This window comes from Chionomys nivalis, chromosome 6 (genome assembly GCF_950005125.1).
Source record: "Chionomys nivalis chromosome 6, mChiNiv1.1, whole genome shotgun sequence".
Taxonomy (NCBI): domain Eukaryota; kingdom Metazoa; phylum Chordata; class Mammalia; order Rodentia; family Cricetidae; genus Chionomys; species Chionomys nivalis.
Window position 1 is genome coordinate 77,804,491 of NC_080091.1, and position 288,358 is coordinate 78,092,848.

The 288,358-nt window shown below is 44.6% G+C and overlaps 5 protein-coding genes across 6 annotated transcripts; 2 read left to right on the top strand and 3 right to left on the bottom strand.

Moving 5' to 3' along the window:
• Positions 1 to 9,527: 9,527 nt before the first annotated feature.
• LOC130876358 (basic proline-rich protein-like) lies at positions 9,528 to 10,933 on the bottom strand. Its single transcript, XM_057772875.1, has 2 exons — positions 10,157 to 10,933; positions 9,528 to 10,094 (listed from the first exon to the last, which is right to left on the bottom strand). Exons 1-2 carry the CDS (start codon positions 10,931 to 10,933, stop codon positions 9,528 to 9,530), a joined length of 1,344 nt encoding a protein of 447 aa, XP_057628858.1.
• On the top strand, positions 9,656 to 28,473 carry Rest (RE1 silencing transcription factor). The gene is made up of 5 exons (XM_057772033.1): positions 9,656 to 9,940; positions 12,029 to 12,932; positions 18,531 to 18,614; positions 25,815 to 27,223; positions 27,419 to 28,473. Exons 2-5 carry the CDS (start codon positions 12,038 to 12,040, stop codon positions 28,346 to 28,348), a joined length of 3,318 nt encoding a protein of 1,105 aa, XP_057628016.1. The 5' UTR covers positions 9,656 to 9,940; positions 12,029 to 12,037; the 3' UTR covers positions 28,349 to 28,473.
• An 8,708-nt stretch (positions 28,474 to 37,181) lies between these two features.
• Noa1 (nitric oxide associated 1) lies at positions 37,182 to 53,007 on the bottom strand. Its single transcript, XM_057771328.1, has 7 exons — positions 51,498 to 53,007; positions 50,347 to 50,511; positions 48,868 to 49,073; positions 47,085 to 47,216; positions 41,811 to 41,927; positions 39,569 to 39,686; positions 37,182 to 37,586 (listed from the first exon to the last, which is right to left on the bottom strand). Exons 1-7 carry the CDS (start codon positions 52,642 to 52,644, stop codon positions 37,390 to 37,392), a joined length of 2,082 nt encoding a protein of 693 aa, XP_057627311.1. The 5' UTR covers positions 52,645 to 53,007; the 3' UTR covers positions 37,182 to 37,389.
• A 56-nt stretch (positions 53,008 to 53,063) lies between these two features.
• Polr2b (RNA polymerase II subunit B) lies at positions 53,064 to 94,767 on the top strand. The gene is made up of 25 exons (XM_057771327.1): positions 53,064 to 53,218; positions 57,879 to 57,951; positions 60,452 to 60,602; positions 61,146 to 61,258; positions 61,356 to 61,575; positions 62,052 to 62,210; positions 65,439 to 65,603; positions 68,078 to 68,274; positions 68,418 to 68,537; positions 68,945 to 69,131; positions 73,106 to 73,249; positions 73,982 to 74,121; positions 74,220 to 74,331; positions 77,946 to 78,100; positions 79,297 to 79,495; positions 80,081 to 80,249; positions 82,553 to 82,649; positions 83,592 to 83,686; positions 85,536 to 85,786; positions 85,867 to 85,956; positions 86,170 to 86,277; positions 88,488 to 88,601; positions 89,129 to 89,289; positions 93,753 to 93,948; positions 94,544 to 94,767. Exons 1-25 carry the CDS (start codon positions 53,200 to 53,202, stop codon positions 94,631 to 94,633), a joined length of 3,525 nt encoding a protein of 1,174 aa, XP_057627310.1. The 5' UTR covers positions 53,064 to 53,199; the 3' UTR covers positions 94,634 to 94,767.
• Igfbp7 (insulin like growth factor binding protein 7) lies at positions 94,689 to 151,521 on the bottom strand. 2 transcript variants are annotated; one of them, XM_057771330.1, is made up of 5 exons: positions 151,005 to 151,521; positions 104,344 to 104,453; positions 97,097 to 97,213; positions 96,439 to 96,565; positions 94,689 to 94,941 (listed from the first exon to the last, which is right to left on the bottom strand). In XM_057771330.1, the coding sequence occupies exons 1-5, from the start codon at positions 151,474 to 151,476 to the stop codon at positions 94,922 to 94,924; spliced, it is 846 nt and encodes a 281-aa protein (XP_057627313.1). In that variant the 5' UTR covers positions 151,477 to 151,521; the 3' UTR covers positions 94,689 to 94,921. The 2 variants fall into 2 exon arrangements, with proteins under 2 accessions (XP_057627313.1, XP_057627312.1); XM_057771329.1 differs by having other exon boundaries at positions 96,410 to 96,565.
• Positions 151,522 to 288,358: the final 136,837 nt, after the last annotated feature.

Here is a 288,358-nt window from a genome sequence, read left to right on the forward strand (position 1 = left end):
CTGAAAGAAACAATTAATAAATGGGACCTCCTGAAACTGAGAAGCTTCTGTAAAGCATAGGACACAGTCAACAAGACAAAACGACAGTCTACAGAATGGGAAAAGATTTTTCACTAACCCCATATCAGACAGAGGTCTGATTTCCAAAATATACAAAGAACTCAAGAAATTCGACACCAAAAGATCACATAATCCAGTAAAAAATTGGGGTACAGACCTAAACAAAGAACTCTCAACAGAGGAATCTAAAATGGCTGAAAGTCACTTAAGGAAATGTTCAACATCCTTAGTCATTCGAGAAATGCAAATCAAAACAACTCTGAGATTCTATCTTACACCTGTAAGATTGGCCAAGATCGACACCGCACCGGGCGGTGGTGGCGCACGCCTTTAATCCCAGCACTAGGGAGGCAGAGGCAGTCGGATCTCTGTGAGTTCGAGACCAGCTTGGTCTACAAGAGCTAGTTCCAGGACAGGCTCCAAAACCACAGAGAAACCCTGTTAAACCAAAAAAAAAAAAAAAAAAAAAAAGAATGGCCAAGATCAAAAACACTGATGACAACTTATGCTGGAGAGGTTGTGGGGTAAAAGGAACACTTCTGCATTGCCGGTGAGAATGCAAGCTGGTACAGCCCCTTTGGATATCAGTGTGGTAATTTCTCAGAAAATTAGGAAACAACCTTCCTCAAGACCCAGTTAATACCACTTTTGGGTATATATCCAAAGGATGCTCAATCGTGTCACAAGGACATGTGCTCAGCTATGTTCATAGCAACATTGTTTGTCATAGCCAGAAACAACGTAAATGCCCCTTGACTGAAGAATGAATAAGAAAAATGTGGTACATTTACACAATGGAGTACTACACAGCAGAAAAAAATAACAACAACTTGAATTTTGCAGGAAAATGGATGAAGCTAGCAAACATTATTTTGAATGAGGTAACCCAGACCCAGAAAGACAATTATCACATGTACTCACTCATAGGTGGTTTTTATTTTTATTTTTATTGTTTTTTTAACATTTATTTATTACATATACAATATTCTGACTGTGTGTATGCCTGAAGGACAGAAGAGGGCGCCAGACCTCTTTACAGATGATTGTGAGCCACCCTGTGGTTGCTGGGAATTGAACTCAGGACCTTTGGAAGAGCAGGCAATGCTCTTAATCACTGAGCCATCTCTCCAGCCCCTCATAGGTGGTTTTTAAACATAAAGCAAAAAAAGCCAGCCTACAAACCACAATTCCAGAGAACTTAGACAACAGTGTGAACCCTAAGAGAGACATATCTAGATATAATCTACATGGGAAGTAGAAAGTATAAATAGACAAGATCTCCTGAGTAAATTGGGAGCATGAGGACCTTGGGGGAGGGGAGATGCAGGTAGGGGAGCAGAGAAAAATGTAGAGCTCAATAAATATCAATAAAAAAAAAAAACTAGAATCTCTGGCATACCAGCACAGTACTGCTAAGTTGTACCCCCAAGAGCACCCAAATAATTTTATTCATTTTTATAAAATTTTTTAGAAATTTATATTATTGCCGGGCAGTGGTGGCGGCGTATGTCTTTAATCCCAGCATTTGGGAGGCAGAGGCAGGCGGATCTCTGTGAGTTCGAGGCCAGCCTGGTCTACAGCAAGTTCCAAGAGTTCCAAGACAGGCTCCAAAGCTACAGAGAAACCTTGTCTCGAAAAACCAAAAAAGAAAAGAAATATATATATATATATTCTGTCTGTATGCCTGCAGGCCAGAAGAGGGCACCAGATCTCATTACAGATGGTTGTGAGCCACCATGTGGTTGCTGGGAATTGAACTCAGGACCTTTGGAAGAGCAGGCAATGTTCTTAACCTCTGATCCATCTCTCCAGCCCCCTCTCTATATATTTTTTGCCTGCCTATTTATGAGTGCATCAGAAAGTGTCAAATTCAAATACATACAGATGGTGTATGCCGCCACATGGGTGCTGGGAACTGAACTCAGGGCCTCTGGAAAAGGACAAGTGTTCTTAACCACTGAGCCACCTCTCCAGCCCCAAATAAGCTGATTGAGAAGTTTTTTCTCCTAATATTATGGTTCTATTGCATTTTTCTTTTTCACTTCATTTAATTTTTAAAAACGAGGGCCTGGAGAGATGGCTCAGTGGTTAAGAACACTGACTGTTCTTCCAGAGGACCGGAGTTCAATTCCCAGCACCCACATGGTAGCTAATAACTGTCTGTAACTCCAAGATCTAACATCTTTACACTGACATACATGCAGGCAAAACAACAATGTACACAAAATGAGAATAAATAAATTTTTTTTTTTTGCAGAGTGAGGTTGAATATTTATTCAGGGGATTATACAGGGGGAAGGGGAACAGAGAGAGAGAAGAGGAGAAAGAGACAGAGAAGGGGGTAAGCAGAGAAGTGGGGAGAGAGGCAGAAGCGAAGCTGCCTCCCCTAGAGGAAGATGGGAAAGAGAGCCTAAATAAATTATTTTCAAAAATATTAAAAATGAAAAATTTTGCATTTCATCCCACCCATCCCCTTCCTGGAGTCAGAAGAAAGTGAATCTCTGTGAATTCAAGGCCAGCATGGTCTACAGAGCAAGTTCCAGGACAGGCTCCAAAGCTACACAGAGAAAACCTGTCTCAAAAAAAAAAGTATTATATTTAGTCTTTTGAGTTTTCCTATGGTTCTTTGTGGGGCATATGCTTTCTTTCTTTGGCACAATGTCTAAGAATGAGGTGTTGGAATTAGATGTTTATGAGGAGTTGAGTGTGTCCCAAATTGTGGCATTCTCATTTACAATATTCGAGTTCCAGCTGCCTGCCACCCTGTAGAAATTAGCTTGATTTGGGAAATACCCAGGCTAGCTAAAGGATAAAACAATTATATTTTTATTTATTGTAAGGGGAAAACTTATGCAACAGGAAGGAGAAGTCCAAACTTTCCTCAGGTGACTGTCAGTTGACTTCCTGTTGCCTGCAAGCTGTAGGACTCTCAGCTACTCCAGCATCATGTCTGCCTGCATGTCACCGTGCTCCCCATCTTAATAATGATGAGCTGACCCTCTAAAACTCTAAGGGAGCCCCCTCAATTAAATGTGATAAGCGAAAAGCTGGGCGGTGGTGGTGCACGCCTTTAATCTCAGCACTCGGGAGGCAGAGGCAGGTGGATCTCTGTGAGTTCGAGGCCAGCCTGGTCTACAAGAGCTAGTTCCAGGACAGGAGCCAAAAGCTATGGAGAAACCCTGTCTCGAAAAATCCAAAAAAAAAAAAAAAATGTGATAAGCATTTTCTCAGAGTTCCATAGTCACGGCGTATCTGCACAGCAATAAAAACCTTACCTAAGACAGTAGGCTGGCCTCTTTTCATCTATAGTGCTCAGAAACCTATAATACCAGTATCTTAGTTACTTTTCTGCAGAGAGATACCACGACAGAAGAAACTTATAAAAAAGATTTATTGGGGGTTGGAGGGATTGCTCAGGGGTGAAGAGCACTGGCTGCTTTTCCAGAGGTCCCAGGTTCAATTCTCAGCACCCACAAGTCAGCTCACAACTGTCTGTAACTCCTGTTCTTGGGAGATCTGACACCCTCACACAGACATTCATGCAGTCAAAATGCAAACACACATAAAATGAAGTTATTTTTAAAAAGTTTAAAAAAGAAAGGTTTATTGGGACTCAGGGTTTCTCTGTGTTGCTCAGGAGAGGATGGTTTTGCAGGATCACATGCATGCACACGAGCATGTAGTGATATTTCATTTGTATTTTTTTTTTTTTTTTGGTTTTTCGAGACAGGACAGGGTTTCTCTGTGGTTTTGGAGCCTGTCCTGGAACTAGCTCTTGTAGACCAGGCTGGACTCGAACTCCCAGAGATCCGCCTGCCTCTGCCTCCCGAGTGCTGGGATTAAAGGTGTGCGCTACCACTGCCCGGCTTCATTTGTATTTTAATAAATAAAGCTTGCTTGAAGATCAGAGAGCAAAACAGCTGCTCTGGTCAGCCTTTCAGACCAGTGGTGACATACACTTTTTTTTTTTTCAAGACAAGGTTTCTCTTGCAGACCTAGCTGGCCTTGAACTCACAGAAATCTGCCTGCCTCTGCCTCTCCTCTGACACCTACTGTTAATTCCAGTAGCCACACTAGTTTGCTTTAGAAACTGGGTTGTAGTGGTGCACTCCTTTAATTCCCAGCACTAAACTGGAATTTAAAATAGGAGGAGACAGTTCTCAGACACAGTCGCATCATTCTGAGGACTGAGGATCCAGGAGGAGGCAGGATTGCCATTTCCTCCTGAAGTAAAGGTAAGAGTCAGTGGCTGACTGTTTTGCTTTTCTGACCTTCATGCTGAACCCCAATAATTGTCTCTGGGTTTTATTAATTGTGTTATAGAAGCACAGAGACATAAATAAATATTCTGGGTATAGTAGTACAGACTCAACCCCAGCACTACCTGAGGTAGAGGCAGGCTAATTTCTGAGTTCCAGACCTGCATAGCCACCTAGTGTGGTGGTTCTCAGCCTTTGGATCTCAAACCATTTGTGGTAGCATACCAGATATTTACATTATTATTAAAACAGGTGCCTTTAAGGCCGGGCGATGGTGGCGCACGCCTTTAATCCCAGCACTCGGGAGGCAGAGGCAGGCGGATCTCTGTGAGTTCGAGACCAGCCTGGTCTACAAGAGCTAGTTCCAGGACAGGCTCCAAAGCCACAGAGAAACCCTGTCTCGAAAAACCAAAAAAAAAAAAAAAAAAAAAAGAGCTAGTTCCAGGACAGGCTCCAAAGCCACAGAGAAACCCTGTCTCGAAAAAACAAAAATAAATAAATTAAATAAAATAAATAAAAAAATAAAATAAAAAGAATACTCAGAGTTTTTATTTCTTGTCTCTCACCCTGGATCTTTTTTTTTTTTTTTTTTTTTGGTTTTTTCGAGACAGGGTTTCTCTGTGGTTTTGGAGCCTGTCCTGGAACTAGCTCTTGTAGACCAGGCTGGTCTCGAACTCACAGAGATCCGCCTGCCTCTGCCTCCCGAGTCACCCTGGATCTTTATATGAGAAATTCCTTGGCAAGTAGGGGAAGTTCTCTTCAGTTCTTCACTGGCCAGGTTTTCTTTTCATTGGCGACTATAGAGGTCAGACAGAACGAGGAACCATCAGCCTCAGGATGGGAGTATTGTACTATGACTTCTGATCTGCATAAGCCTTGAGGCTGGCTGCACTTTTCAAGCAGATTATTAAACCTCAGTATGATCTAGAGAAAAGATGAAATGCTGGAAATAAAAGCATATGAAAGTTCAAAACTTTTTAAAATTTTAGGTGCATTGATGTTTTGCCCACAGGTGTGTCTGTATGAGGGTGTTGGAACTGGGACGGAACCCCTGGAACTGGAGTTATTTTTTTTTTTTTTTTTGGTTTTTCGAGACAGGGTTTCTCTGTGGCTTTGGAGCCTGTCCTGGAACTAGCTCTTGTAGACCAGGCTGGTCTCGAACTCACAGAGATCCGCCTACCTCTGCCTCCCAAGTGCTGGGATTAAAGGCGTGCGCCACCACCGCCCGGCGTGGAACTGGAGTTATGGGATCTTGAGCTGCATGTGGGTGCTGGAATTGAACAGTTCCCTCTGCTAGAGCAGTCAGGGCTCTTAACCATTGAGCCATCTCTCCAGCCCCCACAAACAGTATTTAACCAAATGTTAAAACATCTCTGGAGAAGAATATGATTGAGCATATGGTAATTGAAATGAAACAAAAAACAAAAACAAAAAAGCAAAACCGATGGATTAAACATATAGGAAAGACCACTTAGAAGATAAGTCACTCACAGAGCAAAGTATTTTGTAGATTTTAAATTTTGGAGACAGCAAAATAGATTTTAGTCTGTCAAAAACAATTAAGAATTCAAGTTTATAGGAGGAGGTTCCCATTCACCACCAGGAAGTCCATTGATTTGTAATTTGGCTTTGAATCTGACCTGTGGCCTGCACGTCATGATAATTTGGGTCACTCTGAATATCCCATCCCTGGAACAAGAGCCTCTGCAGATGTTAAATGCGTGCCTCTGCCATGTGCCATTGACCTATTTGCATAACGATGCCAGGGACTAAATCCACAATTAATCAACCATTTCCAGTTAGCAGTCACAATGAGGAAGGACATGCAGGCAGGAGCTGTAAAAAGCAGTGTTTCATGTGTGCCCTTCGGACATAGAGAAAATAGCTTAAATCTCGTTTTGTTTTTTTTTTTTACTTTTTCACAGACTGGGTCTCATTACGTTGCTCTGGCAGGGCTAGAACTTGCTGTGCAGACGAGGCAGGCTGAAGACCTGTGACCCTCTTGTCTCTGCTTCATGAGGGATAGGATTACAGCAAAGTGCCACCACACCTGGCCTCATAGTTGACAGATTAAGTAGAAGCTAAGCATACAAAAATACGTCAGGCCTGTCAGTACAGAGACAGACTCTGTGAGTTCCAGGCCAGCCAGGTCTACAGAGTGAGTTTCTGAACAGACTCCAAAGCTACAGATAAACCCTGTCTCAACAATAACAAGAACAACAACGGCCGGGCGGTGGTGGCGCACGCCTTTAATCCCAGCACTCGGGAGGCAGAGACAGGCGGATCTCTGTGAGTTCGAGACCAGCCTGGTCTATAAGAGCTAGTTCCAGGACAGGCTCCAAAACCACAGAGAAACCCTGTCTCAAAAAACCAAAAAAAAAAAAAAAAAAAAAAAAAAAAAAAAAAAAAAAAAAACAACAAAAAAGTTCTATTTGCTTGGTGAATGCCTCACAGGCAGTTAAATCAGCTATAGCTTATTATCAGGTATGTAGGAATTGCAAGGCCAGCCTGGGCTACTTGTTAAAATTCAATAGATGCATAAATAAGAAAATCATCCATGAGCCGGGAGTGGCTGGGTGGTGGTGGCACACGCCGCCTTTAATCCCAGCGCTTGGGAGGTAGAGGCAGGTGGATCTCTGAGAGTTCAAGGCCAACGTGGTCTACAGAGTTTCAGCACAGCCAGGGCTACCCAGAGAAACCCTGTCTCAAAACACAAACAAGAAAATCACTTAAGGGCTGGGCGGTGGTGGCGCACGCCTCTAATCCCAGCACTTGGGGGCAGAGGCAGGCGGATCTCTGTGAGTTCGAGACCAGCCTGGTCTACAAGAGCTAGTTCCAGGACAGGCTCCAAAACCACAGAGAAACCCTGTCTCGAAAAACCAAAAAAAAAAAAAAGAAAAAAGAAAATCACTTAAGGGCTGGAGAAATGGCTTAGATTAAAAGCACAGAGGACTCTTGTTTAATTCCCAGCACCCACGTGATGGCTCACAACTGTTTGTAAATCCAGTTCTAGGGGACCTGGTACCCTCACACAGACATACATGCAGCCAGAACACTGCATTAAAAGAATCAACTAGCTGGGTGGTGGTGGCGCATGCCTTTAATCCCTACACTCAGGAGGCAGAGGCAGGTGGATTTCTGGGAGTTCAAGGCCAGCCTGGTCTACAAGAGCTAGTTCGAGGACAGGCTCCAAAGCTACAGAAAAACCTAAAAAAAAAAAAAACCCCAAAACAAAATCGGTTGGGAGACTGCTTAACATGTGAGACTCCCTGAGTTTGATTCCCAGCACTGCATAAACCTGGGTGTGTTGATCCATGCCCTTTAACCCCAGAATTTGGGAGGTATAGTTAGTATGATCAAATGGGCAAAGTCATTTTAGGTTACACAGTAGGTTTAAGCCACTATGCCTGTGTCTTCCTTTTTCGGAACTTGGTCTCATTTGGTCTCCTGTATGCTAAACTGGCCTCACACTAGTGTGGTTGGAAATGACCTTTAACTTCCCAGCACTATTCCTGGCCCAAGCCGCTAACCAGGTATCTCTTTACCAGTTCAATCAGGTCAATGAAAAGTTATTGTTTTTTGCTGTCTGTTTTCCATCTATTCTTTCTTACTCAATTTTGTTCAACTAAGAGTTCTTTTCAAATCTGACTCAGTGTATAGGGCTTGCATTTAGAAGAGTTTGTTGCACAGTGGCCCCTATCTATACAACCACAATTTGGATGCTAGCGTAGGCTACACAGGGAAGTGTGTCTGGGAAAAGACAAAATTACAGAAATCTTCAGTGGTCAAGTACCTTAAGGCCTTCATTTTATTTTGCATCCAGCTTTGTGATAATTGGTAATATATTGCCGGCTGGGCGGTGGTGGCACATGCCTCTAATCCCAGCACTGGAGAGGCAGAGGCAGGCCGACCTCTGAGTTCGAGGCTGAGCTTGGTCTACAGAGCAAGTTCCAAGACAGCTAGGGCAGTTACACAGAGAAACCCTGTCTTGAAAACCAAAACCAAACCAAGTAATGTATTATCTGAGTCTTTGGAAAAATGGGTTCTACAGAAGTGTGCCAAGAAAGTCAAGGAAACTCTGTCAAAGAGAAACTTGAAGTTCCTTGCCTGCTTGTTCTTGTAGGAAGTTTCTAGATTCTCTTAGGGCCCATCTCCAACCCTATAACTCTCACCTGCTGCTCCCTCTGCTGCAATCCTAACAGGCTCACGTGTTTTCATCAGGTAATGCCTGCCTTGAAGGCCATTAAGAGCTTTAAACTTTAGTTGGTCGTTCACTGCCTACAAATTAAAGGACAGGCTTCACGGCCCACATTTTAAGAAGACATTAAAGGCAGGCTAAAGTGTTTCAGCTGAGAAGGGACAGGACTTGAGACTGCCTGTGCCCATTACAGGATGTCAGGCATTCAACCCGACTTGGCTTGGTCTCAGCGCCCACAAGGACTGCATTTCTCCTGGTTAGAGTTTGAAATTTGAAAGCATTTTACCTCGTGAAGGTTAAAATGACAATTAGCTAAGGATAAAGATCTATGGGTGGAGACTTAGAAGGTTTGTTTCTTTGGTTGAGACAGGTTTCGCTTTGTAGCTATGACTGGCCTGGCATTTGTTTTGTAGCACTCTGGTTCAAACTCTCAACAATACAGAGTTCTGAGACCGAGTACAGACAGGATCAGTACCCCCAATTTACCAAGTGGCAGTGGATGACCTTGATATCCTGGTGCTTACGTCTTTCAAGTAAGATTAAAAGCGTGTGCAGCCAGACCCAATCTAACAATTTTTTAAAAAAATTTTATTTTGTACTGGGTCCTTAAGTAGCCCAGGCTGATCTTGAACCCAGGCCTTGAACTCTTGATCCCCCAGTCTCAACAGCGTCCTGAATGCTGGGATTACCGGCAAGAGCCCACACGCCACGCCTGAACGGTATTTTCCAGGGCTTTAGACTTGAGAGGCCAGTGACAATACTTTTCAAGAGGGCGGTCAACGCCTGCACATTTTTCTTGAACCAGCCCTATTCTCGGGCACGCTCGGCTAAGGCTGGGGGCAACTTTGGCCATTTATAAAAGAAAGAAGCAAAGGGGAGCAGGTTCCGCCCCTTTAATGAGCCTAGGGCGGGAGTGGGGGCCGGGCGGATTAGGTGAGCTTCCCCCGAGGCGCGCCCCGAGCCAGCCCAGGAGAACTCATCGAGCCCTTGGGCCGAGGGGTGGGGCGCGCCTAGCGGCCACGCGCCCGGGCGGGGAGGGGGCGTGCCCGCGGGCGCGCGCGGACGGCGAGGGGGCGTGTCCGGCGGGCGGACGGACGGGCGGGCGGCGGCGCGGGCCGGGTGCGCGGCGCAGCGTCCTGTGCTGGAATGTGCGGCTCCCGCGAGCTCGCGGCGCAACAGCAGACCGGGCGCCGCCGAGGCCGCGGGCTCCAGACCGGGGCAGCGGGGAGCTCTGCGACGGCAGGGCGAGGGCCGGAGGTCTGATCCCGCTCCGCGATCGCCCCGCGGATCTCGCGGGCCTCGGCGCTCAACTTTTCCCCGCTCTCTCTCCCCTCCCCCGAAAGTCCAGCAACAAAGAAAAGGAGTTGGGAGCGACGGCGGCGGCGACGCGGGAGCGGCGGTCCGTGGGCGCGCAGGCGAGCGGGTAGGACGACGCGGACTTGGGAGGGCGGCGGGCAGGCGCGGAGCGGCGCGAGGCGCTGTCCAGGGCTGATCTGCAGATACTGTGGCTCGGGCGGCGCGGCGGGCGGGCGGGGGCGGGATCGGGTTACGGAGCGAGTCACGGGCTGGGCCGGGGGCTGGTGCGGAGCGGAGGTGGGGGCACCGGTCCCCAGTCGAGCTCGGGGCGGCCCTTCCGCACGGCGCTAGGTGTCGGGGCGGCGGAGGCCGGAGCGCCGCTGCTGGTGACCGCGGTCCTGAAACTTCCCCTCTGCCCGCCCTCCCCTTCTTCGCCCGGGGCCCACCGCTCCGGGCCCCGTCGACGTCCCAGGCTCGCCGCCCCCTCCCCCAAGGCTGGGCCAGGGCCGGAAGGCGACCGCCCCGCTTGACTCAGCCCGGGGCACGGGCGGCGCCGCCGGCGGGCTGGACAGCGATTTCTGCGGCCCGCGCTGGCTCTGCGCGGTGGGGGAGCGAAGTTCTCAAACTTCCGGGCGCGGGGGCGGCGGCGGCCCGCGTGGGGCCACTCGGTGAGACCGGGGACCGGCAGCCTCGGGAGGGCGCCTCCGAGCCCCGGCACAGGCCCGAGCCGGACGCCGGCGGCGAGGTAACTTTCCGACCCGGTCCTGCCTGGGCTCAGCGCGGGCGGCGGGGGAGGGGGCTGCGGGGCCGCGGGGCCGCGGCCGGGCTGAGAGGCGCCTCTAGGGTGGTGGGCAGAGCTCGAGGGCGAGAGCCGAGGCACCGCCCGCGGCTCGGTGGCGGAGAGGAAGCAAGAGGGCCCAAGTTTGCAAAGAGCTGCTTTGTGTTTGGTATTTTGAGAAAATGGCCGAATGCCTATTTCAGTTAGGAATGCCGCCGCCGAGGCCGGCGCTGGTGGCAGCAGCACGTAGGAATTCCGTGCAACACGTTGCGCTCGGGCTCTGCTTGCACAGCCTTCCCGAGAGATGTGGGGATTCCTTGGAGTGTGGCAGCTGGGGTTCATGGGGAGTTTTAAAGTGGATGTGTGTGTGGGGTCAGTTGTGGAATCCGTGGGACTGTTAAACCAGGGGAGGAGAACTGTGGCCCGCTGCTTCCTGTGATGGCATTCGACTCCAACTTTTTTGTTGGGGCATGTAACTGAGAGCGAGCTTGTGTGTAGACGCTTGGTGAAACGGACTGCTTTTTGTATTTTCGGTTTTAAGTGTATGTTTTAGTACTTTTTGCATGTCTTGCCTTTCGTACTTTGCAAGAGGACACTGAGTTCGAGGTTAGCGCCTTTTGAGAGTAGACGTTGAGACCATTTAAAAACTCAACTTGTTTTCAAGAAGGTGATCTGTAATGGCTTCCTCTAGGCAAGTAGGCCAAGTCAAGCACAATGCGCCAAAGTTGCTGGTTGACGTGTTGAGTTGCACGGCCCTTAGGGAAGTTTTCAAACAGAAAAAACGCTTCAAAACTTCCCCTTTTGTGGGAAAAGGGATCCATAACCACCCCCTTTAAGTTAAGAGTCATCAAAAAATTAAAAGTCGGTTGGTTTTTCAGTTTATTCTTTTAGAGTTCGTTGAGTTTTCTGGAAGAAATTAAATTCCAGCCTTCCAGATTCCTTGATGTATTCATTATACGCATAGAATCGCTTGTGGATTGGAGGGGGGTTCTCATTCAGACCACTGAACTGTTGAAAGGGAAAACGGAGAGAACAATAGTTTACTATTCAGGGCTTTGAAATAAAAGTTATTTTAGTTGACATTAAAAATGTTTAACCACCAGGAAAAGGCTGACACACTGGGCATGCCAGTGGTAGACCTAATGCAGGAAAGAGTTGCTTTTTTTTTTTTTTTTGAGTGTAGGGAAATAGTTATTCATTTGTATGCTTTTGCGACTGCAATAAAAGGTAATTCAAAATTAACAGCAGTCTTGCTCAGCCTTCCTAGGTAGGATTACAGGCAGGCACCACTGTTCCCAGCAATAAACATATCTTAAATTTGTTGATAGAAGTTAATGAAGCTCGTTGAGTTGTAAAGGATACATTGGGAAAATGCTTGCTTTAGCTAACGAGGACCAGATTTAAATGGTATTTTTGTTGTTGTTATACTTTATTCAGTGTGCAGTTATGGCCACCCAGGTGATGGGGCAGTCTTCTGGAGGAGGAAGTCTGTTCAGCAGCAGCGGCAACATGGGCATGGCCTTACCTAACGATATGTATGACTTGCATGACCTCTCCAAAGCTGAACTGGCGGCACCCCAGCTCATCATGTTAGCCAATGTGGCCTTAACTGGGGAAGTCACTGGCGGCTGCTGTGATTACCTGGTGGGTGAAGAAAGACAGATGGCAGAGTTGATGCCTGTGGGGGACAACCACTTCTCAGATAGCGAGGGGGAAGGACTTGAAGAAGCTGCCGAACTCAAAGGTGACCCCAGTGGGCTGGTAAATGTGGGACTGAGAAGTTTGGAGCTCGGCGCAGTGGAGCCACAGCCGGTGTTCGAAGCATCAGCTGCCCCAGAAATGCACAACTCGAGCAAAGACCTCCCTCCCGAAATGCTTGGGCCCGAGGACAAAGGCAAGAACATGAAGGCCAAACCCTTTCGCTGCAAGCCCTGCCAGTATGAAGCCGACTCCGAAGAGCAGTTTGTACATCACATCCGGGTTCACAGTGCGAAAAAGTTCTTTGTGGAAGAGAATGCCGAGAAACAGGCCAAAGCCAGGGAATCTGGCTCTTCCGCGGCCGAGGAGGGGGATTTCTCCAAGGGCCCCATCCGCTGCGACCGCTGTGGCTACAATACCAACCGGTATGATCACTACACGGCCCACCTAAAACACCACACCAGAGCTGGGGATAATGAGCGTGTCTACAAGTGTATCATCTGCACGTACACAACAGTGAGCGAGTATCACTGGAGGAAACACTTGAGAAACCATTTTCCAAGAAAAGTCTACACGTGTAACAAATGCAACTATTTTTCAGACAGAAAAAATAATTATGTACAACATGTTCGGACTCACACAGGTAAGAGAACCTAAATTTTATTTCACAAAATGTGTTTTTTTTTTTAAAGCTTATAGATTACGTAAACCAAACACTAGTTTACCAGGGGAATTGAGGATTTAGACAGAAAAAAAAAGCCTACTGATTAAATTCGTATAGTTTGTCAAACAAAACTTTCAAACTTTATTACCACCAATTTTTGTTTGTTTTCTGGTTTTGTCTTTTGGAATAGACTATAGCTCTGGCTGCCTTGAAACTCATTGTTGGCCTCAAACTCTGATCCCCCTGTCTCTGCCTCCACTGCTGGAAGTAAAGGTGTTCCTTGCTCTACCCAGCTCTACCCTTTCTCTTTCTGTAACAGGGTCTCTGGTGGTCCATACTGGCCTTGAACTCAACTATTCTATAGCTGAGGTTGTTTAATTTTTGATCTGCAGTTGAATTGCAGACTTGAGTCACTATGATTCTGAAGTGGGAGACGGAACACCAGGTCTTGTGCCTGCCAGGCAAGCATTCTTGCTACTGAACCTGTGTGCTTTTCCCTTTACTTTATGTAAAGGAGTAGTTGGACTGTATGTATGTGAGTGCACTGCACGTGTGCGGTACCTTCGGAAGCCATGTATGTGAGTGCACTGCACGTGTGCGGTACCTTCGGAAGCCAGAAGAGAGCATTGGGTTCCTGGAAATCCACTGGAGAGTTTTGTAGATTCAGAAAAGTGAACCCTGGGTCTTCTGCGAGAAAGAGCAGCCACTGAGTGCTCTTTACTGTTGAGCCATTTCTCCAGCCAAGAGTAGAATCACTGCAAATTGAAGCCATTTTCCTAAGAGAGCAAGCAAACACACCCATGAGGATTACTTTGCAGACAGAAACAGCATTTGTTCAGAGTATCCTGATGGCCTACAGGTTGCGAGGACTTTCTGGCCCAGTGGTCAGGAATTCTTAAGGTTAGTGTAGCTCAGTAGTAAAGCACATATGTTAGAACGCTTCATGTTGTGTCTTCAGCATCAAGAAGAAAATTTTCAAAGTGGCTGGAGAGATGGATCAGCCTTTAAGATCGCTGCTGTCCAGCAGTTAAGAGCACTAGCTCTTCTAGAAGACCTAGTGCAGTTCCCAGGACCTACATGGCAGCTCACGACTGCAACTCAAGTCCCAGGACATACATGCAAGACAACACCAATGGATACAAAATACAGATGAGTAAGGAAAAATAGCTGAGAGGTGTTGATGCGTGCCTTTAATCCCAGCACTTAGGATGCATATGGATCTCAGGGTTCGGGGACAGCCTGGTCAACAGAGCAAGTTACAGGATAGGGAGGACTGTTACACAGAGAAACCCTGTCTCAGAAGAAAAAGAAAAGCAAACAAAACTAACCCCACAAAACTTGATAGGGTCCAGTGTCGTGCCATGTAACCCACTTGTGGATTCGAACTAACCAGAGTCTCCCGGAACCTTCTTCAGAGTATGAAACATGCTGTGGAGACGGCTTTGCCTACAAGAATGCTGGCTGCTCTTCTGGGGGTCGGGTTCAGTTTCCAGCCTTGATGTTGGGTGGCTTCAGGACTTGTAATTCCAGAGGGATTGGTCGGCAGTGAGAAGGAAGAAAGGAGAAGGCATCGGCTGAGGCTGCTGGCTGCTTGTCTTTTTTTTTTTTTTGAGACAGGTTTTGAAGGTTTCTGAAGTGCAGGCTAGCTCTGGATTCCTGAGTCCATTAGTCTCCAGACTATTTGGGGGATTATAGGAGTGAGGTACTAATGGTGTCAGTTTTTCCAAAATAAACCTCTTTGAGGATAGAATTCGTTATTATACCATTTGTTGTAAGTATATAGTAGTTTTCCTCTGTATAGAGTGGTGTTGCCATTACTACAGTCCTGCCTGTAAGATAGTCCAAAGAAATTAAAGCCTCAAGGCCAGCCAGAGACTGAGGCAGGATGGTCTCTGAATTCAAGGACAGCTTAGACCACTTAGACCACAGCTTAGTGAGTTCTAGGAATTTCAGATTTTATCTTTTTCTGATACAGCTCACATACTGGAGTGCTTACAAACCGTGCACAAGGCCCAAGATTTGACTCTTAACACCTACCCCCACCCCTAATAAATAGAAACAAATACAAGGACTGGCAAAAAAAAAAAAAAACAAACAAAAAACAAACAAAAACCACAAAAAAAAAACAAACCAGAAAAATGCTTACCTCACCTTTAGTGACTACAGTGAGCTCCGGAGCTCAAGGTTGTTCCCTGCTTTTGGATGCAGCCCCGGGCTACAAAAGCCCACTTCAAAATCGCATATCAATGTAGTCTCTTCCTGTTTTCCCTCAGTCCCAGTTATCTGCCACCACAAGTCTGCTGGGAAATGCTTCTATGGAGATTCCTTTTTTTGTTAGGCAATTGTGTGTACAGCCTTGGCTGGCCTCAAATCACCAGGTACGTCTAGCTTTCCCCCAAACTCCAAACCAATCTTTGCTCTTGTATTCTGAGTGAGTATATAGCAGGCCTGTACCACCGCGCTCAAACTTGTTTTGTGAGACTCCTTTTGGGTTCCTTCAGGAGTAGCTTTCTTTGTGGCTCTGCCTTGAATTCTGGCAGTCCTGCTTTGGATGAAAGGTGTAAGCCACAAAACTCTGGCCAGCCTCGAATTCATCCTGCCTCAGCCTTCTGATGAGCACATCGATGGGGTGGATCTATTAGATTTACTTGAATTACATCTTGATGGAACATTTGTTAGGGCCTAGAGCATCATCAGTATTTTTCAGAGTTGATTAATTTTATGAGGATCAACAATACTGAGAATGCCACTCTGCATATGTATACACAGGACAAAATGGCAGGGATGTCCTTAGCGATTTCAGAAATTGTGCTTGGGTCCCAAGCTGAAAATTCATTTAATGAAAAATTTTCTGAAACTCAAGTTTATTGCTGTACGTGGTGGTGCACACCTTGAATCTCAGCTGGATCCAGGACAGTTAGGACACAAACCCAGCCTGGGAGGGGGTGGGAGCTGGCAACAGGGGACAAAACAAAACTAACCCTCTAGTCTACAATTCTAAGAGCAAACACTAATCCAGTCTGTGCTAAACCTAATAGTAATTTGAGGCATATATGCAGTTGGAAAATAGGTTTGGGTTTTGTAATGGCACCATTATGTTTCCAGTAAGACTAGAAAGAGTTCCTAGCACTGTCTGAAATGGAGCCAGGGATTGAGGCAGGTTTATCGTATGCACACACGAATACCAGGGTGCTTTGAGGACATGGGGCTAGAGAGTACTGCCAAGACACCTTAGGTTGTATGTCGTAGTTCAGGCTGTCCTGGAGCTATTTAAATTAGTTTGGTCTGGAATTCACAGAGATTTTCCTGCTTCTGCCTCCCAGTGCTAAGATCAAAGGCTTGCATCACACGTGACTCAGATTTTTTTTTTTTTTTCCGAGACAGGGTTTCTCTGTGGTTTTGGAGCCTGTCCTGGAACTAGCTCTTGTAGACCAGGCTGGTCTCGAACTCACAGAGATCCACCTGCCTCTGCCTCTGCCTCCCGAGTGCTGGGATTAAAGGTGTGTGCGCCACCACCGCCCGGCTGTGACTCAGATTTTTAATTTTATTTCAGAAACCTTAATGTTGCCAGTTTTTGAAGTCTATTGTTTATGAAGTGAGAGCTTCTTGGATCTCACTTCAAGTGTGTGTATGTATATATACATATATGTGTGTATGTATACACATTAATATATAATTTATATGTAATTACATGTAAGCATTAATATAATTATATATTAAGCTAGTTCTAGGTTAGCCAGCGTTACATATTGAGACCTGGTCTCAAAAATGGTACAGAGCATACATTCAGGTAATAAGTGTTTTGTTGTAATAACTACGGTTCATTTTGATAAATTGCTGTTGGTTTATACTGATAGACCATGGAAGACAGCATGAGTGCCCCAGAACTTTGACTAAGTAATTGTACTTATCACTCCACTCACTGTTCTTATGCCTTTAGAGCTGGTAGGTTGCCTCTTTAATCAACTGGAAGCTAAGGCCAGGGGGATCATTGGTTCAAAAATTTGGACTGCATGCATCTTCAGCCAAGATTTGTGATTTGGAGACAATCTTAAAATGTAATTCTGGGTTCTTTGGATTTAGGTGGCTACAGGTGGGGACTTGAACTAAATTTGACATTACATTAGACACAAACAGCTAAGATTTTGTTTGAGGGAAATATCCCCCACCCCAACCTCTCCAGACAGAGTTTCCCTGTCTTGGAACTCATAGATCTGCTTGCCTCTGCCTCCCAAGTGCTGGTATCAAAGGTGTGGGTCAACAGTGTTCAGCCAAGGTAAAAAAAATCTTCAAAGTTAACTCCTTGAAATGCAGTGTGTGTGTGTGTGTGTGTGTGTGTGCGCGCGCGTGCGCGCACGCCTACCATCCCTGGCATTCTGGAATTCTGGGTGTTAAATGGGAGCCACTGAAGGTAGGCTTTAGTTCAAGAAAAAAAATTTGGATGCCTCTTAAACAGGATTTTGTGTGATTTTTTTTTTTTTTAAACACTGAGAATTTTGTTTACCTTGAAAAATGTTTTTTAAAATATTTATTTGGTATGTATACAATATTCTATCTGTGTGTATGCCTGCAGGCCAGAAGAGGGCACCAGACCTTATTACAGATGGTTGTGAGCCACCATGTGGTTGCTGGGAATTGAACTCAGGACCTTTGGAAGAGCAGGCAATGCTCTTAACCACTGAGCCATCTCTCCAGCCCTTGAAAAATGTTTTTATATGTAAGTGTTCTGCCACATGCATGTCTGCGTGAGGTCAGAAGAGGGCCCTAGCCTGGAACTGAAGTCATGGATGGTTCGGCTACCCTATGGATACTAAGGACTGAACTGGAATTCCCTGCAGGAGCATCAGTTGCTCTTAATCGAGCTATCTCACTGGAGCTGGTGTTCACTTTTGACTCTCCTATAGGTCATGCTGCCCAAGAACTCTTAGCTACCAGTGTATCCAGCCCCTCCCACTTCTCCGACGTAGGAGCGCTATAGGTTGTGTGTACTACTGTGCAGATGGAACTTACACAACTGGAATAATGGTCTGGTTCCTCCACTAGTGGGACACGAGGACTTTTGTTGTAAAATACTGAGCTATGATTATGATGGCTTACATCTTACAGTCCCAGCTCATGGGAGGTTAAAGGAGTTCAGGGTCATTCATTCTAGCCTGGGCTATGTAAGACCCTGCCTCAAACTAATTTTCTGGACAACACAACACAATTTAAAAATATAGTGAAAGTGTATTGTCAGAAGTTTGGCAGATACCCGGTATTTGAGAGACTGAGTCAGATCACAAATTCACGCTTTTAGACCCTGTCTCAAAATAAATAAAAAATGGAAAATGGCTGGAGATATTTTTTTCTTGGCATGGTTGTATAAATCTCTACTCAGGCAGAGGCAGGAGGATTGAGTGTTGGCTGGCCTGGACTATCTAGGAAAACAACCTGTTTCAAATTCCAAAATAAAACCTAGCCAGACCAACCCCCAAAACCCTGAAATACCCAAAAACATATGGGAGGGAATAGTTAGACTGCTGAGAATTGTTTTTGCTCGATTGTTACATCTTAAACATTATCCTTATAATTTTGCAGGAGAACGCCCTTATAAATGTGAACTTTGTCCTTACTCGAGTTCTCAGAAGACACATCTAACTCGACACATGCGTACTCATTCAGGTTGGTACGAAATGATAGCTTCAATTTCAGTAAGCTATCTTTGTATTTATTTCACTGTTCCAAACTTCTTTATTAAAGAATTACTTTTAGAACTGTAACTGAATTGTTTATAACTTAATGTTTTTGAGGATCTTTAAAAAAGTTTGTTTTTTCTTAGTTATGATCTTATAGTGTAGCTACTGCTGGCTTGGTACTCAGAGATTCAGCTGCCTCTGCCTCAGAAGTGTGAGGATTAAGTGTGTGCCGTCATGCCAGGCAGGGCTCCGCCTAAAAAAAACAAAACCAAAATGAAGTGGGGAGAATAAATCTGTAAAAGCAGGCAAAGGTTTTCTGGGAAGCATTCCTTTTTTTTTCTTCTGAAGTTTTATTTTGAGACTGGGTTTATCTGTAGCTTTGGAGCTCTGTAGCTCTGGAACTAGCTCTTGTAGACCAGGCTGGCCTTGAACTCATGGAGATCCTCTTGCCTCTGCCTCCTAAGTGCTGGGCTTTTGGAACTGAGTTACAGATGGTTAGGAGCTAACTACATGTGGGTGCTGGGAACTAAACATAGGTCTTCTACAAGGGCATAAATTGCTCTTAACTGCTGAGCCATCTCTCTAACTCTTAGTAGTTTTTAGAACTCAGAAGAGTGCTAATACTTCAATAAAAGAGCTATGCATGGGGGCACATGCTGTAATCTGCACTGAGGCAGGAGGTTAACCCCAGTAAGTAACAAGCAGTACATTTTGATATAACCCCTAGTTAATTTTTGTCATACAATTTATTTGATCATGTTTTTTCTTTCCCAGCGCCTCAGATCATCTCCACATCCCCTCCCACTCATCTTTATGGTCTTTATCTGATTTAACCTAATCTTATTACTTTTATTAGTATGTATTTGTGATTGTATGGGAAGCACTCTGGCTGGAAGTGGGTACTGGATCCCTTGCTGCTGGAGTATACAGGTGCTAGGATCCAAACTCTGATAGAGCCTTCAGCTCAGATTTTACCTATGCTCTACCTTTGTAATTGTGACTTAGAGAATTTAACATTTCTTAGTTATCTCCTGTATAAACTTGGTTGTATTATAGAGTCTGACTTGATTTGGCCCTTGTATATTTAAAACGCTGGCATCTGTTAAGCTTTCGCTGCATAACTGAGCTTCATTTCCAGGCTCCTCTTAGTATCTATCTTGTCAGACTTCCTCCTACATTGGCTGGCCTGTAGCTTGCTCACTATGCTCATGTGGGTCAGGCTAGTCTAGAACTCACAGTTCTTGCTCTGCCTCCCAAAAGCTAGGTCTAAAACTTTGCCAGGCTTGCTTTTTCTTTCTTTTTTTTTTCTCGTGACAGGGTTTCTCTGTAGTTCTGGAGCCTGTCCTGGGAACTAGCTATTGTACATTAGGCTGGTCTCGAACTCACAAAGATCTGCCTGCCTCTGCCTCCTGAGTGCTGGGATTAAAGGCGTGCGCCATGGCCACCCTGCGGTTGCCAAGCTTTCTTTTTTTTTTTTGTTTTTTTTTTTGTTTTTTTTTTTTTGTTTTTCGAGACAGGGTTTCTCTGTGGTTTTGGAGCCTGTCCTGGAACTAACTCTTGTAGACCAGGCTGGTCTTGAACTCACAGAGATCCGCCTGCCTCTGCCTCCCAAGTGCTGGGATTAAAGGCGTGCACCACCACCGCCCAGCAAGGCTTTCTTTTTTTTTTTTTGGGTTTTTCTTTTTTTTTTTTTTTTTTTTTTTTTTTTTTGGTTTTTCGAGACAAGGTTTCTCTGTGGTTTTGGAGCCTGTCCTGGAACTAGCTCTTGTAGACCAGGCTGGTCTCGAACTCACAGAGATCCGCCTGCCTCTGCCTCCCGAGTGCTGGGATTAAAGGCGTGCGCCACCACCGCTCAGCAAGGCTTACTTGATCCTACATGCTTGCTATGTACTCAGATATCTTCCCAAGCTATTAAATTGGTTACATAAAGATGCACTGGTGGAGCCGGGCGATGGTGGCGCACGCCTTTAATCCCAGCACTCGGGAGGCAGAGGCAGGCGGATCTCTGTGAGTTCGAGACCAGCCTGGTCTACAGAGCTAGTTCCAGGACAGGCTCCAAAGCCACAGAGAAACCCTGTCTCGAAAAACCAAAAAAAAAAAAAAAAAAAAAAAAGGATGCACTGGTGGCTCACTCCTTTAATCCACCCTGCCCTCAGGAGTCAGAGGCAAATGGATCTCAGAGTTTGAGGCCATTCTGGTCTGCAGAATGATTTCCAGGACAGCCAGGGGTACTGTCTTGGAAAAAACAAAACCCAAAAATGTTACCGCTTTTGGGTACTTCCTGATTCATTCTCCAAGGGCAATTAAAAGGGTCTTGAGTTTGGTGATATGAGGGATTAATATTCTATAGAGAGCTTTACTTAGTTCTTTAATCCATCCCAGCACTTGGGAGACAGGCTGTTGGAACTCTTCTAGACCAGCCTGGTCTACATAGACCCTGTCTCAAAAAAACAATAACAACACGTAGAATGGAGGAAGATGTAGCTCAGTGTAGTGTGGCTTCACAACATTGTACAAGACCTGGATCAATCCCTAGCACTGGACAAGGAAAAAAAAAAAGGAGCATTGTAAGTTAATTCTGTCTTTTAATTGCAATATAAAGTTATTTTCCTCTGCAATGGGTCTCCCTTTCTGGATGTCTGCTGGCTTTCATGTCAAGTCAGTTTTTTTTCTTGGTCAACTGAAAATTAATCTTAAATGCTTGACATTTATCCTGTGACACAGCTTATTTGAAGTCACCTGTGGTTAACCCGTTACTTACGATCATGCAGCTCTGGTTTAGAAGGATTCATATATATAAGAAATATATATATAAACATATATTTATATAAATATTTTCTTCTTGATTGGGCAGTGTTCAATGTTTTCTGTGGTGTCTTACTCTAGTTGATAATCTTTGCCTTTTCTTTGGGTTTGTTAATACTGTCTGGAGTTTTCTGCTGTGTTTTAAATATATTATAGTTATCAGCAATTGTTATATTGTGCTAAGTAAGTATTGTTAATACCTATTGATATTGATATGCATACAGGGTACTGAAAATTACAGTCTTAATGCAAATATGCCAGTCTTCATTTATTTAGATGAGGACACGTGCCTAGGCAGGACAGAAAAGGACAAGTGTCTCTGAAAATAAGAAGTTAGAATTCAGTTCCCAACTGTCCCAACATCTTTATCAACCCTATTTAAAGAACATTATAGTTGATGGGGCTATGCTGCAGAGCTCTACCGCAGAAGTGTGTGTCTGGGTTCTTCCTAAAGCAGCATATAATACATATTTATAATCCCACTGCTGGGAAATAGAAGCAGGAACATTAGAAGTTCAAGGCCTTTTTCAGCTGCATATTTAGCTTGAGGCCTGCCTGGGTTTTATATAATAGCTTTTTTCAAAATAAAGGGAGTGGGGGTTTGAGGTGGCTCAGTTAAAAGTGATGTTCCGGGAGTCTGATCCTGTAGAATGTATGTACACCACACTCAACACACATGTCTATATAGCACTCACATAACAATACAGCTTTTCTTTTAAAGTATATTCCTTTTTCCTCTGTTGAGACAGGGGTTTTTTGTGTGGCTCTGGCAGTCCTGAAACTTGCTCTGTAGACCAGACTGCCTCAAACTCAGAGATCCTCTTGCCTCTGCCTCACAAGTGCTGGGATAAAAGGCATGCACCACCACACCCAGCTGGTTTTTTTTTTTTTTTTTTAAGTTTTTCGAGACAGGGTTTCTCTGTAGCTTTGGAGCCTGTCCTGGAACTAGCTCTTGTAGACCAGGCTGGCCTCGAACTCACAAAGATCTGCCTGTCTCTGCTTCCCGAGTGCTGGGATTAAAGGCGTGTGCCACCACTGCCCGGCTCCCAGCTTGTTTTTTATGACTGTGAATCGGAAAAATAGATTTTATTGGAAGAATATATTTTATGGCACTTTGGGAGCTTATGTAGGTAGCTTTTTATGCTTTTCTGGGTAGAAAGGTTTTTGAAGGCCCCCATGTTGGATGCTATCTGTTTTAAGCTTTTATACTCTAATATAGGGCGGGGGAGGGGAGAAACCATGGGATAGAGGACAAGCAGAACAGTTACTGGCTTTAATACTTGAGACATCAAGTCATTATTTTCTGAGTAAAGGATTTGATGTCTTGGACAGTAATATGCAGTGAACACACCCTAGACCAAGTATGCTATAGACAGTCACTCCCTGTGTCAAACCTATTTTAAATGAAGGACCAGGAGTATGCTTGAATTCTCTGACCTTTGGTCAGGGTGGAGCGAATCCACCTCTGTGTCATCTTAATATCCAAAACACCAAGTAACCACGTTGTAGGTCAGAGTGTGTAGAGACACCTGTTGCCAACAACGTTGAGAGCAAAAATAAGCTCAAACTCTCTGATGTCCAGTTAAGGTGGAACAGACTCATAACTCTGGGCCCTCACAAGAGTGAGACTGCCATATATTTTCCTTTCGTTTCCAGTCCCACCCCTCCTTTTAATCTAAATCTGTTTGTGTCTATATAGTGAGATCAAGGCCAACCTGAGATATATGAGACCCCGTCTCAACCTCTCAGAGATGGCTCAGCTAGTAAAGGCTCCTGCTACAGAACCTGATGGCCTGGATGGGAATTGAACTTTTTTCAATTACAGTTTGTGCATGTCTGTGGGGTACATATGCTATATCAGTCATGCATGTGAAGGTCAGAGCACAGCTTAGAGGACTTGGCTCTTTCACCATGTGGATCCTGAGGATCTTCCTCAGTCTTAAAACTCCCTGTCCTGGTGGTGGCTCACACCTTTAATCCCAGCACTCGGGAGGCAGAGGCAGACGGATCTCTGTGAGTTCGAGACCAGCCTGGTCTACAAGAGCTAGTTCCGGGACAGGCTCCAAAACCACAGAGAAACCCTGTCTCGAAAAAGCAAAAATAAAAATAAAAAAAAAATAAATAAATAATAAAACTCCCTGTCCTTTTATCCATTCTTCAAGTTCCCTCCTTCCACTCCAACCCCTTCCTCAGCCAATAGACAATTAGGATTTCTTTAATAAGCATAGGTAGGAAGTTATTACTTGAATAAGGGCAGCTTAACTTGTTAGCTATACTGCTGAGAGGTTATGACTTCATCCCTAGCAACTCATTAACTGCCTCTTAACTACTCAGGAAAGAGTGGGGCCTTCTGTGCTCCTCCTTCATTCGTCTGGAATGTTGATGACTGCTATCTTAGACGTACAGGCAGTCACAAATGACTTCATGAATATAATGTCCTGCTGTACATCCTCTATCCTGTCTTTTCCCCCTTCTGTGATATTCCCGAGCTTTGGATAGGATAACATAGATGTCTTATTTAGGGTCAAGCCTTCCACTATCACACTTTGGCCTGCTACAATGAAAGTTTAGGAAGCAATTTGATGACATGACTGTTACACTGTAGTAGCAAGTTCACACCTAGGGTCAATGACCTCCCTAGAAACTGCTCTTGTTCAGTACCAATTTTTGTTGTAATTTGAAACCTCATTTCTTTGTGTAGTCCTGGCCATCCTGGAACTGCAGTACCAATTTTGAAGATGACAGTTAATAAATTAGTAACTTAATTATTTATTTAATAAATTGTGTATGTCGACATATGTTCAATGCTTGAGTGTGGAGATCACGCAAGGACAGCTTGTGAGTTTTTTCTCTGCTTTCTATGTGGAACTTTTTACTAAACGTTTACTAGAAGTTTTGGTAAGAAATCTTAACCAAGGGGCCATCTTGCTGTCTCTCTTAAGAACTGTTATTCAAGAGAGTTGGGATTATAGATGTGTGTCACCATGGCAGGTTTTATGTGGAATTGAATCTAGGAGTTTGTGTTTTGTTTGGGGACAGGGTCTCACGTAGCTCAGACTGACCTCTTATGTAGGTGCAAGTCACCTTGAAGATGGTTTTTCACAGTAGTACTAGCAGGGACTGCAGGACCAAGTGGAGATGTGTGTTGTAGAAAGAAGCACAGTGACGTCCAGGGCCCTGTGCTCGCCAGGCAGGTGATAGACTCTGCTAAACTGCCCATATTGACCTCAGATACAGTGGTCCTCCTGCCTCAGCCTCTGGAGTGGCAGCAATTACAGGTATCGCTCCCATGCCTGACTGAAATGCTTGGATTTTAACATGGAAAGAGTTGCCATTTATCTACAAACCTAATTTGATATACCTGGGTAGATGTTTTTGGGGAGATTAAGGATTCTGTCAACAGGTTATTTCTAATGTTGTAATCTTTAATATTGTCATAGTTAAGCTTCATGTTTAATTTTGCTTGTGGTAAACTTGGATAATAATGCATGAGAATGTTTAAAAGATTAATTTTCATAAATGTCAATTTCCGTTTCTCTACTATGCATTCCATTGGACCGGTGGGGTATGGATACCAATTGGTAATATTTACTAGAGTGTGATCTAGTTGGGTATGTATTCAGGTAGAATGTTTTTTGCTTTTTTGGGTGGGTGGGCTTTGTGATTATGACTGTTTACATACTGTATTTATTTGTATGCCAGTCCTCATTTAGTTAGTTTCTTTGCCCCTTTTATAGAGAAATTAAGAGAAAAAAAAATCACTAAGTTTTTTTAGTTGACTTTATCCTTATTTTTGCTTTAAAACAGTTACTATGGTCTTAGCGGAACTGACTCACCTCTTGTAATGAGTTAAGGGTTAAATTTACTCCCTCAGGCTCAGCAGAGCCTTAAAAATGAGGCATATAGTCTGGAACTGTAGCTCAAAGTTAAAGACTCCTCTCTAGGTTGACCTTACAAATATATTTTATATTATGTTATATTTTAGTTTTAAAGAATTCTGGAGGGTGAGGAGCAGAAAATTAAAAACTTTTCTCTTGGAAAGTATCTTTGTCCCAGAGCTGGCATCCATAGGCTTGTGGCCTGTGCCAGCAGGTCTTTGCTTCTGGGTGGAGCCTGTTCTTTAATAGTGCCAGATAGCTAACTTCATAAACTGTTTTGAACATAATGGTTGACTGGGTTGATTATTCCTTCAATTTATTTTGAGAATGAAGCCTCCATCCCAGATAGAGAAAAGTTATACAAATAAATACGGAAGATATAAGGTGCATGGTCATGTCTTTCCAATAAATGGCCTGGTAATTTTACATGTACAACTCCTAAGGATATTTTAATGTTGGATTTGTGTCTTCTCTCTGTGGTAACATTTCATTTTTACCCTTAGGTGAGAAGCCATTTAAATGTGATCAGTGCAGTTATGTGGCTTCAAATCAGCACGAAGTGACCCGACATGCAAGACAGGTTCACAACGGGCCGAAACCTCTTAACTGTCCTCACTGTGACTATAAAACGGCAGACAGAAGCAACTTCAAAAAGCATGTGGAGCTGCATGTCAACCCACGGCAGTTCAACTGCCCCGTGTGTGACTATGCGGCTTCCAAGAAGTGTAATCTACAGTATCATTTTAAATCTAAGCATCCTACCTGTCCTAGTAAAACCATGGATGTCTCAAGAGTGAAACTGAAGAAAACCAAAAAGAAGGAGGCTGACTTGCATAATAACAACATCACCAATGAAAAAACAGAGATAGAGCAAACAAAAACAAAGGGGGATATGTCTGGAAAGAAAAACGAGAAACCTGTAAAAGTAGAGAAAAAAGAGAAGAAGTCTTGTGGCAATGTTGCAGTGGTCCAGGTAACTACCAGAACTCGGAAATCCGCCGCAGAGATGAAACACATAGATGTACATACAGGAAATAGTTCAGACAAATTCAGTAAAGCCAAGAAAAACAAAAGAAAGATGGATGCTGAAGCCCATTCCTCAGATGATCCTGTGAATGAGGAACCAGTGCCGAAAAAGAAACAGAAGACAGAGAGCAAATCCAAAAACAGATCCGAAGTGCCAAAGGGGGACAGCAAAGTGGAGGAGGGCAAAGGGGACAATAAAAAGCAAAATATTTCCATTAAGAAAGGTACAAAGAAGAAAACTGTAAAAAGTAAACCAAGTAAGAAAGGCAGCAGACCTGCTCAGGAGACTCAGAAGGAGACAGCTCAGACAGAGCCTCCCTCCCTAGAGCTGACTCACGGGGAGGTCTCTCCAGTTCCTGCTCAGGTTGTGGTCACTGTGACAGGGTCTATTCAGACAGGGCTTCCTTCTCCCATGGATATCGCTCACACAGGGCCTGTTCAGATGGAGGTTTCCCAGTCAGGGGTTCCTCAGGTGGAGCTGCCCCTTTCAGTGGCGCCTGCTCAGGTGGAACTGCCATCTCCCATGGAGCCTGCTCAGAGTGAGCTGCCCCCTTCAGTGGCGCCTGCTCAGGTGGAACTGCCATCTCCCACGGAGACTGCTCAGAGTGAGCTGCCCCCTCCAATGGAGCCTGCCCAGAGCGAGCTGTCCCCTCCAATGGAGACTGCCCAGAGCGAGCTGTCCCCTCCAATGGAGCCTGCTCAGAGCGAGCTGCCCCCTCCAATGGAGCCTGCTCAGAGCGAGCTGCCCCCTCCCATGGAGCCTGCTCAGAATGAACTGCCATCCCCCGTGGAGTCTGCTCAGAGTGAACTGCCATCCCCCGTGGAGTCTGCTCAGAATGAACTGCCATCCCCCGTGGAGTCTGCTCAGAGTGAACTGCCATCCCCCGTGGAGTCTGCTCAGAGTGAACTGCCATCCCCCGTGGACTCTGCTCAGAATGAACTGCCATCCCCCGTGGAGTCTGCTCAGAGTGAACTGCCAACTCCCATGGAGCAGTCATCTTTGCTGGAGCCACCTCAGGTGGGACATTGTCAGAGAGAGTTGCCTTCTCTTTTGAACTATGCTCAAATGGAGGTTGTGCAGACAGGGCCTACTCACATGGGATCTGTTCAAGAGGAGCTTCCTGCTGTCATGAAACCACCTCTTCAAGTCAAGCCCATTACTAAAAGGTCATCTCCCCGAAAAGATAAGACGAAGGAGAAGTTGAGCATACGGCGTGAGATGCTGCGGCAGGAACAAGTCCTCATTGAAGTTGGCTTAGTGCCTGTTAGAGAGAGCCAGCTTCTAAACGAAAGCAAGAGTGCACAGGGTCGTCCAGGCCTGTCTTCACCACTGCCAAAGGGAAACTCAAGAAGAGAAGAGACACCCAAGGACCAAAACATCTCTGAGGGGGAAGGAGTAGCCCCTCTCAAAGTAGGGACTGAGGAAGCCTGCGAGAGCCAAACTGAACTTGTTGCTCCAAAGGAATCTACCAGTGTGTTATCCTCTGAGCAAAATTCAAAAGTGCCAGATGGTGAAACACTACATGCTAAGTGTCAGACAAGTTCAGCTGGGGCTTGTGAAATTGAAGTGGGCACTGAGCAGAACACAGCAGACAATGTCCCTGTGAAGGACTCAGCAGTCGAGCCAGGGTCACCAGTGCCTCGTCTCCTATCAGCAGAACGTGAAGTGGCATCAGCAGCTGTAGTGGCCTCACCGCCTATCACTTTGGCTGAAAACGAGTCTCAGGAAATTGATGAAGATGAAGGCATCCATAGCCACGATGGAAGCGACCTGAGTGATAACATGTCAGAAGGCAGTGATGATTCCGGGCTGCATGGAGCTCGGCCAGGGCCACAAGAAGCTGCTTCAAAAAACGGAGAGGAAGGATTGGCAGTTAAAGTAACTGAGGGAGATTTTGTTTGTATTTTCTGTGATCGTTCTTTTAGAAAGGAAAAAGATTACAGCAAACACCTCAATCGCCATTTGGTTAATGTGTACTTCCTTAAGAAGGCAGCTGAGGGGCAGGAGTAGACCGGAAGTGCAGTTCCTGGTGTAAGCATGTCTCTGCTTCTAGTTTAAGGCAGGAGGCAAATGCAAGCTTGCTTTAAGTAGTGCCCAGTGCTGATTTTGAAGTGACATTCTTTTTCTTAGGACTGTGTCTTTTTTTTTTTTTTTTTTTTTTGTTTTGTTTTGTTTTTCGAGACAGGGTTTCTCTGTGGTTTTGGAGCCTGTCCTGGAACTAGCTCTTGTAGACCAGGCTGGCCTCGAACTCACAGAGATCCGCCTGCCTCTGCCTCCCGAGTGCTGGGATTAAAGGCGTGCGCCACCACCGCCCGGCAGGACTGTGTCTTATCTATTGACTGTTGCATAAATCTTAGCAAAGCCTAGGAGGTCAATGTAAGGAAACAGACACTTAAATCTGTTAGTGTGTGCAGTCGAGTGGAAAGAGGAAGGCAAGATGGTAGAACATGCTTTCTTGCCTTGTTCACCTGCAGCCTGTCAGTTTTTTCTGTCTTTTTCACTTTAGTTTCTATTTTTAGTTCCTTGTTCAGATTGATAAAAATTGGCGTAGCAAATTACTTGAAGAATTTGCCTGCTTTATATAAATAAAGTTAGCACTTTAAAGTTTCTTTAGATCACAAAAGACATTTAAATTGAAGAAAAATTCTTTGGACAGTGGACATTGTATCTGTCCAGGTAACTGCTTCCTGACTTAACGGTCAATATGTTGTGTTTGTATGTTAATCATTATAAAAAGTGATTTTTGGTGTTTTTTATTTTGGTGCTTTACTGGCTTAATATGTTGCACATGGTTTTTGTTTTTTAACCTATGCAGTTAATCTCCCCCGCCCCAGAAATAGCATTGTGTTTGATAGTAACACTTTATTCATATATGCATGTTTTTTTCTTTTGGGGGTGTGCTTTTAGGCTTGTTTGCAAAGGGCCGTTTTCCTTTTCTTTGCAATTGTCTTTTTTGCAGAACTGCAGTGTGCGAGGTTATGAACAATGGAACATGCAGGTTCAATCCATTGTTTTTTTATTTCTTATTTTTATTTTAACTGCTTATCTATGCCAGAATCAGTTTCATATAAGTTATTTTGAATGGTGAGCATATGTGTAATTCCACAGCTCTCTGGTCTGACTTTTCCAGTAAGCCACGAGATCCCATATTGACAAAATTTAATCTCATATCAGCCATTAGAGTTTTTTTTTCTTTTGCTGATTCTAGCTTATCTCTTAGAGAGTGATAAATCGTTCTTTGAAGAGTTTATTTTTTCAATAGATAGTTGACGTTGGGATGGACGCTTAGCTGAGTAAAGAACTCCCAAGTGATTGGAAACAGCAAACCTGGAACCAGACATAGCTACCGTTCAAACTATAGAATATCACTTGTGAGGAAGCCATCATGGCCACATGGCTAATCAAGAATGGAGTGCTAACTTCTGGCCAACAGCTGCATCTTCCAGTGAGTACCTGAACAGGGCTGATGTTCATACTTTCTCAGGGATCTCCACAAACTTGTGGGTGTCCTCACTGCCCCTGTGAGACAGCCGCTGTACAGGAGAGGCCTCCAGCGAATTGCAGCCATCCTGGTGTTGTCAGCGACACTGCAAGAAGCCGCATGCTCCAGAACTGGTTCTGTGCTCTTTGGTCAATGCCAGAACGTGAAATAGTCCAACTTGGGATGTGTTTTTTACTGGTAGTAGCTACAAAGTACGATCCCAGGCGGGACTTGTGACATTTTGGTGGTCATGTTCTGTTTGGACATAACCTCTGTGTATTTCATTTATTTTCTTTTACCTGGCGATCTCTGAGCAGGCTTCAGATTTTGACAGTTCATGAAAGATGACAAGCATTAATGTATGTGTGAAAAGCTTAGGGAAATTCTGAGTGAAGTTTTAGTTAAAGTTGGTTGAACTTGGGATTGACTGGGAGGCCAAAGATTTAAAAAGCAGAAAATTCTCTCAAAACACAAGTTGTGTGGTAATAGTGTGTGCTTTGTGTGTGTGAATGAGGATTTGTAAATGTTGAATTCTAGGCTCCGACAATCATTGTCAGTGCAGATCAGACTGCAAGTATTTATGTTTTAAAACTTAAATTAAATTATAAAGCTAGTTAAGTCTTTCTAACAACTAGTTTTAATGTTCATGAGCACGTTTTACCTATGTTACCTATTCAAGATGTTGGAAAAGATGCATCGCAAGCACAGGTGGAGGCTGGGAGCTAGCTGATTTTGAGGAAGAGGCCTTTGTGGAGTTTTTCCTATAGTAAAGGAAGGAAAACCGTGCCTTCTGGGACTAAACTAAGTTTTAATTTGAGATTAGAAGTCAAAAACAAAAATATAAAGGAAATTGAAACCTCGTTAAATTGATCTTTGAAGCATTGAAATGAAATTGAGTGGGACTTTTGAGGCCTTCTTCCAGAAAACAAGGACTTGGTTGCCAGGCCTATATTAGGCCTAAACCTTGGTGCCATTGTTTACTTAAATTGTTTCAATGGAAAGTACAGTTTGGAGTTCTTCCATTTGAAAACTGTGACTTTTGCATGGGATTGTTTGAATCTTGTTTTCTAGTCTCTCTTCTTGTCACCAACTTCATAGTCTGAAGGTAGATTTTTCTCTTGATAAAGGAACAAAAAAAGTGAACATCTTATTTGTAAATTGATATCTAGTAACTAGTGTTAAACTTGAAATGGTAGAATTCTTTAAAGCCTAATTTTTGGTAGCCTTAGAAAAAATGTATCCTAATTATTTTTGAACCCCGTATTCACCTTGTTTTTTCATATATCTTAAGTTATATTTTCTTTTCAGAGCTGCTTATTTGGGGCTTTTTTTTTTAATTGAGGCGTAATTCATAAAAGAGGATACATTGTTTTGATGGTATTTTTACAACGTTGGCTGGATGTCTTTAGTCTTTCAAGAAGGGCCATTTTACTTTTAGAGTTACTTTACTTTTAAAGTCTTGAGGTAACACTTGGACCACTTTGCATGTAAGCGCTAATGCAAATTAAAACCCAAGTTGACCTCAAGCAGTTCACTCTATGAATGTTGACAGCAAAAAGAACACTTAGCCTGTTGGTATACTGTTTCTTGTGGGCTGAAGAAATTTTTTTTTTTTCCCAAAAATCAAGCTATATTCTACGGTTTCCTGGTTGACCTCAATAGATAAAGTTCAGAAATGCTCTGGATGTGTTAGGTTTACAGTCTATGTACACGGCTGGCTAAGTGAGATGGCTTTTACAGTTCTGCATGTATCCCTTAGGCTGTCCATGTTACTGAACCCCTAAAACTGGTATTGTAACATTACAACAATGTTTTGCGCCAATTTTATAAACCTTTACAGTGCAATATGTGTTACTTTTCTGAGGCAAACCAAAGGTGTATTTCTCAAGGTTCTGCTGCCTTCAGCAGCGTTTGATGGAGAATCTTTTATACATTTGTAATAGATAGAAATAAACCAGAAATGCAGTTTTCATTTTCTTTTCTTTTTTTTTTTTTAATTGTAAACCATGTACCAAGTTTCTGGTCAAGATTGTGTAGGATAAGTTAAACATAATTGCATTCTATTAACCAATATGAGTGTATCTCTTATGCATATAGTTACATTGAAATAAAGTTCTAAAAACACCAGGCCTTTGTTTATTATTGGTGTATCGAAGCCAAGATCAACTTTTTTCTATAACTGCAAGTACATTATACCTTGATTTTTCTTTCCTTTTCCTTCCAGTGCTGAGGATCAAACACAGACCTTGTAGGCACAAATGACTCCATCGCTGAGCTATGTCTCCAGTACAGTAAATTTAAAATTTCTAAGGCTAGCTGGGAAGACAATAGTGGCTAGCAGGCATAGTGAGTAGGCTTTTGGTGGTTTTTGGGTTGGGAGTGACACTGGTGTTAGTGACGTCATTACACCTTCACAGTGAGAGAGGGGCTAGTTTCATGAAGACCTCCTTAGCGCTAGTGCACTCTGACTGCGGCTGACCCTGAACAGAGAGTGCATTCATTCACGTCTGAGCTGGAGGACTGCAGTTTTACATATGCTTTCATCTGCAGATCTCTTAGGTCCGAGACACTTCAAGCAATTAAATTTGCTTTACAGAGACACAAGCTGGGAGTTTGGTTGTTTTTGGATAAATGGGGGAAATTTATAACATTGTTACAGCTAATCTAGAGACAGACCAGGATTGTTTTTCTGGGTAGCCCAGAGGCGTGGGCTCCTCAACTGCCTCCAGACTCATGCTCCCTAAGAGAACGGAGCCTGACGGGCACTTGGGAGCAGCCAGCTCACCACCCTTTGACCTGCCTGAGCCGCAGTGCTGCTCAGCCGACTGCCAGCTACTTCTGTGTAACAATGTTTTCTAAGGAAATGCTGGCGAATACTTTATAGCATTAGTTCATTTTCTCTTTACCAGGGATGATACTGCAGTGCAGTGGGTAGTGTGTCAAGGCTTCTCTTCAAGTGTGCAGTCTTTGGAGAGGTAGAGGCTGGGGAGAAACTGCCAAGTTCAGTTTTACTCAGCGGTTTCTTCCTACGCAGTGTAGCTGTCTAAAGTGTCCATATCCCTTTCCAGTAGCCAGGCCTGAGGTGAGCAGACTTTGGCCCTTAAAAAGGTCTGATGAAGGGAGGGGGAGCTACAAGTATTCACTGAGTCCGCTATTTTAAGATCCTACTATCTGTAATAGGGCTGAAAAGGAAAAGGTCAGCATTCCTTGTTATGTGACTGAGGCTTGCCACTCCCTTCTGCAACTCTAGAGCCATATGTTAACCAGGCTTAGGTGTTTGCATGATTTAGAGAGGGGACAGTTGAGAAGCATTGAAGTTTGTAAACCGTCAAAGAAAAAGATGGCATTTAGTAATTTGAGAGTAAATCACGAGAAAAGGGAATATTAGGTATTGGTTATTTATAGATGAATTTGTGGCCTCCGGAATGATTCCTTAGAAATAAAGTACGTTTTTTTTCTTAGTGGAACTGAGACGTGACATGGGACAAGGTAGATGAAATTAGAAACAAGCCAAGTTAGCCAAGCTGTGGCGGCGCACGCTTTTAGTCCCAGCACTTGGGAGTCAGAGGCAGGCGGATCTGAGTGGGTCATTCTGGTCTACAGAATGTTCCAGGACAGCCAGAACTGTTACACAAAGAAACCGTGTCTTGAAAAACAAAACCCAACAAGCCAGCAAGACTTTTTGCATTTCCCATGTACCATGTATCTAATTTGAACAGTATTTTGTGTTAGGATTTCAGCCTCGTGCTCTGTCCGTGGTACTCTGCAAGCTCTCCAGCAATACGGAAGAGTTCCATCAGGCCAGGAGAGAAAGCACTAGCAATGTAAGTTATCTGAGGTGGCGAGCCTCGGAGAAGTCACACTGGGACACTAGTTAAGGCTTTGGGCTGCTTTGCTGAGGTATTTTGTACACTGTATGTACTTTTGGATGCCCAGGGTAGAATTGTATGAGATGGCAGTTGAAACGCTCAGAGAATTCACATGCGGTAGCAGAATTTCTAAAGGCCCCCGCCATCCATCAGTCATGTCAACCTGACTTTGATAGACACTGGGACTGTACATACACACACAATAAAAAATGGGAAATTGGGCCTGGCGGTGGTGGTGGCGTACACCTTTAGTCCCAGCTCTCAGGAGTTACAGGACAGGCTCTAAAGTTACAGAGAAACCCTGTCTTGAGAGGATCCCCCCCCCCCCCCCAATGAGAAATGATGGAGGATAATCAACTTTAACTTTTGGCCTTCAGTTGTGTACATCCACATGCATAGACTGCAGACAGACAATAACAAGAGGGGCTGGACCGTGGTGATCACGACTTTAGTCCCAACACTTGAGAGGCAGAGGCAGGTGGATCTTGAGTTCAACGCCAAGCTGGTGTACAAAGCGAGTTTCAGAACATCTAGAAACCCTGTCTCGGGAGATAAAAAGGGGTGGGCGTGGAAGAGATGGTGCAACATTAAAAGCACTTGCTCTTAAAGGGGACCCAGGTTCACCTAGCACACCCATGTGTCAGTTAAATACCTTTGTGCCACATGTGGGGGCTGGGAATTGAACCTGGGTCTTCTGCAAGAGCAGCAAGTTCTCTTAATGCTGAACCATTTCTCTGGAATCCCCTCCCCCTCCACTATCTTTATAAATGGGAGTAGTAATTTACACGGGCTTTAAAGTAGTTTGACTATATGTAAAGCATGGCTCATTGTGCCATCATAAAGAATAAGAGCAAAGAACCGGGGAGATGCCTCACTGGTTAAGAGCATTTGCTCCTCTTGCAGAGGATTTGAGTTTAGTTCTCAGCACCTACATGGAGGTTTCCAACTAATTCCAGTTGCCCTCTTCTGGCCTTCTTGGTTATGTCTGCATAAATACATGCAGGCAAAACACTTCATGCTTGTTATTTTTTTTTAAACAGATTGCAAAGAACACATACGGGTTATTATTATAATACCACCTATATGAAACAGCTTTGTGTGGGAAGGAAAGTTCCACAAGAGATCACTGTAGCGGATCTCTGTGAGTTCGAGACCAGCCTGGTCTACAAGAGCTAGTTCCAGGACAGGCTCCAAAACCGCAGAGAAACCCTGTCTCGAAAAACCAAAAAAAAAAAAAAAAAAAAAAAAAAAAAAAAAAAGAGAGAGAGAGATCACTGTAAATGGTACTTAATAAACAAGCCTACTGTGGTTTTTTTCTCAGGGAAGACCAATCAATGAACCCATAAAAATGTTCCCAATTCACCCCCATCCACCACCCATTGACTGGACTCCCCTTCTCATGGACTTGCTGAAAATTTAGGCAGGACCTTGACAATCTTGCACTTTTGAATACTGTGACATGTAATACTTTTTTCCAGTAAATACATTTGTTCTCTGATGGCCTCCACATCTGGCCAGAGTGCAAACAGTGTCTCATTAAACATTGTACCTTTTGTTGTTTTGAAACAGGCTAGTTTTGAACTCCTGCCTTTGCCTCTCAAGGGATGGGATAACAACATGTGAGCCACTCTCATGCCTGACTTTAGCATTGCACAGGTCTTTGCATCTGCCAGGGAGACTGTAAAGATCTAATGCATTCTTCTACTGGACAGACTACCTAGAAAGTAAGTTCTAAAATATTTAGAAACAGGAAGCCTTTGAAATAGGGATTCAAGCAGGGGGTATTCTGAAGATAATCTGGATATATTTAGGAGTATTAGCTGATCTTTGATATGAAGGGGAAAGGTGAGGTGCATCCCCGCAGGGTATTCAAATACCACACTCCTCTCGGCATTATTAGGGCCAAACACACAAGACACTTAGAGCAGGTAGCCGTACTGTCTGTTCTATTCACAGTAGTCTGCAGTGTGTGCTTTTTGTTTAAACATTATGCTTTGACAGATACGGAAACAATACTCCTGGAAGGACAGCCCCCAAGATGGGGAGAGGCATCATGGGTAATGATCAGGAGAGCTTGCCTCTGCTTGAGCACTGGGTTCCTGCTCAGCAAGGAAAGCAGCTTCGCTCAGGCTAGTCATTTCCAAGAAGCCAACCTCCATTTCCAGTTTCTGGGGAGTGTTTGATCAGGGAGCAGGCACACATGATCACATCTGGTCTCCGCTTCTCTCTGGTGGCCACAGGAAGTCAGTATTACCAAGAACTTGAACACATTTAGAACCTGGGAGATTACACATTAAAGTCCTGACAGCCAGGGTGAATTAAAAACACAAGTGCATTTGTGCCACAGGTCCCTGGACTTTCCTACTGTAATTAAACATCAAGACCAAGACAACTTACAGAAGGGTTTGTCTGGGCTTGTGGTTCCAGAGGGCTAAGAGTCATCACCAAAGGGAAGAGTGGTAGCCAGTACCAGGCATGGTGGCAGCAACACCTGATAATAGCTCTTCTGTATGTTTGTCCTTTTCTCATTCCCAGTTTCTTAGACCAAACTGTAGGATGAGGCAGTTGGATAGATGGTTGTGAGCTGCCATGCGGGTGCAGGGAATTGAACCTGGATCCTGTGTAAGAGCAAGTACTCTTTACAGCTGAGCCATTTCTCCAGCTCCTCATTTTGAACTTGTGCATTGATGTTTTGCCATGGGTATTGGGTCCCCTGGAGCTGGAGTTACAACTTGTGAGTACTGGGAATTGAACCTGGGTTCTCTGGAAGAGCAGTCAGTGCTCTTAACCACTGAGCCGTCTCTCCAACCCTATTTTTTTTTTTTCTTTTCTTTTAAAATGGTTTTCTTAGACAGGGTTTCTCTGTGTATCTCCTGTCCTGGAACTAGCTCTTGTAGACCAGGCTGTCCTTGAACTCAGAGATCTGCCTGCTCCTGCCTCCCTAGTGCTCTGATTAAAGGCGTGCGCCACTACTGCCCTGGCCATTTTTTTTTCCTTCTTCAAGACTGGGTTACTTTGTGTAGCCCTGGCTGTCCTTGAACTTTCTCTGTAGACCAGGCTACCCTTAAAATCACAGAGATCGGCCTGCCTCTGTATCCTGAGTGCTGGGTTAAACGCATGCTCCACTACTGCCAGACTTTTGAACTTATTCCCCACTTTATGGTGCCATTTTGGGAGGCTGGAAACTTGAGGTAAAGCCTAGCTAGCAGAAATAGGATGCTAAGAACTAGTTTTTGAAGGGTAGTTTTTGTTGGCTGTCTTGGTAACAGTGATGCTAACAGGGCCCTGGGTGACTACATGGAAGATAGCCACTGTATTTCGGGGGATTAAGTTGTCAACCACCAACTCCAAATCAAAGAAATGAAACCTGGTCACCATGAAAATCTTAAGGAAGTAGGCCTCCTCTTATGTACACTTGGGCCACAAATGTGTATATAGTCAAGAAAAAAATAATTTTTATTTATAAACAATATATTATCAATAAGCATAGCCTCAAATAGTCAAAGTTCACTTTAGATCTTTAAAAATGATAGGTGTTTGTGTCTTTATTTTTATATTTAATACAATTTCAACACATTTCAATATTCCTACTATCCAGTATGAATTTAGTTCTGCCTCACTTATCTTTATTATTTTTATATCTAATACAAATTTCAACATATTTCACTATTGTTACTATCCAGTGTGAATCCAGTTCTGCCTCACTTTTTCTTCACCAGATTATACACCAGGGACGAAGGCTTCTTTGTTTTATAGGCCACACTTTTCTTGATGCGTTGTCCTTTGACGTTAACGATATATGGCAGGACAGGGGGCTGGACGGTCAGAACAGTTCCTGCAGGCGTGTAACCTCGGAGATGCAGTGTGCCCTTAGAGTAAGGTGTTACTGCAACCCAGCCTATGAGACATCAAGAGAACATAAAATGCTGCTATTGATCGTCTCAGTAAGGAAATCCAATCAAACCATACACAACAGGCGATGGCTCAGGAAAAGCACTTGCCATGCAAGACTGACAACCTCAGTTCAATTCCCAAGACTCATAAAAAGCTAGATGTAAGCTAAACAGTGCTAGCACACGCATTTTATTCTAGCACTTGGGAGGGAGAGGCAGGTGGATTTCTCTGAGTTTGAGGTTAGCCTGGTCTACAAAATGAGTTCCAGGATAGCCAAGGCTCTGATACACAGAGAAACCCCATCTTGTAAAGTCAAAAAAAAAAAAAAGAAAAAGAAAAAAAGAAAGAAGTATCCAGGGGATCTGTTACCCTTTTCTAGCCTCTGTGGGATCTGCATTCAAGTGCACACAAACACACATTAAAATAGATGATTTGGTGTGTCAGAGTATGCCTTTATCCCAGTACTTAAAGGAAGAAGCAAGAGGATCAGTGTGGGTTCAAGTCTGTCTGGTCTACCTAGAGAGTTTCAGGCCAGCCAATCAATAAGCTACCTAATGAAGCCCTATCTCAAGATAGGGTGGAACACATCTGGATCTCCCAGTATTCCTCTAGGGGAATGTGAGGCAGAGAAAGGAATATTGGCTAAGAAGCTTGTGGGTTAGCTAATATGGCTGAAAAGATGGGTCAGTGGTTAAGAACACTGATTATTCTTCTATAGGACCCGGGTTCAATTCCCAGCAGCCACATGTAGCTCACAACTGTCTGTGACTTCAAGATTTGACATCCTCACACTGACATACATGCAGGTAAAGTGCCAATGCATATTTAAAAATAAATAAGTAAAAATAAGCCTCAACAAGTTAGAAGGACTGACACACACTAAATAAAGCCCTTAAAAATAGAATGAGCTGGGGGTGGTGGTGCATGCCTTTAATCCCAGCACTCAGGAGGCAGAGGCAGGTGGATCTCTGAGTTCAAGGTCACCTCTGGTCTACAAGGGCTAGTTCCAGGACAGGCACCAAAGCTACAGAGAAACCCTGTCTCGAAATATTAAAAATAAAACAAAACAAAAAATGGAGTCATAGTTGGTGAGCTTCCTGATGCAGGTGCTGGGAACGAACCAGGTGCTCTTTTTAAAATTTGTTTTTCATGACAGGGCTTCTCTGTAGCCCTAGCTGGCCTTGAACTCAGAGACCTGCCTGTTTCTGCCTCCTGAGTGTGGGGATCAAAGGTGTACAACACCACACCCAGCTGCAGCAAATGCTCTTAACCACGTAGCTGTTAGGCACGTTAGGCAAGGTTTTTGTTTTGTTTTTTTTTTCTCCCCCTTTCCCCCGAGACAGGGTTTCTCTGTGGTTTTGGAGCCTGTCCTGGAACTAGCTCTTGTAGACCAGGCTGGTCTCGAACTCCCAGAGATCCGCCTGCCTCTGCCTCCTGAGTGCTGGGATTAAAGGCGTGCGCAAGGTTTTACTCTAAAGCTCAGGCTCGCTTAGCACTCACTGTGTTACATAGGTTGGCCTTGCACTTAAAGCAACCCTCTTGCCTCATCTGATGGGATTATAGATGTGAGCCACCATGTCTAGTTTTTTTTAACTTCTTAAATGCTGGGATCACAGGCGTGCCACCATACCCCGCCTTTTATTTCTATATTTGATATTGGGCCAAAGGCAGCTTTGCTGAGCCAGAGTCTCATGTAGAATAGATGGGCTTTGATCCAGCCAATACCTTGCAAATGCTGGCATTTAGGCACATGTCACCATACGTGGCCTATGTTCTGTGTTTTCAGAGTATATTACCTCCAGGTGGTGGTGGCACACACCTTTAATTCCATCACTTGGGAGGCAGGGGCAGGCAGCTCTCTTGAGTTTGTGGCCAGCCTGGTCTACAACCTGAGTTCCAGGACAGCCAGGGTTATGCAGAGAAACCCTGTCTCAGAAAAAGCAAAAAGCTAAAAGCAAAACTAAAACAAAAAGAGTAGTATTTTACCTGCAGAGGAAAACTTGATATCAGCTACTGCTTCAGACTCTCCGCCTCCTTTTAATGCAATGTCTTCGGCCACAAGAGGAGGAAACTGTGCCATTCGTTCTTTTCCACCCATTGGAACCTTTTAATAAAACAAAAGAAATGTTTGGAATTTCAAATTAAATTCCCTGTTAACTGAGTTTGGGCATGGTGGCTCATACTCTGATCCCAGCACTGAGGAGGCAGAGGAGGTGGATCTCTCTGAGTTCAAGGCCAGCCTGGTCTACACAGCTGAATACTAGGTCAGTCAGGGCTTCATAGGGAGACTCTGTCTCAAACAAAATGAGCTGGTGGTTTCTTACTTGATACAGCATCAAGGATGACCTTGATTGAACTCCAGATATTCATGGTTCTACAGCTGGAGTTCTCTTATGTTGGAGTTACACACACCTGGCTAACTTTTGCATTTTCAGTTTTGTGAGCATGGATACTAACACCGCTCCACTGGGTGCACCTGTAATTACTGCAACAGCTGTTGTCATTATCACTCAAATGCAGGGAGACCTTAGAGGAGTCCTCGGACTGGCAGGATGGCTCAGTGCACTTTTGAAGCAAGCCTAGTGCCAACGAAATGTAGGAGAGAAGTGACATCACCTCTGTGTCCTCTGACCTCTGTGTCCTTTGTGACATGGGTGTGAGTGTGAGCACGCACACATGCACACTAAATAAAGCAAATTGAAAAGCAAACAGAGCCAGGCATGGTGGTCTTTCATCTTAGCACTCAGGAAGCAGAGCTCTCAGAGATCCAGGTCAGCCTAGACCCCATAGCAAATTTCAAGACACCAAGGACTATATGCTTCAAAAAAGGAACAAAATGAAAACATGAAGAAAAGGATGAAGATTGCCTTCGGCACTTAAATCTTTTCCACTTCTCAGGAGACAGGCACAACACGGAGAGGAGTAGGAAGTGCACAGCTTTGTATAGTGTGCAGTCAGGGAGACATATGAACCCAGGCAGTCTGGTTTCAATATCTTAACTAGTGCGCTTGCTGATACATTCTTAAGATCCTTGCACTTGAGAAGCAGAGGCAGAAAGCTCAGGAGTTCAAGGCCAGTCTTGGCTACATAACTAATCTGTAGTCAGCATTGTTATATGAGAAGCTTTTTAAACATCAAAACAAAAATTTAATTTTTTTTTTTTTTTATGTTTTACTTGTATGTAAGTCTGTGCACCACGTGGGTGCTGCCCAAGGAGGCCGGAAGAGGGTGCTCGAAAGTGACCTGCGATCATCTGGAAGAGCAGTTGTACTGTTCTGAGCCATCTCCCCAGCCCAAACAAAAATTCTTAATATACAGTGTGCACTGTCCAAATGGTGCATAGGGCCTATCTTCAGATGAGCTGGAAACAGACTTCAGACAACTGGGCTTGGTGAATTTCAGTGGGATGACGAGGGCCAAATAGGGCTATAGCAATGGGACACGAGGCAAGAGGAAGCTGGACTGTAAAGAAAAGGAATATTCAGGACATTTTATTTTTTAAATAAAGATGAGAACAATCAAGACACAGTCTAAGAATTAGAAGAGGAAAAAGAAGAAAAACCTGTGAGAACAAATGTCTGGGACTAGGAATGACACAGGGAAGCTTTACTACTCAGTCCCGTGCTTATCAATCACTACTGAGATCTTAGTTTGTTCTTCATCGTAAGCAGATCGCGTTTAGCGTCACTTGGGGCCTACACACGCTAGATGCCAGCAGCATCCTCTCAACTGTGACAAAAGCTGTAACTTCTTTTTCTTTTGTTTTAGAATTCAATAGTACATCAGGATGACCTCAAACTCATGGGGATCCACCTGCTTCAGCCTCCCACATGCTGGGATTAAAGGTCTGTGCTCTGCCTCCCAGCTCCCGTGACTTCTTTTTGCCCATCTTGAACAATACAATTTTCTGTAGTAATGTGACTATCAGGCGCTTGGAAAGTGGCCCGTGTGATTAGAGAAGCACATTTTATATTTGTTGTAACTCTAACTGGAGTACTTAAATGTAGGTCGCTAAGGTGGACAGTGCACCACAGAGAGAAATACACTGCTGTGGCTTTTGTTGGCTCAGACCAAACCACGCTTTGCATGCAGAGCCCAGTTTGGCTTTTTAACTGGGATGCTCAGAGAATGAGGGGCGGTAAGCGCTAGCTGATGCAAACGGACGGGTTATCCACCCCGGGCTCCATCAGCTGCTGTGGCTACACAGCCATCAAGCTGCACTGCTTACCTGCAGTAACTCGTGGCCTGCGTGCTTCTCATACAGAGCATCTGCCTTGTCCAAGGACGTGATATGAACAGGAAGGAAGTTGGAAGCCACAACTGTAAACCAAGCTGATTGATCTCCCTTAAGAAAGAAAGGAAGACGTTATTTCACAGAACAGACAAGTTGGCAACGCGCACATTATGATGCACAACCTTAGAAAGGAGAGAGGAAAGCCAGGTGTGCGGTGCTTCCTTCTAATCCCAGCAAGGGAGGCAGAGCCAGGAGTTCAAAGACAACTTCAGTTACAACACTGAGTTTAAGATCAGCCTGGGGTACAAGAGACCCTGACTCAAAACAACAACAGCAAAAAGAGGAGAAAACAGAAACCAACCAAGTCCTCTTTCAACTGTATGCAAATTATAATAGTGTCTTTAAAAAAAAGGTCATAATACAGAAATAACATTTTAACAATTCCTGTAAATTGTAAAACTAAGGCTTCTACAGACTTGATATTATAAAAAAACAAACATGCATGGTGGCAAACTGCAGGAGGCTGAGGTAGGAATATGGGGAATTCAAGGCCAACCTGGGCAATATATGGAGACCCTGTCTTAAAAATTAAAGAAATAGGCAGCCTCTGATGGGTTGGGCTCATGCTCCCTTCCCTAAGCCCACAAGGGTCTGATCTGGTGGAGGAGCCCTGGGACTGTTGATCAGACTCACCCCTTACAAGATGCGTGAAAAAGGCCAAGGGAGAGAAAAAATCATCAGACAAAAAAGTGCCAATCGAAGGGAAGAGGGCAGCAAAGTGGCTGACCAGGAAACTACAGCTCTGCCTGCAGAAGATCAGAATCTGGCCTCTAAAGCAGAAGACATGGAGCCACCTCCAGCTGACCATCCACCATGTCTGTCATGGTCCTGTCTCCCTTCTTGTATAATTCAAAGGAATATTTGTATCAATTATTCTGCAAATGGGACTTTTTAAAATAGACTCAGAAGCATCTTTAAAGGGAGTGGCAAACCCACAGCTCATCCATTTTTAAAGTGTGAATGATTTTAAGAGGTGAAATGACTTGCTGGATGTCAGAGGCTGCGGCTGTCTCAGCGGTCTGCACAACACTGAAGGGCTAGTTTTACACCCTACAATAAAAACTGGGCAGAACCAAACCAAAGCAAACCAAAAGCAATCTGGAGTCTTAGTCATGCATTTGTGTCTATTATTTGTGTCAATCATATCTAGTCTCATGTTTCTAGAACTGTTTCCTACAAAACTACTCCTGGGTCCTTGCCTTGTTGGGAATGTAACGTATTTGGTTGTGGCATTCCTTTCCTAACAAGTGTGGTAATGTGCTGTGAAACATGGACATTTTGAGTGTGTCCTGTATGTGAGTGTGTTCTGTATGTGGCATAAAATTGTGAGTCAGCAGAAGTGAGGGTTGAGTATTTGAGGGTTAAGTGATGTCTGAAGGGCAGCTTGCCAAGTTTGAGGCTGGAACATCATTGCAATAACTGTTCAAAAAGAAGTATGTGGTGGTTCTTCATGGTTTTGGTACAAGTGCTAAGAACGGAAATCTCTGTGTACTGATCCTTAACTAATAAAATCTCAGTTTTAGAAAAACAACAAAAAACCCAAAATAACAAAATAATCTTGTTGTAATAAGAGCGGCGGGGCTGCGTCCCCGGCACCCGGCCGCCCGCATGGCTTATGCCCCAAAATAACTACATGGAAACTGTATTCTTTTGAACACTGCCTAGCCCATTAGTTTCATTCAGCCTCTTATTGGCTAGCTCTTACATACTGATCTAACCCATTTCTAATATTCTGTGTAGCACCATGAGCTGGCTTACCAGGAAAGATCTTAACCTGCGTCTGTCTGGAGTGAGAGAATCATGGTGACTCCCTGACGCAGCTTCTTTCTCCCAGCATTCTGTTCTGTCTACTCCACCCACGTAAGGGTTGGCCTATCAAATGGGCCTAGGCAGTTTCTTTATTAATTAACCAATGAAAGCAACAGATTATAAAGAAATCACTCCCACATCATAATCTAAAAAACTAACAAAATAATACTGGTAGTTTTATATCCAGTATTAAAAACAACAGGAAGGCCAAGGGAGATGGCTCAGCAAGGAGCAGTTCTTATAGAGGACCTGAGTTTGGCTCCCAGCATCCACATCACAAAGTGCCTGTGGCTCCGGGTGATCTGGTATCTTCTGGCCTCACTGGGTTCCCACACACAAATGTTACAAAAACTCATACAGGAACATACACATAAATAAGTAAATCTATCTTTAAAAAGAAACCAATAACAGCAGCAACAAGAAAAGACCCATGGGGACTGGAGAGATGGCTCAGTGGTTAAGAGCACCGGCTGTTCTTCCAGAGGACCTGGGTTCAAGTCCCAACACCCATATGACAGCTAACAACTATCTGTAACCCCAGTTTCTGGGTCTGATACCTTCACAACAATCCACATAAAATAAAGTCAAATAAATTATTAAAAAAATTAAAAACAACAACAACAAAAGACCCAAAAAACCAAAGCCACCAACAAGGAAATGGCCTATTTTGATTGTCATTATGTAGTTAGGTTTAAAATGTTAATGTCGCCGGGCGGTGGTGGCGCACGCCTTTAATCCCAGCACTCGGGAGGCAGAGGCAGGCGGATCTCTGTGAGTTCGAGGCCAGCCTGGTCTACAAGAGCTAGTTCAGGGACAGGCTCCAAAGCTACAGAGAAACCCTGTCTCAAAAAAAAAAAACAAAAAAAACCCAAAAACAAAAAACCCTCCCCCCCAAAAATTAATGTCATGACTTTTTTTTTTTTTTTTTTTGGTTTTTTTTGAGACAGGGTTTCTCTGTGGTTTTGGAGCCTGTCCCGGAACTAGCTCTTGTAGACCAGGCTGGTCTCGAACTCACAGAGATCCACCTGCCTCTGCCTCCCGAGTGCTGGGATTAAAGGTGTGCGCCACCATCGCCCGGCTAATGTCATGACTTTAATAACATGTGCAAGGTTTCTGGAGAATACACAACAAAAGTCAAGAAATGTTCTTGGCAATGAGCAGTAAGTTACATGCCACTGAATATATTCATGTTTCGTTTTCACTTTGGAAGAAGTGGAGAGCAGTTCCCCTGGCATCCCCAGAATTTAATGGATATTAACCTTAGGCCTAAATATATGTATCATTTCCATGTGAAACAATATAGGAAATGGACAGTATCTCATCTTAAAGGCTAAGCTATAGTGCCAGGTGGAGGTGGCCCATGTCTTTAATCCCAGAATTCGAGGCCAGCCTGGTCTACAAAGTGAGTTCCAGGACTGCCGGGGCTATCTGCCAGAGAGACCCAGTCCTGAAAAGCCAAAACCAACCAAACAACACCAATAAAAATCTCCAACCACCACCACCACCACCAACAACAACAAAAAGCTAAGTTATATAAGGGATTCAATATCCTATTAGAGGTAGGTTTTTTTTTTTTTTTTAAATTGTTTTGTATTTTTTTGAGACAGGGTCTCCATTCTAGATCAGGCTGAACCTCAAACTCACTGAGATCTGCAGCTTTGCCTCCAGAGTGCTGGGATTAAGGGTGTAATCAAGTCCTTTCCTGTTTTTTTTTTTTAAAAAATAGGGTTTCTTAAAAATTAAAATAAAAAAAATTCATTAAAAATACTTTTAGATTTATTTAAAAATTTAAATTATGCATATATGTGTTTATGTGGGGTTAAGTTCATATGACTAAAGATACCCACAGAATCCTGAATAGGTGGTGAGCTGCTCAGTGAGTGCTGGGAGCTGAACTGGGTCCTCTGATACAGTAGCAAGCACTCTTAACTGTTGAGCTGTCTTCCCTGGCACCAAATTTATAGATTTTTATCACAGTATTGTTCTCTATTTTTTGCCTACTTCTTTTTTTTTTTTTTTTTTTTTTGGTTTTTCGAGACAGGGTTTCTCTATGGTTTTGGAGCCTGTCCTGGAACTAGCTCTTGTAGACCAGGCTGGTCTTGAACTCACAGAGATCCGCCTGCCTCTGCCTCCCGAGTGCTGGGATTAAAGGCGTGCACCACCACCACCCGGCTTTGGCCTACTTCTTTCCCCCAAGTTTTTTTTTTTTTTTAAAGATTTATTTATTTATTTATATATACAACATTCTGCCTCGATGTATGCCCGCACGCCAGAGGAGGGTGCCAGATCTCAGCACAGATGGTTGTGAGCCACCATGTGGTCGCTGGGAATTGAACTCAGGACCTCTGGAAGAGCAGCCAGTGCTCTTAACCTCTGAGCCATCTCTCCAGCCCCCAAGTTTTTATTATAAAAATTTGTATACATACAAAACAAAACAAGCAACAGATAGGACTTAGTTATATCAATATTTTGTCAATCTCTTCATGTATCTGCGTTCCTCAAGTGTATTCTTGAAGGCCTAAGTCATAAACAATCCCACAACAGTTTGGAATTATGATTAATAGGGTGGTATTTATTTAAAGGGGAGAAAATTTACAGATCACCGTCCCAGACAACAGCCCTCTGCGCAATTAGGAAGAAGTCTAGTCACCTGGAACCGGAGCAGGAAGTAAAGAGAGCAAGGAGGAGAGTAGCCGCTTTTTTTAAAGGGAAAGAGACCACGCCCCAATGGGCTGGTATCTCAGCGGCTATTGGCTGGAGGAGCAGCGGAAGGACCTCCCACAACATATTCTTGTTCATTTTACTTTCTATTTATTTATTCATTCATTTATTTTTTTTTTAAAAAATCCTCTTTTCTCATTTTAATACCAATCCCAGTTCCCACTTACTCCCCTCCTCCTGCTCCCCCTATCCACTCCTTGGAGAGGGTAAGGCTTCCCATGGGGAGTCAACAAAGTCTAGCATATTGCTTCAAGGTAGGACCAAGGCCCTGCCCACTATATCTAGGCTGTGCAAGGTATCCCTCCAAAGAGAATGGGTTTCAAAAAGCCAGTACAATCAGTAGGGATAAATCCTGGTCTCACTGCCAGTGGCCCCACAGTCTGCCCCAGCCATACAACTGTCACCCACATTTAGAGGTCCTAGTTTGGTCCTATGCTGGTTTCCTCACTACTCTTTCTTTTTTCAAAATATTTATTTATTTATTATATATACAGTGTTCTGTCTCCATGCATGCCTGCAGGTCAGAAAAAGGAACCAGATCTCATTACAGATGGTTGGGAGCCACCATGTGGTTGCTGGGAATTGAACTCAGGACCTCTGCAAGAGCAGTCAGGGCTCTAACTTTTGAGTCATCTCTCTAGCCTCTGTTCAGTTTTCAATAGCATAGATTTTTCTTACCTCTAGGAAATCTATTCGGGCTATAGCACCCAAAAATAGAACCATTCTTGGTTTGAGAACAAACGTTCTTGGCACAATAGAATGTGTTGGCAAAACAATATCTACTTCTTTTTCTGTTAGAAGATTTAAAATCTGTAAAGCAAAAGACAAGATTTATTTAGAAGACTACTTTCATTTAACATATTTTGTGATTTACTTACAAATTTAAGTACCGAAAAAATGTTCAGATTTCATAATAAACCAGATTATGTTCATTCATCACACGTAAAATTATATATTATCTCTAACTTAACTATGAATCTACCCATCTCACAACTGTGTGTTAGATACTGGTGAAACAACATGATGGGTGCATAAGACTTTCCTTTTACAGCACTATCCCCCAAATGTCAAAATTGTTATGTACCCCAAAATACTGTTGGGTCACTAATAGAAATGTATGCTCAAGTATTCAGGTAGCAGTAGTGTCCAGCTTTAAATAACGGACATTGTAATCTCAGGTCCTAAGGATTAAGTATACAAGCATCAAATGCAAAATGGTTCAAACCTATAAATCTCAGTTCTGGGAGGCTAAGGCAGGATGGCTGCCATAATTTTAACGCTAGCCTGGACTATGTAGTATTTCCATCTACTTTAGGAACAAGTACACAACTTGATCCTCTTTCTCTTGAACATCTGTCAAACATCGGTGCTGTGCATCTTGGCTTGATAGGGCATCAGATCCCCTGGAACTGGAGATATAGGAGGTTGTGGAAATGGGAATTGAACTTGGCTCCTCTCTGGAAGAACAATGTGTACAGCCCAACAGCAAGCACTATCAACCACTAAGTCATCTCTCCAACCACAGGATCAACGTTATTAAAGAGACTGAAGAAAAACAGAAAAGATAGGAACACATTCTGATAAGATTTAAAGAAGATAAAATTCATTAAAAAATGAATTCACAGTAGCCTATGGGACCAACCTAGGTAGGTGTCTACCAATAGAGGAATGTATAAAGAAAATGGGTTTAATATACATAGGAAGCTTGAGTAGCTAGAATGAATGTAGTTATGTTTTTTTTGCAAAAAATGGATGCAAGTGGAATAAATCATACTAAGCAAAATGTGTGCACCTGTGCTTAGCCAGATATAGGCTAAATTTACTTAGACAACAGCCAAGTGACCGTGAGACACTGTAATTTGAGTAAAAGGGTGGATAACGGCAGGATAGGTAGAATTAACCCTATTCTAAAAATATGGTCACGTGACCATTAGCACCTAGAGTATTTCAAGATGTGTCAAAGGAAATACATATCATGTTTGTTCCACAGTTTTGAAGAACAATGGGTACAAGTAACTGGGAGACTTTCAGTAAAATGTAAAGAGCAGGCAAGAAAGAGCTGAGTTCTCTGTGAGTGCGCATGTCATTGCTCTGATAAGCTGTCACAACCCACTTCAGCTCAAACTATATGACATTATGAATGACATATTTTCAAGGGAATTCAAGCATAAACTCGGAAGCTTTACTGTACTATTTATTATTTCTAACCTTAAAATATAGGAACCTATAACACGTCTTCCTAAGGTAATAACCACAATGTTAATATTGTTGTTTGCCTACAGAGATGTAAACTAAAGAAACCCAGAATCTGATGGCATGTAGATTCACCCTTAGATTGCTTTTATAAAGAAACCACAATCGAGTTTTCAAATGGAAGCCCACCCCTTTTCTTAATTTGGCCAGTTAAGACAGTACATCTACAATTAAAAGTAAATATTTCTAAAAGCAACTAAACACATACACAGTTTTCTTTTGTAATCCCAGGGGTATCATAAAACCAGTGGGCATCTTTCACGTCTTCTGGGGTCAGCTCTACTTGTTTGGTACATGAGCGCGCAGCCACAACAGGCTCATTTCCCATGTCAAAGGCCAACGAGTCAGCATCAAACTCAAAGGGGACTTCTTCCTTCTGTTCTGTGGAGTACGAGAATGTTTTTCCAACTCTTCCTAGAACAAATTAAACCAAGGTTATCGGACATTCCTTTAATGCTTTGATTCTGAAAATATTTTTGAGATGGGTTCTCTGTACATAGTTCAAGATGGTGTTAAACTTGTGATTTTTCTCTCCTCAGCTTCTATAGTGATAGGCAACAGATTACACACATGCATGTGCGTGTGCACACACACATGTATATATACATATATGTATTTATCTTGGCTGCTGTATTTGGAAAAGATCTCATGTAGAGCAGCAGGTTTGCTGCAAAACCACCATCAACTGAGAAGGTTTTTTTTTTCTCTCCTAAGTGTTGGGATTACAGGTGTGTACCTGATGCCCCTGAAGACCTCCCTACCTCAGAGACAGGGTCTCAATATGTAGCTTTCTTTGGTGGTCCTGGAACTCTCTATGTAGACCAGAATGGCCTTGAATTCATAGAGATCCACCTGCCTCTGTCTCCCAAGTGCTGCAACTAGAGGCATGCATCACCATGCCAGGCCCTGGAGACACTTCTTAAGTTTGCCTTATAAATATTTATACACTAAAACTATGTGCATAAATACGAAACTGTGGCTATGATTATACTTGTGTCTTCTTTTTCACAGATAATGTGAGTCATTCCCTTGTACGTCAGTTGTGTTTCAGGCTAGGTGGTGTTAGAAATCCCTTCTTTTCCATTAACGAAATCAGAAGAGAGATCAAGGAGATGGACAACCTAAAGAACTTTACTGCCTCTGATAGTTTGGGTTTCCAAGCAATAGTAACCTTTCCTACAAAAAGCCTATATTCCAGAACTGGAAAGTCTTTTTCTGCAAAAAATGGCCAGCCCCAACAACTTTATTATGGAACCAATAAGATTTTTTTTTCTAAAGAGGAAGGATGCATTGTGGTGACATTTTGTTTATGATTTAACAAATAAAGCTTGCCTGAAGATCGGAGTGCAGAGCTAGCCACACTAGCTAGCCATAGAGGTTAGGCAGTGGTGGCAGACACCTTTGATCTCAGAGGCAGATGGATCTGTTAGTTCAAGGCCATCCTGGGCTACACAAAATTGATCCAGTCTAAAATAGAAACAGCTCACACAAAGGTGATCCCAGCACTTGGGATCCCAGCATTAGGGAGGTGGGGAGCAGTGCAGTCTGAGTTCAGGATCGCCCTCTGGTAGAGGTAAGAACTCTAGTGGTTGGCTGCTCTGCTTCTCTGATCCTTCAGCCTTCACCCCGATAGCTGCCTCAGGGTTTTATTATTAAGAATAGTTAGAATCTGTGCTACAACGCATACCTATCATGTAACCATGCTTTTTCAGTTGATTGAGCTCACTTTGCTCTTCCTCACTGAGATCTTCTTCAGCTTTGGTCGCCTCTTCTTTAAGCCTTCTTTGTCTTCTGAACATTCTGTAAGGAGTCGGGTTGCAAATAGGAAACTTCAGGAGGTTTAATGTAGTACCTGAAATACCAAGAGTTAGGTTTCAAAAACAGGTGCGTGGAAGAAGAAAAGCAAACACCTCTGATTTTTTTCATTTAACCTTCATGACAACCACTATATAATTATTTCCACTTTACAAACAAGGAATAGGCCTAGTGACTGGTTCATAGGCGAACTCAGAATTTGAGCACAAATTTCCCAAGTCTGTATTACCCCTGCTTTTCACCATTTATCCTCCAGTACATCCAGGGTCATAGGCAGCTTTAAGTTTGAAGTGCCAAAGGGCAGTTAAGGGGAGTTAAACTCTGGTTTCAAGGGGACACTTTTCTGTCAAGCTAATTCCTAAGACTGGAACTCCCCAAGTACATATGTTTCCCCTTAGCTTCTTCCTTCAGAGAGGCTCTTGAACCCCACATCCTCAGGCTCTGTCTCCCCAGTGTTGTGATGACTGGACAGAACCACCATGCCACGCTATCAGTTTCTTTAACTCCGAACACTGACATTTCTTCTCGAGAACTCCCCACACTTACCGCATCAACTCTTTCATGTCTAATATAACAGCCCAAGAATAAATAAATTCAAGGGGTGAAGAAGGGTCTTAGAGTAGACGGGGCCTAAGTATCTAATTCACCGTAGCCTCCAGCTATGTAGGTGAGAATGACTTTGCTCTCTTCCCAATCCTCCTTTCTCCACCTCCCAAGTGCTTAGGATACAGGAATTTGCCACCACATCTCATCTCGTTTACACGGTACTGCATACTAACTCAGGCTTCGGCACTGCTAGCTAAGCACTTTAGTAAGCAAGCTTAATCCCCAGCCCCTCTAGAAACATTTCTATTAGAAAATCACATGCATTGAATTTCCAAGCGTTCAACTGTCACAAGAGGTATGAGCAAAGTGGGGAGAAGATTTTGAAAGGGACGGCTCCAGGCAGCTCAAGATGGACATGTAAGGGTAGATGTACCAGGCGCCGGAGAGAAGTCTAAGTTCTCAACAATGGGGCCTCACCTGGCCAGGGGGAGATGGTGGCCCTGTCGATGGCTTCGGAGCCCTTGGCGGTGCAGTAATCAGACTCCAGGAGTGTGTTAAAGAGAGTGGACTTGCCGGCGTTCGTGGTGCCCACTAGGTAGACGTCGCCGCGGTAGCGCCAGGAGCGCTGAAGTGCAGAGATCAGTTCTTCCACGCCATAGCCAGTTTTGGCGCTGATCAGCCGCACGTCCTTGATCACGGTGCCGACCCTGGTCGACCGATTCCGATTCTTTTCCTTGTCCTGAGGCTCATCCCCGGCAGGGTTCTGTGGTCCTCGGTGGCCAGGAGCCACCACGAGCCCGGCCCGGATGCAGTCGTCCCACAGCCGCTTCCGCAGCCGCTGCAAGTAGCCGGGAGCGTCCTGGGGCAGCAGGTCCACTTTGTTCCCCAGCACGAAGACCTGCTTGGGACCCACCAGCTTGGGCAGGTCGGGTAGCAAGGCGTCCGGCAGGTCGAGCAGGTCCACCATATAGAGCACCAGGGCGGGCCCCGGGCGCCGCAGCGCCGCGCTCACTAGCTCCAGGTACTGCTCGCGACTCACCCGCAGGCGCAGGGCACGTCGGTGATGCACCAGCAGCCAGCAGCGTTGGCACACCGTCCGCGCCGGGCCGCCGTCCGCCTGTGTCGCACCGCGGAACTTCTCCTCCGGCAGGAAGCCGGGCAGGCTGGGGTGCTGGCAATGCAGCTCGGCCCCGCAGCCAGAGCAGTAGACGCCGCTGGGCGGCACCGTGGCGTCTGGAGGAAGCTCGGGGACCTGTAGAGACCCGAGGCCTGCCCGCAGCTTCCGCTGAAGCCGCTCCTCCCGCCGCTGCAACCTCTGTCGCTCCTCATCCTGCTGCCGCTGCTGCAATTCCCGCAGCTCTCTCAGCTGCTCCTCAGGGTCCGGCTCCGTCGGGACGTACTCCGGGAACAGAAAGCGCTCCTCCGTGTCGGGGCCTTCCTCGTAGTCTTCGGTCGCCGTGGAGCTAGGAGGAAACCGGCGGCCCAGGGAGACTGGGCTCTGGGAGAAAGCGGCCGCCCACTTCGCTCCCAGGAGCCACCGTGCGGGGCCATGGCACGCTGCGGTCGGCGCCGAGCCCCGCAGCAGCCCGCATAGCAGCCTGCAACCCAGGCGCGCTAGCAGCATGCCGACGGCCGGGAGGGGGGCGGGGCCTCGTGCGCGCACCCGGGCGCGCGTCCGAGGAGTTCGTCGGTCGGGGACGAGCGGAGAGGGAACTGTCCAACGGCGTGACTAATCCTGCATTTCTCGCGATGAAAGCTCCGAGGCTCGAGAATTCACCCTGCGACGGCGCGGACTAGAGCCGGGTGGGCAGGAGCGGCTCGTCTCACACCCAGAGTCTGGCTCTCATGAATCTCCTTTACCAAAACCAAGTGTCATTTGTGCAACAACACTGAAAAGTCATGCAACAAGAAACTTTCATTGACTGGATCCAACTTCTGGCCGAAGGAGCGGTCTTCAGCTGCAGCCAGAGACCCAGAATTTGCACTCGTGCAGTTCATAACCCCGCCAATCGCGCAGGCGCACATCTCACGGAGCTGCCCCCGCCCCTTAGGCGCGGAGGATGCTGGGAACGCCGGAGACGGAAATTGCTTGCTCCTACTTAGAGTTTGCTGCTGCAGGTTTCGCCTCCGGCTTTGTGGATTGAATTCGAGTTAAGCGGTCCAGAAACCTTCGGCCAAGATGTATGACGCCGACGAGGGTAGGTGACCGCGTAGCCGGGACGGCGGGGGGCCTGCGGGGATGCAGGGTCTGAGCCTGCTACCCCAACCCGCCGTGGCGCGAGCCCCGCAGCCCCGTTCTTAGGCGCTGGGCTCGCTAGCGGTGTGGGCTCAGGGAACCGGGTCGCGTTCCGGGTCCGCTTGGTGGCTGCCTGCATGCCTGCGGTTCAATGTGCCATCACCTTCCAGAATCGACATAGTTATAGTGTGCAAGTGTTTGTGAACATCCGGGTGTTCTGACGTTGATAATTTCCTATTCATCCCAGTCCACTTATTGAATAGCTAGGCATTTTTGCTCTTTTTTTTTCTTTCTCGATCCACGGTCCAGAGGCTTGAACCCAGGGCCTGCACGTACTCTGCTTTTGAGCCATATTCCTAGTCTGAGGTAGCTCAATTTTTTTTGACCACGTCCTCGTGCTAGATATTGTTATACCCTGGGAATGTTAGGGACAAAGAAGGGATATCTGGGTTGACATTCCTTCACACTCTCTTCAGTTTAAGTAAATGCCCCAAAAAGATGGTCTTCAATTAGTCTCTTATGAGATGACACAGTTCTTGGATGGTATGTATACCGTTTCACAAGGACAACATGTCTTAACTTTTCATATGCATACTTACTAATCCCTCCCATTTTATTTTATGTTATTGTGTGTGTTTCATTTTTCGACACAGGTGTTCTCCGTGTATCCTATACCAGGCTGGCCTGGAACTCAGCCAGAGATCCTCCTACCTCTGCATCCTGAGTGCTGGGATTAAGGGCATGAGCCCCCACTGCCCAACCTTGTGTTCTATTTTTTTAAAGCTCCCTCTTTACTTCTCTATGTTTAGACATCATTTTATTCCAGCTCCCGACTTTGGCCATCCCTCACATATTTTCTTTTCTTGTGGAGACAATAGCTAAGACTTCAACTTTTAAAATTTCTTAAATGTCTCAATTTTATTCATATCTCATGGAAGTCGATCAGAATCATTATATTCTCTTTTAAATTACTCTTACTTGGAGGAAATGTAGGGGCTTTAGACCCTGTATTACATTTGTTTATTTTGTATGTATGTGGGTGGACAGACCTGTGAAGCATATCGTATGGTTTGAACTCAGGTCCTCAGGCATGGTGGCAATCCTCTTTACCCTTTGGATCATTTCACCAGCCCTAAAAATGTTTCCGGTTTCCATCTCAGGACCTGTGCAACCCATTACAATCTGATTTTGTTGATGCTCCTATGTTTTTTGTTTGGGGGTGGTTTGAGACAGGGTCATTGCTTTTTCTTTTACTTATTATTTATTGTTCACATTCTCCCTGGGTGATCTAATCCATTCTCCATGCTTGCATTTGCTGTCCACTTGTGGATGACTTGAATAAATGTTGTTTATTTAGACATGGTCTTGACGATGTACTGTAGGCTGGCGTTGAACTACTGGCAATTCTCCTACCTCAGCCTCCCGTGTGCTGGGATTATAGGCATGAGCTAACATGCCCTGCTATGTTTCCAATATAGTTGTCCTGCATATCTGACTCCTACTAGATAACTGGGATATTGCCTAGACTCCCTAAACCCTACTATTCACTCTGACTCACTTGTTTATATCCCTTTTTCTTTTACACACACAAAGGAAATACATCTAAAACTGATTGAGATTGTGTCTCAGAAAATGTGAATGTGTGTGCACCTGTTTGCCTGTATGTGCACCTCCTGTCCCAGCCTTCCTTGTGCTGTGTTTACAAGTGTGTGCCAGTGTGCCTGGCTTTTTACATGCGTGCTGGAGATCTGAACTCAGTCTTCATGCTTGCACAATAAAGCACTTGGCCGTCTGAGCCATCTCCCCACTGCCCTACAGTGCCTTTTATTTTCTTGAGCATGCTGTGCTATCTTTCATCATGATGTCTTGTGGATAGGAGCCATCTTTCTTCACTCTTCCCATACTCACTGATTCCTTTTGGCCTGGTGTACTCCTGTTCTCAGCTTTTGGGAAGACTTTCTTGTCCTCTTTGGGTCCTGGTTAGGGATGTCCATATGACTCTATTGATGTCAGCTTGTCTGTAGTTCCACAATAGATGATAATCTCTGTAATGGTGCAGCCATCTTTATCTTGTGAAGGATGGTGACTTCTAATGCCCGGGCCATAGTAAATGTTCAAAGTCAATAAATGTTTGAGGAACGAATGTTCTTCTTGAGTTCATTTTCCTTTACATGACTCATCCCAACTTCTCACTATGCAGTCTTGGTTGGCCTGTAGCTTGCTATGAAGGCCAGGCTGGCATCAAACTCACAGCTTTCTGCGTTTGTGTCTCAAGTGCTGGGACTAAAGGCAAATGCCAGCACACCCAGCTTTACATGACTCTTAAACAGCGATGTCCCATAATGTCTTGACTTTGTTCTGCTTTCTCTGCATAAACTTTTTCATTTCTGATGACTCCAACTTTTCATATGGTATGAAACTTTTCCCCTCGGTGTCTGGGACTAACTGCAGGGCCTTGTCCATGCTGGGCAACACTGGCACTGGACTGACTGCATCTCCAGTCCAGTGTGAAAGTTTATTTGAGCCGGGCGGTGGTGGCGCACGCCTTTAATCCCAGCACTCGGGAGGCAGAGGCAGGCGGATCTCTGTGAGTTTGAGACCAACTGGTCTACAGAGCTAGTTCCAGGACAGGCTCCAAAACCACAGAGAAACCCTGTCTCAAAAAACAAACAAAAAAAAAAAAGTTTATTTGAGCATCATGTTCCTTTTAAAAGGATCTAAGGGAAATACACTATCTAGAAATATGTAGGGCAACCCCTATCATCCCCCCCTTTTTTCTTCTTTGAATTTACTTCTGCATGGCAGTGATATTAGAGACTTCAGATACTTACAAAGCTAGAAGCCACTGCTGTTTTATTACCATTGTCTTCTCTATGTCATTCTAAAACATTCAAGAAGCCGGGCGGTGGTGGCGCACGCCTTTAATCCCAGCACTCGGGAGGCAGAGGCAGGCGGATCTCTGTGAGTTCGAGACCAGCCTGGTCTACAAGAGCTAGTTCCAGGACAGGCTCCAAAACCACAGAGAAACCCTGTCTCGAAAAAAACCAAAAAAAAAAAAAAAAAAAATTCAAGAAGAATGTATTAAAATTACTTTGAATATCAGATTTTTGAATAGAATGCTCTTAAACTTTATAGAGTAATTGTATATTTCAGATTAAAAAATAAAGTACAATGAACTTTTTCTATCACAGAAGATGGGGCTAAATTTTTAAGGATACATTTTTTTCCAAATACATCTTTAATGTTGCTGTACAGTAGTAATTACTAATCCTCACATATAGTGAGAGGGATAAAACAAAATTTTGATACCTAAAAAAAAATTTCATGGGGGCTGGAGATACGGTTCAGCAGTTAAGAGTGCTTGTTCCTTGAGTCCACAGGACCAAAGTTTGGTTCTTGGCAACCACATTAGGCAGCTCACAGTTCCTTTAACTCTGGCTCAAGGATATCTGATGCTCACTTTTGGCCTCCACAGGCACTTGTGCTCACATGCATGTGCATGCATGTACATACACATAATTAAAAATAAAATAGATCTTTAAAGAAATGTTTATGGAGAGCTGGGAATATAGCTTAGTGGTAGAGCACTTGCCTAGCATATGTGAGACCCTAGATTTAATGCCCAGCACCTCATCAAACAAAAAAGATTATGAGATTTGTAGGTAGAGGGTTAGGAGTTTTTTTAGTGACAGTTTGGAGCTTCCGAGCAAACAAGTCAAAACTGCGATGCTTTTTCTGACCTGCATCCTGAAACCATGTGAGCGCATTCTAGCAGCATTCTTTATTTGTTGGAGAGTTGAAAATTACCTAATTCAAGGAGAGGGTGTATAGAACCTTGTATTTTTCTTTATTTTTGAGACAGGGTCTCATGATGTAACTCTTGTTGGCCTGAAACTTATGATGATCTGCCTCTTGCCTCCTGAGTGTTAGAATTACAAGTGTGCACCAGCATGCCTCGCTGACTGCTTATCTTGATAGTAGGAGTGTCATGATCACATAGAAGAGCAAGAGGGATGGGAAATATCATCTGTCCAGTCTGGGCATATTGGCACACATCTTTAATCCCAGGACTTGGGCGGCAGAGGCAGGAGGATCTCTGTAAGTTCAAGGCCAGGCTCTTCTACACAGTGAGTTCCAGACCGGTTAGGCTATATAATGAGACCCTGTCTCAAAGACGAGAAAATGTTTATGTATATACATATGTAGATTGTACACATGTGAACTATGCATATGAACATATATGAAATATTACTATAATAGACTACCCCAGAGTGTTGCTCAGTTATTGAAATTCTTTTCCATCTCTTAATCCTTGCTTTAGTGTCTGAGGATCTTATTAGTCAGAACTATGATCTTACTCCTGCTTAGCTCTTAGTATCTTGATTTTCTGGAGCAGACAGAAATTACAAATTCATACAACGTAGCTGAACCTTTGTTGTAAAAACTGTGTATAGGAAGAATATTACTGTGACATAGGCCTATGTCATTAATTGTCTGAAACGCTAGGAAACTGGGGTGAAGTGATTGCCTTTTATTTAGCAGAATGCCAGTTTACTTCTTGGGTGGGGAGGGTGAACCAGTGGTGTCTTATTGCCAATGAGCATGGTGTTTTGTTTTTGCAGATATGCAATATGATGAGGATGATGATGAAATCACTCCAGACTTGTGGCAAGAAGCGTGCTGGATTGTGATCAGGTAACTTTAGACCAAACTGAACAGGTAGACGCTGTAAGATGTGAGGGATGTCCTGTAACTTTGCTCCTTATAGGTAGATCTCGGCCTTCTTGCTTATGTACTTAATGTGTGTTAGTTACTGCAGCGGTTGCTTTATGCAGACAATACTGTGTGCAACTCTGGATGCTGTAGACTGGCCTGACTTTGAATTTGCAACTCTCCTCCTGAGTGCTACGAGTGTACGTCACTATACCTGGCCGCATCCATCCATCCATCCATCCATCCATCCATCCATCCATCCATCCATCCATCCATCCAAGAGAAAAGCTAAAAAATTAGTTTATGTTCTTCATTGGAGCCTTTAAATACCTTATACTACCTTTTCCTTCCTTCCTTCCTTCCTTCCTTCCTTCCTTCCTTCCTTCCTTCCTTCCTTCCTTCCTTCCTCCCTCCCTCCCTCCCTCCCTCCCTCCCTCCCTCCCTCCCTCCCTCCCTCCCTCCTTCCTTCCTTCCTTCCTTCCATTCATTCTTTTTGTTTTTTTGAGACAAGGTTTCTCTGTGTAACAGCCCCGACTGTCCTGGAATTTGCTTTGTAGATCAGGCTGGCCTTAAACTCACAGAGACCCACCTGTCTCTGCTTCCTGAGTGCTGGGTTTAAGACGTGGCCCATCACACCTGGCCTACATTTTCTGTTTTATTTCTCTCTGTGCATTTCCCCCTAAAAGCATTGGAAGGTAACTAGCAGATACTTTTTTTTTTTTTTTTTTTTTGGTTTTTCGAGACAGGGTTTCTCTGTGGTTTTGGAGCCTGTTCTGGAACTAGCTCTGTAGACCAGGCTGGTCTCGAACTCACAGAGATCCACCTGCCTCTGCCTCCGAAGTGCTGGGATTAAAGGCGTGCGCCACCACCGCCCGGCTAGCAGATACTCTTTTAACATAATCACAGTACAGAAATTAATACTGATACAATAATGTTACTATTATTTTTAGTTGATTTATTTTATGTAAGAGTACTTTATCTGTATGTGTGCCTTTATGCCAGGAGAGGGCATCAGATCCCACTGTAGATGGTTGTGAGCTACTATGTGGTTGCTGGGAAATGACCTTAGGCCCTCTGGAAGAGCAGCAGCCTGTGCTCTTAACCACTGAGCCATCTCTCCAGCACCCAATAATCTTATTTTATCTATAGAGTCTTTCCACATTTTGCTTGTTATCTTACTTATTTTTATAGCAAAGCATTTTTTTTTTCTTTCATCCTGGATCTAGGACTATTATGTTTTTGAGACAGGGTCTCATTGTGTAGGCTAGCCTGACCTGGAACTTGCTGTCTCAGTTCTGAGTGTTGCACATTTTGTTGTTGTTTGTTTTTAGGTTTTTTTTTTTTTTTTTTTTTTTAATTTTTGGTTTTTCAAGACAGGGTTTCTCTATGTAGCTCTCACTGTCCTGGAACTCTGTACCAGGTTGGCCTTGAATTCACATAGATTCACCTGCATTTGCCTTCTGAGTGCTGGGATTAAAAGCGTGAACCATCACACCTGGTTTGGTTTTAGATTTTCAGTTTTATTTTTTGTGTTTATATGCCTGTGTGAGTTTATGTGCACCATGTGTGCAGCTTCTCATGGAGGCCATAAGGGGGAGGGCATGAGATTCCCTGGAACTGTAGTAAGAGATGACTGTGAGCCACTGTGGGTGTTGAACTTGGCTCCTATGGAAGAGCCGCCTATTCTTTACCAGGGAGCTGTGTTTCTTGCACCAGAAATATGGACTCTTAACTGCTGGACCATCTCTTTAGCCCTAAACATTTTGTTTCAAGGCTTATTCATCTGCCTCCTTCAATCTGAAACAGTTTCTCGGCATGTCTTTTCTTAAAATAAGAGCTCAGGTCCGTTAATTTGTGTAGTACTTGTGGGATGTGGTTTGTCTGACTTTCCTTGTAGTTGTGCTGGATGGGTTCTTTGGCAGGCACACTATATTATGTGCATTTACTGTATTTGTGATGTTAATCTAATTTCGTGTTTTTAAATTATTGTAAATGAGTAAAGTCACACATCAAGATTATATTTTAATCCAAATCCTTACCCATTTCTAAGTGTGATTGAGCTCAAGTAGCCATAGTAAGAATGTCCATGCAAAAGCAAGTAGATGATAAAGTAAGACCATGTCATGTTAGGAAGCTACACACTTACCAGTGTGATCACCACACTGGTAGTCACACTGTGTGTAACATGGCAGTGGGAAATGCTGTAGAGTTTGAAGTTGTTTGCAGATTGAAGCTGTCTTATAGTTCTTTTGTTGTACTTTAGTTATTTTGTTCATCTTTTTCCCGTACAAAACATAGTAAGTCTACAAATAAAATACCCCGGCCTTATGCAATGAGTGTCATAGATTGGTTGGCATTTCATTGAGTATTTGTTGAATTGGATTAAATGAAGTTAGGAAAATGTGTGGATTAAATGAAGATGGAGAAATATGCTAGAAAACAAATTGAGTTGCAACTGATTATGAACTTAATATTTTTCTAGTTCTTATTTTGATGAAAAAGGCTTGGTTAGACAACAGCTGGATTCCTTTGATGAGTTTATTCAGATGTCCGTTCAAAGAATTGTGGAAGATGCGCCACCGATTGACCTACAGGCTGAAGCTCAGCACGCCAGTGGAGAAGTTGAAGAGCCGGTAAGGAGGTTGTGTTGATGCTGCGGGGGAAGGAAAGTGTTGACCTGGGTCTCAGTCCAGTACCAGTCCTCTCACTCAGTAGCGTTTGCAGTGTGTGTACAGCACCTTCCCCAGCTCTGGATCTAAAGCCTTAATCTGCCTTCAGATAGGATGTAGCTTTTGGTATTAGGATGGACTGTCTGGCCTTGTGCAACTAGGTAAAGACTCTACCCTGGGCTTTATTTCCTTCCTTTTTAGTTATTTCTTTAGCAAGGTCTTGGTAAGTTCCCCATGCTAGCCTTGAGTGGGCTCTGTTGCCAGCCTGGCTTTGAACTCTATATCCTCCTGCCTAAGTCTTCCTTCTTAAAATGCTAATGTCAATTAAAATGGAGTCAGTAAAACTTTCAGTGTGTGTTTTGAGACAGGATCTTGCTATGTATTTTAGTATGGCTTTAAACTCCTGGTTTTCCCAGTTTGACCTTTAAGACATACACTAAGAACCTGACCTTCAAAACTTCTATGGGGAAATGATTTCTTCTTTTCATGCTTTTTGTTTAATTTCAGCCAAGATATTTACTGAAATTTGAACAAATTTATCTCTCCAAACCTACTCATTGGGAAAGAGATGGTGCCCCTTCACCAATGATGCCGAATGAAGCCCGGCTAAGAAATCTCACGTAAGAGATACTTTTCTTCGTTAGCACCTGATACAGAGTAAAGTTCAGAAAATGCACCTTAACTTATGGCCACCTCTGACCCCCTTTTATTTTAAAGGTACTCGGCTCCGCTTTATGTTGACATAACAAAGACAGTCATTAAAGAAGGTGAAGAACAGCTGCAGACTCAGCACCAGAAAACCTTCATAGGGAAAATCCCAATTATGCTGCGCTCGACCTACTGCCTGCTGAATGGCTTGACAGACCGTGACCTGTGTGAGCTGAACGAGTGTCCTTTGGATCCTGGTGGCTACTTCATTATTAATGGATCAGAAAAGGTATAGTGGTACTCAAAACTCTAAAAAAAAGATGGTTAACAGTTAAATTATTACAGTTAAATTAAAGGGTGGACATTCTCAGGGATGGAGACTGTTCGCAGGGTAAGAGCACGTGCTACTCTTGCAGAGGATCAGAGTTTGGTTCCCGGCACCCTCATGTGGAGTGGCATAATCACCTGTAAGTTCACTTCCTAGGGATCGGATGCCCTCTTCTGGCCTCCATGGGTACCTGTACACAACACACACACACCCCTTCACAAAGAGAAAAGAAAAAGCATGCATTCCTACAGATAACCTGTAGGCTTTATGTCGTTGTGCATCGTGGGCACTGGAAATTTGTTGTGCCCAGTTGTTGGAGCGTGTATATTCCTATCAAGTGGAGCCTATGTGACCAATTAAATAACTGCAGCTTTTTCTTGCCACTTCAACGATAACCTTTTTGGTTCTCAACTGTAACTTTCTTACTCTGTCTATAGGTTCTGATAGCTCAAGAGAAAATGGCAACAAATACAGTCTATGTGTTTGCCAAAAAGGATTCCAAATATGCCTATACAGGAGAGTGTCGATCGTGTCTGGAGAATTCTTCCCGACCCACCAGTACTATATGGGTTAGCATGCTGGCGAGAGGAGGACAGGTACGGTATGGCCTGGGATGTGTGATGTTTGGGCTTGTTCCTTTGTGTGTATTTATTTTTGTACTAAGGATTGAATTTAGGGCCTTGTACCCTCTAGGCAAGTGCTTTATCACTGAGCTACATCCCCAGTTCTGTCTTAATTCTTGTTCTATAATTTACCAGATTATTTTCTTTCTTTCTTTTTTTGTTTTTGTTTTTTTTTTTTTTTGAGCCAGGGTCTCACTTTGTAACTCAGTTGTCCTGGAACTCACTATTGAAATTAAAATAGCCTTGAACTTACAGAGGCCTGCTTCTGGCTCTGAAGTGTGGGGCTTAAAAGGTGTATACCACTGTGCCTGAGTTATTTATTTCTAATTATGTGTATGTGTGTGTGTCTATGTGGATATGTGCATGTGACTTCAGTTGCTTAAAGAGGCCAGAGATGTGGACTCTCCTTGGAGCTCTGAGCTGCCCACTGTTGGTGCTGGGACCTAAATTTTCTGCAACATCAGTACATGCTCTTAACTTGAGTCTCCAGCCCCATCAGATTCCTATTTGTTTGTTTGTTTGTTTTTCTCTATAGCTTTGGAGCCTGTCCTGGAGCTCCTAAAGATCCTCTTGTCTTGCCTCTTGAGTGCACCACCACTACCTGGCTAGATTGTTTTTTTAATTAAAATATTTTTTAAAAGATTACATTTGTTAACAAAAAAAAAAAGAAAAAGAAAAAGAAAAATATCTGCTGGGCAGTGGTGGCACATGCCTTTTTTCCCAGCACTTGAGAGGCAGAGGCAGGCAGATCTCTGTGAGTTTGAGGTCAGCCTGGTCTACAGAGTGAGTCCTAGGTTAGGCTCCAAAGCTACACAGAGAAACCCTGCCTCTTAGCCGGGCGGTGGTGGCGCACGCCTTTAATCCCAGCACTTGGGAGGCAGAGGCAGGCGGATCTCTGTGAGTTCGAGACCAGCCTGGTCTACAGAGCTAGTTCCAGGACAGGCTCCAAAGCCACAGAGAAACCCTGTCTCGAAAAACAAAAAGAAAAAAACAAAAAAAAAAAAAGAAACCCTGCCTCTTGAACCCCCCCAAAATAAATTACATTTATTTCATGTGTGGACATGCATGTGCACATATGCCACAGTGCACATTTGAGGAGTATTTGGGTAATCAGTTCTACTAATCTTCCCTTCTGTTTTCATATGTGAGTTTTGTTTAGGAGAGACAGTTTTGGGTGTGTGATAAGTGTATGATATAAGGATTGTGTTTTAATCTTCTGCTTCTCCTGAAGTAAAATTTGTGTGTGTGTGTGTGTGATTCCTGAGAAGCCTTCCACTTTGGATTTTGAGACAGTCTTATTGAATTGGATCTCTCTGAATAGAATAAGCTTGCTAGCCAGTTACTCTCAGGAATCCCTCTCTCTCTGCCTTCCCATCCTGGAGATTACAAGTGGAAGCCGCCACATGCAGCCTATTCTTTGGAAATTTGTGTTTATGTTTTGCCTGCATGTATGTCTGCGCCACGTGTGCTGTGCACCCAGCGCCTAGAAGAGGGTGTTGGTCACCTGAGGCTGGAGTTACAGATGTTCATGAGCTGGGTTCTCTGAAAGAGTAGTGCTCTTGACCCACGCACAGCTTTTTATGTGGGCTCTGGAGATGGAACTCAGGCCCTCACACTTGCTACAGCAGATCCTTCACTGACTGAGACATCGCCTCAGTCTGCTAAAGTACGATTAAAAAAAAATTAAGTTAGTGTATGTGTGCCTACAGGCATACCTGGTGTCCAGGGAGGTCTGAAGGGTACTGGGTCTCCTACTAGAGTTAAAGATGCTGGAACTGGAGTTAAAGATGGTTGAGATCTGCCGTGTGGGTACTGGGAATTGAACCTGGTCCTCTGGTAGAACAGTCAGCACTCTCACCTGATGAGTCATCTCTTAAGTCACTAAGGCAAATTTGGAGGTACTTATCTTGTATGTGTGCATGGTGATGTGGCAGGGGGTGTGTCACAGCGTGTGTGGACTAGAGGACAGCTTTGTGGAGCAGGCTCTCTTTCATCTTTTTTTGTGGATTCTGATTATTGAACTCAGGTCTCCAGGCTAGTGTGGCAAATGCCTCTACCGTCTGACCCATCTTGATGATGATACAAATAAGTGATTGAATGGAATGTTAGATGTCCAAGTAGAAACACCCAGGTAGCAGTTGGAGAGATGAAGACGAAGACTTGAGTGAAACGTCTAAGCACTTGTTCCTGGATGACCGTGTGGGGTGGAGTAAGCTTTCAGTGGAGGGAGTTCAGTGGAGGGAGTTCCTGGATGACCGTGTGGGGTGGAGTAAGCTTTCAGTGGAGGGAGTTCCGAAGTGGGAGATTGGTTTTTCATTCTGTGCTGCTTTTCCCATATTTGTCTTTTCATACTTTTTCTTTTTAGCCTAATCTATTTTGAGAAAGGATTTCTGCAGCCCTGGTGGTCCAGGAACTCACAGGCTCTGCCCCCCTCTGTCTCTGAGTGCTGGAATTAGACATCCGTACAATGGCCAATACTCCCTAATCTATTTTGTTTTAAGGTTTATCTATTTATTTTATGTACGTAAGTGTTTTGCCTGTTGTGTGTATATACACCATGTATATTCCTAGTATTCACAGAGATCAGAAGAATGTATTGGTGGATCACTTAGCACTGAAGTTAAAGATGGTTGGTTGTGTGTTGCCATGTGGGTGCTGGCACCTGAACCTGGGTGGGGCCTTTGCAGGAACAGCAAGTGCTCTGTGGCATTTCTCTAGCGTCCCTCGTAATCTGCTTTTTATTCCCCTCTTACTGTAGATGGGGATGGCAAGATAACAGACTTTTTATTCTTTGGCAGACAAAGGTCATTTCCAAATATGGTATTTGGTTGTTCCTCGAGAATCTTGGCAAGTGGATAGTGGAGAATGGAAGTTCTCTTAGAGTTAAGAGACCAGGTCATTCATAAATTAGTAAACCTGCCGGATGTGTTGGTGCACATCCTTAATCTCAGCACTCTAGAGGCACAGGCAGGCAGATCATTGTGAGTTCTAGGCCAGCAGGGCTACATAGTGAGATCCTGTCTCAAAAAACAAAAAATTAGTAAGCTTGTTTCAGTGTTTTTTAAAAGAAGCTTTAGGACAATGAAAAGACATGCTTCTTTTGAAATATATAACATATATACTAAATGGGCCATTTGCTATTTTGTGTTTCTCTGAGCTCTTGTATGTTCACATTCTGATACCATTTTTTTTCTTTTCTAGGGTGCAAAGAAGAGTGCTATTGGCCAGCGCATCGTGGCAACTTTGCCATACATCAAACAGGAAGTTCCCATCATAATCGTGTTCAGAGCATTGGGCTTTGTGTCTGATAGAGATATTTTAGAGCATATCATTTATGACTTTGAAGATCCAGAGATGATGGAAATGGTAAGGAGAAAGCAGGTGCATAGTTCCTGTTTGTAAGAAGCCTAGATGCCGATGATTGCCAACCCTAAAGCAGCAGACATGCTCTTAGGGCAACTCACCTGTCAGACACCTCTGGGTTTACCGTAGGAAAGCTCCGCCCAGCCTGAGTCTCTGCGAACAGTTCTTGGAAATTGTAAGAATAGTGCTAGAACCTTCTTTACTCAGATTCAGTTGGGTTTGTCACATTTTCTCTGTCTTCTTTTCCAGACCATTTGGGAATAGGTTGTAGATGTCAAGCATGTTGAGTGCAGTGTTTATCTCTAGGAAGCAGGAGAGCCATTGATGTAATCATAGTATAGTTACTTTTTGGTTTTGTTTTGTTTCATGAGACAGAGTTTCTCTGTATAAAAACCCTGGCTGTCCTGGAACTCACTCTGTATACCAGGCTGGCCTTTAACTCTCAGAGATCCACCCGCCTCTGGCTCCCAAGTGCTGGGATTAAAGGCGTGCACCACCATGTCCAACACAGTATGATTATTAAAATCAAAGAATTGAAAAATAAATCAAGTTGGCAAGATGGCTCAGTGTATAAAGACTCTTACTAGGCTGGGCGGTGGTGGCGCATGCCTTTAATCCCAGCACTCGGGAGGGAGAGGCAGGCAGATCTCTGTGAGTTTGAGACCAGCCTGGTCTACAAGAGCTAGTTCCAGGACAGGCTCCAAAACCACAGAGAAACCCTGTCTTGAAAAACCAAAAAAAAAAAAAAAAAAAAAGACTCTTACTATTCAAGCCTGACAACTTCTGACAACTGCCCAGAACACACATCAAGGCGGATGGAGGCAACCAGCTCTGCAGAGTAGTCCCCAGCCTCCACAGCACAGACATCACACATCATAGTAATAACAGCTCCATAGTAATAACCAGCTCCGCAGAGTAGTCCCCAGCCTCCACAGCACAGACATCACACACGCCATAGTAATGACAGCGTTATTAGCGCCAGTAGATGGGGCAGTAAGTGAGGTGCCTGCCACCAAACCTGTCTCAGTTAAGTAAAAGAACTGACTTGCTCTTAAGTATATTGGCTTTTGAAAATTACTGTCTGTTCTATTAGTTTATAGGACGTATAGGCTGTTTTTACAGGCCTATGAATCTTAGAATCACTGAGAATGTGTAAGTTTTAATCTTCTGAAAGCACATTTTAATTGTTACACAGTTTAAAACCCAATCCCATTAACCTTAGCCAGATAATTTTGTAATAGCAGTGGTGCCAGGTTTCTTTTAAAAAATAATTACTTGTGGGATATTTATTTTTTTTTTGTTTATTGTTTTTTGATGCAGGGTCTCAGTTTTTAGCCCAGGCTGGCCTAGGTCTCTCACTATGTATACCAGCCTGACAGTCTTCTTGACTCTGCCTTTTCAGGGCTGGGTCTGCAGACTTGTCCACCTTGTCTGGCCTTGACCAGTCAGTTTATGTGGCTTTTTTCTGACCTTTGGTGCCACACCAAAGTAGTTTAGAGCTACTGTGTATGAATGAGAGAAAGCATTTCTATGTGTATAAGATACAGACTGAGGGTAATTATGGAGCCAAGCGGCTTAGTGCTACCCCAGCTTTCTTAAGCTCACTGTCGTGTACAGTTGGAAATTGAGACTAGAACTCAGGAGTAAAATTTGATCATTTATCTTTATTTTATATGTACTGGTGTTCTGCCTGCTATTGTGTGTGTGTGAGGGTGTCAGAAGCACTGGAACTGGAGTCACAAACAGGTGTGAGCTGCAATGTGGGTGCTGGGACTTGAACCCAGGTCCTCTGGAAAAGCAGCCAGTGTTCTTAACTGCTGAGCCATCTCTCTAGCTCCAGGAAAAAGTTGTTTTTTTTCCCCAGGGGTAGAGCAGGTGTAGGGGAGTTGGGAGATTAAACCTAGGTCCTCACATGCTAGGCAAGCCCTCAGATAGTGAGTTAACACCCTATCAAGAATTTACTTAACCCTTTCCTAGATGGGGAAACTATTGGCTTGATTGCTCAGAGGCTATAGATAGTGACAGGAATGGAATATAGGTCTGTTCACTAGTGCGGTGTTAAAATAGTCTCCTTTTCGATACAGTGAGTGACTTCATTGAGATTTAAATATTTCTTCCTACAAGCACTGAAAAGTGCTTTGTAGCTCTGCGAATTTTAATTGAACCAGGAAACTTCTCTAAATAGATTTGAAATATCTAATTTTTGGTTTTGGTTTTAAATCATTGCTCGTTAAAATATAAAAAGCAAACATACTACTTTTAAATTAGTGAAATTACTTTTATTTTTTGAGAAAGTGAATTGCTTACACTGGGTGGATTTTGACAGATACTCTGTATCTCGGAGGAACTTTCCAGGTCTGAAATGTTGTGATTCCTTGATTTTCTAACAGTAGGTTATAGAGTTATTTCACATGTTAATAAGTCACACAAGATAAAACTATAAATCTGGGAAAAATTTACTGTAAACTATTTGGTAGGTTAAACCATCTCTCGACGAAGCATTTGTCATCCAAGAACAGAATGTTGCCTTAAACTTCATTGGTTCAAGAGGGGCAAAGCCTGGTGTTACTAAGGAGAAAAGAATTAAATATGCAAAAGAAGTCTTACAGAAAGAAATGCTGCCTCATGTCGGTGTTAGTGATTTTTGTGAGACGAAAAAAGCATATTTCTTGGGGTAAGTTAAATTTTACTGTTTGAAGATCTTTTCTAAGTTACAACTGAAATAAAGTGTTTTCCTTAAAGCTAAGGATGTTATAACTTGTATTTTGAGATATGTCAAGAAAATCCAAAACCCAAGTGTTTTCATTTCTTTTCTAGGTATATGGTTCATAGGTTACTTCTAGCAGCTTTGGGTAGAAGAGAACTAGATGACAGAGATCACTATGGAAACAAAAGATTGGATCTTGCTGGGCCTCTACTTGCATTCTTATTTAGAGGGTAAGGAATTGCAGAATGACGTTGCTTAAGTAGAGAGAATTCATTACTTCATTTATAGCGGGTCTTCCTTAGTGTCCCAGAGTGGCTGCCATGGTCTGCTGATATGCGCGTGGGTGCTGCGGGTTTAAACTCATGTCCTTGCTTTCACAGATACTTCTATTAACTGACTCATTTCCTCGGATGCCTAGATCAGAATATTTTAGCTTTTTTGATCATTGCCTCACTAAAGACTTTTTCTTTAGGCACGTTATTTTAGTTGGTCTCTCTACTACATGTGTATACATGATATATAAACCTAAAATGAGTGTAACAACTTACCCTGTGACTTTTTATGGGTGTTGTTTCTGTTGAAAATACGTGTTTTGTGGACTTTTCCATATTTACAATAACACCATCTTATTTGATAGAATGTTTAAGAATTTGCTGAAAGAAGTACGAATCTATGCACAGAAGTTTATTGATCGTGGAAAGGACTTTAACTTGGAGTTGGCAATTAAAACACGGATCATATCTGATGGACTAAAATACTCTTTAGCCACTGGGAACTGGGGGGACCAGAAGAAAGCTCATCAAGCCAGAGCTGGAGTGTCCCAGGTGAGGTGGCCACTGTACCTGTGCATTCATGGGAAAGACTTTCAGGGACAGAAGGTTTTCATTTCATTGAACATAAGTGATTTTGTTTTCCCTTGGTAGAATTCATTAGGGGTTTTTGAATAATGAGATAAATTTTCTCTTCAATTACCCATCATCATTAGAGAGTTAATTGTTTGGCTTGCAATTTAGAAACTCAGATAGTAAACCAGAAGAGTTGTTTGTTATAAATGGAGACTGCACGTTCATTTCCTGGCTGCCCAGACTTGAGTAATCACACAGGAACCGTATTATTCACAACACTGTTTGGTCTGTTTGCTCAGGCTTCTTCTTCTTCTTTTTTTTTTTTTTTAAATATTTATTTATTATGTATACAATATTCTGTCTGTGTGTATGCCTGAAGGCCAGAAGAGGGTGCCAGACCTCTTTACAGATGGTTGTGAGCCACCATGTGGGTGCTGGGAATTGAACTCAGGACCTTTGGAAGAGCAGGCAATGCTCTTAACCACTGAGCCATCTCTCCAGCCCCTTGCTCAGGCTTCTTATTAACTAACTTTTACATCTAAAATTAACCCATTTTTATTATTTTATCTTTACCACAACAAGGCTGTGGTGTACCGGTAAAGTTCCAGCATCTTTTTCCTTTGGTAGCTACATGGTGTGTCTTTGACTCCACCTACTTTCTCTATATATCTCTGTTCAGATTTCTTACCTGGCTTTACTCTGCTGAGCTGTTGGCTGAAACAGCTTTATTCATCAACCAATAAAAGCAACACATATACAAAAGGACATCCCACATCAGTTTGTGATTTGGGAAAGTCTGAAACCAGTAATGTTTTGATAGGGCAGGAAACATAACAGGGTCTTGATAGACTGCCCAGATGGCCTCAAGCTAGCGTTCCTCTCCCCTTACCCTCCAGAATCCTGGGGTTGCAGCTTGTGCCAGCAAAATTTTTGTCTCAAAAGCTTTTTAGAAACTAACCCCAAAAAACTTCTAGGCTTGCTTTTTATTTATTTGAAAATATATGTCTTACAGTTGCTGTGGCCGCTCACACTTAGACTCTGGAAGCTGGAGCAATAAGATAGCCTCAAATTTGAGGCTAGCTTGTGCTACAGAGTGAGACTCCCTGTATTCCACTGTTTCTGTGTTCCTTAAAAAACATGTTTTTTTTTTTTTTTTTGTTTTGTTTTGTTTTGTTTTTTCCTTTTCTTTTCCCTCCAAGACAAGGTTTCTCTAGTTACAACTGTCCTGGGACTTGCTCTATATACCAGGCTAGACTTGAACTCAGAGATTCATCTCCTTCTGCCTCCCCAGTGCTGGGATTAAAGGTGTGTGCCACCACTGTCTGGCTTTTATTTATTTACATGTGTATGTGTGTGTGTGGCAGCTTACTGAATCCAGGAGAGGGCATTGAAGAAAAGGTGTTGTGAGCCACCATGTAAGTGCTAGGAATGGAACCCAGGTCCTCTGTAAGATGGGTGCGTGCTCTTAAGTACTGAGCCATCTTTCCAGATCCAAATTTATATATACATTTATATATCTGGAGACAGTGGAGTTTGAACCTAGGATCTTGTACATGTTAGGCAAGAGTTCCACTGCTGAGCTTCACATATTCCAGTCCTCATTTCTATAATCAGTTGCATATATAATGAATACAGTACCTGTTTGCAGGTACAGTAGTGGGGGAAATCTACTGATTTAAGAGGTTATTTTTATTTATTTATTTTTTTATTAATTAAGATAGGGTTCACATATCTCACAGGCTGTCTTCAAACTTAAATAGTTAAAGGTGACTTTGAATTTCTGATCCTTTTGCCTTTGTTTTTCAAGTGCTCTGACTACCAGTATGTAGCACTCTGTCCCCTTTATAAGGTACTGGAGATTGAATTGAGTGGTAGACGGCATGCTAGCTAAATTTGCTACCAAATGAGCTATATCCTCTAGGGAAAACTTTACAATTCTTTTAAAATTATATTTTACATACGTACACCACGATGTGTGGTGGTCAAAAGACAGTGTTTGGGAGTCTTATCTTTAACCACGTGGGAGGTGCTCGCCATTTATCCACTGTCCCATGTAGAAAAGCTTTGTAGATACTCATTGGGCATTTAGCTTTTGTAGAATTAGTTTTTGGAGATAAGGTCTCCCTACTAGGCTGGGCTGACCTTGAATTTAGAATTGCTCTTGTGTCTGTTCCCAAGTGCTGGGTTACAGCAGGTGTGCACCACCAGGCCTAGTTTACATATATCCATAATTTTGTTTTGTTTTGTCTTGTTTTGTTTTTCTGAGACAGGGTTTCTCTGTAGCTTTGGAGCCTGTCCTGGAACTAGCTCTTGTAGACTAGGCTGGCCTCGAACTCACAGAGATCCACCTGCCTCTGCCTCCCTAGTGCCGGAATCATATTTTCATAATTTTAAAAACTATCTTGTATCAGTGTTACCTGAGTGATTTGACATTCAGATTCCAAATTTAAGATCCTGCTTCCTACTTTAAGAGGCTGCTGATGGCTAAGTATAGTTTGTAGTTGCTTTCCACTCAGTAAGGATTTATTTAGTGTACTTGTAATTCTGGGTTCACAACATGAATTAGATACTACCCTAGCCCTCTATGAGGTCATCAGCATCTACTGAGGAAACAGATTCATGCATTTGCTGCTCTTTAGAGAGTATGAGTTAGAGTGTAGTGAATGCTACATGTTGAATCCAGCTGAGTGAACTGCCGTTGGCCCTGTGATATGCCAGTTTCCAGCCCCTTAAAGATTCAAAGAGCAGTTTACTGTCTGCAGTTGGCAATAGATATAATTAAAAGAAGGCTCTATAAGAATTGCAGCAAGTAAGCCGGGCGGTGGTGGCGCACGCCTTTAATCCCAGCACTCGGGAGGCAGAGGCAGGCGGATCTCTGTGAGTTCGAGGTTAGCCTGGTCTCCTGGTCTACAGGAGCTAGTTCCAGGACAGGAACCAAAAGCTACGGAGAAGCCCTGTCTTGAAAACAATAAAAAAAAAAAAAAAAAAAGAATTACAGCAAGTTACATACACCTACTCTGGGGATGCTGACAAAAGACATTTGTTGAGCCTGAGAGGTTTCGGAAAGGCTGTTGGGAGGTAACATCTGAGCTCAGTGCTGAAGCACATTGAGAAATGAGGATGGCAGAAATAACAGCTCACAGAGAAGCTGTAGAAAAGCATCTTAACATCCTGAGTGAAAGGAAGAGGCAGCACAGAGTGGTGGATATGGAGAGCTATAGCAGCTCAGGACTTGGAAATCAAGGGGAAGGTTAGGAAAACCTGTTGGAGGGGTAAGCGGACAACAGCTGGGGCGGGGGTGTGTAGTGTAGGGGTGACATCATTTTTGTCTTCTGGGTGTATTTGCAAGGTTGGCTTTATGTTGACAGGTAGCAGGAAGATTGTTCAGTAGACTAGGTGAGAAATAATTGGGGCCTGGATTACAGCAGTTTTGTATTGATAGAATACATTCTGAGAAATATTGAGAAAGTAGCTTTTAAAAAAATTTAAAATTTTATTTTTATTTGTGTGTACCTACCTGTGGAGGTCAGAAGATAGGGCCAGGTTCTCTGGTGCTAGGGTCATAGGTAGCCTTGAGCCCTGTGATGTGGGTGCCTAGAATTGTATGTCAAATGTATGCTATCTCTGCTAAAATGAAGAGTTTTTAAGGTATAGATGTAAACAAGATCATCCAAGAAAAGATTAAAGACAAAGATGCTCAATGGATTATAAAAAATAGAACTTTGCTGGATGGTGGTGGCGCACGCCTTTAATCCCAACACTGGGGAAGCAGAGGTAGGCGGATCTCTGTGAGTTCGAGGTTAGCCTGGTCTACAAGAGCTAGTTCCAGGACAGGCTTCAAAGATACACAGAGAAACCCTGTCTCGAAAAAACAAAAAAAGAATTTTGCCTCACTGTGACAGTTTAATTATGGGTTTACTCAGATTTTAAAGATTTGCTCTTGTGTTTTCTAGGTGTTGAACCGCCTGACCTTTGCGTCCACTCTTTCTCATCTGCGTCGGTTAAATTCTCCGATTGGTAGAGACGGCAAGCTAGCGAAGCCAAGACAGCTGCATAATACGTTGTGGGGAATGGTGTGTCCTGCTGAGACCCCAGAGGTAATCCATTATGGGTAATGCTCAGTTTTAAAGTTTGCTAAGGAAGACAGTAGCCTGATGGCGGCCAGGAGACATTTCTTTAGTGGTGTAGCCACAGGTAAAGTGCACGTGAGCACACGGGTCTGTAAGCAGCCCCAATGGAGCTCATTGGGCACCCAAAACAAAAAGACAAGTCGTTTTCTCGTTGGAAAGAAGAGGGGACTAGTAGTGAGAGGGAGGCAAGAGAGGAGGAACGGGATTGAATATGATAGAATACGCTGTGTAGTGGCTGAAGAGACGGCTCAAGATTAAGAGCTCACACTGCTCTTGCAGAGGATTCGAATTTGGTTCCCAGCACCCATGTCGGGCAGCTCACAACTGCCTGCTCCAGGTGATCTACATTCTCTTCTGGCCATGTGGGCCTTAAACTCATGTGCACACTTACAACCCTGAATTAAAAATAAAGATCTTTTAAAAATGTAGATCTTTTATATATATGAAAATGTCATAATGAAATGTGTAATTGATGCATGGTAAGAAACATTTTTTAAAATTAATTGAATGTCATAATCACCTCAAATTTTTTATTTAATTACGCATCATGGTTTAAAAATCAAGATTTTTTTTTTTGTAATCTTTTTCTTAGAAAGTTGAGTGTATACCTGAAGCCAAATTGAAAGTAAAATGTTTGTAGAAAACAGTTTGTATAGGCATCTAAAACTGATGTTAATAGTTATGTGGCTTATTCCTTAGGGCCATGCTGTGGGACTTGTGAAGAATTTAGCCCTGATGGCTTATATTTCAGTTGGCTCTCAACCTTCTCCAATTTTGGAATTCTTAGAAGAATGGAGCATGGAAAATTTAGAAGAAATTTCTCCTGCAGCTATTGCCGAGTGTGTATAGATGAGTTTTCTCTTTAAACTGTGCTAACTGTTAAGTTGTATTTAGTACAGAACTGCTAAATATAGAGTGCTTTTGCTTTGTCATTTAGTGCAACTAAGATTTTTGTTAATGGCTGCTGGGTTGGAATCCATAAAGATCCTGAACAACTCATGAACACTCTAAGGAAGTTACGGCGTCAGATGGACATCATTGTATCTGAAGTAAGGATCTCCTTTTTCTCTCTTTACAGTGTTGATTGACAATTGAGCCCATGGCCTTGCTTAATATAGGCAAGTGCTCTTTCCACTGAGCTATGTCTCCAGTTTGAAGTGAGTTTGTAACTGGCTAAAAGGGTGTGCTGTATAGATCTGTAGAGATGACACAGGATCAGTAAAAACTCTTATTGGCAACTCCCCTGAACTGAACTTCCGTGATTGTCAGTACATTATCTGTAGGCTGATGTTAAGACATTGCCTGCCTTTTATTATCTTTATTTTAAAGACTTATCTTTAACGAAAAGCTTGTCTGTCTGTCTCTGTCTCTCTCTGTCTTTATCTGTCTTGTGTGTGTGCATGTACACATGTGGGTATGTACATGGAGTGCATATGGAAGTCTGAGAACAACTGTGGGGTCAGTTTTCTTGTTTGTCAAGTGAGTTCTGGGGACTGAACCCAGGTCATTAGACTTTGGAGTAAGCACATTGGCCTTGCTTTCACTTTTTTAATAGTAATTTTATGGGGAATATGACCCAGTTTTCAATTAACTTTTGGGCAATTAACTTATTCTAGTCACTGATTTTTGTTTTTGCTAGATAGGGTTCCTCTGTGTAGCCCTGACTGTCCTAGAAGTAGCCCTGTAGATCTGCCTGCCTCTGAGTGCTGGGATTAAAGGTGTGTGCCACCACCATCTGCCTTGACTTCTAAGATTATATGTTAATTAGAGTTAGGTAATCTACTGGAAATAGAGTTTGTTTTTTGACTTCTTTACATATAAGCACTTCAGTTTCTATAGTGCTATTAATAATTCATAAATCTTATATTCCATATTTTCTCAAAATATTTTGTATTTTCTTGGGAGTATAGACTGGCATCATCCAGTAGAAATATAGTGTGAGCGACATACACAATTAAAATTTTTCAATAGTTACATTAAAAAAGTAAAGCTGAAATAAATGAAATCATTTTAACATTATGTTTTATTTGACTGATATATCCAAAATGTTGCCCTTCAAACATTGTCAATATAAAATTGCTAGTGTAATGTTTTGCATTTTAAAATATATTAGTATCTTTTGAGTCTGTAAAATTTATTCTTGTAGCATATTTCAATTCAGAATGCTCGTATTTCAAATACTCAAACTCTCTGGGTGGATTTTGAGCCATTTCTCTGCTAGATGAGGAAGTCAGGCTTTGGAATAAATCGGTCTCGCTGAACATAACGGACAATGAGGACTACTGAGAACTGAAGAACAATGGCAATGGGTTCTTGATCCTATTGCACGTAATGGCTTTGTGGGAGCCCAGGTAGTTTGGATGCTTACCTTAATAGACCTGGATGGAGGTGGGTGGTCCTTGGACCTCCCACAGGGCAGGGAAACCTGCTTGCTGTTTGGGCTGAGGAGGGGGGTAAGACTTGATTGGGGGAGGGGGGGAATGGAAGGTGGTGGCGGGGAAGAGGCAGAAATCTTTAATAATTAAATAAATTAATTAATAAAAAAAATTTAAAGCAAAAAAAAAAAAAAGAAAGTATGGTTAACACAGAGCAGTAATAGCTGGGTATGATGTGCCTGCCTTTAATCCCGGTATTCTGAAGGCAGAGGATCTCTGTTTAAGGCCAGCCTGCTCTGTATAAAGGGTTCCTTGGAAATACATGTAATGAGTAAAGTACTAAAATAAGGGTTGAGACTGTAGCTCATTGGCAGAACATTTGCCTAGCATATTCCAGGCCCTAGGCTCATTCTCTAGTATAAGTGAAATTATCCCGCGCGCTAGTGAGAACAAAGCATGCAACAAACCCACTTACGAGTTTATTAGAGACAGGTGAACAGGCCTGGGGAAGTCAGTGCACAGAAAAAGAGCTTGAAGATGGCGCCTTCAGCTTTTAAAGGCTGCCTGGGGCAGATGACTGGAGCTCACGGGCTTATGTAACTGCAGCTTTGTCATATGCAGATGACTGAGCTCATGCATGCTGGTGTGGCTAAGTATTTTGCCTGAGTGCTTGTCTGCACATGTGTGGCCCTGGAACCCGGAAGTGCCAGCCATCGCTTTGTGGCTGTAATCATAACATTAAGAACAAAACAAAACAAAAGACCCCAAGTAAACAAATCAAAAATAAGAAATTTTTACATATGTCATTTTACACTGACTTGTGTACCCTTCCAGATTTATTCAGCTGAATAATTAGGGTTATATATTTTTTCACTCATGAGTTTTATAATTATGGCTTTTTAAAACATCGATTATCAGTGGTAATGAAGAATTATCTATTCTGTTTGATACTTGGTTCACCTCAAATTTAGTAGTTTTATTTATTTTACTTCTGTTATTAAATTTTTTGTTTTGCATGTGTATAGTGTTGAAGAGCAAACCTAGGGCCTCACACATGCTGAGGCAAGCTCTCCACCACTGAGCTGTGAAGCTGTGTGTGTCCTCAGCTGTTGGGATAATTGTTGGGGGTGGGGGAAGCAGCCTCAACAAAATACCTTTCTCCAGAGTGGAGGCGTAGGAATTTAGAAATAAAGTAAAGAATATGAAGACGCGAATGAAAATAATAAAACGCAGAAACATAGAATAGTATCAGGAGGATTCAGTGAATACTGAAAATTCGCCTGTGTTTAATTTTTCAACAGTTTAATATACCCCTGACCCCAAGAGGTAGGAATAAAACAAAAGACTGCATTAACATACCAGTTGAAAGTCACAGGCTACAACCTAGACTCATACCCTAGACCGAACACTCTGTAGCAAACCACTGGGTGGAATCCCAAGTTATTTTCATAAAGGGAACTAGAATTTAGTTGGATCCTTAGACTTTTGTTTTAGGCCAGAACCAACTACTTCCCATTCTAGGAACACCTGTTGACAATAGCCTTGAGAGAGCAGAACTCTTTGATTTACAACTAGGTGGGAGCTTGCTTTGAGGTAGAATGACAGACAACCTAGAATGAACTAGAATCAAGTCCCAAACTCTCTGACCTTTGGCCTCCACAGATAATCTTTTTGTACGCTGTGTCCTTCCTCACCTGCCTAAGGCATGTTCTGATTATTTTAATTAAGAGCCGAATGGCCAATAGCTAGGCAAGAAGATAGGTAGAACTTTGGGGCAGAGATAGGAATGCTGGGAAAGACTCTGAGGCTGGAGGATTTGCCAGCCTAACTTGGCAGAAATCAGACTTAATGGTACCAAAGAAAGAGCTAGTGATGTAAAAAAAAAGATCTGTTATACTCAGCCTTTTATTTTACAAGTATGAATGAATGTTTGCTTTCATGTATGTATGTCCTCCACATGTGTGCCTGGTGCCTGTGGAGGCCAGATGGGTGCAAGATCCTTTAGACCTGGAATGACAGATGTTGTCAGTCACCATTGGGTCCTCTCCAATAGCAGGAAGTGATCTTAACTAGCTCAGCATTTCCAACTCCTTATTTTGGAGATGGAGTCTTACTCATTTGCCCATGCTGGTGTTAGACTTCTAGGAGCAAGTGAGCCTCCCCACTCACCTTCCTGAGTGATGTGCTATAGGTGAACCCATTGGGCCCAGGTAGCTGTATTTTTTTGCTGAGCTGTAATCATAGAAAGAAGTGAAAGTTCATGAGATTGTTTTGTCTTTTATATCTAGGTTTCTATGATTAGAGATATTCGAGAACGGGAGATTCGGATCTATACAGATGCAGGCCGTATCTGTAGACCACTTTTGATTGTGGAAAAACAAAAACTGCTTTTGAAGAAGAGACACATTGACCAGTTGAAAGAGAGAGAATATAACAACTACAGGTAAGTTTGTGAAGTGAGGTGAAAAGTAGACCATTGAGTGCTTTTTAGTTTAACCACAAGGTTGCACAGCCGTTCACAATACTTCAGTGTCCTAGGAGAACCTTTCATCAGCAGTTGTGCTCATTTTTCCAATTTTTTGTTATTAATTGTACAGTGGGCTTACTGGAGTTGAGTTGAAGTGTGAAAACGTTTTGATATGTTAAAATTTAATGAGAAATACTTGTGTAATGCAGTACGTAGTACATATGAATAATCTATTTTTTGGGGAACATTGTTGCTATATAGGCCAGGCTGACCTGGAACAGATAGTGAATTCTGATCGTTCTGCCTCAACTTCCTGAGTATGGGGAGTGTAGTGATCTGTCCTGTCCCTTTAAGAGACAAGCTCTACCCACTCCCTCCCCCTGCCCAGGCAAGCTGATCTTCAGCTTCCAGCCTGAGTCTTTCTTTTCTGTCTCTCTCTCCCTAAGAGGCAGCTTCTGCCTCTTTCCCCCCACTTCTCCCCTTCCCTTCCATAACCCACTAAATAAATACCCACTTTCTCTGCATAACATGCCTATCTGTCTCTCACCCACCACAGCTGAGGTTCCTTGTGGGACTGGCTACCCCACTGAGGTCTCTCACCGGCCATGGGGCTCCCTCCTGCCTGGGATCCGCTGCCCCTCGTGGCCCGCTGCCCTCCGCAGTCACTCAGGGAACGATGCCATTTTATTTTTACCATAACAGGGAGTATAGATAGTAAGCTACCATTCCTTTCATAAATAAGAAATATAATAAAAAGGTAAACCTTCTTTCAAATTTTACTTTTAATAGTATTATAAGTCTATATATTGTAAAATAACATGTATAATTAAAAAAAGTGAACACTCTCAATTTCTACTTGCCAATTTTGCCATAGTTTTTTTATATTGTCCTTTTCACAAACACGTAGGAGTAATGGGTGGATATATATTCCACCAGACCTCATTCTCTGTAATATTTACTTCCCACCCCACTGCTCAAGTACAGATCTTTCAAACAAAGTAAATAGGTACAGTTTAACTGTGTATGGTGTTGTGTAGTCTTTTTTTTTTTTGTCGCTAGCATATATCTCTGTTTGAATTTTTCTCATATTAGTACAAACACAAGTAGGAGTAGTTTTTAATTAGTAGACTTTGTTTTAAAGTGTTTGAGGAAATTGAGTGAATTGTTTTCAGTTGGCAGGATCTGGTGGCCAGTGGGGTGGTAGAATATATTGATACCCTGGAAGAAGAAACCGTGATGCTTGCAATGACTCCAGATGATTTACAAGAGAAAGAAGTAGCTTATTGTTCCACGTACACCCACTGTGAGATTCACCCATCAATGATTCTCGGCGTCTGTGCGTCTATTATTCCTTTCCCTGATCACAACCAGGTTGGTCGCGCTTCTGTCCTGATTTGCAAGGAATTGGGGAAGTAATAAGTTTAGGAATTCGTGTGAAATCTTGCTGAAGGTGTGAGTTCCTACAGAGTCAGCAGTTGACGTGTGTATTAGCTGCTTTTCTGTTCCTGTGCTAAAATCCCATGACCAGAGGCAGCTTGAGGAAGAGTTTATTTTGGGTTCTGCTGCCAGAGAGCAAAAGGGTTCTTGTTGGAGGAGCAGAGGCAGAGGAACAGGAAACTGAGAGCTTACATCCTTATCCAAAAGTGTGGATTAGAGCACAATGTGGGCCTAGCATGTGGCTTTGAAATGTCAAAGCTGGTTCCCAGTGATTCCTCTCAAAGCTGAACTTCCCCAGACAGCACCCTCAACTGGGAACCAGCGTTCAATGCCTGAGACTGTGGGGCCTTTCCCACTCAGACCACAGTTGCTTGCTCTTGCTTTGTTGAGTGGTTCTTATCTGTCTTTGAGAGAAAAAGAAACTTTTTAACCAATTATTTTTCTGATTTATTATTTTTTGTTATTATTAAATTCTCATTGTCTTTTTTTTTGTTGTTGTTGTTTTGTTTCTACCATTAGTCTCCTAGAAACACATATCAGTCTGCTATGGGCAAGCAGGCTATGGGAGTTTATATCACCAACTTCCATGTTCGGATGGACACCCTGGCCCATGTCCTCTATTATCCCCAGAAACCACTCGTGACTACGCGTTCTATGGAATATCTACGCTTTAGAGAGCTACCAGCAGGTGTGTTCAGTTTGCTTTGGTTTTAAAGGTTTTCCTGTGCTCAAGACACTTCAAGGGAAAGTGTTCGGGAAGATTAAGATTTCATGCCACAGCTGGGCTGTGGTGGTGCACGCCTGTAATCCCAGCACTCGAGAGGCAGAGGCAGGTGGATCTCTGAGTTCGAGGCCAGCCTGGTCTACAGAGTGAGTTCCAGAACACCCAAAGCTGCACAGAGAAACACTTCTTGGGGGAAAAAAAAGTTTATTAGCTATCATATTTCTTTCTTTAAGAACTCTGCTTAGCTTCTTTTCTTGACGTTTAGTTGTTTTAGATTAGAGTCTAATCCTCTGTGGGGTGTGTAGCTGCAAAGATTGTCCCTCTCTGTGTAAGCTGCTTCATTTCTTTGTTTGATTGGCAGTTCCCTTTGCAGGGAATTACTGGCTATATTTCCTGAGTGATCAGAATCCTATTCAGAAAGCCATCCTGTGCTGATATGATATGACATTCCCCTGAAACAGTTTCTGAGTTTGAGGAACTTACGTTGAGGTCCTTGAATCATTTGAAGATTTACTTAATGTGTCTTGCCTGCATGTATGTCTGTGCACCATATCCATGCAGTATCCACAGAGGCAGGAAGAAGGGTCAGGTCCTTGGTACAGGGATTACAGATGGTTGTTAGCTGGACATCAGTCAGACAATTGGGAAGCAGAGGCAAGCAGATCTCATGCAGTTTGAGGCCAGCCTAGTTTACAGATTGAGTACCAGGTTAGTCAGGTTTATAAAGTGAACCCTGTCTTAAAAAACAAACAGAATCCCCCCTCCCAAATTAGATAGCTGTAGTTGTGTGTGCTCTGTCCTTCCAGTGATCTGTGTGTCTGAGTTTTTGCCGCTTCTGTTACTTTGGCTTTGAAGTATGCCTTGAAATCAGGCAGTACTTCTTATGCTCTGATTGCTCTGTCTGTTTGGGGTCTTTTGTGCTTTCAAATGAATGATGAGATTGCTTTTCCTGGGTCTGTGAAGAATGCCCCTGGGAATTTTGTTGGTAAGGCACTGACTGTGTAGCTTTCCCTTGGTAGGGTGGCCATTTCCACAGTATTAATTCTTTGGTCCATGGTCCTATAAGGTCTGGTGTTTTCCTCAGTTTCAACACTTTTTAGTACTTTAATTTACTGTGCTGTGTTAACACTTTTTCTTTTCTTTTCTAGAAAAGTCTCTTGTAGACCAGGCTGGCTCACTATGTAGCATAGACTGATTTTCCTACTTATGCCTTCTGAGTGCTGGGACTACAACTATGGGCCACCATTCCTGGCTTCTAATTTTTTTTTTTACAATATCATTCTCTTGTTACTTATCATACTGTGTGTGGGTGCCACATCATGCTATGCGTATAGATTATAGGAGAGTTTTGTGGGGTCAGTTCCTCCCCTTTTACTTAGGTTCCAGGATCAGACTCGGGTTGCCAGGCTTGCACAGCCAGTGCCTTTATCCTTTGAGCCATATGCTGACCTTCTTTCTTTTTTCCTGTTCCCTTCCTTCTCTTCTTCCTACTCTCTCCATCTCCCCCTCTCCTCCTTCCCTATACTCTTTAAAGATGGGATAGATGGTCTTATGTTATATAGGCTGTTCTCAAATTCCTGAATTTCAGTGATCCTCCTGCCTCAGCCTCCCCCTGAATGTACTAAGAATTAATTGTGGCTGGAAAGACCGCAGCAGTCTGTGGTGAAGTAGGAGAGATCAGCAGGGTAAGACCAGTTTCATATTTAAAACTAGAATTTAGAGCTGGGCAGTGGTAGGCGCACGTCTTTAATCCTAGCACTTGGGAGGCAGAGGCAGGTGGATCTCTGGGAGTTTGAGGCCAGCCTGGTCTACAAGAGCTAGTGCCAGGACAGGCTCCAAAGCTACAGAGACACCTTGTCTTGAAAAACAAAAAACAAAACAAAATAAAAAACAAAAACAGCAACTAGAAATTAGGAGGCAAGGTTCTCAGGCTTGAGTTCTTTGCTTATACACTTGAGAGTCACACATAAGTACCTTTGATCCATGAGAGTAATACTTGTTTTGTGTAAGGCTCAGAGTTCCTGTGAGGATCGAGGAAGCACTCTGACTACAAACCGACTTAGATGTAGAACTACTGATAGTAAGGATGGAGTCACTGGGAGTGACAGTTTCACTAGCAGAGGTTCAGGGAGGAATCGACAATTTCCATGATAGAAACATTCAAGCATTTGTGACAAATACGATTGAAGAAAATGGATTTCAAATAAAGGATGGATTTCCCTGCCACCCAGATGGTCCCTTAATGTGTGTTATTCCACGTACTGCAGGAATCAACTCAATTGTGGCTATTGCTTCATACACGGGCTATAATCAAGAAGACTCCGTTATCATGAATCGTTCAGCTGTTGATCGAGGCTTTTTCAGGTCAGCTTTTGGTAAAATTTGTGGAAACACAGATATAGTGAAAATAGATTTTTTAAAACAGTTTTTAAAGAATGGGCTTGACTGTTCTAATCCAAAGGCAGAAGACCTGGTTGGTGTTACACAGCTCCATACAGTGGTTCTTGTGTCTCTGGTTTTCAGATGTGATATTTTAAATGTTTTTCTGTTGTAAGCAAATATATTTGCATTAGATAATGCAGAAACATCTAAGGAAGAAATAAAATAAACCTTAGAATTCCAAAATAACTCATAAAATTATGGTGCATTTTCTTTATATTTGTGTTTGTTCACTATACAGTTGTAGTTATTTGTTTGTTCACTATATAGTTCAGGCTGGCCTTGAACTCACTATGTAGTCCAGGATGGCTTTGACGTCATGGCAATCCTTTTGCCTCTGTCTTCTGAGTATTGGGATTACAAAGTGCCCTACCACATTTGACTTCCTAGTTTTCTCTGTTTTACTGATGCAAAGATTCATCTTAAATATGTAGCATACGAAGGTTGCTTGAAACACAGGGAATTTAAGAAGAGAAAATTTTCCCCTTGTGTAATTTTATAGGCTAGCACTAGGACTAAAGCGTGGACTTTTATGGCTTCATATAAAAATGCCTCAGTGGAGATACCTGCGCAGACCTGGGCTGGGCATTGCTCAGTCCTGTTATGAGAGGACCTCTGCCTCTGGGAGCTGGACTTCCCTGAGTCCTCCTGACCTCCCCTGTGATGACAGGTGTTTACAGTTGTCAGTCAGATGCTCCATGGAAAGCCCATTTAGGACTGAACCTTGACCCTAGTACATAGTGACTTTTGTCCCTGCTCTTTGGTTCAGATTGTCTCCCAAATATCAGTTAAGCCAAATACCGTTGCTGTAATCTAAGCCCATTACTAAAAGAAAATAGAAATCATCTTTGGAACTCTTGTTTTTAGGTCTGTTTTCTACCGATCATACAAAGAACAGGAGTCTAAAAAAGGATTTGATCAAGAAGAAGTGTTTGAGAAGCCGACCCGTGAAACATGCCAGGGTAAGAGACACCGACATCAAACTGTGATGCTTACAGTTGATTTGCTGTAAACGCCTGTGCAGTGTGGCCAGGCTGTGCTACTATCCCACTGTAATGCGGGAGTGAGTATCCTGCCGTTCTCTTAGAGCTCAGGCTTCAGAGCATTCTTGCTTCAGATATTTCCTCCCTATAGTCTGTGGGTAAGATGGGTTAGGAAAACGAGAGGCTGTGTGGTTTAGGGCTACGCCTCCAGCTGCGTCTCTCTGTGCTATTTGTTCCTATTCCTCAGTGTCTCCTGAACTGTGGTGCAGGCTTGTGGGATTTACCAGCTAAATATTGCTAAACATTTAGAAATGGTGAAAAGCTATCTAGCGGTTCTTGTTTCTTCTTGCCCCCAAGGTATTTAAAAGCTATTCTCAGGGGACTGATAGGATGCCCTAGGAAAATGGGTTGTCTGCCACAGTTTGACCCCTGATAGTATTGTGGGAAGGTATAGTGTGTTTTCTTTCCTTAAATTCTTCCTTTTACTGATACAAATTGGGTGTTTCTGTGTAGCCATAAGTGGGTGTTCGGTGGAATTAAGATGCACAACTCAGCTGGGCAGTGGTGGCACCTACCTTTGATCTCAGCGTTTGGTAGGCAGAGGCAGGTGGATCACTTAAGTTCGAGGCCAGCCTGGTCTACAGTGTGAATTTCAGCACTTTTACACAGAGAAACCTTGTCTGGGGCGGAGGGAGGTGGGAGCACAACTAATGATTTCTGGGAGAATATGTAAAGGACACAAATTTTCTCTTATGTAACAATGGCTATACATTTAAGAAAACCTCCAGGAAATGTGTCTCTGAAATCTGGCTTTGCACTGCTCAGTTTGTTTGTTTTTCTTTTTCAGTAGATTTATTTCTTCTTCTTCTTCTTCTTCTTCTTCTTCTTCTTCTTCTTCTTCTTCTTCTTCTTCTTCTTCTTCTTCTTCTTCTTCTTCCTCTTCCTCCTCCTCCTCCTCCTCCTCTTCCTCTTCCTCTTCTTCCTCCTCCTCCTCTTCCTCTTTTTGTTTTGGTTTTTCGAGACAGAGTTGCTCTGTAGCTTTGGAGCCTGCCGTGGAACTAGCTCTTGTAGACCAGGCTGGGCCTCGAACTCACAGAGATCCCCCTTCCTCTGTCTCTCAAGTGTTAGGATTAAAGGCGTGTACCACCACTGCCTGGCTGCTGCTGCTTATTTTAATTATTTTTATTTTCTGTGTATGTTTTTTTTTTTTATTTTGTTTTTTGAGACAGGGTTTCTCTGTGCCTGGCTGTCCTGAAACTCTCCGTGCTCCACCACTGCCTGGCTGTGTATGAGTGTTTTGCTTGCATGTGTGACTAATAACTATGGAAGCCAGAAGAGGGCATCCAACTAGAGTTACAGACACTTAGGTGCTACTATGTGGGTGCTGGGAATCTATCTTTGGTCATCTGGAGGAGCAGCCAGTGACCTAAACTGCTGATCCATCACTACAGACGCATTCCCTCCCCATCGTCACATTGAAATAAGGATTTTGCTATGTAGTCTTTGCTGACCTTGAACTCATAGTGATCTGTCTGCTTCAGCCTCTGAGTGCTGGGATTAAGGGCATGTGCTACCATGCCCAGATGTAGTAGATTTTTGTTGTTGTTGTTGTTTTTAATTTTGGTATCAGAGTGCAGAAGTTTATAGTGTTTGTAATAAGGACAGTAATGAACAGAATTTGTGGCATTAACAATTTCCTGTGAATTATCACTGATTTGGAACATAGTTATGTATGTGGTTTTTTCATGCTTGTTGGGGGAATTATGTGGCATTTTAGATACTTTTCTTTAGTGTCATTTAAGAAAAGTCCTTGTCTGTTTCCTCACAGGTATGAGGCATGCCATATACGACAAGTTGGATGATGATGGTTTGATAGCTCCAGGGGTTCGTGTATCAGGAGATGATGTTATCATAGGCAAAACAGTCACCCTGCCTGAGAATGAGGATGAACTGGAGAGCACCAACCGACGGTACACCAAGAGAGACTGTAGTACTTTCCTCAGAACGAGTGAGACAGGCATTGTGGACCAGGTTATGGTAACTCTCAACCAGGAAGGATATAAATTTTGTAAAATAAGGGTGAGTATAGCTTTATTCATGTAGATTGTTTTAGAAAGTAATTGCATTTCAGGTTCTAACCTATTCTTGTGTGTAATCAGGTACGCTCCGTTAGAATTCCACAGATTGGAGATAAATTCGCTAGCCGACACGGTCAGAAAGGCACTTGTGGTATTCAGTATAGACAAGAGGTAGGTGCCTTTGATCTTTCTCAGGCCTAGCCCAGAGTTGTATTGAAAATTAATTAAAATTTTCTGTAACTTGATTTTTTTTTTAAATTTTGGTGTTTGTTAACCTACCATGTTGAAGAGAATAAGACACAGAGTCAGTTGAGCAAGTGTGAGCTCTAGCTATGTCTCTGAGCGATTCCAGTATCTTTAAGTCTCTTAAAATTTTCTTTGTAGGATATGCCTTTCACCTGTGAAGGCATCACTCCTGATATCATCATAAACCCCCATGCCATTCCCTCTCGGATGACCATTGGTCACTTGATTGAATGTCTTCAAGGGAAGGTAAGATTTTATCTTCAAAAACAATAGGTTCTAAGTTGATGTTTCTTTCAGCATGGTCATCATTTCTCTGATATTTGAGCCAAGATACTCTGTTAAAATATAATGTATTTTCATGCTTTCAGATTGGTTATTATCCTATCTTTTCTTTTCTTTTTTTTTTTGGTTTTTCGAGACAGGGTTTCTCTGTGGCTTTGGAGCCTGTCCTGGAACTAGCTCTGTAGACCAGGCTGGTCTCGAACTCACAGAGATCCGCCTGCCTCTGCCTCCCGAGTGCTGGGATTAAAGGTGTGCGCCACCACCGCCTGGCTTTATCCTATCTTTTCATCCTTAATTATTTTTAAGAAATTTTGTGTTTGGGGGCGGGTTAGGGAGATGACTCAGTGGGTGAGAGCATTTGCTATGTAAACATGAGGATCCAAGTTCATTCATGTAAAAAGCCATACCAGGGGCTGGTAAAATGGCTCAGCAAGTAAGGGTGAGTGTTACAAAGCATGAAAACTTGAGTTCAGACCCGAACTCACATGATGGAAGGACAGAACTGATTCTTACAAGTTGACCTCTGATCTCTGCATAAATAGATTAAATACATAAGTAACCACAGTGGGGGAGCTATAACTCCAGTGCTTTGATGTGTATGGAGACAGGAGAATCACTATAGCTTGTTGGTCATGAGTCCAGCTTCAAGTTCAGTGAATGAGACTTTCTCAGCAGAATAGGAAGAATGCTGGACCAAGAAACCTCATGTCTTAGTTGTCTCTGTTGCCAAGATAAATAAAGCATCATGACTAAAAACAACTTGAAGAAGAAAGGGTGTTTTAGGGTTTCTGTTGCTGTGAATAGATACCATGACCGTGGCAACACTTATAAAGGAAAACATTTATTTGGGTGGCTTGCGTACAGTTTCAGAGGTTTAGTCCATTATCATCATGACAGGGAGCGTAGTGGTGTGCATAGACATGGTGCTGGAGAAGGAGCTGAGTCTGCATCTTGAGCCACAAGCAACAGGAAGTGAACTGTGTCACTTCACTGAGTGTAGCTTGAGCATAGGAGACCTCAAAGCCTACCTGCACAGTGAGCGACTCACTTCCTCTATTAAAGCCACACTTCCTAGTAGTGCCTCTCCCTTTGGCTTGCCCAGTTTGTTTTCTGGTATGCCTTAGGACTACTTGTTCATGGATGGTACCATTCCTGGTGGACTGAGCCCTCCCATAGCAATTCCTAATCAAGGTAGTGCTTCACAGGGTAATCTGGAGGCAGTCCCTCAGCTGAGGCCCCCTTTCCCAGGTGACTCTAGCTTGTTTCAGGTTGACAGACTAGCCGACACACCCAGATGTGTGTTCTCTTCCCATACACATATACATGCACTAACACGCTCCATGCATTTGCATATACAAAAATTGCAAAGTTTTGCCAAGTAAGAAGCTTTGCATAAGTACCTTGTGCTAGCTGCCATTGGGACTCAAGACTATTTTTTTTTTCAAGATAGAATACATACAGCTTTTACATACATTTGTAGTAATAGCAGCTAACTCTTTTCTATAAATGAGTTAATTCGTGGATGGTTAGCTCAGTATGGCTTTAGGAATATTAAATTTTTGGTATCAACTGTATATGCATCTTTCAGGGAAAGTTTTTCTGGTTTTGGGTATCTTGTTAAAGTAGAATAGTGGTAGTCTAACACATGAATGTCTGTTTATGACTTTATGTCATAAGCGACTTAATGATATGTCATTTTTTTTTTTTTTTTTCCCCGAGACAGGGTTTCTCTGTGGCTTTGGAGCCTGTCCTGGAACTAGCTCTGTAGACCAGGCTGGTCTCGATCTCACAGAGATCCGCCTGCCTCTGCCTCCCGAGTGCTGGGATTAAAGGCGTGTGCCACCATCGCCCGGCAATGATATGTCATTTTAAGACATTAAGATTTTTCCTTGAGTACATCAGAGGTGTTTGGACTTCTTGGTATCTTAGTAAATGATCCCACATCATCCCATGGTTAAGACTTGTCTTAAAGAGCTTTTAAGCCTTTTTTCTTTTGTGGGGGGAATTACTTTGTTACAGCTATCTTAGGTAAAATATTAATAAAATGAATCTCAGTGTATCACAATTTTTATAATAGGTTTTAATTTTAAAATCTTTTCTTCTATAGGAAATAATTTTATTGTTGAGTATATCTTTATTCGTCTGTAATTTCTCTCACATGCTTTTATTCCGAGGTCTCGGCGAACAAAGGTGAAATTGGTGATGCCACTCCATTTAATGATGCTGTCAACGTGCAGAAGATTTCCAATCTTCTATCTGATTATGGCTACCATCTCAGAGGAAATGAGGTATATTTACTATCACAAAAGCACCTTGTTATGTGTATGTAGCAAGCATGTTTTGTGTGGTGCACTCTGAGCCTTTACATGTACAAGTCATTAGCATGCAGCATGATGAAGTCTCACAAAGTAAACACATCAGTGGGTCTGCATCCCACACTGAGGAAAGAAATTACCCAGAATGTTTATATGCTTTGAAAGTCCCCTTCTGGTCACCACCCCTTCCATCCCAAGATAACTACAGTCTCATTATAGGCTAGCTTAGATTTATGTAAATAGGAGTATAGAGTATATGCATATGCGTTTTTTTTTTTTTTTTTTGGTTTTTCGAGACAGGGTTTCTCTGTGGTTTTTGGAGCCTGTCCTGGAACTAGCTCTTGTAGACCAGGCTGGTCTCGAACTCACAGAGATCCGCCTGCCTCTGCCTCCCAAGTACTGGGATTAAAGGCGTGCGCCACCACCGCCCGGCTGCATATGCGTTTTTGAACTTGTTTAATATTTTTAGTTAAATGCAGAAAAACCTGTGTCTGTTTTAGGTCCTCTACAATGGATTCACTGGTCGAAAAATCACATCACAGATTTTTATTGGCCCCACTTACTACCAGCGTTTGAAGCACATGGTGGATGACAAAATTCATTCTCGAGCTCGGGGACCTATTCAGATCCTTAACAGACAGCCCATGGAGGGCAGATCTCGGTAAGCGAGCTGCGTTGTTTCAGTATGTATTATTTAACTAGCCCTTTCACTTGGGAATGTTAAGCATGTTTAAAAGTAGACAGTGGTTTTCTGCCTGTGTTCTGTCATCTCACTTTAACAGGCACCAGCGTGTGTTGTCTAGTTCTCTGTGCTTATCCCTCCTCCCTCGCACTAGCCTGAGAGCAGGATTCTTTTCCTTCTCTTTCACCCCTAAAGTCAGGACTGAACATTCTAGGCAATGAGCCAGAACCCCGCTTATCTCTGATTATGTTCAGAAAATACCACATACAACTTCCTTTGTAAAGCCTGAGATGTAGCTGTACAAGAGTGGCCATTGAATCTTTATCTCAGGACCCTTAGAGAACGTAGTCTCAAATTTAAAATGTTTATTTAAAAACAATGGTAAACCTATTACATATTAGTATATGCTTAATAAAAATCAGAATGTTTCTTTTTATTCTTTTTTTATTTAAAAAATTTAGTTTTCATTTTACATACCAACCCCAGTTCCCTTTCCCTCCCCTTCTCCTGCTTTCCCCCTTCCCACCCCCGTCTGCTCCTCAGAGGGGGTAAGGCCTTCCTTGGGGAGGCAGCAAAGTCTGGTATAACAAGTTAAGGCAGGACCAAGCTCCTCCCCACTGTATCAAGGCCGAGCAAGGTATCCCACCTTAGGGAATAGGCTAAAAAGTCAGTTCATGCACCTGGGATATGGTCTGGCACCACTGTTGTGGGCCGTCCCCACAACAGATCAAGTCACATGACTGCCACCCACATTCAGAGAGTCTAACTGGGTCTTGTGCAGGTTCCCCAGCTATTAGTCCAGACTCTGTGAGCTCCCACTCAGGTCAGCTGTCTCTGTGGTTTCCCCATCATGATCTTGACCCCCTTGTTCAGATGATCCCTCCTCCCTCTCTGCAGATGAACTCCAGGAGCTCAGCCCATGCTTGGCTGTGGGTCACTGCATCTGCTTCCATCAGTTACTGGATGTAGGTTCTATGATGACAGTTAGGGTAGTCACCAGTCAGATTAAAGGAGAAGACCTGTTCAAATATCCTCTCCACTATTGCTAGGAGTCTTAGCAAAAAATCAGTATATTTCTAAGTAAGCTCAGTTATAAGAGTGACATTGGGTTACGTTTCTTTAGTGAACTAGAAGGTAACTGGATTCTTCTTCTGAATTAGTTCCATTGCAATATTTTGCCTTTCCTTCTCTCTCTCCCCACCTCCCTTCTTGTCTCCCACACCCCATTTCTTCCTTTTGACAGGGTCATGTAGCACAGGCTAGATTCAAACTCTTGTTTCAAAGCTGTGGCTGGATCTTCCTGCTCCACCTCCAAACTTTTGGTATTGTAGGCATGTGCCACCACTCAAGCTCAATATCGTATTTAAGAAAATATTTTTATTACATTTATTTATCTTGTGTGTAGGTGTGTGTAAGCCATGTGGGTGTGGAGGTCAGAGAACAACTTGTAGGAATTTAATTCTCTCCTTTTTACCATGTGGGTCCTGGGGTTGTAGTGATCAGGCTTGGCAGCAAGCGCCCTTACCCACTGAGCCGTCTCTCTGGCCCAGTATTGTATTTTTTCATACTTAAAGTATTTGAGGAAATCTGATGTTACTTAGATAGGTATCTGATTGGAAAAGGGAAGAATATTATTTTTTGATGCTTTATTAAATTGAAAAGAATTGAAAAGCTACTCTAGTTTTTTTTTATCATTATTTTTGAGCCAGTGGAATTCATGGCTTAGCTCAGCCTCCTGAGTGCTGAGATTACAGGGTATGCCATTCTGTCTGACAAGTTGTCAGTTTTTATATTTTATGAGATAATATCCTTTTATATAATCCTGGAGGCCTGATATTCACTATGTAGGCCAGGTTGGCTCTGAATTTATGGCAAACTCTCGCCTCAGCCTCCTAAGTGTGAGGATCACAGGTCTGCACCACTGTGCTTGGGGATTGGTGGTTTTCTTTTTGTCCCGTCCGCCGACCACCCCCCCCCCCCCCCCCCCCCCCCCCCGTCTGTTGCACACGCGCACATGTCTGTGTGCGCCTCCCAAATAGTTTGAGTACTGGCATGAGGAGCACACCAGCTAAATTACAGTTTCTTTTTTTTTTTTTATTGAAAAAAAATGTTTTTCCACTTCCTCCCCGCCTCCCATTTCCCTCCCCCCTCCTCCCGCCCCTCAACAGTTTCTTTTTTAAAAATTACTTTAGAAGCATATGGGAGTTTTGCCTGCATGTGTATATGCATCGTCTGTATGTCTGGTGATAGCAGAGGCCAGATCCTTTGGAACCGCAGCTGCGGGTGATTCTGAGATGGATGTCCGGAGCCGAACCCAGGCCTCTGAAAGAAACCCATATTGCATTTTTTCGGAGTCATCATCTCTCCAGCTCCACCAAATTTCGTTTATTAAAGGGTAGTTTAGTGAAAAATCTGAAGCCTTACCAGTGGATGTTTTTCTGTTTATCTCGTAAAATCATTGGTTTACTGGGTTGTAGGTTAGTGCTAGAGTCTTTGGCTAATGTGCAAGGTTCCGAGTTTAATCCCCAGCATTGCCGCCTCTGCCAAATTGTCACAAGCATCACTTTATAGCATAATTGAATCATTTGGGAAATACCAATTTACTGAATTATAGATTTTGCAATGTTCTACTCCACACACACGCACACAAACCACACTTGTAAATATATCACCACTGATGTGCAAGGTCCTAAGGCTGAGAGAAGGCTCAGTGGTTAAGAGCATGTCACACACTTCCAAAGGCTCCGAGTCTGGTTCCTATTACTCATGTGGTGGCTCAAATCTGTAACTCTGGCTCCCTCTTCTAGTCTCTGAGGGCACCAGGCATGTAGGCAGTACTCATGGTACTCACACATAACACATCAAAAAAAAAAAATCTTACCAGAGTACCTCCTAAATATTACCAAATATCTAGGGGTCAGGTTTACCATATTGCATTTTTGTTTGTTGGTTTTTTATTTTGAGTCAGGGTTTCTCTCTGTGGATCTGGCTGTTTTGGAACTTGGATATATGTAGACTAGAATGGCTTGCTTTTCAGAGTGCTGGGATTAAAGGTGTGCAACACCATGCAGCCTTACTGGATATTTTTTAGAAAGCTTTGTGTAGTCAGGATGTAAATAAAGGCATAGCTTGCAATTGGTGTATCTCCTAAGTTCCTTTTAAATATTTCTCAGTTTTAATTTTACATCGTGTGTGTGCGTGTGGGTGTTAGAGGACAGCTTGCTGGACTGTTTCCTTCTTCCACCATGTGGGTTCCAGGAGTTGAACTGGATGCATCTTTACCCACTTAGCTTTCAGGAGACCTTGGGTTCAGTTGCCCTCAAACTATTTTCTTTGAATTTTGAGTTGAGGAAACTTGATTGTTGGTCCTGGGAAGAGCTTGCAGTCTGGATGCACTGCTTGCACCCCAGGCCTGTGACTTCCTGGTCTCTGTAAGGAGGTAATTGCATTTGGAGGCTTAATGAGATCTGGAGTTTGAGGTTTGGGTAGTTACACTTTATGGCATTATTTACTTCTAGCATCTGGTAGCTTTTCTTTCCATGACTGTAGTAGCTGTTGATCATTGTGTAAAACCTTTGAACTAGAGAGTACACACTGATGAGAGTCTAATTTTTATCTGTCCATCTGCTGTTAGCTGTACAGACACTTCTAAGGCTGTTCTATCAGCTAGGTACCCGGTGGTGTAGTTCCTGTAATAGAGGCAAGGTAAACGCTCTCTACCTCTGTTTGTCAACTTTGAGTATAGTAAGTTCATTATGTAGCATTGTTTGAGGTTGGCTTGTGAGGCTTTGTTGTAGTCATTTGTTCAGTAGCTCTTGAGTTCCCAGGGGCATGTGTTACATTAGGGCGGCCATTGTTATGCGCTTGTGTGGCCGCTGAGTGCATGTCACTTGGGAAAACTAATCATTCACCTACTCCATGTATTTATGACTGCACTTATCATTTCTGGCACAATTGCGGGGATCCCTTGTTGAGAAGCTGCTTTATTTAGATTGTCTGTTTAAATTCACTTTCAAGTGTAGAATTGAATTCTAGAAAGTTAAATGATAGCTTGATGAGCCTTTGCTTTGTACCACACTGTATTTGATGAGGAAATTGTATGCTGTACTGGGGCACATTTTCTACTTCATTCAGAGACCTCCTGATGTATATTGAATGGTTGGCTCTGCTCCTCCTCACCAGGCTAGAGAGGTTGCTAGGGCATAAGAATCAGAACTTGGTCTGTACTGTATTCACTCTTGTCTTTAGTCACAGTGGCCTTGATAAGAAAAGATCAGAACAGGGCTAGTGAGATGCTCGGTGGGTAAAGGTGCCTGTTGCTAAGCCTAACGTTATGATTTCAGTTCTCAGGAGAGAACTGACCTACACGTGCAGAGACACTGGCATTTGCATATATATACAATAAATAAGTACAAATCACGCTCTTGTTTTCTTATTGACAGTGATGGTGGCCTGCGTTTTGGAGAAATGGAACGAGATTGTCAGATTGCCCATGGTGCAGCGCAGTTTTTAAGAGAAAGGTTGTTTGAGGCATCAGATCCCTATCAAGTTCATGTTTGTAATCTCTGTGGAATAATGGCAATTGCTAACACTAGAACTCATACATATGAATGCAGGGGCTGCCGAAACAAAACCCAGGTATGTGTACACTTTATTCTGTTTGTTTAGATGTTCTTATGCTATGGTCACGGCAGATTTAGTGTGGTGGAACAGGCTGGGATTTTCAGCTTGAGAGCAGGTCTCTAAGATTACAGTTTTACAAGGAAAGATAATTTCACTTTTCTAAAACAAGCTTAAAAGCAGTTTCTCTAAGCTGCTCATCTCAGAATAATAAGGTCTTGCAGGAGGAATTGTAAACATTTTTTAAAATATGCTTATTAAGTATATTTTGCCTGTATGTATGTATGTCTTTGTACTATGTGCATGCGGTGCCCAGAGGACAGAAGAGGGCATCAGATCCCGTGGGTTACAGATGGTTGTGAGCTGCTTTTTGTTTGCTGGGAATCCAGTCCTGGGCCTCTGGAAGAGCAGCAAGTATTCTTAACTGCTGAGCATCTCTTCAGCCCAACCAAGAGCTAGGAAGGGAGAATGTTTGTCGGCAGAGAGGAGGACCTACTAGCACCTGCCGGGACAGAGGCTGAGGCACAGGACGTTTGCACTTCAAGCCTGAGTGCGGCAGAAGGTGGGGTCTTTAGCACAGTTTTGCTGATTACTGTTTCTTTTCTCTCTGCAGATTTCTTTGGTGCGAATGCCTTACGCATGCAAACTGTTATTCCAGGAGCTTATGTCCATGAGTATCGCACCGCGAATGATGAGTGTCTAGTTCTGTTGGGAGTTTGTTTCTGCGATTGTTGTTTTAAAAAAATGACAGAATGTACTACTTTTGTGATAAGGATTTATTTGTTTTGTTTAAAGCTTTGCATGCTTTTGTAAATAAACAATAAATTTTTGTAGATAGTCTTGTGTTATCTCTGATTCTCTGTAAAGTCAGCTGGATGTAATAAAGTGTTAGTGGATGAGCTTAAAAGAAACTTGTCAGGCGAGAGTAGGGCTTAGAGCTGTCAGCTGTCTGGAAGCACGTTAGCTACATAGGCCAATGTGTTTTGCAGGTTTATAGCTGAGCACCTTGACCTGTTTAAGAAGAAAGAAATAAAAATTAGTTACATCCATGGACATAATTGGTAGACTGTCAGTTTCTAAATCAATGAAAATGTTAAATTATGTGGCTAACGGGCAGGGGCATGATAATCTGCCTGTAGACACAGGCTGAGATTGTTAAACCCGGGAGTTAAAGGCTAGCCTAGGCAACGTAGGGAGACCTCCTCCACCCGTTCTCTTCCTCTCATTTCTCCTTTTTTTTATTTTAAGAAAGAGTCTCATTATGTAGCTCTGGTAAATCCTGAACTCATGACTCCTGCCTCACCTCCCAGGTGCTGAGAATTTAGGCATGTGCCAGAGATCTCATCCTTTCATGAAACAAACAAGGGCCTCAGTGCTCTGCAGTTAGGAGCACTGGCTGCTCCTCCAGAGGACTTGGGTTCGATTCCTAGCACCCACATGGTGGTTCTCATCTGTCTTTAACTCCAGTCGTGAGGGGTCTGATGTCCTCTTCTGGCCTCTGAGGGCATTGCATACACGTATCACAGACATACATGCACGTAAAACACCTATAACCACATTAAAGGGGGTGTGTGTGTGAACAAGCATGGGGATAAAGGATGCGAGAGTAATCGTAAGAACACGCTAGAGTCCTGTGGACTGGAGCTGTGTGGGTTTGCTTGTAAGAGCCAGTGCTGCTGTATGGTCATGTGTGAAAAGGGGGGGGCTTTCCCATAAATGTGCAAACCTACGGAGGCGAAGGAACTCTGCAGTCAGCTTACTCAGCCTCGGGAGGGAGGGGGATGCTCCCGAGCTGAGGTGTCCACAGGTGACACACTGCCAAACACACTGTTCCTCGATTCCTGCCCAGTGAACGGATTAACCCTGCTGACAGGAAGCTGTGTTCTTCCTGGTCTAATGGAGGGCCTAGTCAGACAGCATTCCAGGAGAGCCGTCTGCACCTAAAGCAGCACCCTGGTGACACGGGAGGGTGGGTATTTTGGAGGAAGCTTTTTAGCAGTGAAAACAGAATTGAGTATTTGCCAACATGTTCTCCTGTCTAACTTTTTTCTTTTAAGATTTATTTCTTATTCATGCGTAATGTGTTTTCTATGAACATACGCCATACATGTGTGGAGGCCAGAGGAGAACATAGCAGCCCCTGAAGCTGGAGTTACAGGCAACAGTGAACCATCCCACGTGGGTGCTGAGAACGGAACTCAGGTCCTCTGGAATCTCAGGACATGTCTAGCTTTTTTTTTTTTAAAAGCTCAAAGTGAAGGACCAAACTGACCACAGCGACTTCCTCTTAAGTGGATATTGAGTCATAACACAAAGGCAAATGCTACATTGACGGGAGTTACAAGCCACCCAGCCAGGTCTGAGTTTCGATTCTTTGACGTGAGGTAAGGTGGAAGCTGCCCAGTCACAGGAGCCCTCAGTCAGCCACGTCCTCGTGGAGGCGTGGGACCTGGTTAATATACAGACCTAAAGCTCTCACCTCTCAGTTTAAATGGTGAGAGGACTGACCTTTCTTCACTGGTATTTCGTGTAAGGCATCGACCACTGTAATTTTGGCCGAGGCTGAAGCCTGTCCTTGGGAGTTGGCTGCGTGGCACTCGTATTCCCCCGCGTCTTCCTTACTGAGAGGAGATACCTGTGAACGATAAAGGCTCTTTAGTTCTCTGTGGAGGGCTACCCTTACACCGAGGGTCCCTAGGGTGACAGAGTGAGCTGCCGTGAGCTTCTGTAAGTCCTGTGGGGCTCTCCTAGCTGAATGTCACGGGTGGCTCTTGACCACAGCGTGAAAGCTGAAATTTGGATAGCTGCACATACCTGCTGGAGGGGAAGCCTTGCTGGGTGCTAGGATCTGAGTAAAACCCACAGGACCAGCTGTTAAGTGAAATCACATACTTGTTAACCAATAACCAAAATCAGTGCTTGAGCCGTTTAGTTCTCTGTGAGGATTCTGTTTTGAACTTAGGCAGACAGAATTCTCTTATTTATTCCTGAAACGAAGTAAGAGTAACTTCAGCTCCTCCATTATTTCCTGCGTTTGTGTCTGCAGCACCACGCCAGGGATGCTCCCAAGAAATGGGAGGAAACAGTCTGGGGCAGGTGACCCATGTCGTGTGCCAAGTCCTGTGTCCACTGCTGAGAATGAAACTTGCCAGCTCTCGGTACTCACCAGCACCCAGCCAGTCACTTCATGCTTCTCTGGACCACCACGGGTCTGGATAGCCAGGTTTTCCCGGTCACCAGGCAAGAGTTCTGTCCTTTGGACTCCAGAGTGGTCCCTTTTTACCTGAGAAAACAAGAGAGGCTTGGTTCTCTGCAGAGAAACATCAAGTTGGAAACCACATCAGACCGCACAAGGTGCCCACCAGAATGTAATTCAATGAAGCCAGCGATCTACTCGGACCCTTCCTTTTCTAATACTTAGGAAACAGTTGTTTCTTTCACTTTAGCAGTGTGGTCTTTTGTTCTGTGACAGGGTCTCACTACGTAGCTTTGGCTGCCCTGGAAGTCAGAATATAGACCAGGGGGATCTGTCCGCCTGTCTCCCAAATTCTGGGATTAACGGTGTGCACCACCGTACCCAGCTTTTAAGCACCACTCACTAATGCCCTTGGACAGTTCACTCCTTGGTTCTGAGCTTTTTTTGTCTTCTTTGCCATGTTGGACTGGCAAGTTGTCACCCAGTCCTAGTTTGATGTTTGGGACCTTGGGGGCCCTTCCTGTACCAGCCTCATCAAAGAGAAGCAGAAGCTGAAGTCCAGAGCACAGTCTACCACTAGCTCTGAGGGCTAAGGAATCATGTAACAATTCCTGAGGACCCTAACCCCAAGTCGTGTGCTGCCGTGATAAAGCCTGCCTGTTTCCGTTCATAGCACGGCTAGATGCAGAAGGCTGTGGGTGAAGGGGAAATTCGCTTCCCTTGGTGTGTGGCCAATCCTTACTTCATGTCTGTCCTTTCCCGCCTATTTTAAAGGTCAGAGTATGTTAAAAAGAACTCTGGAAAATATGTAGAGAACACAGAAGGCCCTTTCTTGGGGTAATGCATTTAGCAGCTCAGTTTCAGTATAAATATTTTAAGGCTTGTGGTAACGGAATTAAAAAAGTACACAAAGCAATATTCTTTAATTCCATCTAGGCCTCTTTAAGCGCCAAAGCAGTGTTTATTTTGATTGTCTTTGTAATGAGACGGCCGTACAGCGTCAGGTTCCTTTCCTTCTATAACAAAGTGCATGTTCATCTTTTTCTAACTTCCCCTCGCGTTCTCCGAATGCTGACAGAAAACGAGGTATCTAGTGTCTCAAATGAAAGCTATGAAGATGTGCACAGACAGGCATTTTTTTCCCTTGTATCCTCCAAGCTGCTGGTGAAATAGTTTATGTTAATAAAATAGGTACTATCTGGGGAGAAGCATTTTATCGCCAGGGCCTGCAGTCTCCGTACCAGAGCGTCTCTGCGGCTAGCTGTCTGTCCAGGGAGCTCTAGGTCAAAAAGTAGGGTGCAGATCAATTAAGGGAGACACCAATGTCACCTTCCACCCCCCTCCCACAAGAATTCTCTGAGAAAAAAGTCCCATTGTTCACAAACGGTCAACTGGGGGAGAATCCGAGAGCCCGTGAGGTCATCGAGGCTCTAGCTGTTCTATTTTAATCTGTTTTGCGGGATCTCTTGACGCTTAGCTCAGGTTGGTTTCAGACTCACTGCCCTCCAGTCTCAGTCCCCCCAGGACGTACTCCATGACACCTGGCTCTGAGTCTGGTTGGGTTACAACAGATTTTTCCAGAATGTTATTGTAAATATGGGACAGATTTTAAAAAGTGCCAATGACTCCAGAACTCTATATGTCTTTGGATGTGGTTTCTTGTTAGCACTATTATTTTAATTCTCTTACATGTGAGTTTGGGTACTGTTGGAGGCCAGGAGAGACAGTTGTGAGCTACCTGACGGGTGCTGGCACCAAACTGATGCCCAGCCCACGGTCCTTGCCTTCTTACCCCTCTGGTTTCTGTTCAGACTGCTGGGATTATAGGCTTCTGTTGTCGCACATGTCCAGCCTCTAGTAATCTCTTTTATCCAGACCCCGTGTCTGTACTTAAACCAGATCTGAAACAGCATGTGATCTGAAATAGGTCTGAATTCCTAACAGTCTGGCTGCAGGAGCGTGGAGAGGCAACAACTGGCCTATACAACTATCTGGGTCAGTGACTTTGATATTTTGCCATGGCCGAAACAAAGCAATGTTTTTTTTTGTTTGTTTGTTTTGTTTTTTTTGGTTTTTGGTTTTTTGGTTTTTCAAGACAGGGTTTCTTTTTTTTTTAAAATTGCTTATTTAAAGAAATAAAACATAACCATCTCAGAATATACTATAACAGTTCAGTGTATTTTACCTACTACATATTAATGTGTTTGCTTTTGTAAGACATGGTTTCCCCATATAAGCCAGACTGGCTTCAATCTGTGACCTTCCTCAATCTCCCTTAAATACTGTGGTTTAATGCACTAGTTTTAATACCTGACATATATTATCTTTTGTTTCATTTTGGTTTTAAGTTTTTTGAGAGAAGGTCTTAGGTAGCCCAAGCCAACTTCAAACTTGCTATGCAGTTAAGTCTGTCTTTGAACTGGTTCTCTTGCCCCATCTGCCGAGAGTTGGGATTATAGATGTGAGCCCCCATGCCCAGTTTATCTTTTAAAATAAAAAGTTAATGCTATAAACAAACTATATTTCCAATAAAATATATGTATTTTCTTTTTTATTGAGCTATGTATTTTTCTCCATTCCCCTTCCTTCCTTTCCCCTCCCCTTATACCCTCTCCCATGGTCCCCATGCTGCCTTGCCTTTTTCTAGGTCCCATATAGTTTAGATCCATGTATGTCGAGACAGGGTTTCTCTGTGTAGCTTTGGAGCATGTCCTGGCACTAGTTTTTGTACACCAGGCTGGCCTCGAACTCACAGATTCTCCTTCCTCTGCCTCCCGAGTGCTGGGATTAAAGGTGTGTACCACCACTGCCCAGCACAAAGCAATGCTTTTTAAAGTACATTGGGATTTGGGATATATCAAACTGTTATATGATACCTTAATAAGAAGTAAATGTGATGCTTTGACACATTCTGAGTTCTGGTTTTTATTTCCTCTGAGAACACCGGAAGCAATCGCTGTTAGTTCCAGGTCTCCTTGATGGGTTGTATGTTGCCATTTGGAGCCCATTGCTTTAGGTCATGTGTGAGGCACAGCACACTGAAAACGTACATGAAAATCCCTGGAGCTTCCCACTTTGGTATTTACTCCTTTTTAGTTACTGAGGAAACTTTTTTTTTTTAAAGTCATGTAGCCGAGGCTGGCCTTAAACTTGTTAAATAGCTAAACTTCTGATGCCCTTCCTGCCTTGACCCCTCGAGAGCTGGTATTACAAGCCACGTGGCACCATGTCCTGTTTCTGTCATGCTGGGGATCCAACCCAGGGCCTCACACATGCTGGGCAAGCACTCTACCAACTGACTGGATCCTCCCACAGAAGATAGAGCTTAAAGCCCTAGGGCATGCTAGGCCCCAACTTCAACCCCCCAGCATCGCAAAAATAAACAACAAAACAAGCACTCAGAAACTGAAAACGGTTTTTTTTTTCAGTTCCTTCTCTCTAGTCCCCTAGCCCTAGCTCCCCTCCTCAATGACTGGTGTCCCCAGGAGGACCGGCCTATGTAGGCACCAAAACTTCTGGGTGTTCCTAGGAAGACCTGCCTACTCAGGCACCGATACTGCTGGGTGGAGGATCTGTCTACCCTGGCACCAACATTCCTGGGTGGAGGACCTGTCTACGCAGGCACCAACATTCCTGGGTGGAGGACCCGTCTATGCAGGCACCAACACTCCAAAACCTCCCAAGGCCGACTCACTCTCCTGGAATGGTGTGGCCTTTGCAGGGGTGATACAGAGCCAGAACTGAAGGAAGGCTTTATTCTTTGCAAGATTTGGCAACAAGACTATATTTACGGCCCTCGAGTCACCCTGGCCTCTCATTTGGTAAATTCTTGGGGACCCATAAAGAAACAACAGGGCTTCTTAGCGGAATCTATCGGCCATCAATTATCCTTCCACGACCCTGGCCCTAAATAAGCATTGGGGAGCTTCAATTTGAGGGGGAAAGGCCTAGATGAACACATTCTCCCGACCACATTGCTGCCGTGCCTTGCTGACCCTCCACGTCTCGTTCCAAAGCACAGTTTACAGAGGCAAAATCCCATTATTCCCTTTAACGGAAGTTCCAGCTGTGAAGGACCGATGTTCTAGAACTGGGTCATCAGCCTGTACTGGAACTGGGTCACCTCTGCCTACGCCATGATCCAGGCATTTCCTGGTAACTGCACTCGAGCCCCGCGGTTTCGAAGTGGCCACACGGGGGCGCCAGAGGCCGCCAGGAGCCCCGATGCGGTCTAAGTTCTCACCCGGCAGCTGGGAAAGCTTTGCTGCCTCTGAGGTCTTTAAATTGATGGTAATTCCGCCCACTACGGAGGAGGACGCTTTCTAAGGAGAAAGGGAGGCCGCCAGGGTGAGAACGGAGGTCAAGAATTCCAGTCCCGATCACGACAGGATGTACTTATTGAAATTACCTTATTTTTCTTTTCTCTTTATTTCCCCTCCTCTGCTATATGAATTGAATTTCTACACGGAGACTCCGATAGGCCAAACCCCCTTCCAGAAGTCTCACCTCTGACCAAACAACAAACACACAAAATCACTGACTATCGTCCATTTTTGAACTTGCTGAAGAAGCGAACAGTCTAAAAGAGGGTGTCTGGCTTTGCTGTTCTGCTTAAACTAAGTTTCCCTTTTAAGCACGAGTTTGAAGAGTTTTCTTTACTTCATAGACTGGGGGAGGGACTTAAAAAGTACAAAAGGGACAGAGATTTACATCTTTGTATGGTCTAGCAGTGAGGTGTGTGTTTTGTTTTTTTATCTGGAAAACTAGTATCTTCTTTTTCCTTCTATTGACAGGCTAAAATATGTTGACCTTCAGACGTGAAGGTCATTACACAAGAACAAAGCCGTAGGCAGGACAGGATTTCCAGGAGGAGTAGCCACTGAGTGCTAAGTCTCCGGCACTGGGCCACTTGTCTCTACCTGATTTATTTAATCCCTTTTTTGTAAGATTTATTTATTTTTATTTTCTGTATGAGTGTTCTGCCTGCAGGTATGAATGCGTGTATACTTCATGAATGCCTCGTGATAGTGGAGTTCAGAAGAGAATGTCAGATCTCCTGGGACCGGAGTTATGAACCGTTGGGATCCGTCATGCAGGTGCTGCGTCCTCTGCAAGAGAGACATGTGCTCTTCACTGCCTGGCTAGCGCTCTAGTCCTCAGATTATCTAATCTTTGCCTTCATCTGGGGGGAGGGGGGGCGGGGTGGTTAATGTCTATAATCTGAGTACTTGGGAAATAGAGGCAGGGGGTTCATTCAGGATTTCAAGATCATAATCAGTTATACAGTGAAACGGAGGCCGGTCTGGGCTATAGGAGGTCCTGTCTCAAAAACCAAACTTGGAACAATGATCTACAACTTGTTTCATACACAAGCGAACTGAGGCTTATGGAAGCAGATTTCACTCTGCGGTGAAGCTTTCCCCTCACAGGGCATTTGGAAATGTGAGGAGATGTTTTTAAGAGTCAACAGGGGTGCGCAGGGTGTGTGTGGGGGGTGCTGTTGGTGTCTAGTGGTAGAGGCCAGAGATGGTGACCCTACCAAAAGAATTATCTGGTCTCATCAGGGCATGGTGGCGCACGCCTTTAATGCCAGCACTCGGGAGGCAGAGGCAAGTAGATCTCTGTGGGTTCAAGGCCAGCCTGGTTTACAAAGTGAGTTCTAGGACAGCCAGGATTACACAGAGAAACCCTGCTTCAAAACAACAACAACAACACAGAATTATCTGGCCCCAAATGTCAGTGATGCTGAGAATGAGACCCTGCTTTACAAAGGATCCAACCAACGTGGCTAGGAAATCCCCATTCTTGATTCTTCCATTTGGAAAGCCATTTTGGAGCTCAATTATTAAGAATGCTATGTTTTTCCACTTGGAGTCAGCACCCAGGGACATTCAGAGAGGAGACGTCTTTCGTGATATGACTCCCCTGGCTTTTTTTTGACGTTCTAGGGTAGTTAACTCTGTCCCACGCCTTGGTACTTAGCGAGGCTGACCCCACTTTGCTCCCTTTAGCCACCCCCTCCCCACCCACGATTTAGAATACCTTCCTATTTCCAATGTGTAGGGGATGTGATAAAAACAGCCCGTATTTGCAGAAGGCCACAGAGCATCTCTTTTATAGCCAGTGAATAAATTCTACCAACAGACAGGATCCAAGGCAGCAGCCTGTGTTAAGGACTTCTGCTTCAAGTGAGGCCACATTTGGGGGACAGAAAATGAGGCCTTAATCTTCTTTTGTTTTAAAATCTATTTTATTTTATGTGTATGAATGTTTGCTTGAATGTCTTTGTGTGCCACATGTGTGTCTGATGCCTTTGGGGACCAGAAGGTGTCAGATGCTCTGGAACTGGAGTTACAGATGGTTGTGAGCTGCCCTGTGGGTGATGGGAATTGAACCCCAGTCCTTTGGAAGAACAGCCAGTGCTCTTAACCACCATCTTTACAGCCCCAGGACTTAGATTCCTAATCATTATGCTGTAGACTGCTCTTGGTGGTGGTGGTGTGGGGAGGGGGAGGATCTGTCATCTAACCCCACATACATTCAAACCCGCACCTATGTAACACACGTGTGCAGGCATCCAAAGGGTGCGTGTTAAGATTTGAATCTGAAATTGCCCCCGTAGAGTCCTGTTCTGAATGTGTGCTTCCAGCTGGTGGTGCTATGTGGAGAAGCTGTGGAAGCTTTAGTAGGTGAGGTTTGGCCCATGGACGTAAGTTACCAGGAGCAGGCCTCTGAATGGTACAGCCAGGCCTCTGCCCCAGCTGCTTTCTTCTTCCTGGTCCGTTGCCATAGGAACAGCCCCTGCTCTATGGTCCTGCCACCATGGACTGAGTGATGCCCCACCATGCCTTTCCTGCTGTGTAGACTGTGAGCCTCCAAAGCTGGGAGCCAGAATAAACCTTTCTCCCCTTGAGTGACTCTGTCAGGGATTTTGGTGGCAGCAATGCAAGAGTGACTAACACAGTGACTTTATTTATTTATTTATTTTTTGCCTTGAGTTATTCTTTTTTTAACACAGTGACTTTAGACGTTTTCATGATTCTCGCGTTTCTGAGACTCCCTGCTTGGCCACTGCTAACAAAATCGGGTTGGGGACAGATCATCTCTGAGGAGCAGCAGGCAGTGGTGCAGCCTGAACTGTGCATGCCTACCGCCCTGGCCATGCAAGAGAAGCTTCCCCACTTGCATGATGTTTTCCTGATGCCTGTACTACTGACCTTGTTCCAGATGAGGACAGGGGTTGGGATTCCGATGACTTCACAGCTCAAATACACCTTGGCACCAGTGACGTTCCAGATGTCCTTGGGGGGCGTCACTATGGAAGGACCTAGGAGAAAAGCCAGAAAGTCAAACCTATCTTTCAGCAGCTCAACATCAGGCAGTACCCTAGGACGTAAATACTTGGTGAGGAGGCCCTCCCCTCTGCGGCGGATTATCTCAAGTGCATCTCCAAGGCCAGACTAACAGACGTCTTCCTGTCGCCAGCATGATACTGCGCTCTTCTTAGGGCATGCCAGAATTGGAAGAGGCAAACCAGCAAACGCAACAACAAACGCAATTAAGTAAGAAAAATCTGTTGCTAACAAAATTGTCTTCTTTTCCCCAGCCGAGCTTAAATGAGTTTTATTTTACCAGCTGCGTTGCATTAGCTGGAATTTTTCCATTAACACGGAGAAATTTCAGTTCTGAAATGCTGTTTCCCTTCCTTTGTTTACCAGCATCTTTGCTGGGAGGACAGTGCGAACACACAACTACTCCTTGTATAACAAAAGGGAAAAACAGTCTAAGAGGTCACTTGAAAATGCTAAGAGCACCCAGGTGATCCTGTTTGTGTAAGATCCAGGAGGGCTGTCCTGGGAACTGGGAGGAACCGAAGAGTGCTGGGGGCGTGGGGTATCAAGAAAGGTGGAGAGAGGGTCCTGCTGCTAGTGGAGCAGGCAGATGCTCAAAACAGTGGCTGCCTTCTGTTGGGACCAAGTCCCCAAAGAGAGGGCAGGAAGGGACCTGTTCCAGGGAACTCAGTGCCTGGGTTCCCGGTAGGGGGCATTGGTATAGCGCAAGGTACCCCTCTTGGAATGTGCTGAAGAGAGTGGGCAGGTCTAGGGCCAGCCAAGAGAGACCAGATGATCCTCCCCGTCCTCCGGTTCTGGAACGCAGGATTTACTCTTCCTAATCCAGCTCCCCCGTCAGTAAAAAGGCCCTTCCTCAGGTCAACCCACGGTGGGCATCCTTTCTGCTGTAAGGGTGTACGGCTCTCTGTCCCTGTGGTTGGTGAGTACGGCTCACGAACCAGATTTGACTTCCTTGCCCTGTCTGCATGGCCTCCAAGAATAATCACTTTATTATTTTTGGGGAAATGTTTGGGGGAAATGAGAAGGACACAGATTTATGGTGTGTAAAAACTGGAAGAAATTCACGTGTAGCGTCCATAAATGTCACCGGACCAGCTTCACCCACTCATCCAGAGTATCTCTGGCTGCTTTGATGTCACCCTGGCAGGATCACATGGTTTGTATTCCAGACTGTGTGGCCTAAATATTGGCAATCTGGGTCTCGACGGGAGGAATTTGCTGATTCCTGCTTTAATTAACAGGAGAAAGTGCCTGACGTGTGAACGGGAATCATGAGAATGCCTGAGAACTTCGTCCTCCACAGTCTCTGGAGCCAATACCAGTGAAATCACTAGAGTTGATTTCTGGTTTGGTCCTGGAACGCCCCCTTTTGAGGTCGACAGACACGGAAAGAGCCGTGGTCTTGCTCACTGCTCCTTCCCCCCCGAGGGGCCAGCTCCCCAGCACTGGGGCAGGAAAGGCTTGCACACCTACCTTTTAGTAAATTGTTCTAAAATTTTAATTTAAAAATGGCATTTGTTTTCTTATTTTGTGCATGTGTACATGTGTCCACACAAGGTAGAGGTGACTTTGAGGGTATTCCTCTATTGCTTTCTACCTTATTTGTTTACTTTCTTAAATTTTATTTTATGCACATTGTTGTTTTTTGCCATGGGTGTCGGGCCCCCTGGAGCTGGAGTTATAGACAGTTATAAGCTGGCATGTGGGTGCTGGGAATTGAACCCAGGTCCTCTGAGAGAACAGTCAGTGTTCCTAACTGCTGAGCCATCTCTCCAGTCCTCTATATTGTTTCAGTGAACTTGCAGCTCAGCAGCTGGCTAGACGTGCTGGCTCTGAGGATCTGCCGCTCTTTGACCGACTGGGGCCGACAGCTGTACACACAACGTGTGACTTGTATATGGGTGACAGAGATCTCAACTCAGGCCCGCACGCTTGCGCAGCAGACTTGACCATAGAGACATCGCTTCAGCCCACACTCCTACTTCTTAGCGGAGCAATTGCAATTCCCCATCTACTAATTCTGCATGCCAGATTTCAGCCACCAGGGCCCCTCAGAGAGACTTGGGACAGTGCACCTTGGAGGGGACACAGAGCTGGGAGCCTGGGTTCCCACAGAGGGACACTACACTGCTGCAGAACTAGACTCTGCCTTCCCGGATGTTTGGCCCTACTTCTGGAATGAGGAAGTTAATTATTCCCTCTGCCTGTGGTCTCCGAGCCTAGTTAGATATCTAACTACAGGGTCATCTTGCTCTGGGGGCCTGGGAAAGGCACAACCTTCCCTTCTTGGCCTGGAAGACTTTCTTGCACAATCAGCACTCACAGGACATGGAGTCTCCCCTCCCAGCATCTATTTCCAGCGCATACTAATGTCCTGAAACAGCAAGGAAATGACCCCAGTACAAGATTTTCCCACTCATCTCAAGGATTAGAAGCTTTTTTTTTTTTTTTTGGTAATCTCTTGGGATATTTTTTATTATTTCTCCCTTTACAAGAATGTGCCAAACAATTACAGTTCCAAAAGCTCTAAATAGATTCCATGCTCCCTTCTCTCCAGATTGTGGGCCCCAGTAGGAAGTATACACCTTGGCTGGCAGACTGGCTTTTTTGTAGCAAAGGGGGCATGGGCAACAGTGCTAGGCTGTGTTTACATGTATGTTTCTGGCCTTGTCTCAGACATTTCCTAGTTTGAATGCCCTGTTATAGAATATGGGACTCGCCCTCTCTCTGGCTTCCTCTGGGCTTCTGAGACCCCAAGGCTTGGACGCCACATAACCAGATCTGGCTGGCCTTTGAACTCCTTTCTCCCACCTCTGTGAGCGCCCCCTGCTGCTCTGTCCTTCCCACACAGGCTGTGGCATCCTGACTCAGACCCCAAGGGATCTCAGCAGGTTGTTCTGGGAAGACTATAGCAGTATGCCAAGGCTCTGCGGAGCTCGAGGAACTGGGAAAAGCTCCCATACCAAAGCCTCACAGGAACGGTTCTATTGTAAGGATATGAGTGTCCGAGGTATGCAACCTGCATCCGTCTTCCTCGAGTTACTGCTGGGAACACCAGCCTCCATTAGGAGGGGAACAATGCCAGCATGGTATCCTGTCAGGGGCCGAGTACACCTCCCTCACACTTTTCAAGTAATTGTTCTTAATCTTGTTTTTTTTGAAACATGGTCTCCCTTATGTAGCCCAGGTTGGCCTGGAACTCATAATTCTTTTACCTCAAACTTTGAATGTTATTATTACAAGTAGGAGCTCCATGTGTGCTTCATTTTAATATGATTCACCGTAGCAAGACTTTCTCTGTGTAGCCTTAGCTGTTCTAGAACTTGTTCTAAGGACCAAGCTGGCCATGAACTCACAGAGATCCGCCTGCCTCTGCCTCTTGAGTGCTAGGATTAAAGGCATGTGCCACCACTGCTCGGCTGTTTTTGTTTTTTGAGACAGGGTCTCACTACATAGCCTTGGCTGTCCTGAAACTCACATGTAGACCAGGCTGGCCTCTACTCATAGAGACCCACCTGTCTCTGCCTCCTGAGTGCTGCGATTAAAGGTGTGGGCCATCATGCCTGGCCCATGCTTTGTATATTTTGAGTCTTATTAATAAACTTGGGCCGAATGCTCTAAAGAACCATGTTCTCTTCCATGATCTTTGTATGTATGTTCTCTCCAAGTAGGTTTTTGCTTATTCTTGAACTAATTTTTGCCTCTGTTATGTTATACAGGACCTTTCCCCAAAGGCCATCTAATTGCTTCAGCACCATGTTGAGAAGACCAGATTTATGCTACTGAATCATTAGCAATGCCCTCTGTGTATCCACGAGTCATACAGGTGTGGGTCTGCATCTGGACTCTCTAATCTGCTGTCTGTGTGACCTTGTACTTGTAACAGTGGTATATATACTTTGGAAACCCATTATGCTAAAATCAAAGTTCTAAAGGCAGGGCAGGGTTATTGTAGTGACCTTCCTCCAGTTCCCTGACTATTCTAAGAAACAGAGCCTTCCTGGTGAAACACGAGTTCATTAAAACCATCTGTGCCCAGGATATCCCAAATCAAAGCTATCACCAGGGGATTCACAAGTGGGGAAAATTACATGGTGAGCTTCCCTTGAAACACACAAAACAACTTTAGTTGAGTGGGAGGAGTCCACGTGTAGATTATTTAAAAACATTAATGATTTCTCCACTTTACTGCCAGACCTATCTAGAATTCTGTAAGTTCTACATAACTAAAGTTGGTATCATTCCTGACGTAGGGGCTGGGACCGAGGGTGGATGTTAGCATCAGTTCCTGACACATCACTGACAAAGAACCTTGGTCATTGCAAATGACCTTGTTGGACCAAGGTTGGACTCAGTAAGAGCTTAACAAACAGCATCTAAATTGAAAAACACCTCACCTTACAAAATGATTTTCAGAATCCACATGTACTCTTTTGCAAAGGAAAACCCTATCAACTAATGATTAAGTAATGAAGTAATCAATAGTCCTCACAGTAGGTGGGGCAGGTTGTTCCCACTTGTCTTTGTGTTGGTAGAATCCACGGGTGTTACAATTCTTCCACTTACATTGTTCAGGGCTTGATACCATGATCTGTCTACCTATCAGGCTGTCTAGATCTTTGCTGCTTCTTGTTCTGGGAACTGTAACTGGAGGTTTCTCTCCCACCTGCCAGTTCCCAAATAACCACTTGGAGGCTTAATATTAATTACAAACTGTATTAATTACAAACTGTTCAGCCTATTAGCCCAGGCTTATAACTTAAATTAACCCAATTCTATTATTCTCTCTCTCTCTCTCTCTCTCTCTCTCTCTCTCTCTCTCTCTCTCTCTTGATATTGATTTTTCGAGACAGGGTTTCTCTGTAGCTTTAGAGCTTGTCCTGGAACTAGCTCTTCTAGACTAGGCTGGTCTCGAACTCACAGAGATCTGCCTGCCTCTGCCTCCTGAGTGCTGGGATTAAAGGCATGTGCCACCAACGCCCGGCTATTATTCTATATTTTACCACAAGGCTTGTGGCTTGTTACCTCACATCTTGCTTCTCCAGTGGCTGCTGGCATCTCCCAGACTCTGCCTTCTTTTCCTTTTATCTTTGCTTGGATTTCCCCCCTGGTTCTATTTTGCGTGGCTAGTGGCCAAAACAGCTTCTTTATTAACCAATGGTAATAACACATATTCACGGCATACAGAGGGGGAGGGTCCCACATTAGGGAATTTATGGGAATAAAGAGGAAATGAAGAAGCAGATCCCATTCCCTACCTCAATAATGGAGACTGAACTCTCACATATGCTAGGCAAGCACTCTACCACTGGGCTGTTTCTGTAGACACTGTCTAACTTTTTCTTATGAGACAGGGTCTAGTTAAGATGTCTAGACTGGCGTCAGACTCACTGTGTAACCCAGGTATGTCTTGAACTTGGGGTCCTCCTGCCTCACCCTCTTCCACAGCTGGGATTAAAGACCTGTATTGCAAGGGTGGGCTGGGAAGCTCCTACTGAAGGCAGAATGTAGATTATAGAGAGGAGCGGCGGCAGTGAGAAGAACCAGGGACACCAGCAGGGTAAGTCTGGTGTGGAAGGAGAAGTTGACACAGAACAGCTGGCCGATATGACAGCCCCTCCTCTAAGGCACAGAGGCCCTCACTGCACACTGGAAAGCGACACCACTTTTAACAATCATCTTCTCCTACTTGTGTATTCCAGAGTTCATTTCCAGAAGGTTCTGTTCTGCTTAAGCTCAATGACTCTTTACAAACAACTCCTCTTTCCACTCCATCTTTCTTCGAAGAAAGCCAAAGAAAATATAGAATTTATTTCTGTCTCAAAGGATAAAGGCATTAAAAAGGAAGAAAGGAATAAAGGGAAAAATAATTAAATAAGGAAAGAAAGAAAGAAAAATAAAGATTTCAGTTCATCCTGAACTGGTTTTCTGACATAAAATTCTCAAAATCAGTTTTTAAGGCCAGTTCATGAGTCATGATATTGGCGTCCTCCATGTCTGGATTCCAACTAAAAAAAGAAACTACCAGATTTTTTCAATGCATAGGGACAAACCCAAGATAAATCTAACTATTTACTTATCCATGTTTCTGTTCCATTAGGGATCTCAGGGCGGTAAACATCTGTCTGGCAAATATCCTGTCTATAGGATGACTGACTGTCCACTGTCCCCCCCTTCCCTTACTCACCCAGGCCACTCCAGAAAAGAGCCAAGCTGCCACAGTGCTGCCAGGCGTGAGGAAAAGTCCACCACAGGCTTTCCCGACCACAGGCTCATCCATATGTCACCACCTCAGATGCCCGTGTCTTAAGCAGGCTACACCCCTTTGCTCTCCTACCTGCGTGACTCAGTTAATCCTCATCCAATCCCCTTTACTTCAAATAACGTGCACCTATCTTTTAAGTTCATTTCGCGATTCCTAAAAACCATTATTGCCCTCAAATCTTAGGTGGTCTTTTGAATCAATCACTCTCTGAAGGTGAAGAAGAGGGATGGTGGAGAGGACAAGGAGAAGAAAGAAAACTGAAATGAGAAAAGATAAGCAGATCCTCAGTGAATCTGTAGGAAGGACTCATTTTCTTTTCTACATTGGGAAGAAAGCTAAACTTCAGTTAATGAATTGGTGTCGCTCTGAAAGCACCCAGAAGTAGTTAGACACCTCCTGTAGGTTCTCTGTCTGCATCTCTATGTTCCCTCTAATAATGGTCCAGACAAGTGACTCAGACTACAGGGTTACTTTAGAAATATTCCCTTATGATCCAAGAGTAACTGTGTCCCAAGATGCCACCAAAAGCATAGAGACAAAAGAATTATAGATGGGCAAATCTGCATTTGGAACATTACAACTTGGTTCTGAAGAAGCCAGGAAAGGCAGTTTTCACAAACCACACAGATGATACAGAAATGCAACTAATTTCAATGTAAGCTGATTTTATATAAAGTCATAACAGAGGACTTAGAGTTAAATCTCATCATCCTATAAGAAGCACAGGGAGGGATAATGCTCCAGAAGTATGTGAACAATGTCTCAGCCTCTTGCAGAGCACAAAGCCCAGCACATGACCTGAGCTGTCCCCACCACAACAAGCTCTCCTGGGAGGAGAATGCTTGGCTCTGGATCCTTGCCCGTGACTTTAGAGAAACCACTGAGCCATGTCTCCAGAATATGAAGTTAGGGCTTCTTTGGGGGCTCTGAAGTGAGTGTGCCTATCATGAATGTCACAGACACAGCAAACATACAAGAACTTTTCTGGGTCTACTGCCTGGCTCTGGAGATCTTAATGCAGCGCAGACAGATTGAGTAGATTCTTCTCCCTGCCCAAGTGCACTGTGCACGATGTCAATCCAGTTCTCTCTCCCAGGGATGGAAAAAACGGAATATACAAAGTGTCATCTAGTATCTAGTCAGCTAATTTTTATAAAACGTCTAAAATGGCTGGGTAGATGTCAGAAGCCGTGTCTTCAGGCTGAGAATATAGTATACATAACCAAGAAGATGGCCAAAATAAAGTTCTCACCAGCCAGATCCATCTTCCAACAGCGCACTGGGCTATGTGACTTTGGCTTTACTCCATTTCCACCACCATCTCTGACCCCCCCCCCCAACAGTTCACTCCTTCCTCTTCTATCCATGCTCACTTTCTGCTCCCAGCAGTCATGTTCGTCCTGACGTCACTTTCAGAACCTTTGCCGACACTGACACAGGCTCCCTTCTTCCTTCTCGTCTCTTGTCTCATCTTTTCCCTTTATTCGAAGGCTGAAATCTCACCTCCCTGGAGCAACTTAAAAGTCGCTGTCCCCACATACTTCATCTCTAAGGTCCTGTTGAGTTCCGAGCTCACCCCACACAGCATAGCACATCATTGTCCTCTGCCGCTTTCCTGGCTGGGCTCACGAGGATGCCAATGTTCTGATGGCATCCGATCAGCTGGCTGATCAGCCATCATGATTTTGTTTAATCTTCCACTTGACTTTCTGTTGAAGTATGCTATGCCTTTTGGCTACTGCCCACTAACCGGCCAATTAGTACATATCGCCAGAAGATAGAATTAATTTGAACATCCATCACTCAAAGCAAATCTCACGGGGAAGGGCAGCTCTGTTGAGGAAAAAGGTTCGTGAACCATCCTCCCCTACAAAATAAAGCATTCTGAATCCCGGCGGTTAATATTTTCACATTATGCTGCCCACTATGTATGTACACAAGGCACACACAGCTGAATAGTAGGACTTCTCTAAGGTAGGATAGTTTGCAAACCACACTCACTTTGACTCTTAATGATGCCGGGCCCTAGAATAGCTCATAGGGTATGGGCAATCATACCAAATAAGGGGAAAGTGGGGCTCAAGGAAGATTTAACACTCCATACATGGAGGAGTTCAGACAATTTGGCAGAAGTCCCTGGATTTGAGATGAGATTCCCATAACACACCCAAGGGGAAGAGATGGAACAAAAGTTCAAAACGGGCAAAGAATAGTAGGAAGGCACTATGGCCAAGAGGGGGAAGGGGGTGCAGCAAGGAGAAGCTTCCTGATATTAAGCGAGGGGAAGCAGCCACGGTATAGCTAATTAAAAAGTAGAGCCATCTGCCAAGGCAGGCCATTTTGGGAACTTCCAGAGGTGGGTATGGGAATCCAGCACACAGTCTCAGGGGGTCAGCTGAGGTCAGCAAGGGGAGCAGGCAGTACGATATCTTAAGCAGCACAGGCCGTGTGTAACCCAGGGGTTCAGTTTAAGGAAAATTCCGACGGTTAAATAACAGCGAGGACTAGTCATCAACACTGTAGCCTGCGTAAGGAAAGCACCATTACTTGAGAATGATGGGCCCTACAAAACATTCTTTGGTGGGATGTGTGTCTAGAGTGCTTCTCTTTTTCCTAGAAATAACCTACTGGGGGTGGCTCAGCACACGTAGACCATAAACAAAATGCTAGGACGACCTCGGATAAGCACTCAATATGTATCAGTATTAACCGTGTAGGATTTCGGCATTGACAGTTCTTCGCGTCTCTGAATGAGGAGCGGCATGACTTAAATGGCATTTCAAGAGATGATTATGGAGGTCTCGGCAGGATGGTGATGCTCTGGGGACCAAGGGTGTGGGGGGCAAACTGACTCAGCAGCACATGTAACAAGGTCTAGTAACTGGGTAGTGGGGACACGGGAAAATGTTGAAAGCTGGGGTGTAAAAGGCTAGAGGAGGCCACCGTTCTCAGAGCTCAAGCGGTGTCAGTCTGAGGAAGGCACAGGACTGGAGCCAGGAAGGATGGGTCTGGGCTGTCTCTACTCTATTCACATCTAAAACAGGTGCTTTTAGGAACCACGCAGAGTAATGAGTTTCTGCTTGCCAGTTTCAGACGCGGCTACGGCTGTAACTCGCCCACCTGCAACCCTCAGCATCCTCCCTCAGATCTGTTGGATTTGGGTTCAGAACATTCAGATTTTCCGAACTGGAGATATCACCTAGCAGAGAGGACAGGGAAGGAAGGGATAGAGAATCCAGAGCGCTGAGCAGCGGCTGCCAGGGAAGGCCCCGTCAGTCTTCGCTCTCCCTCCCCACAGGGAATCCTATCAGCTTGCTGCAGCTCACTGGACCCCTCAGACAGAGGAATGGAAGGCTGAGGTGTTGCTCAGCCTTGTATTCACAGAGCCAGTCCTTTTGAGCTTGCATGATCCAATACAACAAACCCTGGTGACAGTGTACCCAAGCCTGGGAATTACATTTCCTGGCTGACTTCTGATGGCCTCTGAGTTAGAGAGACACCCCATTTTGGCTCCCATGTTTGATACTGAGGTCTCCTGAGTGTAGTGCAGCCTAATTTTTTTCTCCATGAAGGACACACTTATGTCCTTCTACAGATCTTATCATTGCTCCAGATTGTGCCAAGGTTTGCACTAACCACGGAATGCGAACAGAAAATTGCTTCTTGTGATGTGCTGCTTATGAACAGATCATATTTGGTGGCTTTTTCCTATTCTTTTCTTTTTTCTTGTACGGCTCTAGTACAAAAAAAGTGGGGGTACTGGCAAAGGGTCTGAATTCAGATTTTGCTCCCTCAGCCTACTGTAAAATGCTCTTAGGAGGGTCCAAGCTGATCCTATGGATGATTCTGTCACATGAGGTCTGGGGTCCTCCTTGGAGGGCCCTTGTATTAAGTCAAACTAGGCATGTTTAGGGGAGTGAGGTGTAGCTCCCTCTGGTAGGGTAGATGAGCTCCAACAGGCCTGTGCTGCAACCTTGCCAAGTGGTGAGCTAATGTATTCAGCACAGACCCCATCAACCTGGAGACCATGACTACCACTCCAACACGTGACTGCTTCATGCCTCTACACGTTTAGGTAGGCCGCGCTTTATCTGGTTTAAGCAGATGGAAGAGCGGACTTTACAAAGTGTGCCTTTCTGAGGGGAAACTCCCTAGCTACCTGGGTGTTTCTTACTCAAATGCCATAACCTTGGAAATCACAGGCCTGGGCCTGTCTGGACTATGACTGACCATAAATCCAAGGTGTTAAGATATATGATCACTTTTTTCCTATTATGCAAGCACAGAACCACTTAGAGGAAGTTTCCACAGGAGGGTACCAAGAGCCAAGTCATGCAGACAGCCTGTCTCGATGCTTGGATTTCTAGAAGGCCAGATAGTGAGCTCCCAGAACTCCATAATCACGAATCTATGCCAGCACCCTTCCCCCTCCACGGCATCCTGGAATCCTCTGGGACCTGGATGGGACGACTCTCCCATCTGGAGGTTTGTCCATTTCAGGACTGCTTCTGCAACAATAATTGGGCTTCAGGCTGGTTATAAATAGATGTCCTCGATCCCTCCTCCCTGGGGAGAAAGATGTCTGGGCCTCCCAGTTGGCTTTCAACACCAGCAGGGTTGGACTGTTCAACCTAGTGACTGGAACATTTGGAAAGATCGAATTTACAGGAATCCCACAGAGACCAATGGGTCTTCAGGAGACAATGAAGTTCCTTGGCCTGCTGAGGACTGGATCAGCCACGAGGGCGATTCATACTCTAGGAACCCCTGTGGCTTCCTAAGTTTATAGACCAGGCTCTAGAAACAGCCCTCAGAATTTGACTGTGAAGTAGGATCTGTTACCAGACTTTGTTTAGCGTCCGGAAGGGTTCACTGGAGAAGATCCAGTCATAAGTATGGCCCCGCAGGATCTTAACTGGTGGCTGCCAATTCAGGTGCACACTGAACTCTCTTACAAGCACCTGGAAAACATATATGGCTGGGTCACATGCCCAACTCTCAGGTGGGGGCTGGCCCTGGAAGGTTCTAATTGGGTGCTTTAAGGGTTGAAGTAGACGGAAAGGAAGACAGGAGGAAAGGTGGAGGGGAGGAGGGAAGGACCGAGGAGAAGATGGCTACTGCTGGGAGTGAGAGCACAGTGAAACTCAGGGAGTACAGATGATGAAGGGGAGTCGGGGCTCTGAGTAGAAGTGTGGAAACCCAATGACCTCCCCAAGGCCCTTTCTGGCTGGTCTATTTAACCTCTCCAGGTACCGTGGGCGGTGTCTCACTGATGCTCCCTGTTAGAAGCAGCGAGTTCACTGATCTGAGTCTCAGTGGTTCTCCTTGTTGGCCACTTCTCATTTTTGTGAGTTAGAACCACTGGTTCTTGGGCTACCTTACCCTGCTCCATCCTTGCCCTCCCGATCCCTGCTCTAGATTTTATGTATATAGATGGTGCCACTCCTGGGATTCCCCCTTCCTGGCTTTGCTCCTTCTTTGTCAGGTGGACTGTTAGGACACTTTCTGGCTTTGACAGGACCAAAGTATGGTGCAAAGAGGGATCTGGCTTGGGTCAGGCCCAGGGGTTTGCACCCACTGCTAAGCTGGCATTTGGCTACCGCTCTGGCTGATTTTTTACCCTTCAGGCTTCAGCTTCCTTCTCAGCTAGAACTTCCATGGTTACAGCTGCTTGGCAGACAATCCCAGACATGAATCAGCCGTGTTTAACTGAGCTCTCCCTGTTCTCAGTGGTTTTCCTTCCCAGCCTGTGCCCTCGGGTTATTTTCTGTTGTCCCTTTGTGAAGTCCACAAACCCCATAAGCTCTCAGCTATTCACCCCCAAGTCACTTCTTTTGTTTTCTATTCTTTGCTGCAGATTCTCGGATTTTCTCCCAGTTTCCTAGTAGGATTTAGCATTTCTTCTTCCACATTCTGTGTTTTCTACTGTTGTTCCCGAGACTTAACTTGGAACAGAAAGTCTTGCTTCACTTTTGTGGTTAACTCTTCCTGTGTGGGTCTTGGGTACATGAGTATGCTGCTGTGAGCTTCCTTTGTGTGCCACTGGGATCTCGCTATACGTTTTCTTACATCTAGAAGACAGACTTTCTGAGTGCCTTGAGTTTAGTCTGTAGCCCAGGCTGGACCTGAACCTGCAATCAGTGAGGTCAGGAGTCTTCTGTGTGGTTACAGAGATGGCAAGTGGACACGTATCTAGACTTTCTGAGTCCCAATAAGAACCTTCTCCATGTCATGTGGTGCGTGGTTCAGTACGGCCAAGATGTCCAGCCTAGTTTGGTTTCGCTGGAGGGCCAAAGTGTTTGAGTAAGGAAATGGAACGCTGAGGACTAGCAGCCAGGCTAGATGGCAGAGTTTCAGGACTAAGTCAATGTGGTTAAGTTATGCCTACAGTTGTCAAGTTATCAAGATGGAAAGGAAAACAAAAGCAAATGTATTAATATCTTGGAGGAAGTCTAAAATTACCAGATCAAAACCAGAGTGATAATCACCTACCCTTTGACTTGAGATGGTTTCACAGGCGTTAGCAGACTGGATCTGGGTAAGAAGTTTGAACTCTAAACTCCAAATAGATGAGAATCACCTTCCCTAAACTTCATGCTGGGTAGATGTTATCCCCACTAAATGGTTTGCTTTCTGCTCACAATTTAGAATAGGGCAATCCAGGGAACTGAGATCTTTTCAGCTCTTTTAAAATGAAATTTAAATGTTTTCAATGGATGTTTAACGTAAAATAAGGCTTTTGCTTGGTCTTGTGAATCACCAAGGAGATGGCATATGTAGAGAAACTCCCTCCTATAAGCCAGGAAGGTGGTGGTGCACATCTTTAACCCCAGCACTGGGGAGGCAGATGCAGGATCTTTGAATTTGAGGCCAGCCTGGTTGAAGTCAGTATTAACACTCAACTTAGTAAGCCATCCCTGTGAATCCCATCATTTCTCATGCCAGTGAAAATGCTCTCTCTTTGACATTACACATTGTCACCTTTATGGCTACTAGAAAAGGAAAGGGTCAATTTTACTAAGCTATTTACTAACCTACAAAGTTCAGAACAAATCTGATCTGGTCCTGAGGACCCTCCTGGCCTTCATTCTTGTCACTCGCCTCCTGAGCTCCAGCCACAATGAACTTCCTGTGGTTTCTCAAATGTGTCTTGCTCTTCCTGGCCCCTGAATTTTGCCTTGGATACCAGTCCTTTTCTAGAACATTCTCCAGCTATAGACAGAAGTTTCTGTCCTGCCTGGTCCTGCCTGGCTCCACAGGCATTCAGTCCCAACAAAATACACAGAGGTTTATATTAATTATAAACAGTTTGACCTATTAGCGCAGGTTTACTACTAACTAGCTCTTACAAATTAAATTAGCCCATAATTTTAGTCTATGCTTAGCCAGGTGGCTTGGTACCTTTTATCAGTACGGTATTCTCATCTTGCTTCCTCTGTATCTGGGTGACTACTACAGACTGAGTAGTAGTAGTCTTTCATCTTCCCAGAATTCTCCTAGTTTGGTCACCCGCCTATAAATCCTGCCTGGCTACTGGCTAATCAGCGCTTTATTAAACCAATACAAGTGACAAATCTTTACAGGGTACAAGAGCATTCTCCCACAGCATCCACCCTTTTCCTACGCTAATTCCTGCTATCCTTTCAGTTTTACCTTGATTTCAGTTTGACTCTAAAATCCTTATCTCCCTCCTTTCCTCCTTCCTGTGTTTTCCACATTAACCTTGTTCAGAACGAGGGCCTCCTTCTCACACTCCATATTCACCCTTAGGGAAGCCTTCGCCTAGTTGGCCTAACACACTAGATTGGAGGCTCTGGGCTTGAAAGGGGCAGACAATTTATTCTCTCTAGTTTTTTACTGAGCCTCAGTGCCTGGAATGGGCGGAAGGATTAGCAGACCACTGAGCCTCCTAAACAAAGCTTCTACCAGATTGTACATGAGCTTAGTATTTCCAACGAAGGTTTAAACAGTAGGAGGTCAGGAGTCACAGCTTTCCTTGTTGTGGTTTATTCAAAATGACCTTGTAGGCCTCCAGATTACATAAAACCAGCTAGTTGCTGCCAAGCTGTTCTACAGTTTCCACACAGGTATGTTTTAGCATTTGGGAAAGGTGCAAGTGCAGAGATCTTGATTAATTGTGACCTACTTAGGTACAATATGGGAATGTTTGGGTTTGCCCCTCCTGGGCTCCTGAGTCAGTTTCCAAGGAGAGCCCTGAAATGGCTAGAGTTGCTGAATCTGTGTTTTTATGCTTATTCTAACATAGGTCATCTGCTGAAAAAAATGTGTTTTAGAAAAGTAGCAATCTCATTTTTAAAAATTAAAAAACACAACCCTGGAGACACAAGCTAAAGACTTGCTCTATAGTCAGACACTCCTTTTTAAGTCAACGTGTAAGACTTAAACATTGGAGGTCACTGAATGCCGGGGATATGGCTAGAAAAGCAAGTCATACAAAGATGTCAACAAGAACCAAGTTTGAAGTGATGCTCACCCACTTATAGGCTCCCAACTCCAAAGAAGAGTCATGGATGCCATAACACAGGGGAAGCTTTTTCTAAAGGAGCAGGTCGAGTGGGTGACAAGAGAAAGCAGAGACTGAACCCAGAGCTGCATGCCTGTAAGGAAAACACCTTATCACTCAGCTACACACTAGGTTTTATTTTCTTGTCCTTAAATGTCCGTGAAGTCAGGGCTGGAGAGAGCTCAGCAGTTCAGAGCACTTGTTCCTGCAGAGGACCTGGATTTGACCCATATGGCGGCTCACAACCACCCTTTACTCCAGGTCCAGGGGATCTGATAACCTCTCTTGACCTCTGCTGAGAACAGGGACACACATGGTGCCCAGACATAAGCTCAAGTGAAACACTCATACACATGAAATAAATAAATCCGAGAAAGAAATTACTATAAAGTCAATGAACTTTAGACATGGAGGGGGCTCTCAATTCAATCCTGCCCAAACCTTCAGTTTACAGAAGAGGGTGCAGGGCTCACATATTCGCCTGAGCTCATCCACAGACGATATAGAAGAGGAGCCAATGGACTGGATGAACCCATGTCCTAGATCTGACTGACAACAACACAGGAACTTTGTTCTTACTCAGGGTCTGCCATCTAGAGAGCACAGGACTGCAAGAGCAGAGTGTTCTGGGGAAAGCCGTGAAGCACCCCCAGCTGCGTTCCTAGGTAGATGGTCAGCTGGCAGATTCAACTTGGGAACAATTCCAGTTTGCAAGAATGAAACATGGACAAATAAGAAGATTTGGGTCTGGGCAAGTAATTCCCCCAATTCTCCTGGGCTTTGGGTTGGAAAAGTGCAGCCTGCTCTGGAATCTGGGAACATCACAAGCAGTACTAGGTAGCACTCCCCAAGTGACCTCAGCCCACACTTCCGGGCTTATCATGGTGCCATTCCCAAGTACTGGCTTACCCACATATGTCTGAGACAATAAAAGAAAGGGGGAGGATCTTTCCAAAACACACGCTAAGCAAAATCTATCTTCCTGTGTTCTCTGGCAAGACGGCTGGAACACAAGTGATGAGCTCAAGGCCATGGCTCACTCAGCAAGACAAATAAAGTCAGTCAGTGGAGGTTAGGAGGGCACTTGAGGAAGCATTAAATAAGAGTTTGGCTTGGGAAAGGGGCTCTGGAGAAAACAGTTACCTCCCTCATCCCTGAGACCAAAATACTGGAGAGGACAACTTAAGGCAGGAAGAATCTATTTTGGCTTACTGCGCAACCTATAGTTGCTTGACCCCAAGGATGCAGGCAGATCACCATGACGATGGGATGGAGTGATGGAGGATTCCTGGTAAATAGCAATTGGAGAAAAGGACATAAAGAAAGTGGCTAGGAGAAGGTGCCACCTTCTCTAAAGGCCTCATTTATTTTCACTACCTCCTAGTAATGCCATCATATTAGAACTCTATCAACGGATTAACACTGACTAGGCCACAGCCCTTTTAATCTGTCTCTGGAAACACCCACACAGACGGGGTAACAGGTGTGCCTTATTAATCTCCCAGGTGTCTTTTAATTCCAAGAAGTTGGCCATCAAGAGCAATCATCCCACTGTCCGTGGATTGACTCCACATTCTTAGTAGTAGAGTACTGGCATGTCAGCAGGCAAGTGCTTTCTAATCGGCCGTTCATCCAGCTGTCAGCCTCCTCCCCACGACGGGGCTGCACATCTGGGTTCTGAGCCAGCTCGCCCTTGGAGAGTTGGTAGCATTCCCATTGGAAAAGACAGATTGGCCACTGCAAATGAAGACTGGCCTGAGAAAGCCTGCTTCCAGAGCTCGCTCCCATTCCCAGGGCAAAGCCACTCCTTCAACATCACTCTCCTCTGACCACCTCCTGGCTGCAGGAAATCTCTGACATATCTTTCAACGATTTCCTTCCTTCCTGTGTGTGCGTGTGCATGCTTTAACTGCAGCTTGATAAATTAGAGTTGTATGTGCTTAGGGGATAAATGTGATTTATAATTTATGAATAAAACCAAGCCAAGCCAATGAACATGTCTATCACTTCAAATTCTTGTCCTATCTTTGTGTGTGTGGGTGGGGAGGACATTTGAAATCTAGTCTCTTCCCAAAGATGAAGTGTACAATACCCTATTGATTTACTATATCCTCCATGTTGCCCAATTTACTAAGATAAATCACTCCTTTTAATTGAGTGTTTGTGCCCTTGACCCGCAGTCATCCAGTTGGACAGCATCCCCACCCAGTCACTACTTCCACGATTCTTCGCTTTGGATTGTTTGCTTTAGATTCTTTGCTTTTGATTCTTTTGGATCTCACACGGAACTGAGAACACACAACATTTTTCTGTGTCTGGCTTATTTCACTCACCACAGTGGTCTCTAATTCTATATATTGTTAAAAATATAAATTTTCCTTCCCTTTAAGGCCTGAGTACTATTCCATTGTGCATATATACCATTTTTGCTCCTTCCTCTTCTGATAGAAACCGAGACTAATTCTATAATTTGGTTCTTGTGATAGACATATAATGAATGTAAGATTGCTCACATTTTTCTGACATATTTGTTTCAATTTTTTTTGGTGTAAATACTCAAAAGGGGTCATGGCAAATCTATCCTGATTTCTCTCTCTGCTCTAGAGTCTTGGCCAATGGCTCCCACTGTTACCCTGGCTTCCTGCTCTAACTGTACTGACCAGGGACTAAGATGAGAGTTTGTGTTGACACTTGGGAAACTCTTCCTCAGGTCTTCTACAGCATCAGACCCAAGTCCTATTAATCCCTTCCGCCATTTTGGTTTCCCATTCCGCTGTCAACAGACTCCCTTTTTGTGTAGAATCTATTTCTGTTCTAGTTATGTACTTGGACAGATCGTGTGGGAGTGATGTGTGTGACTTTGGAGACCAGGTCCTAAATGGTACTGTGGCTTCCTTTCTGCATTGTTTGGGGTCATAGTTCTGGGATGAGAAATCTGCTATCCAGTAACCACACTGATGCATAGCAAATGAGAAGTTAATTTAACAACAAACTAAGAACTCATGAAATGCCATGCCACAGACTGGAGTCCTGGTTGAAATCCCCCCACACCCATATGTGTATGTGTGTGTGTGTGTGTATGTGTGTGTATGCACGCACATGTACATGCCTGTGTAAGTATGGTGTACGTACATGTGAAGGCACAAATATATGTGAATTCAGGAGGGCATATACATGAGTGTGGATGGCAAAGAATGGCACGAGGTGCCTTCCTTGATGGCATTCCTTGCATCTTGAAGCAGTCTTCCATTGAACCTATAGCTTTCCAAAAGGCTAACCTGACTGGCCAATGAGCTTTTGGAATCTGCTTGTCTCTTCTCCTCGCCTCCTGGCTCTGAGTTTATAGATCCTGGCTGCCATGTGTAGTTCTGGGCGGGCACAGTAGATCTGAACTTAGGTTATGTGGCAGGCACTGCGCCGACCCAGCCATCTCTCTAGCTCCCCGCTGACATTTTGACTATTTCACTAGACAGCTGAGTCAGAACTGTGAGGCTGAGCTATTCCAAAGTTTAGGCTTACAGGGAGGAAACGTCTGGGCTAATGACTATTTATTGTTGTTTTAAGCTTCTAAATTTTGAGCTGATTTATTATGTAGTAGTAAATAACTGATACATGTGTGAGCTTTGCCTACCACAGCTGGAGATCTCCCTTAACTGTAATCTCTTTAGGGAGAATGAAGACTTTCTACGTATGTGTATGGATGTGTATCTGTATGTATATCTGTATACGCATGTGTATGGATGTGTATCTGTATCTGTATACGCATGTGTATGGATGTGTATCTGTATCTGTATCTGTATGTGTATCTGTATATACACACACATACACATATACAAGAAAAGACAAACACGCAGAGAGGATTCATAAAGAGGCTGGCCTAAGTATAAGACAAAAAATTACAAACAAAAAGTACTCAAGCTGCATTTGATGACACATTTTCTATCACTGCCTCCTCCCCAGCCACCTAACCAAAACAAACAAACAGAAATGTCAGATTGTCTATTAACGTAACAGATTCTGTTTATCTGTGCATTCCCATTATGGCTAACAAATTGAAGAAAGCAGATTTCCCTGCTGAAGATCACATTTAGCAAATCTCTTTGGGGACAGGAATAAGTGCAAACCATTAAAAAATATTAATTTGTAAGAGATGTCTGCTTCAAATCACTCCTCTACATTTTCCTCTGGCGAAATGAGACGGGTGCCCTGGGCCACACTTACGATGCTGGAATATTCCCACGGAAGGCTTGAAGCATAGTGGTTTTCAAGTCAAACATGGAAAATATAAAACCAAGAGCTTAAGTTAGGAAACCTCCGCTTTCTGTTTAGAAGGCCTAAGCCATCTCTCCGACTGGGGGAAAGGGTGACAATGAGCACTGGGCTCAAGGGACTGCCAGGGTATTTTTCCATCTGGTTACAGCCGACTGTGGCTGCGGTGTAGCGTGATGGTAAGGTGACTGCCTAGAGAGCATGACGTCCTTGAGCTAATCCCTAGAAGGAGGGGTTGAAGATTCATCTTGAAAGATAAATGCCATCAATCTTGTGAATAAGCATTGAAGACACTACACTTACATTTCAAGAAAGCTACCAAAGGGGCTATTCACTGAAGATGGATTCTCCCGCACAGGCTCATTGCACGATGCTCGATAGGTCTTCTGCTCTGAACACATATGGCACTCCGGATTAATAAAGTCCCAAGGGCCTCCCGTGCATGCGCTGGTGGAAAGTCTACATCTGGCTAGAGGAGGACTGAGCATCAGTTCAAGGTATAGCAAGAGAACTTTTTGGCTCAAAGTGACAGCCATTCCTCTGGGTCCAACTGAAAGTGCTGTCTTTGATATATTTCTTTGGCATATCTGGGGAGTGTACAATACTACCGTGGTATTTACAAAAAACACTCTTTCTGCTGCAGCCTTTGGAGGGATGATTCTGACCCAACACTTTATTCCTAGTTGTCATGAAGACCTGTTCATCCATCAGGAGCATCCTATATGTGTGAGGAGAGCAAGCCAGATCTGTCGAGTGGAGCCTTCCTTCCCAACTTGCTTGCCTATACAGTCTGTGCTAATGGAAGTGTGTTTGGTTACCTGGGCATAGATTAAGCTATCCTGGTCCCCCAACACTGCCCCTGCTGTGCCATGTTCAAGAGAAGCTGGACACTTGTTTCCTGGGTGGTCACTGTGTGAGTGGGGGTTCTTAAAACCACGTGCTGTACCGCTGGGTCCCTGGTCTTCAATCTCTGGGCTCCACACAGTAGCAGGGTTGGCTTTAGTCCTTCCACAGCAGGTCTCAGAGAGCCACCATGATTTTCAAAGCTTTGAGAAGGTTAGTGTTTTATCGTCCTGTTTATTTCTTTGTATACTGCCCCCCAACCCAGAGCAAAACCAGCTTATTATTCTTGTCTCTGCTTCATTTAAATATAGTTTGTTCTCTCCAGAACTTAATTATGTTAATAAAGTTGAAATTTAAGCCCCATTTTGAGTTACTAAGTAAGAAGAGATGGGACCTTTCCGAAGTAATGTGGGTTTTGCCCTCGTGAGTGAATTGACCCATTCATGCCCCATGGATTAGTGGGTTAATAGGTTATTTTGAACTATAAATAGGTCAGCTATAAAAGCCAGCCTGGCTAGATCTCTAGTGGCTCACGCGATGCCCAGTGCCACTTTGGGACTTGGCCAGGAAAAAGGTCATCTTTAAATGTGGTCCCTTGACCTTGGCCTAGAACCACGAGTGAAAACAGATCTATTTTCTTTGTAATTTACCAGTTGGTCGTAATGTGCTATTAGCAACAGAAAGTGAACTAAGTCACACTCGCATCTGTCTTTTCTTTGGCTCCCTCTGAAAGTATGGAAAAGCACACTTGGGAATCTGCCACTCACCCAGGCAAGGGCCACCATCCTGCAGGTCTGTTCCTCTCCCCAGCACAGAACACTCAAGTTCTCTTGCCAGCCCATCACCAGGGACTAAAGTCACTCTTGCCAACCCTCCCTCCCCACCCTGGCTTCTGTCCCTTTTCTACCATTCAAATAAACACACATAGCCCATCGCTCTCATTCAGAAAAGGTTTCACTAGGAAACCCAGGCTTTCTTTGAACTCAAGACCTGCCTGCTTCAGCCAATACAGTGAGGATTTCTGTGGTGGTTTGAAGGAGAATGGCCCCCATAGGCTCATATATTTGAATGCTTCATCCTCAGCTAGTGGAATGCTTGGGCAGGACTAGGAGGTGGGGTCTTGTTGCAGCTTTGAGGGGTCAAAAGCCCATGCCACTCCTAGAAAGTTCTCTCTGCTTTGTACTTGTAGATCCAGATGTGAACTCTTAGCTACCGCTCCAGGGAAAAGCCTGCCTGCCGCCATGCTCCCCACCATGACAGTCATGAATTTTAACTCCCTGGAACAGTGAGCTCAAATGCAACACTTTCCTATTAGCTGCTTTAGTCATGGTGTTTTGTCGCAATAGAAAAGTGACGAAGACAGCTTCTTACCTGAAATACGAATTGTATTAGTGCCCCACAGCATGGAAAACTCTGAGAGACCTTTGGAAGTTCTCTTCTTGGCTCTTGCCTGTCACTCACTCTGCCTTCATTATTTAACCATGAAATTCTCCTGACATCCATGAGGTCGAGCAAAGAATGCTGCCATCTTGGTCTGTATAGACAGGGTCAGTCTGCTCTGTACTGACCTGACTGGTCTTGTGGCAAGAGTGTAAGAACAGGCACGCACCTACAATCCTTAGGCGGAAGAACTAGGAGTTCAAGAGCATCAGCTATAAACATATGGAGACTGTGGTACTTTGAATGTATCTGAGCCCCATAAGCTCATAAGGAGAGGCATTTTTGGGAGGTGTGGCCTTGTTGGAACAAGTATGGCCTTGATGGAGGAAATGTGTCACTGCAGGGACAGGCTTGAGGTCGCCTATGCTCAGGATACTGCCCAGTGACTCAGTTGATTTCCTGTTGCCTGCAAAATATATGACTCTCAGCTACTTCCAGTACCATGTCTGCCTGCATGCCACCATGTCCCTCCATGAAGATAATGGACTGAACCTCTGAACTGTAAGCTGCCACCTCAATTACAGGAGTTGCCATGGTCATGGTGCCTTTGCACAATATTAGAAACCCTAAACTGGGCGGTGATGGCGCACACCTTTAATCCCAGCACTCGGAAGGCAGAGGCAGGTGGATCTCTGTGAGTTCGAGGCCAGCCTGGACTACAAGAGCTAGTTCCAGGACAGAAACCAAAAGCTACAGAGAAACCCTGTCTCGAAAAAAAAAAAAAAAAAAAAAAAAAATGAAAATGACAGGCTGCGGGGTTCTCAATCCTGGGTGGCAACCCCTTTGGGGATCGAACAAAAACTTCACAGGAGTCACCTAAGACCACCAGAAAACACAGAAAAAGATATTTACAATAAAGTTCATAACAGTAGCAAAATTCCAGCTATGAAGTAGCAAGGAAAGTAATTTTGGATGGGGGTCCCCACCATATGAGGAGTTGTATTAAAGGATTACAGCATTAGGAAAGCCGAGAACCACCTGGGCTAGAGGATGACGTCAGGTACACAAAAAGTAAAACAGGTGTTTAGCTTGAGGCAAGGCAGCCTGGAGAAGACGCCTGTGACACACCTTATAAACCCGAGGTGGTGGTGTTCCAACGTGAATATGACATATCCCTCACAGGCTATGTATTCTAGCAGCTGGGGCAGCTGTTTGGGAAGGCTGCGGAACCTTCAGAGGCTGTAGAAGCCTCTCTGGAAGACATGGGTTGACGTGGGTAGGCCGTGAGTTTTACAGCCCCAACCCGCTGTCTGCTTTGTGTTTCCTGTGGGCTGCAGTGTGACAAGCCGACTCATACTCCTGCCTCTGTGTGTTCCTCGCCATGATGGACTCTATCCCCTCAGAGTTGCAAGCCTAAAACAAACCCCTACTCCCTTCAGTTGCTTCCGGTCTGTAATCTGGTCACAAGAAGAAGATACGTGACAAACGCAGATGCTCTGTCAGGGACGAAGTCCCAATTGTTACTTTTCTCAGATGGAAACATCAAGGTCAAACATTTTGTTCACAGTTTCAAGGAATATTCAATCAAAGATGGGTTGGTACCAAAGAGAAGCTCCTATTTAATATTTTAAGGCCATTTTCTTCACTAGTATTGGAAAAATGATCTATTTGAGGTCAACAGGATTAAAATGATTTTCTAACCTCTCTACATTTAAACAGAAGAAACAAGGCAGAATAAGACACAGCCATGATTTACACGGCCATAGAGCACATCTAAATAGCCCTCTTTTGGTAGAAGCTCTTCAAGGCAAGCACATAGTAAAAAGTCATGGGACAGACCTAACCCCGACTCTGGAACTCAAGGTCTGATGCAAACACTGGGATAGAGTCTGAAGGTGAATTCTGACGCAGCTCTAGACCGCAGTAACAGACAGAACGCAGAGGGGAGCACTGCGTGTCGCAAGGCACGACGGTAGCACACGCACATGGAGGCACTCAGGCAAAGGCAGAAGGGCTGGAAACTCAGCATTATTCTTGGCTACAACGTGAGCTGAAAGCCAGCCTGGAGGGGTTTATGGAATTCTGTCTTAACAATAAGAACAACAATGGCGATAATAACGAAAACCAGGCAACAAGGTCCTGGAACTCAGGCTCCTAACCTCTGTTGTAACTCTTCTAAGACAATCAAAAACACCATCTTACACATTAACTACCGCAGAGAGACTGTGTTGCTGATGGAGAAGTGGTACAAGACCCATCTCCTCTCAGTCTTCAGCATGCTGCCTCCAGTTCTGGCTTCTAAGAACTTCATCCTGGTATCTCCTCAACTTTCACAAGCCCCCTCTGGGGAGCCAGCGATATAAATATGTGTTCTGCACCCAAGATTCGTTCTATCTTTCTTTCTTCCTTCCTCTCTTAGCTTTCTCCCCCCTCCTTTCTTTCCGACTGTACCACATTCCTCTGAGCTTTGTTTTTGAACACTGACCTTGTCCAGGGAGCGCTGGCTAATCACAGCCCACAGGGCCCCTGACACAGTCAGGCATTTCAGCAATGCACTTGGGTGATAGCTGGGGGTGTCCCCCAGCGATGGAAAGTTCCAGTCATACTGTTCGAAAGACCAGTTCCACCATCTCCCTCTACCCTTGCTGACCTGGGAACTATCCCACAGGCAGAGTTGGCTCCTGCTCATGGGGTCACAGATGTTTGTGGACCAACTCAATGCTTTCTACTGCAGATGCTCGTGTTTGCAAGTGTATCCTGAATGTGGGTTTCTGCTGCTGCTGGTTGAGGCTTTCCATTTAGGTGGCGGGAAAAAAAAACAACTGACCTTGAGGCCTTTTAAAGTGAGGTACGTTCCTTCCATCTACAGAAGTAACACGCAGCTCCCCCTTTGCCACTTGTTCAATACCTTTCTGTGCAGGTTTGCACCGTTTTGTGATTTCTTAGAAAAAAAAAAAGCAAAACAAATTGCAGGTGATTCACTGTGGTTTGTGTTGCTAAAACCTCCCATGTTCTTCATTAGCAAAAACCCTTTCTCCCCTGCCTTTCAACATAGCTTGATGAGATGCAAATAGAACCATTTTCAGCTTTCCAACTGAACAGACATGGGGGAAGAAAGGTAATAGAGAGTGCAGGGCTTTGCTTATCGCCGTGTTACACATGAACACAGCCCTCCTTAGCAGAGGCTCTGCAGGGCAGGCACACTTCAGAAGACTTCAATAATGGACAGCATAAGAACCCAGACACCGTAAGGCCAGCGCAAGCACTGGGAACAGGCTGCAGATGAATTCTGTACCGAAGCCTTCAGCAATCCAGCAGAAAATGCATGCAAAGAGAAGGGACTTTCCCAATTTTCTCTTCTAAGCAAATATGAAAACCAAAAAAACCAAATCAGAGTTAACGGGAGGACAGGTAGCAGACTCAATTCTATGTGCTTTCTCTCTAGTTGACTTCTGTCCAGCACCCTGCTGCTGACCTCTGATGGTGTCTTTTCTGTGACATTCGTTCTATTTTATGTCTCATTAAATAGTAACTGTGGACAGCAAAAAGTACCCCTGCCATGAATAGCACAGCCCCTACCACCGTTTAATAGACTTACGATATGCCAGCCAAGGCCATGCTTTTGCTACAACATCCATGCTGATTCTCACAAGCACCTGAAGAGGTGGCAAGACTCTGAGACGCCACACGGTTGAGGAACTGTCACAGAGTCACAGAGCATCAGCGCCAGGGCCAGGACTCCAGAACAGCTTTGAGTCGGGAACGTGCATCCTACCATGATGCCAATAGCTGTCTGAGACGTGGCTCTTTGACATGGCCTTCCCATCCCCTCAGAGCTGACCAGACCCCTGGTGGGCATCTGGGCTAATTCCCAGCTGTAAGAAGGAAAGGATCACTAAGTCAGTTTCTCCTCTGTACAATGGGAGAAGCACCAGCCTCCCAGGCATGTGTTCCCGATGACCGAGTTTCCAAATATGCTGTATTTCAATGGCAAAAGTGAGCCACGCTGCTACAGTCAGATCCTGAGTGTCCACTCAAAGCCTGTGTGTTAAATGTGTGGTCCCAGCTCACATGCTCTTGAGGGCTGTGGAAACTTTAAAAGGAAGAGCTTGGGTCACTGAGCGTATGTCTGTTAAGTGTGTAATGAAACCCTAAACCCTTTGTTCTCACCTATTCTTTTCCTAAAAAAAAATTTATTTTTTATACGTGTGTGTGCACTGTGTGAGTGTGTGTGCATGTGACTGTGCAAGTGTATGTGACCGTATTCACGCAGGAATCCTCACAGCAGAAAAGCGTATCAGAGTCCCCCTGTGAATCTGAGTCGCAGATGGTTATGAGCCATTGCTCCAGCTCTCGGTGTTTGTCTCCCTCCCCCGCCCCCGCATTCCAGTCAGGAGGTGAGCAGTTTTTTTCTATTTCACATTCCCTGCCGTGCCGCCTAACTACAGGCCCCAAACTGTGGACAGAAACCTCCCAAAGTGTGAGCGAAGACGACTTTTGCTGCTTATGATCTCTCACAGGTGTTTGCTATGGTGACCGAAGACCAAGTAACACAACGTACAAGATGGGGCGGGGACGCGAGGATGGGGGATATGGTGACGTCACATTCTAGCTGCTCTGGCCCGATGTGCTCTGGGAAATGGGCAATGGTTGAAGCCTTGGAAACCACCACAGTAAAGTTTATGGCAAAACTTATCTCCCAGCCCCACCCCCTGCCTGGCCGTTTAGACGGAGCTTCCGCTGTGACATTTTCTTTCCCTATTCTATTTGTAACTGGCCAGGGACAGCTCCAGTCTTACCCACAGCCCTTTCCCTACAGCACACACTGGGTTGGGAAGCGCGGGAAGACAAGGCAGAGATGGTAAGGAAAGTGCTGGGGGACAGAAGTGGACAGACTCTGCCAGTAATGTGCTTTTCATTACAGAACTGCGTGCTGCATCCCTTTCCTGTCAAGGAAAGGCAACGTCAATTCCCCACTCCTCAACCCCTCGTCAGGACCATGTGTGGTGTTTCTGGAATCTCCCGGGTGGGTTCAGAATGCCAAGGGATGCCATATGGTCCACTTGACTGTTTCTCTCTCAGGAGTCAACACACCCGTTTCCTCTCCGGAGCTTCCCTCTTTTGTCAGTACAGGAAGCAAGCATCCTAACTTGGGTATTTTAAAGTGGGGCCTTGGGTGGATACTTTCTAGAATGTTCCTGGCTACAGGGTGGAAACTGCCTCCAGTGTTATCAAGGTTAAACCTGCCTGGTCATCACTTTGGAACTGTCCAGGCATCACAGATGTATGCTGCTTCTCTTCTGGCTTTGGCCGAGCTCTGACCTAAAGCCTGGAGGGGCGGGGCATTAAACGCGACTGCTGTGAAATTAAGGGGAGAGGAGACTGATGTTTGGGTCTGTCCTCTTCCCTCTTCCCACTCCACATCAAAGACCACATATTTTCCCCTCACAAAGGAAAACATTCCTGACCTTTGTTTAACTGTTTATCAGAAGCTGTCTGGACTTGCAGTCTCTAAAGTCACACTCTTTATTAGTCACATCCTTCTTCGTGTGCGGTGTGACCCAAAGCCATCTGGTGATGGAAGCATGAACTACCACCCGGGGACTCTCATTGAGCCTAAATGCAAGCAGGAGCTGCAGTCGGACCTGGGGATTCCTGGTGGAGACAAGGGTTTCAGAGTGGAATCTGTGTGGAAAAAATAATCCTCTTACCCGAGATACTGGTGACTTTTCTGTGTTGTGACAAATGCTTGCCAGATGCACCTTAAGGGGGGGAAGGAAGGACTTCCTGGGCTCATGGCAAGGAAGGCGTGGCGGCATCAGATGGCAGTGAGAGCTTGGAATGCCACTTGCTGCCACCTCGGCAGATCAGAAGACAAGAGCGTTTGGGTAGGGAGGGTGGCAGGTTATAACCTGCAAAATCTTTCCCCAGTTACGTCCTTCCAGCCTTGCCTCCTATCCTAAAGATCTCACAGCTACCCCAATGGTGCCACCCATTAGGAACCGAGTGTTCAATCATATGGGCCCACGCATATACCTCATATCAAACCATAATAATTCTAGATCCTATGGGACCGTGGTTTTTTTTTTTACATATTTATGAATTTATCGTGTGTTTAAGTATGTATGCGTGCATGTGTGTGTATGGGCACATGTATAGCACAGCACACATGTGAAAGTCGGAGGACAACTTTTAGGAGTTGGTTCTCTTCTTCAACCATGTGGGTCCTGGGGCTCAAACTCAGGTTGCCAGGTCTGATAGCAGGGACCTTTACCAGCTGAGCCATCTCACTGGCCTCAGAACCCTGATTTCTAAAGCAAAATCCGAGCCCCCTCTACTCAGCAAGAGAAGTGGCGATTCTAGGTCTCCAACACAAAACAAAGGCTCGTGCAGAGTTTTTATCCTTGCTCAGAAATGCTTCTACTCTGAGGCTGTAACCAAATCATTTTGCTTTCCTGGTCCACTGACATTGATAAATTAGATCATACTCGAGGTTTTATGTAAGTAATTGGCACCCAGCTGGGCCAGTGTGGTGTGTGTCAGGCAGAGGCAGAGCCAAGTGTCGGAGAGGACACTGTGGACAGGCAGGCTAAGTGGGACTTGGCTCCAGCTCCTACCATATTCTGTTGGTCCTCATTTTCTTTTCTTTGTGCTGTTGTGGATTGAATTGGTTAAATGGGAAGGATGAAGTAGTGATTGAAGAAGTCTGCTTAGGGCCTCGAGTCCTCACTGATTCTTTGTTTCTACATGCGAAACGGAAGGAAATAGGAGCACGTGGTAGCCCAAGGACTCAGTTACAGTAAGAAAGCCCCTCTGAGAATCGTCAGCCTTCCTGAGAGTCAGCTTTCCTGAGTTCCAAAGAGTGCTTTATAATCTTCCTTTTTATATCACCACCAGAGGTCCCAGACTATGTAGTGGCATTTCAACTGTATTTTAATACATAAAGTCTGTCTGAAGATCTGAGAGTAAACAGCCCCACTGGTCAGCCTTACAGACCGGATTATGGGAACACACACCTTTAATCCCAGTAGCCACAGTGACACATACCTGTAATCCTAGTAGCCACACTAGTTGCCATAGAAACTGGGGCAAACTGTATGCCTTTAGTGACAGTGGTGCACGCCTTTAATCCCGGCCCCAGAGAGGAATATAAAATGGGGGAAGACAGCTCTCAAACGCGGTCTCCTTCTGAGATTCCAGGGGGCAGGAGGTAAGAGCCAGTGGCTGGCTCTTCTGCTCTCAGATCTTCATGCAGTCTTTATTTGTTAAAATACAGTTGAAATGCCACTCCAAGACTGTGATCTGGGAGAGTTCTACTTATATCCAGAGGAGATGCCGCATGTGGACCTTCTTCTACTGATCTATGAGTCCAACTCCAACTTCAATTCCATGTTTGCTAATTTAAAGAAGGCAGACGGCCGTCCAAACAGCTCAGCAAGTAGAGGCACCTGCCATACAAGCCCGGCAGCCTGAGTTTGATCCCTGGAACTCACATAAAGGTAGGAGGAGAGAACTGGCTCCAACGGGTTGTCCTCTGCCTCCCACCTGTGCCACACACAGCGCGTCACAAGAATAAACATTTTTAACAGCTAGAGAAATTTCCTTTAAATTGGCAGCGGCATTTACATTACCTGGGGGAAACATTCTTTTCAAATATTTTCATTGGTATTAAAAAAACATGAGTACATGCTTAGGGTAACAATTCAAACAACACACAAGCATGTCCTCCTTAATCCTACGATAAACCTGCCTCAAGTAACCTATATTCATTGCACTTAGCTTCCCATTTTCTTTTTAAAATGAAGAAAGAAGAGAGGCAGACACATTACCCTGCAGGTCTCCCCTATGTACCGAAAAGTCGATGTATCAAAGCTTGTCTTTGCAGATCAATATGAGCAGACCGACTTCATTGTCTTCTGTAACTACACAGCTTCTGTGGCATGGATTCGCATAAGAGAAGCCTGGCTGTTTTCTCTTCTGCATGTTAACTATGAGTCCATGCACCCTCTTTTATGTATATCCTGATGTTCTTGTTTCTGTACGATGGGTTCCCAGTCCTGAGACTGCTGGGCCCGAAGGCACGAAAACATTTAATTTCAACGGGTATCCCTGGATGACTTGGGCAATGCACAGCCCTGGCAATATTTATGAGAATGCTCATTTTCTCATACATTTCCCAGCAGTGAGACGAGTTTTGTAAAAGTAGGTCAAGTCAAAGGGGCAGCACGGCTGGCGATTGTTCTAATTGCATGTGGGGACTCTGTGTGAGGTCGAGAGGCTCCTCACGCGCTTTACTGGCTGCCTGCAGTTGCTTGTCTTCCCTGTTTATAGCTTCTACTAAGTTTCTTAGATTTAAATTACATCGTGTGTGTGTGTGTGTGTGCGCGTGCGTGTGTGTGTGGTGAGCCTACAGAGGCAAGAAGAGGGTGTGAGCTATTCTCCTCTATAGCTCTCTGCCTTATTCCGTGAACATAGGGTGTCTCATTGAACCCGAGGCTCACCATTTTGGATAGACAGCCTGACGGTGAGCTCTTGGGATCTGCCTGTCTCTCCGATGTCCGTTTTACAGGCATATGTGTCCATGCCTGGCTTTTTTACATGGGTGCTGGGGTTTCGAACTCCGATCTTTATTCCTGCACAGCAAGGGCTCTTCCCACTGCCCCACCTCCTCAGTTCACCTGCCCTGCAGTGTTTAAGGGGGCTTCTATTTGCTCTCGTGTTTCTTTTGACTTTGCTTCTATTTCAGAGATATGTCTTTTACTTCTAATTATTAGCTATTCACTTCGGTTTTGAGTTCTTCTAATTCTTAATTTAAAATGTCTGCTAGCTCATTTTATAAAGCAGAGCCACAGTGTTTGTTTGTAGGCACGTTCTTCAGCTATGTCTTTAGAGATGGTGTTGTCTCTCTCATTTTTCCCCCAGTGCTGGGGACTGAAACCGGGGCCACCCACATGCGAGGCAGGCACCCTACATCTGAGCTACACTCCCGGCCCTCTTCGTTCCAATTTTGATCTTACTCTGTGCTTATTTTTATGTGAAATCCATAAGCTTTTTTGAAGGAGCTGCTGCCCAGGGTTCCTTCTTGTAACTTCTCTGAGCTCCATTTGGAACTTTCTCGTTCAGTGATAAAAACTTTATGACTTTCTCCCTGTGGCTTCCTGGTTTTGTTTCCCTCCCCCACTTTTATCTGCCTCTGTTATCTCTGTATCCTCCAGTTTTGAACTGCCTGTTCGTGTTCCTTCTTTGTGAGGGGTCCAGGCACCCTCAGCACCTCCCTGGGTCCCTGACACCTACCCAGGTGCGGATATACCAGGGAGCATCTGTTGGGACTTCCTGTGGTCAGAAGTGTCCTCGCCGCCTTCCTTCCCTGTATCCATGCTCATGGCTGCTGACAAGGCCTTGTGGTCCAGGTTCCAACCCACTTGCACTGTGGCATCCGCAGGGGTAGCTTGTCACCTATGGTCTTTGATTTTGGTACCTAGTGGGTTTGTATTTTAACTTAGTTTTATTTAAGCTGTGGTAAAACACAACACTACATGCTAGCATCTTAACTCTTTTTTGTTTCCCAGTGCCAAGGATGGAACTAAGAAACCTCACACATGCTAGCAAAGCACTGTGCTCCTATCTATGAGGTAACTGGCTATACGTATTCAATGCATTTCGACTAACTATATTTTCAGTATGTAATGACTTTAGCAGCATGTGACTCCCCATAAGTTGAGGAATATCTATCCGCTCATATTGTAAAAGCAATCTCCAGAATTCTTTTCATCTTGTAAACCTGGAACTCTGCATCCATTAAACAACCCCTACTCCCCTCTCCTTCCCGTTCGGGTGGCTCCCTCTGTTCTGCCTAGAAGCCCAAGGTCACGGAGATGCTGCCACGTCCCCATTAACACAGATCTCCTGCAGCCTGGAGTCTGGTCTAGAGCCCTCAGCTAAGGTATGGTGTGGAACTCAGTAAGCAGTCCTACTTTTAATTTAGGACAGAGTCATTCTGAATTCCTATAGTGTTTGGCAGGGTGACAAGATGCTGTCTTGTGCTCATTAAAGTAACTGATGAGTAACGTAAGAGCTGCCACCCGTATACATTTCCAGGTCAGCATGCAACACCAGGGTCTATAGGGCAATGCTGCTAAGTCTTCATTACCTGGCTAATGACTGGCAGGAAGGACCAGATGATCTCAAGCAGATGCCACCTACGAACTACTTTATATTTTAATCTACAGAAACTAGTAGCACGTTTCTTTATTAATTGATTGGTTCAAGATAACTCGTAAGTAATTGAAAAGAAAGGGGTGGCCCAGATACACATGGGGTGTGCACAGGTAGTTAAGTAATTGGGTATGCAATGAGAGTTCTTTCTACCGTCATAGCAGAATCAAAAGTAATATAATCTTGCATTCATATAGAGCTTTACAGTTTCAAGGTTTCAAATTCATCACTTAATTCATTTCTATAACCGTGGTCACGGCCCTCTGAAGCAGGAGTTCACGCATTCTTTTGTGATACTACTGATATAATCTGGAAAGGGAGGTTGGAAGAGGGCATGTGCAAGTTATGGATGTACAAAAACAGAGAGGCAGAAACTGACGGTTTTTATAACCTAAAACAGCACAATCACACAATGGATTCAGAAAGTTGCTAGGCACAGTTTCAGCGCTCTGCTTATACAAGCACTCATCAATCTGAAACAAGGGTCACATTTCCAACAGAAACTTCTGCGTACTGCCTTCTCTGGCGTGTCTGAGTTCAGCACTGCAGTTCTTAGGACAAAGGTATGCGGCTTTAAGGGCTCAGTAGATCACATTCTTATTCTGAGGATTTGAAAAGCGTGTGTACACAATAGCGAAGGCTCCCCAGAGTACTCGATTTTATTCAAGCGGATTGAAAAGTAATTTGTGCACAGGCTTACGCTCTTCGGTGGCTAGGTGTTATTTTTAGAAAACACTGCGATTTATCTGATTACCTCTTCTAATTTGTTTTTCTTTTTTCTTTTTCCCTCGGGAAGTGAAATGACACAGAGGTTATTTTATTTCACAAAGCAAACAGATCCAGGCAGTATAGAAGTTAGATCACCTGGAATTTAGCAAGCCGATCACGGGGATTTGGGGATGATTGTATCACACTGTATCAGACAATGACATTGTCCATACCTGAATATTTGAAATTATTTTAATGTATCAAAGGACATCTGTTGATTCTCTGGTTATTTTTCTGGAAAACCACATACATGACCTCACAGAACAAGCATAAACATAAGACTTCCATGTGCTGTTAGTAATTCATTGCTGGAGACTGTGGGGATGAATGGGGATGTGCAGTAAGAACGAAAGCTGGAACGCGCAGTTTGAGAACTATAAACAGAGCCAAGGTGGGGGCTCACACCTGCAATCCCAGTACTCTGAAGGCTGAATCCCAGGCTCATGAGTGCCGCCACCAGCCTGAGCGATACACCAAGACCCTGCCAGAAAGAAATATGGCCGGTAGGCAAGCAGTAATGGCTGAAGAAGCACCTAACCCTTCAGCAGGCTCTGGCACTCGGGTCTGGCTGGTTTGGAACGGAGTGGGATGGATGTGTGCGTGTGTATGCCTGTATTCACACTAACCCATCTGAATGTTTAGTTCAGCTGTATCTGTTTCCTGGTACCAGGAGCTCTGCTTGGGCATTCAGATGCACCACATCATGGTGGCTTATTTTATAATGTACAGGCCATCCCGTACCACAGCCTTCTTCTGAGGATCCAAAGGGTGATAACGCATATTCACCTCCCACAGGAATTCTCATAAATCCCACTGTGCTCTTATCTCTCAATCAAAAATGTGAAAAATTCTGCCGGAAACCAGAGGCAGCTTTCTCCGTGCTGGAAGTATCCTGTCAGCAAGTGTTACTGGCAGGAATAATGGCCTTCCAGAGGACTACGGTGCTGACTGTGCCGGACTGAAGGCCGAATGAAAAGAGGACCAAGACCCTGCAGCTCCAAGGACAAGCACTGTCTTTGATTTTAGTGAGGCCTTTAGCTTTCTAGCCTTTGGGGCTGTTTTATTTTGTTTTTCAGATACAGTCTTCCTGTTGACTCATAAATTTCCTGCCACAGATTTTTGTTTGGGGCAATCTTTGTTGTTGTTTTTAATAACAAAAAAGATCTTTAGTAAAAATGAAATTAAATTTGCCTCTATTCCCAGGATACGTAGAAGCTGTGCAGCAATGGAAATTAACTAACAAGTATTTGTTAATATAAAATCTAAATCCATCCTGGTTTGTCCACAGAGTGAAAAATCTGATGCTGAGTCGAAGACTGACAGGAAGGCAGCGTCCTCATTGCCCCAGCAAGTCTCTGCAGGGATTTGAAACTTCCCTTTTATTCTTGGGCGAAGGAACTACCTAGGTAGAGTGATGTAAATTTACAGCTTAGTTTTCTTAGCATTCGTCAAAGTATTTAAACACACTCTTGAAAAATTAAAAAAAAATGATTCTTACACGTGGGTGCTTTGATTGTGTGTATGTCTGTGCACTCTCTGCATGCCTGGTGCCCGCAGAGGCCAGAAGAGGGTGTTAGATCAGCTGGTGACAGGACTATAGATGTTTGTGAGCTGCCACATGAGTGCTGAGAACCAAACCTGGGTTGTCTGGAAGAGCAGTCAGGGCATTTACGTTCTGAGCCATCTCTCCAGCTTTTAAACACACTTTTAAAGGTTCCTTTTCACTTATATTCATATGAACAATCAATTTAATTATGAACAAACAAGAATAAGAGTCACTCACGTCCATCCCCACATATTACTTTGGGTGACTCAATAACAAATTCATTTACATACTAGGTATCAAGGCAGTTATAATACATATGAACTCCTATAGTGTGCAACCAAATTATAATATATCTGCAATTCTATGTATAAGTTACAAGTGTGACTGTACCCTTGTTCATTTTCTCACCCCCAGTAAATATGCTTTTGGTGAGCCAACATACTGTGTACAGGGCTGAATGCACATGTATGCACCATGCCTGTACATCCTTAAATGTCTGTGTACTCTTATTGACTTGGCTTACACAGGGGCTGCTTTGTTTTGAGTCTGCCTTTGGGCACTTCCCAATCAATCAGGCAGGCATCAGTTTTGCCGGATCCTTAGAGAGATGTCAGGATCTTTCTTGTGACACAAATTTCCTTTTGGCACACAGCATAGCATGTACAGAATGCAAGCACTTGGTGGGAACTTAAAGGACTAGTTTCCCACGAGCTGATAGAAAGGCAGGAATGAGAAATGGCGGGGGAAGGAGAAGAACCTCCCTTATAGCCTTCCCACTGCCCAAATAAGAGTGGAAATCTTATTTGCAGGGAGTTAGGGGTCAGAAAACCAAGGGTCAGGACAAAATCCAGCTTGCCATGGGGCAGTAAGGTCAGAGAGAGAATGTGTTTGTTGGATCAGGAGTCAGCCCCAAATGATACTCAGATATTTGCACCACGCCCACGGCTGTATCATGGCGGGATATAGAAAGAAGCACAACTTGAAGTAAGGAGGCCGCTTGTTTGTTTCCTGGCCACCCAGACTCCCGAAATAACCACACAGAAACTTTATTAATTAAATCACTGGTTGGCCTATTAGCTCTAACTTCTTCTTTTTTAAATATTTATTTATTATGTATACAATATTCTGTCTGTGTGTATGCCTGCAGGCCAGAAGAGGGCACCAGACCTCATCACAGATGGTTTGAGCCACCATGTGGTTGCCGGGAATTGAACTCAGGACCTTTGGAAGAGCAGGCAATGTTCTTAGCCTCTGAGCCATCTCTCCAGCCCTAGCTCTAACTTCTTATTGGCTAGCTTTTACATCTTAATTTAACTTACTTCCATTGTTTTATATTTTACCATGAGGCTTGTGGCCTACCGGTAAGGTTCCATCATGTCTGTCTCCACGGCTTCTCTCTTACTCCGCTTCCTTTTTCCCAGCATTCAGTTTAGTTTTCCCTGCCTATCTCTATTCCCTGCACAGGCCCAAGACAGTTTCTTTATTAACCAATGGTATTCACAGCATTCCGAGGGAAATCCCACATCACCAACTTACATACGTGTTCTGCCTTCAAAAGCCTTGCAAGATCCCCATGATTGGTTGCCAAGATGGTCATTTCCAAATGTTGTCCACCCTCGCAAACACCTACTTGTAACCCTAAACCAAATGCTTACAGCACAGAGAGACTTTAAACAGAAAACACACACAACCCAAGGTTCCCAGGGTCCTTCTCTATTACCCCAGATAGTGTTCACCTGCTCTGTGCTCGCAGCAGCCTAACAGGACGCAAGTCCTGTAAGTAGTGACCACATACTGTATTTGTGTTCTCTGTTACTGTCATCCTAACATGCTGTCCCAACACAGCTGAACACTCAAAACACCTTCACCCAGGCAGTCCCCACAGCCACCTGGTGAGGGCGACAGTGTCACTATGTTAAGGAGCCAAGTGAGAACACGCCAATCAGAAGGGTCTCAGCTGAGTGGCAGGAGACTCTTCTCTAGGCTGGGGGACCTATAAGCCTAGCAGAGCTACCTCACCCTCTTAGAGACTCCAGAGGTGACAGGGTTAAGAAGGTTCCTCTTTCTACCCAAGGCTCTGAGAGGCTGGAGATTCCACAGCTAGTAAAGCAGAGAAACACACAAGGCTCAAGGAATGCATGCTTTCGAGAAACAACCAACAGGCTGGATCGTGTGGGCGTAGGTGAATTCTCAACTATTGTGATATTGGCAGAGACGAACACAGTTCCACTTTGTCCAAACAGGGGAGAGCATTGAACTAGGCAGGAACTAAGACAGGCAAGCCCGAAGGTGCCTGTAACATGAGGGGCCATTGTGTGTTTCGAAAGCTTCCATTCGCTATGATGGATGGACACGGCATCCTGACAAGTCCCTTAGCTGTAAAACACCGATTCTGGGCAAATGAAGTAAACATTGCTTCATCATATTAGAACTTCTCTAAGAATGAGGGTTCTCTAACGTCACTAGAAGTCACTTTGACATAGTAAGAGTTCCAGGCCTGGGCAGGACATTAAATCACCTAAAAGCGTTTTATGAGATCCTTGGCTCAGCTCAAGTCCAGACCAACTAACTCGGAATCTTGGGGTGGAGCGTAGGCAGCGCTGTCTGTGAGTTGCTCTGGCGTCTCTGATGCAGAGACCAACTAAGGAGGGCTACCCCAGAAGGCGGGGTGGACAGTGACAGGTCAAAAGACTTGGCCAAGTTCACTCGTCTTGCAGGTGCTGGGTTGGCAAAGCCTGTCATTTTCTCAGCCCTCCTAAGGTAGAAACATTCATTTCTTTCGCTCTTTCTCCCACCCTTGATGGTAATGTTATCACCTCTCACACACAGGCAGCCAACCTAAGTGGGCACCTCCTGACTCTAAATTTGCTCATTTACAGTTGAATGTTTGCTTTTTCAAACATGTTCCTGCCAAGCTGAGGCTACATGTGTAGGTCAAAGAACAGAAGTATCATTTTATTTTATTTTAATCAATGAGACTCTAAAAGCCAAAGATAATGCCCAGCATGTGCCTCTTTGGCACTAATTGAACTCTTCGTTTCCAAACTGTGATTTTTATTCAATGTCCTCTATGAAGCCAATCATTTAACTCAAAAAATATGATTGAAAGAACTTATGAGTGAGCATTTCCTACGTGAAAGATGCTGGAGGAAAACGTGAGGAAGGGATAGGCCACTGGTTACCGCACTGAATGACCCCTGAACCAACGCTGTGCACTGAAGCCAGCAAAGGACAGTACTAGAAAACAGCGCGCGTGACACTGAGCTGGAAGAGGGACACATGTGCTGCAAAGCACAGTACACCAGCGAGCCATGGAGTCTGAACTCACATGCTGGCCACGGTGTCTAAGCTCACAAGCTAGCTAGCCTTAGATGCTCTCCATGGAGTCTAAGCATATATGTTAGCCAGCACTAGACCCTCTCCATAGAGTCTAAACACACATGCTAGCCAGCACTAGGTCCTCTCCATGGAGTCTAAACACACATGCTAGCCAGCATTAAACCCTCTCTATGGAGTCTAAACACACATGCTAGCCAGCACTATACCCTCTCTATGGAGTCTAAACACACCTGCTAGCATGAGACCCTCTCCATGGAGTCTAAACACACATGCTAGCCAGCATTAAACCCTTTCTATGGAGTCTAAACACACATGCTAGCCAGCACTAAACCCTCTCTATGGAGTCTAAACACACATGCTAGCCAGCACTAAACCCTCTCTATGGAGTCTAAACACACCTGCTAGCATGAGACCCTCTCCATGGAGTCTAAACACACATGCTACCCAGCACTAGGCCCTCTCTATGAAATCTGAGGTTCCATAGGAGCAGGTAGGATTCTTTGTCCTAGAGCCTGTGCAGAACAAGGAGGAAATTTCTAGAGGTTTGTCTCTAGTACTATTATCCGATATATTGTTTGTGTAGACCTAGACAAAGTCTCCAGCTCTAACCTGGAGGCACACATAGCAGTGTTGTATTTGCATAGGTCTGAGTAAGACAGCAACATACCACAGCATAGAGACTTTCTTATCTTTGAGAACAGGTGCTTCTGGGATGCCTAAGCCAGCTTGGAACTTCTAAGCCTCCTGCCCCAGCCTGCGAAATGTTGGCACTGCAAGTGTGAACACCTGTATCTGGCTTTTGTTGTTTCAAAGGCACTTAGGAACTCACTCAGACTTCATCACGCCAGAAACACTAAAGATGGGAGCGAAACAATTCCAGGAGATCTTTCCGCATGCCGGATGTCAGTATCTTTTCCTGTATTATCTCACCTCCTTAACACCTTTAAGCAGAAGATATAATCATACCTGTTTCTCAGGTAAGAAAACAACAAATGGGGTAAGTTTGGGTCAGACAAGCACACCACAAGAAGGAAAAGCAACTGGTCGAGACAGTCTAGTATCAGCCTGGAAGTCTCATCAGACCCAAGGTCACAGCTGTCTCCCCCCACTCTTGGGTTTGTCCTGAGGCAGTAGTTTCGAGTTAATGGGGGGAGTGCATTAGGATCTTCAGATATCTGAAAAACGTCCTCAGGGTGGCATTAAGAAGAGGAGGGGTAACTCGCACTTCTGGGTGCTGTGTACCGAGCCTCCTGCCTCCCCACTGTGGCATGCCAAGTGTTTGCTTTCTGGTGCTCTTACAGGGGCACATCGGGTATGGCTCCGGGGACTTAAGCAAGGGCACTGAGCAGAGCTTAGCTTAGCACTTAAAACACCACTGCAGCTCTGGAACCAGCAAAGGACACGGGGGACAGGGAGAGAAAAGCCCAATTTCTTTGAGCTCAGTAAGACAGGAAAAAGGGGGCAGCCTGCCACAATAGGCCAGGCAGATGGGTGAATAGAAAGAGGCCTCAGATGAGAGGGCATTTGGGTGGTAGTGAAGGAGTGGGAGGTTCCCTTTGCCTCATCTTGCTGGGTCTAGAAAGACCTGCCCTGCCCTGCCCTGCCCTGCCCTGCCGTTACTGTCTACTGAACCAAAGGCTCCATGGTACACAGAGCGGGCGCCAAGTCAGAGCTACTCTTCTCCTCACTCTGAGCCTCTGATCTGAGACACACCTGAGTCCACAGGGGCCTCTGGCTCTGAAGCCCTGGCTTGCCAACTATCCGGCAGCATCTTTATCTTTGCCCCGGCCTGCCCTCTCCAGCCGGGCTTAGCATCTTTAATAAGGGGGCCACACGGCAGGACCCCACTCCTTGATGTCTGGGCTCAGAGAGAAGCACACATTTGATTTCCCATCAAAAGCTGGTGGTTTCCTGAGGGAGTCCTTTGGAAGCCAAGGTTGCCATGTAATTGCTGAAGCCACTATTGAAATTCCCCTTTGGATCCCCGAGTTCTGAAAACTCCCATGGAGAAGGAGCAGGCTTGGAGTCCTGCAGGCCTGGGTTGCCCCGACACATTCCTGAGGCTTCATTTCTGTGTGGTCCCTTTGGAAAGTTCCAGGAGATCCATTGCTTGATAAGTGTTCTCATCTCTGCCTGGAGTCAAGCCAGAAGCAGATGTCAGATCTAAAGCTTCTCCAACTCCACCGCTTGACCGTTGGCTGCTAATTCTTGCTGATGCAAATGAAATGCCTGGAAACATTTCCCATTCAAGAAAAGACAAGCCGTGATGAAACTCATCACTTTACATGCTGACTTGAAAAACAAAAACAAACAAACAACAACAACAAAGGAAGCAAGCCCCCCATAGAAGCTGGAGATGGTCCTTCTTCAAGAAAACATCACAAAAAACAGGGCAACTGAGGTCAGATGCACCAATGCCTACTAGAACATTAAAGCACTACATTTCCTCCTTCCAGATTCAAAATGGAATATGCTTAATTGAATTCTCAAATTCCTCCACGGATTTTCCTTCTGCACCTTGTCAAGGTCTAACACCATCAAACAGACTTCCGTACCTACAGATGCAAACTAAGGCACCACACATCATCCTTCGGCGTGGAGTAAACACTCAAGTCGAGAAAACTGCCGGAGAGCAGAGGCATGCTGGGATCACAGGCACGCACAGCCGTGCCTAGTGTCATTCGTGATGTGATTTTCACAATCATCCCAAGGAGGAGGAAGCCTAAATCGCACCATCGCTCACTGTCTCCACTATCTTGAAGCTGTGACAGGTGCCTTTTTCGAAGTAGCCCGCTCTGCGGGTGACATCAAACCTCATGAATGGGTCTTTGTCAGCACTAGGTTACTAGGTCTGCCTTACCCGGTTTGAACCTTTCTTATTTTTCAGAGGCAAGACTTCTGTGTTACTCTGGCCTGCTTTTGGGAACAGCAGGATTTCCTCCTTGGATTTTCTGGACAGCTCTGCTTCCTTCCCCCTCTACGCTGCCCCCCCCCCACCACACAACCTTTTGCGAGGTCAGAGCTGTGAGGGGTGGGGCCTGCTATTAGCTCCAGCTACTTAACCTTGCCTTGCCGTCCTCTGTGAACCGGGAAAACAATTCAGCACATTAGCGTTTTCAAAAGGGTCAGATCATGTTTGCCATTAATTGAATTTGGGATAAAATATGAATTCAACTCTTGCACATGATTTCAGATGGAAACCAGACAGTGTTCCCCCCATTCTGTCTACTCCGGTTTTCTTCTCCTAACTTCTCATGCTCTATCAGAGTCTGGGTGATCGGTGTGTGTCAGTGCTCTTCACTGACCTGGGAAACCCCTACAAAATAGGCTTGGGGGTGATATCTGTGGGCATGTCTAGTGCCTCCACCTTGAAACGACACCTAAAGATATCCTGGGATATCTGTTCACTAGTACCCTAAGTGGGCAGGCACATGAATTATTAGACACCTAAGTCCCTGTCACTTTCAAAACTCTGATTTTGTCACTCATAAACTTTTAAAGGAAGCCACATTCATGGATCCCCTGGCTTAGCAAGTCTGTTGACAGTCATCCTTCCCTTCCTACTGGCTACTTAGAAGATGTTTGTGCTACAATTAAAGGCACAGAGGAGGTCAGAACCCATATGGAGCAGCTGGAGGTAAAGGAAACACACAATCTAATCCACTGGGAAGCTGCTTTTAGAATGAGAGAGGCCAGCTGCCCTTGGACTCTAACCAAGGGCGTTTTATCCTTGAGCTATCCAAGAGAAAACCTTATAAGGCAGTTTCTTTTAGAAGGCCGATCCATAGTGGACCCTTCTAGGGACAGGACAGAAAACATATTAAGGTGTCAGTATGCCTGCTCAGCTCCATCACTGAAGGAGGGGAAAGTGGTCTCCACTGTCTCTATCTGGCCCTCCTGAGGTTATTTCTCATCTCTAAGAAGGCTTTCTCAACTCCTACACACATTACAATATTTATGCTACAGGTTTCTTCCTGGTGTGTATGTAATTTAAATGTGCCTCTGGCTATTTAATTCAGGCCTTTAAATTCTGTTTTCTCAAAGAGCTGTGGAACAGGCACTTGACATTTAATAAACAGACGATGAAGGCTGTGCCTTGTCTCTAGAGTAATTTTCTCTAAATTTTTAGAGAAATTTTAGACTAGTTAGGAATTTTAGAGTCTGGAAGGAGCCTAACTCTTTTCCCTCCTCTTCAGAGTTGTCCATTTCCTTTTTAAAACTGCTTCAGGAGCTCAAAGCTTTCCTACAGTTTGGCGACTAAGACAAGATAAAGCAATAAGGAAGAATTATTGATCTGCTTACCATTCTAGAAGCTTCTGTGTTCAACAAGGGCAAACAAGGCCAATAAAGGAATAAAGTTACAATGGTATTACTATTGTGTTGGGGCAGATTTTTTTTTTTTTTTAAATATTTATTTATTTATTATACAATATTCTGTCTGTGTGTATGTCTGCAGGCCAGAAGAGGGCGCCAGACATCATTACAGATGGCTGTGAGCCACCATGTGGTTGCCGGGAATTGAACTCAGGACCTTTGGAAGAGCAGGCAATGCTCTTAACCACTGAGCCATCTCTCCAGCCCCGGGGCAGATTTCTTATAGGCAACTCTCTCCCCTCCCTCTGTGTTTCTGATCTGAAAGTGAGGAGGGAGTAGCGGGATGGCTGTAATTTGGAGGCTGTCCTGGCTAACAAGCAAGCAACCTGGGATCTCACTGAGTAAAACGAAGGTCCGAGGCACAAGGAAGGCAAACACAGCCTGTCACGGCAAGCCAGGGTCTCAGGACTGGCAGTTCTTAGATTCCTTTCTAGTTGCCTTCTGTGTATTTTGACAGCCCTTCCGCAATTCCTCCTATTCCCACTTCACACTCAGCCTCCATGAAGAAGGATCTTTCACTCTCTGATCCTGTGAGTTTGACGGTTTGAGTTTCTACGTAGAAACGAGATCATGCCATATTTGTCTCTGTGCATGGCTTACGTAGCCATGTCTTCCAGGTTCATCCATGCTGTGACAAATGACCAGACTTCCTTCTTTAGTAATGCGAGTAGTATTCCATCCTCTTCCTTCTAACTCCATTCCAATCTCCACACTAGTTCTTCTCTAGCTAACTGCCCCCCCATCTCAGTCAGGATATCACTCCTCCAAGAAGTCATCAGTGGCTCTTCTCCCACAAATCCGAATGCCCTACTCAGCATAAACTTCTCGTTTTTGCACGACAGATTTAGCTTAATGAAAAGCATCACATTGACATGCCCCCTCTCAAGATAAACCAGCTCATTAGTAAGTTCATTGACTGTTGAAACACCTCTGTTTCAGCTTCCAGGGGAGTTCATGGGTTCACTCAAGGATAGCAATTACACAGCAGCATTTAAATGGCACGTTACCAATCTTAGAATAAGTCTAAAATGAATTCCTTAGAGAAGGTTTTTAACATTTGCCAAATACAATTTGTCCCTGACAATCAAAGCCTTCACCGAAGCCTTTTCTACTCACAACACAGTTCCTGGACCCGATTCTAGACATTGACACAACGTGAGAATGTGGGGGTTTGGGGAAAAGTGAGCATGATATTAGAGCTCAAGACGGCGCTGGACAGGAAGCTAAATCGGTGTAAAGGGGTGGGGGTGGGGGTCAGGGAGGATGCGGGGTGGGGCACACACAGCAGGGAGCCCACTGCCCACACTTCCAGAAGAAGGCCCTTCCCTAAGGGTCTCCTCTGTCTGACTGATAAATATAAAACAAGTTCCTACTGCTAGCCAGCCACTGTGTCTGAAAGGAATTAAAAGGAGGGCCGCCCTTTACTCTGGGAAAAGACAGACGTGTAAGAGATTATTCTGAGACTGCGGGTGGTCTACACAGCTTGTTGTCCACCCAGGCCAAGGGCCCTGCTCCTCCCTTTGCTGGAGCCCTCAGATCTGCCTTCTTTGGCTTCTTGGCACTGCCCCTCCCTGGTATTTCTACTCATCCCTAGTTTCTATCCTGTTTCTCTGCTGCCCGTGTTTCCACAGCACACACAACTGTGCAAGAGTGCTTGCTTCTGTCTAAAGTTTACGCTAAACTCCACGAGTAAGAAATCACTTCTATTTTATTCAAAGTTGCTTACTCCAAGACCAGAAGAGTGTGGGAGGGTTCACTCATTCATTAACCCGTAACTGATGTAGCCGCTTGGACATTAGGGCTCTTTGGGCAACAGAGACTCTCTCCTCATATAGAGCTAACTTTCTGGTTGAATGATGACAACAATCTTCATCCTGTGGTTTCTACAGATAATTTCCATGACATTAAACCATCACAAAACCCTATGAGAACGGTAGAATTGTAATCCCATACTACAAGCGAGGAACTCTATGGGCAGAGAGGTCATGAGAGCACAAAGTTAGTGTGGCTCACTGTAGAGTTAACATTCATTCCCAGGGAATCATATTCTACAGTGGACTGTCAGCTGTGATGTCTCTGTACAAATATTCAGCAAGGACCCAGTAAGGATGTGCTAATGTTGAACAATACTGGGAGAATAACATCATGATGGACCAGGGGAAAGCCAGGTCTCACAGAGAAAGTGACATAAAATTCCAACAGAGTTGTGTGTGTGTGTGTGTGTGTGTGCAGGGTGGAGGCAGGAGGCATTCCAGGAAGAAGGCACTGCATCTCCAAAGGCATGCAGAACAGCAGCCATATATTGGAGCGGGAACAAAAGGAAATCGGAGGGACGAGGCCGGATGGAGTTACACTGTGAAGACCCTCCTGCTGCCTGAATGGCAGTTCGAACTTAGCCACGGAAGTACTCGTAAATGGGACCCAAAGTAGTGGCATTCTGGGTCCACAAGTAAAAATTCTGAAGGGACAGAAAATGGTACCCAGAAAATGGGACCGAGGAATTCAGATTTGAAGGACAGCAAACAAAAGGTCTGAGGATTGGAACAGAACAGTAGCATTTTCTGTCTCAGCAACATGATTCTATGTCATGCCTCATCATCTCGGTCTTGACTCTTTTTATTAAGCTGAATTGTCAAGTCTTCCCCTTCCAGTGAGCCAAGGACCTTAGCGGATTCTACTGGCACTCAGTTCACAGTGACAGATCCAAGATTCGAGATTATGAGCTCATTATCTTTCTAACAGATTTTCAGGCAGATGGCGTTGCCTTCTACTGCAGAGATACAGACTCCAGCAGGACAAGCTCTCTCTAGAAGGCAGTAAGTGCTAATTTCAGTGAAGAAAAGCAACACCAGGAGGTGCTCCAGGGACCTAGGGAAAGGGCTCGGCAATTTGTAACGTGAACACACACTTCCTTTGTCTTCAAGGCCAGATTTGCTCTGCGCATCCTTAGCTATATGCAGCTGAAGCTGGCTAGCTGCTCAAAAAATATTATGTTTAATGAGACCACAGGAACAGAATGCAGACAGCCTATTTCACTGGGATTGAGTCCTGTAATAAACTCCTCATTACAAACACAATCCAAGTTTTCTTGAGGAAAGAAACATTAGAGGAAGTGAGAGGATACATTGTTACTCTCTGTAAAGACTCAGGACTGAATGGGATTTAAGTGGTACTCTCTCCTCCTAGTGTCTGTCGCTATCAAACTACACCCAGACCCAAGGCAAGTCCATAAGAAGATCTTGTTTCCCCATCACTCATTCTTCTCTGCTGCGGGAAGGTATTTTGGGGGCTCTCTGTCCTCTCCTCATCTCACTGGCCTGCTTTTACCATTGCCCTAGAAGCCAGCCCCCATGTTTGTCAGTGTGGGGCTAAGGGAAGCAAGACTGATTTGTTTCCAGTTTTACATGCTATTTCTCACCATCTTCCTCAGCCTAAAGATAAAGTCAGGCTGTGCTCTTAAAGAGGCTCGCATCCTGGAGAGGGGACTGGAGATTGGGCATCACTGGCAATGAGGCCTGTTAGACCTGTTCATCCATCACATTAGCTCGCTACACTGTGTGAGTGTTGAGAGAAGTAGCAAGAGAGAAAAAGATAAAAATCTACACTTAGAAAAAAGTCAGGAAAATAGAAGTGGATAACTTGGGAGAAGGAAGGAGAGTGGGGAGGAGAGGGGAGGAGAGAGAGCAATGATGAGGCTAAATAAAATTAAAGTACATTTATAAAATATCATAACAAACCTATCATCTTGTACTATTAAAATACACTAATAAAAATAAAAACAACAGCACTTGGAAAGTCGCCAGGGTAGTGTGCTCTGATAGGCAAAGAACCTTGACTCTGAGACTGTAGGAAAGAAAGTCCCCCTTGGGATGTTTATAAGAAACTCCCAGGATTTGGAATGGCTCTTAATGTGCAGTTCCCTTCATGATGTGACTCTTATGCCAGAGTCAAAGGAACAAAGGGCTGTTTCTGTTGGAAGCAGGCCTCTTTGGGCTGTTCTTTTCTCAACTTGAGGTGATAATACCATAAGTGGGTAACTGAGCTACACCATCTAAGGCTTTTAACAACAAACTTTGGAGTGAATGGCACACAGCCTATTTGCATATGGGTTTCTGGGAAAAGCTGTAAAGAAAGAACTGGTACTTGGAAAGTCTGGAGAAAGTCTGAAATGTGTTCAGGGTGCAACAGCTGAATTCTCTCCCCTACCCTCCTACCTTGGCTGGGGCCAGGACAGCAGCTGCCAGCGCCGGGCTCTAACTTTCCCTTCAAACGCCTGCTCATGGAAAAATGTTATTTCAGGCGCTAGAGTTAAGTCTCTGATATTTTCTTTTTGGTCCCAACCTCAGACTTTATTTTTTCCTATTTCATAAGTTTGGATTAGTAGAGAATACAATAAACAGACATAATGTCAAAGGCATTTCTCATGAACCTTGCATCCTGTGGACAAATTGTGAAAAAACAAAACAAAACAAAAAAATCTAAGCCCAAGAAGAAAAGCAATATGGTCAGAGGGCTTACAACATCAAAGCGTTTGATAACTGGAAACGCCAGTGTCTAAGATTAACATGAACTCAAACTTAAAAATTCTTTTTCTCTAGTTACTAAATCAACTTTCCGAAAGTCCTTACTGCGTATTTCTCTGCTAACTCCGTCTACCCACCTCTCTGCACACACCCAAGGGAAAAAAAAAATGACGAGAAAAGGTTCTCAAGAGAATAGCAGCGGCTTTTCTGAATTGCCCTGCCAGCTATGAGTTGGATGAATTGTGGGGATAGAGCCCGAGGTCTCAGAAAATCTTTTCTATATTTACACCCGTTACTGCGATTTTTCACTTTCTTGGCGCTCACAGGAAACTCCAAATAAAACCTTCCAAAGAGAGCCGGGAGGCGTTTCCCTTGGCTTGGAACACCGGGCAGCCGTCAACTCCTCCCTCCCGCGGGTCTCCAGGGATGCTCGGCAGCAGGGGAGTGGCGGGGGGTGGCGGAGTAAGCGCTGGTGCCCACCTTGCTCGCAGGTGCCCTTGCTGACCTGGGTGATGGCCTTCTCCCCGCGGCTCTCGGCACGCAGGCTGGCGGCGCGCAGTTGGCAGCCGCTGGGGTAGGTGGTGCCGTCGCTGCCGCACACCGGGTAGCGGCTCTTGCACACGCACACGGCGAGGACCGCGGGGCCGCCGGCTGCTGCCCCGGCTTTACCCTTCCGCCTCTTGCGGCTCTTCACGCACTCCATGCCCGGCGCGCAGTGCCCCCTGCCGGCCGCGCCGCCCCCGCACGGCTCACCCTCGCCGCGAGCGCACACGGGGCAGCAGCCGCACGCGTCGCGGGTCTCGCCCAGCGGGCAGCCCAGCGGGGGCAGTGCGGGGCAGGAAGCCGGCACGCACGGGCCGCAGGCATCCGAAGAGGAGGAAGAGGAGAGGGGTAGGAGCAGGAGCAGCAGACCGGCTGAGCCGAGCAGCAGGGCGCACGGTGGCCGCTCCATGGCGGGGTGGCTGGACACGAGCGCGCGCGAATGAGCAGCGGGGAACCCCGCCGCTGGCCCTTAAAGCCACCGCCCCGCCCGGCGCACCATGGGAGCCCTCCCCGGGGCGGAGAGTCTACTGCTGCCCGCCCCGCTCTGCTTGCCCGCCCGCCCGCCCGCCCGCCAGTGCTCCTGCCGCCTGCCATCCCTGCCATGGGCACCTTCACAGCCTTGGCTGGACTGTCCCATGCCCAAACACGTGGGCCGGCTGGCTCCCGCTCAGCCCCCTGCCCCTGTCCTCATTCTTCATAAGGGGACACGCCTCCCTGCAACTTCTGTTCCTTGCTTTCCAGATCCAGCTATTTTTACCTTTTTAACAAAAAAAAGGACTTTATAAGAACTTGCTGTTTAATCCATTAAATTCTTGCGAGCCTGGGAAACCCGAGTACTTTGTGGGTACGCTTTTAAGACAAACCGCGAAGGGAGTGGGGTTTGTGTCCTCTTTGGCAACAGCGCCTGTGTGGTTTTGGACGTCGTGTTTCTTTTTGGATCCTCATAATCTTGCTCCTCTCTCTTATCACGCAACCGCCTGTGCTACCTCCTGCCAAGTTTAAAGTTCTTTTTAAAAGTTTTGTTTTTAGATTTATTTATTTTATTTTATGTGCATGGATGTTTAGACTGCATATATGTGAACATCATATGTGTGCCTGGTGCCTGCAGAGACGGGAAGATCAGATATCCTGTTCCTGGAGTTAGAGACAGTTGTGAACTGCCGTGTAGGTGCTGGGAATCGAACTCAGGTTCTGGAAGTGCAGTCCCGTGCTCTTAACTGCTGAGCCATCTCTCCAGTTCCTTACAAACTTTAAAAGTATTTTTATTTTGTGTTTGTGAGTGAGTGTGTATGTGTGTGGAGGTTGGAGGCCTATTTTCGGCAGCTGCTTTTCTCAGTCCACTGTTTAGTCCCAGGGCTTGAGTTCTGGTCATCAGGCTGGTCAGCACATGCCTTTATGCATGGAGCCATGTCACTGGCCGGAGTTATTACTTGAAACACACAGAACACAGAAGACCTTTTAGAGGAAGGGCCACTATTTGATTTGTGGGGACAATGATACTGACTGTGTCATAGAACTGTCTTTCTGTTTCTTTAGGATATTTAACAGTTCAGTGTCCACACTGATAGCAGTTACAGGGATCAGGGTCTTCGGTCCCAGCAGGTAGAGTGTGAGACTGAGCCCCACTGGAGTCCACAGGAAGCATTAGTCTTAGGGACTGTATTAAAATAAAAAAATTGCTCATCATAATGAACACAGTAATAAAACATTAAATTATAAACACTTGGCTCAGAAACACATCTTCCAGTTTAAATGCTAAAATGACCGCCAGGCAGTGGTGGCTCATGTCTTTTTAATCCCAGCCCTCAGGAGACAGAGTTGGGGATCTCTGTGAGTTCGAGGCCAGCTGGTCTACAGAGCAAGTTCCAGGAAGGCTGCAAAGCTATAGAGAAACCGTGTCTCCAAAATAAAACAAGCAAACAAAAATAAATTAAATGACCATGTTCCCATGAGCAGATGTTACAAGAGCAGTGGCTGTGGTAAAGAGGGCGCTAGTTTGTTCTCGGCCGCGTAGCCCAGAAATAACTACACAGAAACTGTATTAATTAAACCACTGCTTGGCCCATTAGCTCTAGCTTCTTATTGGCTAACTCTTACATCTCAATTTAACCCATTTCTATTAATCTGTGTATCACCACGTGGCTGTGGCTTACTGGCTAAAGTTCTGGCGTCTGTCTCGGCAGGGCTACATAGCTTCTCTCTGGCTCTGCCCTTCTTTCTCCCAGCATTCACTTTAGTTTTCCCTGCCTAACTAAGTTTTGTCTTGCTATAGGTCCAAAGCAGTTTCTTTACTCATTAATGGTAATCACAGCATACAGAGGGAAATCCCACATAAAGTGGCTGTCCCCTTGGGCTGACTTTTCTATAAACAGCTGTAGAGGAAGGTTGGCAGGGTGCCAGGGGCGTGGCACTGTGAGGAGGGTAGGGCTGCACTCCACCCTCCATAAGCGCAGAAAGGATGGTCTCTAGGTAACCAAGGCAAACATACCCAATGACCACAACTAGGTGGCAGCACACAGTGCAGAAGTGATGGGGATGGCTCTTGTGCTGGAGGTCCTGCCTAGGCCTTGCCACTTTTTTTTTTTTTTTTGCATAAATCCCAGAATCTGGAGAGCTGCTATGTTAAAGCAAAAATCAAAGTCTACAGCACCATCAGCAAGGTGTGTGGCTGCCCTCAGCAGTCTCTCTGGGACTACTGTACACTTTAAAAACATTACTTACCAGAGTGAGATGAGAACCCCTTTCCACTGAGAAAAGGAGCTGGTGGTCTTTGGCTTCTCTTTAGCATAGTTTAGAAGAGTGGCATGCTTTTTAAATAATTTATTTATTTTTATTTTGTGTGCATTGGTATTTTGCCTGCATGTAAGGCTGTGAGAAGGTGTCAGATCTTGGAGTTACAGACAGTCATGAGCTACCACATGGGTACTAGGAATTGAACCCAAGTCCTCTGGGAGAGCAGCCAGTGCTCTTAACCACTGAGCCATCTCTCCCGAGGGGCATGTTTCTAAGAAGCCAGAGACTGACACGGCAGTTTAAAAACCAATGGACGTTTTCGAAGGAGTTTTCTTGAGTGTGCTTGTTCTGTTCAACAACAAGAGAAGATTATCAGTGAAAGAGTCTTAATGGACAGTGCAGGCTTCCAGTCCAGTTTCAATCTTATCAACCTTTGCTAAAGGTCTCTATTTGATTCCACAATCCATTATGAGTAGGCATCATAGCCCGAGGGTCCACAGACGTCAAAGCTGCCCTGAGATAAGGATATCAACGCAAGTAGTTTACTTGAAAAACCACATAAAGACATACCTTCTGTGGGCTTGACAGGTAGGAAGTGAGCAGGAAGGGAAGATGGTAATAAACGTGTATCCTGGTGACCAGTCGTGTGTGTGTGTATATGTGTGTGTGCACGTGCATGTGTGTGTGTGTGCATGCATGTGTATATGTTAATACGTGTATATGCATGTGTGAGTACATGCGCGTGTGTATGTGTGTATGCATGTGTGCGTATGTGTGTGTACGTGTGTGTATATGCCCACATGTGTATGTGTGTACGTGTATGTGCATGCATGTGTGTGTGTGCATGCGTGCACGTGTGTGTGTGTGAGTTGTGGTAGCGGCCACAGGGCCATGGGGTTGTTCCCCAGTGAGTGGAAGTCCCACATTAGAGGTGACAGTGAGAACTTAAGCAGGTAAGACAATAAACTCTGGGGACCCTTACTGCTCAGCCAGAGAAACAGCAATCGTGTTACCCTTTGTGAAGGGGCGCCAAGTCTGTGCTAGGGCCAATTAAGCTGAAAGAGTGAAAATAGAAAGATACATGGTTATCTCGAGAAAGGAGAAAAGAAAGGAAGTGGGTACTTACAGAAATGAGATGTTGTCATCCGCCCGGCCTTGGTTTTGGTGATTTGAAGAGCCTGGATGTGGACACTGGTCTAAGTTACGTACAACAGAGATGAGTTTGTTTCTTTCTGTTTAACCTGATGCCTTTTGTTTCATTTTCTTACCCCGGTCAGTGGCTGCCATCTGTGTTGAGGAGGAGTGGGAGAGTGGACATCCGTGCCTTGTCTCAGTCTTTTTCCACTGAGGACGAAGTTAACTGTAGGTTTTCCACAGACGGTCTTATTGGTTGAGGAAGTCAGTTTCCAGTTAGATGAACATTCTTATGAAGTGATGTTGGGTTTGGTCAAATGCATTTTCACATTTATTGAAATAATAACTAAAAATGTGTCTCATTTTACCAACATTACGGAATGCTTCAATGATTTATATTTTATTTTTGAATATTGAAACCGTATTTGCATTCCTGAAATAAATCCTATCTTGTCATGGTGGGAAAGTCTTTTCGTGTGTTCTGGAACATGGTGTGAAAGTCTTTTTGTGTGATTCTGGAATTTAATCATAAGTATTTTTTTTGATCCTTATATCACTATTCATAAGAGATGCTGGTTTCCTCTTATGACTTTGGTTTTGTTGTTATGGTGATAGTGGTACCACACAATGAGGTATGAAGTGTTTACATATCTTCCATTTGTAGAGACTGATTACTGAATAATTAATAATAAACCTTTGGAAGCCTTCCAAGTGAAGCTTTTCTTCTTAGGATGCTTTTCAATTACTAATTCTTTCTTCTTCTTCTTCTTCTTCTTCTTCTTCTTCTTCTTCTTCTTCTTCTTCTTCTTCTTCTTCTTCTTCTTCTTCTCCTTCTCCTTCTCCTTCTCCTTCTCCTTCTCCTTCTCCTCCTTTTCCTCCTCCTTCTACCCCCACTCCTCCTCCTCCTCCTCCTCCTCCTCCTCCTCCTCCTCCTCCTTCTTTTTCAAAAACTTATGATAGGTCTGTATAGTCTACTAGGGTTGCTATAACAAAGTACCACAGACTAGATGGCTTAAACAATAGGAATTAATTTTTCCATGGTTCTGGAGTCTAGACGTCCAAGACAAGTGCTAGCAGTGCGGAGAACCATATGAAAAGGTCTTGCTCTAGGCCTCTCCTCTCTCTGGCTTCCGCATGCCTACCCTCTACCCACCTGCTTACAGCCCTTTGTGCATGGACAGCTTTGACACCGACTCAAGAAGAAATAGAAAATCCGAATCAACCAGGTGAGTGGTGCTTTTCACTTCCTCAGACTCCTCTGGGGAAGCCCTAATCTCCAACTCCTCAAATATGACTGGATATTTGAAGATGCATATTTTAACGGTCCTGAGACCTTTAGAATGGAGTCCCAATCCAATATGCTTCACTAGAGGCCACTGAAGGAAAAAGGAGGAGACCCTGGGGTGTCATTCTCACAGAGAAAAGGCCAGTAAGGTTGCGGCGAGAAGCCGGCCCTCTGCAGACCAAGGAGAAAGGTGTCAGAGAAGCACCAGCTGCACCATCATCTCGGCCTGACAGAATACGTCTCTGAGGCAAGCCAAGCAGTCTGGAAACTTAGTTCTAATGTTTCTAGTCAGTCAGCACACCCAGGCCATAACCATATACCTTGGTGGCTTTGGGGAGCCAGGGAAAAGAGACTGTTCTTTCCCCTTCCTCCTAAGTTTTTGGTCTGTGCTCTCGAGGCTAGCACTGAGAAGGTCTGAGAAAGCGGAGGAAGCTCCTGTCTCTATGAATCTGGCTACTCATAACAGTCTTTTCATTTTTGCTGGTTTTATGGTCATTCTGAGTGAGGACTCACGGATAATTGGTATGAGGCAGGTCTCCAAAGACTAGTTCTTTTGTAGGGCCCAGATGGTGATTCCTTGAAGGGCCTCGTGGTGTCTCTTCACAGCACTGTTCACGGGCCCATGAGAAAGGACAAAGGCAGCTGATGTCCAGGAACTGAGCCAATCTCACAGCTCGTCCACAGTGTTTTTACAAGTTGACCTGACATCAGCATCCAGGCCTCAGGGTGATTAGAAGCCCAGCTGATGCTTGCAGCTGAGCCTGACTGTTGTCCTGTGGGGCTAAACAATCTCACAGATCATCCTCTTTAGACCAGGTCATCATGTCACCCAGAAATGCCAAGCTCTACCTCCACTGCTGAGCAAGACTGCTTCGCAAATTCAAGCTCTATCTTGTTCCCGTCTGTCTTTCTTCCAGCTAGGATAAACTCCCCGTTCATTCCTGGAGGAGACTTCCCAAGTGGATGCTTGGAAGTTTAGATGGCACCATACTGTATGTGCTTTGTTTTTTCCTACTAAATATACAAACTTCTGATAAAATTTCATTTGTAAGCCAGTCACAGTAAGAGATTAGAAACCATGATAATTAAAATAGAACGAGTATAGCAATTTATTGCAGTGAACTTATTTAAAATGTATGAGTTGTTTACTTGTGGAATTTTCCATTTAGTATTTTCAGACCTGGTTGGTTGTAGGGAACCCAAATGGAGAAAGCAGAACCTCCGCTGAGGAGAGACGGCTGTTTGCGGGACTGTCCTGTTTCCTGACAGGACCAAGCGCAGTCAGTTCCTGCCTCCTTTCCCTCAGCCCACGTTCAAGCTCTCTAACAGGTTCTTCCTAATATCCTTTCACGAGAACCTCATGGTTCAATACGGTATCCATTATTGCAGGTAAGTGGCAAGCTTGACTTCCTCAACCCTAAGTGTGTCCCTCATGATCATTGGCTGAAGGCCAATGACACATGGATGATTTGCCCTCCAGTCTCATCTCTGTTACCTTATTTCAGACCATTTTTTTTTTAAATCCCACTCCAACCCATAATATACTATATCTTTGCTGGCAGATCTTTGAGGAGCTGTTGCTCCTTCCTCCTCTTCCTTTTCCGTTTCTTCATCTTTTTTTTCCTCCTTCTCTTTTTTGAGACAGCTGCCAGTGTAGCCTGGAATTTTCTGTGTTTCCCAGGGTGGTCTAGAACTCATGATCCTTCTAGAAGTAGCACAGGCATGTGCCTCCATGTCTGGATTACGAATTATTTTTCTCATTGTGATATTTCCAACAGTTTTCAGCCCAACACTCTTCAAGGCGTCTTTGGAAAATGCCTGGCACCATGCATCCTGCCTCTGCTACACTCTATTCTGAGTTGTAGCAAGCAGATGGTATTTTTTTTTATATTTATTTATTTATTATGTATACAATATTCTATCTGTGTGTATGCCTGCAGGCCAGAAGAGGGCACCAGACGCCATTACAGATGGTTGTGAGCCACCATGTAGTTGAACTCAGGACCTTTGGAAGAGCAGACAATGCTCTTAACCTCTGAGCCATCTCTCCAGCCCCAGCAGATGGTATTCTTGTGCCAAAAAAGTGCCCCTCCTTCTGGTGGGAGGTAGACCCAGCCTGCCTCAGGGTGAAAGGCCTAGCATGCAGAGAGGGGGCCAAAATAGAGCAGCACCTGCTCCCTAAGCTGGGTGCTAACCCTGCAGGGAAGCGCCAAGCCAACATGTTTCTGGTATAGAAATGGCACTCAATTAAAACATTGAAATACAGGTGAACAAATGACAAGGGCATACAGGGCTCCCTGGCAGGGCTCCCTGAAAACTTGGAGTAAGCTGTGGCCATGGAATAGGAGGCAAAGACTATCACACTTGCCCATTCCATCACCCTTTGTGACAGGGAGTGTTCACTCCCCACAGTGATGCTGCAATAGGCAGGGATGGAGACTGCACCGGTCAATGAGACTCAGGGCTCCCTCACACGCGGGGAATGGCAGATGAGAGAAGTTCCAAGTAGAATATGTAGTGGCTGACTGTGAGAGGGATCAACAGGAGCCCCTGACATTCCTCACATGGTGGACTGGGGTCAGGAGGAAGCGGTTATAAACTGGACTGTGTTTGGGGAGGAGGCTATCCTTCTGGAGTGGGAAGCTGGGCCCTCCCTAGTGATCGTATCATGTTGTTTTAGAGACACTGTGGGGCGCAGACTCCGTGGACATTCTTCATGGTCCCTTATTCCCAATCGAAGTCTCAGTGGTAAAAGTCTCCTTGTGTGATAGAGGACAGATACTGACTTCTTATCAGTGTCTAAAAAGAGCCGCATTGATAGAACTGAAAGGGCAGTAATAGCTTACAGCGTTCAATACCAGAGAACCTGGAGGCCTCTGGGGGTCACTGGCGAGTATGCAGCATGCCATGAGCCCTGATCTCAGATACCAGGAGCCAAGGACACCCAAAGAATACCATTAAGGAGGATGTTTTCGGTGGCATTTTTGTGCTCTGATCCGCTCATATCCAAAGCATTCCAGAAGGTCACTATGGAACAGCCAGCTTGCATGTATACACAGAATGTGTAAAGAAAATGCAGATTTTCAACTCTGACCTTCACTCACATCTACCACATGGGTCTGTTCAGTCTCTACGAGCTTCATTTTCTGACTCAGAATCCATTCTTTTACACGTTAACTTTGAATTAGCATAGAGCTTTCTTTCTGTCAAATGAATAGGAGAGAATCTCTTTTTGTGCTGACCCGAAAAAAATTGTCTTTGGATTATTCCGTAACGAGGCTTCAATTTTCTCCTGTACTGGGGGAGGGATTTGACCATGTAGTAGGAAACAGGGTGGTGCCTGGTGTTCCTCTCTCAGCTGCTCTTGTTCTACAGTTCACCTTGGCAACTAGGAAAAAGAAAAAGCCTCATCACTATCAGCAGCCTGGGAGGCCACCACCTGGGTGGTTAGTCACAGCCTAAGTGAAAGAAGCCAGTCAGGAAGGTACCTCAGAGGTGCCTAGCAGGGTTGGTGGTGGTGGCTCTTCTGAAAGCATCGCCATCCCCCTTCTAAACAGCCAATCAGGAGAGAGAACAACCTTGAGTCACAACACTCCTTTGGGGTTGGTGGGTGCTGCTTGTTTCTAAGCTTGCTGACAAGTCAGAGCAGCAACCTTCCTTTCACCAAAGCAAAAGACCCTCTTTAAAAAAATGGCTGACAGACAAATGACTCTGATATTGTTTGCTAATGCTTTGTAGCTACCTGGATGGCTCATCAGCCTCTGGGGAGAGAGGGAGGGAGGGGGGGAGGGAGGGAGGGAGGAAGAGAGAGAGAGAGAGTCAGAGAGAGAGAGAGTCAGAGAGAGAGAGAGTCAGAGAGAGAGAGAGTCAGAGAGAGAGATAGAGACAGAGAGAGAGAGACAGAAAGAGAGACAGAGAGAGCACACAAAGGAAGAGACAGAGAGAGGGAGATGCAGAGAGAGACAGAGAGATACATGAAGACCCACGGGCACACACAGAGGGACTCCAAGGAACAGTGACATTTATTTGGCGGTGGAAGAGAACTACAAAGAGAGTAAATTCTGAGCTAGTCAAGGGGGTTGAGGCAACTAGAAGTTTTACAGGCAAAGTGAAGAGGATTGCATAAGAGATTTCAAAACAATGATCCTTGGCCACCAGGATGAATAACAGGGCAGCATCAGTCCGTAATTAAACAGTTAGCCGTGAGCAGATGTCTGTGCAGGGTGTTTCGTGTGTTTGCCGTGGCTTGTGCCTGCCAAGTTGTGATTCCAGCAGAATCTTTTGTGATAGTTCTGATTATTCGTCATCTGTACAAGAGATCCCTTCCTAAACAACTTCCCGAACTTTCTCTTTTACTTGTTTAGTCTTGTTGGAGCTTGACACAAATGACTTCATTTTGGTTCTGATACCTTTTGCACTGCCAAGCTTCAGATCAAGATTCTTAATGCCAAGGGCCTTCCCTCTGGAGTCCTAGCTCACAGACAGCACCAGGGTTTGCTCACCACGCCTGTTCTGAAAGAGAAATGCTGATGGCTACATTTGAAAGAATATTGGAAACTGCTAAGCCCCTCTCATCTTTGAACTTTGTCCAGCAGCATTCTACAAGGCCATGTTTGTATGGCATTACCAAGAAGAGCCATTTTTAGGCTTTCCCCAAGGTTTAAAGGTAACATTTTTTTGTCCTTACGTTACTTGGTATGGGTTCCTAAAAGCCCACATATATCATCAATAGGACTGGTCACTGGCTTGAATGTCAAGGTCTTCGGGAGTAGGCAAGTTGCTCCAGGTTTCTGATTGTTGGCAAAGTGATTTGGGATGAGATGTTCAAGCAAGGCAAGAAAAGACACAGCTTCAATAAGAGGATGTCAGGGCCTCCTTAGGTCTCCGTGAAAGCACTAATGCTCTGTCCGGCCCAGTTCCAGGGACCCATGTGGCAGGTAGATCAGTGGAAGACTGAGCAGCACTAAGCCTAAGATGGAGACCCAGTGGCAGCGTCCTGGGAGGCAATCAGCAGCATGTTAGGAAGGGCTATTTAGAGGCAATGATGCCTGCCTAGGAGAAACGATCTCCCATCTCTTTAGTCGAAGGAACGAGGTGATAGGTAACAGGCTCTTTCCAGATTCGTGAGTCTCTCAAAGGTCTTACCAACCTTTGCACTCGATCCCTTTTGGTCACAGTTTTTGGGTAACTCTACACCAATAGTGTTAGCCAGAAGCAGCTCATCGAGGGCCGAGTTTATGCTATTTTCTGATGAGTGTACTGGCTCATGCTTGTGATCTTAGCACGTGGGAGGCTGAGGCAGGAGGATTACCATAAGTCTGAAACTAGCATGATCTACATGATGAGTTCTAGACTAGACTGGGCTACAAAGTGAGAACCTATTTCAAAATCAAACAAATCTAGTCCAATTCAAACCAAACCAAATGAAAGGAAGCCATTTCCAGGTATGTCTGCCTTGAACCATTTATGATTCTTAGTCTTGGCTTCTTATTCTTATTCCTGGACAACTGTAACTTTGTACTATGAAAACTCTCATGCAAAATGGAGTCTCTCCTGTCACAGTTTATTAAAATGGAGCCAAGGAGTCAAAAGGTCAAAACATTTAGGTTTCAGGTATCTGCTTCAGTTAGCATCTTCTCAGAGCAAGTCTGAACCAGCTGGCTAGAACTACATCCAAACCAGTGATGGCCGTGACTTTGTCTTTACAGGTAACTGCTGCCAGTGGGGAATCAGAGCTTACTAGCTTTGCTGCCCATTACAGAAATTTCTTTCAAAATAACACATGGGTTTCTATGTCCTAATAAGACCTCAACCTTCTTATGTTCTGATGTTCTTTTTTTTTTATTCTTTTTTAATTAATATTTCCACCTGCTCCCCGTTTCCCATTTCCCTCCCCTCCTCCCAAATATTGCCCCCTCCCCCCACTCCCCTCCCCCTATCTTCACTCCTCTTCTCCTCCCCCACACCATTCCCCCTCCCTCTCGATACTGAGGAGCAGTCCAAATTCCCTGCCCTGGGGGAAGACAAAGGTCTTCTATCTACGTTCAGGAAGGTGAGCGTCTAAACAGGCTAAGCTCCCACAAAGCCAGTTCATGTATTAGGATCGAAACCTAGTGCCATTGTCCTTGGCTTCTCATCAGCCTTCATTGTCTGCCATGCTCAGAGAGTCCAGTTTCAACCCATGCTTATTCAGTCCCAGACGAGCTGGCCTTGGTGGGCTCCCAATAAATCAGATCCACTGTCACAGTGGGTGGGTGCATCCCTCGTTGTCCTGATTTCCTTGCTCATGTTCTCCCTCCTTCTGCTCCTCATTTGGACCTTAAGAGCTCAGACCGTTGCTCCAAAATGAGTCTCTGTCTCTACCTCGATCCATCGCCAGATGAAGGTTCTAAGGTGATATGTAAGACATTCATCAGTATAGGATAGGGTCATTTCAGGTTCCCTCTCCTCAGTTGCCCAAGGTACCAGCTGGGGACATCTTCACTATATCAGGGTTCATGTTGGCCTTGCAAGTTTATTTTGTGTTCTTTGTTTTGCACTAGATTTTTTTTTTTTTAAATTTGGCTCTTCATTTTTTTTTTATTGTAGCAATACCCATATACACCCTTTATTTTCTAAGAATAAGAAGCTAGTGACAGTTGTTTCAAAAGCGTCTTTGCAAGCCTTCCCTGGAGCTGCACTGCCCCTCTGGCACCCCTTTCCAGGCTCTAGAAGACCCGCCGAAAGAGCCACCATCTCCAGAGTTCCCATGAGGCCCTCTCTAATTTCTGGAATTCCCCAGAGGCCGACTTCTTGTTTTCTTCACTCTTGGAATCTGGCCTCTGTTGCTGGGCTCAGTTCTGGGAATCATCTTGCTTCTGAACCTCAGCCAGGCCTGGAATCCTGGCCAGCAGCAGCCATGCCCACACTTGAGCCATCTTCAGTGTCCAATCTGGAAGCCCAGCTCTTCTTGCTGAGTGCCTGGGTTTGGCTGCTATTGGGATGGCTGGCACCTTCTCTCCTGACATGCTCTTCAAATGCGTGTGTACCTACCTACAGGTTGTATGCTTCTTCTTGAAGGACTCAATAGACAGACAGACGGACTGACTGACTGTCATCCTTCCTGTCTGCCTTTCTTCCTTTCCTTAAATTCTCATTTTCTAGCCTTTCCCATCATCTGTCAGCATTGCTTCCATGAGAGGTCTTTGTCAGACACCCCGTTCTTTTCTTGGGGGCCTTTAAGGTAGGAGTAAAATAAACACTAACTGGCCTTATTTGGAATCAGGCTGTTTTCTTTTTTAGGGTTTATTTTAAGTGATTTTTAAGAGTTGATTTAGATGTTTATTCAGCACCGTGGGAAGGAAAGGAACCTTTTCCAAAGAGCGAAGGGATCAGCCCCAGCCCCAGCCCCAAGAGCCTCCTGGCCGGCACAGCCAGCTTTGAGCTGGAAGAGCTTGTCTAATTCTCGTCTTGTACCCACCTCCCTGATGCCTTCACCACCCCAGCCCTAAGTGCACTGAGTTCAACCTTCAAGCTGGGAAGTACGGAGGACAGCACCTTGCCTCAGCTGTACTGGCTCAGTTCTAGAAAACAAGTAATGGAGACTAGAAACTGTGAGAGTGGAAGCCAGGGATTAGTGGTTCTTAAACAGCAAAAGCAACAATAAAATCAAGAATAAGTTAAAAAGCCTGACTCAACCTTGTGGTATCTGAAATGGGTGAATGGATGATTTCATCTATCTATCTATCTATCTATCTATCTATCTATCTATCTATCTATCTATCATCTATCTATCTATCTATCTATCTATCTATCTATCTATCTATCTATCTATCTATCTATCATCTCCAATATATACTGGCCAGCGCCCTCTCCCCCTTAAAAACAGGTCTTGTAGTGGGTTTTGGGAATTTAAAGACTCGTGTTATTTTAGGTTTGCTCTGTGTTTGTGGTTCAAGATTCAAGCCCACAGCTGCTGCTCTAGCCACCATGTCTGTCCCCTGCTGCCTCTGTCCTGACGTTATGGACTCAAGCCCTCTGGAACCATAAGCCCAAATGAACTCTTTCTTCTGTAAGTTGCCATGGTTATGATGTTTTATCACAGCAATAGGGAGTATCTAATGCAGGGTCTTATTACATTGCTCTGGCTGCTCAAGAATCCACTATACAGGCTCCAGACTGGCTTCAAATTTACAGAAACCTTCCGCCTCTGTGCCTTAACTGGGTTGAAAAGTAAACACCACATCTGGCTCCTGGCCAACTTTTAGTTGAGTTTTCACACCAAGGTCAAGTTGAGAAGTTGAGGTCAAAATTGTTCAAAATTCAAAATATCTGCCTTTGCTTGAACCACAGTAGGAGATGTCAGAGAAGCAATAAAGCAGCCACAGCTTCCCAGCCGTGTGCTAAACCCGTGCGTGTTAGTGTCCCAAGTGCATAGGAATCACTGGCGCGTTCACAGACCAACTATTATCCCATTAAATAACTCCGCAGAGTTTGAGTTAACCACTGTGGACAATATTTTGATAAAGAACATCTGTTGTTGTTGTTGTTTTCAATTAAATATTATACCACTAAACTTTGATTAAAAACTGATTTAAACATTTTAATAGCCCCTTCTCTAGAAGATGGCTAAATGCAAAAAAGAAAAATGTCACTTCTTTAAATTGTTTGTCCCCTTGCTTGGCTGCTCTATTTTAACTGAATTCCCATTAATGACCGCTTAAAACTCACAGTTTTGAATGCAGTAAATCGAGATGCAAAAGAATAGGATCTCCGTGCTAGAACTGCCGCTCTCTCTCTTTCGCTGTTGATACCTCATTTCATTTTATGCTTTAATTAAACTGGGTATATTTTATGTTTCAGTTTGCTTTGAAACAACTGCAGCACATGTAATTGACACTATTTCATCTCTGGTAGAAAGTGCTGAGCTGAACACACCACTTCCATTTCCTTTTGCAGTTAATCTGTGGGAAAACTAAGAAAGAATATGACTTCTATTTCTTTTACAAGTTTCTCTGATAAGTGAAAATACCTAACCACTTAATGATGACCAATAAAAACTGAGATGGAATCTTTGCTTTCAGTGTAGCTCTTGCCTGTATACAAATAGATCTTTAGTAGCACAAGGTACTTTTATTTAGTAATTTTTCCCAAATGGTACATAGCAAATAGGGAATGGATTATGACTGTTTTACCACTCTGTGTAAAGCATAGATCCTCACAACACACATTTTATTTTTTACTTGATTTTATTATTTTTACTTTCTTTGTTAGTGTGTGTATGTGTGTATATGCACATGTATGCCACAGCACATGTGTGGAGGTTCAAGGACAACTTTGCGGGCCTGATTCTCTCTTTCTGATGTGGGATTCCTTTCTGTATGCTGTGAATACGATTGGTTAATAAAGGAACCATACAAAGACACTTCTTGTCAGAAAATAATTACAGATACACGATAAAAACAGATTCAGATAAAAAGGCCTTTAAATGGGTCACAGTGTTAGATAAATGTATGTAGACTTGGGAGAAAGAAGAAAAAGAGCTATAAAAAGAAGTAAATTGTTTTTTTAAATAAAACAAAGTCTTTAAAGAGACAGAGTAAACTTGCAAAAAAAAGTAATAGAAATAAAAAAATAAGCCATGTAAAAATAAAATATACACAGAGAGTCTGGATTATATATACACATATATATATACATATATATATGTGTATATATATATATTATTGTGTTTTCTTTAAACTTTTTGACTGTGAAGGAGCTAAGTACAGAGAGACATTTCATTGTATAGGCTGATAAGCTAAACCAACATATATATCTTAAAGGTATCTTGACTTTAAAATATGGGTCTAAGGACATGTTCCTTTAGAAAAGAGGTTCTGCTTTTGTTTCTACAGAAGATGAAAACCTATGGATTTCTTCCAGACTAAAGTGGTTTGATGGACCAAGACCCCCAAAAGATTGCCATAAACACCCCAAAATTACTTTGCCCAACAAAAAGCAGAAAGCAATTTAAAGAGAACTATGCCCAAATTGCCTAAATGATTGTTTATAAATGTCTGTTTACAGTTAAAGGGGAATATGCTATAGAGATTTGCATTGGTATTGATCTTGGTTTATTGGTGCAAATTTAAGGTCAACTTTGTTATATGTATATTTCTGCACTTGATTAAGGTATTGTGTTTGTGCCGCTCATTTAGAAATTTAATGTATAATTAAAAATACAGGTTAACAGATAATCATTTATAATAGTCAAGCTTGTAGTTGTGTTAGTTTTTCTAGATATATAGAGATATATTTCAGTTAGATAGATAATCTTCAAACCTTTCAAATACTACAGACCATGGCATTTTTCATATTTTAAGAACTTAGTACTTTTCATGACAATGAGACACATCTGCTCCTGGCAGCACCAATCTTCTTCAGGAGGAGAATGGGAATTCAAGAGGCTCTCATGGAGCTTGTTAGCCATTTGGGCAAGAAACTGCTCTTGCCTGGGCTGCTTGATGGTGTGCTGTATGAACTGGACATGCAGGACCCACAGAGGGATGGTTGCTAAAATTGTCTAAAGGTGAGACAGTCCTTCAGGGTTCCTGCTTCATGAAAAAGTCTGCCAGACTTCTGCAGGACACACACACACACACACACACACACACACACACACGACTGACAAACTGCCAATATAGGTAGAACTGTCTTTAAAATTTCCTGCTTTGTGAAAACGTCTGCCAAATATCATGGGCCTGTAGGCTGAAGATGGATGCTCCAATGATACAAAAAAGCTTTGGGTGACTGTCCAGGCAGCAAGATGTCTCTGTCAATTCTAGAGTTTTGAAAGTTGCTTACAATGCACTTCCTGTTTACTTAGGTAATATTATATCCTTCTGGAATCTTTGATGGAGTTAAAAAATAGATAGTTATAATTATAGTTTTTACTTAGTTATGATAAAAGATAATATATATTATAACTGTAATTTTTGGTTAATACCTGTTTTGTTATATGTAATTTTACTATGTTAAAGTTAAAAACCTTCCTTTTTATTTAAACAGAAAAGGGGAGGTGATTCCCCTCTGTATGTTGTGAATACCATTGGTTAATAAAGGAACTGTCTTGGGCCTGTGCAGAGCAGAATAGAGGTAGGCGGGAAATCTTAACTGAATGCTGGGAAAAAGAAGGAGATGCCATGTAGCCCTGTCAGAGACGGATACACTGGAACTTTATCTGGCAGGCCACAGTTACGTGGTGATACACAGATTAATAAAAATGGGTTAAATTAAGATGTAAGAGTTAGCCAATAGGGCCGGAGAGATGGCTCAGTGGTTAAGAGTATTGCCTGCTCTTCCAAAGGTCCTGAGTTCAATTCCCGGCAACCACATCCTCAATCTGTAATGAGGTCTGGTGCCCTCTTCTGGCCTGCAGACATACGCACAGACAAAATATTGTATAAATAATAAATAAATAAATATTAAAAAAAAAAAGAGTTAGCCAATAAAAAACTAGAGCTAATAGACCAAGCAGTGATGTAAATGATATAGTTTCTGAGTGATTTTGGGAGTCTGGGCGGCCGGGAAACGAACAAGCATCCTCCTACAACATCCTTCCACCTTTACGTCAGTTCAGGTTACCAAGTTTAGGTTGTCAGATTTGCATGAGCACTCTACCCCAGAGCCACGTCACCAGCCCTTAGGTCACACATTTTAAAACATCTTCATTCAAGCTACCAGGGTTAGCCCAAGTATGTATGGTGGGGAAAGACCAGGCCACATTTCAATAGATTAGGGCTTGGGGACATTTGTAAAGGGCTGGATAGTAAATACTTTCAAATTTGTGAGCATCACTATTTCTTAACTGCACAGTCCAGCTGGTGCCCTATGAAAGCCATCCTCAATGACACACAAACAAATGAGTGTGGCTTTTTTTTTTCTGGTGAAACTATTTACAAAACAAGCAGGTGGCTGCTTTTGACTCTGCTGACCCTTATTATCATGGATGATGAGCAAGTATGAGGTAATGATTACAGCTGAGGAAAGCCAGCAGCAGGTCAGCTCATCAGCAAGGGGCCTAAAGACACTTCTGTTTGTGTATACATTTTATACATGTGTGATTTTTTTATTTGTCTTGCACTGGTTCAAATTAACTTAATCTCTTGATCCCCAGGTTTGAATTTTCTACTCCATCTTACATTTCAGAGTAGAGGCCTAAGCTCATCAACGTTTTCCTAAGTGTTCATTAAGTTGTCAAATAATTATCCTAATTAAAACTTATCTTTTCTTGTCCATGGTGGTTCGTCTTGTAATTGCCACACATTCATCTTACACACAAACTTGGCTTAAATCAAGACAGACTTTATACTTCACACAACCGCGTTTTTAGCTCAGCTCTGGATTAGGTGGGAATAAGGTCAACTACAGTCATGAAGCCAAGAAGCTTTGTTTAATGAGATTTGGAAATGTACTCTATGCTTGGTTCATTCTTGAGATAGTTTCATAACGCGTTGCTACCATTGGCTTTCCGTAGACATGGTCGTCCTACTCAAGAACAAGGACTGGTTTCTGTGTCACTTGTTTTGTGGCCGAATAGGTGCTTCCTGGTATATAGTTGATGACACGAATCTTACTTATTAAGAAACCATTGTCCCAGTGAAAAGTCAGAGTCTGGAAATGTTAATTCGAAAGAAGAACAGCATATCTTCCTGCCAAACTCTCTTCCTTTGTTGAGGTTGGGGTTGCTGACATGAAGACACAGCTACCTGCATACATAATTTTTGTATAGGTAGCATGGTCTTCCTCTTATTTTTTGTACATATATATGTATGTATGTATGGTTTATCTATGCTTTAAGACAAAATGTTGATGAATCTCTCAGGCTGGCTTCCCACTTGAGTTTCTTGCCTCAGCCTCACAAGTATCTAGCTAGGATCACAGGTCTGTGCCAGCACGTCTGTGTTCTTGTTTAAAACAGTGTCAATCAGTGTCCTATCAGAGGTTTTGTGGGGAGGTCTATTGTGTAAAAGGCATTTCGAATGAGTTTTGTCTGATTCTCCAATGTTCTTGGTAGGTAGGAATTACTACCTTGTCACTTACATGGAAACAAAGACTCAGGAATTTATCTATGCATTTATTTCCTGAAGTACCAGGGATTCTCTGTCTCTGTCTCTCTCTCACACACACATTCATGTGCTCACTCCCACGCCTTCTCTTGAGTGGCCCTGAGTGGGTCTTTAGCTTTTCTTGCTGTCTTAGGTACTGCTACTATTGCCATAATGAAATACCATGACCGAAAGCAACTTGGGGAGGAATAGATTTGCTTGGCTTACATATTGTGAATCACAGTCTATTGAGGGAAGCCAAGCCATGAACTTGCACCGGACAGGAAATTGGAGGCAGGAACTGATGCAGAAGCCATGGACGAGTGCTGCTTATTGACTTGCTCTTCATGGCTCACCTAGCTTGTTTTCTTATAGACCACAGAACCACCAGCCCAGGGGTGGTACCACCCACAATGGGCTGGGCCCTCCCCCATCAATCACTAATTACGAAAATTCTCTATAGACTTGCCTGTCTACAGCCTGTCTTTATGGAGGCATTTTCTCAATTGGGATTCCCTCCTCTGAGATGACTCCAGTTTATATCAAGCGGACAGCATCCATGCCAAAGGGCTTAGGAACGGGGATGACTTGAGGAAGTTCCTGGGTGGCAGTCTGCATTTCCAAGGTCTCTGGAGAAAATCTTTATGCCCTGGCATGGAGGCAAACACATTCCTTTTCTGAGGATGGAAAGCTAGGACTGCCCTGGGGCATGCGCTCCTCTGCCAACTGCTGGAACCAGAAAACCCACCACTGCTCTAATTGGCAGCACTCTGGCCAGACACCAGCTTCTCTCAGTGCCTGTGCTGTGTGTTTAGCTCAGCCAGGCAGCTCTAGAGCACCTGGGATGCGAAAACAGCCAGACATTCTCCAAACACCACAGCAAGACTGTTTAAACAGCATGATGTTTGGGAAATACTCATTTTCTCCACAGCTCCTGTATTCAGTAGTGGATTATTGGACAGGTTTCTGAAGGCAGTGCCAGGGAGTGCCAAGTCCAACCAGCCCCATCTCCCATCTATGTGTGTGTTCAGTCAGTTCTCTGCACACCACATGAACTGTCTACACACACACACACACACACACACACAGCGAACACACACATTCGCACGACTCTATGGCTTGCATATTCTAGTGGGAGCACTTTGGCCAGGGACAAGGAAAACACATCAAAGGTGAGCAGGTAGGGTCTTGTCTGCCTTCTCCTGCCCTGGAGAAAAGCGAGGATGTACTGCTTGCATCAATTGGTGCCTTCCTGCCCTTTGCTCCACCCCCTGCTCCCTCTTCCTCTCTAACCCCCCAAATCTGACAACGAGCAAAGCTGACCTTCAGCAGCACGATGCTCTCATCAGTGAAACGAGCTGGGTGTCAATCACCGTGTGAGACTTTAAAGCCACTCTTGTTCTACAGCTGTACACTGTAACCGTCTGGTGAATTCCCATGCCCATGCCTGTTCTCTGTGACCTTTACACTTTACCCGGAAGTCAGCCCCTGGTTGTGTGGACGCTGTAGACTCGGTTACGAGGCAGGTTCACTGAGCTGCTGCCTAAACAGGCGCTCTAAGAGATGCCTGAGCCAGCACAGATGCCTTTCAGCTCAGGTTTCCGTCTGTCGTTATTTTAGCAAGCATCCAGATGCGTGTTGTTCCTAGTCCTGATGAAGTCAGGGTCCCCTCATGTGGAAATGGAAACAAAGCCAGGATGCCCTCTGACAGTGACAGCCGGTTTTGTCTGGATGAGTGACGACTCCAGCATGCACACAGCCCCATCGCCCCCAGCCAATCCTGCCGAGCCAGTGGCTAGGGGCCAGAAGTTAGCATGTGCCGTCAGTTGGAGTTCAAAAAGCCAGAGATACAGCCTTAAGTCTTGATTATTGAGGGAAAAAATGATTTTCTTCACCCTATAAATGTAAAATCTTTTAGCATCTCCTCAGATGTATTTGGTTTGGGATGTTCCACATTTCAGCAAAGTCAGGCTTTTGTTAAGAGAAAGAAAAACACAATAAGAGCCAACTGAAAAGCCATGTAAGCTGCTTCTATTGCATTGACTCAGACACAGTGAGAGATGGAGCTTTGCAGTCAGGAATAACGGAAAAGCCGGCGAAGTGAAACACAATTAGAGGAAGTTAGACGAGCGTGCACATGATGGCCACATGTCATTGTCTCTTGCTCTGATCATAAAGAAAGAGGTATATCACAATGGAGGTTTTCCCAGCCACAAAGAGCGAAATCACGCTATTTGTAAGAAAACGACGGGCATATTAATTCAGTCAGTCTTGGAAAGGCAGATTTTTCTCTCATTTCTGATTCGTGCATCTCTACTGGCATGTGAAATCATGTAAGTGGATGTGAATCTGCCTAGGGGAACAAGGGAAGCTAACGGGAGGGACCAGAACAAACAGAGGAGGGGATGGGGAAGATGCGTTCAGCCTACATTATACACTCAAAGGAAAGTAACCTTACGTAATAGAGTACCACGTGCAAATAATATACACTGAGATAAATTTAAAAGTAGAAAATCCCAGGAATAAAGAATGCATATATTTTAAACAAAAAAAGGAAAGAAATACACAATAGAGGTTACTTAGTAGCTCTCTACTCTCACTAAAAAGATGCTAAGTCAGTACTTTTTTTGTAATTGTGCAGGCTGTCAGCCTGCCGAGCCCTCTCTTGTGCCTCGGACTGACTAGGTGAGTACCAAGGCACACTCAATAAAAACGGTGCCCCTGTGTCAAAGCGGGAGCCGTGAAATCCACAGCCCCAGATCTTCTCTTCTCTGCTTTCAGCTGCCTTTGGTGAAAAGATGAGACCAAAACCCCTCATTGATGGCTCCTAGCCTTCAGGTCTTTCTGTGTTCCTTGGTCCCCTCCTATTGTGCGCTTGATTCCCAAGGCGGTCCACAGAGCCCCGCTGGTATTGAGGAAGCTCAGCACCCAGACCCTCAGGCAGCCCACCCACCCCAGCACTGTCCGCACTCAGTGCCTGCCCAGCCTACCCTTGGAGGACCACCAGCTGGATCTGAGACTATGTCGGCCTCCAGAACCCCAACCCTCAATGGGGTAGAGATCATCTACTCAACCACAGGCCACCCTAGCCAAAGACCAGAGAGGAAACAGAAGCCAAGGAACAAGAACACCCATCCAACAAAGACAGACTCAGAAATCGGCACCTAGACCTGTAATTACCCCAAACCTAGATGCCAGGATGTCAGCATAAGAGCCCAGTCAATAACAGCCAAGCTAATATGTCACCACCAGCGCCCAGCTATTCTACTATAGCAAGGCCTGGACATCCCAACACAGCTGAGACACAAGAAAACAACCTTCAAAACCAACTTTATGGAGTCAATTGAGGTCCTTAATGAGGAAATGAACAAACCCCTTAATTATTCTTTTTTACTTTAAATATTCTATTTTACTAAATAATGGGGATTGGAGTTGGAACTGTCTTTGGGCTGCCAACCAGCTCCCAAATAAGGACTCAGAGACTTATTATTAACTGTGAATGCCCGGCCTTAGCCTAGGCTTGTCCTAGTAGCTTGTTTAACTTAATTCAACCAGTTTCTATTAATCTAGGTTTTGCCTCAAGGCTTTTTACCTTTCTTTCACCCTTTATGTCCTGCTTTTCTATTTCCTCTGTGTCTGTCTGTCTGTCTGGTCCTTGGCATCTCCCTGGCATCCCTTTTTCTTTCTTCTCTCCCCAGTTTAAATTCCTCCTTTTCCTTACTCTTCCTGCTGGGAGGTCTCTCCTATACTTCCTCCTTCAATATTGGCCATTCAACTTTTTATTAGACCAATCAGGTGCCTAAGGCAGTCAAGGTAAAACAGCAACATATCTTTATGTAATTAAACAAATGTAACACATCTTTTCATACTTAAGCAAATATTCTGCAACATAAACAAACGCAGCATATTTTTGCACAGTTAAATGCTCTGCAACAGGAGACAGCAATTTTTAAAAATAAGTTTTTTTTTTTCTGGGTGTGTGTGGGGGGACAAAATTACCAGTACTGATTAGTCCCCAGGATTTTTACTTGTATGAAAAATTATAAGTCTCCTTTGCTTTAAAGTATACTTTAAAAATATTCTTTGTCTTATATGCTCTGCATTATAAAATGACACATCCATTAAGCCTTTGTTTGTATACAGATACGATGGACTCAATTGCCGCAGAAAGTGCCGATGTGTAAGTCACCAGAGTTTTCCCCATACCTGTCCCGTAAGGACGACAGGATTTAGGGTTCTGTGGTTGTGTTAACTGAGAAACCTTGAGGCTTCAGGGCCACACAGACAAGAAGAGCTGGACCCATTTTCTGTCAAAACAGGGCAAATCCCAGGGGAGGAAGTTGGAATACGAAGGAAAGGAAAAAAAAAAAACAGACTATAACAAATGTTATTTAAAAACAACTGAGTTCATGCCATCATGGGAGAGAGTGCTGCATCCATTGAAGACGAGGGTAAGAGGACAACAAAGTCTTAGATGCAGTGGCTGGGGGTGGCAAGGACATTCAGTGGCTCACTGTGATGATGGCTTGAGGAAGCCAGGGCACTGGGTGAGCCGCTTCCCACAGCTGGGACGGAGCGAACGATCTGTCCTGTGGTTGCAGAGGTTTGCTTTATTGTTTCTGGGCATACAGTGAATCAGAATATTATGACATATGGTGGAGCAAATTGGCATGCCTCTTGGTGGCCAGGAATGGGTTGGGGTAGGGTGGAGGAGAGAGAGAGAGAGAGAGAGAGAGAGAGAGAGAGAGAGAGAGAGAGAGAGAGAGAGAGAGAGGGAGAGAGATATTTTAACTTTTAAAAGTAAACCTTTGCAGTAACAATCCATCAATTTATCAATTAATGAGGTCAAAAGCAGCACACACACACACACACACACACACACACACACAGACACAATATTTCCTTGATTTCTTTCAGAAAATTAATCCACTTTATTACTTCTTCTCCCTGAATCAATACAAATAAGTTTAAAATTCTTTTCTTTTACATTTATAACTTGATTTTTTTATTTTGGGTGCCATATGCCATAGCACATGTATAGAGGTCAGAGGACGCCTGTGGAAGTTGGTTCTTTATTTGTGGGTCCCAAGGTGTAAACTCGTCAGGTTTGTTGGCTTCTGAGTCATTTTGTCGGTCCTGCAATTCTTATTAAAAGGAAAATTGACATGAAAAGCAGTTTGAGAAAAGCAATAGAAACACTATGAAATCATCCCATTTTCCATTTTTGACACAGGATCTACATGAGGTCCTCATGAGATCTCATGGGAGATCCTCTCCCAGGCTAGACTCAAACTGGCTATATTGCTGAGGTTGATCTTGAACACCTGATCCTGCCTCAATCCCTCAAGTGCTGAGGTTAAAAGTGTGTGCCACCACCCATGTCTAGAATCACTAGACAATGATTTCAAAATTGAAAATTTCAGAATTGAAGTGTCCCTCTTTAAAAAGAACTAGAGGGCTGGAGAGATGGCTCAGAGGTTAAGAGCATTGCCTACTCTTCCAAAGGTCCTGAGTTCAATTCCCAGCAACCACATAGTGGCTCACAACCATCTGTAATGGGGTCTGGTGCCCTCTTCTGGTCTGCAGGCATACACACAGACAGAATATTGTATACATAATAAATAAATATTTTTTTTTTCAAAAAAAAAAAAAAGAACTAGAGAGCCCAAGTGTTCAGGTTCCTGTTCTAGCAGTGCTTAGTGTCCTATACCCCCCTGTCCGGATCCTGTGGGGATCACTGTGCCTTTTCCCTTATCCTATCTAGTTCATTTCAGGACAGTTGTTTTTGATTTACAGAGACTCCATGGCATTTCTGAAAATGTTTGGAAGCTTCCCCAATCTCCAAGCTGTCTGACAGTATTATCTATAGTTATCTCTGTTGCATGTTAGCGCCACAAACATAAGTCCTGTTTCCAAGTCAGGTCCACTGCTACTGGAGACTGACTCAAAGATTATTTAGATCATAGTTATAGTCTCTGAGTATGGGGGAGAGAAAGACCACTTAGGTGTTCTCTCTATGTACTGGTGTACTGAGTTGTTGGCCGTCCAAAATATTTACACAATCTTGACAAGGGAAGCTGAGCAGGGCATTACTATAGTTTCATTTCGGTAATGTCCCCAAAAGCCTATGTATTGAAGGCTTGGTTCTGGGTGCTGTGGACCTTTAAGGGGTTGGGACAAGTGGAAGGTCCTCAGATTACTTGGGCATGTTCACTCTAAAGGGATCATGGGAGCCATTCATCCTTGCTTTGTTTCCTAGTTAGTGATATGAACTCTTGCTCTGAAGTGCTCTGTGATGTGCTGCCTTCACCAGTTGGTCAGACCAATGATGCTGGTAGATCTTAGACTGTGTCCTGGCTAGTTTTATATCAACTTGATACAAGCTAGACTCAAAAGAGAGGAGGGAGCCTCAACTGAGAAAAATGCCTCCATAAAAATCAGGATGTAGGCAAGCCTGGAGGGCATTTTCTTAATTAGTGATCGAGGGAGGAGGGCCCAGACTGTTGTGAGTGATATCATGCCTGGGCTGGTGGTCCTGGGTTCTGTAAGAAGGTAGGCTGAGCAAGCCATGAGGAACATGCCAGTAAGCAGCACCCCTCCATGACCTCTGCATCAGCTCCTGCCTGTTTTTGCTCTGTTTGGTTCCTGTCCTTGCTTCCTTCAATGACAGACTAAAATGTGGAAGGGCAAGCTAAATAAACCCTTTCCTTCCCAACTTGCTTTTTGGTCATGGAGTTTCATCAGAGCAATAGAAACTTTAAGTCAGACTGGAGCCTCTAGGATCATGGCCCAGAGTAAGTATGTTTTTTCACTTTGTAAGTAGCTAGTAGAGGGTGTTTCGTGATCGCAACATGAAGCCAACTAACAGGCCTAGACCTGCCTGACTCTAAAGGTTTGTCTGTGCTGTCCCACTTCAGGCATAGCTGGGTGCCTGAGAAGAAGGACATGACAGTGGATGGGAGGACATTGGCTACATTGTGAGCTTCCGTTATGTACTTTATGTACTCTAGAGATAAATGAACTCTTTTCACATTTTCTGTATGAGGTAGGGACTGAGATGTTCTTCTAATTGGGAAGTCAAATTAAAATTTAGAAGTTAGAGTAAGAAGGTAGAAGGAAAGAAATACTGAGATGGACAGTAGCTGGACAGTTAATATTTCAAGATACAGCAAGAAACAAAATGAATGAGATAGAGAGGAAGAGGCCATGTTTTCTTAGAAAGGAAAAAACACAGCATTTACCATCAGATGAAGAAAGAGCAATGGTAATATGTTGGGTGCCTTAAGAGATGGAGAGGGCTAGCCTCCAGTGACCTTAACCCTCTCACAGTATGTGTCAATTCCATCATTCTGGATGCATAGTATGTGTTTCCCCAGGGACACTCCTAGGCAGGATTTTGTGGAAGCCAGTGGGCCCTATGAGGAAGGAAACGTCAGAGTTTAAGCAAGGTCTACCTGTCCTGAAACACTGGGGAAAATATTTCTATTAGAGGCAGAACTTGGAGAGAGTAAAATGGACACACATGGAGTAGGTGGGAGACGAGAATGTCTTGTATCTTAGTGACATAAAACAAACCAGGAAAGAGGCTGGAGCAAGTGAGAGCTCTGGGCAACGACAGGATCTGTTTGGAGGGGACAGTCACGGTCTGAATACCATTTGGGTACGGAGAAGTGGATTGCTCTCCTTCACGGGGAGGAGGAAGACGGGTTAGTCGAAGGCAACATTGCTACTTTCCAAGTCGTCCTTATTTCATGTTGTCTGCTGGTGGGTCCTGTTCTCCCAACCAAGCTCCTAATGACCACCAGAGGCTTAAGTGGAAGGACTGAAAAGCTATGGAACTCAGCTTCCAGAACTGTCCTGTGGCAGGTGTCTGAACATCTACCTTGTTTTTCTGGAGCACACCAAGGCTCACTCTGGAAATGGAAACTGTAGGGCTTTTCTCACTTCCTCCCCTCCCGCGGTCCTGGTCCTGTTCCTGTTCATCACCTGTCCTCACCATCTGAATATTTCAAAGTCTCACGGAAGCTCGCGTTCAGTGCCCAGCGCAGAGGACAGCTGTACTCAAGCAGACATAATGTCTCACCTTCTCGGGAGTTCTATATCATCTTCTATATGGATTTTTCTACATAGATTGTTATAAGGGCCATCAGAGACCTGAGTTAATTGAACCCTAAGGAAACACATTTTAATGAAGATGGTTGGGTTATAATGGGCTGCTGGGAAGCATTTTGAACAGGGGAAACTTTTTGAAGCTCTTTAAATTTTCCCCAGATGAGAAGCTTTGACCTAAGCATGTTTTGAGCCTGCTCCCAACTGTGTTTCTAGTTGCAAGGAGTATAAAGTAGCAAGGAGCTGACTTACATCCCAAAGTCTGGTCACATCTTCTGTTACTTTCTGGAGGACTTTAAAGTGTTCTTGTAGGCAGGTTAGCTGGTGAAGCTTAATGCTTCCAAGTACTGGAAAGTGATACCACAAGACAAATGTTGCCGCATCTGAGGAAGTGGGGTGAAGTTTCGACTGACTTGTGAAGAGATGGATGAGCACACCTCGTGCATAGCTGGCTGCCATGTGGTGGCATTCCCAGCAAGCAAAAAGTATGCACAGCCCTGGGGCGGTCAGATCATTAGGGTTTCGAGCTGCTCACTGGTGGCTGGGCCTCGGAATATGGGGTGGTATTATGAAGAATTCAGTTCTGCAGAAGATTAAAGAATGTCGGCTGTGTTCATCTTAGTCAAATGCAGGTGATCAATCTGCCCTTTGTGTACCATAAACCGGGGCCTCAGACGTAAAGATCAAATGATCCAGGATGGAAAATTGACTGGAGAACATCCAGCTTGACCTGGATGTAGACATTTCTCCTGCCTTGTCTTGTCTCTCGCCACAAATCATCCTGCGAGGATTAGGCTCCCGCAAGTTGAGTTCCCGCACGCTTGAAGGATGGTGACGCCAGCATTATCCACGGTGAAATTCAGAGCCAACAATCAATATGTATTTTCAGGCGAAGGACCATTATTCATTTCTGTTATCAGACAATCTCAGGCAGAAATCATATCTTTTGTGACCTGAATGCGCAGCATTTTCAGTTGCTTTATGACTGGGGCCGCGAATAGGAATTTGATTGGACCGGGGGCGAGGGGGTGGCGGGGGAGGGGCGAGCTGCAGCGCTTGTCCAAGCTGCCATTTGCATTGGGGTACCTAAACCGAGTGTGAGTTTTGAGGGGAAAGAGAAGGTGAGGGGAAGGAAAGCAAAAGCTGTTTGCAGGGAAAAGCAATTTCTGTTAGCTTGAAGCAGCTTAATTTGCTGTTAATGACACCGCGCGCAGTGTTAATTTAACGTTTGCATTAGGCATATCGACTTTAGCATGAAAAGCCAGATAGTAGCCATTGTCTAATAATGACCAGCACCATCAGAATTTCAGACCCAGCATGATGTAGGGGAAGAAGCTCTCCCAGAAAACAAAGGATCTTGCCCTGGCTCTTGGAAGAATTACACGCGCTACGCTAGCCTCTTTGGGCCGTAGGTCATGCAACTGCTGAAAAATAGATAGAGAATATTGACCCGGGTTCCTTCTAGGTCCAGGGTCTTTGTGTGATTGGAGCCAAGTTTTATGCTTCATTAACGTTATAAATCCCTAAGTGAGACAGATTTAAAAAGAAATAGACACCAGTATACTTAACCCATTTGTTGAAGAGCTATTTGCAAGTCAGTTCTTGTTTTCCGAATCTCCTACGAAGATGCAGCGCTGTGGGACTGTTCCTTGGAAGTGAACTGATGTCTTAGCTTGTCTAATCAGTTGTACCGACAGCCACCACCACCATACAGCCCATGTGTGGAGGCTTCATGCACCTGCTCTCACTTACTTCTTCCTTAATCTGCAGCTCCTAGTCTTGTAATGCAGCCGAGGTGGGAAATGAGAATACTAACCTCATACTAAAAGGTAACCCGCCCAAAGGCACTAACCACGAATACGGTTGCCGATTAAAAGAGCCAACTACGGCGCATTTTAATCTTTCGTCCCTTCTGCGGTTTGTTTCGTTAATTAGCGAAGGAGTTTATGTTCGAGGTAAACATTTAATGGTATAAAAATGATTTCCTAGTAAATGTTCCACCAGCCCATTCTACAGAAATGACTGCCAGTAGACATTTGATACTTCTAGACTTTTTCAATGCCTGCATCCATCCCTTCTACTTGAAACGTGCTATTAAAAACACAGCCTGAAGATGGTTATCTTTGCTTGTCGACAGAAATCACCTTTCCTCAGGCTAGTGCATTACATTCATTGAGTTACCACATTCGTTTCATAATATCCCATGACATGTATGTAGCATGATTTATCAGCGCAGGCCTCTCTCGAGTGACGCTAGATCACTTGTGCCTCTCTGCTGTGACAATTTTTAAATAATTGATATCCTAAATTTATTCTTTGAAACCATCACGCATGTATACATACACGTCCACTCATATTTCCCACCTCTGACCCTCCCTCCCGACACCATGCTTTTGTTTTTTTTAAGCCTACTGGGTCCAGTTAGTATGTCCATATGCACATGTGTGCGGAGCCATGTACTGGAGCATGGGCAGCCGATCACAGGAAAACGACTCTCTCTCCTCTAGTAGACAAGGGTTTTTTTTTCAGCTAGGGACGGTGGGCTCAGTATTTTAACTGGCTTGATCTCATGCTGGTAATCCTAGCTGCTGAGAATTCATAAGCACAATGGCCAAGTCACGTGCAGAGAACAGCCATTTTACAGCACCCCTCCCCAGCCTCTGCTCTTACATTTTTTTCCACCCCCTCCTCTGTGATGCTCCCTCAGCCTTGGCGGAGGGAATAATACAGATGTCCCATTTAGGGCTGAGCACTCATAGCCATGAATTCTCAGAACTGTGACCAGTGGTCAGTGTCTGTACCAACCCCTGCTCACTGCAAACAGCAGCTTCTCTGACCAGGGCTGGGAGCAGCTCAGCCTACGGCTGTCAACATAACCATTCAGAAGACAGTTTGCCAGCCAACAGGACCATTTAGCAAAACAACAGTCGGCTTCCTCCTAGGACCCATAACCTCCCTAGTCAAGGGTTTTTGAGGAGGTTTGCAATACCAAGCATGGATTCTTTCCCATGAAGCAGGTCTCAAATCTAATCTGAATGCATTGGTTTGTGACAATGTTTCTGTGGACTTCTTGATTGCGCATATATATCTCCCTAATTGTGAAGAACATTTCTGAAATGCATGTGTTTGGAAGCAGAACTTGTAGGCAGAAGTTACTCACACGAAAGGAATTTTATAGACGCTGGTCAGATTTTCACCAAAAGCTATCGGTTTATGGTCTGGACCCATTAAAGCATTTTCAGTGTCAGTAATAGGAAAGTCAGGCCAGAGTAGAGAAAGGACAGCTAATGGACCTGCATTGAAGGGCCCAGATGATGACTTGTTTCAGGCATGGCTGGATACAGGCTCAGAAACGATGTCATTCTATATACAGAATTTTGCCAGAAAAACCTGACTTTAGAAACTCCAAGCAGCTAGGCTTTGCAGTCTGTCCCCAAAAACCAATTAAAGAGACAAAGGACAACAAAGGCAGAGAACAGATTTAATCAGTGGGCAATGGGAAAAGGAGCAGATAAAGGAGTCTAGGGACCCCATATTCTTTTGTCTTTGATATGAGCATTGGGTTGAAGTAGAGAGGAACTGGGACAGGAAGCTTGCATAATTAGGCAGTCCTAGTGAGGAGGCTGTCTTGGTTCATTACAGTTTTTGCTGGGAGCTTCTAGGTGGATAGATGAGGAATGTGCCAGATAGTTTCTGTCAACTTGACAGAAGCTAGATTCACCTCAAGGGAGGGAGCTGCAATTGAGAAAATGTTCCTCTGAGACACTCTGTAGCATCAGACTGTAAGCAAACCTATAGGACATTTTCTTAATTGGTGATCAACGGGGGAGGAGCCAGCCCACTGTGGGTGGGGCCACCCTGGGCTGGTGGTCTTGGGTTCTATAAGAAAGCCGGCTGAGCAAGCCAGGAGGAGCGAGCTAGTACACAGCACCTCTCCATGGCTTCTGCATCAGCTCTGCTCCCAGGTTCCTGCCCAGTTTGAGTTCCTGCCTCGGCTTCCCTCAGTGGACTGTGACACGGGAGATGTAAGCCAAATAAATCCTTTCTTTTCCATGTTGCTTTTGGTCATGGCGTTTCCTCACAGCGATAATAATCTTGACTGTGGCAAGGAGTTATTTATCTGTTAATCATTGTTGTCACCTGAGGGGACCAATCTGGTTCTTGCAGAATGATTTGCTCCAGGGTGCAGCCTCTCGTCATAGAGAATTGTTCTCATCTTAAGATGGTCTGGCCTGCCTGGGAGGCCTTGTTGATCTTGGAAGGCAATTTGCCTGCCTGTTTACGTAATGACTCTTTGTGCCTTCAGCCAGAAGAGGGGGACGAAATAGCTTGGATATTTTGGGTATTGCTGGGATTTGGGTGAACAACAGTTAACCGTTATCATGCCACGATAGAGTTGAGTGGGGGAGGAGCCCAAAGGAGACAACAGGCTTTCATCTTGCTGCTGGCTACTTTGTATGTCCAATTGGAAGATGGCAATGCATCTTAACTTCATTCTATTTTTTAAAAAAATTTTTAAAACAAAAGCCGCTCCAATATAACTTTTCAATTCGGTCTCCGTTTCTCTCTCCTGACCTCTCAAATCTCCTTGGTGGCTCATAAGGTGACTCAAGATATTCTTTCTTAGTGAACCCAAAGAAAATCGTATAGTCATCTGCCTGGATAGGGGAAGTAGACAAGATTGCAGGGCAAAAACTGGGAACTTGCGGGTGAGGTGGCATGGGGCAAAGGGGAAATGGGATGAGAAATGTGAGAAGGGGAGGATGGGAGGAGCTTGGGGGATTGGGATGGTTGGGATATAGGAAGGGTGGAAAGGGGAGCAGCGAAGTATATATCCTAACTAAGGGTGCCATCTTAGGGTTGGCAAGAGACTTGACTCTAGAGGGGTTCGCAGGTGTCCAGGGAGATGTCCCCAGCTGGTACCTTGGGCAACTGAGGAGAGGGAACCTGAAATGACCCTATCCTATACTGATGAATGTCTTACATATCACCTTAGAACCTTCATCTGGCGATGGATCGAGGTAGAGACAGAGACTCAATTTGGAGCAACGGTCTGAGCTCTTAAGGTCCAAATGAGGAGCAGAAGGAGGGAGAACATGAGCAAGGAAATCAGGACCACGAGGGATGCACCCACCCACTGTGACAGTGGAACTGATTTATTGGGAGCCCACCAAGGCCAGCTGGTCTGGGACTGAATAAGCATGGGTTGAAACTGGACTCTCTGAGCATGGCGGACAATGAAGGCTGATGAGAAGCCAAGGACAATGGCACTAGGTTTCGATCCTAATACATGAACTGGCTTTGTGGGATCTTAGCCTGTTTAGACGCTCACTTTCCTGGACGTAGATAGAAGACCTTCGTCTTCCCGCAGGGCAGGGAATTTGGACTGCTCTTCAGTATTGAGAGGGAGGGGGAATGGTGTGGGGGGAGGAGAAGAGGAGTGGGGCTAGGGGGAGGGGAGTGGGGGGAGGGGGCAATATTTGGGAGGAGGGGAGGGAAATGGGAAACGGGGAGCAGGTGGAAATTTTAATTAAAAAAGAATAAAAATAAAAATTAAAAAAAAGATATTCTTTCTTGATCTTTTCAATGAGCTGCCAGCTCTAGGCTTCTTCGTTTCAGGTTCTAGACCAGTGAGAGAGATCCCATGTTTCAGCCAATGGCCAATGGCTTTGGTGGGTCACGTGTCCATCCCAGAGAACACAGTGTATCCGGGGCTTTTCAGGGGCCCAGAGCTGAGTTAGTTCTGTCAGGATGGCACAGGCTGGGCAGGCAGGATGGCTAACCAGAGAAAGCTGCCCGTTCTTCCCTGAATCAGTGCACAGCGCGTGAAGCCAGTGGCGGAGGATCAAGTGCCATGGGAATGGGTTTTCTCTTGCAGATCTGGGACTTATGTTTGCTGCCATCCTGGGCACTGATCTGCAGGAGAGCAGATGTAGATCAGTTAGATGGAACCCCATAAACGACGGTCATTACACATTGCAGGAGCATTTTTAACAGTTACCTTCAGGCAGACTAGACTGAGAAAGGAGCAGATGTGCTAAAGATCAGAGGTGCCTTGATGGCTTTGTTGAGGTTGCTATGGGAATGGCTAACCGTGAATTTGGAGTTCTTTGAAGTTAGCCATCTATACAGCAGAGAGGGAGTCTAAAGGAAGGTCTGCTTTCCTTCTCCTTCTTAAAGATAGATGGGGGAGGGAGGAAGGGAGAAGAGAAGGAGGGAGGGGGCGGGAGATGACTTAGCACAATATTAGACTTCCAGGCTTCTCAGTCTGGAGGTGACCTGTGAGACATTTGGCTTGTGAATCTCAAATCAGAGTGTGAATCGTCTGGAAATGTTGTTAAAATATGTATCTGGGCTGTATCCCACAGTCTGGTTTAGGAGTCTAGACAGGTCCACATATTTGTGTTTCTCATATATTCTCCAGGGATCTGGTGCAAATGCTGGATTTTGCAGGCAGTGTGGACCACACCTTTTAAAACACTGACCCCAGGCAACTTTCTTTCCCTTCAGTTCATGGAGGGGGGAGCTGAACGTAGCAGGGACTGAATCAAGGAGTCAGCAGAGGAGGTGGGTCCAGGACCAGTTTTTCTGACTGCCCCCCTGCCTATCTTGTCCTGTGTTCCCCTCTTCGTCTGCCCCTCCCTCTCTTCCTTCCTCCCTCCCTCCCTCCCTCCCTCCCTCCCTCCCTCCCTCCCTCCCTCCCTCCCTTCCTTCTCTTCCTCCTCCTTCTCTCTCTCCCTTCTTCTCTCCCTCCCTCTTCTTCCTGCAAAGGAATAGAGCTCCAGATTTGATATTGCCAGGTCACAGAGCAGGGTCAGGGAAGAATCAACCCTTTGCTATCCAGGCTGGCACTTTCTCCACATCCCAAGGGGTATTTTCCAAGGAGTTATGGGGCTTTCCACCAGTGCGTGGTCAGCTTTTTCTGTTAGAAACACAGGCAACATATGCAAGTCTCTTGATGATTTAGAATTTATTGACTAACAGAATTTGGTGGTTTTGGTGCCAGATAACCTGCTTTCTTTGATAATTCTGGTTGAAGAAACCAGATGATGTTAAATAGTAACACTAACTCTCAGTGTGTGCGTGTGCGTGTGTGTGTGTGTAACTTATAGGGTGACTGCGGAAGGTAAAGCGGGAAGGAGTTTCATATAGACCCGAGACGCCAAAGCTGGGAACCTGATGGGGATGAAAGTGTCCGCGTTGACAACAGACTGCACTTGAGCTAGAGAAGCTGCTGAGTCTGTGAGTCTGCAGGTCTGAGGGAAAAGCCACAGAGCCGAGTCCAGCTGCACAGGTGAAAGGGCGTGATTCAGATGAGGGACAAGGGGGCAGGTCTAGATGGGTGACCAGGAGCAGGTGGGAGGGATGCATCGACTGTGGAGTCTGAGCTGAGCTGAGTGTGCCAGTTCTTGACACACAAGTGATGAGTCAGAGCCAGGTTGGTCGGAGCCACCACCGTCTTAGTGCTGGGAGTTCATCTCTTTATCAGGTGAAGGACTTACACCATTCCTTGGTCTGCTGGTGTGTTTAATAAGTTCTTTGTGTGTGTGTGGTTGAGACAGGGTTTCTCTGTGTAGCCCTGGCTGTCCTGGAACTCACTCTGTACACCAGGCTAGCCTTGAACTCAGAGATTCTCCTGCCTCTACTTCCCAAGAGCTGGGATTAAAAGTGTGTGCCACCATACCCAGAGTTTAATAAGTTCTTGGACCTAGTTTTCCTAACATGGTTTTAATAGGCACATGTGTCCCAGACTTCCCAGTTTACCCTGATAAATTTATATAGTGTCAATCTTCCTATTCATAGGAGTAAGTATCAATGTGTGCGATGTAGGTGGTGGCAGATCGTGCTATTCATGTGTCTACCCTATCCCCAAAGTGGGCGGGCCCAAAACTGCTTGTAAAATGAAATCACTCAGGGCAAGGGGCAGTCTGCAAAGTCACCCTCTTACGTAATATGGATAACTTGGAGGAGGGCATAGGCTCATCTCAACCAAGATGAGCTTATTTGGCTGAAGCACAGAATAAGAAAAAGCCCGTGTTGTTAGGCAGAGCAATTCCCGAGCCCCATGAAAGAGTAGACTCAGTGGGAGGAAAATGGCTCTGGTTTGGGAAAGCGAGAGACCTGCAGTTGATGTTGAAGAGGAAAACCCTTTCCTCTACTTAGTATTTGTACCTGGGAGACTGTGAATTAAACTGAAAGCAGGTGTGTTCATAGTGGGGAAAGCACACAGGCTTTTATTATTTTTTCTGTGGTGCTGGGGATCAAAATGAGAGCCTGGCCCACGTGAGACGAGTGCCTTGCTGTTGAGCTACACAGAGCCCTTGTTTCATTAACATTTGATGTGCATGAGATTTCAGAAGATAAGTGAAACCCAAAGAAGTTCTTAGATCCCAGGGTGCATACATACATACATCTACACACACACACACACACACACACACACACACACACACACACATATAAATACAGACAAAGGAGTTGGGATTTCAAGGCATGCTATATAGTAGGAGAGTCGGTAGGAAATATATGGGAAATCATGGTGGGAAGAGCTCGGGAGGTCTGTTTATGCAAGCCTGCCTTGCTGTCAACTCTCCAACTCCAGTACTCTTCCGGGTGTGTGGGCGAAGAGCTCACCTTCACAGAGGGAACCTGTGTGCCGCTTTTCTGCTTCTCAGTTGAAAGTGCCTTCCAGACAGGGCCACCGGCCAATCCAATCCTCCTTGGTAGCTTCTCTCCTGAGGTTTCCTCTTTCCAGGAGTGTCAAGCTGAACTTGTGACAGAAGCAAACTGTGACAGAGGGGAAAACAGGAACTCCTCCTGCATCTTTTGATCCTCCTTGCCCTCATTTCAAAATAGTCTCTGTGCCAAAGAGGCAAATTACGGGATGTTGTACTCTGAATCCTTTCCACTGGTCCAGGCTTGCAATGTCGTGGCTGACAAACTTCCAAGGCATTTGTCATAGGGTATGCACCTCTGTACACGACAGGGTGACAGTCAATGTGACGCTCAGCCAGCCCAAAGGAAGCAGCACTTACTTTGTGTACTAATTGAAGAAACCAGTGAAATTAAGTTGCAAGTGATTGTATTTATTTTTTATTAAAAAGCTCACTTTAATTGTGTGGTATATTTTAGAGTCTAGTACTTAATGAAGCTGCTTAATGAAGAATTCTATTTTGGCTTTTAGAAAATATCTATGTTAACCAGGCCCATGTAAAGAATAGCTATTTTTACCACTAGGCAATTACTAAAGAACCATTATCTACTTTATCCCAATTATGAGATGCATAACTTGGAAGAAATAAAGAGCTCCATGGTGCTGAACTTGCTAACACAAATCTATAAAGTGGCAGCGAGAGCTATGGCTTCTGTCTGGAGCCCAGAGCTTGAGTGAAAGTCCCCTGCCTCTTGATGCTGGGGAACCTACCTGCAGGGAGTCTTCCCACTGAGATGTCCCAGGAAGGAAGAGATGAAACCAAATGTGGTACCCTGGGAAGGACCAGGTCTTGAGGGAAGCAGATCCTGAGTGAGAGACAGAGAGATGACATCTGGAGGCTGTCTGCTGGTCACAGCCCACAGCTGGGCAGCAAGCCCTTCCCTAGGGATGGGCTCCATGACTTCTCTTCACATCTCTGTCACAGGCCCTCATAAGCATGTCTCCTCTTCGTCATGAACTGACTCCCTGAAAGAACTATTTTCTCTAACTCTATCCGTCTCCTCTTGCACCATTTCCTCAAGCTGGTCCTTTCTGGCAGCCCTGAGAGCTTATCTCCACTCGGCAGGGGCCTAGAGTTGGGTGCATGTTTCAGGGGCTCTCTTTAGAGACCCCATCTGGAAGCATCATTACACGTTACCCACAACTTCCCGGAAAGAGAAACAGCTAGGCTTTCTTCTGCCGCGTAAAACAGCACAGATGCTGGTGTGTGTAGCCCGTGCCTGCCAGCTGCTACCAACAATAAGAGAGAAAGTGGGGGTGCACTGCTAACAGATTTCCAAGAACACTATGGGAAGTCTGAAAAGCCATTTGGGCTTATTTATTCTTCCTTTGTTATATTTCTGAGAGATAGAGGCTGACAGATCATAAGTGGGGCAGGGATTTAATAATGTTCAGAAGGTTAGTGTTGGGGCCATCAGTGTACAGATGGCTGAGTTTTTGGAACACAGTAGCTTTTAAAAGGCCTAGACATTGAGAAACTACTCTTAAAGAAAGGTTGGTGGCTAGAGTTGTAGCTCAGGATTTGACTGTTTGCTCAGCATGCATGAGGCCCTGGGTTTAATCCCTAGCACTATCCAAGAAGAGAATTTGAAGGTGGGCAAGCATTGGGAAACCCGACCATGGACAGGTGTGTAGTCTCCACAGGAGCTGTGAGTGACTTCCTGGTGTGGCTGGCTGTTCTAGTGTTGATGGAGATGTCAGGGTCGGGAGGGGTCCCAGTCCACGTCCACTGGACATCTCCATGAATTCTGAAGTGCCAGAGAGGGAAAGCGTGTGTGTCATGTGGCCCTACCATACGGAACAGCATGGCTCCCTGTTGACTCTGCATGAACTCTCTCATGTCTGGTGGCCCTAGAAAACACCATCCATGGTACCAAGAAATGCTTTGCACAGTGACCTCTTGTGGACTAGCTTCCTCTGTGGGACCCAGAAAGTCCCGGAGAAGTGGGAGCTTCCTTTTGGGCCCTACTCCAATCTTCAGCCATTCTGTAGAAGAAGCCAGTAGAAAGCAGGACTCTGATTTAGTCCCAAGTTTGGAGACACGAGCCTGGAATCCTGAAGTGGCCAGTATGGGAAATGAGCAGCGTAGGCTTTCCTGTGCTAAGAGGGGATTCTCTTGATGGTGCCTCTGCTGTCTGCGAGGACTGCACCCAGAGAGAACAAGGGACTGGAACGCACACAAAGAAAAACACATGCACATGAAAATAAGAAGGATCTTAAGGAAGGAAGCTTTCTTTAGAATCAATTTAAGAGGGCATAGGTCCATCACCGGGAAGGAAGGAGGGATGGTGGGATGTGAGGATGTGGTCACACCATACACACAGGGAAGGAAGGAGGGATGGTGGGACGTGAAGGTGTGGTCACACCATGCACACAGAGAAGGAAGGAGGGATGGTGGGACGTGAGGGTGTGGTCACACTGTGCACACAGAGAAGGAAGGAGGGATGGTGGGACATGAGGGTGTGGTCACACTGTGCCCACAGTTGAGAAGGAGGAATGAAGGAATGAAGCCCACATGCTTTCTCCTTTCTATTCAGTCAGGGATCACACCGCGGGATGGTGCTGACCACATTCACCGTGTCTGCCTCTCCCCACTTCATCACACAAGCCCAGAGGTCTTACTCTTAGATGACTGTAAATCTGCTCAGGTTGGCCCTGGAGGTTAGCCACCACAGCCTGCTGTTGATTTTCTCCAATTATAGAGGACACAGGGACACTTAATCCCGTGGAGCCTCAAATCAGTCTCATTTGATGACCAGGGCTGCAGAGAATGCTGTGGGAAGAAGCCAGCATCTCGTTTCTGTCACCCAGGTGTACTGTTCGTGAACGACATGTGGAAGTTTTGTCCTGGGGCTGCGTCTAGTCAAAGCTGAGATGACTTGTAAGTGCCAGTTTCAACGGCTTCCTATGAAATCGTTTTATATTGGATATGTGTTGAGATACTACTTTGGATGTACTGGGTGAAACGATTAAACTTAAAAATTGTAATTTGTATTTACGATGATATAAAATAGGCTATTAAAATTATTTTGACCTGCCCCCTCTCATTCTTCAAAACTGCGCTAAGCCGAAGTTAGTGTGGTGTTTCTGCTGGACTACCGTAGACTCGCCTGGGCCCAGAATGCCTTTTCTCTGTTTATTTTTAGCTTCCGCTTCTTTCCTTTACATCATTGTTCCTGGTGGGGACTGCGCAGGTCACATGCTTTGGACCTTGAAGCTCAAGAGGTAATTCATAACATGAGAGTTATTTCACACTCAGGTGAGCATGGTCATAACGGATACTCAAGGGGCACGCGGCAGTTTAATGCTAATCAAGAAGTCCCCTAGAGAGTCATGCTTCATCCAGCTAACAAATATTTATGTAGTATCTTCATGATTGGCTATTATGTCATGCTTTGGGCCCGTGCCTGAGAAGAAAGAAATAGTCAATGGCCTTGGAGAGCCTGCAGTCTCACAGGGCGTTGGGCATTGTGATGGTTGGTCTTCTGTATTAGCTTGATTGGGCCACAGGGTTTTCGCTTGGAGCTTTAAAATGTGTCTGTAGGAGAGGATTAGTGTTATGGGCTGGTTGTAAACTGTGTCCCATCAGATAATACGTTTGAGCACTTGGTCCCCAGCAGGCTGTTGTGGAGCCTTTAGGAGGTGGGGATTAGCTAGAGGAAGTGGATCACTGTGGGACAGGACTTGAGGGCCAATGATTGATTTCTCCCTCTGCTTCATGGTCCACAGAGCTGCGAGGGGGGCCCAGCGGCATGCTCCTGCCACTATGGACTTTGCCATGGCTTCCTGGTCATGATGGATTGTTTCCCAATCAATTTGGGAACCAGAATAAATCATTCCTGACTGGGGAGACGGCTCAGTGTGTAAGATATGAGGGCCTCAGTTCAAATTCCCAGAATCCATGTACAAAGCAAGGTATGGTCATGTAATTTCAGTATTGTGTGTGTGTGTGTGTGTGTGTGTGTGTAGACAGGATGCCAGTCTATTCTAGGTTCAGTGAGAGACCCTGTTTCACCCGAAAAAGGCATAGAGCGACAGTGCAGAACAGCTGATGTCCTCCTCTGGCCTCTTTGCATGCCTGTGCAGACACACATATACACATAGACCCCCCCATCTTTTTTAAAAAATATTTATTTATTTATTATGTATACAATATTCTGTCTGTGTGCATGTCTGCAGGCCAGAACAGGGCACCAGACCTCTTTACAGATGGTTGTGAGCCATCATGTGGTTGCCGGGAATTGAACTCAGGACCTTTGGAAGAGCAGGCAATGCTCTTAACCACTGAGCCATCTCTCCAGCCCCTCCCCCATCTTTTTTTTTAAAGTTGATTTTTGTTCTGTATTTGGTCACAGTAATGAGAAAAATAGCAAGTATAAAGCTTCCAAAGTTTGAGTAGAGAAACTACGCAAAGCAGGCTGCCCTTCCCAACGCAGTGGCCACACCACTCAGCTGAAGACCTGGAGGAATCAGAAGTCACGGGGAGAGGGAGCTTCAGGCCTGACTGCTCAGCCTGGAGTGTTGATTTCCTGCCCTGGCTCCCAGCTGCACCTTCGGCTTTTCCGGGTCTCCAGTTTTCCTATTGCACATCGTGGGGCTTCTCTACCTCATAGGCATGTGAGTCAATCCCTTTTAGTCAATCAACTGCCATCTGTGTGTGTGTGTGTGTGTGTGTGTGTGTGAGAGTTAGTGAGTGTGCGTGCATGTGTGTGACTTGAACTTGTCCATATTGGGTTTCAAGGTCTGAGTTGATGAGGACGACTGGCCAGTTCTCTTCCTCTTCATGCCGTAGCCTTTAGCTGACCAGCTGGACCTCTTTCCACCCAGGTCCTAAATTCCCCAGGTTTCCAGAGGACCTGGCTGGTCATTTCCAGTCTCGCCACCACGGAGGCAGTTACCAGGAGACCATACCTTTGCATCAGTCAAAGTCCATGAAGAACTAAGTGGTCAGTTTAAGACAACTGTAGAGTGTTGCAGGAATGCGTCCTCTTAACACTCTTTAATATATTCCTGGAGTTAATAATAGCAACAGCCCTGGAGGATGAGGAGATAGGCGTGCAGATAGGTGGTATTCAAATCAATAACTCACATTTTGCCAATGATACAGCACCACTATTGAAAGTTCAAATGAGCTGCAGGCCATGGTAAATAGAGTGGTGGAAACAAGCAGAAACCTTGGTATGTATGTAAACATGGAGAAGACTGAGATACAACACATGGGAGGGATGCACAAGATTTTAACATTGAAATAAAGAATCAGAGCCTCAAGCAAACAGTCAGCTTTGTCTATCTGGGAGGAAGCCTCAGTACAAAGGAGGGAACTATTTCAGACATCAAGAGGTGGATAGGGACAGTGAGGGCTGCATTCTAAGCACTAGGAAAGGTTTGGTCAACAAGAGACATAACGACAACAGCAAAATTACAAGTACATGAGACACTTGTCTTGAGCTGCTTTCTTTACAACTCCAAAACCTGGACAATGAAACGCTCCTCAGAACAGCGGCTGAATGTGTCTGAGACGGCATGTCTCGGGAGGATTCTAGGTGTCACATGAAGAGACGGGCTGTGCAACAATGTCATGAAGAAACATCTCCATCTACAGAAGGAAGTAAACTACAGGATACAGCAAGGGCGCTTGAGATACTTCGGCCATGTCACGAGAATGAATGACGGCAGATACCTGAAGATAGCACTGCTTGGAGGAGTGCATGGGATAAGGCGAAGAGGAAGGCCCAAAAAACGCTGGATAGACAGCATAAAGGAAGACGGTGGAACCGTGGGTATGACAATAACACATGCATCTAGGACTGCCCAGGATAGCAACAACTGGAGAACCGCCATAAATGGGCTGCCCACGCATGCTTAAGCATTGCCGGGCATAAATGATAATGATGAAAATAATGTGAGTGTGTGTGCATGTATGTGTGAGTGTGTGCCTGCAAGTGTGTGTGTGCCTGTGAGTGTGTGTATATGCATGTATGAATGTGTGCCTGCGAGTGTGTGTGTGCATGCATGAGTGTGTGCCTGTGAGTGTGTGTGTGTGTGTGCATGCATGAGTGTGTGCCTGTGAGTGTGTGTGGTGACAGAGATGCTCCATTTATGGCTGAGCACCAATCTCTCATTCTTAACACTTTGACCAATTATGTCTCTCTGCACTGACTTCTGCCCACTGCAAAAAAGTGAAAGCACAAACTTTTAGTTATGATGGAGCTGGATTTAAATATTTTGCTTTTAAGGTCACAGCTCAGCAAGTTTGGCCTAACTCAAGGTCAAGAAGGCAATGCCTGTAGTTTTGCTCTTTCGTGGAGGTCTGTGATCCACAACGGGTTCATTTTTGTATATGACGTGAGCAGAAGGCCTGGAATCATGTTCCACGTGGATATTGAGTCTCCCCAATTCTGGTCACCAAAAAGACTACCCTCCCCCTGCTGAATTGTCCTGATTCTTTGGTCAAAAAATCAGTTGATCATAGTACAAATGAAGGCTCATTTCGGACTCAGTTGGGTTCCATTTATTGCTGTGCCTGCTGGTAGCAGGCGGCCTCATTGTGGTCACTGCAGTGTGGAGTCTGTTTTGGTATCAGAATGTGAGGAGTCATTAATTTTGTTCTTTTTCACTGTGTCATGTTTTGTCACCAAAACCACATCAAAGCCAACAAACTGGGCACTTTAGACAGTTCGCCTCCTGCTTGTGATCGTAGCTTTCGTGAGCACCCAGTTCTCCAGGGAAGAAGATGAACGTCTTCCTTTTATTTATACTATAAAATATTCTCATTTATTTGCAGGTGCCACGCACATGACTGAGCCAGTGTGGAGGTCAGGGTACAACTTCCAGGAGGTGGTTCTCTCCTTACTTCTGCCATTTGGGACCTGGGCAGCAGGTGCCTTTAAGACCCCCTGAGCCATCACAGCTGCCCAGCTTTTTCTTACTTAGGTACAGATGACTGAAAAGCTTAGGGTGATTGCCATTCTCAGGAGAATTTTACTTAAAGACGGGAAAAATGATGTCTTCATCTTGAGGAATTACTCTTGAATGGGACCATTTTCTCAAAGCAGGCAAGGATGTGTTTTCTGACTGGACCCTCCTGCTGCCTCTGAACTGACATTAGTTGGAGAGCCCTTCTGCTTCCTGTGCCTGGGGCATCTTTGTTCAAAGTCTATTGATTCTCCTTTCCTAACTGCCAGTTTTTATCACTTATTTGCCATGTGACCTTGGGTAAATTAACCCTTTATACACCTCAGTTTTCTTTCTCAGCACACCCCCTAAATCTCCTCCTCACTCCCAAGCCCTGGGCATTGAACAGAGGCCTTGAAAATGCTAGGCCAGCACTTTCCCACTGGGCTATGTTTCCATCCCTTTATACATTTTAATTTGGGATGAAGTTTTCTCAGACTGGCTTCAAACTCTGTAGCCCACAGAAACCTTGAAAACTTGTGATCCTCCTGCCTCAGCCCATCCAGTAGCTGGGATTATAATGCTATGCCACCAAGCCCCATCCTGCTTACCTTTTATTTTTCTAAAGTGCTGGAGATTGAGCCTTTTGAGTACTTTACAAACAAGCTGCAAACCTAACTCGCCTTCATCTCATCTTTATGGAATTTGGTCTAATAACCCTATTCGACCCCCCCAAACTGGACAGAACTGAGAGTATATGTGCTATGTCTTTTCCCTATGTGTATATATTTATGATAAAGTTTAATTTATGTATTAGATGCAGTAAGACACAATACCTACTGGTAAAATACAATTATAGAAATTTATGCTAATTCTCTGTGTGTGTGCGTGTGTGCGTGTGTGTGTAAATGAGAGAGAGAGAAACAGAGGAGAGAGAGAGAGAGAGGAGAGAGAGTGAGAGATAGATAGATAGATAGAGAGAGAGAGAGAGAGAGAGAGAGAGAGAGAGAGAGAGAATGTACATCACAACACTGCTGTCACCAACAGCAATACCTTGGAAACAAGGATGGGTTAGGAGTGATATTGTCATATCATAAATAAACAGGAAGCCTTCTGTACTTTGAGTTCCTGTATGATGAATTGCAGCCCAACTTATTATGTAAACCCTTGTTTATGAGCTTAACAAACAGGTGAGGCTCAACCAACCCCAGAAAGCCACACCCACCACGCCCATATAAGGCAGCATCTAGCTATTGCCAGCCAGGTGACTTCTCTGCTTTGCCTGTGTGCAGCCTGCAGGGCAGGGCTCACTAATTTGTCTAAAGTTGTTAATGGAAATCTGGGGAAAATCAGAGCCACTACAAAAATGTTTAAGATGTGTTCTATTTAGCTGCTAAGAGGACTACACGCTTTAACCTCTCAACAGACGGACCTTAGGAAACCAAGTGTCCTGAGCGTCGTCGTGTAGAAGCTGCTCTCTGGGGATGGAGGAGGCCCCTCTTCCTCCTCTAACTCTTCCTCCTCTTTTTGAGACAGGGTCTCAAGTAGCCCAGGCTTGTCTCAGATTCACCATGGAGGTGAGGATGGCCTTGAACTCCTGATTCTTTTGTCTCCGACCTCCTGAGTGTTGAGATTACAGGGCTGTACCTCCATACCCAGTATGTGCAGGGCTGGGGACCTCACCAAGGGGTTTGTGCAGGCCAGGCAAGCAGTGCACCCATTGAGCCCCACTCTCAACTCTCCTCCTCCTTTTCTTCCTCTCCTCCCTCCCTCCCTCCCTCCCTCCCTCCCTCCCTCCCTCCCTCCCTCCCTCCCTCTCTCCCTTTCTCCCTCCTTTCCTTTCTTCCTCCTTCCCGCCCTCCTTTTTCTTCAGTTTTGAAATAGAGGCTTGCTATAAAACCCAGGCTGGTCTCCAATTACTATGTATTTGAGCCTACCCTGTAATTCCCAGTGTCTCTGCCTCTACCTCCACAATTCCGGGACTGCAGGAGTTCAGCACTACACCCGACACTGGGGGGGGGGGGGGCATTTTCATGAAAGTGACAGCGTCCATGGGGGTTCATCCAGGAGGGCTGGGCTTTATTGAGAACTTCAGCTGGAGAATGAGATTATCTCCTCTGCATCAGGACTTCTTGGAAGCGGCCATCTTGTTTGTTGTTAATTTTGGCTCAGACTGGAATCCACACTTGATCCTTATACATAAAGAAACGGAGACCCAGGAAGCTGACCGCCTTTAGCCCCGGTCGTCCTCCCACCTACTCAGCATTCCGAGGCTGATAGTGAACTTGTCCTCTGAGAGACTGCCAGCTCATCCTTCCGGACCCCAGAGAGTTTTGTGCTCCTTGATCTTATGCTTATTGGAAACTCCACAGGGGAGTGCTTTTAGAAGCTTTATTGTTTTAATATGGGGAATTAAAAAAAAAAAAGCCACCCTCAAAGCAAAGAGCCTCAACAAAACAGCTGCTCATTTTCGTCAGTTGCCCCAGTGAGCCAGTGACGTGTTCCGAGGCCTGAAAACCCATCGCTAATGTAGTCGCTGGTGCTTAGGTGGGCATGGACGCTGGTCCTGAGCTAAGGACCTGGGCCACCTGGCCAGCTCCTGGCGGACAGCGCATTCCCAGGATTTTCCTGTAGATGGCAGCATTGTGCAGCCAATGCCTCGTCTTTCAGTTCCAGTCGATTTTCCCCCCCTTCTTACCCCCCCCCCCCCCACTTCGAACTGAACTGGGAGTCTCCGGTGCCCGCTGCCGCCCAGGTGACCACAGCGTCTATATTATGGTCTGCGCCTGGCAGGTCACACAGCAGGTGTAAATGCACAGCTTGGGACTGACACGGACACGAGTGTTTTTGTGGCATAGCCTTTGCTTTGGCTCATCAGTCCACTTGAGTTGACTTTTTAATTTTTTACTTCCATCAAGGACGAGTACAGGAAAAGACAAAAATCCCCATCCAAATGGCTTCTTCCCCAGATTAAGTCCAGGAGCGAGCTTGTCTAGTGTCTGTGTGGCTCAGGTCCCCCGCACCCGTGTGATGCCGACTGTCACCACTAGAGGGCACTGTGGCCACACGCAGCCGTGGAACGGGTCAGGTGAGGCAAACGCCTGTCACTCCTGTGTCCTATTCGACCTTGGGACCCTAGGCTCCTTGTTTCTTTTTATTGGGAGGGGCATTCCTTCGTCCCAACCCAGAGGAATTCTCGTGGTGCTCCAGACCCCATTCCCTCAGAGGTCTCAACCCAGTCATCCTCCATTTTCTTCCTGCCAGCCCATCTCTTGTTTCTAAACACTTTTCAAGTAAAATCAGCATTTTTGGAATTGAGTAGCTGTGGACTGTAAGTTTCACTTCCCACTTCTCCTGCTCTATCTCCCTGCAAGACCTGCTCCACTCTGACATCTGTTCTGGCTGTTTCTTTGGTTTGTGAGTTTTCTTTTATTGCTAGATTCTCAAGGTTCCGGGTCCAGGATCTCCTCACCCTCCCTGGTGAACCTGTTTGTCTCAGAGGAGACACCCCCACTCTCCACTGCTCTTGATCTGGTGACTGTCCCGTGACAGATCTCTCTCATCATATGATAGGACTGCTAGGGGCGACAGTGTGTGAGAGGAGGCCATAGTCTCTGTCTACCGGGGAGAGTATGACCTTTGAACTGGACTTTTAATCCGAGTTTGTCAGACAGTGAAGCAATTTGTGTGTTAGAAAGAGAGAGCAAGGCCCACAAACATGTGAGGCCACGGTGTGTGGAGAGACTCTCGGGGTTGCAGGGTGTTATGAATGCATGTGTATGTGTGTGTGGGCCAGGGCATCAGTGGCAACAGATGGCAGGCAAGGGCCAGGGCACGAAACACCTTAATCATCATGGTTAGGAGCATGGCCTTTATCCTGAGGACACTGTGGAACCAGGGTTCTTAACCAAGGAGTCTTATGACCAGATGTCCTTGGATGGATGCTATCCAAGAGCTAGAGGGGAGGAAGAGGGAGAAGGGACCAGTCACAGTGTGGTTGAATGCCTGCTGAGCCGGGCAAACTCCAGCCTTACCTCTGGTTGAGAGAACTGGCCAGGTCATATGCTTTAACCACTTAGAGTACTCCCTAGAGAAGAGCTGGAGGGTCCATGTACCGTGTCATCAACACAGAGCGCCCAGGGCACTATGGCTGTGTCACAGGGAAATGGGTCCTCCATCGGCCTAGCCATCTAATGGATATTCATTGGCTGCATAACTAGCGGGGCCAAGTATAAGGCTAGCACTGAGGATAACGTGGAAGGAAGTACATGTGCATCTTCTTGCCACAAGTGTATTAGGGAGCTGGAGAGAAAGCTCTCTCAATAAACATTGTGATCGAGTCAGCGTCCCACTTAGGAGGAGAAGTGTAATTCTCTGAGTGTGCATAATGTAGAACTCACCTGGCCATACCTTTAGACCAGATGCAAAAGCTTTCAGAAGTTCACCAGGTGAGGAGAGAAGGCAGTAAGGAGCAGAAGGCGCAAAGGGCCGGTGGCCTGAGTGAACTCAGAATGATCGGGACACTGGAAGACAGAGATAAGCTGGCGAGAGAGACAGCATCCAAGCCCCAAGATGTTGTCCTGGAGGGTCAGGCTTTAGTTAAAGTGTCTATGGGCTACAGGTATGTTACATCTGGGTGATGCAGCCGGGAGTGCACAAGTGTGTGTAACATTTGAACTACAGAATCAACATCCAGAAAAAAGAAATCCAAAGATTCAAATGAGAACCAGTGGAGTTTAGCAGACGTGATGTTTAGGACGTCAGGTAGAGGGTGTTTAATAAGATGAAAAAACGAGGAATGAGTTCTCCAAGCACAGGAAAGCCATGAACTACTTGGTGTGGACGAGAACAAGAGAATTCTCATCAGAGCCACACTGCTTGACTTCAAACACGACTTCCCCTGTCGTTAGTCGTGAGTGGCTGCATGGCTGCGTGGCTGCGTGGCTGCGTGGCTGCATGGCTGCATGGGCCGTGGTCTCCTGATCTGGATTACCTTTGATGAAAGCAGACCACAAGGCTGTGCGAGGACCCTGCAGAGCGTCAGCTGTTATCAGCGATTGATACCATGTTCCATGCGTGTTTAAGGCCACTGGAATGCACTTGGGATGTGAGGCAGTTTGACCCATCTTGTATTTGTGTTTGCTTTGGTGGAGTGCTGCCTTCTGCTCTGTCTGCTTGGGCTGTAAGGTATAGTCATGTTAGCGTGAATGGAGTCATTCTTGCCCTCCTAGTTTCTAGCTCTGGCAGCACAGAGAGAGGTGGCCAAGGCTTGGTGCCAATCATTATTTACCAGTTCCTGTGATGACCATGTGCATGAAATCCTCAGGCGGATGGTTCAGTTTTCTATCTGTGTGCTCTTCTTCCTGGGGTATATGAAGGGCTCAGTGACACGTTCAAGTGAGAGGTTGACAGAGGACTACAGAGTCGGGGTCCACCATGGACTGCACTTGGTCTTCCCCAACACTGGTGTCTAGTGAAGGCATTTGGCTGCGGAGTTATGGGTCCCCACTGGCCCCTGGGTCAGTTGTGTCGTCAGTGACAGTTCTCACGGTGCCGAGAAGAGGTTTATGTATTTGTCTCCATTATTCGGGGCCAACAAGCGTCTGAGGCTGCCAAAATCTCCGCTTCTTAGTTTGATATTTAATGTGTATTTTTCAAAATAGTGGATTAATATTTTTAGTTCGGATGCAAAGTAAGGGTTTCCGTGACGGCATTTTCATACATACATAGCTGTCCTCTGCTCATATCTCCCCAGGTTCTCTACATGCTTTCTCTCCGTCTGCTCGATGGTCCCCTTTTCCACTCCAGATAGACTACTGCTTTTATGTCGTCCTTCTCTCTCCCACCCCCAACACATTTGTCCCAGATATGGGACAACCTGACACCTTCTCTTTGCCCCATTACCTTCTCCTGTCCCCTCCCTCCCTGTAGACCTTTTCCCTCCTCGGAGTTTCCATTTATATACATGTACATAAGTATGTATTCCTAACTGAGTTTAGATTCTGTGTTTACTAAATTGTGTGTGTACATGTGGTGTGTGTGTCTGTGTGTGCTACATGTGTGCGTTGGTGTCAGAGGCTAAGTTTAGGGACTGGGTTGTTGCCTTTTACCTTGTTGAGGGAGAGTCCATTTTGTTTCTGCCACTGTCCTGTGCAGTCCAGGCTGCCTGGTCTGTGAGCATTTGGCTGATTCTCCTGTGTCTGCCTGGGGTCTTATACGGGGAGTGCAGGGATTACAGCTATGTGCCACTGCATCTGTGTTTGTGTGTGCATGTGCGCATGTGTGCATGTATATATGTGTATGCATGTGCATGTGTGTGTGTAAGTGCTGGCCACTGAGCTCAGCTATCTAGGCTTTTATGGCTGAGCCATTGCCGTGGCTGTTTTAGGCAAACTTTATTTTACTGGACTGAAGAGATGGCTCAGTGGTTAGGGGTGGTTTAGAGTTTGATTCCCAGCACCAGTACCAGGAAGTTCCCCACTTCCTGCAATTCCATTCCCCAAGGGATCCAACACTTTCATCTGACCTCCGTAGGCACCTGCAAAGAGAGACACATACCATCCCCACAATATGCATGATTAAAAATAATGTAAATCTTAAAATTACTTTTATTTATTTTTGACAGTTTTCTCTGTGTCTATAATGAATTTTTGTCCTTCTACCCCTTTCCCGGTCTCACCCCCTCCTTTTCCTGTTGAAGCATTCTTCTCAACAAGCACCCAACCCCCCCTTTTGATGACTGTGTGTGTGAGTTTAATTAAGATTCCTCATGTGGGGGGCTGGAGAGATGGCTTAGAGGTTCAGAGCACTGCCTGCTCTTCCATAGGTCCTGAGCTCAATTCCCAGCAACCACATGGTGTCTCACAACCATCTGTAAGAGATCTGGGGCTCTCCTCTACTGTGAAGGTGTACACACAGACGTAGAAAATATAAATAAATAATTTGAGAAGGAATTCTAGATACAAACTAAAAAAAAAAAAGATTCCTCACGTGTGTGGGAGGTTATGGGTGATTTATCAGTGGTCACGCCACTGAAGAAAGCAGCACACCCTCCCCCAGCCATTATGGACTGCCCGTAATCCTCAGTGGATGGGTGAGGTTGTAAGAGCTCCTCTCTAATCTGTGAGAAAATGCTGATGGGATGAATCTCATGCAGAGCTTGTAGCCCACAGGGTTTACCGTTAAGACCGTCGATAACTTTTCTACCCACTAGGGAAGGAACTTCCCATTCAGTTCTACCTTCCCACTCAGATTTCTCTGGGTTCTGATGTAGCTGTTGTTTCCCTGAGACCCATGCTGCTGTGATGGTGTGATGGGACTGTGGGAGATAGAAAGGGCTGAGCCCGAACCCCTTCCAACGCCAATTAGTGACCAAGGCCCCTTCATTAGAGCAGCTGGACCTGTTAGAATGGAAGGAGATCTTATCTGCTATCCTGAGGGGCTCTCAGTCTCTCTTTCACGTTGACTCACCACTTTCCAGACATGCTGGCTTCGGTTTGGAGGGCAGACGTGGGCAGTGTGTGTCAAGAGAAACGCTTCTGTTCTCTGGCTGCTGTTCCCATCTCTGGACAGGGAGTGCCTTTATCTGAAATCTGCAAAGCCGTAAGAAACCGCCAGGATGTTTATATCCAGAAAAAAGAAAAAAAAAAGTGTCCCAAGATGACTTGTTAGACATGAAAATGGCTGGCAACTTTTAACTTGCAGATTTTCTTGCTAACAAAATATGATGAAGTTCTGTCTCATCAGGGACGCGGCTACATATTCATGAAAAAGAAATGGAGCGCAGGAACTCTCCGGCACAATATTAGCCGTGCTTACCTTGGGTGGTGGGGTTCCAATGGATTGTTTCTTTCTTATACATTTGTTTAGTTTCTCAGATTTCTGACAATGGAATGTGCTTTACCATCACAATTGGAACCATGAGTCTGGACGAGACATTTGTTTACAAAGCCTCTGTCACTGGAATGAATACCAGATGGGGAGGTCTGTGAATTCTTGTCACTGTCTCATCCGATCCCAGTTGTTCCAAATGAGAGGACCGTGGCTCTGCCAGAGAAGAGTCCTGTATGGCACACAGAAGGCGGCTTGGGATTGACCTTTCTGCTGGGCTCTGTTCCCTGTCTTTCAACAAAGATGCTGGTCACAGCCCAATCCTGCCAAAGGCTGCCGCTGGGAGGTGTATGAAGGTTCACAATCCTACTGTCAGGATTGATGGCTCCATAGAGGGGACTCTAAGAACCTAGTGTAATGATTTCAGCCATATAAGGCTGATATTTCCGGGTTCCAGGGGCCATGCAGGTGCAGACAAGCCCTCAGGCAGAAGTGCCTAACGGCCCCCAGGGATGTTAAAGGGCCCTGCATGACCCATGTGCGCCGTGGATCACACCATCCACGTGTGACTCAGCTAAGCCCTTGTGCACACGTGTGAGCCCCATCATCTGCTTATAATGTAGCCAACGTCAACCCCCTGTGTGCATGCGCTAGGCAGCTTTTAAAAGCTGGACGTGCCATCTTCCTCTCTCTCTTTGCACACTGACTTCCCCAGGCCTGCCTGTACATGCCCCCTCTAATAAACTCCTAAGCAGGTTTGTTGTGTGTTCTGTGTTTCCTTCTCACCAGGCCAGGTAATTTCACCTAGCAAGGCTGTTGCACTCACAGCTATGGTTCATACAAAAGGATGCAGATTACTAGACATGTATCAGCAGATTACTATTTCCTGATCAAAGAATGTAGTCGATCCTGTTCAGCTCCATTTTAGAGTACTCTACTTAGAGCTGGCTCACTCTACTTAGGTAGACATGTGTGTATGTGTGTGTGTGTGTGTGTGTATGTGTGTGTATGTGTGTGTGTATGTATATGTGTGTATGTGTGTGTGTGTATGTGTGAATAGTTGATGTTTAGAGTCCTTTGAAGAAAGATGACCAGGAAGGCAAAGAGTCTAGAAATCACGTCACACGAAGGGTATGCCACTATTTAGTATGGAAGAGAAAAAGTTCCCCTTAAGTTGCTTGTGCTTGCTGGGTTCATGTAGAAGTAGATGTTCGTATGGATGGTATAGCTCCGAGGACACGAGAGATCCAGTGGGGAAGATCAGGAGGTTGGAGCCTGCAGAAGTTACTGGAGCTCTCCAACAATCACGGGTGTCCAATGCGGATCTGCTGCCTCTAGACTGTTCAACTATGTGTGGAGACAATGCGAGATGTAGGTTCACCGGGATGATCCCAAGGGCCCTGGGAGCTTGGCTGACGATGATTTTCAGGCCTCTTTACTCTAGTGTGCGCCTTCCCCATTCCCCTTGTTTAGATCTGGCGTTAGGCACTGCTCACAGCAGTCCTGGGTAGTACAAACTACTGTTTCTTTGAGGGAACTGCGAACCCCACGGAACACAGGATGCAAAGGCTGCTGACTTCCACCTTGTTATTTCCCCAGGATGAAATCTCAGCTTGCCCCGGCCAGTGTTTCTTTTTAGGATGATTAAAGTCTTCGGCTCCATCTGAACCCATTCATTTTAACTATTCCATTTCCCAAGAATATCATCTCATTACTTTTTCAATGACTCAATATTTTCAGCACAAGTGAACGAGTCCAGAAAGTCATTTCGGCCATTGATTATTTTTGGTAACCTTCTGATCTATTCTAAATCTCTTTTCTTTTAATTCCCATTTATGTCCTCCCGCCTCATCATCTGTTCTGAGCTGAAAATAGTAATATGGCTTGACCTTATTATCTGCCGTTTAAGATTTTATAGTCTTTGGTTAAATCTCATCTTAAGTGTTCTGAGGCTGTAGATCATAGGTTTTTTCCCCCCTGTTTCTTTCTTAAAGGCTGCTCTTTGCAGCTCAACTCTGTTATCATAGCACCAACTTCACTGCCCTTCCCCAAATATGCCAAAATCTCACTTCATCTTTTTGATAAGCCCCAGCCCCAGAGTCAGCTTAGCAAGATCCACCCGTGTACTTAGAAATAAAGAGCAGAACTCCGGCCGCTCTGAACGGTCTCCCAGCTCTGTTTGTGAATGTATCCCAGATCCAAATCTAAAGAGCCACTGGGTAGGTAGGGAAACAAATGGCGTGGTATCAGCTAAGTGGGGATTTATCAATGCCTTCTTAGGAGCAAATTTTTTATGTGGGAGGAAAAATAGGACAACAGGAGAATGCTGGGTATCTTTTCAGTCCATAAATATTAAAAATGCTTATTTTATGTTTAAATTTTGATAGAGGAACATATCATATATAGAACATACCCACTTCCCTTCAAGAATTCTTCCGGTGAGCACTGACTGACTGCCCTAGTGTACTGACTCTGGAATGAGTGAGTTGAGGTCTCTCCTTGTCAAGCTAGGTGTTGCCATTGTTTTTATGTGACATGATTCCCGGCCCCTGTTTTCCTGGGCATCTTCCTTCAAAAGACTCTGAACGTCAGTCACGCCCACACAGCTCTCAGTGAAGTGCTCCAGACTGGACTGTTTCCTCAAACGGAGTCGAGCAGAGTCAGCTGCTGTGGGTTAAGACTTAAGAAAACACGGAAAAAAAGGTCACAGAGCCTTAGGCAAACTGTAGCCTTTGAGAAGCCAGTATTCGGGGGCGGGGTGGGGGCACTGAGGTTTTGCCTCTTGGAGGTGGGGAAGACACAGAGAAAGGAGATACAAAATCATTTTCTTCCGACTTCTTGCTATGTTTCTGTCCCCAAGCAATTTGTGTGCCTTTAGGTTTTCCGTGGTCTGTGGGACAATATTGCCTGGCCAGAGGCGCTCGAATCCATCTGTCTTCAAAGTTTTAGAACATGCCATGTATGTCCTCAGAGCCTGACTTGTTGGTAAATTTAGTCTGAGAAGAAGCGTTAGCCCTGTAGCCAAGTCAAAGACTTCCTTCATGACAGAACCCTTCTCCTTGTCCTCTGTGCCCCTCAGTTCTGGCGCCCAGTTCACATTCCATCTCTTTGGTGGAGCTGTCTCTCACCAGCTGTTGGGCTCTAGCTCTGTCTAATCCAGTGAACTGACCTGAAGTCTCTAGAGAGTCCCCATGACATGTCTTTCACTGGCTCCCATCCAGCTGTCCTTTCTTCTCTAGAGTGGGACATTGCCCATGGTTAGTTTACTACTTTTTCCCTCAATGAATAGCAGAAAGTCTACCAGGTCCCCAAGGTAAAGAGAAAGGACAGTCCTCACACTCAATCCTTGTCAAGAGCTTACTATTTGCTTGGTCTTTTGAAGCTTTTTTTGGGGTGCTTGTTGATGCCAGAGGAGTGTAGAGTCTATGGGAACTCTTTAAATGGGTTCCTCTTTCAGAGCTAATGAAACATTATTATCAGTTATAAATGTAGACATTTATTCTGCCATGGTAATTTATTACTGACAATCATTTTCAAAGAACAAAACTTTACTTTCTTCTAATATCATTTAATTTGGAGTTTTGTTGAAAGCGTCTGGGGTTGACTGTGTTCTTCAGGAGAAACCCTGTACTATTCGGTTTCGAGCAACATCGGTTTAGCTACTTTTGCTCAATCTTTGATTCATTCATTCATTTATCCGCTCAGTGAACATTTTCAGGTCCTATTTGCTCTGTGCCTGGTGTGTCAGGCCCATAAGCATGTTCTCAGGGATCCCTGCTCCACCTGACTGACCAGGTGACACCGCCTGCATGGTTCAGGCTGGAATGTCTCTCTACTTTCTCCATCATTACGAGCGACAGTGAGATGACTTGTTCCTATCTGGTCCTTCCAGAGATGTGGAGAACCACTCCTCAGGATTTCAAAAGGCAAAACCACACAGAATGAACAAGTTACTTGTGTCCAGATTTGGTATTTGCAAGTCAGCTGCAGATGTTGCAGCCACAACTCTTGGAAGCCCACACCAGCCTCAGTGGGAGGGACCTAGGCCCTGGAAAGATCTCCCAGCTCCAGAAGATATGACATGGGCAGACATGCTACAGCAGAGGCTGCTGCTGGATTCACTTCTGCTGCTACAGACTCCAATCTTACATTTCACAAGCACTGGTGGTGCTGACACTAAAGACTTCCTCCTTGGGAGTCCTTTTTGCTTCCTGGGAAGCCAAGGACAGAGCGCTGGTGGGTAGTATGTTAGAAGGGTGACCCATAAAAAGCTAAGGGGCTTATGACTCATCCTACCACATAGGACTAACTAAGCTAGATGGAGACCTAATCCAGCCCATCTGCCATCACAGGGCTAGCATGAATAGCGCATGTAAACCTGTCCACTGGAGTGGCGCTTGTTGAAAATGACTAGCCAATCTCTATCGGTGGCAGTGCAGTCACCAAGACTGACTCGAGAGGTCTTTTTGAGGTTTAATTTATTTAATTTTATCTTGGGTATGAGGGTGCGTGTCTCCATGTGCACACATTCAGAGACCAGAGATTGCCACTGGGTGTTTTCCTCAATCGCTTCATCTTGCTCTCTGAGACAGGCTCTCCTGCTGAACCTAGCTTGGCAGACTGGTCAGAGACTCCCTGGGACACACCTGTCTTCACTTGTCCGTGCTGGGTTGTCAGGCAAGTGTGCTCACACCTCCATTTTACCTGTGTGTCGGTGACTCAAGCTGAGGTCTTTTTCTTCTCACAGAGGCGCTCTTTCCCCCTGAGCTGTATCCCCAGCCTTAACTCTGTCATGTCAGGGTGAGTCTGAAACCGCCCACTGCCACCTGGAGTAGAGAGACAAATTCTTTTAAAATTATGTACACTTACTTATGTTGGATGTGAATCTGCATATAGTATGTGTGCTGGGGCGGGGGGCAGAGGAGATCCTGAATCATTTAGTGTAACCAGGCAGAGGTTTTCCTGATGGTGACCATCACATCCAGTTGGATAAATTTTAGTCCCCATGCTTCAAGGCTTGCAACTGGACCATCACTGGAGACAGGGTGTGGTTCTATCATGGATCACCGTGTTTGCCAGCTTACCAAAAACTACTAGGACCTGTGATGGAGAAGGATGCTTTCCTACATTCTGTAACTGTTTATTGTGGGTTGCTTTGTATCAGACATCCTGCCAGATACCTACTGTATTGACATAGAATGCAGTTCCCGCCCTGTGGATGACAGCATTCCAGATGAAGACACAGGAGAATAAAGACACAGTTGTGATACAGAGAGGTAAAAGTCGACATGGGTGAAAAGTTGATTTCTTAACCCAGGCTTGGAGATGCAGAAAAGCCTCTTTAGAGGCCAAGCATTTGAGCAACTGAGGCCCAGAGGACCAGTACGCACAAACAAGCAAATGCATGAATTGTAAAGTGCACGAATCCAAGGGTATGGGGTGGGGTAGTAATTTGGAAGCTTCACGAATACTTGGCCAGCCAGTCATAGACTATGAGATGGTCTGGTGAGAAACGAGGTGGAAGATACATTTCCTTGATTATATCTCTTCCTACTTAATTTCTCTTCCATTTCTCCAAAGCAATCTCTCTCTCTCTCTCTCTCTCTCTCTCTCTCTCTCTCTCCCCTTACCTCTTCCCCCCCCAAACTAAAAAGTGAACCCAACCAAAACAAAACCACCACAAACCGCCAGTGAGCTTTTCAACTCCAAATGCTAGCTGCTGCATCGACGGCTATCTTGAAGGGAAAGGGATGGCCTCCTTTCTTCACACTACATCAGGATGGGAAAACAGCACACGCAAGGCTCTTATCACAGGGCCCGTGACCTGCTGTTCACCAAGCTTTCAAATGCCCCGCTGAAGTTCCAGTTTTAAAGAAAGTGAGCTATCAGGGGCTCTTGCTGTAGAAACAGAAGGCGCTCTGCCAGGGGATGCTCGGAGCAGCTCTCGCAGCTTGACTCATGCGGCCAAGTGGTGCTGTAACTCAAGCAACCCTGGAAGCAGAAGCTGTAGGTCTATGATGTGAGGGTCACTGGAATGTGACAAGATGGGCTGTTAAATCAACATAGCAGGTGCAGTTGAAAGAAGATCAAGTGTTGCATGGCCACTTACACATTCAAAGGAAGTTGTCCTAGTGGAGGCACTGGCTCGGCTGTTCAAACAAAGAACACGGTAGCGGTGAATTCCACAAAATAGGAGGACTGCTTGTTTTGCAGAAGTGTGAGCTGGTATGTGGTCCAGACAGCTGTTTCCTGAGGTTATGTGGGGCATAGACACTCTATTATTTTATTTATCAGTCATGCTCTGGGGGCAAAGATTGCCTGCCATCGCTATATCCTCCGCCCAGGAAGATGGGAGGAGGAAGTGTGAAAGGGATTCTCTGAGACGTAGCGTTGTGTAAGTTACTTCTCTTTGCAATGCTTCAGAAAGCAATTGCTTGGCCACATGGATCTGTGGTAAAGGCCCAAACTCTGTCCCTTGGCTGGGTAGGGTGTGCTTAACAAGTTCGCTCTGTTATTGCCAAAGGAAGGAGGAGAGAACGGGTCGTGGTGAACAGTGAGCATTTTCGGCCACCAGTGTCGATCTTTGTCACATCAAGAACCTGGTGCCAAAGGAGGCAGAGGTTCTCCACAATTTCTCTCTTACAGCTGAGGAAATTGAGGCAGACCCGATGAGGGGCTTTGTCAATGTCTAGCAATGAAGCCATACTGTATTGTAGGACAGCTGAGAAGGGTTTGGCCAGGAGGTCCCCTGGTAGAAGGACTAGTTATCATTAGGGTTCCTAAGACACATGGCGACACTGTTCCATGGGTTATAGTAGCTATGGTAGCCATGGCACAGAGGCTGGAGCAGCACAACTTCAAGAGCATTTTGAATGTGACTGTGTGGATATGTGGTCTGTCTGACCAGGCCTTACTTTTTCTTTTTCAATCTAAGCACAGACTGAGCCAAGAGTACAGTGTGGCTCAATGGTGGGAACACTGGATTAGGGTCGGGGATTGGCTTCTTGGCCAGTCCTGTGATCAGTATAGCTGTTGTTAGTGTAAATCCCACTTCCAGGAAGCTTGGAGCTGGCCCATCTTGTTTGTTTTCAGAACGACATTGTGAAGCAGCTGTCATACCTTGTCCCATTCCAACACAGAGGGTTTTATTCTTTAGGTCTTATGTCATACACAGGTTGATCCCAAGATCACCATGTTTCCGAGGCTGGCCTTGTCCTTCTGATTCTCCTTCTTCTACCTCCAGAGGGAGGAGTCACAGGTATGCACTACAGTGGCCAGCATGCGAGAAGGATACCTTTTTCTCCAGCCCAAAGCTCTTGCTCCGAAAGCACTGGGATGATCTTGCCAAACACCTTTGGGGTGAGGTGGACCTAAAGCTTATGGGAGAAGCTGTGGATAAGGAGCAGCACTTGTGCCTGGACGAGCTACTTCCTTCTGACCTGTACCCTCTGTGACTTTCTTTCTTTTCATTAAAAGACACACTAGGATTGGGGAGCGGAACTTCCTGAGCCGGAGGCCTCCCCCACAAACTCTGCTTCTCAACACCTCTGGGTGTGTTGCTTTCTTTTCTGCATTTTCTTTTCAGAATCACTCAAGGGATCCACGCTCATACTATTTAAATAACGCAGAGCAGTCTGAGCTGAACTCGGTCTAGCTTCTCAATCCTTCCAGCTCTCATCCTGCTGCCTTGCCCAGAGGTAGCCATGTCAGCCTGGCGACAGCAGGTGCCTAGCTCCGCATTTATTTCTGTCCCCATCCTTAGGATAAAAATGGCAATGTGTAGGTTGTTGATTTGTTGTTGTTTAATGATATACTGCACTTAGTTTTCTATATTGGCAGATTAATTAAAATCACACTTCTGCGCATGGAGGAAGACACATGTTGGACCAGCCACATGTCTAACTTTGGATCCTGCTCACAGTTTGGAGCTGTGTGGTGTGTAAATGCAGGCGAGTTGGGAGGTACACCACCCCGTTCTGAGTCTGGTCTCCGTTGTGCTTTAGCTGAGAGATCCAGGGAGACTGACTTAATAGCTCAGGCTCTTTATCTGTAGAATGGGTCTAATCATGGTGAGCTCACTGGTCACTGGTGGAGCTGTCGAGCGATCATGGTAATGTAGTACACTTAGAACAGACCTGGGACTCAGCTCCCCACAAGCGCTGCTGCCCAACGGTGCTCTTATTGGAGGACATTATTGCAGCATCTGCCTAGTCTTCTACTTGCTACTCGTAAGTGGCTGTGACACTTGTAACCTTAAACATTGTTGTCATCAACAGGCACTTACAAATATGTTTGTCTACACACGACAGCGTTTCTAGATAATGGATTTCGTTGTCACTGTTGTTGCTGCAGCATTAGCGGATTCGAAGGTCTGGAGATTTCCGGGTGGGTGGGCTCTGCCCAGCCATATTCCCCATGCTTGTTCACAGGATTCGGCTAGCAGCAGCTGCTGGGCATCCCGCCACCCTCTGCATCCGTATGGCAGTGACTGGCAAGGGTATGTGGCAGGAAGCATTCTTCTTTGTCTTCCTTGGGTCTGGCCCTTTGTGATCACTCAGGAACCTGGATGGCTTCGGGACTAGCCTGGTTGGGAGTTTTGAATTGTTCTTTTGTGTACAGCGCAGTGTGCAGACCAAATGATCGGGCCAACGCTCTTGACTGGAACCCATCTGTTGGTTGTAACAGTGAAGATGAGAGAGCACAGATGGTCAAGAGGACCCACACGTGGTTTCGCCTTTGAATGTGCCAGATACGTGCTGGGCTCCTTCTGCTTCAGGACTTCCTTACTTGTCCCTCCCTGATGAATGAAGGGCAGGTGTGGTTGTGATCATTCCCAGGATCCAAGGATCAAGTCGATCCTTCAATAAAACAGGAAACAACGAAAAAGTTTTGCCATCTATTGCAGCTGCGATGTTTCCCTCATCTGCTGACAGGAAAGGCTAAGAGCTAGTTGTGATGGTTAGGCATGGGGAATAAGGCTGCTCACTTCTGTCTACTAATTAACATTCGTGCAGCTTCTGCTTTGTATCACTAGAAGTGGCCAAGGCATAATTCCTGCTTTTGAAAGCCACCAAACAAAGTTGAAAAGCCCTTAAAGAGACTTAATTTTTCAAGAAAAATAGGAATGATGGTCACAATAATGCAGTAGGGCCTGAGCTCCTACTTGGATCTGAGGCTGGGGCATGCCTGTGAAAGGGAATGTTTGGCCCTTTGCAAAATACTGGGGAGTGATGAGACTATTGTACAAATAGTTTCATTTTACAACTAAGGAAAACTCAGTATAGATAGTTGTGATGGTTAATATTGTCAGTTTGATGGAATTAAGAATTACTGAAGAGACACGTCCCGGGCATGTCTGTGAGGGATTGCCTAGATTAAGTTAGTTGAGGTGAAGAGACCCACCTAAGGCTTGGGTGACGCCATCCCATGAGCTGGGGGTCTCGAACTAGAAAGAGGAAGTCTATCTATGATCAGCACTCAGCTCTCTTTCCTGACTGCACACACACCACGACCAGCTACCCTCCTGTCTACCTGTCTAGCTAGACAATGGGCTGTGCCTCTAAGCCAGAACGAACCCTTCCTTCCATTAACTCTGTTGGGGGTTTTGTTGCTGCAATGTGTATAGTAACGAATAGAATGATTTTTAAAGAAAGTAAAGCAAGCTGGCAGCCAGTCACAGATCTTTGATCCCAGAGCAAGCGCTATGATAAGCAAGAATGTTTGTATCTGAAGGTCACAGGATTCAGAACTTTAGAAACAGTTTGTTTTGTTTCACTATAACTATGTTTAGCGCATCCCACACATCTTCAAGTCTTCTCCGCTGCAGCATGTAATAAGCTGTATTATCATTTGCAGATATTATTAAAACTACTTCGTCAACGGGTGTATTTTTAGACTTGCAAGTATATCAACTCTTTTGCTCTTAAGCATTGGTATTAATGAATATCCATTTTTAATCTTCCTAAACACTTCTCCTAATTCCCTTAAAACTGAACACAAGAAACAATTACTGTGGAACTTTACACATGAAAAACATGTTATTTTCAGAAGGTTTATACCATGTGGTATCTCTAGCAAGAGTGTAAGAGAATGACACTGCCCCTATGTCCTCATCAACATTGAACGCTGGTATTTCAAAGATGGTCTCAGTCGGTTTATTTTGTTATGTTAAGATAGAGTCTTACTGTGTAGCCCAGACTGTCCTTGAACTGCTGGTCCTCTGAGATTCGTGAATTAAAGATTCAAGCCTCCAAATTTTCTGACATATCCTAAGTTAAAAGATGGACGTGAAAGTTCTTGTTCACTAGAGGACCCTCGTGGAAGAACACTGCCCCGACCGTCCTGCACAAGCAGAGGTTGCTGGAGATGCTGGAGGACGCAGGAAGAGTACAGACGGCAACAGGTCATTGACCCATTTTGGGTGTGGAATGATCCTAGGCCACTGGAACAAAACAGTCTTACTTAGCCTTGGTGACTTAAACAGCTGTAATTTATTTCTTGCAGTTCTAGAGGCTGGGAAGACTACCACTGAGGTGCTGGCTGTTTGACTCCTGGTAAGGACCCATGTCCTGGTTTGTAATAACCCCTCTTGCTGTAAACTCAGTAAGAGGCAACAGGGTCTCTCTCCCTGCCCTTTTAAGGACACTGGTCTCATTTCTGAGGGTTCAGCCCCATGACGTCATTGTGGTTCAAAACTTTTATCTCTGGGAATATCACACTGGGTAAATCATGGCCTTAGTCTATGAATCAGGGGTGGGTGGTGAGACTTTCCATTCATAGTATCCATAGACAGCTTGTTTAACATTCTTTGGTTTGTTCGTTCATCAGCAGAAAGGAAACTGTGTGTGCAGAGAGGGAAACAGTGAAAGTGACATTGTATAAAATGTGTGAAACATACCAGGGGCTGAGGTAGAGGCACCAGCCATAGAAGAGCTGGCTCCAGACCCAGAGAATCTGGATGGTACCCGGAGGGGCCATGTGCTTGAAACCCAAAGTCCAGTGCATCCCTGCCCAGACAAATGAATCCTTCAGAAGTTACTGACAACCCCTCCCACCCTCTCTCCCTCTGTCTGCCTTTCTGCTTCTCAGTCAGAACAAGAACAAAACAGGGGGCAGTGACATCAGCTTTGTTGACAGAGGAACCCCGAGAAGGGTGTACTAGCTGCTTGACATTGTTTCTTTCTCTTTTTAGAAAATGCCTTCTTACATATGTAGAGGAATTTTTGGATCCTGAATGCTTATCCCTATCTTTTGGGAATGCCCCCACACTTGGGCATACTCTCAAAACAGTGGGATTTGTTTTTTAAAAGCCAACCTTGGCTGCTTCCCCGAGATTCTTTCAATATCAGGGCCTTACCTCTGCTTTGACCAGGCTCCAGGGGTTGTCTGAACTTCATTCCTCTCCGACTCTCTTCCTGTTTCTGCTGTCTATTCCTCAGCCCAGCTTCTCCTTGGGTTGTCTAGACTACTCCCCTTGGACTCCAGAGCAGTTTTCCCGGAGCCGCCCTTCCCTCATCGCTCTTACCTCCTCTTCTTTACCATGAGAATCTCTCTTTTCTCTCCATCTCTTTGCTGTGGATCCTCTGGGGTGGATCTGCGTGCCCTGGACCTAACTGCCAATCTCTAATGATACAAAGCTTCCACCTAAAGGCAGCCTACCTCCGTGGAAGGCTGTGTGGAGGCAAGTTTATTCAGGTTTTGTCAGTGTCCCGGTACGGTCTCTGCCCTCCCCTACACAGGCCTGGAACAGCCTACCGGTGGTTTAGGTACTGGAAATGTAGGTGCGGGTCAATGTCTTCTTTACCAATGATGAGATGAGTCCCCTTCTGTGGGCACTCGTGACAACCTTTCCTCCCTCTCAGAAGCAGGGCATGCAAAGGCTTCATCGGCTGTGTTACAGAACGCTTTGAGCTGGCCCAAAGGCAGCAGTGATTGCGTTCATGCAGATTAAAATCCTATTCCTGGCACACATCTAGGCCATCCCTTAAACAACCAGCTTCAACTCACAGTGGAAAACACAGATTGGCTGCAGCCTGGTTTCAGGAGGACACGGATCTGCTCTCATTAGAGCTCAGGGCACCGCAGCGCGGGGAGGAGGGCCTCCAGGCGCCTGCTAGCCTTTCACAGGCTGTACTTTTTGGTTTGTTTAGTTTTGTTTTTGTCTGGCAGGCTCAAAAAGAGACTGTCCTACTTTCCACGGGAACAATCACTCTCACATTTTAGGAAATTAAGTCTCCGGGAAAAAAAAAAAATCTCGTTTGAGAGGGCTTGTAATGGCTCCTTGACCACACGCTGTGCCTGCCAATTTTATAGCAGAGAAATATTACAGAAGTTGAGAGCTAAAGTTGGTGTACACGGGCATTGCTTAAAGAGAGATAGATACTTCCTGGGGACAGCGCTCTCCCCGACGAGGCTCCCCAGCATTGATGCGGTCTGGGGAGAAGCTGTCTGCCAAGCTGCTTTTTCTACTCCTGCCTGGCGGTGCCAGGCCATTCATTCTGGGCCACATTTGTAAAGAGATCTCCACTCCTCTGAGAGCCAGCGAGGCTCAGGGCTGAGAGAGCTGATGGAAGTTCTGATGAAGACCAGACCTCTCCGGGAGGGGGTGTCTTCCATTTCTCAGGCATTTTTCTTGTGCAGTACTAGGGAGAGCCCGCCCCCACTCACCGTTGTCTTACCAGGGGAGACAGTCTCCTGGGGGTTATCACCTTGTATCACAGGGATGGGCAGAGGGATAAAGAACATTCAGTCTGAAATCTAAAATGCCTTTCCTTCGATTTGGTATTATAGATGCTAATGAGATTGGATGTTCCCTGCCTGTCGTCAGCATCGCTGACGGACCTTCTACACACTCTTTGAGATCTTACACTTGTAGATTGTATTCTGGTAGCTGGTTCTTGGATATCTTATCCTAGCTGATGCTAGGATACTCTCTTAGTTTTTTTTTTTTTTTTGTCTATTGCATTTTATAGTTGACTAGAAGATGGAACGTTTTAGTCGTTTGTGCTGTAGAGTGAGGATACAGTAACTTGAAGTTGTAGCCTCCCTATTGTCCGTCACCTTAGCTGAGGATGCTATGCTCTGGAGTTGATGTGATGGGTGTTAATACTGTGTCACAGCAGCTCTGGAGACCATCCCCATTGACTGGGTAGCCTAGTGGGTGGGATTTACGAAGCTGCCAAAGGCTTTGTGTGCTTGTGCTTGCCTCCAACTGAGAGGAACCTCTGAAGTGTAAACTGGCTAAGGCCCACTGTCTTGAACAACAAGTCAACCCATTGTCTTCAAGTCTCTGTGTACATTTGACATGGTAGGAAAGAAGGGACATCTTTTATAGGCAGGTGGGAAACATTTTTATCAGCTAGACTGGGATAGAACAAGTTAATTGGCCCCTACATCAGCTGCTCAGTCCAGTAGGTCTTCTATTGATCTCATCTCAAACTTTCCTTCCCTGGGTGCCTTTTCTGATTTCTAGTCTAGGTCAAGTTCATGAATTCTCATAGGACCACATTTTGTTTATTAGAGAATTCACAGTAGTTTAAATCTGTGCTGCACATGGAGGTCTGTAAGTTCTTGTGCGACCTGGTCCCATGTCATCAGCCTCACCCTCTGTGAGGAGTTCTACACATTTTTCCTTTGTTTCTGGACCATACCAGGTCCTTACTTACGGACTCTATGTCTGCTGTTCGCTGTACCTGGAAGGCTTTTCCTTCGGCTTCTGCCGGTCAGGTGTCTTTTCATTTCCTGCTTCTCAGTTTGAATGTCGGAGTGGCATCTCTGAATTCTCATGCAAAGTTGCTTCCTTCTTCTTTCTTTAAACTACTGAGAACTGAAGAACAATGGCAATGGGTTTTTGATCCTATTGCACGTAATGGCTTTGTGGGAGCCTAGGTAGTTTGGATGTTCACCTTAATAGACCTGGATGGAGGTGGGTGGTCCTTGGACCTCCCACAGGGCAGGGAAACCTGATTGCTCTTTGGGCTGAGGAGGGAGGAAGACTTGATTGGGGGAGGGGGGGAATGGAAGGTGGTGGCGGGGAAGAGGCAGAAATCTTTAATAATTTAATTAATTAATTAATAAAATAAAAATAAAAAATAAAAAATAAATAAAAAAGTTTAATTCTGGGTACCTGGAAATGAACTGGAAGGCCTTGAGCACGTTAAGTGTTAAGCACTCTCTACCACTGAGCTGTTCCACCAGTCCCTCTTTCTTATGGTGACATTGCCATGCAATAGTTGTGGCCACTTGTGGAACACAGTGTGACAATTCTATACTTACACACAAGAGTCACGATCAAATAAAAGCCTCAACTTTGCTGTCTCTTTCAGCATCATTTCTCTGTGTTGGAAAACTTTGAATTTCTCTCTTTTAGTTGTTTTTATAATCTATATAATAAATGGTTATAAATTATAACTACTATATGGTGTAGAACACTGGAACATGTTTCTGCCTAACAGTAGTTTGGTACCCATTGTTTTACCTGCTTGTAGCCTCCCTTCCCCCCTCCCCCAACTTCTTGTGAACACTATTCTACTCTCTTGTTCTGTGGAGATGACTTTAAGCTTCTCCATATGGTTGAAGATGCCTGATACTTCTATTTCTGTGCCTGGCTTATTTCACTTGACAAAATGTCCTTCCATGTCCACCTGTGTGGCTGAAAATGACAGGATTTTTTTTATGCTTGAATAAATTTCCATTGTGAATATCTCCTACGTTTTCTTGACTTCTCCATCCACTGATGGACTCCGTGGTTGGCTCGTGTCTTTGTTATTGGAAACAATGCCATAATAAACATGGGTACATAGGTGCCTCTTGATGTATCTGCTCCATTTCTTTTGTGTATATACCCAGTACTGAGAGAGCTGAATTACTTGGTAGTCTTATGAATTTCCATGTTTTAGAATTTCCATGTTATTCTCCGTAATTGTGTACTAATTTCCACCACACCCATAGACTCCAAGAGTTCTCTTTCCCTCACTTTAAACAGTGATGCACTCCCACGTGATGGGAAGTACCACTGTACCAAGGTGCTGAGAATGAGACAGCGAGATCCCCTTCGATCACTAAAATGGGAGAGGAAATGCTGTTCCATAAACAAGTCTTCTTCCACTGGGACAATATCATTAACCAATTGTTGGCCAGATCATATTGGGGTTTGAGTGCTGTTGGCAGAGCCCCAGCTCCCCTGGACTTACTCATCCCAGCAGCTATGACCAGCAGCTATGATGAGCATGCAGAAGATACATGGCAGATGAGTGTGGGGGAGGGGTTTCTGAAGACATCTCCCATGGTTCAGCTCAAGGAAAGCAGCAGAGTGGGAAGAGAGGACATATTTCAAAGCTCTTGGCTGTACCCCTTTCCCATGCACCAAACTAGGTTCTAGGAATGTTTCTTATCTCTGATCGCTGCATCTTCTTATATGACCTTCTGAGAATAAGTTCAGGGCTTCCCAATGACCATAGTCTGTCCCAAAGTCTCAAAGGTAGTACTTGGACTTTCTCACCATGCCTACCACTCTCTAGGTTGTTTTTCTCCCCTTCTGCACTTTCTTTGCCATTAATCTAGGCTTTTACTTTGCTAGGTGGCTAGGTTATATGTCCTACTAAGGGGTGCTTATATACCTAGTAAGAAGTAATATGACAAAAATGGTATATTGCTTGAAAGTGGAGTCAGTCATAGATTTGAGCTGTTTCCTATTGAAATACTCTGTGTCCTTGACATATTGTTACACATGGCTGGGTGTCATAGGATGAGGTCAACAGTAGCATTGCACTGTGGGATTGATGTGAGTATACACAAGGTAAGGATTGTCAAGAGTGTATTGTCCGTCTTGTAGCAACTAGGATAACGAACTAATAAACGATTGCTTTCCATTTTAATAGGGGAAACCTCAGTAAACACACGCTGACTACAATCGTCATGGGGGTCGGATATTTGGGGACACCGAGATGACAGCATGTGAGCAGATGGCCATTCTGCCTGAACTGCAGAGGAGGCTCTGTGGGTCTTTGGTAGAGACCCGAGCACCAGATGACTTGCCCACAGTCTCTGGTCCTAAAATAGCAAGGCCTGCTTAAACCCCGGCAACCAAGGCCAAGCCAATAGTCGTAATGTTGTATTCAGGAGCTTTGCTTTAAATAATCTTTTTCCTTAATAGCCTTGCCCCTGTCGTGTGGCAGGTGTTTACATTATTAAGTAAAAGCATTTAAACAGCGACCTCCTTGGTATAAAGGTGAAGCAGATTAAAACCCAAGCAGTGCTCTAGCCATTTAAATCAATGAGACTTGTCAGATCTGCGGCACATGAGCTACTTAGAGGGCACAGACACCTATTGTTTTTGAGCTTCAACTAATATCTCAGTATGTGCTTTTCCTCAGAGTCTGGCCAGGCCCTAGCGTGCTCATTAAAGGCCGGTCTGTCCGTGGCCTCTTTTCTCCACAGAAGCAACATTAATTAATAGTTGGCTAAATGCGCACTAAACAGTTATGCGATTAGGGAGAGTCAGAGCTTGAGTTCCTGTTTGGAGAAATAACCCTTGGAAGAATCCCAAAGGTAGACTCCGAGCTAATCAGAGGCAGGGGCTATGAACATTGCCTGTTTCGTCATGAGGGGTGAAAGCCAGGCTGTGTGTACCTGTTCACACTTTCTTGGTGGAGATGCCCCAGTTGCAAGCCATGGCACCTACTAGCTACAGGAATCAAATTTCTGGGTCTTCCTTTCTTACCCCATGCTCATATTGCATACCAAACGTTTCTTTCTTCCTTAATATTTAAATCCAGAGTCTCTATATCACCAGTGAGGGAAATCTTCATGTGAGAGGGTAGGCGGACTTTGAAAATCCAACTGTTCTTTCTCTAGGTTTGTCTTTTCCTTAGAGAGCTCTAGTTGATTTCTATAAGAGCCACCAAGCTCCAGAGACCTCTGCCCCCTGATTATTAATTCTACAAGAAGGTGACACGTACCCCTTCTTTTATTTCTTTTTCTTTTTTGAGACAGGGTTTCTCTGTAGCTTTGGGGCCTCTCCTGGAACTAGCTCTCGTAGATCAGGCTGGCCTTGAACTCACAGAGCTCCACCTGCCTCTGCTTCCTGAGTGCTGGGATTAAAGGTGTGCACCACCACCGTCCTACTCCATACCCCTTCTTTGAATTGAATGGATTCACAACTGAGTCAGGTTGGCCGTAAGAGGGATGCTCTCAGGTAGTGCTACGAGGCATTTGTTTCTCTTCAGGTTGCATGTGGAAGAACTGGTTTGCTTTCTATCACTGGGTGGCTGGTTTCTTTTCTCAATGGGTGACCTTGGAGGTGACCTTGGAGGTGGCTGTCATTTGCTTCAGAGGAAAACCGATTGGTCTCCTATGTGCAGTAGTGGGGCAAGGCCGAAGTCTCTGGCTTCCATGCAGTTTCCTTGTCATAAAAACAATATATCACAGGAATAGCAGTGTGGCATCATGAAAGCTTGCCAGAATCTTCTGCCCTGGCCCTTGAGGATGCAGGCCACACCGTCCCAGCTCCAGGTACTCTGCGTATACCCTGTAGTATGACAAGTACCGAGACAGCATAGAGGTGGCTATTTTTCAAAACCCTCTTACCCCACCACAGGAGTTTAAGCCTAGCTTAGGGAAAAGTCTCATGATGCCTGACCCCCGAGAAGTACAGAGTCATCATGGACTCTGCAGTTTTTCTGGAAGATGGTGGGATGACAAGAAACTCTCAAATTTCTGAAAATAATTGAAAGGAAAAGGAATGTTAAGAATCTTCTCTTCAGAGCAAAGCATGACACCACTCCAGGGCTGGAGAACACTGTGAGCTGACCCGTCTATCTCCATTGTCACTGCCAATACCTCTGCCATCTTTCTACCTGTGGTGTCCAGGCCTCCAGGAGCCTGTTACAAGGCGGAGAAAGCAGCTTTCTCAGAAAGTGCCTACCAGGGCGATGAAAGGAGACAGAGACAGAGTCTCACATTGGAGCACCAGACTACAAACCCAAGGTCCAAACCAGGAGCAGAAGGAGAGAGAGCATGAGCAAGGAACTCAGGGCCATGATGGGTGCACCCACATACTGAGACAATGGGGATGTTCTTTCGGGAACTCACCAAGGCCAACTGGACTGGGTCTGAAAAAGCATGGGATAATACCGGACTCACTGAACATAGAGGACAATGAGGACTGCTGAGAAGTCAAGAACAATGGCACTGGGTTTTGATCCTACTGCACATACTGGCTTTGTGGGAGCCTAGGCTGTTTGGATGTTCACCTTAATAGACCTGGAAGGAGGTGGGAGGTCCTTAAACTCCCCACAGGGCAGGGAACCCTGACTGCTCTTAGGGCTGATGAGAGAGGGGGAGTTGATTGGGGGATGGGGAGGGATATGGGAGGCGGTGGTGGGGAAGAGACAGAAATCTTTAATAAATGAATAAATAAATTAATAATAATAATAAAAAGAAAGTGCCTGCCAGGCACAGGGAAGGCATCCCAGACAATCCACTATCGGTAGTGTTAGAAAATAACATGGCGGTGGGTCCTTGATCGTCAGCATTCCTGGGAAGGAGGCTCACACAGTCAGATACTGTGTGGTTTTTAGAAACATGGTAAGCCAGTCATATAGGCTGTTTCCACCGAAAACAGCCCTGGAACACAAACCATAGTATGTGGTTGCTAGGCAGTCAGTTTCCACAATCCTGAAGTCCTTTGGCAATATAGACTTGGGAGGGAGGTCAGTTATCCATTCACAGATGCAGGAGAGAACTCCTTGTTTTCTATTTGGTATTTAACACCTTCAGCTTTCGGCACCCCAATTTTATAAATGACTCCTGGATCTTTGCATGTGCTGTAAACAACAAGATCAGCACTCCGTCTGTAATAATGGACCCCCCCAGACTTTACATCTTCCTTAAAAATTACGTTGGAGGAGAGGAAGTGAAACTGGATGAGCAAGGAGATGAAAAGGGCCTGTTTCTGTTTTGCCAGGACAATGGATTCTAATTCTAGCTCTGCCCTTGTATCAGCATGGTCCAAAACAGTACAACCAGGCACTGAAGAACTCTAGATGACTTTGTGTGTGTGTGTGTGTGTGGGGGGGGGGTCCTGCAGGTCACTTGGAGACCCCAAATTTAAGTCAAAGAGAAAACAGATGAATGAACCCAGTGTGGCAAAATATTAGAAAATTTGAGGCCTGTATTGTGTTGGGAATCAGTAGGGCGGTTGGTTAGCGATGGTCAACACTGTCGGGAAGGGAAATTCACAGCGAACTATCCTGTGCTACTTTGAAACTCATACTCACTCACACCCACAGACTTGGCTCTGATCCACCTCTATCTAGCCTCACCTTCAGGCGTCAGTGGGGTACAAGTGAGCGCTGTGTCTCATCATAGACAGGGTTTTCTTTCTTTTTATCTTCTATCCTCTTGATCCCCATGCTCCCAGTTTACTCAGGAGATCTTATCTTTTTCTACTTCCCATGTTGATTAGATCCATGTATGTCTCTCTTAGGGTCCTCTTTGTCTGGGTTTTCTGGGTTTGTGAACTGTAGGCTGCTTTCCTTTGCTTAATGTCTAAAAGCCATTTACAAGTGAGTGCATTTGATATTTGTCTTTCTGGGTTTGGGTTACCTCACTCAATATGATATTTTCTAGATCCATCCATTTGCCCACAGATTTCAAGATGTCATTATTTTTTTCTGCTGTGTAGTTCTCCATTGTGTAAATGTACCACATCTTCCTTATCCATTCTTCGGTCGAGGGGCATTTAGGTTGTTTCCACATTCTGGCTATGACAGACAATGCAGCTATGAACTAGTTGAGCACATGTCCTTGTGGTGTGAACAGACAGGGTTTTCAATGAGCGTGCAGAGAACATACACCTTCTAAGGAATGTGCACTCTTGCAGCTGACTTCCTGGGGCTTGCATGGGTGCTTTCCGGTGATTTCCTGTAGGCGAGAACTTGTGAACTGGTAAATATGGCTGGTGCTTTTGAAATTTTTTATTCTGGGAGCTAACTGCTGAAAACAGACGTTTAAAAAGAAACCCTGCTCCCTCTGTTTTATCTCAGGGAGAAGATAAAAATAGGGAGAGGTGTTTGAATCCGGCGGTTAAGGGGCCTTTCAGACAATCTGCTTTCCTTTGGAACACGTCTTCCTCTTCTGGGATTGCTTTCCTCTGAGCTTACGATCTGTATTCGGGTACCCTTTGTGCATGCGTGAGTCATGTGTAACAAATCATCTTAATTACTCCAGCTCCTCTGCTTCTCATTTTTCTGAAATTCCTTCAATGATTATCAAACAAATGTGCGGGGCGCTCCAGTCCTTGGAAACAGCACGGAGGCCCCAGCAGCAGCCTGAGGAATTTCAAAGTTAGTTAAAAGGCGCAGGAGGGGAGAGGGAATGGAATGAGAACTCCCCCTGGTTTTCAGCCTGGAGCCCCAGTGCTGACTAGACTCCAATTCCAAGCGAGTGCTTGGCGGGGCACAACCTTCGCAGCTCTCTCTGCACAAGAGAAGAATGAAAGTGGCGGCTCCTTGGTCTGGGCCCAGAGCTCTCCTTTACCAGCAGAACCCCAAACACGGCAGGGAGACCACATCTCAGAGTCCAGGCAGGCAGGAAAAGGAAGGAGCCCGTGGTGTCTTCTGATCCGCCCTAGCTCACCAGTGTGACTAGTAGGAGACCTGAGTCAGGACCATTGGCGAGCCTTAGGTCAGCCCTAGGCCTTGTTACATTTGGAACCGGGCCATTTCACACAGGCTTTGCCTCTGACAGCTGAAGGGTTGTTAGGAAGGATGACCTCCAGGGTAGACAGGGGCTGAGACAGGTCAGGCTTTGGGGACTGTTTGAGGGGCAGTCCAAGGGGAGGTCATTAGGAGCAAGAAACCGAAACTGTGGCAGAGAAAATGCCAGCACGGAGCAGTTTCAGAACCCTTCATGACAGCTATGTCTGTTAGGCAGCCGTCACCTTCAGGGGAGTTCCTGAAGACCCATGACTGCAGACATTAAGGAGCCTTGTCAGTGCAGGTGGGGTGGAATGGAGCATGGAGTAGGGTGGTGGGTTTCTGAGTCTTTCACTGTTCCTTCCAGGCTCCAGGACCAGACAAGATGTGACTTGGTGGTGCCCACGTGTGCCTGTTCCAATAGAGATGCCACTTGGAGGGGATATTGGGTCCATTTTGAAAATGCAAGTTTCACTGTCTTGGTTGAGCCATAATTTGCAAGCTACACTCAAGGCTAGTTTTGCTTGAGGTTGACAGCACACAGCATTTTAAAACGGTGTTGATAAAGCAGGTTGGATATACTAAGTCTCTAAGTTGTCACTTTGCTACCTCTTCTGGATTTTCCTGGTGCTCCATAGCATCATGGTGACGGTCCAAGTGACCACAAAGTGGTTTTTCCCATGACAACCTCCTGAGAATATGTTCTCTTCTCTTCATTTGGCTCTATTCCCTGAGCACCGTAGGGAGACACAGCATGAATTAAACTGGATCCTGGTTGTTGTAAGGAGGGGCCACTTGTTTGTCCTGGCCGCCCGGCTAGCTTACACCAGAAATAACCACACAGAAACTGTATTAATTAAAACATTGCTTGGTCATTAGCTTCTTAATTGCTAACTCTTACATATTAGTTTTACCCATCTCCATTAATCTGTGTATCGCCACGTGGCAGTGGCTTACCGGAGAGTCTCACCAGCGTCCATCTCAGGCAGAGGATCCATGGCTTCTCTGACTCTGCCCTTTTTCTTCCCAGCATTCAGTTCTGTCTACGCTGCCTACCTAAGTTCTGCCCTATCAATTAGGCCAAGGCAATTTCTTTATTCATTAACCAATGAAAGCAACACACAAACAGAAGGACCTCCTACACCGCCTGATCACCAGGGCTTTACTCTCCAGGTGTGTTCTCTGTAGTTGGGGTGTGAATAAGTGTCTCAGAAAGACCCATGTGTTCAGTTCCCAGGGTGATGGTGACAGTTCCAGCAACAGTTAAGAGGGGATCCAACAGGAGTTTGCCCTAGAAAACCTGCAGTGAGAGTCCATTTAAGTTCTCGTTCTGTTTCTCCCTCCGTCCTCCTTCCCTCTCCCCTCTTCCCAGACAGAGTGTTCCCCTCATTACCACCGTTTCCCATCAGGTGACACAGTCAAGCTATGATCTTTCCTAAGCTGGTGTTTTGGATTTTAGAAATTGAGTCTTCCAAACTGTGGGCCAATTAAAACCTTTTCTGTTTATCCAGTTGGCTGCTTTAGATGTGCAGCTGTAACAGCACAAAACTGACGGAGCTGTACTGGTGTGCAAGCTGTGGATTCGTGGGCCAGAATTTTTGCAAGCTGGGTCTCAGTGTTTCTAATGGGCAGTAGCTGGGTTTCTTAGATAAAAATTACCTCTAAGACTCCTGCCATTTTGGATGATTTTTGTTGTTGTTGTTATCTAAATCTTGAACTCTTCTAGATCAGCTGGGAATCCTTAACCAGGCCGAAGGAGGTTTGTTTGGGTAAGAATGAAGCAATTATCTTAGATTACAAATGATACTGTATTTTTGAAGCCAGTGTATCTGTATACAGGATCTATTTTTTTTGATTCATTACAAAATGCTTGCCAGAGGCTCCGTTGTATACACCAGAGAAAGATTCAGTTTTGAGAAGGGATGGTAGGTGCTGGGTGGTGGTGACACACATCTTTAATTCCAGCACTCAGGAGCAGAGGCAGGTGGATCTCTGTGAGTTCAAGGCCAGCTTGCTTAACAGAGTGAGTCTCGGGACAGCCAAGGGCTACACAGAGAAACCCTGTCTCGAAAAACCAAAATAAATAAAATAGAAGTGAAAAGGGATAGCAGGAGACTTCACCGGAGCAAGTGTATTCTAGAAATCAGGATGAGGTAAATGCAAATCTCTGTCTTGTCTGAATCTTTTTCCCTAAATGTTAAGCTGAATTGCTTGGGCTACTAATTCCAGTTTATACTATGGCATTAACATAAATAAAATCCATGTTTGCTTCTGGACTGAATGTTTGTCTTTGCTTCCCAAATTTATATGTTGAAATCAGAACCTCCCAATGTGATGGTCAAAATGTTGAGCCTTTTGGGAGGTAAAATGGTCTCATGGGATTAGTTAGTGCCGTTATAAAAAGGTCAGAGAGCTAGCCATTTTCTTTCCCTCCATGTTAGGACCTAGGAAATCTGCAGCCTTCAAACAGTAGGGGGGCTTCCCCAGCTTCCCCATGCTGGTATCTGATCTTGGACTTTCAGCTTCCAGAACTGTGAGAAATGAGTTTCTGTTGCTTCTAAGCTAACAAAATCTGTGGTACTTTGTTATAACCACCCAAACTAACCCAGGTGACTGCATATAATTATTTGGGTACTAGGAATTGAACCTGGGTCTCCTAGAAGAGTATCCAGTGCTCTTAACCACCAAGTCATCTCTCCAGCACCCTAAGGAATTGAAGCGTGCTAAGGAATTTAAGCAGTCAGATGTATGTTTTCTATGCATTTGAAGGTGAGCCTCACTTTCTGTTATTCCTATACAGTTTGTTTACTCTGTTGTTGACTGTTGGGAGGAGCCATTCCCTGCTTGACTATCCTTGTGTGTAGGGCTTCATTAGATCACTATTTATAGCCCTTTTTTTCTTATCACTCCTTTTTCTCACCTCCCTAAGAAAGGAAGCCTGGTTATCTCTGTGTAAATCTGGGCACAGTGGCCGAGGGTAGTAAATGAACCCTTTCTATTTCCTCTTTAGTACTTCCCAGTTTTCAAGAAGCATTCTCTATTTCTCTATGCCTTAAATCTGACAAAATGGGGCTCTCATGAAAGCGCCCAAGTCTGCAATGGGGTAGGATCATCTAATTTAGGAACTGACATGCTGAGTCAACAGACCTAAAAGTTGTTACACTAAACTTTGTTATACAATAACAAAACTGATATTTTTGTTCCTCTGCTGGGCTCCTAGATCTTGAGCTCAACTGCTCTGTCTCAGAACAAAAAGAAAACAAAAACAAAGTGAATACCCAAACCAATCAACCAACCAACACAAACCTATGCATCCAAAGGTTGTAGAGAAACACTCCTGGTCTCCTGGTGCCCTGGATGAGCTCAGAAACTAGGTGTTGCTGGAGTTAATACTTCCTTAGTCTTTTCAGTCTAGGTGAACCAATTAATTTCCTTTTTGCTTAAGCAAATTCAGGTAATTTTTTTTCCCTGCTACTTGCAAAGGTAAACGAGCCACTCTTCTTATTATTTCCACATTGTTAGCTTTAATTAATTTTAGAAGCTCACAAGTCACCTCCATAGTTTACTTTAGATCCCAGGAGCTAGAGATGACTTTGCAAAGTATAATTCATCACAAGGAGGACTTCTAGATTATGATATCCAGAGATTAATTATTGTGGGCACCTCTCGTTGCTTATTTCCTTTGTGTACTTGTTTGCTGTGTTTTGGAAGCAAGCATGATGTGATACTTAACCCAGGCTAGTGTTTAATCAAAGCCTTTCGCAATGTGATCAGTTCATATTTTTCCCCTTCTGATTAACTGGAGAAGAGTCAATCTTGTTTTTCATCATTACAATAACCATCCTAAATGTGCTCAGAAAAATGACAAATGCTTCAGGGGGAGTTACTTTAGCTACACACTAAGATAAGCAGCTGTTAGGAATTTTCTTAGCACAAGCTCTCTGCCGACGCAAAAATCCCAATCAAGCCAAATCACAGCAAGCCAAATTATAGGATGTCCAGGTTTTGGTGGGGGTGGGGGTGGGGGAGAAGAGACCATGAAGGGACTTTCCAGGGAGCAGTTTAAATAGGGGGGAGTGGTCGAGGTTTTGGCGGGCTGCCTTGCCCCTCCTTGGGGGAGGGGTCAAGGTTTGGTGGGCACAGGAACAGAGGCCTCCAAAGATGGAGGCCAGAGACCGGGACTTACAATGGCTAGAGATATTACTGAGAATTTTCATGGAGGTTGAGTATAATAAGAAGACTGCTAAGGGAAGGAGAACGTGGAGCAGGAACGATCTTCCAGGAAGGAAGGAAGAATCAGTGGCGGTTAAGAGTGAACCGCACTCATGGCTTCTGAACGGGGTGGCTTGCTGTCCACAGAAAATGGGTTTTCTCTCTTTCATCTTGCAGAATTATTGTGGGACTTGGTCACCTACAGGGACTACATTTCCCCACACCTTTGCACCTAGATGTTGCTGTGTGACTGGCCAGCAATTTTGAGACCAAGGCTTAAAAAAAGCCTTTAAACACACACACACAAACACACACGCACACACACAATTATTTCATGTGTATGAATGTTTGTCCTACATGTGTGTCTGTCTGTGTATCACATGGTGCCAAGTGTATACATGTGTGTCTGTCTGTATATCACATGGTGCTAAGTGTATGCTGAGGTAAGAAGAAGATGTTGGATCCCTTGGGGCTGGAGTTACAGACCATTAGGTGCTGGGAATTAAACAAAGAACAATCAGTACTCTTAAGTGCTGAGTCATCAGGTTCTCTTTCCTGATGTCTTTCTCCCTTCCACCTATATGTTCCTTTGTCCCAAATTTCAAAGAAGCTGGAGACTTCTGACCCATGAGTGAAAGAAAACTTGCAATGCTCTGTGTGGTGAGAGAAAAGGCTCTTCTCTCCTGCTTGGCCACTGTCATTGATGGGTCTGTCTGATTTAGTGTGACTCAGTGACTCGTCAAGAGTGGTTTCTAGGCCAGGAGCATCACACCACAGTAGACTAGTTAAATTGTGAGTCCCGCAAGTTCTCAGGCCCCACCTGCATCCTCAGATGTACTGATAGCAAGTCTAGCACAGCAATGTGTGCTTCGAAAAACTGCCTAAGCAGTTCCAGTGTATTCTCAAGTTAGATCAGAGAGGACCCTCACCTTCCTTATCCACCTCCCTACTGCAGCCACCTCAGTTCTCCAAGAGACATGAGTTTCTGCCCTCAAATTCAGCCTTTTCTTTTCCCCTGATTTCTTGACCCAGAGAGAGTCTTGCTATGTAGCTCAGACTTTTTTCTTGCCTCTGCCTCTGGCCTCTTGATGGAGAGCTGGGATTCTTGCCTTTCTTGAGTATGTCTCCAGAGCACCTGAAGTTTCCTAGAAATGGTTGGCTGAAGTCTGAAAAGGATGTTAGAAAACCTTGTGAAAAAACGTTTGTTGAATATAAAGTCATGAACTTTGAGAAGAAATGTAAAAACTTAAAACAGCTTAAAAAGGATTTTCATTCACTTCTAAATATTTCATTTTTAAAAGCTCATATATCTTAAAAAAAATTGCCCACCACCCCAAGTCATCAAAATTCCTATCAGATAAATGACCAATTGGAGTGGCTGACTGAAGGCCAGTGACAATTCTGCACCAAACAATACTGGACAAAAGCTGTACTGGATTGTCGTGAACATTGGTCCAGTGATTTCATTTTAAAAAGAGAGGTTAAGATAACATTCTTATGGAAAATCTTCTGGTCTATAAGTGTTGGCTTATATTAAAAAACAAAACAAAACACCAACAACACTAATTTTTTTTTTGTGGGTCAAACAGGCCCAAGAGTGGGCGGTCAGTTTTACCAGTATTGTTTGGAGGTACCAGGGAGCCCGTCAGGCTGGCTGATGTCTCCTCATTCTCATTAGGAGGCAAAATAACTTTTACACAGATGATGAGCTTCAAAGGAGGGATGGGTAAGAGCTGTACAATGCAGTTGCCAAGGTAACATCTTGCTGATCAGAAAGGGACGGCAATCGAGTTTTATGCAGACACAGTGGGAGCATGAAATATAATCACCCTCCATCTTCTCCCGCTAGATGATCAGTGGGGATATGGATGTGGATGCAGTGGGGCTGCCTGAGAGAAGCAGACAGAAGCAGGAAGTGAGACTTTCCCCATTTAGAGAGACCCCAGCGAGACCTGATCAACTAGCACCACATGGAAGTCACACCATTAAATCTTCCTGTTTGCTAGCAGCAAATCAATGCCCTCTGACAGGGGCTGCCCTGAGCTAACATCCAGGGAGTTGTGGATGAGCTGTTTGATACCTGAATTTTAGTCAAGGAAAGTTAAAGCGTCTTCTTAAAGCAAGGAGAGAAAAAAGGTCATATTAAGTAAGGAGAGAAGATGACATTTTCTAAGAAGAGAGTCAGGTTATTTTAAATTGTATCTTTTATTGAGTTTATGGTAGCATTATCTATTGGCCATTAGTGTTTTGCTGTATGTTTATAACAACCTATTAATAAGAAAGACTTTTTATTTCATTGACTTGAAATTGTACTTTGTTTTGATTATAACATATGATGATGCTCTAGGATCTGTCAAATATTTTTTTAAAAGTAAGATCATATATCACTATATCATCAGTTCAATGAGATGGAAATCTTAGGATGTTAGAAGACATGTTTGCCAATGGATGCTTACTCTCCCTTTTGTTTCTATCATATACCCCCTTGATAGCTATGTTGTCTTGACCCATTGCTCAAGAGTGGCTTTCTTCCATTGTCCTGAGGTTGAGAGGGAACCTTGCTTACTTTGTAATGGGAACACATCACAAGGTCTTCCAAGCACAGTCAAACATTTTCTCCCCCAATTCTCCTAGATTCTCCCCACCTCTATTCAACTTTATTTCCTTCTTCCGTCTTCCTTCCCTATCTCTAGCTTCCCACAAATCAAATCAAAACAAACCAACTAACGAACAAATAAACACATGCCACATTCTAAACATGAGAACCTAAATTCCATTCCTAGAATCCACATAAAAAATCTGGGTGTGGTACCAAGATTTTGCAGTCCTAGTATTGGGAAGGCAGAGACAGATAAATCTCTGGGGTTTAGCCAGTCTAACCTACTTGTGGAGTTCCACATCAGTGAGACACCCTGTTTTGGAAAAAAAAAACCCAAAAAACAAAATCAAGTGATTGATGCTCAAAGAATGATACCCATAGTTGTTCTATGACACACACACACACACACACACTCATGTACACATGCACACACACACACGTGCAAATTAACAACCAGTTTCACGTGCAAGTATTTAGAGTCTCAATCCAACACCCTGGAGGAAATCCTAACCGGTGTCTACATTTAGGTAAAGTTGCTGAATCCCAGGCCTCCAGAGTTGTCCGAAAGCGCTAGCCTACATGTACAGATGTGTAAAGGAAGACCATCTTGGGATCATTCAAGACATAATCTGGGTGTTTGGTGTAGTATACAGATGCAGTAGTAATGGTGTGGGAATGAGTGGGAGGTGGGAAGCCAGCTTGCTGGTACCCGGTGGAATTTGTAAGGATGATAGATGTAGCATTTGAGGACCTGAGGCTATAGATCTCATTATAAGGTTCATTTTAATCCCTATTCCAGGACAGCCACTGTGAGTTACCGCTTCTTGAGTGCGTGTAAAGAACACGGAGTGTACCACGTCTTCCACGGCTCCTGTCCGCTCCTGTGCCAGGTTAGTGCTTCGCTCATGCTCAGAATGATGCTTCATAAGGTCAGTTCCAGGCTCACAGGGGGTAAAGGAGGCAAAGTTTCTTGTCTTAGTCTTTGTGGGCCCCACATGACCCTTCCTCTCAGTTGTCCCTCAAGCTCCCAGATCTCCTTTAAACCTAATGGCAAAGCCACCATCAGAGTGAACCCCATTTTCTCCCTTAGTGCTCATAAAAAAGAAACACTTAAAACCTTGACACTGACTTAATTAACAACAGAAGTCATTTCTCTATTAATTCCCTTCCTGGCAACAAGTCTCTCTTTTTAAGCAGGCTGCTTTCCAGGCTGGAAATCACCTCAAATCCTCGAATATCCTACATTGTTCACAAGTTAATTCCAGAAATTTTCTTTTTCTGTATGCCTTTGTGGGAACTCACTGAAGAGAGAGATTTGCTTCTGTTTTTACTGACATTTTCCAATGACATTATGAACTGTCTGAATAATTGCAGTATTTACCAGAAAGGAAAAAAAAAAAAAGAAATCCAAGTGATGAAAGGTACCAAACAAACGTTCATATCTCAGCACTATCACAGGACTTAACTTCCTGTAGCATGGTAAATTACTCATTTTTAAAGACACATCTAGCTACATAGAGTCTTTGGTAATATATATAGAGGAGGCTTGAAGATTGCAAAAAAAAAATCAATGAATATCACAGATTGTCAGAATAGTGGGTATATATGGCTTTGAAATAATGAAATCAGCTAAAGTCAGCAGATCTTAGACATTCTGATTGCAAAGGGGGAGGTGAGGATTAATGAAGAGGAAGTAAACTGAGGTAAACTGATTAAACCCTGTGCATGCTGAAGACTAGAGCTGGTATCCACCCCATGTATAAAACCTTGCACTCCTGCGGCCCTAACTGCAGCCTCAGCCAGGCCAAGGATGGCTCGGCAAGAGCAGAGGGCAGGGAATGTGCTCAGGCTCCTTGGGACTCTGGATAGTTCCAGTCTCAGAGAGACCTCCGAGAAAAATGACTCTTCTATGTCAGTTGGTCCAACTTGAGGAGAGGGTTGATCATCGCCAATAATTGACTGCATTTAGAATCTCACAGGCAATGGGGACATGTTTCCAGCCATATCTGTGAGGGCGTTTCCAGAGAGGACTTACTGAGGAAGAAAGCCCTACCCTGAATGTGTGCAGTACCATCCCACGGGATGGGGCAGGAAGAGGGGAAATGGAAGAGGGAAATAAGGTGGCCTTGGTCCCTTACTGCTTCCTGGTGTCTGTGAAGTGGTAGCTCCTGCTACACGTGGTGCCACGCCTTCTCCACCAGCACGGGCTGGCACCCTCTGAAGCCACGAGCCAATGTAAATCTTCCCTACCTTATGTTTCTCTCAGGTAGTATGGGGATGGTGGAAAAGTCGCTGACATAGCCAGCCAACCTAAGGCAGTGTGGGAAGCCTTTGCCACGTGACGTTAGAGAAAGGTTTGATCCAGAACAATTTTCTTTTAGTGGAAACCGCTATTATCAGGGTTATGCCCTAAGTGCTCATCAGGACAAGGATGGATTTTCAGAGGTGAAGTACTCTTCTAACGTAAAGTGACAGGTGCGTGGATAGAAAAGTCAATGGTGAAGTGAGATCCCTTATAGCTGGATATGCAAATTCATGTGCATTGTTAGCTTCTAAGTCTTTGCCGGTATTATCAAAAGACCTTCTCAAACTGGATAAACGCCATTCTCTAAAGCTCTGATCAGAGTGTCTTTCCATGATCTTCTCTTCCAAAGTGAAATACACCTGTGTAATTATTTATAAGTAATGTACACATCCTTATTTGAAAGAGAACTTGGGGTTTCTTGCCAACATGCCCAGAGAGGGATAAAAGAGGACCTGGAGTCAAGAGAAAGCAAGGGCAGGAAAACAAACGCCTTCCTCTTACTCTCATCCACGTGCAAGAGGAGGATATGAACCTTGTTGTCGTGTTTTGATGCCTAGCCCAACACGGAAACACAGAGCGTGGCGAGAGTTGGGCTGTACTCTTAACATTTAAAAACTGGGTTGTTTTGGTAAACTCCTGCTAAGATCTAAGGGGAGCTTCTCAGTGGGCTCCTTAGCCTGTGTTACAGTTATAGAGTGTTACGGAGGGACACTGTCATCATTCCTACACTGGCTACATACTTAATGTCACCTAGCTCTTCTTAAACATTCCTCAAGACCAGGAGGTAGAAGTAAGACAGCCAAGTACCTCTGACTAAAAGCAGCTTGACTGATGCTAAAACAAGACAAGAGACCTCTTTGTTTTAGCTCATTATGGATTAACAACAACACTGAATTGTGCACTTACGTGTACGAGGCAGAGCAAAATAAAGCAAAGAATGGATGGTTTATGTTTTAACACTTTTATAAATTATTTATTATTAATGTTTGATAACGATTATATGGCTGAGAGTTCATGGTTGCATTTTCTTGGTAGCAAGAACCCAGAGTACAGAGAGCCTGCAGGCAATAAAGACACATCGTATGGCTTGTCAATCAAACTGTCAGAATGTACCTATATTGGAGCACTTATCACTTGGTGTAATGGATGTCTATGTCCCTGGCATAACTGCATCTTCTTTCAAGGGCAGGAACTGTTCCTCTTCCATCTTTGCATCCCTGGCATCCAGCAGAATGTCTGAACCGCAATATCTGTGCAATAGACGGCCGAAGTGAATCAATTTAAAAGCTTTCTGCTATCATTCAGTGCTTCCTGGGCAGTTAAGGTTTAGACTGGGCAGGACACAGGGGTCTGCCTTCTCCAGTTTGGAAGTCCCTGAACTCCCAGTCATGCCATGATAGGAATTCATCACAACATTAATCTGTTGATTTACATCAGAACACCTAGGATCCGATCTCTTCTCAGCAGTGCCGCCAGCTGGTGACCAAGCCTTCGACACCTGTGCCCCTTTAGGGGACCCTTTATATATATACAGACGTTAGATGTTGAGATGACATGTTGCACAATCGCAGTTGGTAGTGAGTACATGGAGGACGCTCAGTCCCAGCAGCAGCAGTGAGTGTGTGGTGGTCACGGGCTGTGGGTGGGTGTGCATTCCCCTTCATGCCTGTTCTCAGGGCACTGACATCTTCCTGAGAGGGTCGATCTCCAGGTAAGCCATTTTCCCCACAGTATCACTACAAATACTTAATCAGCATTTTTCTGCATCATGGCTCCTCTCCGGGAATCAGTGGAACGGTTTCTGATATATCTACCTATATTAAGAAAAAGGTTTTTTTTTGTTTATTCCTTTGAAGAATACATAATAATATACTTTCTATATTTAATTGATATGTAATTATTATACATATTTATGGGCTATAGTGTGACATTTCAATACATGTAGGCAGAGCATAATGATTAGATCAAGGTAATTGGAATATTTACCATATCAAACACATAATTTGTTTGTGGCAAGGGCATTCAACATGTTTTCTAGTGTCTATTTTGAAATTTTTGCTGTGTGGAGCTGGAAATTGAACTCAGAATCACGCACAGGCTAGGCCATGGTCCTACCGTGGACTACACCCCCAGTTCGATATCTATTTTGAATATATGATTAATTGTTTTCAACCCTAGTTGTCTGACTGCACCATAGAACATAAGGGGCAATCCTCCTTCAACGGTATCCTGGTACATTATAGTTACTCATTTTATATGGAAAAGAGTGAGGTGCAACTTTGAGAATAAAGACTTTATTAAAGTGAATAAAATCCCTGCCCCACTGCAGGTCTTGGTTTCTGAAGAGAGGTCAACATCAAAAGGCGGAGTCCCCTGTGCCTTCCTCTTTGGCGTGGTTGGGTATATCTCTGCCCACCTGCAGGCAGCCTAAGGGATTTTGAACAGTGTGTAGTGGTTTCTTCTGCTTCCACGCGAGAGCCCAAGGAAGTAGAAACGGCAGAGTGCGCCCTATAACTAGAGTGAAATATGATGGCAGGTGTAAGGGCAAACTCCTGACTCAGCAGGTGAACAGGCAGAACGACTTCCTTCCCTCTGGAGACTGCAGAACTAGAAAGAACTCACATCAGGCCAGGGCAGCCCTTGATGAGGTACCAAAGAAGGAGCAAATTCCCTAGCATACAGCAAAGCCAAGGCAGAGGGGCAAACGTTGCAGCCTGCGAAGAAAGGAAAAGAAAAGCCTAGTCAAAGAGGCCATCTCTATCCACTCACGGAAAACCCACTGAAGAGAACGAGCCACACTTCTCCTCCTGAAATGCTGGAGAAGAGGAGGAGCCATTCAGGGAAACCACAGGGACAGAAAATTAGATAGTTTATCTGAAAAAGGATAAATGAGCTCAAGTATGAATTTGGTGGATGACTCGACGTGTCGGCAAAGACAAAGCAGCAATGTGCACTTGGCGCCGGAAGAAGGCGTCTAGTCCCGAGGTCTCCACACAGTGTTGGTTTAGTTATTGTCTTGTGTGACAGTTAAATCATTATTCATTTTTATGTGTCATTTTCTCCTAAAATTTGCTAAGTATTGTGCTCCCCAAGAGGCTTAATTATTCCCCAAACAAGACAAGACAGGTGGCTGTTCTTGTTTGACTCATGTAAACTGACCTTCAGAGAAATCTGGCAACCAGGGATTTCAGAAACAAAGGTGGCAACAGGGTCAGGAATTGAGACCCCGTGGAGACAACTCCACAGTTACATTGGCGAGCTCTTCATGGCATCTCGGTGAGCAGAGTGATGGCTCCCAGCGGTGTCCACAGCCTCACCTTGGAACCTGGAAGCAAAGGGGACTTCACAGGTGGGATTAAGGAATTTGCGATTTTCCTGGATTCTCTGGATGGGTCCAATGTAATCTGTGACCTGTCTGGAAAGAAAGGAAGTAGGAAGCTTAGGGAAGAAGGTGTGATGGCAGAGGCACAGACTGAGGGCTGCTCGTGGCTTCTCTGCTCAGCTTCCTGACAGTCCACTTCAAACCCAAACTTCAGAAGTGTGAACAGAGCAACTCTGAGTTGCTTTAAGATACTTTGCTTTACTGCCTCTTTGAGGATGGAGGTCCACGTGGCCCCCTGACTCTGCAAAAGCACTGTTCTTTTTAGTTCCCTGGTAGCAGAACTGGAGAACTTTTTCTTTTCTCGAAAGAACCACTTGGGCATCTATTTATGGAAATGATGAATTTCAGGATGGTAGATCATGGCAACAGTAACAGTAGTGGGGGCAGGTAGTAAAGATCTCAGACTCAACGTATGCCAAGTTTTGGGCCAGTGCGCCTACTGTCTCAACTCAAAGAGGTAACGATATTGTTGGTTTACAGATGGGGAGGTGGAATCCCAGAGAGCCATCAGCTGGTACCAGAGCTGCCCTGTCACACGTGTACATCAGTATGACTTGAAGTCATTCTTTCAGACTCAGGATGTCACAGGAGGAAAGAACACCCAGTTGGTGAAGATGGGACACACAGAGCAAGGGAACTTTGGGCTCTGTTTTCTCAAAGAGGCACTGGGAGGCAACTTGTCTTTCTTTTCTGCTTCCTGCCCCGTAGCTGCCAGCATCAGAAGGTAATGCCATCCTCTTTTCAAGAGCAGCATCTGATTGAAAGGGAACAATTTCCTGTTGCGCATGTGCCCTTCCCTCCGGAAACAAGTACAGGGTGCAGAGGCCGTGGAGCTGCCTGTGGGTGAAGAGGACCTGAGGGAGGCTCCTCTCCTCTCTCCTCCCCTCCTCTTCTTTCCTCTCCCTTCCTCTCTTCTCTGCTCCTCTCCTCTCCCCTCCCCAATCCTCCTCTCCTCTCCATCAGCCCCTGTCTTCTTCCCTCTTCTTCCCTCCCCTCCTCTTCTCTGCATCCTCTCCTCTCCCCTCATGTCCCTCCTCCTGTCTCCCCTCCCCTCCCCCTCTCCTCTTATCTCTTCACTTCTCCTCTCCCCCCTTCCCTCCTCTCCTCTCCTCTTTTCTCTTTTATTTTGAGACAGAGTCTCAACATGTAGTTCCAGATGGTCTGGAGCTTCTTCACATCCTCCTATCTCTGCCTCCTGAGAGCTGGGATCACGGGCATGCATCACCGCACGTGATTCTAGAGGACCAACAGCCTAATGGGAGGCCACTGGTCTAGCATAATGACATTGAACATCAGCTAGCACGGCATCAACCCTGAGGATTAGAGGCATATTTGGAATAGTCTTCATTTCACGGGGTGGCTGAGAGAACTGAGTTAATAAATACAAAGGGTTTTGAACAGTGCTGTAGAAGTGCAGCTGGGCCAGCCAGTGGTGGCACACGCCTGTAATTCCAGCACTTGGGAGGCAGAGACAGGCAAATCTTTGTGAGTTTGAGGCCAGTCCAATCTCCAGAGCAAGTTTCAGGACAGCCAAAGCTACACCATACCTCAAAAAAGAAAAACAAACAAACAAACAAACAAAAAAACCCAAAAACAACAGAAAAATAAGTTGTCTTAGTTAGGGTTTACTAGTCCTGTGAAAAGGCACCCCGGCCACAGCCAGTCTTATAAAGTAAACATTTAATTGTGATGACTTGCTTACAGTTTCAGAGGTCACTGTGGCAAGGATCACGGTCGCATGCAGACAGATGTGGTGCTGGAGTCAGGAGCCCTACATCTTGACTCAGAGGCAACAGGAAGTCTAATGTGAGATGGCGTGTATATGTGTTGCTTTTATTGGTTGATGAATAAAGCTGTTTCAGCCAATGGCTTAGCAAAGTAAAGCCAGGTGGGGAATCCAAACAGAAATATATGGAGTACGAGGAGTCAAGCAGATGCCAGCCATCCATAGAGGAAACAAGTCATGCAGAAAATGAGGTAACTCCACAGCCACATAGCGACACACAGACTAACAGAAATGGGCCAATTTAAGATGTAAGAGCTAGCTAGAAATATGCCTGAGCCATTGGGCAAACAGTGTTGTAATTAATATAGCTTCTGGGTGATTATTTGGGGCAAGACGTACTGGAATGGAGTGCAGTCTCTATCTACAGAAGTTGACTGACTGTCACCCTGAGGGAAGCATGAGCAAAAGAGGCCTCAAAGCTGGTCCCCACAGTGACATACTTCCTTCTACAAGGCCACACCTCCTAATTGTGCCACCATACAAGTGTAGCTGGATTACCCCTTTCTCTCCCAGTTATTGAAAAGTGCTGCTCCCACTTCTGATTCCTACTTTCGTGTCCTGTGCTCCCATGACTGCCCCCACACCCCACCACGGCTGTAGTGACAGCCAGATGCACACTGGCATTGCTACTACTACTGGTGACTGCCTCTGCTGCCATCACTATGTCAACTGCCATCTCTGCAATGTTCCCACTCCAGTCTCTATGGCGGATGTCACCACCTGTGGTAGCACTGTTGCCAATGTTCAAGCATAATAAACTTCCACTATGATAATAATTCAGTGTTCATCCTGTGCCTTCAGGATGGCTGGAGCACACGGTACGCTTACTGCTGGCCCCGCGGAAGTTTCTTGGCTAGTTTCTTTTCTTCTGGCTGCTACCTCTTTTGTTGCTGCTGGGATCTGGACATAGCAGCTGCCAGTGGCCCTCGGCTCTCTGAGGTAGCAGCTCTGCTTGCTTCGCTAGTCCCTGTCACTGACAAATGTTCCTCAGATCCATTCCCAATGGCCGGCCCTGTGAAGGAGACAAACATCTCCACAACCGTGAAATATCATGTTTTAAATTGAAGACGCAGTGCCAAATGTCACCAGTGGCTCAGCAATGGAGCGCCTGATCTCAGAGTGGATTCAGATACTTAGGTGACAGCAATAAAATCTAACCTTTCTGGTGCGCATTATATTTTATCAAGTGCTGTTCTAAGCAACAAACGCACATTTGATTCATTTGTTATGCCACGGCATCTTATGAGGGGCTGCTGTTTGTTAATCTTCTATTGCAACTGTGAGAACTGAGGCGTGGAGAAATGAAGACACTTGGTTAAAACAGTACAGCAAGCAGGAGCGCACCAGCTCTAGAAAAAGCCACCGAGGCCACCACCAATCAGTACAGTGACTTCCCTGTATATTGATGTTTAGTCAGACAAGTGGAGGCTGCACAAAATGCAGCTCATAGTAGGTACGCAGGAAACTCTTAGGCTAGTGAATGGCTGCATAAGCAATGGGAGGAAGAATGGGATCAACTAACGTGTCATTTGGTGAGTGATCGAAGGGACAGGCATTGCCAGCGATCTAAATTGAAGGAGCTGCTCAGCCACTGGCAGGACAGGTGGACTGGGCTCAGGGAGTGGATTCCTGGATTAAACAGTGTATGTTTGCCCGGGATTAGATTTATCACCAGGCTTTCAGACTATGGGCTTCTCTGGGCTTCCTGGTGGCTGGGGAAGTGGGGGTCAGCTTAGGGAGGGAACTCTAGGAGATTTGATCTGTCTTCCACCTTTCCGAGTGTGGGTTGCGATGGCTGTATTCTCTATGGTCAACATACTCATTTCTTCACCTTGATATGAGACAGTCTTTTGTTTCAGAAAGAGGACTGTCCCCTCCCTCACTTTCCCCTCTGTCTCCTTCCTTTCTTCCTCCCTTCCTCCCTCCCTCTCTCCCTCCCTTCTGCTAGGGATTGCACCCAAGGCTTCATGAATGCTAGGGCAGCTCTTTACCACCTTGCTCTACCCCCAGCCGTCATTTGTAAATTTTGAGGCAAGGTTTCACTAGGCTGCCTATGTTGGCTTTGAACTCGCAATTCCTCACAGGTGTGCACTTCCAAGTCTGGTTGGCTGGCTGCTTTGAGAGTAGCTGTTTTTATAAGCTTGAGGTGAGAAGAGGTAAGAGACAAGTGTGGTCTAGGAGCTCGAGAAACAAGGACTTTGGATTCTATTGGCCAGGATATAAAATGCTACCATGGATATGAAAAGCAGTATGGAGAATTCTCCAAAACTAAAAATACAGCCATTGTATGAACCATCAATTCCTTTTCTTGATGTATCCAAAGGGGATGACATCAGCGTGTTAAAGAGACATTTACACGTTCATGTTCTTTGAAGTATTATTCGACGTGGAATCTACCCTGGTGTGTATCAAGGGACGAATGGATATAGAAAACATTATTATTTCAGCTTTACAAAGAAGGAAGTTCTGTCTTTTGCAACATGTTTAACCTGCAGGGTATTAAGTTAAATTTAAGCCAGACAAATCTTACATCTTCCTTGTATATGGAGTCAAAAAGACTTGATTGCAGGGCAGCAGGGAGTGGGATGGTGGTTACTAGGGGCGGTAGGTTTGGATGGAACTGGTGGCTGCCTGGCTAGTGCACACAGAGTGACTAAGTTGTGGAGACCTACTGTGCACGGTCCTGACTGCAGTGGGTGGTGACAGACTATGCACTGAAAATTGCAATAGGTTGCTAATTGCTAGCGAACAATGTCCTCACCACAGAAACACAATAAACATGTGAGGTTGGAGATTTGTTAACTAGATTGATTTAATCATTTCACTCTGTATAAATACATCAAACCTTATGTTATATGCGGTCAACATACACACTTTTGATTTGCCAGTTATATCTTATTGAAGTTGGAGTTTAAAAAGGAAAGAGAGAGAGAGAAGGCACAAAGGTTGAGCTAGGGCCGCAAGCATATTTTGTCTTTCATAATACTGGCGACGACAAAGATCTAATTAGCTAATGAATCCACATGGCATTCCCTTGACAAGGTCACAACTTTCATCTTTAAGATGGACAAACTAAAGCAGCTTGCATTTTCCTTCATTTAATATTTAACATCCCTTTATAAGGAAAACAGCACCAAAGAATTCTGTTTGCTCTTGTATTAATATCACTTAATTAAAAACATTTTTCAGCACTATAATAAATAGGGAAACTATCTTAGCTGTAATGTATATTTTCCTCGCAATGAAATTTTGCCTCTTTATGCAGTCAACAAATGTAAGAATCAAAAGATTGTCATAAATTATTTAGAGGATATTTACTTTTAATTATAATTTGCTCAATAAATCCTGAAAGTTAACACCAAAGAAACTAAGGTGACTTAATGCCATATAAACACTTTATGGTAGACCCATTTTTGCTTTCTGAAGTGACTACGTTACAAGTTTCTGAGTGGTGGTGGCACATGCCTTTAATCCCAGCACTTGGGAGGCAGAGGCAGGCGGATCTCTGTGAGTTCGAGGCCAGCCTGGTCTACAGAGCGAGTCCCAAGACAGCCAGGACTGTTATATAGAGAGACCTTGTCTTGGAAAAACAAGACAAAAATGGGCTTCCTTTGTGATGTAGTTCCTCACTATGCCCTGTCTAGCATGTGTGATTGTCCCCAACTGTACTTTTTCATAGCTCTTCCTTCCTAGAAGTCGTAAATCTATCTCTAGATCGTCTCTGTAATTACTGCTTTGTTCTGACTCAAAACAGTAATTAGAGTAGCTCCTCTCCAAAGGCCACTTGACATCTAACAATAAAAACTTCTTGTCAAATTCCAACATGATCTGGGTGGTTTACATATATATATAGCTTGCTTATTGATTGTCCCCTGCTTTGATCATAGAACACGGCTTGTGTGTTCTCTGTAGTTGAGCATCAGAGCACTTTTATTTATGAGTGACCACTTGGTGGAAGCCACATGAATGTGCGGGGTTTGCAGCAGGTGAGTAAATGAGTTCTTAATGCCTTTGATTGTGGGTGGGCACACATGCTGGCTCAGTGGCCCAGAGTTCAACCTGACCCCAAGCTTTCCCTGTCCCCTTCCCCCTCTTACTCCCTGCTTCCGTTGATCCTGTGATTCTTGTGGGATTTTTATGAATGGGCAGAGAAGATGGCATGCAAACGTTTAGTGTTAAGTTCCTTTCTTCCTTGATAGTGCTTATGGCCGACTAACGGGGACTCCAGGATGGTCCTCCATTTACTGTGAACTCACTAAGGACTTGCTGTTGTTTTTCTATTTTCCTAGGTAGGAATATTAAGGAAGAGCTGCCATGGGGCGTTTGCTCCAGGTTGTAGACATGATTAAGGTGGCAGCCAAGAGGAATACTACCTAGAAATGAAAGTCAGCTAAATGAATGAAATCATTGCCCTAAACACAATGTTAGACGAGAGAACTGGCCTGGAAAGACTAACCAGTGTGGTAAGCAGCAGCTTCGTGGAAATCTGGGGACAGGCAGGCGTTGCTTCTGTGTCTTGGGACCGCAGTGATGGAGGAAGTTGCAACTCCTTCCTGCAAAGTGTCTCTTGGTACTATTGTCGGGCTGTTGGCTTTGTTCTGTTTCCTTAAACCCCTTTTGGTGTTTTATCTACTGGAGCGTTCATTTGAGACAAACAGCTTATGTACTCATTCCAGCCAAGCAGAAACCAGAATGTCTGAGAAAATCGCCTAAGAAACTCTGCACTCCTGATTTTCCCTGTGAAGCTGTCCTGAGAGTCCCACTTCCCTGGGCAAGCCTTTGTCAGGCCTTGCCAGTGCCTGTCACTCACCTGGCTGGTCATGGGGGTGGTGGCAGTGGTGGCTTCCAACGCTCCGAAATAAAAGCAGCAAATCAACGTATATAAAAAGTGTGTCCACCCTTGGTGTTAGCCACATTCCCCAGGGTTTAGATGAACAGTGTAAGTATAGTGTTTCCTGAGGCTCATTGAAACTCAGACTCGCTGAGTAGTGGCTACATTTTATTTCTTATCTATCTATCTATCTATCTATCTATCTATCTATCTATCTATCTATCTATCATCTATCTATCTATCTATCATCTATCTATCTATCTATCTATCTTTTCATTCTTATTTACATATTTTCCTCACTTTTGAGCATTTTCCATATACCAGTCACTCAGAACAGCTCCACCAGTGGGCATTGCCACCCTTACATGATAGCACCAGGCTTAAGGGATTTGCCGGGATCACTAACCAGCTGGCATACTGAAGTCTGCCTGATCTGAGGGTCTCTGTTTCTAATCATGATGTTCTAGAATTTGGATCATCTTGTTGAGGACTTTATGTGATAGCCTCTGTGTTTGCAGTTCTGTAGTTAAGACTCTGGAGTTCTTAAAGACGGACCACCTTGAGGATGGACTGTTGAAAGGCTTGGATACTTAGAGTTTTCGCTCGGTTCCTAGGGATTGTGGCAAGCAACTCTCATGCTTCCAGTTTGTCTTTGGTGATTATTGTTTTGGCTCTAGGCTTGCTGGTGTGTGTGTGATGTGTACATATGTGTGTGCACATGTGTGACGTGTGTGTATGTGTATGTATTTTTCTTTGACTTAGAAAGTGGGCAATTACTGATGATCAAGATTTCTCTTATCTCCTTTTCAGTAAAGCATCTTAGGCTTCTTTACACCAAGGTCAAGTTGAGACCAGCGCTTCTCCCAGAGATTTCTCTGGTTAGTTCAGCGAAGACAAGTGGAACACATTAGGTGACAATAAGGAGCAAAGCAACAGAACCCCCTCAGTCTCCAGACGTCCCCCCCCCCCCCCGCACACCAAGATTCTCCAAGATGCTCGGTGGAGATGCTTTCAGAGCAGTCTGAGCCTCTGCAGGTGGGCACTCAATAGTTTCCATCCCTGGTTCCGAGGCTGCAGTTCTGAGTACCCATCTGTGGTTATTCCCCTTTGCCTGACTCTCCATTCTCTGCCTGGGGGCCCATCTTCCCCGATTCTTCTATGGAAAGGAGACTTCCAGGTGTTTGAGTATGGCTTTCTTGTTTTATCTTTCTCCACCTGCAGCTTTCAGTACCGCTTGGCTTCTTTATTCGCTGGCCCTGGGAGTGGCTGGCATTGCCTTCTTCGAAGCTTTTCGAGCTGAGATAATGAACACTTCTGTCCAGGGAGCTTTTTCACCCAGTTCTGCTTTCTGCATGGCAGGCAGCCTGCTCTTTTGGTGTCAGACCTTTGCATTCCCTGCTGGATGACTTACCCTGGCCCTTCCGGGTTAGGGAGCATTTCCTGCGCTCACTTATAGGCCTGGGACCAATGAAAGCACTCTGCTATGTCACCCATCATTCCGCTTCCCTGTTTGTTATTTGTGGACTCATCCGCCTAGAGAATTGGGTAAATATGGAACAATACCTTGAATGCCCAGTGTCAGTCATTAACACAGAGGCGGGGGTGTTTCCTTCCTATCTTTTGTTCTTAGATTTTTTATCAGACATAAGATATGAATTTGGAATCCTGATTGTGTTTGGTGAAACATGTTTCCCTCTCTCAGGATGGCCCTTGTCTGGAACTGAGCTTCACTCTGGTAGAAATCTCGTGAAGACTGACGACAGTTGCAATGGTTTGGGTTGCAGGTCCTAGAGAAAGACTGACTCTAAGAGAAAGTGGGGACATGCGGAGAGCATGGGATGGGCCAAGAGACCAGGTCTGCAAAATGGACTTGAATGGAGAGACAAGCAGCAAAGGGCCCCGGCCGAGCCACCGACATGGTCTGCTGCCGCTGTGAGCGCACTGAACCTGCCTTTTGTCTTTGTCTCATCTGCTCGAAATTCAGATGAGTGACAGAGCTGTCAAGCTGACCTTGATCAGGTGCCTGTACCACCCATCACTACCCGAGGAAGGACAGGGAGTGAGATTCAATGGCTCTTCCGTGAGTGTCTGTGGGAAGAGCTTGAGATTGTGCTCAAAGAGACATGGATTGGGCAGGCTGGCTACCGGACTGTCATAAAACACCAAACCAAACCAACATCAATGGTAACACTGCGGGGCCAGGCTCATGCATTCCCTTGGCCTTGCTTCTTAGTTTCAACTCTCAATTAGTATTTTTAACCGTTTCCTCAATCTACACTTTCTGTTCCCTCTCAGATATCAACTTCTCCACCTTGCAATCGCCTTAATACTGTTAGCGTCTTATCCAGAGACTGTAGAGTCCCTGCTAAAGTGTGCGGTCAGAATTAGATTCACAAGATTGATGTCCTCTTCAGGCTACAGACCATCTGATTACTGGATCTCCTCTGGGCAATGCAGCCTCCTCCTTTTTCTCCTCTCCCGATCGTCAAGCTTGCACCAGAGTAATAATATTTAATAAGAGCGGCAGTAAGGCTGTGCCATGCAGTCGCTTCTCTGACGGTCAGAGTGGATGATGCTCCAAATAAAACCGAATGATTGTCACACAGATAATGCGGTTGTTTTAGTTTTTTCACCTTGAGGAAGGGTGAGGCGACTCTAACGGCTGACTTCTGTCTCTCAGAGCTTCCTGGAATAAAACATTAGGTGTTTGGGTGGAAGTGTGAGATGCACCTGATCATGGATTAAACATCCGTGCGCTATTTGTTGCTGTATTTTCTGACTGGATCACAGAAAACAGCCTTGCATGCCCACTCTTAAGGAAATAAAGCTTTTGTGGCTTCACTATTTTGCCTAAATTAGGGATCTCTTTTTTTTCCCCTGAGGTTATCTGGACTCTTTGCCACATACATTTATCTTTTTCTTTTGCCACGCCTGAATGAGTGAATGTATGTAACACAGGGACCTCATTCAAAACAAATGTCTACACCGGGAAACCTCATGTGGCAGTTGGATTGATGGCTTAGTGGTGAAGTATTTATCATGCACGTGTAGGAATGTGAGTTTGAATCCCCAGGACCCAGATAAAGCCTAGCACAGTAACACATGTCTGTAATTCCAGACTCCTATGGTGGGGTGGAAGGTAGAGACAAGAGAATCCCTCAGAGCTTGCAGTCCAGCTAGCCTGGCATCCCATACAGTGAACAACAGAGACCCTATCTCAAGTTAGAAAGCAAAGACCAATACCCAAGGTCATCTTCTAAGCTACCCATGCAGACATATACCCTCACCATGTACATGAGTGCCCACACATCCACATACATGCCCACTAAATCTGTGCATAAAACATGAACAATATGGAGATGCTATTTATATTAGCAACACTGTCTGGCTTTTCTTTGGCTGTGACCAGAAGCAACTCAAAGAAGAAAGTGTTTTTTAGCTTATGTTTCCTCAAAGTCATTGTGTAGCCAAGGGCGACCTTAAACTTATGATTCTCCTGCCTCAACCTCCTGAGTGCTAGGATTACAGGCCTATGCCACTTACTCAGTTTTGGGATTTTCTATTTGATTTTATCAAAGGATTCACATTAGGATTTAAGCAGTAAAATCCCTTAGTTTTCTTTCTGTTGCTGCCATGAAGACGGTGACCAAATGTAACTTGGGGAGGGAAGGGTTTATTTGGCTTACGTATCTTGATAACAGTTCCAAATTGAGGGATGTCAAAGCAGGAATCGGGAGGCAGGAAGTGAAACAGAGCCCATGCAGGAACTCTGCTTACTGGCAGCAGAGTAGAAAAAAAAATGCCTGGCAAGAGTCTTACTGAAGCTGTGGAAATTCATTGGTATTTTCAATGAGTCCTGAGCCTGATGGTTAGGGGGTGCAACAGAACACAGATGTGAAAGCCATGGACTAGACACAGACTGGGTGTTTGTGTTCAAACACATATGCAGAAATCTAACATTCAGCGTGATGTGAGGCTAAAACACATTCCAATGGGATTAGTGTTCCAATGGAAGGAGCCTCAAGGGCTTTATTGTTCCTCTCCACAACCCTAAGACACCCAGAAAGTCCTCTGTGAGAGGAAAAGGGGCTAACCAGGCAGAGTCCCTACCTTTACCTTGGACCTCAGTAAGTAGTACTGGGAGCAAGACACCGCTGTGCTCATGCCTCTTACTCTACAGTGTTCTGTAGCCAGTTATTGTACCTAGTAATTGTAGCTCAAACTAGGCTGGATCCTTAGAAAAGTATGTCCTTGAAAATCACGTGATGTCTATCGTTGAATCCTGTGAATTAGCCACATAGAGGTGCTTCTAGGGCTTTCTCCATAGCATTATGCAATGACTACTAGCTAAGTGTCTATCTTGGCCATGCTTCACAGGCCAAGGGCAGAGTCCTTCATGAATCTTGCCGCACTTTAGACATCAGCTACATGTTTGGGGCCTCTTAGACTATTGAGCTCTTCTGTGCTCAATTTGGAAGTGTCTACTATTATCTCAAGTTCAATAATTCACTAAAACAGCCCACAGAACTCAATTAAAATGATATACTTAGGAATGTAGTTTTATGATACCAAAAAAAAAAAAAAACAACAAAAGGATATAAATCAACATCAGCCACATAAAGGGGTGGTGGTGGTTGCAGAGCTGAGTAGAGAATATTGTAACAAAAGCTCCTGGTGCTGTCTTTTCCCTATGGGGTCAGAATTCATCCCTCTCCCAGCACAGGCCTGTGCAGTAGTGAGCCGAGAGTCCAACTGTGGGAGCCTGATAGAGCTTCTGTGTCCAGAGTCTTACTGGGATTTTATTATTTATATGTGAGTCATTGAATTCATAGCCAGAGACTCCAAGTGCCATTCTTTTAATCTTGGACAACTGGTTCCCATTCTGAGTCATTTCATTGGCCAAGCTATTTAGGGGGCATCATGGGTCATCCCTTTAGGATAAGTCTCTGGGGAACATCTTGGGGCTTATCACTGGGAGTGCTAAGAATTTAGTCTTCTTTTCAAGAGCCAAAGGGCAGCTACATTCTTCAGTACCTAGCTCATTGCCGTTGTCTGTCCTGTAGTTGTAAAGGTGTAACTTAGCCAGCTGCAGGTTCTCCCTGACAGCGACTTCAAGACTGAATTGACAAAAATCAGGTATTTGTAGGTGTGTGGATTGATATCCAAAGAAGCTAGAGATATAAAATGGAAAAAAGAAAGCATATTCAACAAATGGTGCAGGCATAACTGGATATCAACATATAGAAGAATGAAAATAGATCCATATCTAGCACCATACACAAAACTCAAATCCAAATGGATCAAAGACTTCAACATAAAACCAACTACACTGAACCTCATGGAAGAAAAGTGGGAAGTACACTTGAACGCATTGGCACAGGAGACCACTTCCTAAATATAACCCCAGTAGCACAGATACTGAGAGAAACAATTAATAAATGGGACCTCCTGAAATTGGGAAGCTTCTGTAAAGCAAAGGACATGGTCAACAAGACAAAATGACAGCCTACAGAATGGGCAAAGATCTTCACTAACCCCACATCAGACAGAGGGCTGGTCTCTAAAATATACAAAGAATTCAAGAAACTGGATATAAAAAAAAAAAACCCAAATAATCCAATAAAAAATGGGGTATAGGCCTAAACAGAGAACTCTCAAAAGACTAATCTCAAATGGCTGAAAGACACTTAAGGAAATGCTCAACATCCTTAGCCATTAGAGAAATGTAAATCAAAAACAACTCTGAGATTCCATCTTATACCTGTAAGAATGGTCAAGATCCAAAAGCTTCTGGAAATAGCACGTCAGTGCATTGCCTCGAAATAATTCTGACTTGAAAAAAAAAGATCTATAAAATATATTTTTAACCAATTGGGAAAATTGATTTTAAAATAAGTGATACCTGAAAATTGTTGATAGTGGACTTGGATGTGAGTTATAGTCAATAATGCTCATATTTGCATAAAATGCACACTGAAATATTCAAATACAAAGCATCGTATGGTGGTGATCACTAAGTTGTTAAGTATTGTTAAATCAAGATGGATATAAATGGGTAAATGAATGAAAAAAAAAAGAATGGTCAAGATCAGAAACACTGATGACAGCTTATGCTGGAAAGGATGTGGGGCAAGGGGAACACTCCTGCATTGCTGGTGGGAGTCCATACTTGTCATATGGCTGCTTTGGAAATCAGTATGGCAATTTCTCAGAAAATTAAGGAATAATCTACTTCAAGACCCAGCAATACTATTTTTGGGTATATATCCAAAGGAAGCTCATTCATACCACAAGGACATGTGCTCAACTATGTTCTTAGCAGCATTATTTGTAATAGACAGAAGCTGGAAACAACCTAGATGCTTTTCACCTGAAGAAAATGTGGACATTTATACAATGGAGTACTACTCAGCAGTAAAAAATAATGACCTCTTGAAATTTGCATGCAAATGGATGGATCTAGAAAAAACCATATTGAGCGAGGTAACCCAGACCCAGAAAGGCGAGCATAATATGTACTCACTCAAAAGTGGCTTTTAGAGATAAAGCAAAGAAAAACCAGCCTACAATCCATAATCTAGAGAGTCTAGACAACAAAGAGGACCCTAAGAAAGACATACATGGATCTAAATAGGAAGGAGAAAAAGACAAGATCTCCTGAGTAAATTGGGAGTGTAGGGGTCATGGGAAAGGGTAGCAGGGGAGAGGGGAGGAAGGGAGAGGAGTGGAGAACAATGCATAGCATAATAAAAGCATTAAAGATAAGAAAAGACTAAATTGAGGTCATTAATTGTTTTAGAAAAATCTCTAAAACCATAGATTGAGTTTAGGCAACTTGTGCTTATCTGATTCTATCAGTTTCTAGCTTTTTGGTCCCTGGCATCTTACCTAGTAATTTCTATAACTCTCAGTTTCCTGTGCAGTAAAATGACTGCTCATGGAGCTAGTGTCTGTCATGCGCTGGTCACCACGAAGCCCAGAGCCTGCCATTTGTGCTTTTGTGTTAGAGTATTTCAATGTATATTGAAAATAAAGGCAGCATGCCCTAAATACCTCCAGGTCTGAGATTTTCTCAGATTTTTTTTTCTTTTTTAGTTCTTAGAAGTTGGTCTCTTTGTCAAAAAGAATGCTTTCACAAGCTCCATCTCGAGCAAGCCGAGAAAAATCTAAAGAGGGCTGACCTCCTCCAGGTGAGGAGGGTCAGGCACATCGCTCCACTCTTTCATCTTCAAAGTATTAAAACATACTTGAGGAAGTCGGTTTGAAAACGGGGCTAGGCCATGGCCAGTCTCCCTCAGCTGACCTCCCTAGGCAGCTCCTGTGACAGAGTTAACAGCTCTGCCCGGTGTCACAATCGCGCCAGAGTCATCATTTCAGGACAGGGGAGGCGAAGCCAGGTCTGTTGTGACAGCATGTCAGGTAATGGCTATAAAACATTTTGAGCCTTTAGACAATGGCTTTAGGGACAAAGGTTTTCGGTGTTTTCAATGTCTAGTATGCTTCTAAACACACTAGTCTTCATTTTTGTGTGATGTTTGGATAACATGGAAGTAGATAAAAACTTCAGCAGTTAAAGAAACAAATGTGTTGTCATTAATTGGTTAGAGCAATGTTTAAACCAGAGTTTTTTAGCAAGCTGGGTCAGGAGAAGGAATGTGTGGTCACATCAGCAAAAACAGGGATGCGACTGGGTTCTAAGTTGGCCCCTTTTTATTTTTTTTAATGGAAGATCCTTTGCTGGGCATGGAGGCCAACTTTTCCTGTGGGTTCCTTCTTCTATTCCCATGAGTTTCAAGCCCAGGCTTGATGTAGCCATTTTTAGTATCAGGGAGCACAAAGGCTGTGGCCCTCAGCAGCAAGGGCTGTGCTTTTACCCTTGAGTTCGGCCCCTTTCTGTCACACCATTAAGGGAAATTCTGTAATTCATTTCTGACATTTGAAATGACAATGCACATCTCAAGGGGGAAGGCTACAAAGATTACACGAGATAAGACATGCAAAGTGTACAAGACAGTGCCTGATATACAGTAAATGATCCTGAGACAATAGTTGTTTGAAACACGTCAGGGCCTGAATGCTCCAACATAGAAACTATTTTCCCTCACTGGGCCGGTATGGAGGCGCGAGAAATAACGAGACACAGTTCACACAGTCATCTCGGAAGGGCATCTCAGGCTTCATCAATTCCTGAAGATCTATCAGCGTTTATTATACAAAACACCTTTTATCCCCCAGGTAAACCAAGGTGGATACTCATTAATATTCTCTTTCTGGGGGACGTGGGGGCTAAAGAAACACCTGCAACTTAAGTCACCAGCTTTGGAAACAACACCTCTCCCCAGGTGATCTACATTATAACAAAGGAGAAGGAGCAATACATCCTGGCCTTTGTCAGGTGGCTAGTTTGTTTGGCAGGACTGTAGCTGCCTAGGAAATTAAGTATGGCCAGTGAGCCTGCCTGTAAATATTTTGTATGAAATATGGGCCCACAGAAACACTACCTGTGTTTATTGCTGTTAGCTGTTAAGTTGGCTATCGTGGCTTCTGCTGTGGGACAGTGGTTTTACCCTGTAAAGATTTATTTCTTGTACTTGTTTAATAAAATGCTGGTTGGCCAGTAGCCAGGCAGGAAGTATAGGTGGAGGAACCAGACGGGAAGTAGAGGCGGGGCAATGAGAACAGTAGAATTCTGGGAAGAGGAAAGATGCAGCCTGCAATCATCACCCAGATGTAGGGGCACAGATGAGAATGCCTCACTGATAAAAGATACCAACCCGCATGGCTAACACAGACAAGAATTATGGGCTAATGTAAGTTATAAGAGTTAATAAGAAGCCTGAGCTAATAGGCCAACCAGTTTATAATTAATGAAGACGTCTGCATGTCTCTTTGGGACTGAAAGGCTGTGGGACTAGGAGGGACAGAAATCTGCGTCAACAGGATTCTGTGTTTCTATCTAACCTAGATCTATAATCCCACTCTGAAGGTATAAGTTCTAGAATTAACAGGAGTCAGAACTTTGGGGATACGACACTTCTGTAGCTAGAAAGCTTAAATCAGAGAGACTTTTGATTTGCTCAAAGATATACAGGGAGCTCTTGCTGTCTAAGATTTCATTACCTGGGACTTTGTAATTATGAGTTTCCATGATGGGTTCCTTTTTTTATTTTATTTGTGTGTGTACTTGGTTGCATGAGTTTATGTACACTATGTGCATGACAGTAAAGCTTAATTCATCGTTGAAAATAGGTTATCCATTTCCTTCTAAGAGGGAGAGAGTGACAGAAGTGATTCTGTAGGGCTTCACCCACTAGGTCATAAAACGTGATTTGCCTCTTCCTTCTCTGTAACGTGAGTAGCCGTGTGAAAACCCAGGTATCTGAAGCTGTCATGCTCCGTGAGAGCTGACATAGTGGGACTGGAGAGGACTATAAAAGAAGCCTGTTGCGGGGAGCTTTTGCTGTTTGGGTCCCTCAGCTACTGAACCCCTCCCAATTCCAGAGTGTCAGATGTACAAGTGGGCAAGTTGGCCAATCACCCCAGCTTTTTTTTTTTTTAAATTGTTTTTACTGAGCTATATATGTTTCTCCACTCCCCTCTCTTTCTCTCCCCTCCCATTCTGCCCTCTCCCATAATCTCCATGCTCCCAATTTACTCAGGAAATCTTGTCTTTTTCTACTTCCCATGCGGTTGTGGACTGTAGACTGTTCTTTCCCCCTTTATGTCTAAAAGCCACTTATGAGTGAGCACACATGATATTTGTCTTTCTGAGTCTGGGTTACTTCACTGACTATTCTAGCTTGTCATCCATTTGTCTGCAAATTTCAAGATGTCATTTTTTTTTTACGCTGTGTAGTGTTCCATTGTGTAAATGTACCACATCTTCCTTATCCATTCTTTAGTCGAAGGGAATTTAGGTTGTGTCCAGGTTCTGGCTATGACAAACAATGCTGCTATGGACATAGTTGAGCACATGTCCTTGTGGTACGATTGAGCATCTTTTGGGTATATACCCAAAAGTGGTATTGCTAGGTCTTGAGGAAGGTTGTTTCTCAATTTTCTGAGAAATCTCCATACTGATATCCAAAGGGGTTGTACCAGCTTGTACTCCCACCCGCAATGCAGGAGTGTTCTCTTTACCCCACAACCTCTCCAGCATAAGTTGTCATCAGTGTTTTTGATCTTGGTCATTCTTACAGGTGTAAGATGGAATCTCAGAGTCGTTTTGATTTGCATTTCTCTGATGACTAAGAATGTTGAGCATTTCCTTAAGTGTCTTTCAGTCATTTTAGATTCATCTGTTGAAAGTTCTCTGTTTAGATATGTACTCCATTTTTTAATTGGATTATTTTGATAACTATTTTCTTGAGTTCTTTGTATATTTTGGAGATCAGTCCTCTGTCTGGTGTGGGGTTGGTGAAGATCTTTTCCCATTCTGTTGGCTGTCATTTTGTCTTCTTTACTGTGCCATTTGGTTTACAGAAGCTTTTCAGTTTCAGGTGGTCCCATTTATTAATTGTTTCTCTCAGTGTCTGTGCTACTGGTCACCCAAGCTCTTTTTTTTTTCTTTTTTTTTCTTTTCTTTTTTTTTTGCTCCTAAGGCCTTTATTTATTTATTTATTTATTTATTTATTTATTAAAGATTTCTGCCTCCTCCCCACCATTGCCTCCCATTTCCCTCCCCGTCCCCCAATCAACTCCCCTTCCCTCAGCAGCCTGAAGAGCAGTCAGGGTTCCCTGCCCTGTGGGAAGTCCAAGGACCTTCCACCTCCTTATCACCCAAGCTTTTACACTGACTCTTCTTGCTGGTGACGGGGGTTAGGGGGGGCCCTGTGCCTGTTCAGATTGCCCATCCCTTTTTGAGATTAGGTCTCACTATGTAGTTTTGACTGGCCTGTAACTTGCTATGTAGCACAGGTTAGCCTTAAATCCACACAAAGTCATGTGCCTCTGACTCCCAAGAACTGCTACTGTATGCAGCAGACATTGTAACTTTAAGACCCTAGGCTTTGGTGAAATTGGTTGGCTAGCTATTATTTCTGAGACAGTGCCTCCGAGAAGAAGGATATGACTATCAAAAGAACAACTGGGATAAAATGGAAGAGACCTTTGATATTTGTATAAAAATTATTTTTGAGACAGGGTTTCATTGTGTGTCCTAGGCTGGTTTTCAACGCATAGCAGTGTTCCTGCCTTAGCTTCCCAAGTGCTAGGATTACAGGCATGAACCACCATGCTTAGTTGAAATAACTATGCATTATTGTTCTCTTAAAATCAATTGTGAAGTGAACGATGTTAAGTTGGGTTGCCATTCAATTCCTTTTAGAGAAAGTGACTAGAACACACCATATCTGTTATTTAGACTCAGTATTTGAAGATGTCCAGAGCGTCTACTGTGTTAATATGAGCTATAACGCACGTTTTCCTAATTCATGCATGAATGAGAGGTACCTTTTTTTTTTTTTTTTTTTTTTTTTGGTTTTTCAAGACAGGGTTTCTCTGTGGTTTTGGAGCCTGTGCCTGGAACTAGCTCTTGTAGACGAGAGGTACCTTTTCTATATGAAGCCATAATCCAACCCTCCCTGTCCACTCTGATTTGCACCTTAACTTTGTTTCCTAGGAGAACGGAGTCACATTAAACAAGCTTTTCTCACTGACCTGTTTTCTTCGAACATCCTATGACAGCCGTGGGCAGGGTGGGGGATGAGCAAGGCTCTCTGCTCACTGTGATTCCTGCACAGCGGCTGGTTCTGGCAGGCTCTGAAGTAAGTGTGGGGGCATCTATAATAAGCTCAGAGCATAAACAGTGTTGCTAGGAGGAAAGATGCAAGAGTCACTGTTGTAGGGAGATGGTGGGTTTTTAATCAGAGGGTGCTACAAACCAAAGGAACCCTCCTGAAATAAAGGTTCTTGAACCAAAGGTTCCGGAAACGAATATCTTCTGATTGGAAGAGGTTACAAAGGCTTGTTGGATGTCAGGCTAACAGCACAGTCCTTGGTTTAATAGAACAAGCTTTTACTTTGAGCATCAAGATGCATGAGTAGCCGAGAGAGGGCAGCACACAGAGACTTCAGGGTCAAACATTTAAGCTCAGTAGCTAAGCTGGTTTTGTTTAACAACCGAGGTCCCTCAGGACGGACCTGGAGTTTTCATATTGATTGATTCTCCACTAATGCAGTGAGGGAGCAGAGAAAATTTTTGCAGAATGTGGAATTTAGCAGAGGGAGAATGTATTAGACTAGCTGTGTTTCCTTGCTTCTAGGCATGGTTTGTTCCTTGAAGGTCAGAGCCAAGGGGATTCTTTATCTTCCAACATGTTCATTTAGGACAAGCAAACACCACAATCTGCCGTCTTCAGCTTCAGGGAATCTCAGACTTCAATAAAGAGGATGGTATTTTATTATCTCCCAGGGTTGTTTTTGAAACTTAGAAAAAAAATTACGCAAACACTTCTCTTAACTGGACGACCATAACAACGCAGAACAAACCACTTGAGTCCAGTTTCACTTAGAAAAGCAATTTTCGCTGTTCAGGATACTTGTACTAAGGGTTCTCCTGCAAGTAGATTTTGGATCTCTTAGAAACTCTTCTATAACTAGCCAGTACTGATGGGGTAGGTATCAATACTCTCATTTTATTGAGGGCACAGAAAGGGGAGGTATAACTCAAAGAAATTGCTCACCATAGACAAATGAAGGTGCTTGAATTTTTCTCGCCAAGCTTTTACTGGCCAACATGAACTCATTTTCCCACTATAGGCTTTTATCCGCTTTCAAGTAACTCTACACTTGAAATTCTTGAGAAGCCAATGGAAGAAGATCTGTATGACGTGGTGGTGTGTGTGCTGTCGAGGTCTCAAATCCTGGCTTGGCTCTCTGAGGTGACATGACTATTCTTGAACCATCAGGCCCGCTGAGTCTTAGTTCTGCATCTTGAAGGTAACTGGTAACCAGCGCATAGCTGAGAGCCGAGGCTAATATGAGGTCATCTTTGTGGTGTCTGTGGACTGTACCTGACATATAGTGGATTATCTACATGAAGAGGTGGGCTGTGCATTTGCCTGAGTCTTGCCTTTCCCATCAGCATGACAGAAGTATGGTGAAAATGAGGTATACATGGCTGGTACGCTACAATGCAAGAATTAACAAGGCATATGGCTGCTCAAGCCATATGCTTTAAGACGGGCATCTATAGAGGATTAAAAGAGTTGTGGCTAGAACAAACAGCTCCTGAGGGCGGGAGCTATAGGTCAGCAGCAGAGCACTTTACCTGAATGCATGCACCTTAGGTTCCATCCCCAGTACTGCTTCCGAACCATAATGACATGATATGAAATGAAAACAGAACAAAAGCAGTTCGAAGATGATCAGTGTGGTAGCCAGGGACTGTGGATCTGGGAGACGGGGTCATAAGGGCATAAGGAGCAATGCTCACACCACCAGACAGGCCCCATTTGTTAACCTAAAGCCTAGGGAAACATTGCCATCACTTGTTTAGACTGGGAGTATTTCTTGGATCTGCAGGGGGTTGGTTGTATTGGTACTGCACATGAATTGTGTCATTTCAGGCACAAAGCTTCTGGACCCCTTGAGGACTGCTGAGTGGCTGAGGTGAATTCTTTTCTAGTACACCTGAGTATATGTTCTAGAAGTTAACACTTGGAGGATGGGGCCCTTGACATTTGGGGCACTTTTGGACTTGAACTATTGGAGAAGATGGTCTCAGAAGTGTGGCTTTCACTTCTCAGTTAGGTCAAAAGCCTTTCCTTGTGGGACAGACTCCATTCTGGACTACACTGCTGGATGGATCACCCAGCCTTCCTGGTACTTGGAACATTAACAAAAAGCAGGTGAATTCTTTGCGGCCACCATGTCTGATCTTTTGTGACAGCCGCACCTTGCCATGCACCGCACACTGGAGTGCTTTGACAGGGAGCAAAATGAGCAAGGCTGCCCATCCACTCAGTGAGTAGCGCTAAGCATGCCACATTTCACAGAGAGCTGTTTCAAAGGGCCAGTGTTCCTCGGCCCCACCATCCCTGCGAGAGTCCTCATTACAGCGTTTATAGAGAAGAAACACGAGTGTATAGAAAACACAAAGTGCTGGTGTGTTCTCTAAAGACTGAAGTAGACCCAGGAGTCTAACTCCTTCTGATCAGATGGCAGCACAGTTGTGCTTGCTTGAAGTTGGAAGAGGGCCTCCCTGCCAGAGAGAGAAACGACAGGAGGGCCGATGTAACACGTCCCATCTCATGCCTGCATTTCAGTACAGCCTGAAGTTCAGCGTGTGTCTCCATTGCTGATTCTTCTCTCTTAGGAACAAGGCAAATCTTTTCTTAGTTAGATACAGTCTAATTAATAGGATTTCATATATCCTATCTGGCTTTGAATGTACTATGTAGCCAAGGATGACTTTGAACTTCTGATTCTGCCTCTACCCCCTGAGCGTGAATATTGAAGGCACCTCCTACCACATCCAGATTATGTGGTTTGAGGGACTGAATTCAGGGCTTAAAGGATGCTCGGTGGGCATTCTCCCAACTGAGCTACACCCCCAGCTAGACTGTCAGTTCTTAGAGAAAACCGTCCTGACAGATGGTGATGACGTCAATGCTTGTCTGTGACCGAGGCTTTGAGGAAATCCATCCTTCCTACGGATTCCATGTTTATTCTTACTGGTTGCCACACTGTTCCATACATACCCTCATGCCCTTAGCTGTTGTTACCACCAAGGTTTGAGGCCCAGATGCTATAGTAACACTCCAGCTTCACAGTTTACTTACTGTATGCCTGTTGACCAGGCCCTTTAACTCTCCTTTAGATTTTTTCATTGGCAAAATGAACACAATATACAGTCTGTCTCAGAGGGCGGTGGCCAGGATAAATTAAACAACCGGAGTGCTGGAAGATACTGGAATGTAGTTCCGTTATAAGGCATTTGCCTAGCATGGTTCAAGGTCCCAGGTTTGATTCCCAGCATTGTGCACGTGCATGTGCATGTGTGCGTGCTCACACACACACACACACAGAGATAGAGAGAGAGATAGAGAATATTTTCAGTTCATTGTAAACCATGTGTTAAGGTTTGCTTTGATTAATAATGCACAACACATTCAATGCTAGATGCTCTTGGAGGTGACTCTAAATATTTTTCATTCAGGAATGATACTAGCTCTCAAGACAATTGGTTGGCCCTAAACCTGAGTTAGTACTTTGTCAATGTGTGACCAAGGCCAAATTATTAGCCTCTCTATTGTTCAGTTCCCTCATCTATTAAACAGAGAAATGGAGACAAGGAGTGCTAATTCCCTGATCAGATAACACACAAGAAGAATCCAGTCCTCTCTCCCTTCCCTTTAATGGAAAACAAGGAAGGTCATGCAGACAGTTTACAGGGCTATTGTACTGATTAACCCAGAGTAAACAGGGAAAGTATTTAGGACAGTGCTGTGAACCCAGTACTTGCACAACACAGCAAGTGTTTTTATTCATTGATTACCCTGTTACATCACTGGTGAATGACCCTTCATCAGGTTCCGTGGGTCCTGCCTCTAACATCCTCTAGAAGAGCCCAGAGATTCCAGCTGACTGTCAGGATTTCCTCAGCCACAGTCCTTTGACACGCCCCTCCCCGACTCTGGCCTGTTTATCCACTCTGGTTTTTTTATTGACTCAGGCATAGCCTCCCTGGGCACCACTCACACACACTTAGTTAATGGCATGCTATTTGCTGAGTGAGGCCTTTCCCATCTTGCTTCAGTCTGTGAATGGTCTCTGGAGCTCCCCTGGCATCAAGAGCTCAGGTGTAATGCCATTAAGGCTCCCAGCGGACTCCTGGAGCACCTCGGGTTTGTGGTTATAACGGCTTTTAAGCAGTTGCAAAATGTTATTAGCCTGGGGTCTTTGCTCAGGCAGGAAGAGTTAGCATTCATTAACGGGAGCTCCTAGTCTGGGGGCGTTTCAAAATCTTTGTGTGTTTTCCTCTCTGTGGTGGTTGTCAGAACCTATGAAGTCTGATTCACTTAACTCCTGAACCTCCTCAAATTCTTCCTCAAATTGCCAGGTATGCCAAGGAGATGGTGATCTTCTCTGTGTTAGTCATTGATGTGTTCACTCTTTGGAGCACTTTGGAGTGTCTACTGCATAGCAGACATGTGGGAGGGAAGCAGAGATGACAAAGAGAAGCCCACAAGGAAGAGAAAGATGTCAAGTGGTACCCCACGTGTCTCCACCACCCACAAATGAGTAACGAAGAAGAGTCACTAAGAGCTGGCACGGAACCCTTCATTTTGCATACACGTATTTTTCTCTTACACGGTTCTCAACACACGGCTGTCATCACGTCTGTTTTCTAGAAGTGAAACCTGAAGCTCTTCTAGAGGGAGCAATGCACTCTAGATTGAATTTGCTGAAGTGGAAGAAACGTAATGAGGATTCAGGAAGTGTGCTCCTCAACCCAGACTTGGCTACCTCTCCAACCCAGTCTTCCAGTGGAGCAGCAAAGTCAGTGTGAGGGATCTGAGGAGCTAGCTCCCAGGGAAAATGAGCCAAGTCACACTGGTTCCTCGGTCCCTGTAGTGAGAGGACAGCCATACCAGATGCAAAATGCCCAAGCTCTGGATACTTCTTCATTCACTCCCTGGCTAATGGGGCTTGTAATACAGCAGCCACTCTGGCAGTGCCCTGGCTACTCATCATTGACATTTCCCAGTCAAAAGTATTCACTAAGATCCAGTGTTAATGATGTTAAAATATACACATATACATATGTAAAAGGAGTTCAAATCGTTACAGTATAACAGGATGGCAACTCCTTTCCCAGATGCCATAGGCTATCAGATTAAAAAGCCTAATGCTTCTTTTGCAGCTGTTGGTCGCTGGGGCCCCATAGATTCCTCAAACATAATAGGTTATTGCTATTGCTCATGGTTACCTTCTAGAACTTCATGTTAAGATCTTATTGCTGAAGATACGAGTCAGAGGATGTAGAGAAGTCAAGCTTGTACTAATCTAGAAGCTTTAGCCATACTGATAATACTGGAAGGAAGGCTCTATGCATATTTCAGGGGAGAAAAGTAATCACTAGTTTTACCCACTTTGAATCCTTGGAGCAACGATAACAACTGAGACTGATGAGACATGCCCACTTGTGCAGCAGTGGCACAAATGTTATGAAAGTAACCAACCACTTTTTTTTTTTTTTTTAGAACTGGATTTAAGGTATGTTCCACAAAACGCAATACAAGCTTGGTATTACTAAATGGACCCAAATTCCTTGGATACCCAAGTCATAGCTGAGAGAGAACCTAATACTATTATCCTAAAGGGACATAGAAATTAACTGTCCCTTAAGTGAACCCATGACTAGTCAATGTGCAAAGAATAAGTAAGTGTGGTGTGCTCAGTTCTAAATATGACACCTGTGGCACTCCCCACCCTCCAAGGCTCAAGGGTCAGAGGTAGTGGGCATCTGCAACAAAGCAGTATTTGCTGGGCATGACCCGGTCACTGTGCATAGGAATATACAGTAGCTGTGACTATGTGCTTATGATTATTCCAGTTAAGAACCCAACCTGAAAAGGGAAAGGGATCTTGAAGTCCCATCTCTAGCTGAGGAGTGATTAGCAACTGATGGTTATTGACCCAGTGAGAATTGGTTTTCTCCAGGGATGTGTTCCAAGAAAGACTACATATGCTCTATTAGATGGTCCTATACCCATGTCCAGATAGGCAACACTAAGTAGACTCTGTGGGAAGGGTAAGAGATGGTGAAGAATGGGGGAGGAATTGGAAAAGAGAGATTGGGGATTAGATTGGGTTAAAAAATATTCTCTGCTTGTGAAGCAATTGCTTTTATTGTTCTATTATTAAACAAAACTTGGGAGTCAGATATTGGGGTATAAATCTGATAGATCCACAGAGCAATGAAGAAATGATCAGCTGACCCTGCCTCTCCACCTTTCCAGATTGAATAGGCTTGTGGATCTTTCTAAGCCCCTTCCTGTAACTTCCTGTGTCTCTCTAGCCTGATCTAGGGTCGCCAAAAAACTCTGTGCTTAGTTCTGGTCAGCTGAATGTTAGCTCTGCCCTCAGATTCAAGGTTTAACTTTATTGACAGTCTCAGGAGTTTCAGAGTGTGATCAAAATATCCTACAGCATGATGTATGGCTTTCTCAAACAATACAAAGAATTAAAAGCAAAATAAACAAACAACAACAAGACTCAGAACCACAGCTGGCCCATCTGCAGCACCGTGTTCTCTGTGCTGTTTAGTTCTCAGCAGAACACATGCCAGACAGTCCCCTGGGTCCTGGAAACCCACAGAGAATCTAGCATGTTAGAAAAAGTAGCTGTAGTGTAAGTGGTGGGGAGAAGAAACCCTGGTGAGATGGTGGGAAAGGAGACAATCAGGACTGGGCACCTGTGCTTCCGGAAGACTCAGGATCAGAGAAGACCACGTGCCTCAGAGTTATTTTGCCTTAGAGATGTGGAGGGCTGGGACACTTATATATTACATCATATTAGGCACTGCTTCAACATCTCCCCTGCCCCCCATTGCTTCTTTGGAACTTCCCAATAGGGGTGGCACAGGTAGAGTGAATTGGATGGGGGCTGAAGTTTAGACATCCAGAACCACATTGGTAAGACCCAAAGAGACACATGGTTTGTCCAAGAGCTGTGCTCCTATTTTTTATTTCTTTTTTTAAAATTTATTTTATTGAGCTCTACATTTTTCTCTGCTCCCTTCCCTGCCTCTCTCCTCTCCTTCAACACTCTCCCATGGTCCCCATGCTCCCAATTTACTCAGGAGATCTTGTCTTTTTTTACTTCCCACGTAGATTAGATTCATGTATATCTCTCTTAGGGTTCTCATTGTTGTCTAGGTTCTCAGGGATTATGAATTATAGAGTGGGTTTCTCTGCTTTATATCTAAAACCCACTTATGAGTGCATACATATGATATTTGTCTTTTTGGGTCTGGGTTACCACACTCAATATGATGTTTTCTAGCTCTATCCATTTGCCTGTAAATTTCAAGATGTTATATTTTTTTCTACTGTGTAGTACTACATTGTATAAATGTATCACTTCTTCTTTATTCCTTCTTCGGTCAAGGGGCATTTAGGTTGTTTCCAGGTTCTGGCTATGACAAACAATGTTGCTATGGACATAGTTGAGCACATGTCCTTGTGGTATGATTGAGCATCCTTTGGGTATATACTCAAAAGTGATATTGCTAGGTCTTGAGGAAGGTTGTTTCCTAATTTTCTGAGAAATCTTCATACTGATATCCAAAGGGGTTGTACCAGCATTCCCACCAGCAATTCAGAAGTGTTCCCTTTTCCCCAAAACCTCTCCAGCATAAGTGGTCATCAGTGTTTTTGATCTTGGTCATTCTTACAGGTGTAAGATGGAATCTCAGAGTCATTTTGATTTGCATTTCTCTGATGACTAAGAATGTTGAGAATTTCCTTAAGTGTCTTTCAGTCATTTTAGATTCATCTGTTGAGAGTTCTCTGTTTAGATATGTACTCCATTTTTTAATTGGATTATTTTGATAACTAATTTCTTGAGTTCTTTGTATATTTTGGAGATCAGTCCTCTGTCTGGTGTGGGGTTGGTGAAGATCTTTTCCCATTCTGTTGGCTGTTATTTTGTCTTCTTGACTGTGTCCTTTGCTTTACAGAAGCTTTTCAGTTTCAAGAGGTCTGATTTATTAATTGTTTCTCTTGGTGTCTGTGCTTGTACTTCCCACTTTCTCTTCTATGAGGTTCAGTGTGACTGGCTTTGTTTTTTTTTTTTTTTCCCATTTGGACTTTAGTTTTGTGCATGGTGATAGATATGGATCTATTTTCATCCTTCTACATGTTGATATTCAGTTATGCCAGAACCATTTGTTAAATATGCTTTTTTTCTGTTTTATATTTTTTGCTTCTTTGTCAAATATCAGGTGTTCATAGGTGTGAATTAATATCTGGGTCTTTGATTCAGTTCCATTGGTCTTCCTGTTTGTTTTTATGCCAGTACCAGGCTGTTTTTAGTACTGTAGCTCTGTAGTAGAGTTTGAAGTCAGAGATTGTGATGCCTCCAGAAAATTCTTTTATTGTACAGGATTGTTTTGGCTATCCTGTTTTTTTTTTTTTTTTTTTTTTTTCTATATGAAGTTAGTACCATTCTTTTGAGGTCTGTAAAGAATTTCCTGGAATTTAATGGGCATTGCATTGAATCTGTAGGTTGCTTTTGGTAAGACTGCCATTTTTACTATGTTAATTCTACCTACCCAAGAGCATGGGAGATCTTTCCATTTTCTGGTGTCTTCTTCAATTTCTTTCTTCAAAGATTTAAAGTTCTTGTTATACAAATCTTCCACTTTCTTGGTTAGAGTTACTCCAAGATATTTTATGCTACTTGCGGCTATTGTGAAGGGTGATGTTTTTCTGATTTCTTTCTCAGCCCATTTATCATCTGTGTACAGAAGGGCTATTGATTTTTTTGAGTTAATCTTGTATCCTGCTACGCTACTGAAACTTTTATGAGTTGTAGAAGTTCCTTGGTAGAATTTTTGGGGTCGCTTATGTAAACTATCATATCACTAGCAAATAGTGTGAGTTTGACTTCTTCTTTTCTGGTTTGTATCCCCTTGATCTCCTTTTGGTGTCTTACTGCTCTAGCTAGGACCTCAAGAACTTTATTTAATAGACATGGAGAGAGTGGACAACCTTGTCTTGTTCTTGATTTCAGTGGGATCGCTGTGAGTTTCTCTCCATTTAGTTTGATGTTGGCTGTTGACTTCCTGTATATTGCTTTAATTATGTTTAGGTGTGTTCCGTTTATACCTGTCTCTCCAAGACCTTTATCATGAAGGATGTTGTATTTTGTTGAAAGCTTTTTCAGCATCTAATGAGATGATCATGTGGTTTTTATTTTTTAGTTTGTTTATATGGTGGATCACTTTGACAGATTTTCAAATGTTGAACCATCCCTACATCTCTGAGATAAAGCTGACTTGATCATGGTGGATGATGGTTCTGATGTGTTCTTGGATTCGATTTGCCAGTAGTTTATTTGGTATTTTTGCATCACTGTTCATGAATGAGATTGGTTTGTAATTCTCTTTTTTAGTAATGTCTTTATGTGGTTTGGGTATCAGGGTAATTATAGCCTCATAAAAAGAGTTTGGCAATGTTCCTTCTGTTTCTATTATGTGGAACAATTTGAGGAGTATTGGTATTAATTCTTCTTTGAAAATCTTGTAGAATTCTGAGCTGAGATCATCTGATCTTGGGCTTTTTTTGGTTGGGAGACGTTTGTATCTTTTTTTTTTCAGTTATAGGTCTATTTAACTTGCCTATCTTATCTTGATCTAATTTTGTGTTATTTTTCCAGAAAGTTGTCCATTTCCTTTAAGTCCAATTTTGTGGAGTACAGGTTTCCAAAATATGATCTGATGATTCTCTGGATTTCCTCCATGTTGTGTTTTTATTATTGTACTCAGCCTAGAGAATGAAGGCTTCTAGAAGCTAAGTGGCTTGCCTAGGGTCACTTAGCCAAAAAGTCGGTGTGTGGATTGAACTATGTCCTCTCCTCCCTATAATTTATACTTTGAAGACTTCAAAATGTCTTTGGATCCTCTTTGGAAATTGGATCATTGTAGTTATAATTAGTTAAGATGAGGCCATGCAGGCCAGCTTGATCCCAGTGTGGCTGTTGTCCCTATGAAAAGAAGAGATTTGGTTCCCTAACACACTGATAATGCCATGTGGAGATAGAGCCAGAGACCATGGAGAGAGATCTATGTGAAGAGACCCAGAAGCAGGGCAGCAGACCTCTAGAAGCTAATGGAGAGGCATTGGCCAGAGGCTTCACCACAGCCTTCAAAAGGAGCCAGCCCGTCAGGCCCTTTGACCATGGGCTTCCTGTCTCTGTGACTGTGGGGCTGTATACTGTGGCTGTTGGAGACACCTAGTTTACAGACTTTATTTCAGAGGCCCCAGTAACCTAGTTCATGTGCAATCATTCAATGCCTGTAGGTTCCAGCTCCAAACCAGATGACCAGTGTGGGGGAGTGGGAGGAGCTGGAAGCTGGCAAGAACAGTCAGGATGTCCTGATGGATCTCCCTTCCTCTTTGCTATCTCCTCCCGCTCCCTCAGCATTCCTACCTCCACGGTGCATTCAGCATGTTCTGTGAACAGCGCAGTGGGCCGAGCTCTTCACACTCATTTTTCTCCTTCATCCCACACAGCCCGACTGGAAGGGACGATTGGTATTTGTTGTAGAGAAAAGGTAACAGTAGACTTCCAGAGGCTGATTAATCTGTCAAGGACACAGCATAGGTGTAAACTCAGGCTGCCTGACTCAAGCTATGCTGGTTCCCCAGGCTGATGCACGTCCTCCGTCCTCAGGAAAGACTCCTTTTTAGAGCTCTTGTGGACAAGTCAAGATGTTGCAGGGGAGGCCTGAGGCCCTTCTAGAAGCTAAGAAAGGGGCTTGAAAGAGAAGCACCGTGAGCAACACAACGTTATGTGTCATCAGAACTCAGAGCTCTACGGTAATTATTCAAATAGAATCTTTGATTGAAGGCACCGACGTGTGCCCTTTCCCCATCTTTGTAAAGTGACATTGAGAGGCCTCTCCCTGCTCCTGTCCCTCTCCTGTGATGCTTGCAGTGTCACCTGAGAGTAAGCACAAGGGCATCATTCCTCTGGGCTGCCCTTGTCCCCGCCCCCACCCTCCCCACTCCTCATCAATACCGCAAAGAATCTGGTTCCACTGCTCTGTCAATCTTCACAGTCAGAAAAATGTTCCACCACGTGTCTTTTGTTCTTTCTCCGAGGCAGCTGTGGAGTTATAATTTACTGGCACATAGAGAGAGGTGAATTTTCTTTTTTTCATTCCAATCCCATTTCTCCTCTCCTTTGGGATTCGTGGGAAAACCTGATTAAAATGTCAGCCAGAAGAATGGCTGGTGATTCTTTAAAAGGACTGATTAAGCCAGGATGACCCGATGTACCAACAGGAGAGCAAACCCTGGGGGATCTGAGTTTGTAACTTCCCTGTTGTGGAAGCGTATCAGAAAAAGTAAGTAAGTAAGAAGCAGCTTGGATGGAGCATAGGGATGCTGTTTAAATGTCTTTGATTAAAAAATGACAACGACCAGTGGCATTTGAGTGGTTTCTCTCTCCAGCTTTCCACTAAGTCTTTGTTTCAGGATCCCTAATATCCAAAGCCTTCAAGGTACACAGGATTGCCATGCTACCCACAAGCGGTGTATGAGTCTGTTTTCTCTTGCCAATAACACAATATTCAAGGATTGGCCAGCTATAAAGGAAGGGGTTTAGTTAGACTCATGATTCTGAAGGTACAAGGTCAAACCTCTGACTTCTGCCTTTTTACTGACACACCCAAGGCCATGCAGGGCACTGCAGCAGGGAGGGAGGGAGAATTGGGGAGACTGAGACTCAAAAACTTGGGGACACATTCAAGTCACATCCAAACTACAGCCTGAGGCTTGTCTTAACCCAGGCCTCTCTCCTGGGTCTGCAGGTAACACACAGGTGAATCTAAGGTCTCTGATGTAAGAAGCCTGGCAACCAGCTCCAACAGAATGTCCTGGATTCCTCTGGCTGGGGATTTGAATACCTGTGTTTCTTGCTTGTCTAGGATTGGGCCTTTTTCTTCTAATCTGGACCCACTTCCAAAATTTCTTCTTGATCGTCACCGTCTGGAAATTTCTCTTTGAAGAAAAGCTGCTCACAGATCCCCCCAAAGAATCTTGTTTCTCTGTGTTTTCTGAGGAATTGTTTTCGAAGTGTTGAGTGGTGTGGGAGACAGACATCAGGGTGGGACCAAAAATCTGGGCCTGTTGGACTTCCACCAAGGTTATGTGGGGTGCCCTCTGCATTCCGTGGCTGGGGCACAGGAAGAGGGGAGATGGCTTCCCAGACAGCCTGGCTATCCTGACTGACTTGGGTCAGGCTTGCGTGCCTACTGAGTCTGCCTCTGGTTTTTCTCCCTCCCTGCGTCTTACGTCCTCCCTTCTTTGTGTCATTCAAGATTCCTTGCAAGTTAAACCACACGACCTTTTCTTTTAATATCACATACACTGTGTTTTTACGGCATCGAGCAACCTCTTTTGTTACCCTTTGTTCTGCTCCTGCCTCCCCAGATCTCTCGGACCCACTGCCTTGTGAGGCAGCAGAGGACTTTATTTCTGTGTTGGCTTTCTATGATGAGGCATAGATTCTGGAGGATGGACAGCAGTTTCACTACTGGGAACAAAGCACACGTGGGGATCTTGAAAGAGGAGACCTCAGAAGAACAGTGGCCTCAGAGAGCCACTGTCGAGCCCAGTGTTAGGGGATTCCTTAAAGTCTCCCCTCCCCACTCCATCCCAGTATCCCCACACCAGCAGGGCCCCTGCTATGCAAGCTGCTTCTTTTGTGCCTACCTGCTACTTTCCAGAAACAGACCGGCCTGGCGATCTGACGACAGGGAGTGACCCCTGAAAAACCTGAGACGGAGCACTCCTTGTTTAGAAAAAGAGTGAATTCTATGAAAGCCCTAGTGGGGACCTCTCTTCCTTTTGAGTAGAAGGGTCATCATTGAATGTCCCTCCTTTCTGCGCTCAGGAGGGCCAGAGACAGGGTCATTTTCGCAGGCCTCTGCTCCAAATGGTTCCTCTTGGCTGCCACGGCCAAGAGTCCCATTCTCAACTCTCTGAACCTCACTGCAGCCTGCCCCTAAGGAGTGTAAACATATCTCCCTGGTCCTGGGCTCCAGCAATTTTCTCATTACTGTAAGAAACAAAACCAAACAAAACTCCCCCAACCCCTCGTCAGCGTTTTCTTCCCTGCCACCTCTAATTGCCTTGGCCCTAGGACATTGATACTTCCACACTGGCATGCCAGGCTTCTTACCACGTAGAAATCAAGAGACTCTCCAGAAGTCACAGCTATCAGTCTGCCTCTTCCTCTTTATAATCAATCTGCCCATGTTTTTGTTTTAAAATCTATCCCAGAGGGAAGAGTTGAACTAATTTTAAGAAGACTTTTTAATGAAAAAAAAAAAGAAAAAGAAAAAAGAAAAACAAAAACACACAAGAGCAAAGGGCAAGAATTTAAATTACATGAGATGATGAATTCTTTCCAGATGATACAGTTATTTGATAGCATGAGCTTGTCCTGAAATTTCTCATTTGCAATTATATATGTGCTGCTTTTTTTTTTTTTTTAAAAAAAAAAACCACAAAAAAACTGGTTTTGTATTCAGGAGATAATGTTCCAAACAGACAGTGAGGTTTTAAAGGACTTACTTTGGAAATGCAAATCAAGTGAATGTATTTTCCCCCAACCCAAGCTAATAGCGCCCCAGTTCAGCATGCCTGTGAGACTGGCCCTACCATCCTGGTTTCTTTGCTGGCCTTCATGGACCTAGATTCTAGAGTTTCAGCATTTTGGTTAGCATCCTTGTAGTGAGTCTCAGAACTCTGTCAGGGTTGGTGGGAGGCCAGCCTAATACCTTGTCTAGTCAAGTATCCAGTCTTTATTTGTCAGTATCTCTACTACAGAGGTCAGCCTGCCTCTGCTTGGATGCTTAAGGCTCACAGAGCTTACTACCCCTGCAAGAATGTCATGTTATCTGTAGACAGTTCTGTAGAAAGCCTTTTATGCTGGATATAAGGAAATTCAAATATTAGTTGTATATGTGTGTATGTGGTAAGTGTTATGAGTATGTATGTGTGTGTGTAGTATGTGTGTGCAAGTATGTGTTTATGCACTTGGGGAGGTTTGTGTATTATGCTCATGTGTTGCAGGTTCATTGACATATATGTGGACGCCAGAGGATCAATTTTGAGCCTCATTCTTTGTTGGGGGGAGGCTGCTTGTTTGTTCCCGGCTTCCCAGAATCGAAATAATCACACAGAAACTATATTATTTGCAATAGTGTTTGGCCAATAGCTTAAGTGTATTTCTAGCTGCTCTTATATCCTAAACTAACCCATCTCTATTAATCTGTGCATCACCATGAGGTCGTGGTCTACTGGCAAAGTTTGGCAAACTCTGGCAGAGGCCTCTGTCTCCTCTGGAGGCTACATGGCTACTCTGATTCTGCCTTTTCTCTCTCTACATCCCTGTTTGGATTTCCAGCCTGGCTTTACTCCACTAAGCCATTGGCTCAAAGCAGCCTTATGCATTAACCAATAAAAGCAGCACATATACAGAAGGACTTCCCACACCGTTTCTTTGGGAGCTGTCTGTTTTGTTTTAAAGACAGGCTCTCCCTCACTGGAACCTGGTGGTCACCCATAAGGCTGGGCCTGCAGGCTAGCAAGCCTTAGGGATTTTCTTGTCTCTTCCTCCACAGTTCTGGGATCCTAAGTGCGTTACCATGCTCAGCATTTTATATAGTTGGTGGGGAGCCAATTGAGTTCCTTGTGCTTTTACGGCAAGTGCTTTAATGACTGAATTATTTCCCAGCTCCTCAAACACCTTTGTTGAGCATTTACATTTTTTGGTTGTTGTTTATTTAAGGTAAGTTTTTTTTCTTTGTAGCCCTGGTTGTTCTGGAGGTCGCTGTGTAGACCAGGCTAATGTACACTATGTTTCTATATTGTTTGGGTTCTGGAGAGACAGCAGTAAGCACGAGAGACTGAAATCCTTATGATCTTGAAGCATGCTTCCAACAGAAGAGTGAATGAGGACACACGCAAGTAAAATGAAGAGAATTGAAAAGATTGGGCAGAAAGAAAGGGTATGACAGGAATATGTGCTTGAAACTTCAGCTGATGTGATGAGGAAGCCCTCGTTTGGGCAGACAGTTTTCTCTTGAGTATCTGACAGGAGAGCATTCCACCAACTGATGCAGTAAATGCAGTTTCTCCAAGTCAGCAGCGCCTCAGAGTGCTCGAGGGTCAGGGAAGGGGCTGCTATGTGCAGAGTGGAGCATGCAGAGAGTGTGTATGTGTGTACGCGGGCACACGTGTGTGTGCGGGGGCTGGGGTGGGGGGTTGGGCATACGATTAGACAAGTGAATGGGAGCAGGACACGTGGAAACACATGGCATGGCGTGTCCTCTGAGAAAGATGAGGCAGCCCTGGAGTGTGCTAAGCTGGCGACACTGAAAAGATCTGCTGTGCAAATACACTTCACAGGAAGACAAAGGGACTCACAAGTGCTTTTAAGAGACTGTTCTGAAGGCAAGGCCAGAGCTGGTGTGTGGGTGTGAGAGGCAAGGGTGTGCATTCGCTCTAAATGTGCTCTTTAGGTTTCACCAGGCAGTTGTGGTGTTACTCTCTATGGCTTGTGTACCGCATGAGGTCCTGAAGCACAAACAAGATGAGTGCTTCTTCCCTCCCACGCCACCTTTCCTCTTCCATCCGCAATCATTCTAACGTAGGAGGTGTATTTTTCCATTTTATGAGTTTTTCTGAAACAGGTCTATTTTGTCATAGATTTCTTTAAACAAATGGTCTGCTTCAGACCACATTCTGCTCCTTCACGTATTTAAAAAATGTGTGCATGTGGCTGAATGTATAGTTACCCGCTGCGCCTCGCAATCTGACTTTTATCGGGGAGGCCGCTGAGCTGGGCAAGGAGCAGGCTAGCATGCATCTGCTGGAATGCGTCTCTTCGGTCCAAAGCTGCCTACTCCTTCTGACTGTCCCCAGGTGGGGTGGCTCTGACCCTACTCCTGACCACTTCCTTCTGCTCTCCCTTGCCCTTCACTCCAATTCTGGACACAATTCGGGCTTCTGAGAGCAGTAATCTTGTTCTTCTTCATGTCTGGGTAGCAGGGTCAGCAGCTAAGTGGGTGCAGGGTCTCAGGTACAGAAGAAAGGACAGGACAAGACAGAGAGAGACCCTGGACCCCAAATTTGCCTTAGGCTCCATTCACATGCTTTCTTGACAGCAGGGAGAACTCCACTCGTGGATGAGATAAGTTTAGGTTTGTCTTTTAGTTTTCTTTCCTTTCAGCTGTGTGACTTTGGGCAAGTCAGTCATCCCCTTGGAACTGCATTTTCTCCATCCATAAAATGGGGATAATCACATGACTGGTTTTGGTTCAATTGAGTGTAAACCTTTGGCTTAGAGGCCCACAGAAACTGGGCCCCTCTGAATTAAATCAATATTTAAATTCTTCCTGCCTGTTCCTGGAAGATTCAGAGGGACTCTGTAAACTAAAGAGCCATTTTCTTCTGTCTGTGACCGTTACATCCTATGCCTCACGACCCTGGCGTTGACCCTTCAATTGTGCGCATACTCGGGCAGGCACGCTGGGCACTGTGGAGTGATTCTCGTAGCACCTACATTTTCATTTATTTATCTAACATACATTTTTCCCATCTTCATGTGGCACCTAAAATCCCTGCCATGGGAATAATTATCCGAGTTAAGGTAGGTGTATCTATCATTGACCTATTGAGAAATTTTTCACTTAGAGACACTAAACACTAGCTATTAGGAACACCACTACTTTTACCCTAACTAATTTCTCAGATCTGTGATAGAAATTAGGACTAGGAAATGGACATATTCTATCAAGGAAGGAGAAACAAGAAAGGACTGTGAATGTTCTAGAACAAGAAGATATTAGAGTATTTTCACGCAAAGTGTGATCTGGAAATGAGCGCGTGCACGTGTGCTCACATGCCTGCGCGTGCTCTATCAACCCTTTCCCATGGGAAGCCACATACCGATTTCTGTTCTGTGTTTCAGCACTGCCTCAGCCCATGGAGCTGCCTAACATTGGTGCAGGAAGTGGGATGCTGTTGACCAGGGGGCCTTTGGAAGACAGCAAGGAGACCCCCCCCCCCGCCAACCCGAGCTTGTCACAACAACATGAACACTGTTCTTGGGAAATGGGTAGAAAGGTTAAGTCAATTATACTACTTGAAGTGGTGTCTAAGGGCAGGACTTAAGTTTTAAATTTTATCACTTTTAATCGGTTTATTTTGGGGGCTTACTTTAGCACATTGGCTGGGGCATGCCACACCGTTGTAGTACCGTGGGAGAACAGAGTCTAGTCTAAATGAGTTCAGATCCATGCTTCTCCTTGATAAGCTGTGGGATCTTGGGTAAATAACTTTTCCTTCATTTGTAGAAATCTGAATGTGAGAAGGTACTATATATGTGCTATTATAGCAATTAAATTAGGTGTGACATCATATCCGAAAACAGAGTTCTAAGAGCAGAACAGGGATGTTTAAATAAATGGATCCAGTGATACTTCCCATGCCTTGTCTCACATATTCTTCTCAACACAGATGTGAGGCGGCATGCTCATAGGTAGGTTTTGTGAGCTGAGCATCACACTACACACTGATGGTCCCAGAACTTGGGGGAGAGAGAGAGAAAGAGAGAGAAAGAGAGAGAGGTGAGGGGTGAGGAGTTTAAGACCATCCTTGGTTGTATAGCCTGGGTGACACGAGATGCTGTTTTGAAAGAGTAAAACAAAAATAAAGACAGGAAGCAAGCAAACAAACAAAAGAAACCAAACAATGTCCCAAATAAACATCCACCCTAAGCCCAATCAAAACAGCTCAAAGCTTAACAACAGTTAAATGTTTTTTTGTCTAAAGTTGGAGCTGGAGTCAGGATGACTCACAGTTCAAAAGAACTGCGTGAAAGTAGCCCCCACAATTTTCCTCAAGGCTTTTCTGTTCTCCCTGGTACTAATGAGTTGGCTGCGTAGGCAGCGACTTGATAAAGGGAAAATGAACGGAATCATTAAGCTTCCTTTATCGTCTCCTCTTTACAGACCACAAAGCTAACTGGGGGAAACTGCACCAAAGACTTCGATATGGAAAAAAGAGAAAAAAGGAAAACATCAAGATTCCCCCACAAAGCTCCGCAAAGGTCAATGGGATTAATATACCCCTTGAACATGGTTATTTAGCTGAAATAAGGGAACAACAGGGGGGAAACGTCAGCGACCCCTTGTAGAATAGAAACTTAATGTATTTGCCCTTTTCTTTTGTCGTGAATGTGTGCTTGCCTGAGGCCAGCTGGTTCATGGAACCACCCTGAAGAGGTATTCTGGAAATCAGCTGATTGTCTCCAAATGTGATTTCACATTCTCAGATTCATCAACATCATCCACTCAAGGTGCCTTGAGAAGAATGGCTAGATAATGGATGGGTGAAATTGATGAATTAGAAGCAGAGAGAAAAGTGTATGCTCTTGGGGGCACCTGCAGCTGCCTTCCACGTTCTGTGTAATTTAAACAAACTACTTCTAACTTACTTTATAGGTCAAACTTAATTTTTAACCTCCCGTGAAATGAAAATTAACCTTGAGGCAAATTCGTAGAATTTCCTAAGTAGAAATTAGAGCTCTAGCAAACACTAATAAGTACCTCCAGAAAAAAAAAATTGCATATGTGGTTAAAATGTTTGGACAGCATTGGGGTTGGCAGAACGTCTTACTTTTCAGGGGCTCTAGTGTGTTGATGTTGACTGTGGGCCACCTGGAACGCGGCAGACACTGAGAAATTATTTGCTTCTATAAGTGTCCTCTACCTGGACACTTCCTAATCTGATGGGGAGGGCATTCTCTGGAGCATATTTTCAGAAACAGTGATCTCCTGTAACACTGTTATTTTTGATGGTCACAGAGTTTATGTACCTTGCTTGTATCCCGCCTCTTAGCTCTGTATCTGCCTATGAAGTGTGAATGCAAAGGGATCTAGACTGTGATTGTATGAGCATGGAAATACCACACGGAGATGAGCGGATCTCTACTGTGATTTTATAATCATGGAAAGACCACATGGAGATGAGCTCTGTCTTTCCCAGTGGGGCTCGTGAGGGCATGAGCAGTCTTGGCGATGGTGGCGCCATTTACAACCTTTCAGAGTTTCTCTTGGATGTTGCTTCATTCAGGTTGCCAGATGGACACATGGCATAGCCAGCCAGGGACTGCAGAGTAACAGCTGAGTAAGAGCAGTAGATGTGGGCACCTGAGAAACTTTGGTTTCCATTTGATCCTCACTGCGACAAGTTTTGAAACTCTTACAGTCTAGTCTCTTCATGGTGAATTTGGTCATTAGAACAGCTACTTTTCTGGGCCGGGTGTGGTGTTTGTCCCTGTAATCTCAGCACTGGGGAGGCTGAGGTAGAAGGGTTATGAGTTCAAAGCCAGCGTGGTCTAGTATAGAGTGAGGCCCTGTCTCAGTCCCTGCCTTGACCCCTATAGCTGTCTTCTAGTTTCTGTTTGCATTAAATGAGTTTATGCCTGTGAATATGCTTTCTAAAACTGAGGTTGACTGTGCAGTTCCTATAAATTACCTTTCTTTGGGAAAATCATTTTATTCTCTTTCCCTTCAGAGAGGGAATAGACTATAATTTGGATTTAAATGTCTCCCAAAGACTCACTTGTTTAGGGTTTGATCCTTAGCCTTGGTGCTATTGGAGGTGGTAGAAACTTTGAGATGCGGGGCTCAGGGGAAGTCTTTGGATTATTGAAGTCATGGACTTGAGGAAGATTACTGCATAATAAACATGACCCTAACAACCCCTGAATAAAGCCACACCCTCCCTATCTCAGTTCCTGTGAGTCAGGGGTCTGCACATGGCTTCATTAGGTTCTCTTTAGGTCTGGGTCTCATCAGAATGCTTAGGGCTCTTGCATTTATCAGGAACATTGCTCAGACCTTTATCGGGATGGCTTTTCTCAAGCACGGCCTGTGAGTTACAGGCTTCCCTTAGCTCCTTGCTAGTCAGCCTGCCCAGGGTAACCGCTGGCTCCCTCAGACAAGGACATGAGTTGAGCAGAAAGATGTTTGATTCTGTGACTTGGTCATGTATGTGTAATCCTTTCTTAAAAAGATCTCTTTAGATAATGAGAGGGTGTGAGAAATGCCTTAGTTCCTGCTCTGTGTGCTCTTACCTGTCAAGAAGCAGACCACCTTAAAAAGATCAAGGATTTGACAGAGTTTGCTCCTAAAGCCAATCTTAAAAGAAGAAATATTTTCTTTTAGGATAAGCAGACTCACTTTGTGGGAATAAAACATGCTTCAACCAGCATTTACATCTCTACGCTGACACTGAAGATAGTTACAGGATTTCACCATCGAATTTCATCTATTCCAAAATAGGGAGAGTTTTTGCATGGCTTCTCATTATCTACAGAGATCTGGAAAGATAAGCCCTCTGTCACTTGACTCTCCTTGACTTTGTGTATGTAGTCAGGTTTCTGGATTGATCACACAACAGAAGGGCTTTCACATCTCTTTGACTGTGTAGGTCTATGGGAGCTTGTGTTAAGAAGTGGCTTTTATTAAAATCAAGTATAATAGCATTTGGTATTGAACCTCATAAAATGGGAGGAGTGAGGTAAAGTGTGGTGTCATGCTCACCCGCCTGGCCGTCACCTTGAGGAGAGAGAGTGCCGCACATCTCAAGGCATCACCAAGAGATCCAACTTAGTAAATAAATTCCTTGAAGCGTAAGGTCATTGTGACTTTGGAGTTTAGGGATGCTGTAATAATCAGCAAATGATAGGGTATAAAAATCTCTTCATTTACCCCGCAGAAGATACGCTTTCGGTTGTACTTTAACTAGGGGATAGGAGAGCGGACCCAGCCCCATGAAAAATGGAACTGAGCTGGAAGGGCCTTGTTTGGTTTCTACTCCACAGGAATTGCAGTGAGTCTGTAATAAATACATTTAGATGCTGAGATGGCTCCCCGGAAGGAAAGCCTCTGTGAAGATTTTTCAAAACTCCGATTTCTTCCCCAGGATTTGCGGTCGTGTTATTGATTCATTACTTTTGGTTCATTTGAGGCATTATTCGTCTATGACTTTGGCTTATGGTTTGAGTTCTACTGAGAATAAAATCAGCAAAACACTTTTTTTTTTCTTGAACTCCAGTTTTTTTCCTAAGGACATCTGCGACGGCACTAACAGAACCTGGAGAGCTTTTGTTATGAGAAAGGCTGGTGTGTGTGTATTGGAAGCTGATCATCACTGAGAGTTTGGGTTACCGTAGGTAGAGGTGTAGGCTGTTTAAGTAAATGTGTAAGTGCATCTGAGGTTTCTTATAAATATTACTTTGGAGAGATTATTTAGGCTTATTCTTTTTTTTATTAATTAATTTATTTAATTATTAAAGATTTCTGCCTCTTCCCCGCCACCACCTCCCATTCCCTCCCCCTCCCCCAATCAAGTCTTCCTTCCTCCTCAGCCCAAAGAGCAAGCAGGTTTCTCTGCCCTGTGGGAGGTCCAAGGACCACCCACCTCCATCCAGGTCTATTAAGGTGAGCATCCAAACTACCTGGGCTCCCACAAAGCCATTACGTGCAATAGGATCAAGAACCCATTTAGGCTTATTCTTTAAAAGATGTCACATTTCTAGAGTAAACCAACCCAAGACCTCCCAAAGAGAAAAACTTCAAAGTTACCTATAATGGCAGATTGATCAACACAAGAACTAGTTCACCGTCATCTTAAATTTTCCGTCCTATGTTGTCCCTTACTTGATATGTGACCTTGAGGAGTTCACTTAACCCCAGACTCAAGTATTATAGAAAGTGCTTTCTGAGATTTCCAATCCTATAACTCCTAAGGAGAAAGAAAGGTGGCAACCTTTTTACAAACAAAGTGTCAAATTTCTAACCTCTGATCTCCTGGTATTTCCAGGGGATATTCGAGGTCACTTTGTGCTGACTCCTGTGAGCTGCGCTGAGAGAGGAAGTGAAGGAATGATATGAAGATGAATAGCAAGTCCCCAAGGGTCAGAGGGAATGTGTTATTGATAAATTTCGCTATCTTTATTGAGTATCTTCAAGTGCAAGGAGCACTGCCCCGTATTAGAAGAGGTGTAGAGAGGATTGAGATACAGTCTCTGTCTTAGGAAGGCTCATAGGATACAAGGAAAGTAAGAATTGATAAAAAAAAAAAAATCCTGAAAAATAACTACAGGCAAGGTGCGGGTGATTATTACCACTGGAAAGGTTAAAATAGGTGTTATTAGAATTTCCTCAGGATGATTATATGAGTTTGGAGAGGAAGGTTCCGGAAAAGCCTTCGTTAAAAGATGACACTTGACTTGAACTTTAATGGATAGAGAGGTGTTTGCTTGACAAAAATGGAGGAAACGTAGTTTTGGGTAAACAAAGGCAGAAACACTATGCTTAGAAATAAGAAAATGTAGCGATTTGAAATAAATTTGAATTAGGCAATGGGGACCGGCAAGATGAGTCAGTTGGTAAAGTGTTTGCAATACTCAAATGAGGATCTGAGCTTGGACTTCCACGATCCAGGTATAAACCTGGGCATGGTGGGGCCTGCCTATGATCACAGAATGCTCTCCCCTCACATAAAGTGGAGAACAATGGAGCAAGAGTCCCAACATGGACCTCTAGCCTTCACACATATGCATTATATGGGCAGACAGATGGTATGTGCACGCGTGTGCACGCATACACACAGGTGGGGGTGGGGCAGGCAATGGGCTTACGGCTTAACAGATACACAGTTTTGGCAGTCCCAGTAGGCTACGTGCCTGGGCATCTGGCTTACACAGCATGCTGACCCTCTGAGACAAGCTTGTTTCCTTCATAAGCCAATATGAAGCATTTGAAGGAGACGAGAGTCACTGCAACCTGTCTGGTCTTTTGCACCGACCCATTGTGGTTGCACGGTCCTTCTATCTGTGGGACAAGGCTTTCAAATCGCATTCGGGAAATGTTGAATATCTTCACCATGCCATGGCCGCAAGCACTGGTCAGCACTCATATTGGCAGCACGCAAAACCCTTCTGGCGTCTATGTGCAGAAGACCACTTTCTGTTTAGCATACACCCTGAACATGAAAATGCCCTGGTACTCAAATCAGAGGAAATGGGACCATTTCCAAAAACAGAGGAGAGCATCACCTATTTCTTTTGCCAGCCCTTCGGACTTAACTGTCCATTAAAAATCTTTTCTGAAGTTTTTTCCCCCAAAACTTTGTTTTGTTCTTGTTTTCATTACAGACTTCTCTGCCAGCTGCCTGCCTTATCAGAGCCCACATAAAGGCATGTGCGGAATAAGCGGCTCTTATGCAATTTCCCTTGTCCTTGTCAATTGCAGGCATAACTCTCATGAATTATTTAGATTCATACAGTCCTGGAGTGAGCCCCGGAGTGCTTCAAGTATTCACAAGGAAGGCTCTCGAAGTTTGCCTCAAGGAATCACACTTGGCGTGGCAGGAGAGGGAAGTGAAATGTTGGCAGCAGCTTGACGCCTGAGATAAAGATTGGGTCACAGTCCTCAGACGAGGTTCTCAGTACATCTGTGCTGGTGGGGACATTGCCATCATTGTGCCCAGTGGTATCTAACTTCAAAGTGATTGTTTTTTTAGGTAAGGAAGAGGGAGATTTGGGAGCAAAAATCCAACCACATATAACAACCGTATCACCGTCCTAACAGAAAGCATGTTAGGGGTGCTTCTGTGTCAATGATTACATAATCTTGAGGGGGCAGAATTCCACAAAATGGTTATTGTTTTCAGTTTTTTTCAGATGAAACTGAAGCACATGGATATTAAGTTGTCATCCAAGCACATGGGGGAGTGTGACAAGCAGACGTTTCCTCGCAAGGGCAGAACACACAGCTTTGCCGAGACAGTAGGAATGTGAAGCCCAGAGTGGGTTTCATGGGGAGCTCATGTATGGCAGATGCTGTAGAATCCAAACCAGATCTCATCTATGAGAATAAAACATCTAAGAACATCCTGGTTTTAGAGAGGGACAGAGACTTTCATTCCCCTATGCTATGGAATAATTCTTCTGTATACTGTGAATATGTATTACTCTTATTGGTTAATAAAAAGCTGATTGGCCAATAGCAGGGCAAGAAGAGATTGGGCGAGACAGCCTGAGAACAGCAAGAATGATGGGAGGAAGAAGGGAGGAGTCAGGAGAGTCAGAGAGATGCCAGCCAGTTGCCAGGCAAACAGGACACATAGAAAAAGAGTAACAAGCCATGAGCCATGTGGCAAAGAATATATAGGAATTAGGTTAATTTAAATATAATAGTTAGCTAGTCATATTGTCCGGGTATTTACAATTAATATAATCCTCCATGTGGTAATTTGAGAAGCAGTTGTCAGGTATTTGGGAGCAGGCGATTGGGACAGGAAAACTCTGATTACATCCCTAGTTCCCTGAAGACTCTTGGCTGGGTCCTTCCCTGGTTATTGTCACCAGCAGACAGAAGTCAGAGTATCTAAGACCACACTTTCTCCTTGACAGCTAGACTCTAAGTCCTTGTCTATATGAGAATGCACACGGCAGGGCAGTGTCCTTTTGCCTTTTCGATGGACAATCATCTCACTTTCAAACTCTGACCACATATCTTTCTCTCCTCTCTAGGCATGGAGCCCAGAGATCTTCCTGTGGTCTTTGGGTCACTGTTTCAGCATACAGACGCAGGACTAAGACCAGTGATGAGGTGGAGAGAGCCTTTTCAAAGGTTTACTTCCTCTTCTGGCTCTGACATTTCCTTTCTTGCCATAAAACCTAGAGTATGTTACATCACCTTACAGCATCCCTGCTTTATTATATGTCCAGTGGAAATGATGGACCAATGGGGCTGCTGGGATCAGCTAAGATGATGTGTGAAACACACTGTGTCATACTTAGTGGTCGGTTCCTGCTCACTGCCAGTGGGGAGGGGGGTAGCAGATAGCCGGGCTGTGACCTCAAGGGGTGCGCTGGTTCTGAGAGCTAGGAACTTGTTCCCTGTTGAGACCAGTAGAGAAGGTGCTGAGGAGGTCTGTGGCCTAAGTAGCATTCCCAGTCCTCTTTAGTTCCATGATTGTCAGTGGATAGCTGTGCTCCATGGGAATTTTCTGTGCTTGGTATGTGCTAACATGTTCATGCTTATAATGGAAAAATCTTCTATATTGCTTTTCATGTATAAAAATATACATAGAGGATTTTTCTATTAGTGGACCTGGAGGGAAGGAGAGAAAGAAAGAGAGAAGGGAGAGAGAGAGAGAGAGAGAGAGAGAGAGAGAGAGAGAGAGAGAGAGAGAGAGAGAGAGAGAAAGAGATTCTTTGTAGGTTCTTGACTTTCATGTCCATTGACTGAAGCCTCAGAAACACGTTTTACTTCACTGCTTGGCACATGTGCACAGAAGCTCACAATCTAAATACATATTTTATGGACAGATACAAACTTTCTGTGCACTGTGCTGTATTCTTTGCCACTCTGCCCAGTTCATCCTATTTCCTATGGAGTGGGAAAACAAACCCCATATCCCCCGAGGCTTGTTTTCCCCCACCCCCGGCTTAGTAGAGAGCTGACTCAGTAGGTCTGAGCTTTCCTGTGGAAGAACAGACACTTCTTGTCATTTCCTCAAACAGGTATCCCCTGTACCTCTGTGTTATAGAGTCATGGGGTCAACAATTCAGCTCAGGGGGATGTTGCAAGCTCAGAAGGAATCTCTTATGTACACTGGTCTTGTTATTGTCTCTTACAAGCATTTGTTTGAGACAAGACCTCTTTGTAGCCCAGGCTGCTCTTGAACTTTTGATCTTCTGCTTCCATCTCTTGGGTGTTGGGATTGTAGGCACATACTCTCATGTCTGACTTATGCAGTGTGAGTATTGAACCTGGGTTTTACTGTACCAACCGAGTTCTATCTCCAACCCTTTAAAAACAGTTTAAAAACAAGCCCCTCACATCTCGCTGGCTTTCCCTTTCTGGAAGCAGTGAACACAGGACCGTGAGCTCCTGTTTGGATCTCAGTTCTTTGGTGAGGAAGAACCATTTTTCCATCATATTGTTCGTTCTTTGAAGGGAGGTTGGTCAACTCAGCCGGCAGCAAAAGAAGCCTAATTGTCATTTGTGGTCAAGGCCGCAGAAGGTTTTGTTCAACTTCATGTGGGTTCACAAGCCCCTGTGGTCTTGCCCTCTTATCTGGGGCGGACATGAAGAGCAAAGCCACCCAGAGAGGTGGGGAGATGCTTCTCTCTGGTGTGTCTACCAAGTGGTTACAGGCAGCTCATGAGAACAGCTGACGGTTGGAATGATGAAGAAACTGTGGAGTTCAGGGTGCTAAGTTCCTGGAGACCCCTTACAAGTGCTGCAGTGGTAGGCAACAGTTTGGTGTTGATGGCCTCGCTTGGACAGCCTGTGCACAGACACAGCGAAGAGGACATTCAGCAGACTTGAGAGGCGAGGGAGAGGGCAGGGGGTGAGCGAGGAAAGTGGGAGGGTGAGAAATGACTAAAGTTAATCTGAAATATACAAACTTTTGACCACACACATGAAACATAGTTCCCTATATCCTTTAATTGTGTGCTGAGGGACCTAGAGAGCACAGGTCTCAACTTTAGCACTGGTGACTTTAGGGCCAGGTGACTGAGGATCTGTTCACGGTCCGCATTTAGCATCGTCTCTGGCTCGGCACAGACACTGTACCTCCCCTCCTTTCGTCTGTGAAAATAAAAAAAAATGTCTCCATATTGTTGACAAATGTTCTGAGTGACAGCATAGTTTCCAGTTGAGGACTCTGGATTTAGATCATTCTGTTTCCCTGTGACTACATCATTCTGTTGTCTGTCTGTCACAGGGTCAAGCATTCCCACTTTCAACGTATAATAATGTCAAAACATTTAATGATATTTCTATTTATTTTTGATGCACAAGAACGCCGCATTCCCACATACAGAGCTGCACACATGCTCACAATGGCCATTAAGAATGAAGGAAAGACAACAAAGCCCAGCACCTGAGGAGATGCACTCTCTCCCCCTTCTTAGTTGGGTAGGGTCACCAGTGAGAACGCGGATTTACCAGGTGAGGTGAATGCAGATTTCATTGAATATTTACTAGAAAGAAAGGCTTCAATAATAAATCCCATGATGATCTCCATGGCATCCCGATAAGCAAGAATCAAGATCTCTCAGGGATTTCTGATGTCAATGGTGCTAACTGGTCCACAGCAAGACCTTCACAGAAAGGAAGCACACACTCTGGATTTAGCATCCCCTTGCCCATCCCTTCCCCTGCTCTTGGCTCTGCTTCTTCCGCCCTTCATCCAGTGCATGCTGGGAAATGCAAAGTACTTTAGCCTAAACAAAACATAACTGAGGAAAGAGAAGAAACTGGGAAAATAATTATAATCACATCCCTGAGCTCGCGGACTCTTGGTTCTCTGAACATTCTGTGTCACGATGCCCTCACACAGGGCTGTCAAGCACCGGCAGGGAGGAGGGTTGTAGCTGAAACACAGAAGCACTCAGAGAGAGGAAATGCCTTTGTATCCAAGGAACAAACAGTGGTTACCCTCTCAGCATTTAATAGCCGCGGCAAGGTGAAGGTTACCAGAGAAAGCCGAGAAAAATAATGTAGGTTTTGCCTCCAAAACCCCAATTATCAAGGCTGTTTGGCTTACAGACAAAAGAGCTAATTATTTTCTGAGGAGAACTGTTTTCTTATTTTCTTGGTCCTTCACCATCTTTCAAACCCATTTTTTTTTTAAATTGTTCATTTCCGTATTGGACATGCACACACTCGCGTGTCCTCCTTACCCTCAAGTGCGCATACACACACAGAGTGAAATCTCTGTGACCACATTTCCCGCCCCGGAACCCAGGCAGTTTCAGAGGGCACAGCTTTCCCAGCTGCTCTCTGCTTGAGGGGAACTCCACCTGTCAAAGGCCTCTGTCTGTATAATGCTTATTTCTGATCTCACAAAAGACCAAGAAGTGGAACGTGCCTTTCAAAACACCTTTTATAAAAAGCCTGTTGTAAGATCAATTTTCCACCATGATTGGAATGTTACATACCTATCTTAGAAAAACTGGAATTTAAATAAAAGAAAGCAGAAAAATAGAAAGGAGGGGGGAGGGGAAGGGGGGAGAGGGAATGGAGAATAATTTTCTCATGGCAAGGTGCATACTCCCAGAGCCTGGTCAACTACAGGGTGTTCAGTAGGATGCTTTGTAAGGCCCTCAAGGAGCTGCCTGCGTTTATCTTTTCTCTGACTGCATGCCTAATACAGAGTAAGAGTGCTGTAAACATTCATCAAGTATTAAATATTTCACTTTAATTATGATCTGTATAGCACATGCTAAGGAATAAGGAGAATCAGCCAGCAACAAGGGGATCCTGGAGCGCCGGAAGCAGTTCTTCATCTTGCAAGTAAAGGACAAGTGTGAAGCAACATCATGTACCTCGAATCCTAGTCCTTCCATAATTTAACACTATTCTGATTAAGGCTCTTCGAGAAGCCTAACTGCATTCTGATGTTTAAACTCAGTCTTCTTAGGTGGTGCATGCCTTCAATCAGTCCTAGTACTCGGGAGGTAGAGGCAAGTGGATTTCTATGAGTTCAAGTCCAGCCTGGTCCACATAGAGAGTTCCAGGACAGCCAGAGCTGCACCCGGTCTCCAAAACAACGAGCCAAACAAAACATCAGACTTCTTGCTTAGCCTTTTAGGAGAGGATCAAAATGTGAAGTTTATCTTCAAATTTTTCTATATCATTGGTCTTAAGTCCGGACAGTCTATCCTAATTTTTCTTGGGGATTGAAATAATCAGATGCCTAACCCATCACTGGGAATTACTGAACAAGAATGTTTGGAATGTATAATTTCATTTAGGAACTGAAAAAGGAATTATCTATTTTATTTTACATGTATGAGGTTTCGCTTGAATGTATGTCTGTGTATATGTGTGTGCCTGGTGCCCGAGGAGGTCAGAAGAGGGCTAGGGACTGGAGCTATGGATGGTTGTGAGGCACCATGTGGGTGCTGGGTGTGGAATATGTGTTCTCTGGAAGAATAACAAATGCTTTTTGATGTGGGAGTCCCCTCTGTGTGCTGTGATTACCATTAATGAATAAAGAAACTGCCTTGGCCTGTTGATAGGGCAGAATTTAGGTAGGTGGGGAAAACAGAAAGGAATGCTGGGAGGAAGAAGGCAGAGTCAGGGAGACGCCATGGATCTGCCGCTGGAGATTGACGTGCTGGAACTTTGTTGGTAGGCCACGACCTCGTGGTGATACACAGATTAATAAAAATGGGTTAAATTAATATGTAAGTGTTAGCCAATAAGAAGTTAGAACTAAAGGACCAAGCAATGATTTAATTAATATAATTTCTGTGTTGTTATTTTGGTTCTGGGTGGCTAGGATAAACAAGCAACATTTTCTCCTACAACTTTCAACCACCGAGTCATCTCTTCAGCCCTTAAAATGTGTAACCCAGGCTGGCCTCGAACATGTGATCCTCCTGCTTTCACTTCTTCGGCATATCCCACCAACACGTGCCCCCACAACAGGAGCATGCTCATGTTTAAAAAGAAGCTTCATAGATGGTTCCGATATTGTTCTGTATGGTGCATTGCCCTTCTGTGAAGTTATTTCTAGAGGCTGGGCTTTACCATCTAAATGTGAAGCTCAACTCTGAGAACGTCAAGCCAGAAAATTTCCATGATTTTTCATGCATCAGGCTGGCCAACTATTACTATTTACAAATGGAAACTTTTTGAATTCTTCTTTTGAGGTCCACACATAATAAATTCCAATATTCAACACATAATAAATTCTAGTATTTATTTTATTCTCTTTGATTGTCATAACCTATGGCGAGTAATAAACTGTGATAAATAAATCGTAATCAGTTCTGACTGGTGAGGAAAAGGTCACACTTTCTAGCCTTCTTGTAGGTAGAATTGATCATGTGACTTGGTTTTGGTCAATGGGATGAGAGAAGAAATCATTACACAAATTTGGGCTGAGCATTAAAAAAAAAGCTGTATTCCATCTCCTTTCTTTCCTGTCTGCCAGAGACTCACTGCAGCAACTGTGTTCTAGCAATCCCGTTACAGAGAAATCATCCGTCTCACGTCAGACCTCGTAGTGTTGCCCTTTTAGAAAAGTTCAGCCAGTAGCGTCTGGATTTCCTAGATCTTATTTTCCTTTGTTTAGTGTCTGAAACATGACACATAATAATATGCTTTGGGGCTGGCATCAAGTCTCCTGCTTCCTCTCTGCGTCGAAAAGCCTGGCATTTGCAGTCACGCCTGTTTATTCGATACCATGTGTTGACTAGTGCTCGTATAGAAACGGGGGAAAGGGATAGACGGTCTCGTGCTGTCATAGATATGAGCAAAGGGCTCAAGTCTTAGGATTCAGCACGGGCTGCATCTTATTTGTAAAGGTACAAGTTTTCCTGGAGCGCAGAGTCAGATGACATTCTCTACCCTCTTTGTGTAGTCATGGGTACCTGATTTGTCCTGCTAGCTCACTACCTTCACACTTCCTGAACCACTTCACATCGCTTGCCTCTCTAAATTCTGTGTATGTATTTATCTCTGTTGTTTGTCTGTTCAGGCTAACTTCTCTTGGCGCCTTCTGTCATTAGAGCTCTTGAATCAGCTTCATGCCTCCTCTGAATTGAGAAGCCGTTTCTCCCTTGCCTCCTCTCACCCTGTCACAATATTTCGACCATGTCCAACATTCTTCTTGCAGGCTGCACTGAGAGAGAAACCGTTGATTTAGAAAGGCAAGGTCAGACTAACAAGCACGTCTTTTGTTTCAGATGAGTTTCCTATTGTTCTTTTCTGTGGTATTGTTTTTATATCCTTCTTATTTCCAGTCTGTCTTGGGACTTGGGCCACATTTCTAGTCTGGAGAAAGGTGTGCTTGAAAGAACATAGAAATATCTCAGAGAGCGTTCTGTTTTCTCTGATAGCACAATGCCAACTGAAATCTTTTTCCGTGTATTCTTCAGTTGTCCTTAGAGTTGGGGGCATTTGTGAATTTCTAAGTCTAGTATCCTTTTGTGTTATTAGATGCCCATTATAGTATGTTTGTGTTCATTGACATAACTGAAACAAAAATATGTAAGCAATAAATGAGTGTTCATTAACACAATAGAAAAAGCTAGGATCCCAGGTTGCATTGCTAGAGGACCCTCCTTTGTACATGAGGGAGTGGTTGTCTAGGGTGGTGTCTATGTTAACGTTGGATGATCATAGGGATTGCTGTCAAAACACATTTGCCAGTGTGTAACTTAGTTTTGTAGGAGTATGAATGAATTTTAACTTTCTACTAAGGGAAGAAATCTCAGTTCTTCAGCTTGGCCCCCTCTGGCCACGGCCTAGAGGTCAAGGTCACTCCCACTTTCACTCTTCCCTCTTTACCTTTGCCTGTAATAATTAAGAAAGTTAAGTTCCTACAACAAGAATCCCCACTATGTACTCTCATTCCAACACTACAGAGATTTCTCATACTCTGGCCTGTCCAAGATCCTGGGAGGCCGATGTCTCCTCCACAAGGTCAATCAGAGAATCAAACTGGCACAAGTCCTGATACCTTGGTGTACTTTTTTTTATTCTTGTGACAAATTTTCTGTTAAAAGCAACTTAAGGAAAGATGGATTTAATTTGGCTTATTATTTGCGAAGGGATATAAAAGGCGGATGATGGGGAAGACATGGTAGTGGAAGCACGAGGCATCTGGTCACATGACCTCTTCAGTCAGGAAGCAGAGAGACATGAATGCTGGCCCTGTGTTTACCTTCTTCTCTTTATTCAGTTTGCGATTATAACTCATGGATTGACACCACCCATTCCTGGGGTAGCTCTTGTCTCAGTCAAACCACAGGTGTGTTCAGAATGCTTAGATGTACCTCACAGGCGTGCCCAGGGTGCTTAGACGTGCTCTCATAGGCATGCTCAAGTTTGTTTCCTAGGTGTTTCTAAATACCTGTAAGTTGACAATTGAGATTAGTCATCACAACTTTACCTCTTGTCATCTTGATACCCAAATAACATCACTTTTAAATCATAACTTTTTATCCCTTATCCCTAAAGCCTATGTTTATCTCATAATGAATAGTATATTTAGTCCATGTACAAAAGTTCCCAAAGTCTTAATGATCTCATAGCATCATTCCAAAGTTCATGAAAAGATTCTTCTGAGATTTGGGCACTCTTTTAACTCTGAACCTCTGTTTTTTTTTTTTTTGTTTTTTTTTTGTTTTTTTTTACAACAATGAAAAAACGAAGTTATCTTTTTCTAAAATATACTGCACAGAGTAAACATTCAGTTTCAAAAGGGAAGAATAGGAGCCTAGCAAGGAAATATTGGGCCAAATTAAGACTCTAAAAGCAGAGAAAAAAAAATCAAACACTACAGCTCCATGTCTGGCATTTAGGCCTTGTGATGGAATCACCTGGGCACCAATAGCCTTGGTCAGTCTGCCCTCTACTTCTAGTTTTTAATGTGTGTGACCCTTTCTTGAGCTGGTTCTACTCTGTATCTGCATCTTTCATCAGTAGACGAATGAATCATGGTCCTGGCATCTTCAATAGCCTGAAATCTTCATTGCAATTTAGACTTCACCATCATAGCTTCATTCAATAGCATCATGTGATTTCTTTCTTTCTTTTTTTGTTTTTAGGGAATCTGAGCCTGTCTCATACTGGATTCAGCAGTTTCCTGGAACATTGGTGCAACCTTCTTTATTCTTGTATCTTTCATACCTGCAAAATTAGTATGTGGATGATCCTGCTAAATTCTCCTTCCAGTTTGAGATATAGCCTGGCTTCTTTGCACTACAGTTACAATGACCTTCTAGTTAGTGCCTAGGTGGCCACTTTGGGGCAGAGGACCTCTTTGATGGTATTTTTAGATACTCTCTCCATTCAAATTACTTTGCATTTAATAATTTGGAGTCTTCAAATGTTGGCATCTGGCCTGCAGGTGGTGTAGGAGGGTCTTCTTTCTATGTGTTGCTTTTATTGGTTGAATAAAGAAAAGTGCCTTTGCCTTTTGATAGGGCAAAACTTAGACAGGTGGGAAAAAGAGAACTGTATTCTGGGAGGAAGAAGGCAGGCAGAGAGTCGCCCGCCATGAAGCTGCCAGGTCAGACATGCTGAATCTTTCCCCATAAGCCACAACCTCATGGTGACATACAGATTATTAAAAATGGCTTAAATCAAGATGTGAGAGTTAGCCAATATGAGGCTAGAGCTAATGGGCCAGGCAGTGTTTAAATGAACACAATTTCCATGTGGTTATTTCGGGGTTAAGCTAGCTGGGTTCCTGGGAGCTGGGCAGGACGCAGCCCGCCATTCCTTTTACTACATACAAGGAACCTTTCTGATTGCTCTAGTATAGAGCATGAAGTTTCTCTTTTTTCAATTAAAAACAGTTTTTGAGAATTTCATGTATAAGTATTATATTTGCATTATCTTTACCACTCACTTTCTCCCTCCAACTTCTCCCACGTCCTTTCCAGTCCTTTAATTTTTAGTGTGCGTGCACTCACGCGAGTGTGCGCATGCACACACACACACCCCACACAAGTAAATACAGCCTGATGAATCTAGTTAATGTCTCTCAAGTATGTACATGTATTTAAAACGGACCCCTTAGGATTGAACAACCTATCAGGGAATTCAATCTCTGAGAAGACTGTCCCACCTCACTCAGCAGCTATAAATTGCTTGTAGGTCTTTATCTAGGACTAGGGTTTTAATGATATTACTCTCTTTTATTGTAGATACTTGTCTGCACTCTCTTCCCCTGCAACCCAACACCCACTCATGCTCTCGTTGTCTAGATCTGACCTAGTCCTTGTTACAGACAGAGGGCCAAAAAGACTCGGCAAACTTACATGTTAGGTTTCCAGTCCTGGACTTCTGATGCTGTTTCAGTGGCTTGAATAGTTCACTCTGCGGCCATGCTGACTGAATAAGAGTTGATGGGGTTGGGATCTGGTCACAGTGAGGAGGACGGAGCAGTTGGTAGACTCTGTCACTGCAAGGGTTTGAGTGTGCTACTCCTCTTCAAATCCCACAGTGAAACTTGATTCTTAGTGCAATGGCGTGGAAAGGTGATAAGACATTTAAGAGGCTTGGGTAAAGGACTAATGTCACATTCCAGGGATAAGGCTAATTATCAAGGAGTTTAAGTTCTTGCTCCAATAGGGGTAGATTAGCTACCATGAGAATGGGTTGTTATAAAATGAAGTAAAGGTAGGTCTCGTGTTTTCTCTCTTCTGTGGCACTGTTTGGTTTTCCATTGTGCTTCCATGTTGTGCTACAATACGAGGCCTTCACGACATACCTGTACTTCATAGCATGAGCCCAAATGAACTTCTGTTCTTTCTAAATTACCCAGTCTCTTCTGTTCTGTTACAGCAACAGCAAATAGATTATAACAGCTGCACACCTGTCTACGACTCCATTCTTTGCTTACCCAGCTTTCCTAGCCTACTCAGTTTTCAAGCTTTAGTTCAAAGGCAAATCCTGGTCCCAGGCTAGTTTTCATGACTTCTTGTTTCCTCTGCCTTCTACTTTGACTTTCCGTTAAACCTCGCGTATATTTCTGCCTTGGACTCTGGTTAGCTTTTATGCCTTGGCCTTGTCACTTGCTACAGTCCTTTAGGAAATCAGTTTGAAGTGGTGGGGAAAAGCAAGAGTGGATCATCACAAGGCCTGGATTTAAATGAGCTTTGTGCTCTTTTATAATCACGAGACTGTACTCATTTTCCTCAACTGAAGAGCTATAATAGTTCTGCATAATGCACGCCAGTACATAACATAGCCATAAGGGTGAGCAGGGTTAGCACCTGCCGTCTCCCTGCAGGCTATAGTAGGTACCCAGTAAACCCTGGAGCTGTACTGTCTTCTGTCTCCTCTACAGCGCTGTTTCCCATCCTTGGTGTTTTAAAGGAGTAGAGTTGACTTTACCACTGTGTCCCTTTCTCCACTGTACGACAACAGCTCAGGTCCAAGTCCAGAGCACGAACTGGAGGAATAAAGAGCCTCGGCAGCAGGCACCAGGGCAGAAGAGGCCGCTGGAATTGCATCAGTGTGCCGGTTGTGCAGGCATTTACTCAGCTCTGGAGGACCCCCCCCCCCTTCCCTAACGAATTGTGTTAGCTCCAGCCAAGCTTGCAGCTGCCTCGAAAGGACCTCTGAGAATTACTTTACACCAGGAAATGTCTGCTTCATTACAGATAAGGCCAGAGGCAGCAGGCAGGCCTCAAACCACAGCTGCCCCCAAGTGACCTACTTAAGCCTCCCTTATGGTCTAAAATATGTCACAACACAATCTACTCAGTCTAGATTTATCCTGGTGCCTACACTTGTTCAGACAGTGCTCAGGGAAGTAAGACTTTAGCCTTGGCCATTTGTCTGGGGGATGCGAAAACAAAGGGATGTGGCGTTTTCAGTGGGTCATTGTTCCTGTATCTCCACACTGTTCCCTGCCATCCCATCCCATATAATACCACTGTTGTGCCAGAGTGGGGATGGCCCTGGGTGGAGAGTGACGTAGCACCATGGTTAAGAACAGAAGGGGTTTTGAGTCATGCCACTTGGTTCAAACAGTATCCTCTCAATGCCCCTCCCCCATTTAACTTTGAGGTATAACTGACAAATAAAAATAAATGTATTTAAGGTGTGACATGTGATATATATATATATATACACATATATATATGTATATACATTTTTCTGTATATATGACCACGATCAAACTCTTAATATAGTCATCACTTTACAATGTCAATTTTTGTGTGTTTGTCAGAGAAAATAGTCAAGGTCTACTCTACTAACATACAAAAATGAAACGCATGGTTATTAAGTATAGTCGCCATGCTATTCATGAATCTAGTCTGACTGCAGGTTCAGATTCTTTGCCTAGCATCTCTCCCTTCCCCCCACACTCAGCCTCTGTGACTATGACTTGACCGTTTAGGTCT

Bases quoted from the DNA above. Each gene is read 5' to 3' on its own strand.
- Noa1 (XM_057771328.1), bottom strand. From the start codon at position 52,644: ATGCTGCTAGCGCGCCTGGGTTGCAGGCTGCTATGCGGGCTGCTGCGG. The intron at 41,928-47,084 runs GTAAGAAAAATC...TTCTTTCTTAAG, and splicing joins CCCGAATAGATTTCCTAGAG to GGAGATCAATCAGCTTGGTT. The intron at 37,587-39,568 runs GTAAAATACTAC...GATGTCTCATAG, and splicing joins TATCAAGTTTTCCTCTGCAG to GCTGGGTTGCAGTAACACCT.
- LOC130876358 (XM_057772875.1), bottom strand. From the start codon at position 10,933: ATGAACCCCAGCTGCCACACTCCAAGGAATCCCCACATCTCTCGGGAA. The intron at 10,095-10,156 runs GTGCGGAAGGGC...GCTCCGCACCAG, and splicing joins CCGCCCCGACACCTAGCGCC to CCCCCGGCCCAGCCCGTGAC.
- Igfbp7 (XM_057771329.1), bottom strand. From the start codon at position 151,476: ATGGAGCGGCCACCGTGCGCCCTGCTGCTCGGCTCAGCCGGTCTGCTG. The intron at 104,454-151,004 runs GTGGGCACCAGC...CTTTTCTCCTAG, and splicing joins CAAGGGCACCTGCGAGCAAG to GTCCTTCCATAGTGACGCCC. The intron at 96,566-97,096 runs GTGAGTACCGAG...TATCGTTCACAG, and splicing joins AAGTGACTGGCTGGGTGCTG to GTATCTCCTCTCAGTAAGGA.
- Rest (XM_057772033.1), top strand. From the start codon at position 12,038: ATGGCCACCCAGGTGATGGGGCAGTCTTCTGGAGGAGGAAGTCTGTTC. The intron at 12,933-18,530 runs GTAAGAGAACCT...ATAATTTTGCAG, and splicing joins ACATGTTCGGACTCACACAG to GAGAACGCCCTTATAAATGT. The intron at 27,224-27,418 runs GTGGAGTCTGCT...GAGGTTGTGCAG, and splicing joins AGAGTGAACTGCCATCCCCC to ACAGGGCCTACTCACATGGG.
- Polr2b (XM_057771327.1), top strand. The intron at 80,250-82,552 runs GTGTGTTCAGTT...CACGTACTGCAG, and splicing joins CTTTAGAGAGCTACCAGCAG to GAATCAACTCAATTGTGGCT. The intron at 83,687-85,535 runs GTAAGAGACACC...GTTTCCTCACAG, and splicing joins GACCCGTGAAACATGCCAGG to GTATGAGGCATGCCATATAC.